A 288358-nucleotide genomic window follows, 5' to 3' on the forward strand; every position below is an offset into this window, starting at 1 on the left:
TTCGGGCCAAATAGTTGCATTCCACATACCTTGGCAGCCTTTGTCTTGAACCCCCCAGGTAATTATCTGCTTCATCTCCGCACTTCCATCAGCAAACTTTGTTACGGTCCACCTCACAAAACCCTGGAGAAAATGAAGCTTAAAATCTGTGCTTAGCTTAGTGTCCCCTGACTTGTATTTTGCTGTTTCTGTCATTGCATCCATATATATGATACATTAAGTAACATCATACCTACAACAAGTCAGGACTATTGACTTTGTCAATGGTAGTTAGTTGCCTAAGCTAAATAAACAGTAACTATGGCTTGTATACAATATTGAAAAAGCTCCCATTTAAAGCCCTGGTGACACCACAAGGATGTTGCTGCTCCTGAAATTCAAAAACAGAAGGGAAATCCGGAGAGAAAAGGACACTCTTCAAAGGATTTCTCTTCCCCTACAACGCTCACCTGGCTTCTTTCTGCACCCTTCTTTCCTCTTTCTACCCTTCTCTTGCCTCTTTCTGCACCCCTGTTGCTTCATGCTGCACCTTCCATACTTCTTTCTGCACCTGTCTTGCTTCTTTCTGTACCCCTGTTCTCTTTATGTACCTCTTTTGCCTTTTTCTGCACTTTTCCTGCCTTTTTCTGCACGTCTCTTGCCTGTTTCTGCATTTCTCTTGCCTCTTTCTGCACCCAGTTGCTTCATTCTGCACTTTCAATGCTTCTTTCTGCACCTATCCTGTTTCTTTCTGTACTCCTGTTGTCTCTTTCTGTAACTCTTTTGCCTCTTTCTGCACTTTTCTTGCCTTTTTCAGCACCTCTCTTCCCACTTTCTGCACATCTGTTGCCTCTTTCTGCACCTCATTTGCTTCTTTCTGCTCCCCTGTTGTCTCTTTCTGAACATGTCTTCCCTCTTTCTGTACCTTTACTGCATTTTTCACCACCTCTCTTCCCTCTTTCTGCACTTTTCTTGCTTCTTTCTCCACCCCTGTTGCTTCTTTCAGCACTTCTCTTGCCTCTTTGTGCATTTCTCTTGCTTGTTTCAGCATTTCTCTAGCCTCTTTTTGCACCTCTGTTGGCTCTTTCTGCACATCACTTACTCCTTTCTACACTTCTCTTGCCTCTTTCTGCACCCCTGTTGCTTCATGCTGCACCTTCCATACTTCTTTCTGCACCTGTCTTGCTTCTTTCTGCACCCCTGTTCTCTTTATGTACCTCTTTTGCCTTTTTCTGCACCTTTCTTGCCTTTTTCTGCACGTCTCTTGCCTGTTTCTGCATTTCTCTTGCCTCTTTCTGCACCCAGTTGCTTCATTCTGCACGTTCAATGCTTCTTTCTGCACCTATCCTGTTTCTTTCTGTACCCCTGTTGTCTCTTTCTGTACCTCTTTTGCCTCTTTCTGCACTTTTCTTGCCTTTTTCAGCACCTCTCTTCCCGCTTTCTGCACATCTGTTGCCTCTTTCTGCACCTCATTTGCTTCTTTCTGCTCCCCTGTTGTCTCTTTCTGAAAACGTCTTCCCTCTTTCTGTACCTTTACTGCATTTTTCACCACCTCTCTTCCCTCTTTCTGCACTTTTCTTGCTTCTTTCTCCACCCCTGTTGCTTCTTTCAGCACTTCTCTTGCCTCTTTGTGCATTTCTCTTGCTTGTTTCAGCATTTCTCTAGCCTCTTTTTGCACCTCTGTTGGCTCTTTCTGCACATCACTTACTCCTTTCTACACTTCTCCTGCCTCTTTCTGCACCCCTGTTGTTTCATTCTGCACTCTCCATGCTTCTTGCTGCACCGGTCTTGCTTCTTTCTGCACCCCTGTTGTCTCTTAATGTACCTCTTTTGCCTCTTTCTGTACTTTTCTTGACTTTTACTGCACCTCTCTTCCCTCTTTCTGCACGTCTTTTGCCTCTGCACCTTATTTCCACTCCTGTTGTCTCTTTTTGTACTTGTCTTCCGTCTTTCTGTAACTTTCCTGCCTATTTTTGCATCTCACTTGCCTCGTTCTGCACTTTTCGTGCTTCTTTCTACACCTCTGTTGCTTCTTTTAGCAATTCTCTTGCCTCTTAGTGCACTTCTCTTGCCTGTTTCAGCACCTCTTTTGCCTCTTTTTACACCTCTGTTGGCTCTTTCTGCACCTCACTCGCTCCTTTCTACACTTCTCTTGTCTCTTTCTGCACCCCTGTTGCTTCATTTCGCACTTTCCATGCTTCTTTCTGCACCTGTCTTGCTTCTTTCTGCACCCATGTTGTCTCTTTATGTACCTCTTTTTGTACTTTTCTTGCCTTTTTCTGCAATCTTCTTCCCTCTTTCCTGCCTCTTTCTGTACCCCGGTTGCTTCATTCTGCACTTTCCATGCTTCTTTTTGCAACTGTCTTGCTTCTTTCTGCACCCTTGTTGTCTCTTCGTGTACATCTTTTGCCTCTTTCTGTACTTTTCTGGCCTTTTCTTCACCTCTCTTCCCTCTTTCTGCACGTATGTTGCTTCGTTCTGCACATCATTTGCTTCTTTCAGCATCCCTATTGTCTCTTTCTGCACTTGTTTTCCCTCTTTCTGTACTTTTCTTGCTTCTTTCTACACCACTGTTGCTTCTTTCAGCAATTCTCTTGCCTCTTTGTGCACTTCTCTTTCCTGTTTCAGCACCTCTCTTACTTCTTTTTGCACCTCTATTGGCTCTTTCTGCACCTCACTTGCTCCTTTTTTAGGTCTCGCCTTTTCCATTCCGAAGGAATGGGAAATGGCGAGAATTCAAGTGCTCAAAATACTCGTGAAACCACAGGTTTTTTCGTGCGGTTTTCTTCGAGTTCACGTGGCCACAGGCACGCGCTTTTGGGCCATAAACTTTCACGGCCATCTGTTCACCAGCTCCAGCACCTCCCCTCTCTCTCCCCGCACACAGCCTTACTTGCATTTCTCCTCCCCCTCCCCAGCCAGCTTCCCCCAGGCCGTATTCCCTCCCACCTTTCCTCCTCTCTGTCCCTTCTTTTTTCGTGATGTTCTCCACTAGCATTTTACCTTTTTGCTCCATTTCTTGCTACCTTTGCCCGTTTTCTTTCTCCTCTCTTTTTCCTTTCCCCTCTTTTTATGTATTATTTTTACTCACTGTATAATATCCTTTTAAACCCAAAAAACGCTGAAAACATCAAATTAAAATATATCTTTAGCCTATTGTTCATTTTCTTACTTTTATTCTGCTGATTTTAAACTATCTTTAAAAGACCTTCCAAAATGGCCGCTTTTAACACTCACTGTACAGTTACGTCTCCCTGCGGCTAAAACACTCGTCCTTCTTCTGTGTCCATGGCTTGCATGGTGAATGACAGCGGCCAGTGTCAGTATCCGGAAGGAGCCGGCACCGGGGCACGAGGGTAGAGCAGGGTTCGGAGGTTGCTCTGTCAGCTGTAGTAGCACCTGCAGGCGAAGATGTGCTGCCTGAAGCTACCGCTCCTCACGGCAGTCTTCTGTTCTTTTTATTGGCATCCTGTCCTGGGCGCAGATGACATCGTAGTGGGCTGCAGAGGATTTGTTAAGTCTGACGTGGAGATCAATTATTCTCTGATAGAGGTGAGTGCTGTCTGTATAGAGCATTATGCAAGTCAGCTGTCGTGCTGACGGTGTAGACGAGCTACACCACATCTCAACACACTGCATGCTAGGTCTGAAGGCAGCCTTCCGCCTACCACCACTGTACACTCACTATCATAAACACTTCTACGAGCCGTGTGCACAGCCAGCAATGCAGCTGACAGTGCCATATGCTAGTATCGGCCCCCTGCTAACCCTGGTTCATATTGGCAGAGAAGGGAGCCTTACACTGCCACACAAAAGCTAAATTCTGGAATATAGGCAACCCTACGCCATTTAAGTTAAAATTAGAAGAAGAGATGGCGTGCCCTTAATCTGTCTTTAGGGGAAAGATAGTAAGTACATAGGAAGATTCTTATTATGCCACTGCTGAGGGTGTCTGAGAAGATTTGGTGTTATTACAAAATGAGGAGAGGGTAGCCTCACATCACTCAGGGACAACACTACATCACTCAGGGACACCACCACATCATCACTCAGGGACACCACCACACTACTCAGGGACACCACCACACCACTCAGGGACACCACCACACCACTCAGGGACACCACCACAGCACTGAGGGACACCACCACAGCCCTGAGGGACACCACCACAGCCCTGAGGGACACCACCACAGCCCTCAGGGACACCAACACGGCACTCAGGGACACCACCACAGCACTTAGGGACACCAACACAGCACTCAGGGACACCACCACATCACTGATGTACACCACAAAATCAATCAGGGACACCACCACATCACTCAGGGACACCACCACACCACTCAGGGACGCCACCACACCACTCAGGGACACCACCACATCACTCTGGGACACCACTACAACACTCACGGACACGACCACATCACTCTGGGACACCACCACATCACTCTGGGACACCACCACATCACTCAGGGACACCACCACATCACTCTGGGACTCTACCACATCACTCTAATACACCACCACATCACTCAGCACCATAACAGCATCACTCAGCACCACAACAGCACTGTCCTTGCTGGCTAACAACAAACATTCCCATAGCCAATAGGACTCGCAATAGGAAAGTGTAAGCTATTGGCTTTGTAAATAACAATGCTATTAATTTATATATTTTCAGTGCCAACACATATTAAAAAAATAATTGTCATTTACAATACCAATAGCCCACACTTTCCTAATGCAAGACCTATTGGCAACGCCAGTGTTTGTTACACTTCTCTTGCCTTTCTGCACCCTTGTTGCTTAATTCTGTACTTTCCATGCTTCTTTCTGCACTTGTCTTGCTTCCTTCTGCACCCCAGTTGTCTCCTTATGTACCTCTTTTGCCTCTTTGTGCACTTCTCATGCCTTTTTCTGCACCTCTCTTCCCTCTTTCTGCACGTCTGTTGCCTCTTTCTGCACCTCATTTACTTCTTTCTGCACCCCTGTTGTCTCTTTCTGTACTTGTTTTCCCTCTTTCCGTAACTTTCCTGCCTGTTTTTGCATCTCACTTGCCTCTTTCTGAACTTTCTTGCTTCTTTCTACACCTCTGTTGCTTCTTTCAGTAATGCTCTTGCCTCTCTGTGCACTTCTCTTGCATGTTTCAGCACCTCTTTTGCCTCTTTTTTCACCTCTATTGGCTCTTTCTGCTCCTCACTTGCTCCTTTCTACACTTCTCTTGTCTCTTTCTGCACACCTGTTGCTTCATTTGGCACTTTCGGTGCTTCTTTCTGCACCTGTCTTGCTTCTTTCTGCACCCCTGTTGTCTCTTTATGAACCTCTTTTGCCTCTTTCTGTTCTTTTCTTGCCTTTTTCTGCACTCCTCTTGCTTCTTTCTGCATCCCTGTTGCTTCATTCTGCACTTTCCATGCTTCTTTCTGTAGCTGGCGTGCTTCTTTCTGCACTCCTCCTGCCTCCTTCTGTACCTCTCTTGCCTCTTTGTGCACCCATCCTTCCTTTTTCGGCACCCCTCTTGCTTCTCTCTCCACACCTCTTCCATCTTTCTGCACCTCTGTTGGTTCTTTCTGCACTGCTCTTGCTTCTATCTGTACCTTACGTGCCTCTTTCTGCACTTCTGTTGCTTCTTTCTACACCTCTGTGCTTCTTTCAGCAATTCTCTTGCCTCTTTCTGCACTTCTCCTCCTTCTTTCTGCAACCCTTCTGCCTCTTTCTGGAGCTCTCTGGCCTATTTGTGCACCTCTCCTACCCTTTTCTGCACACCTTTTTCCTCTTTTGACACCTCTGTTAGTTCTTTCTTCACTGCTCTTGCTTCTTTCTGTACCTCACTTGCCTCATTCTGCACTTTACTTGCTTTTTCGGCACCTCTCTTGCCTCTTTCAGCACCTGTATTGAATCTTTCTGCACTTTTCTGGCCTCCTTCTGCACCTCTTAGTTAGAGGTATTTTTTAATCCCCCTGCCCTCTTATGTACTAGGGCCATACAGGGGATGTGATGCCAATCACAGGGTTACCCGAACCCATAGTGTACGTAAGTGTTTTCACAGTATTTTAAGTGTCTTTCACCATAGCACTGGCTGCAGGCCTGGTTAGTCAGAGTCAGTAACCACCAGTACTCGTCAGCAAAAAGTTGGGGGCACAGGATGACTTTGCAACAAGGCCTCTTTCTACTCCTCTTTTGGTTGTTTGTGCACATCTCTTGCTTCTTTCTGCATCTTTCTTCGTCTTTCTGCATTTCTGTTGCCTCTTTCTGTATTTCTCTTGCTTCTTTCTGAGCTTTTCTTCCTCTTTCTGCACGTCCTACCTTTGTAGGCATAGTTAGAAATTAGCATTTAAAAAACCTTAGAAATTCACAGAAAAAAACACAGGTTTCATGGACGTTATAGTTAGTTGGACATTTCACTCGTGCAAAACCGGAGAAATTCGGCTGTTGTAGTTAGTTCAGCAAACTATACCTCACACCCCCAAAATGCACTGCTGATCACGTCACATATTACATCATTCATGAGATGGTCAGTGACATCACTGATGAATTCACTGATGGCATCTCAAATGGCATTACTGATGACATAATCCACGTGATAATCTGATTCACCTACTCATACCCTAATATAACCTTTGAAACACCCACTCAAAAATACAGACTATCATTTTTGAAACCATAGACCCACCAATACCAGTTACTACATAGCCACTCACTAATTCCTAGGTCTACACACACATCCACTCATTCACCCATACAGTCACTCATACATGTAGTCAACCATCAATATGGCACTATCATATGCACTCACATATCTATACAAACACTCACACACTGTCACTTATCCATAGAGTTACTCACACACCTAGTCAGTCATGCAAATAATTAATCACACTCCCATTTACTCACCTATACAGTTATACACACACATCACCTCACTTATTCAAACATATATTAACACATACTTATACTCTTTTACACTAACTAATACAAGCACACACTCATCCTTACAGCCACTATCACAACCACTCACTCTCTCATATAGTCATTTATATACTCCAACACTCACATATACTGCCTTTCACATATGCAGTTACTCAGACATGTACCACTGAGGCATCTATTCACTCATCAGGACACACATAGGTACATTCACCCACCCATACAGCCCTTCACAGATACACTCTTAAACCCATACACCCATTGAGTCACCCACCCACACATCTATGCACAGAGTCACAACCCCCACCTATCCACACAGACACTCAGGCACCCATACAGATACTCAGACAACCAATCATTAACTCATATAGACCCTCATTTAGCTACTCACCAACTCATGCAACTGTTTACACAGCAGCTGACAAACTAAACTGTGTGAATGTCTGTATCAGTCACTAACCCATGCATTCAGTGAGACACATTTAATCACTCACTTATACAGTCAGTCACGCACCTCCTAATCATCCATTCAGACTCTTATACACCCACTCATTCTTCAATACGCCTTGGGCTGTATATATATATATATATATATATACAATACATATTTAAACTTTACAGAAACACACAGTCACTGGATGATGTCATCAGTTATGTCCTCAGTGATCTCACTGACCATGTCATGAATGATGTAATATGTGACGTCATCAGCCGTCATCAGCAGTGCATTGCGGGGGCGAGTTATAGTTAGCTGAACTAACTATAACAGCCGAACTGGTTTTGCACGAGTGAAATATCCAACTAACTATAACGTCTCTGAAACCTGTAGTTTTTTCAGTAAAAAATAAATAAATATATATATATATATATCAAGCTCCGAGGGAAAGTGTCCAACTATTGAGCCTCACTTGAGTGCAAGTAGCGTTTCCCCAAAGCTTTATTTGGTATAGGCAGGCCGTGCATACTGTTCAATCAAAGGCACCTGACAATGCCTGATGCGTTTCGATAATGAATCTTCCTCATAGTCACCGAGTCAGGAAGTAGCATGTGAGTCCTCCAATCACCGTCGTTTAGCACTATTGTGTGCTCGAATGAGCAAAAATTATTATCACGTTGCTTTATGGGATCTGGAGTCCTTTTTAAATCCTGTGTAGATGCCACTTCAATTTTTGCCAAAATAAAGGCTCTCGCTGCCACTCTCACTCAAAGGGGACTGTAGAGTGGCAAACCTCTGCCAGTGGAGCGGAGCGAAGTTTATTGCCCACCCCTATCAGAGATTCACACACCCACTCACAGAACCACACAAACACTCATATACCCACTTATAGCCCCACTCAAACTCTCTCACACCCACTTAAAAAAACACTCATACACCAACTGAGACACTCATGAACTCACTTGCACGCTTAGTGTCAAAGGTTAGTGGTACAGTTAGGAAATACAATGAAAAAAACCTTACAAAGTCACTTAAAAATCCAAAGGTTATAGGGACGTTAATGTTATAATTTATAAAAACAGAGAAATTGACTGGAAAAAACAAAGGTCACCGGGATATTATAGTTAGGCTCAGATTTTACTTGTACAAAAACCATAGACATTCAGTAGTTATATAGTTACCTGAGGCAACAATAACTTGTACCCCCTCTTTGCACTGGTTATGAACTCACATATTACATCACTCATGACATGGTCAGTGACATCACTGATTACATCATCCACAGGATCAATCAGAGACACATTCACATCCCAATAGAACCTCTCATACACCCACTCCCACTGCCACACATTCCCTCACATCCCTATTCCCTGACCCATACCAGTACTCACACAACCAATCACTCATCCCTAGAGCCACTCACGCATCTACTAACTCATACATCCACTCACACACCTACTAACTCACATCAAGGACCCACTCACTCACCAATGCAGCCACTCACACATTCAGTCATACAGACATACAGACACTTGTACATGCACTCATATACCCTACAGCCACTCACAAACCCAATCAATCATCCATACTGAAACTCACACAGCCACTCACTCACCCATGCAGGTACTCACACACCCACATAACTCACCCATGCAGCCACATACACAGCCACTCTCTCTTTAATACGGCTACTCACACACCCACTCACTAACCTATGCAACCACTCCACACAGCCACTAACTCACCCATACAGCCACTCACACACCCACTCACTCTCCAATGCAGTCACTCAAACATCCACTCACTCATCCATACAGCTCCTCATATACCCACTAACACACTGTTACAGCCACTCAGACATCCCCTCACACACCGATAAAGATAGTCACACAGCCACTCAGATGAGGTATGTTAAAAATAGCATGACTAATTACCAGTACAGAAACAATAGTAATTAAATTTATGTTGTAGCTTAGTATACATCTTTAAGTCTCAAAAATGTTTACGAAGCGCTTACATTCTCGGGATGAATGCAGCGCGGACTCCCGCATTTCATTTACTTTAGACCCCCGGGTGGGCTAGGTCCTGGGGGCAGTGAGAAATAGACATGCAGGGTCCTGTTAGGGCCCCCCTCAGCCCTGGGGACCGCCATGGATGTCCCTTTGCGCCAGAAATGGCGATACTTTTCATGGCAAGATTTGAAGACAAATTAATTTATAATGGCAACCCATTTGCTGAACATCTGATATAGTGGTATTGTTACATCGATGACATTTGGTGTTTATGGAAGTTGGACTGAAGAAAACCTAGCCACATTTCACAATTGGTTTAACAATAGACACCCCAACATTCAATTCAGTTCAACAAAAAGCAAAACTAATCTCCCATTTCTAGATGTTGAAGTTAGACCTATTGAAAATGAACTGGCTACCACATTAAATAAAAAGCCAACAGACAAGAACAATATACTCCTTCACAAGAGTTTTTACCACCAAAATTGAAAGGACAATTTTTAGGAATCAGGTGCAATTGTAACCTGAAAGAAGACTGTGAACTGCATGTCAATTCGGGACAAATTAAAAGAGACAGGATACCCTATCAAATTATTGAAATACTCTATGAATAGGGCCTGGTACACACCTAGAGAGCATCTTCTAACAAAAAAAGAAAAACAACTGATAAATAAATTGGTGTGTGTGTCCACCTACTGTCCACATACACACACGGTCCTGCAAATCATTCGTAGAAACTGGCACCTTATACAGAACTCAGAATGTCCTTTAGAAGCACCATTATTTGCACTAAAGAAAAATGCAAGCATTGGTCAACAAATAGTATGGGCTGATATCCCCTTGCTAATCAATCCACCAATTTAAGATCTCAACGGAATCGTCAACCGATAGAAGAACACCATAAGTGTGGGAATTTGTTCCGTCTGCAACTTAACGATTGAAGGTTCTGAATTCTTGCACAAAAATGTTCAATGGAAACATAAATAATTTTTCAAACTTAAAACAAAAAATGTTGTGTATGCCATTGTGTACCCATTCCAAAATTTATATATTGGCAAAACCAAGCAAGAGGTAAAGCAACGCATAGTTCAACATCATTCACGAAACAAAACAAAAATGGCAGCTGCACCTATGGTGAGTCACTAAATGGAAAGAAACCACAGTGAAAAAGAGTTGAAATGGACTGTACAAAGTGTCATTAGGCCTAATCTGAGAGGAGGTGACGTAGAGGCAGCCCTTGTACAAAGAGAAGCATATTTAATCCTCAAATTCAACAGCATGATACATTGAAGGAGATGTCTGAAATAGGCAGATTCTAATCGCAAAAGATTTTTCAAGCTGAGCAAGTCCTGTTTGGCTGGCACTACAAGCCACAGAATGCACGGGATCACATGACATCCGGGAGGCTCATAATATATGAGAACCGAAAGACGTTGTTCATGATTCAGCCAGTCGAGATGAAGACTCGTGGAAGCAGTGTCGGGAGCTGCGCTACCAGAAAGTACGTAGCAAGAACGCCTGCCTCTTCACACATTGCTCTCGAGAGATACAGAAACTCTGTTGTAAACTGCGATTATTAACACATGTTTTTAATCAAAAGAGCTACATAGCGTTCCCTCACACAACAGGCTGCAACAAAGCATCATGTAGAACTTCATAAAAATAAACATTTGCTGTTTTCTTTCATTACAGTCTATTTGAAATATGAAGAGTCCAAGACACATAGGGATTAAATACTGGGCTGAAACCTGCAAACAAGCTGCTTGACAACTTAGATAACTGATAAGAATACAAGGACAGAGCAGGTACTGTTGATTAGTGAACTAGGAGGGTTAGAACAAAAAAGAATATTCATAACTCTTTCATCTTTAGTTGCAGAATAAACCCAGTCATAGTCCTGATCCCCATGAATAATAATGGGGTATGATATGTGTTGGCATCTTTAGACCTATTTGGAAACATGAGCACATCATTAGGATCATCTAGAGGAATGGTTAAAACCCCAGAAGTCAATAGCAGCATAACGGATCCTTTCTTCATAAAAGAAATGATGGAAACTGTTTCTTGATCATGCAAATTGATGACTGGTTAATTTCTGTATTTCATTTCTGCAATTAATTTGATATATGAATTGTTATACTTTGTTTCATTTTTTGTCGTAAGTGTGTTTATCATTGTTACTTAGAAAGTTTGTTAAACTGTTGTTGGATCAGAACATCAAAAAATGTACATGTATATATTGCAACAAATGATAGTGGTCTCTCCCCTTATCTCTGGTGAAAAAAAGAGAATGGTAATTGAGTAAAATGTAAAAAAAACTCAAGGTCAATAAATGCAAAGGCCAATAAAATGAGTAACTAGTCGAAGTCTGTTTAGGTGGAGAACAGCAGAACAAGAGACAGCTAGAATAAAATGAAAATTACAACTCTCTAGGGACCAAACATGACTTTTCTACCTGATCCCAAATAAATGCTATCACTTATTAATTATAATAATGTAACATAATGTTATCCTATGGGAGAGGTAGATCTGAATTCAGGAGTTGTCCACCACCAGGACTTGTAAAACTTAAAAGGACACGTTCAACCTTTTAAATTCAATGCAGCCTGCTCTATAGGCTGTTTAGGGCATACCATGGGAGGGACTTGTATTTATTAAAAGGGGAGGTTTAGGCCAGGCAAGAGGTTTATTTTGCCAGGTCGAATTGGCCATTGAAAACTGCAATGCCAGGCCTGAGACATGTTTTAAAAGGCTACTTAAGTGGGTGGGACAATAAGTACTGCAAGCCCATTAGCAGAATATAAATTACTGGCTCATTATGGATGCTGTACCACATTACTAGGAACTCGTAAGTAAGTTAAATGTAACAATCGGATGTAGGTCAATTGTACCATGTTTTTAGGAGTGTGCACAAGCACTTTAGCACTGGTCAGCAGTGCTAAAGTGTTTAGGGTCATAAAGCTAACAAAAACGAATTTGAGCAAAACGGAGGGAGGCAGGCAAAAGGTTTGAGGGAAGACCACCATAAAGCTGAAAGGTCTAATATGAGTCATGATACATTTGGGGTCAGATGTATGAAATCCCATTTTTGCTATTTCCTAATAGTGAATTTTAGTGATTCGCTTTAGGAAATCACCAACCACGACGTTCAACAGTGTGTTTGACACTGTTAGAGATTCGCAGTGGGTTTTAAATGGACCTGCCTCATCAATATTCATGAGGCAGTCACAATTTGTGACCCATTGTGAATGGCTACAATCTGGTCACGAAATATTCCTACATACCAGTGCTATTCGGTATTAGGAAGGGATGCCCTAAATACAACCCTTCTTAATACCAAATTGCAACAGCAAAATGTGATTAGGTAACAAGTTACCACGTCGCATTTTACCTTTTGTACTTTGCGAGCAGAAAAATGCTTTGTACATCATGCCAATGGTGCACTGTGCAAATTTAACAAAAGGCTGGATTCCTTATTTCAGACATTGCAACTCACATTTTGTGATTGTTAATCAGTTTCAACTAATTACTAAATCACAAAACATTTGTACATCAGCTCTCCAATTAATAACACAAGAAATGGATTTGCACAATTGAGACGTTGCAATGGATAAACAGCTCATTTTAAATGCAATGTTTTTATAGTCCAGATAAAGTGATAATATTGTGTAGCACGTGTTGGTTTAATGGCAATACTATTGCGAGTGAATCATTCAAGTTTAACACGTGGTTTAATTACAAGATAATTGTGACTCAATTATTGAAGATGATATTTCAACGTTCATTCTGCATATTCGAGTATACTCTATCTAGTCCCACCATTTTGCATACGTCCTTTGAGTGACATGCGTAGATCCTTTGGATTTTCCAATTTTCATTATCTAATTAAATTAAAGAGGCTTGACATTGGATAGCTAAAGCCCTACCTATAAATTCATAAAAATAAATCTGCCATACATTTCAAAGTGCCAGCAAGAAATGGACGCGTTGAGGTCCTGATGCTGGAAAACCTTTCACGCATCGCTGCACCCTACATCAGTAGTGCAGTATCTTGTAAAACGACTCCCCTGTGTGATGTACAAGTCTGAGAAACGCTCACAGTTACAGACAACAAAAACCGGAGATTAATGACATGACGTGTTCACCTGTCAAGCCTGTCAAGGATATCTCCGGCTCCCTTTTTACAAAAAAATAGTTCTATTATAAATATTTGAACAAGCTATACAGTAGAAAGAAGAACTATAGGATAAATGGAAAGAGGCCTTTCATTTGGAATGTGTTTGGAGTAGGGTGTCCATATTAATGAGGAGGAAATAACTAGAAGTGCACATTGTTATTTCCTGTTGATACAATTTCGTTAAAAAGGAAACAGCTCCATTGATTCTCATTCCTTCAGTCTAAGGATGTGTTCCCGCTTATGAAAGGCCTGCAGATTTCCACATTTTATCAGTGTGAGGCTGAATTAGAGCACTTCCGTTCGTCGCTTTGCCTGCTGCTTATTGATGGCTTGTTTTGGTCTTTGCTCCCTATCGACAGCCATCTCGGGAGAACTTCATTTATATGCTAAAGTAAACTTGCTCTGTATTCTGTGTGCGGACTGAGCTGGGAATTGTATTTCGCAACCACCTTCCAATACAGCAAGTTAGAGAAAAACAACAGGAAATAAATTGCAAGTGACAAAGGGAGCCAGTCACACACTAACCACTGACAGCCAGGCTCGTCGTGCACGTTTTCAGCTAGTAACTCCATTTAATTATCGTACCGGTCTATTGCCTTGGGATATCTTTCTTTGTGGATTTAATATGTGCAATTAATCCATACAGTGATAGGAAGCATTACAATTAACACTAACAGGAGCAAATGTAGCTGCCCCATTCTTCAGTCAAGCTAATTTTAGAATCATGCATGGCATCTACTGTTTAAGAATAATTTTCAATTGAATTGGCTGGTGTGTAATGTCATTCTACGTACAAAATATTAGTAAATTAATACTATAGCAAGTGAGGTAAGGAAGGTTGCTAAGAGACATACGTAATCTAGGACTGCCGTCAAAAGAAAGAATCAAAGCATGTATCTCTTCTTTTCAAGACTATATTTGAGGCACAGAGGCCTAATCAAGGTCCATGGGGAATTTAAGGTGTATGGCAACCTAATCATTACAGATAAATCACTTTGAATGTCGTGCCTACTCTTCCATCTGGTTAATTTCTCTAGCTAATCTCGTAATATATGGGTGTGCTCTCCCAGTCCTAAGGGGGCCTATTATGGACTTTTCTGTATTGGCATAAGGAATTTGCTTGCCAAGCTATGAGAGTGAGAGGTCTATCTCTTGATGAGAGCCAATACTGAGATACCACGTTTCCCAGACTGAAAGACTCTCAATAGAAAAACTAGATTTAAATAAAAGTATGTGCCCTTGTCTCTCTCACCTTTTGTAGCGTAGGGTGAGGGGCGAGTCAAACTTTTACAGAAATATGCATGTGTTGTATGACCAGACCAGAGCCATTTAAAAAAAGAGTTCTGAAAATCAGAAACACTTAGGGGCATATTCACAAGGAGCTATCGCCTAATTAACGGCACTTTATCGCAGACAAAGTCGTGATAAATGTACCCCCATTCACAAGCTGCTGCTAACATCCCACAGCAGCCGCAAAAAACATCGCCACAGAGGACCCACGCAACTATTGCTAATGCGATGCAGAGTAGGCTTTCCTGTGCAAAAAGCCGCAACAACACAACACCTCAACATTCACAAGGACCAGCCAGATCGGCGATAAGAACACAAAACACGCGATAAGGCGCGTCAGCAGCAGGAAATTAACACCTGCTCTGACCTGGTGTAAAGTCAGATCACAGCCTGCACCACAAAAGGGAACCAAGCCCACAGCCACACCTGAAGACAAACAGATTCCATAGAGCAACTGAACATCCAGCACGGACACCAAAGAAGGCCACAACACCCACTGACTCCACACCCAGGCACCCCCGACCAAAGACATTCCACATCAGCTACACCTAAACATGTACGAAATAATCTGCCTGAATATCGTACAATCACAACTGGTGGCATGCATGTGTCGTCACAGAAATGAGCATCACACATTCACTTTCGTAGCAACCTATGATACTTTATTGAAATTAACACAGAAATGAAATGAAGGAACATGGCGGCTCCCCTCGGGACAATCCGTGCCTGCAAGACAAAAAACATGATGAGAAGGTGTGTCCTGCGCACATCACAAGACAGAGAGAGCGCGAAGGAGAGAGAGAGAAGACAAGAGGGTGAGAGAGAGAAGAAGAGAGGGGAGAGAGAGAGAGAGAGAGAAGAAGAGAGGGAAAGAGAGTGAGAGAGAGAAGAGAGGAGAGAGAGAGAGAGAGGAAGAGAGGGGGAAAGAGAGAAGAAGAGAGGGGGAGAGAGAGAGAAGACGAAAGGGGGAGAGAGAAGACGAGAGGGGAGAGAGAGAAAAAACGAGAGGGGAGAGAGAGAAGAAAAGAGGGGAGAGAGAGAAGAAGAGAGGAGGAGAGAGAGAAAGAGAAGACGAGAGGGGGAGAGAGAGAGAAGACGAGAGGGGAGAGAGAGAAGAAGAGAGGGGGAGAGAGTGAGAGAGAAGAAGAGAGGGGGCAAGAGAGAGACAGAGAAGAGGAGGGGGAGAGAGTGAGAGAGGGAAGAAGTGAGGGGGGAGAGAGAAGACGAGAGGGGGAGAGAGAGAGAGAGAGAGAAGAAGAGAGGGGGAGGGTGTGAGAGAGAGAAGAAGAGAGGGGGAGAGAGCGAGAGAGTGCCGCCCCTGCGTACCCAGGCCACACTGCTCACCTGCTGCCACTGGTATGTCTCCAACCACTTGCCGGTATGTATAAGTCACACATCAAAGTCAAAGTCATCATCTGAAACAGAGGCCAGATACATGACTGGCACAGTACACACACTTGCAAATGACAATATCGTCCACCCGCCCATGCACACCCAGGCAGATGGCATCCCAGCCCCTCCTGCCACCCATCGGAGCATGCCCGCCACTGCACCCTGGGCCTCACTGCTCACCTTCCGCCATTGGCATGTAGACAGCAGGTCCCATCATGTGCCGCTGCAAGCCACAAACCCGGGGCACGCGGACATCGCACCCTCCACACCATGCAGGCATGCTGTGCAGGCCCCCAGGTCTCACGTCTGGTGCTGGGTCTTGTTTACACCATGGCACAGGACATACCAGAGCACCCGGCCTCAAGGCCTCGGGTCTGTCATACAGTCACCACCGGCACAGGGAAAGGTGACGTCGTCGGCCCCTTATATTTGCAGGGTCACATGGACTCTGACGCCTGTGCCGGATGGTGTTCGTGCAAACCTGCCCTCAGGGAGTGGCTGTGACATGCTGACAACTAGACCGGTGACCTGCACACCACCAGTGAGTACGCTTGCGATGGGTAGCAATGAGGTCCCCCCTCAGAGCGTAAGTGTAGTGGTCTGGCCGGGTGAACGTCGTACCAGCGCAGGGCCTGCAACAATGACTCGGGGGCTCCGAGCGTGGTTCAGTGCATGTATGGACAAGAAAGTGGCTGATGCGTGTGTCCCTGTTGTGGTATCCACTGGACCCGTAACACAAATTGCTATGTAGCATCCTCTGACCGGCATCACACAGGATGAGCATCATTGACACAAGGGAAATCACTGACCCTACATTCATCCACACATACATACATGAATGATGAAAGACATGACACAGCAGTGCGTCACTGGATGTTTATTGCACATCCAGTGAAGTTCTGCAGCTGGAGCGGTACAGGGCAATGGCAAACATAATACACAATAGCCAGCCAGAGTCCATCCGGGGATGACACGTACTACGTAAGAGGAGGGGTGCAGTCAGCAGTCTGGTCGCCGTGTCATTGGTCATTAAACAGGATGTGGCAATCCATGTCGTAGTCCAAGGTGAGTGCATCTGTGTGAATCGGGGGTCAGTGGAAGGGCATAAGGTCATGTGCGGCACCAAGTAGAAACACGCCAGGTGGCGGAAATGAATGCTACTGAGTCCTTCTGATCACAGGCACATCCACGTCCCCGTCCCCGGATGTGTGCTCTGCCCCACCTGGGGGTGTTGCAGTACCGGCTGCGACACTGTGTGCCACTGACACATCAGTGGCCGGAGGTGGATTGTCCGCTGCACTGTGTGCCACTGACACATCCGGTGCCATAGTGGATAGGCCTGCCTCACTGGGAGGCAGAGACACACTAGAGGGCGGAGATGTGGATGGTGTGGGGGCAGTAGCATTTATCATCGCCACGCCTTGTGACATCAATGCAGGGCATGGTAGATCCCAGCTACATTCCGCTGATGTGCAATGGTGGCTGTCATCCTTTTCGCCTCCATCCGCGCCATGTCCTCCATGAGCCTCCGCATGTGTGCCAGCTCACGGCTGGTTTTGCTGGAGCCACTCTGAGGTGACAGGTGTTCTTTTCTCCGCGTCATGATTCCAGCGATGTCAGTCAGGGCTTGTTGGAGATCATGGAGCAGGCCAACACACCCATGGATGGCACCACGTTTGGTTGCCATGATGCCGAAGCCCAACCGCACCTGCTCTGTTGTCTCCCTCTGGCACTCCAGCACATGGCGTTGGAAGGCCATGTGTTGTTCCTGGGGGTCTTAGGGAAGTGCCGGGTGCTTTGGGTAGTGGTTGGGTCTCCTCGATGTAGCTGGGCTACCCTGATCCTGGAGGTGAGTGGCGGATGAGGTCAATGATGTCTTGGATGGTTTGGGTGTCGATGCTGGTGTTGTCCTCCTCGTCATCAGTGAAGAGTGGCTGGGACTTCTCTGCAGGCGGTGTTGACAGTGCCCCTGCGATGTGAAGGGGAGATGGTGTATTACAATGTGTCCACATGTACGTAGCTGCATGGTACATGTTGACATTCAAACAGCATGGCATTGTACATTGTGAAAGTCTGTAGAACTGGGCGAGGACCCAGAGTCATTGTGGGTGTGCACTGTGTTCTTCTTTATTGTGCATGTGTGCGATTGTGCCCATCTCCACTCGTCCCCCCAGTACCTGGTGGTCACTCACTCTGTTGCAGTTGTGTTGTGTCCTGTCGAGCAGTGTCCTATCCCCCGACTCCGGCCACAGTCTCCACAATGATGACTGTCGACACCAGCTCCTCCATGTCATCCAGCTCGAGCTGTGGTGTTGGGCCCCTACCTTCAGTCTTCGTTGCCGCCTTCGGGATGGCGGAGAGTTTCTCCTTGGTTCTCCGCTTGATGTCATTCCATCACCTCTTAACCTCGTTCATTGTCCTCTTGAGCTCCCCGACGGCATTCACCTTGTCCACGATGTCCCGCCAGATTCCATTTGTGGTGCCCAATGACTTGTTGGAGGTGACGAACAGTTGTTGATGGTGTTCCATCACCTCCGTGACTATGATCCTGTTCACCTGTGGACTGAATTTCGTCTTCCCCTTCTTCTTGTGACTTGCCCTTCCCTGTCCCTGATGTCCCGGGCTGGTCATCTGGTTGCTTGTGGGGTTGCGCTCATCCACTGCGCCTGCTCCGCTGCCTCCATGGTGCTTGGGTGTTGGTCGGTTTGGGCCCGATTCACAGAATGAACTTAAGACTCAATCCTAAACTTACTACTATTTTGGTATTCACAGAATTAACTTACTACTTTTGGCATTCACAGAATGAACTTACTACTTTTGGTATTTACAGAAGTTAGGATTTTGTCTTAAGTTTTTCTTGAGACAAACTTAAGACAGACTTAAGACAGACTTAAGACATACTTAAGACAGACTTAAGACAAAATCCTAACTCAAGTCTGTCTTAAGTTTGTCTTAAATCTGTCTTAAGTTTGTCTTAAGACAAACTTAAGACAAAATCCTAACTTCTGTGAATACCAAAAGTAATAAGTTCATTCTGTGAATACCAAAAGTAGTAAGTGCATACTGTGAATGCCAAAAGTAGTAAGTGCATTCTGTGAAAACCAAAATAGTAGTAAGTTTAGGATTGAGTCTTAAGTTCATTCTGTGAATCGGGCCCTTTGTGTTTGGGTGTTTTTTCTACTTTTATGGTGATTTTTCCCGCCTTCCAGGTGTGTGTTGCAGGTCTGGCGCTTCTTATCGCTGATTTCCTCATCGCGCTTTGGCTCATCGCAGGTTTTTTGGTGTTGTGGTTTGTGTTTTTGTCTCCAACGAGGTGGTCATATCCTGGACATTGTCCACGGTTTAGCAGACTATCGCATGCAACCACCGCTTTGTAAATTCCACGTTGCCATGGGGTTATTTTCCCGCGATAGGCTGCGATGTTGAAAGTTGCGTTACGCTACTCTTGCGGTAGCTATCACATGTTCTTGTGAATATACCCCTTAGGGTAGATCATACACAGTTGTCTAGGGTGAATTTCCTCCATTTTCCACCTCCCATGCTTATAACAGAGGATATCTTTCAGGGCAACATGGCTTCTGTTGCCTCCTATTTTCTGCAATCTGCTTTGTATGAGAATTTGATTTGAGGAATTAAAGGTCTGTACAAGTAGGAGGAGCACATCATAGAGATAAAACTCCCTAATCTGTGTGTAGTTTTCAATAAAATAGAATATAGGTAACAGTCTTGGAAACAACTTGTGTGTGTGAAGTTGTTAAGTTTTGTTATCATAAAGCTCGCAAGGTACCTAGTACTATTAGCAAACTTTAAGTTTGCAAGGATTTATTTCATGGAAATTTCCACATGAAAATCAAGACTTCTGCTGGAGTTTGAGCCTACATGCACCAAGGGATAGCAAATTGACATCCAAATGCAAACTGGACTGCCATTGCTGAAATACGAAGGTGCAATGGAATATTGGAGAAAAAAACTCTGTTAGCAAAATTGTAAAGCAAACTGAATGAATAGTGTACCTCAATTTTTTCGCGGTTCCCTAATAGTGAATCTTTATTTGTGACGTAGTTTTGTGTGTGCTAACTTCCTCCAAGTGGGAGCAGGTAGTAACCATGTGAAAAATAGAAAAGAAGATGCTACATTTTCTTCACTTCATAAGGGCTGCATTTATATGCAGGGGGATGAAGTGCCTGGCAATGCTACAAAGAGGAGAAGGCAACAGGAGAGGATATTTAGAGTCAAAGTAATAATACTGGACCAAACAAAGATGATTTACACCAAGTACGGACTGAGTAGACAGATGATATATGCCTTGATTGAAGAAGTAGACCCAGTATTAAATAAGAAAACCCAAAAGAGTGGGGCTATACCCACATGTTTAATGCGCCACTTACCTGAAGCCGTTTTTGAGGCATAGCAGCAACAATGAGATGTGTCCCAGAGTGTCCTTTCTTGCTTCATTTTTTAGGTTTTATGACAATCAATCAATCCATCAATCAGGGGTTTGTAGAGCGCGCTACTCACCCGCGAGGGTCTCAAGGTGCTGGGTGGGAGAGAGCTCCGGATCAGTCAAAGAGCCAGGTCTTATGGTCCTTCCTGGAAGTGTTAAGGGTTGGGGAGCATCTGATGTTCACGGGAGCTCATTCCAGGTCTTGGCTGCGATGTGGGAGAAAGCTCTCCTGCCTGTTCTGTTCTTTTGGATCCGGGGGACCACTGCCAGAGCGAGGTGGGCGGAGCATAGGTTTCTCTTGGGTACATGGAAGGATAGTCTCTCGTTGAAGTATTTGGGTCCGATGTTGAGGGATTGGTAGGCATGTGTTAGGAGCTTGAACTTGACCATCTTCTCGACAGGGAACCAGTGGAGGTCTCGTAGGTGTTGAGTCTTGTTTGTGGCGTGGAGTCCTGAGGACGAGTCTGGCGGGGGCATTCTGAATGGTCTGGAGTCTGTGAAGGAGAGACCTGTTGATTCCAGCATATTGGGTGTTGCCGAAGTCCAGTCTGCTGGTTATGAGCGTGAGTGTGACGGTCTTTCTGCAGTTGGGGGGGATTCATTTGAAGGTCTTGCGGAGGATGCGCAGACAGTTGAAGCTAGTGGAAGCGACGGCGTTGACCTGGCGGTTCATGGAGAGGGAAGAGTTGAGGATGATGCTGAGGTTGCGTGCGTGGTCTGTAGGAGTGGGAGGGTTCCCAAGGGCCACCAGGAGTTGTCCCAGGCTGAATTGCAGGGTCCAATGATGAGGACCTCGGTCTTCTCTGAGTTCAGCTTAAGGCAGCTGTTCTTCATCCAGGTTGCCACATTCTTCATTCCCTCCTGGAAGCAGAGTCTTGTGTCGTCGGGATCCTTTGTGAGTGAGAGGATGAGCAGGGTGTCATCTGCGTAGGACACAATGTTGAGCCCATGCTGTCTAACGATGGCGGCGAGAGGGGCCATGCAGATGTTGAAGATGAAGAGGCTTAGTGATGAGCCCTGGGGTACTCCGCAGTTGATGTCAGTGGGTTTGAGAGGAAGGGAGGGAGTTGGATCCTCTGGGTTCTGCCGGAGTGAAAGGATTGGATCCAGTCAAGGGCAACAAGACAGGAGGATAGCATTATGCATTAAACTTTTATTCACTTCTTCTGAGTAGCAACCTTTAAAAGTTCCAATAGAACGCAAAACAACTTCAAAATCAATTCATCTCTCAGGTCAACATAAATCTCTCCTCCATGTTCTTCCTCTTTTGTTTGCTGCTTCTGAACCAATACTTATTGTGCATGAAGAAATATTTTATTATATTATATATTATATTATTTTGGAAGTCTATGGTATAGTTTGTATTATATAATACCTATCAATTATAGAGATTTTATGTATTTTGAAACCCCAATTAATGCGCTTGGGATTTTATTAATAATGATTTGATCATATTTGTTTTAATACACTATAAGTGTTTCAGTATAAGTTTTTAGAAAAGTCTAATTTAACTTTTAATATATGTTATGTGCAGAGATAGCATAAATATAAGTTGTAATAAGTGTTAGATTTTAAAAACACGACATAGCAGTTGATATGTGTGCTGTTGCTCATGTGAGGGACCTCTGAAGAAGAAAAAAATCTTGAAGAAGATGAGCATCTTCAATATTCCTCCCCTTAAGAAATGGTAAGTGCTTTATCCCCTCATTCATATAAGATTTATGATGCTCAGGAGTGCATCATTGCGGGCCTCGTGTTATAGACAGTACCATGTACTGCTGGGTTCACCCTGATAACATTATCCTAACTTTGCTGCACAGAACTAAGAAGTTGTAGTGCTCAGCCTACTTCAACTGGGCAAAAAGGGTGGAGATTACGATTAGAAAAAAATATATATACTAAAGGAGAAAACATAAACTTTCCTTGTGTGCGGCAGCTATCTAAACCTTTGTGCATCTTTTGTGATTAATAAACGGGTGAGCGCAGTTTCTTATATTTAGCGCGTTCTTATATAATGGCTCTCAAACGACTAATTGTACTGCCAGCACTGTGCAAATAGATTTTCTCATGTGCCACCCGCTGCTGCTGTGCGAGGAACGCACTAGGAATATGCGCTGACATCGATGAGGGAGAACACTCTTGGAGTACACGTTCCCTGTGTGCTGCAACCTGCGCAGGTAACATACACCTGCAAAAATGAGGGAGAAGGAAAGACACATTTAACTAACATATAGACGCTGTGCTGCCGTGCAACTACTGTACAGCCATTTTGAGCTCTCAAACCTATTAGAAGAAAGTCCCTTAGCTACCACGCTCCATCGAGATCGAAGGACTGTGTGTGTGGTTGTTTGAGGAAAGCTCTGTGTAATGCTTCATCTTCACTGAAGAGGATCTATGCTGACACCTAAAATTGGTCTAACATTTTGAAGATTCTTTTTATTTTAGCTTATTGTGGTTATTTGATTTTTTGGTCTTTTGTTGTGACTTCATTCTAGTGCACAAGGAATGGCTGACCAAGGTATGACTCATCCTCCCATGTTTCTGGCAACTCCTTGTGACCAGTCAATACCTTGAAAACAATGGAAAAATATTTTGTACATATATTTTGGCAATTGGTGGAGACAAACATGGTCCAGTATGAAAACAGGCAATCCTACTTCATCATTTAGGGATTGAAGGCAGGAGGTTATGTGAAGATTTACCAGAATTTTCCTCTGGCATGGGCAATCTTACAGTGTTTATGAAATATCACTGCAAATGTCGGATATACGTTTTACCACAAAAGTGAAAGTAGTTTTAGAGCATCATAAGTTTCTTTCCAGTGTGCAAAAGGTAAATGAAGATATTGCATCATATGTAGCCGCATTAAGAGGGTTATCTTTGTCATGCCCATTTGGGGACTTGTGTGATTCTCTCATAAGGGATCAAATTGTTAGGTGTACAAATAAGAAAAGGCTTGAGGAGAAACTGTTAACTAAAGATCCTACATTTGAGGAGGCTATCAAATTGTCAAAGGTATGGGCCATATGGCAATGTGGCTGAAGGAAATAGATACATCTGGTAAAGACAATGTAAGTAAATTGGCAAAAGTATATGAAGAGTTTAAGGAGTCAGAAATAAGCCCAACTGTGGAAGAAGTTAAAAAGATTAAATTCAATGAGAAGGTGCAAGTCAAAAGAATAGCATGCAGGGTGATAAAATGCTATCAATGTGTATAACCTGGTCCCACTGGATCTAGCACCATGTGCGCAGCAAGGAATTTCATATGTCGCAACTGTGGAAAAAGGGAACATTTTGCCAATGTTTGTAGAGCACAAAAATGGGCAGCTAACATGAAATAAGTTGATTGTGTTTGTGAAAGTATAAAGGGACTAGTATTAACTGTAGAAGAACTTGCCGAAGAGAAACTGACAATGGCTCTGATCTCTGATAGGAAAGAGATACAAAAGAGAGCATGGATAAATTGGAGAAACCTCACTGTTACGTTTATCTTGACAATCAATTGGTAAAAATGTTGGCAGATTCTGGTAGCCTCTATACCTTACTGTCCAAAGCTACTTACTACCAGAAGTGGGCAGTTGAAGACAGCAGTTGATTGAACCAGATATTAGGGCTATTGAATATGGAAGAAGAAGAATTGAGATTTTGAGGAATAAAATGGATGACAATTGAATATGAAGAGGAAGCAGTATACGGATGAGTCTACATATAAAGCTATGGTTCTGATTTATTAGGTTGGCATCATCAGAAGAACGTAAAGATAATCCTAAATCCCAATGCCAAAACACCATATGACTGTTGAAGTTCAAGAAATTAAAACACCTATCAAAGAGTTGTATGAAGAACTCATGATCATAAAATATACAGAGGTATTCACAGATAAGTTCAGTAAACGGAAGGGTTTCTCTCATAAAATAGTTCTGAAGAAGAATGCTGTACCAGTTGTTCACAGGGTTTGGAATGATCCACATAGGATGAGAGAACCTTTGCAGAAGCTGCTCAAACAAAAATCATTAAGCCAATGGAGTCTTCAGAATGATGACACCAAATTATTTAGACTTGTGGGATTTAAACAAAAACATATGGGTTGATAGGCAACCCTTAACAGATATTTCTGAAATGTTAACAACCGTGGGAGGGGGGATCTGTATTTAGCATAATTGACATGTCTGCTGCATCTCATCAAATTGATTTGCATGAAGATTCTAGGCATTCTAGGCATTCTGCGCATACCTTTTGGACTGGCATCAGCTTCAGCAGTATTTGAAAGAATGAAGAAGCACATTTTTGAGGGGCATAGAGACGTTCTATGCTTTCAAGATTATCCTGTTCTTGTAGTAAAGGATGAAACTGAGCATGATGAGGTAATTAGGAAGGTAATGGAACAGTTGAATAAATATGGATGATAAAAAAGGAGAAATGTCAATTGAGGAAGAAGCAAGTCATCTATTTGGAGCATGACGTATCAGCAGAAGGCATCAAGCCCAAGAAAAATAGTGTGATGCAATGAAAGATGGGCCTAGGCCAGAGAACAAAGATCAGTTGAAGTCATTCCTAGGGCTAGCAGAGTATTTTTTTAAGTTTGTAGCTAACTTTACTAGGTTTGAGGAACCTTTCAGGGTATTAAATATTAGGAATGCCATATTTGAGTGGAATAGTGAATATGTAAAAGCTTTTGGGGATTGTAGGATGGCATATTGCAGGCTCCAACAATAGGACACTTTGATGTGACTGCTGGAACATATATAACAACAGATGCAAGCAATGTGGGGATGGAGCAGTGTTGCACAAGCGAAAGGTGGGCTAGAATGTGTTGTAGAGTTTGCGTCAAGGTGTCTTCAAAAGGCACAGGCCTCGTATTCAGTGAGTGAGAGGAGGGATCTAGCATGTTGTCGGGGTATCAAACATTTCAAGTATTTTGTGTGGTGATTTCTTTCCAAGGTTAGAATGGATCACAAACCACAGAGACAGTTGTTCAAAGAGAGAAAAGGATTAGAAGGAAATGTGACTCCTAGATTATCTTGCTGGATGCTGTAATATAGTTTTGAGGTGGAATCTGTAAAAAGGTTAAAGAATGTTGTGGTGGATTGCTTATCAAGGCTGCCTATAAAATAAATGGAACAGACTTTGGAATTTATTGTGGAAAAAGTATTAAATGGTCGAGAAGAAGTGGCATGGAGAGTTGCCATGGAAGAGGATTCTTTGCTTAAGGAGTTGGTAGAATGAATGTGTATAGTAGGGCTGGAACAACTGTATGAGTCTGAATTCAGAAATATGTGCATATTATATTGTAAAGGATGAATTCAGCTTGTGTGAAGGAAAGTTGTTGTGAAGAGGTCAGATCATTTCACCTATGAGTCTTCATAAGACAATTATCCAGATAGCACACAAAGGACATCCAGGTAGTAACATGACAAAAAGAAGGGTTAGGCAGTCATTTTGGTGTCCCAAATTAGATGATGCTGTTGACGAAGTTGTAAGAGATTGTTACGTATGCGGTTGATAGTGAAAAGACCAAGGCTGTGAGACAACCTCATTTGTGATGCATGGATCTGCCTGACAAACCGTGGGAAACAGTAGAGATAGATGTTTTGGGTACATTAGCTAGATTAAGTTCTAGGGACAAGTGCATAATTATCTTAATTGATTACCACACCAAATGATTTGTGACCAAATCCTTGGATCGGATTGATACAGAGAATGTGATCAGATTATTGGAAATGGTATTCATGGATGAAGGCATTCCTAAGATGTTGTTTCTGATAATGGGGTGCAATTTGTTTTCTATGAGTTTGACAGATTCCTTAACCAAATGGGAATTGTACATGAGAGAGTGGTCTTGTTCGGATCTCAGACCAATAGTTTGGTAGAAAGGATTATTCTCTTGGTCATGGAAAATATTCAGTTATTTTTGGCTAATGGATTACCATGGAAGGAAGAACTAAGAAAACTATCTTTCGCGTACAGAAAAACACCACAATCAGTGACAGGAGTATAACCTTTTGTATCTCTGTGAAGGGAGCCTGGAAGGGAGGAAATTCCTGCACCGCTGAATAGTAGAGTCTTTATGTCGGTTGATCGCAGTGTGATTAAAGAAAGGGTTACTTTGAAACAGCAAAAAGCCAAGAAATAATGTAAATGTTGAGGTTCGTCACTGTGTTGTGATAAGGAAGGGAGGTTTGGTGAGGAAAGGGGACCATTCAAAGTGAGGAAATTGAAGCAGAGTGTGGTGGTATCGGAAGATGGATCCATGTTCCATTTGGGGAAAGTGTGTAAGCTTATGAGCTATCCAAGTAATGTTGTGAGTGGCACGTATATAACATGAAATGCATGTATGTTGTAAGACACATAGAGACATATATATATTTGGAAGTGCATGTATAATATTGATGGTTATGTTACTTGAACATGAAATACATGAAAAAACAAGAGACAAGAGGCGTTTGGCAAAACAGGAACAGTTTGTTTAATTTAACATAACGGCCGGGAGAACAGTTACAGACACAGGGTCTGAGGACTGTCTCAATTTACAATCAGTCTCGGGCCTTCTTTTATACAATTGATCATAGGTAATAAAAGGTTTCCGGTGATCCATATATGGTGAGGAATGTAATTTGCTGCCTTTTGAGTCATAAATTAATTAATTGTCTAATGGAAAATACAGGTGGGCCTCGACCTTGCTTGGACACAATGTGGCCAGTGGGTAATGTGCCCAGACGTCCGGCAAGGGGAGCGCGTGATCACTGCATGTGCGGTGTCCTGATTGGCTATTTGTTCCTAACTCATTTGGCATCTGACTTTATGGTGTTTTATGAGCGCACATACCCGCTCCGGCCATGTATGCTCTATTGAGGCCAACCTCCCTTGATCACTGTAATGTCCCTGCACCTATCTGTGGGATTGATCTAAGGTTTCCTGTTCATATGTTTGTCTGCCGCCTACGTGCCACCCCACCTGTGACCTATCAATCAGTGACCTCAGGCCTAGGTTTCATAGCTTGCCTGACTATGTCTTTGCAAGTCGGGGCTAATGTTATTATTATTATTATTATTAAAAATGTTTATTAAGCGCGTAGTCACCCGGAGGTATTCCAGCGCTAAGATCCCTACACCTGCGGGTCAGTGGGCAAAGAGAAGGGGGGGGTGGGGTAGGTCAGAGTTCAGGGAGGACAGAGTTTTAAGGGAAAAGATGAGTTTTCAACCGCTTCCTGAATCGTAGGTAGTTTGGTTCTAATCTCAGGTCGCGGGGAAGTGCGTTCCAGAGGCGTGCGGTGTGGACCGAAAAGCGTCTTCCACCCGAGCGTGCCTTCTTGAATCTGGGGATGATGATAAGAGACTCCTTATCAGATCGGAGGGATCTTGAGGCTTTATAAGGTCTGATAAATTTTCTTAAAATAGGGGGGCCTTGATTTTGAAGCAGTTTGTGGGCCAGGCAGAGGGCTTTGAATTTCACTCGCTCCCTCACTGGGAGCCAGTGAAGGAGCTTCAAGGCTGGTTTGGCCGAAGCTCTGGCAGGAGTATTAGTGAGAATCCGGGCAGCGACGTTTTGGATTCTCTGTAGCTTGTTCAAAGTTGCCTCAGGGGCGCCCAAGTAAATAGAGTTACTGTAATCTAGCCTAGATAGTATCAGGCCTTGGATTAACAGTTTTTGCGAGGTGGGAGGAAGTAGGGGCAAAATCTTTCTCATTGACTTAAGAAGCCCAAAGCATGTCCCGGCTACTTTTTTTGCTTGTGTGGTGAACGAAAGATCGGTTTCGAGCCACACAAGCAGGCTTTTTACCTCCTGTTTCGGATATGGGGGGGGGGGGCCCAGACAGGGTGGCCAGACGTTCTGGGGGAGGGCGAGCCCTTTCTGACCAAGGAGGAGAATGTCAGTCTTTGAGCCATTCAGCTTTAAGGCTGAGCTGTTCATCCAACCTTGTATCTGCGTCAGGCAGTTGTATAAGTCCGCAGGTTGTTGGCTTGGGTGGGATAAGGACACAACCAATTGTGTGTCATCAGCGTAGCTGACAATACTCACTCCGAACAGGATGACAACCTCCTCCAATGGGGACATGTAGATATTAAATAATGTGGGGCTCAGGGAGGAGCCCTGAGGCACGCCACATTGGAGGGGTGTTTCGGAGGAGCGGGTGTTATTCTCCCAGATCTGAAAGGATCGTTGGGCCAGAAAGGACGAAAGCCAGGATAGGGCGGTACCTTCCACACCGACCCTCCTGAGCCGATTGATAAGGAGTTGGTGGTTGACGGTGTCGAAGGCCGCACTAAGGTCGAGGAGGATCACTGCCACTGATCCTCCTGCGTCTAAAAGTGCTCTGGCCTCTTCCACTGCCGCAAGGAGGGCGATGTCAGTGCCCTGCCCTGGGCGGAAATCTGTCTGTGAGCTTTTTAGCCGATTGTTGGATTCCAGAAACTGTGATAGTTTCTTATTCGCAAGTTTTTCGGCAATCTTGCTGGTCCCGGGGAGAAGGAAGATTGGCCTGTAGTTGGCCAAGTCCATAGGGTCCTGAGAGGGTTTCTTTAATAGCGCCTTGACGACTGCCGCCTTCCAACTAGTGGGAACAACTCCCTGTTGGAATGAGGCGTTGATAAAATGGGTGAGGGGAGGGACGATGATGGGTGCAACTTCCTTGAGGGTACGTAGCGGGGCGGGGTCCCTGGGAGATCCGCTTTTGATGGTATTTAGCGTTTTTTCAACTTCTTCGGTGGTTACTTGTCCCCAAGAAGATAGGCGGGGGGAGGTAAGAGTATCGGGGGACTCGTTTTCCTCGCTCGGATTTGTGGGTGGGATCGAGTCGAGAATTTTCTGAATCTTCTCTTTGAAGAAGCTAGCTAGCTGATGGCATTTTTCCTGATCTGCCTTGGGGTCTGGAGGGTTTCTCGGTCCGGGGTCTGGAACCTTAAGAAGTTCTTTCAAGATAATAAAAGATTCTTTGCTAGAGCAAACTGAATTTTCTATTCTTTCCTGAAAGAATAAACTTTTTGTCTTGCATATGGTGGTTTTGTAAGTTAGTAGGGAGGTGAGGTAAGCGTCCTTCTTTACCTTAGACTTATCCTTCCTCCAGGAACGTTCAGTTCTCTTACATTCTTGTCGCAGAGCCTTAAGCTCTGGGGTATACCAAGGAGCGGGGGGTACTCGTTTGGTATGTTTGAGAGTGGCGGTTTTAGGGAGGAGTTTGTCTAAAGAAGATGTGATCCAAGAGTTGAACTGTTCGTCGGCCGTAACAGGATCGGTGGAAAGGATCGGTTGGTACAAGCTTGTGCCACCGTCTATCGGTAACCTGAATTTTAGCGGTTTGGGGGGGTGCTGTAGGTGAATCCCAAAAGATAGGGATTAGAAGGTGATCTGTCCATGGCAGAGGCAGAGGGGGACCGGTGGTAATATCAGCGATATTAGTGAGGACGGGGTCTAGGAGGTGTCCCTTGTCGTGGGTGGGTTCGTTATTAACCAGCCGGATGTTGAATGACATAAGGTCCAGAAGAAGGTCGGATGCTGTCCGATCTGTGGGGTCTGTAAAGTGAAGATTGAGATCCCCCACGATGAGGAAATTAGAAGCAGAGGAGGCTAATTGTGATACCATTTCAGTGAGAGCATTAAGGAATTTCCCTGGTGTACCCGGAGGGCGGTAGATCAGCAGTCCCGAAAGGGAATGTACCGGGGAGGTTTGGATAGCAAAATGGCAACTTTCGCAGTCTTCAATGTTGGCGCTGTTGGTTCTACAGATGAGGTGTTCTCTGTAGATTATGGCCAACCCCCCTCCTCTCCCACTGGGTCTGTGCAGGGCTTGAATAAGATAGCCTGGGGGAAGGGCGATGATGATATCAGAATCAGAGTTGTCAGAAAGCCAAGTTTCAGTAAGAAACAGTACGTCCAGACCATGATCTTGTATCATCAGGTTGGTGGAGTTCACAATGGGAGATGTTGTTAATAAAGACACAATTTCATTCTCATAAATTGATGTATTGTTTTCCATATTAGCATCAATTCTTTCTATATTGACATTTATATTGGTTCTTTAATGCATTGTTATGCCATGCATTTAAGTTATTGTCTTCTTTTGAATAAGTGTGTAAATTATGTTTCATTTATACAAGGAGGAAGATGTATAGAGTTGATAGAATGTTAGCTATGTAACCTGGAAATAAAACTTGGAATGTAGAGGAGAATGTATTATTATGAAATGAAAGGGAACTAACCAGAGCAACTGAAAGAAGCTGGAGGTTAATTGAAGAAATTAAGACCTTTTTCAACACTCAATTTGTGCTGCATCTCTACAGAAAGTCACAAAATTACTCAAATGGTTTAATCCTACCCATGAAATTTTAAATGTAAATTGACACATATTACATTACTATTACAGGAAATAGTGTAACATTATGTCCCCTCAGACATTTGCACAATACCCGAATGCAGTGAAACCCAGAGAAAGACATTACAATATTACACACAGGCACAGGCATGCAGTAGTGGAACACACTTTTGACCTCCTAAACGAAAGGTTACAGTGCATATATAAAAGTGGATGTGCACTGCAATGCCCTCTAGAAACAGCAAGCAAGATTTTTGCCAGGTATCTAAAATAACATTGCCACAAGAATAGGTCTCCCTATTAAGCCAGATGACAACAGCTCTGATAAAGAACAGATCATATTTAATTGTTCAAATATAAACGATGTCTAAGTGTGAAGACAAGGATTAGCTATACAAACTTTTCCTTAGTTTACCTTGATTTTTTTTTCTATGTCCTTTATTCATTCTAGACTGTGTGCAGCAGTACTTCCACATAACACCTGTCAGTTCCTCCCCAATCTCAAGTGCCCAGGCCTGCTGCTGTGCCTGTATCCTATCACACTAGAGGCAGAAACAAGAGTGTATAACCTTGATATTCATCTCGTAGAATCTGCAGATCTCAATAAATCAATCAACATTTAGCACCTGTGAAGGAGTTAAGGCACTGGAGTTGTTAGCTGCTGTGGGGTGCTCTGTTCATTTGAACAGCCATGTCTAGAGTTCTTCCTGAATTTTCGGAGCAATGAGGACGTCCTAAGGTGCAGGGGAAGTCTACTCCAGGCTTTGGCCGCCAAGTGGGAGAAGGAGCGTCCTCCCCTGTTGGCTCGGCAGATCTGGAGGGTGTCTATGAAGAGAAAGAGGGGGTGGATCATAGGTGTCTGATCGCTTAGTGGAAGGTCATTCGCTTGTTGATGTATGCTGGCCCTTCGTTGTGCAGGGCTTTGTATGCGTGTGTCAACATCTTGAGCTGGCATCTATTTTTGGATGAGGGGGTCATTTACCGGAGTTTGCAGCACGCCGTGAGGGAAACGGCACCAGCTCCTCACTTCTCCGCCATCCAGCCATCCAGCATATGCCGTGAGGGCAACGGCTGAAGTCCAGGCCAGCGGACTACACTACCCAGCAGCCCCGGGGGCGGCGCTGTACCGTGACGCTCACAACGCACCCGGAGGCGCTTTAAGATCTCTAAATGCCTCCCGCATCGCGGGACGCACACGGGCTGTGCCGGGAGAAGCCCGGGACAAGGGCGGGGCCATCCGGGGCCGAAGGAGGCCGGGCTGGGCCACATCTCTTGGTGACTTAAAAGGACTGCGGTACTCCCTCTCTTGATGCTCCTTACCTTTATATTAATTTTACCTGTAAACAAGTCAGTCTGTATAGTTGACTCGCTAGATTTTAAATCCACTGCATTCGATTATTTTTTTCTTCTTTAGCTTAAGTGCTTTTAATTTATACTTGCCTTTTACCTATTCCCCCCACATAGGAAAATATTATTTAATTATTTTTCTAGTGGTATCGTTTGGACGAGAACTATGGGCAAGGGCAATCCCCCCACAACCCGCCCTAATACCCGTCAAACGGCAGCATCAACTGCCAAAATCCCTACCCTCACTGCCATAGATAAAATGTTACAAAAGACAATTGGGGTTGTAGCTAATGCTATTGAGATTACGGAGAGACGCCTATCCTTGACCCCAACTGTGTTCCCTTCTCCGGTGGCTACTGTGTTTGATCCCTCGATATCTGTGAACGATTCCCTGGTAGTAGAGAAATCCAGGGAGTCGCTGCTAGTGTCTTCCTTTGCGGAACTCCCCTGTGTACCAACTCTTGATCCGTTGCTTTTTACCCCCACTGTGGAGCCACCCAGTGCACCAACGGGGTTGGATGCTGACCCTACCGCTGATTCTCCGTCTCCCATGGGGCGTCGGGGGGTCACTATGGCACCCAAGTACCGCCCCAAAAAAAGGAAGCCCATTCTTAAAAGTAAAAAAGCTGTTGGGCAAAATAGACCTACTACAGATATTCCTAGGGTGGCTGTGGGGCCCACTCCCTCTACACTAGCGCTCCCACCCTGGGCTTCCCACCTACTGATTGATTTGCAAATCCACATGGAGCAACTTAAGCTCACAGTTCAAAAATATTATGAGCCGAGTTGACAAAGTTGTATCCATGCTTAACAACCTAAGTAAAGTTGGTCCGCAACCACCGGTGCTGAAGACCAGCACTGCTGCAGCATTGGCTGTGGACACTTCCAAACATTCAATCCAAGGCATCAGTCAACTCCAAACACCACACCCTGCAAATAAACCAGCGAGCGGTAAACCCCAAACTAGCGAAAATAGAAGAGTGTTATCACCAGTTGTCAACATAGTCCCGGGAGTACAACTACAGGTGAAGGCTACTAAGGAAAACGTCCAAGATAATCCTACTTCAAATTTAGTGCAGAGGAAAAGGGTACAACCAACTTCAACAGGCACTAATGCAGAAACCAACAAGCTGGTAGGGAGCAATAAAACAGGCATACGATAGTCGCATGATCAAACCGATCTAGCTTGTAAACCCCCCAATATAAATCTGCCACCAGCAGCAGCTCCATATGTGCTGATCTTGGCAGGGGTACCCGAACTAAGAAGGGGTCAAACCGAGCACCATGAAGAGCTAAAAAACAAAAGCTTATTCTGGCTAGCTAACCACACCAACTTTTGATATGAAAGTCCAGATGAAGTATTAACCACTAGAAGGGTGGGCTGGATCGGTAGGACCAGAAAATGCACTAACGGTAACTGTTTTGTTATTAATTTTTGAAACCCAGATGTAGCTGAAAGACTTCTATGATCTGTGAGAGGTATGCACCCGGGTGGAATTCATTTACTGCCCTTAGGTTTTTTCTACCCCCCAAGAGCCCAGCAGGGACATCAGCAGGGTAATGTTTTTGGGTGGAAACTTGACGAGCATAATCAACACATGACATTTAACGGCCAAGGCTGGAGAAACATGCATTTTTACATATTGACAGGTAATAGGTTCAGCCCCCTAGAATGGGTAGATTGACAGCTAGCATCTCCAGAAGTAACACAGGAGGCGACAAGGGCAAACGTATGTGACTTTGAAGCTAGGGTGTGTTCCACTGAGCTTCATCTCCTTAGACAGGAAACTCTGGGCAGAGAGCACTTGTGAGGTTCCCGCCCCAGTAGCCCGGCAGGAGAAGAGCTGACTTTGTTAGTGGACCCTACTAGCCCCCAAGGCATGAGGAATGCAGAGCAGGCACAGTATAATATAAGTGTTGACCCAGGGATCTGGTATCCACAGACTATAGAGGAACCCAAGGTAACTATCTCCAGTACAGAAGTTACTAAAATACTATCCTGGAACGTAGCAGGGATAAATAGCAACTTAGATGACCCTGATTGGAGAGTGTTCAAAGCAGAACACGACATCTGTATGTTCCAGGAGACCTGGGCAAGGAATGAAATCAGTGTGCAAGGATTTGCCTCATACCATATACTGGCCACTCATGCGGGTGTTGGAAGACCCTCAGGGGGACTGATCATTTGAGTGGGTGTACACCTTGGATGCAAAGTAACACAAATAGAAATTCTATCTAGGGACATTCTATGTGTACAGCTTTAGTTTCCACAACACACTCCCATCACGATAATTAACATCTATTCAAGGCCCACTCCTAAGGGCAATGAGTCGGTCACCCTTGAGGAGCTTGACTCTGTATTGACCTCCATTCCCCCCAAAAATATGGTTATATTGGGCGGGGATTTCAATTGCCAATATGAGCCCTTAGAAGGGCTGGATTGTGATGCGATCTGTGAGGAAGACACCCTCCTTGGAATCCCCGAGTCTGGTTGCCCGTTTGTAACCAAATGGACACCTCTGGTAATCCAGATGAACCGCCTCATTTTAAATTTCTCAATGAGAGCATGTAACGGGAGATCCTCCTTTGCTACTTCATCTGCCCCTACGTTTCAGGGTAAAGATAGAGGGTCCATACTGGACTATATTTTATTAAACTCAAATTACTGGGACAGGATGGTTGACTTTAAAATTACTCCCCGCATTGATAGTGATCATGATGCTTTAACAGTTGAGATTCACCCATTCACCCCTAAAACCGAGCAGGGTGTTGTTGCGCAAAGTGCTCGAGAATTAACTTTATTTTTGGATCGGGAGTCAGTGTAGTATCTTGAGATGCTGGGTGATGTGAGTCCATCTGGGGAGGTCAAGAATGAATCTTGCAGCTGAGTTTTGTATTGTCTGTAGTCTCTTCAGGGGGCGTGCAGTGATTACTACGTAGAGAATGGTCCTGTAGTATTGTTTGCTAGCCACCTGAAAATCTTACAGAGCATGCGTAGGGTTTTGGAAGCAGGCGGACAAGACTCTGTTTACCTGTTTCTTCATAGAGAGCTTGCTGTCCAAGATGATGCAAAGGTTGCTGGCGTTGTCTGTCGGGGCGGAGGAAGGTCTGAGTTCCGCATTCCACAAAGTGTTGCTCTATAGCGTGGTGTTGTTCCCAAAGATGAGGGCTTCAGTCTTGTCTCTGTTGAGCTTGAGACAGTTGTTCTTCCTCTAGTCGGCGACGTTCATCATACATCTGTGGAATCTGGCTCTGCGTGTTGAGGGGGTCTTCTGACAGAGAGAGGTTGAGCTGGGAGTCGTTGGCATAAGAGATGATGTTGAGTCTGTGCTATCTGACGGTATTGGCCAGAGGGTCATTTATGTGTTTCAGAGAGTGGGATTGAGGGACTATCCTTGTGGGACATTGCAGATGATCCTTCTTGGGTTTCGAGGTAAATGGTGGGAGACAAATTCTTTGAGTTCCTTCAGTGAGGTATGAGGCAATCCATTTGAGGTTGTCTCCCTGGATTGTGATTTGGTGGAGTCTGTTGAGAAAGATGCGGTGTATGACGGTGTTGAAGGCACCTGACAGGTCCAGGAGGATGAGAGCAGATGTTTTGCCACAGTCCAGGAGGGCCCTGATGTCGATCAGGGCTGTCTTGGTGCTGTGGCTGGCTCAAAATCCGTATAGAGAGGGGTCCAAGAGGTTGTAGTATTCCAGGTGTTCAGTGAGTTGCTGATTGATTACCTTTTCGAGAACCTTGTTGGTAAAAAGGAGCAGGGAGATGGACCGGTAGTTCTTCGGTTGTGCTGGGTCAGCTGATCAGCAGATTTAATCAGTTGGCTTAAGGGCTTGAATCCAGGCAGTTCCCTAGGGAATTAAGATATCTTTTCCCACACTGTGTTTCTCAGGCAATAATAGATGAATATTTCTAAAGGAATAGGATCACCCTTATATTTACATTGCTCTAATGGGAGAAATGTCCCTTCAGAATAGAGATGTCCAAAATTTGTCATCCCTGCTTTAGCGAGAATCTATATCACCTTAAGTTCCATGGTGAGTGAGAGAGGCAGATTGGAGGTCAGTAGCAGCGTTGATTAATATAGCAGAGGTAGCCCAGATCAGGTGCTTAATGTTTCCATGTTTCAATGCCGGACATGTAGATACAAATGTGGTTATTTCCTTTCTGGGCCCCTGTAGTGCATGTGGCAACAAGAAATTAAGTGGAGTACCATCTTTCTGCGGCCTGTATGGCATGAGGTATAGGTGTCATCTATATGAATGGAACCAGGGTCTAGCATAGTGGCACTGAACCACCAAGTAATATTGCTAAAGATCGAGCATCTCCAGCCCTCCTCTCTTATAATGGAACACCATAATTTCCCCACTGTATCTTTGGCTGTTTATCGGCCCAGATAGCTGGGGTATGAAAGAACGATTTATTAAGTTTGAGTTGAATGTTCATGAAAAGAATTTGTGGAAGACTGTCAGCTTTATAATTGCTACTCTGACAGCTACAGAGAGAGGCATCTACAGCCAGACTATAATCTGGCACTTCAACCACTCTAGTGCAGGGCCATATGTTAGCCTCACCAAGGACTTGGTATCTTGAGATAGTGTCACAACTGATTATTTCACCCATTCAATCAGAAATGTCAACAAAACCTACACTGTAGAGTCTGTGGGAAAGAAAACTCTGTTTTATTCCAGTTAATCAGGATTCCAGAGAAGCCACCAAACCAGACCACCTCTTGCTTCTAAGGTGAGAGATTGCACACCTGGTCAAAAAGAAACAGCAAAATGTCATCTGCATAAATGGAGGGCAGTAAATGCACCACCCGAAAACATAATCTCCTCTTAGAGTGGTGTTACTGAAAATATCTGACACGTGAGTCCATGGCAAATACAAGTATGAATATCTGCGTAGTCTCACTGTGTGAGTATTAGTTTTTATTCAACAGGGACTGGTGTAGCGCCATACCCAGGTGCACTCTGTTCTTCCAACATCTGCTTCTCTTCTTCTCTAGGTTCGCTAGTCTGCATGGGTACATTTTCTAAGTAAAAGTAAATGTATAATAGTTGTAATTTATGTGTATGGTCTAAGCGTGTCTGCTGGTAGTGCTTTAAGTCATTAGCAATATTAGTGTTCTCTTATCACTTTCATTAATTACTTGTGAAACATTGTATAGCGGGCAAGGGGTAAACACATTAAAATGATTGTTAAGTGTACAAAGTGAATTGTAAATGCATGACAATCTATGGTAGTTGAATTTCCTTTTAATTAAACATATTGGATCCATTTTATTTCAGATATGAAACACCAGATACATGTTTTAAGACATACATGCACACTGACAATGAGTTGCTGGTGATGCCGCAGATGTGTCTATTTCACTTATTCCAGTGACTGCCTTTATTTTCTTGTTAGTTGTCCAGCCAACACGGGCTTCGTTGTCTAGAACAGTAATCCACAACTTCCTCATGGCCATCTTACTATGTCAAGCATTCTGAACGGATCACTGAAATTATATCGACCTCAAAAATATCGAGTTGCCATAATATCGTTGACAAAATATCGATGGACAAAATATCGACTGGCTATCTTTAAACAGGTAAGTACAAAAATATCGACTCTAAAATATCGAGTTACTAAAATATAGACTGTAAAAATATTGGGGTTTTTTTGTCTTTAAATTAAGTTAAAACTAATGTAGTAATAAATATATTTATTATAAACTTACTTAAAATTAATAAATAATGTTATATTAATAAATATTTATTGTAAATTAAAAAATATATAAAAATAATACATATATATTTATTTAATTATTTTTTTATTAAATAAACATATATAATAATTTTACCGTAGCATAGCAAAATAGTTAAATTTTATTGTAACAACTGTAGTGAATTCTACAATAGCTAAAGCGTTGGATAGCGTAAGGGTTAAAATTACTATTCCCACTCCAGTGGGTGCTACAGTAGGGAAAGCGTTGGATAGCGTAAGGGTTAAAATGACTATTCCCACTCCAGTGGGTGCAACAGTAGGGAAAGCGTTGGATAGCATAGGGGGTAAAATTACTATTCCCACTCCAGTGGGTGCTACAGTAGGGAAAGCGTTGGATAGCTTAGGGGTTAAAATTACTATTCCCACTCCAGTGGGTGCAACAGTAGGGAAAACGTTGGATAGCGTAGGGGTAAAATTTACTATTCCCACTCCAGTGGGTGCAACAGTAGGGAAGGCGCTGGATAGCGTAGGGGTAAAAATTACTATTCCCACTCCAGTGGGTGCAACAGTAGGGAAAGCGTTGGATAGCGTAGGGGTAAAAATTACTATTCCCACTCCAGTTGTTGCTACAGTAGGGAAAGCGTTGGATAGCGTAGGGGGTAAAATTCCTATTCCCACTCCAGTGGGTGCTACAGTAGGGAAAGCTTTGGATAGCGTAGGGGTTAAAATTACTATTCCCACTCCAGTGGGTCCAACAGTAGGGAAAGCGTTGGATAGCGTAGGGGTAAAATTTACTATTCCCACTCCAGTGGGTGCAATAGTAGGGAAAGTGCTGGATAGCGTAGGGGTAAAAATTACTATTCCCACTCCAGTGGGTGCAACAGTAGGGAAAGCATTGGATAGCGTAGGGGGTAAAATTACTATTCCCACTCCAGTGGGTGCTACAGTAGGGAAAGCGGTGGATAGCGTAGGGGTTAAAATGACTATTAATTAATTAACAATTAACAATTTTAATTAATTTCCATATTTAATTAATTATTATTAAATTACTTCCCACCCTATCCCCCTATAAACTCACAACCCACTACTGAATTTTTTTTACTAAATATTAATTATTTATCATTTAAATATTTATAATTAATTACCAATTATATTTTAATTAATTACCAATTATTAATTAATTAACAATTATTATTAAATTACTTCCCACCCTATTCCCCTATTAACCCACAACCCGCTACAGAAAATAATGTACTAAAAATTAATTATTACTCAAATATTATTTTTAAACAATTATACTTTAATTATTAACGAATTAATAATTAATTAATAATTATTATTAATTTACATAATTAATTAATTATAATTAAATTACTTCCCACCCTATTCCCCTATAAACCCACAACCCGCTACAGATTTATATTACACAATTATTAAAAAATATTAAAAATTACCTTATTTTCGATTTTTTTTAGTCTATATTCTATCTAGTCGATATTATGTCTAGTCTATATTTTTGATTCGTAATTTTGGCTATTATTATCGATATTACTCAATATTTTTGTAGTTTATATTATGTCTAGTCGATATTTTTGCTAGTCTATATTTTTTACTCGATATTTTGTCCAAACGATATTTTGGAATCGATATTATGTCTGTTTACCATTCTGAACCTCTGCGCTGGTTGTACTCCCGTCCTGACCGGCAGGCAGTAGAACTAAAACCCAAGGGCCATATGTAGGTAGCTAAATACTGGTCGGTAACGGACGAAATTTGGTAAATTTGACGTTATCGACCGGTATTTAGGCATTTGAGATGTAGGAGGCCAAATGTAAGGATTCAGTAAATACTGATTAATCATTACCAAATTCAAAATTACCGAATCGGTACTTACCATTTTGGTATTTACCGAATCGGTAAATAAGAAACGGTAAAACGAGAAAACATATGTAGGTAAAATCAGAAATACAGAATTTGATTAAATTAGGTATTTAAGAGTCTGTAATTAACACCAACTGGAAGCACGTGGTAATCAGTCACATGGTATATAAGCAATCCCAAATGCAACAGTGTGATCACTATGACGGCTTTCTACATCATTGCAAGGCGGCTATGGCTACAGGCAACAGGAGAGAGGAACTGGAGACGGGAGGAGCTAGTCTACAGACAGCAGATCACACTCTTCCAACTTACTGAGGCAGAGATCTATGAGAGGTACAGGCTACACCCCCACACCATCCTGGACTTGATAAGGGACCTGCACCCACTCCTGGAGCACCCAACACCAAGGGCGCACGCCATACCACCATATTTGCAGGTGCTCTGTTGCCTACATCTCCTTGCATCTGGCAGTTACCAGGGGCTGATAGCTGCGGTAGGCGGGGTGTCTCAGAGTTGCCTGTCCCGTTTCTTCAGAAAGTTCCTGGATGCCATGACGCAGAGAATGCACCACGACATCAGCTTCCTAAACAAACAGGCGGAACTGCAGAAAACCAAGACAAACTTTTATCAGATGGCACCATTGCCGCACATAATAGGCTGTATTGATGGGACACACATTCTAATCTGCCCTCCTGCAGCCACTGAGTACATCTACAGGAACAGAAAGTCCACAGACTCAATAAATGTGCAGGTAATCTGCAACACTGGCAACATAATCACTGACATTGTGACCAAATTTCCTGGGAACACTCACAACTCGTACATATTCCAGGACAGTGGGATCTACACACGCCTGGCTGCTGGAGATTTTGGGGAAGGATTACTGCTAGGTAAATCACTGTGACACACCCTGATAGATATTGCAGCTGAATGTGTTCTTTTGCATGTAACTAATGGCACTCTCTTTCCCACCTAGGCGATAGCGCTTATGCTGTGCGGTCCTTTGTCCTCACTCCCTACCTGAACCCATCAACCCGGAGGGAGAGATGTTACAATGTGGCACACAAATTAACACGCAACGTTGTGGAGCGCACTTTTGGACTTTTGAAAAGCAGGTTCTGCTGCCTCCACAAAAGCGGAGGTGCACGTCAGTACACACCCATCATCTGTTGTAAAATCATTGCAACCTGTGCTATGCTGCACAACCTTGCCACAAAGAAAGATACAGAAGTTGAAATAACTTATCATGAGGACATTGATGATGGACCTGAACAGCCAGAGCCCTACGCAGCAGGAGTAGCGCCAGCAACAGATGGGAGACTAAGACAGGCAGAGATCACACGCAGCTATTTTTAAGTAAGGAGACACAGCCAGGCGTTGCATGTGCATGACATCGTTTAATAACTGGGCACTATGACAATTAACAAATAGCATACCATGCCAGTCCAATTGGTGACAACCTTAAGAGGTAGTCATGGGTTACTTCACCCAAAATTTGTGCATTAAGGTGTGGGCAGCATTAATGTCTGCACCCACGCACAACAGTTCTTGATGCCTACAGCTGGGTATCCTGACTGGATGTTGAGCCAGGGCCGGCAGCATGCCGCCTGCTGCTCCTCCGGATGTCAGGAACAGGTGGGGTATTTCTGCTCCTGCTGGTGGTCTCTTCACTCTACCCACACCTAGAGCACCAGCGTTGGTTGACTGGGTGGTCAGCAGCAGTTCCATTGCGGATGTCACCTTTCCCATCCCCCTGGAGACATTTGTGCAGCAGTGCACAAGCCCCTCCTGCATTGCCACAGAGAGCCTGCAAAGCAGTGAAGTGGCAGTTGTCAGACGGTTCACCGCCTTGGTGTGCTGCTGCATGTACTGCCTCTCCCTGCACCTTCTTACCCTGTCCTTATCCAGTTTGTGGCAGAGTACCATCAAGGACTGGGACATGTCGCGTATTCCCTCTGCCATTTCCCTGATGCCCTCCGCCATGGAGCTGATGCCCCGGTCAATATTGTCCATGTTTTGGTTTAAGTGCTGCATTTGTCTTTGCACTTATTGTATGGCCTTCCCCTTCAGGCACTGCACTTTACCCATAGTGACCTCCAGCCCCCTGAAGACCCAGTCACCCTGCCGAGTTGCGCTGCGCTCCCGGACCCTTCGGCGTCTTGCACCTGTGTGCACCCCCTCGGAGGTGGACAGCAGCCCAGCATTGGTTTCCTCCAGGGGAAGAGTTGGCTTTTCACCCTCCCTTGTGTCGCCAGAGGACGACTCCATGACATGGAGAGTGGGTACTGCATGCCTCCTGGGCCTTACTACTACCAATGAAGTTGAAGCTGGTGAGGCTGACTGTCCTTGTGAGTCCTGCTGTGGTGATTCAATCAGCAGTGGCGATGCTGGCTCTGCTGTTGTGGCTGGCTCTGGTGGTGAAGCTGCCTGTGGTGTTGGTGCGGGTGGTGGTTCAGGGCTGTGGCCTGCACTCGTGCTGACATCCTCAGTCCTTCCCTTACAGGGTGCCCTTCATCCTTCTCCTGCGCTGTCCTGCACGATGACTCTCCTGTGGACAGATATGGACATTAGCTCAGTGGTCCAGCAACCCTGTATTTCAGTATTAAATTACAATCCTGTCACACTATCTTAATGTCCTCTACTGCTTCCGGCTGATGTGTGTGGTATGCCTTGTTGCTTGGTGTGATGACTGTCATGATGGATGTTTCAATGACTACATCTCCTATGATGCATTGCTGGTGTATACCAAAACCTGTACTGGAGTGTGAGTCGCACAGCCACATTGGGGAAGGGGGACAGGGAAGGGGGGGGGAGGATTGCTGGGCATGCTCCTTACTTTGTTTTGTGGCAGCTCTGGCTGAGCTGTCTGCATCCCCAATCCCAAACACACTCTCGAGCTGCAGGGTCGACTCCACCAGCTGCTCCAGGTCAGTGAGGGCAGGTGCCCTGCTCCTTCCTCCCCCTGTGACACTGACCTCTTTCCTCTGTGCAGCCTGACTCTTCTTGGTAATGATCCTGAGATCATACCATCTTTTTTTTTAATCATCTATCTCTCGTGGGCTCACCCCTATGGCGTTAACCATCACCTGGATTGCCAGGCAGGTCTTCCTGAGGAAATATAAATTTTTGGTCATGTTATGTTCCCTAGCGCGTACCCCACCGACTCCATGTACCAGCTTTAAGTGCATGTAACTTCCCTCCTGTACCAGTTATGAAGACGTAAATACATTTGCGTCCAACGTTAACTTGTCCTCTTTCAGATCCACCCTGAATGGATTATATAGTCCGTTCCTAAGTATGCTATGCCACCGTCTTTTTGTAGTACACTTTACATGTTTCCCTGCTCTGGCAGAGTAGGCCCTGATTACTGCCATCGAGCCTCTTTTGGCTTCCTGACTGTGACAGCCTCTGCCCAGGCTACCTCTGTACCCGTGAACTCTGACTTACTTTCAGCGCGGCCCCTCGCGCTCAGCTCAGCCTGCTTTCTGCCAAGACTGACTATAACCTTCGAGTTATCTGTTCCGCTCCTCGAGAATGCATTCCTGCCTACTCGCTCCAGTAAACATCCTCTCCAGCTGCAGAGCCAAAGGGCCGACCTGTCTCAATGCAAGTAATTCATAGCCTCTGTTACCATGCTTCCATGGAAGGCCCCGTGCCCCCACGCTTCTCATGTAGACACTTAGGCGCTTATACACGCATCCACAGTTAGCATAGAATAGCTTCTGCCCTAGAGACCTTTCCGCCCAGATAGTATGGTTCCTAAACATCAGATATCAGATACGATAAAAGTACAAGTTGGTCTGACATGCCAGACTTCTGTCTCTTTCCGTCAGTGTAAATGTCAAGTCTCCTGCACCCCGTCAATCACACGTCATGCAGCTGCGCGCGCATCCAAGCTTCCGATTTCTGCTGACATTGCAACAATTCTGTTAGCACCACCCCTTGGTGCCACCCACTTGCGTCACCTATCAGTGACGTTTCTAGCACACACCTCTGATTCACGCCCAGTTTACGCCTCTTGATTACGTACTAGTAACACGTGCATACTGTTATCTTGTCTTCTCTCAGCTGTTACGCCTCTTACATTACTTCTTATGGTATAAAAAAGTATATAAGCTATGTAATGTCAATAAAGCTTGCTCTATCCCTTCTGACACCCCTGTGGTGGTCAGAACATGATATCCTGGTCTTGACCATTCCTTTATGAGGAATAAAACCCTTAGAAACTCTAACACCACGGACTCTGTCTTTTTTCATTCCGATTGAGTTGCTATTGATTAAGTACTTACCTGCATAGAAATTAAGAGAGTAAATTAATTATTTACGTCATTTTGGCGCCCGAATAGGGACCCCTCCCCCACCTCACGCGCCGGTTGGCGCATTGCAAGCTCTGTCCCCTGCCGTCAGTTAGACGGAACCTACGCGTACCGGCAGGATTTCCTGCATCTCCCTCTGACTCAAGGAGGTGACGAAGACTGAGATCAGTGCCCAGATGAGGCGGTGAGGAGTGCGGAGGATCCCGACCAGAGCCTAGCCAAAAGAAGCAAGGTCCGAGGTGTCAAGAGGCCCACCAGGTTTCCGAAGTTTTCCGAAGTTTTCCGAAGTTTTCCGAAGTTTTCCGAAGTATCGAGTCGAGTCCAGTCGAGTTTTCCGAGGCCTTCTGTTTCCGTGCTTCCCGGTGAGTACCATTGCTGGGTCGTATCTAGACGGGTTTGGGTACGCAAGTCCGGTCTGCACTGTTTTTAGGCAGTGTATCTGTACTGTTTAGCAGTATATCTAGTATTCCGAATTTCTGCACTGTTACATCAGTGTATCTGTACTGTTGAGCAGTACATCCAGTATAGGGGGGTAGTCATCTATGTTTTAAATGTCTTCTTATGTGATTAATGTCGTGGTATGAATGAGACCGTTTAATGTGCGTTATTGTGTTTTTTGTATCAACTAGCTGTAACTCGTATTAAATAGTAAAAATCGAGCACTCAGTAATAAGTAAGCAAAATGCCGTTTTTCAATAAGTTAAAGCAGATAGGAACTAGGAAAGGGATACTGGAGGAAGAAATTCCTATTCCCCCTAGGGACACTCCAGGTAACTTTATGTACCACAAGCATGGCATAGATGCCATATTATATCTAGATTTATGGGCCGATTACACCAAACACCTAGACGAAAGACACAGATGGCCTGTTACTGGAACATGGGATGCCGAGTGCATCATGAAGGTAGAAGAAGCATTATGGAAAAAGAAAGCTAGACAATCCCAGAAAGACGCCATAGAATTCTGGCGTAAGGAATCACATAAGCGTGCTGAGAAAGCACTCCGTAGAGAGGACAGACTTAAAGAATCAGAAAAAGCCCAAGAAAATGAATTAGTTATTGAAGGGATCCGAGTAAAAACAGAACAAATAGACCGTGCCCGAAACAATCTTGTAAACGGAATGTATCTCGTGGCCGAGGGCACATCTGAAGGCCTATCAGACATACCGAAAAACTTACCGTCACCATTAGTTCCAACTAAAGTAATGCATAAAACTACTAAAGACGTATTCTTAAATTCATATTTAGAGGATGTAGCCCCAGCTTACGCCAATCTGCCTGTTCGTGCCCTGCCTACTGACAGGGATGGGGGTGGCACTACGCCCCCAGATCATGTTCCGCCAGTACCGCGACAGACTTCCCCTGTTCCGCCAGCTCCGCCACTTCCCGCACTCAAGATTGACTTACCGAAACAGGTCCTACCTGATCCTACTAAACGACAAATTCAAGTTCAGATACAGACTCCGCGGAGAGATAATGCCCAAGCATCCGCCTCAGGAGGTGCGACTGCGGGTCCTCAGACCCCGCCATTAACACACAGATTCAATTTAAGGGACACGCAGAATCCTTTCACGTTCCAGTCCCCCCGCCTTGACGCATTAAAGGAAAACATGTCAGTTTGTAGATATGATCCAGTACCCGGAAAAAGTGATCTAATGATATTGGCATCACTACGATTAAGATCTGCTACTGATATCTTGCTATGCTATGTAGGAATGAAGGAGCGTCTCGATAGAATATACGAGTTTATACAGACAGGGAAAGACCCTGACAGTATCAAGGATGCCATGGATAAACAGAAAGTTGACATCCAAGCACAGATATTACGATTTTTCATAAATTGTCTAATAAGAGAACGAGACAGGCCCGAGACAGATCAAAGTGAATTAGATGGACTAACAAAGTGGGGTCAAAATATAGCCGAAGGAAAACATGACAAGGGGGCTTGCATAGCCAGTATGTACCAGAAAATTAGAAGGGCAGTGATAACAGCACACCAGAAAGGGAATGATAAAGCTTCCTCCGAGGAGGAAGAAGAACTTACAGAACAAGGAAGGTCTACAGATACTATAGCGTATGTAGGTAAGGGAAACTACCTTAGGAAAGGCATCCGTCCGGAAAACAAGAGAGTTTTTCTCTCTGCTTTAACAAACCCGAATTCTTCTGAACATCAGTTCCAGGAAACTGATAAAAGGCTTCGAGACCGAATGGGGTACCATGTACTCAATTCTATGGATGAACAGGAACTAGCCCGGTCAGCCGTGTTATGGGCCGAAAACCCAGACATATATAATGACGATACGTTAGCACAGACATTCTTGAACCTTTCCCCAGACGAGCAGAAATTAGCAGGGGTATACATGATTCAGCACCTCCTCATCAAGTTCAGAAACAACCATTCCGATCCAGGTCCCTTACACGAAACATTAGAAGCCCTACTCATGGATAGATGGAGAGGTTTCAGTACCAAGTTAATACAAATAATTCTAGAACAACGACGTAAATATAACACCTTCATAACTTCTGAATATGTTCCCGCCCCGCCTCCAGAAAGAAAAATGTATCACATGCAATGCCTGAGTGGCATTGAAAGTCAGAACCCCTTACGAGAAGTACACCCAGTTATGGGTGCGGATCAAGTTTTGAAGCGTGTGTACGTCCACACACCACTGACTAAGTTAGAACTGTTAGAAATGAAGAAATTAGTCCCGTGTCACGACAAAGACCCTGCAGGTTTTCACAGAGAGCTTAAAGACATGTTGTTAATGGGGGATTATACGTATGATGATATTATGAAAATGTTAAAGGTACTGTTGCCCACGGGCATTTACGAGAAATTAAAAGAAAAGGATTGGGAGGTGGGAGAGACAAAGATAGCATGGGCAGAAATAGAAGACGAAGAAAGCAAACGAATCCCAGGGGTAGGCCTTGGGGATAGGACTAAAGCATTGCCTGGATTAATAGTACAGGTTTTACCAAGATTATTGACAACTAGAAAGGAAGATTGGGACGCCATCTCGTCCTGTAAACAGAAACAAGATGAAGATACTAGTGACTTCTATTCAAGATTCGAGAAATGTTTCATTATAAATAGTGGCCTACAACCCAGCAGCGAGTCATATCCACACCTTTTCGTATCAAAGTTAGTCGAGAATTCCCTACCATTAGTTAAAAATAGAGTGTACAAGGTTGAAAGTACTTGGCAGGCAAATACGCCATCCCAGATGTTACAAATGTTACAATATCATCAGAACAGAATTAGAGAAGAACAAGATCAGGAACAGAAGCGTATGAAGGACACAAAAATGAAAATGTTGGTAGCTCAGACGGTCCCAGCCGACGGTCAGAGAAAAGGTGGGGCCCAGACAAGTCACAATACAGCTCCCGTTAAAGGGACATGTAAATACTGCAAGCAGCCAGGTCACTATGTACATGAATGCCCAGTCCTGAAACATAACATCTCAACAGGTAAAACTAAAGAAAGACCGCATCCGCCTAGACAAGATCAGGTCCAGCAACAGACCTCACAGAATGTACAGCCAATACAGAATACACAGCCTATGCATGCTCCATCTCACACAGCACAGACAGTAGCAGTACCACAGCCACAGCCCATTGCCGCGACTCAGCAAGTCTCACAACAGATGTACCAGTATGCCCAATCTGCATATCCAGATTACCCCCGATACACATGAAACAGCCTAGAGAGGGAAGGTGGTTTGCCTCTTATTGAAATTCCTGTAGATCAAGAAGGTCCTTATGTACACAGTCACGTATTGGGAAAAGACAGAAAGTTTTTAATTGACACAGGGGCAAGTCGCACTACCATCAGTCACAATGAAGTCCCAGGGGCACCCCTCTCAGGCTCACAGAATGTTTCCCTTGGTTTTTCAGGACAGCCTATTGTAAATGAAGTATCGGAACCAGTACCATTAGCTGTGGGTCCATTATCCCGAGTTACAGATTTGTTACTTACGAAATCATGCCCAGAAAATCTGTTAGGAATTAAAACACTGAAGGCTCTAGGAGCCATAATATGCTGTTCCCCGGAGGGAGTTAGACTCTTTCTACGAGATTTCAAGGGTCATTATGTTTTGCGCGATTTTGACGCCAGATTGAAAAATGTACCAGATCACTTATGGGCAAAAGGCCCAGCCGACGTAGGTTGTATGCATATCACTCCATACCGTGTTACACTCAAGACAGGAGTTGTTCTACCCAGAATCAGACAATACAAGTTACCACCCGATGCTGTAGTGGCTTTACTGAAAATCATTGAAGAGCTTATTGCCCAGGGAGTGGTCGTAGAGACCGACTCCAATATCTGTAATTCACCCATCATTCCAATTCTTAAACGTACAGACCCCAATGCACCGCCAGTATATCGGCTGGTGATTGATCTTCGAGAGCTGAATAAATGCATTGTACCGCAGTACCCTGTGGTCCCCGATATCTCTTCCCTATTGACTGCTATTGATTCAGAAGCAACGTTCTTTACTGTAATTGACCTCAAGAACGCTTTCTTCAGTGTACCTATTGACCCGGAGAGCCAATATCTCTTCGGATTCAGTTTAAATGGACGAAGTTTCAAATTTTCCCGCGCACCTCAAGGATTCACAGAAAGCCCCAGCATCTATAGTCAAGCACTGAAAAGACAACTAGATTGTGTTCAAATGCCAGTTAACACCGCTTTACTGCAATACGTCGATGATCTACTGATCACCGCACGAAGTGAGCCCGAATGTGAACAAGCATCATTGACAGTTTTACATTTCCTGGCCGACAAGGGACACAAGGTGTCTCCTTCGAAGCTACAATTCTGTGTTCAGCAAGTTGTGTACTTGGGTCACTTGCTGTCCAAAGTGGGGAGACAGCTCACTCCCGATCGCATTCAGTTAATTGTAAATATGCCACGACCTCAGACACAAAAGGAAGTGCGGGCCTTTATAGGCCTCACCTCGTACTGCAGACAATGGATTCCTCAATATGCATTTCTAGCTAAACCACTCATCCAGTTAACGACGCAGGAGGCAGCAACTTCGCCTGCCCTCCCTTGGACTCAGGAACACACACAAGCCTTTGAGGAATTAAAGAAAGCATTATGCCAAGCACCAGTTTTAGCGACACCATGTTACAGCAAACCGTTTACACTTTTTGTTACAGAACGTGACGGTACAGCATTGTCTGTCCTCACTCAAGATCAAGCAGGTTCACATAAGCCTTGCGCTTATTTTTCAAGTACATTGGACTCAGTAGCCCAGGCACTCCCTGCGTGCTTAAAGGCAGTAGCAGCAACAGCGTTAGCAATCAGACAGAGCGATTCAATTGTTCTAGGTCATCAGTTAACAGTACAAGTTCCACACTCTGTAGAGGTTCTGTTAAACAGAACTCAAACTCAACACTTGACTATAGCACGACTGACAGGTTACGAATTGACACTATTCCAGCCACACATAGAAATCAGACGCTGCAGTATCCTGAACCCAGCAACACTGTTACCTACAGATATGACAGATCCAGTTCCGCATGATTGCATAGAGATCATTAATGCAGTAACAAAGCCCCGACGAGATTTAACAGATGTTCCATTGACAAATCCAGACCTGACACTTTATGTGGACGGTTCATGCATGAGAACAAGTACAGGAGAATTAGTGGCCGCGTATGCCGTGACCACTGAAACTGAAGTTAAAGACACACATCGTATTGATACACTGTCTGCTCAAGCGGCAGAGCTCATCGCTCTGACCCGAGCCTGTATTCTAGCCAAGAACAGAAATGTCAACATATACACTGATTCCCGTTATGCGTTCGGAGTCGTACACGACTTCGGCATGCTCTGGCAAGAACGAGGTTTTCTGACCTCTCATGGTGCCAAAATCCAACACGGTCCCCTCATTCAAGCACTATTAGAAGCAATACATCTGCCTTCAGCCATATCCGTCATGAAGTGTAAAGCACATACTAAAGTCACAGACTCTGTTTCCCAGGGTAACGACCTGGCAGACCAGACAGCAAAACATACAGCACTGACCCACACTCAGATAACTGATACGACAATGACAACAGATCCGACAAACTGTATGACAGTCAGGGATCCCACACTAGATGTTATCGACATTCAGACACATGCTACTCCAGAAGAAATAAAGAAATGGATCGAACTAGGAGGGATCCAGACAGATCAAGGTTGGATGACGAAGGGAAAATCTACATGGTTTCTCCCTGATTCTATGGTTCAAGTTATGATAAATACAGCACATAGTCCTGCACATCTAGGAGAGAAAGCGATGTTAGACAGTTTACAAAATCTCTGGAACAATAAACACTTACGAGCAGCAGCAAAACAGAAAGTGCGTACTTGCATGATCTGTTGTCAGTTCAATCCAGGAAAAAGCGTCCCTGTAGAGCAAGGTGGATTTCATCCTCCCGATCACCCTTTTGAAGTCCTCCAGATGGATTATATCCAGATGGACCGTTGTCGAGGATTTAAATATGTTCTCGTAATTGTCTGTGCTCTGTCCCGCTGGACCGAAGCATACCCAGTCCCAGATTACACTGCTCCGACCACTGCCAAGCAGCTGGTTCGTGAATTCTTCCCACGATACGGCTTGCCTCGTGTCGTGTACTCAGATAACGGTCAGCCATTCTCATCTGCATTAATGAAAGAAGTTTCCTTATTACTGGGATACCAGTGGAAGTTCCATTGTGTCCGACATCCCGAAGCAGCAGGCCTTGTAGAAAGGCATAACCAGACACTAAAGATCCGCCTTGCCAAAATATGTCAGGAGAAAGGGGTCGACTGGATAGTCGCCCTGCCAGTGGCACTATTCTACATGAGGATGGTCGCCCATTCGAGATCAGGGCTATCCCCGTACGAGGTGGTCTTTGGCAGACCACCGAATATGTGGGGGACGCCCATACCGAAAAAAATTACTGATGTTGATTGTAATATGTTGACAGATTATCTTGCCTCCTTGATGTCTGCACTCCAATCATGTCGTTCACAGGTTGCCGCAGCCTTCCCTGACAACACTGATGTAAAGCCACACGACGTCCGTCCTGGTGACCTTGTGTTCGTCCGCAACTTCGACAGAAAGAGTCCGCTGGAGCCCCGCTGGAAGTCCTCGAAGACCGTTCTTCTAACAACCAGGACGGCCGTGAAAATAGAAGGAAGAAAGGGGTGGGTTCACACGAGTCATATAAAAAAATTCTCTGGACTGAAACCTGATCGAGACTCGTCCACCCCCACCAAAGACTGTGCCGAACAAAAAGACTTTACAGAATCTGAACGAGAAAAGACTCCTCAAGAAAATTATCTCATGAAACTCCGATCTAGCAAGTCAGACAGTTTAATTGTTTAAGTCCTCCCCTAGGTGAATCGGTTAAATAGTCTCTGACATGTATCCCCTAGATCGAGATAGAGAGAGAGAGAGAGAGGCCAAGAAACGTACATATTGTAAATCACTTCGTAGTCACTGTATAGTGACACTATTAATCATGTTTATTCTCAGTATTCTAATTATTATTGTCAGCATCGTATTACCCATCTATTATCCTATTTTCAAGCGTGAACATTCTGCCTATAATGTATCTGCTGAACACACTTTTAGTGAGTTACCTCCACACGAGCTTTCCTACAGACTTGCGCTGCGCAACAATACATTCATTAGTATGCTACATCATTCTCATCAAACTAATAATGCTACAAATTGCTGGATATGTGGCCGACTCCCTCCCTACCAGAATTACAAGGGAGCCCTGCCCCTCTTTCCGTATCCGTTCACTCACAATGGCTCCTGCGGAGCATGGTTTAAAATAATTAATTCCTTAGATCCTGATATTGCTGTTTTCGATGGGGGTTGGGTTTGGGGAAATCTGAACTTGGTCCTGCTAGACGTCTGTTACCCAGATAAGGAGGGACTCCCCACTAGAATAGGAACTGATCTAGAAAATGAAGTATATGGAATAGGTAATTATACAATTAGCCTTATGATTCTTACTGTCGAGTCCGAAGCCACACCAGTTTTACCCATTATGTCAGTATTGCCAGTCACTGGTGAATTATGCATCAAGAAGAAAGGTTCAGTACACTTAGGTCATAGTAAATGCACTACTGTGGTCGAATTCAGTGATCATGGAAAATCGTCTTTCAAAGCTATTAGTCACTCTTACTTTGTTTGTGGTCATACCGCATACATACGTCTACCTCCAGATTGGGATGGTACCTGTTACATTGCATTCCTTCTGCCACCTGTTTTTCTAGCTCCTCCTGATTACCACAGAAATACCAATCTAGTAAAGAATAGACACAGAAGAGATATCCCACTTGTCGACTACACAGAAACGGCATGGGAACAGTACACCGACTTTAATAAAGGATTCTTTTTCTTTTTAGGCCCTGTTCAGAATAGTAAATTAATACGCAGATTAACTAGAACACTTGAAGCAGTAGTGAATGAAACTGCCTCCGCCTTAGGTAACTTAACAGAAGAGCAGTCCGCCATGCGGGTTGTTGTCCTTCAGAATCGTCTTGTTATTGACGTCATCTTGGCAGATAGAGGTGGAGCCTGTAAGGTCATCGGGTCAAGTTGCTGTGTTTTCATACCACAAAACGCACCATCTGTATATCAAGCTATCACCCGTCTCCATAAAATTGCAAATCAGATACATCAGAATCCAGGCACCTGGACTTGGTCCGGTTGGTTCTGGACAACGTTAACAGCTTGGGGATGGAAGATCCTATCCTTCCTAGGCATTGGCCTAGTCCTAGTATTCAGTTGCTGCCTGTGCCTGCAGTGTGGGCCAGCGATTTGTGGACTGTGTGCCACGTCATGTATTGAACACTCCAGTTTTCTCTCAAAACGTAAACGAAAGAAAGAAGAACAAATGATGTTGCAAGAACAAACTGATCGATTTATGAGGATCGATATATCATGAAGGGTCCGTAGGGAACAAGGAGGGAATGAGGAAATATAAATTTTTGGTCATGTTATGTTCCCTAGCGCGTACCCCACCGACTCCATGTACCAGCTTTAAGTGCATGTAACTTCCCTCCTGTACCAGTTATGAAGACGTAAATACATTTGCGTCCAACGTTAACTTGTCCTCTTTCAGATCCACCCTGAATGGATTATATAGTCCGTTCCTAAGTATGCTATGCCACCGTCTTTTTGTAGTACACTTTACATGTTTCCCTGCTCTGGCAGAGTAGGCCCTGATTACTGCCATCGAGCCTCTTTTGGCTTCCTGACTCTGACAGCCTCTGCCCAGGCTACCTCTGTACCCGTGAACTCTGACTTACTTTCAGCGCGGCCCCTCGCGCTCAGCTCAGCCTGCTTTCTGCCAAGACTGACTATAACCTTCGAGTTATCTGTTCCGCTCCTCGAGAATGCATTCCTGTCTACTCGCTCCAGTAAACATCCTCTCCAGCTGCAGAGCCAAAGGGCCGACCTGTCTCAATGCAAGTAATTCATAGCCTCTGTTACCATGCTTCCATGGAAGGCCCCGTGCCCCCACGCTTCTCATGTAGACACTTAGGCGCTTATACATGCATCCACAGTTAGCATAGAATAGCTTCTGCCCTAGAGACCTTTCCGCCCAGATAGTATGGTTCCTAAACATCAGATATCAGATACGATAAAAGTACAAGTTGGTCTGACATGCCAGACTTCTGTCTCTTTCCGTCAGTGTAAATGTCAAGTCTCCTGCACCCCGTCAATCACACGTCATGCAGCTGCGCGCGCATCCAAGCTTCCGATTTCTGCTGACATTGCAACAATTCTGTTAGCACCACCCCTTGGTGCCACCCACTTGCGTCACCTATCAGTGACGTTTCTAGCACACACCTCTGATTCACGCCCAGTTTACGCCTCTTGATTACGTACTAGTAACACGTGCATACTGTTATCTTGTCTTCTCTCAGCTGTTACGCCTCTTACATTACTTCTTATGGTATAAAAAAGTATATAAGCTATGTAATGTCAATAAAGCTTGCTCTATCCCTTCTGACACCCCTGTGGTGGTCAGAACATGATATCCTGGTCTTGACCATTCCTTTATGAGGAATAAAACCCTTAGAAACTCTAACACCACGGACTCTGTCTTTTTTCATTCCGATTGAGTTGCTATTGATTAAGTACTTACCTGCATAGAAATTAAGAGAGTAAATTAATTATTTACGTCATTCCTCTTCACAGCCTCTGCTACCTGCAGGGACTGTTTCCCAAAAAGCAGGGTGTGGTGTTTCACCACCTCATCCACAAGCACCTGAAGCTCACATGTACGGAACTTCAACTTTCTTTTTCTGTCTGCTCCTTCCCTCTGTGATTCCTGGGATGCCATCCTGCAGTTCTGCTCAGCACAGTTCAGCCAGTGGCTCAGTTGCTCACAGCTCTCCAGAAGGTTCTGATTGTCTGCACCTGCATGGCGTGGACACTTCCTGGTTGTGGGGTGGGGTGGATGCAAATGATTGGTTGAATCCTCAATTGCTTGTATTTTGAGAATTTCCGAACTGGTAAATGTTACCGAATTTTTTGCTACATCTCATTTACCTATTCCGGAATACCGAATCGGTAACATTCGGTATTTAGGAATCAGTAAAATATATTTACCCACATGTGGCCCCAAATCTTCAACAATAAATAGGCTGCCAAATATTTAACATAACCATGTATAAGTGAGAGGAAACATCCATTAAAACACAGTCATTACAACAACCTACCTTTGCAACGCAACTGTTACAGCGCAAATGCCTTTACATCGCACGCCATTACAATGCATGTTACTGCAATGCATGCCATTACAACGCATACCATTACAACGCATGCTATTTCAACTTATTATAAGGTAAGCAATAGAGATTTGTTTTGTATTACGGTGGGTATGGGTTTTGGGGTACATGGGAGTAGTAATTTGTACACTTACGCTATCCAGCACTTAGCAGTTTTTACCCCTATGCTATCCAACACTTGCACTCACTGGAGTCGGAATAGTAATTTTTACCCCTACACTATCCAACACTTACCCTAAAAGTATTAATCATTGCAATGGTATGCTTTGTAATGGAATACGTTGTAATGGTAGTTTTTAAAAATGCGTTGAAATGGTATGCGCTGTAAAATCATGCAATGTAATGGTAATTGCGATGTAAAGACTGCATTGTAAAAGCATGCGTTGTAATTGCATGCGTTGTAATGTCATATATTCATAAGTGAGCTCCAGTAATAGTAGGTAACCAACTATCATAAAGCACTGTGTACTCGCTACCGTTTAACGATCTTACTGTGAAGCTGACCCGTCAGGAGTGAATATAACCCAACCTGCTTTGCGTCTAGTCAGCTCCGTGTCTCCAGCTGGGATACACAGAGCTGACTAGACGCAGATAGGCTAGATGCAGATAGGCATCTTTGCAGAGTTTGATATCGCGGGGCTATACTTAGTGCCTAATTTATAATCACTCCTGACAACACTTTTTAGCAATAAAAATAATAAATCTCTAAAAAATATTTGTTTGTGTAGAGCAACATGGTGAAACATTTGCAGGGATATGAGGCAAAATACAGCTTGAATCGCACTCTGCGATTCTTTTTTGGCTTTCAACTTCTGCCGTAGTTGTCTATCTTAATCTTGGATACACACGGAGATTAAACCTGGCTTTCCTCTTCATTGTCAGCTTGTGGGAACCTTTTTGCATGTCTTGCTCATCTTTCTTGTTACTCTTCTTGTTCCTTCCTACTGCTTTGCCTCTTATGTTTTGTGTTCTTCTGAGCCTTTTTCTGGCTTGTCTGGGGTTGTATGTCTCATATTTGGTGGCGTGGATGCTAAGGCTGAAAGAAGGCGAGACAGAGTATATCTTTTCTAAAAGCAGTGCCCATTGGGCCAGAGTCCTTACCCAGATGAAGATGGTAATTGGGGTGAAAAGCACCTGATAGCAGGCCTTGTACAAGTGGGACAATATTTGCTAAAAAGAGTAGGATTTCCTCCAGGTCTTGCTCATGCAGGTGCATGTGCAGGTCCATGCATTGCCTGGCCAAAAAGGTGGTGTGCAAAAGGTAATGGTAAATGATTAATTATATTACAAGATAGGAAAAGCCTATCTTTTTATGTGTGGAGTTTTCAACCCTGTCTGTAGAATCTTTGCGGTTGTAAAGTTACTATTAAATTGTTTGTTTGTGAATACCGAAAAAGAGTAAACTTACACAAAAGTGTAAGTTTACCTTTGTGAATAAGGCCCAAAGTGTTTTTCACATTTCATTATCATGTGTAGGAAAGTAAAAGTAACATTTCTGGCTCTGCAGTACAGGTTGGAATGTGCCCAAACAACTGTAATGGCTTTTCTTTATGGAAATTGAATTCAAAGCACAATACACTATCTCATAGTGAGGAAGGGATGAGTTAAAAAAGTGGATTTAAAGGCAAGGGTGGATTCGAAAAAATGTTAGGATAACATGTTGATGTGTCATCTACACAGCACATCTGTTGTGGACATAACAGAAATACAAAATTAGCCAAGTCTAGCTCTGCAGCTTGCATAAAAAAAATGTAAATCTACATATCACATTGTAACTGAGTAGCAAATATTGTAAAACTAATTTCTTCCTGTTTATATGCTAAAGCGTCAATCCCAAACTGTCCTTTCTTAACAACAGTAACATATTATTGATTTGCAAAAGTTCATTGGCCCAGTGGAATACAGCACTGTACAAAAAAGAGGCACAATTTTGATTTTGAAATTGTATATATCTCTATAATTCCTATGTCAGGACTCTAATATCACAGCAGCAGTCCGCGTTTTCAGAGACACCTGAAACAGAAGCATTCAAGAGCAAACATGAGTGATGGTAAATACTTTTTGAATTCTTATTGAATTCATAAAATTACTTTTGGGAATCGGTTTTAAATATGTTTTCTAATGTTACACACAGATTTGTAAGGCTGAATCAATGCAGTAATCAAAGCATGGTTTACTTTTTGTTTGCGTATCTGTAGAGCTCCGAGGGATAAACAGCAGCCTTGAATACTTTGGGCCCGAGCAACTAGGTGAAAAGCTGCAGGCTGATCTTCTAGAAAACCTCAATAACTGCAGATAAGTGGTCGAATAGGGAAATACTAAAACAATCACTGGAAATGATGAGATCATGGGATAATGGTCTACATTGTCCTCAGTGTCCATCGATGGCAGTGCAGTTTAATGCTCGCATGCACACTCTGAAATTTCACTCTGTTTCTAGCATTTGTTATCCTTTACCTAACAGGATATTTGTATTCTTCTACTACAGGAGTGTGAAAAGCACATACTTTTAGAACCATTGGATTGCTAGTAGCAACGCCACACAATGAAGTAAAGATTCTGTTTTACCAATATAAGAAAGAAAACACTTAGGAAAGGTGTACATGCTGACATGACTTCTCCCAATGGTCTCACAAACACACTTTTCATTAGTCATTACCTTGCTGGTAGAGTCTCATAGTGTGCCTTTGGGGATATGTTTCCCTATATATGAAGTGTGATGAATGTGATGAAATGTAATGTTTTACCTTGATTGATGTGATGGTTTTTCCATTGTATATTTATGGCAATTATGAGCAAGATTAACTACTTCATTGCTGGATCACGAACAGCTGCAAGGCGACTGTTTTCAGTGGTAGTGGACACATAACGTACTTTATGTAAGAGGAATTATTGGTTGAAGTTTTGCAATAACATTTCATTAGCACTGAATGTTACTTCTTTGATCAAAAATATAGACTAATGCTAGAATTTACATGACATTCAACCCATATAAACTTTTGTAATGGCCAATTACGAGTGTTAAATGGAAGTAACACACATTTTGCAAAGTACGTAATATGTTTTTGTTAAGAAAATGGCCTTAGCTATTTTCTTAATGGGGAATTATGAGTGCTTAATGGTTCTATCATTGCTGGAACTGTAGCGTATAGGTTTCCGCAAGACTTATTCGTTCTTCATAACATAGAGGAGCTGTGGTTTTCCATGGCCATTTAATATATCTTGTTCGTTATTCCTGTCAAACAATGGTAATAGCTATTTTATGCATGGGAGGTATGGACATTCAAGGTCTTATTAACCCCTTAAGTGCTTCGAACATTCGGCGGCCGACGGCACCACTACCTCGGGAGTGCTGCCCGGCCGTTGAACGTTCCTACTGCACCTGCACAATGGAACGTCCAGCACTGGAGCTGTACGTTCCATAGCTGCTAAGGTGTTAATACATTTGATGATATATTCTAATGTTTCCAGTTTGGATAATGGGAATACTTCATGTTTGTCATGGCGGATAGGGGCGGGGCAAGCTGCCATGCTGAGCGGATAGTGCTGAAGGAACGCTCTCCCTGGCCCTGGGCAACCTCATGGATCCTGATGCACAGGCAACCATACTGCATTGAGGGACACCAACACATAATTCAGAGCACTCTCTGGAGCCTAACTGGAACCCGACTAGCCGCGCCTCAATCCCTTGTGCTGTGTGCTGCTGCGCCACCAAGCGTTGGGAAAGGAAACAAGGGAACCCTACTCACTTTGAACCTGGGCATAAAGTTTTATAAGAACAACAGTGGCTCCTGTGGATAAATATTTCTTTTTTCTGATAAATGCAAAGCACAATGGCAATGTTGGTGGTATCTGGGATGTCAAACAAAGAAGCTGTATATACACTTGGTGAGTATGATCATCAATTCGCATAGTTAATGTAAATAAATGTAACCAATTTTTACAAAGCATCTACAATATCATATACATACAAATAATAAGTGACGGTGTGTCCCAAGTGAACCTATAGAGAAATAAACCTCTACTACTTAAGTGAGAAATAATGGTGTGTGTAAAAAACAAGAGGTTTCTAGTTTACATTTAGTTTCATTGAAAAGAGGTGACCTAGTAACATGTAAACAATCAGTATGCAATAGTTGATGAGTATAAGCAACTATTGGGCATGGTCTGTCTTTTTTTAGTTGTCGACCCGTGTTGAATGTAGGGTCTCCTCAGGACTGGTCAATGTGGGGACACCTGTAGAGTGCTTGCGCTGCTCAGCTATTAAAACAGGGTGACACTGTGAAGTATAAGTGAGAGCCAGAAAAACTTACAGGGATCCCAGCCGGGACCCCTGGTGCGGGTGAGGCAAACAGGCAAGCGATTGATAGTGAAGGGTCCTGTGGATCCGTGGTATATTCAGCGGGAGAGGCACGAGACTAGATACACACAAGGGCGCTCTCTGTATAGATGAGTCTAAGAATTTGAATAAGGTGAATCTTCTCGATTCCGGTGAGTCAATCCAGACAATGCTGGCGCTTTAGTGAAGCGCAGGACTCGTGGACGGTCTTTATAGCGTGTCCTCTCCTGTAGGTGCAATGACCAAGCATGGCTGAAGGCGGCTAGATAGGAGGGGATTGGAAACTGCCACAGGCTTGAAGCGACAAGTTCAAGTTGGCCTACCAGCCCACCTGTGGGGGATCTAAAGGAGGGCCTGGAGACCACCTGTGGCAGCAGGCACACTGGATTACCCCCAGGACTGGTGGGGAAGTGCAGCGACCTGCTGACAGCTAGTCCTGCCCCTACCCAACTTCTGTTGACATGCAGGAGTGGCCCTCCTGCATATCGCCTATTACACTGATAACTCCAGTTTGAGGTGGAGGCCAAGGAGCAGGCACTCTGTTAATGTTAATGTTAAAAGATTTCTAAAGCGCACAGCTGCCCCAGCAAAGGGGCGTCACAGCGCTGTCAGACCTGAAACAGAAAATTCAAGAGGGTACCGCACAGGTATCTAGATCATATCCTATACAGAAGAGAACAGAAACGTTTTAATAGCTTTCGGAAACACAAGCAGGTCCTCCATGGCCCGAATGCGTATTGGCAAGGAATTCCACAGTTTAGCAGCTAAAAACAGAAATAAGGACCCTCGAGCCCTAGATCGTATAACACGTGGCACAGGCGCCAGGTGCTGGCCACAGGAACGCAGCTGTCGATGTGGCCAATATGGGCTCAGCAAACCGCAAAGGAGGTTTGGGCTATTAGACTTTAAGATTTTAAACGCTAAGCAGAGAGCTTTAAACTGAATCCGCTTGTCAATCCGAAGCCAGTGTAACCCTTGAATAGTAGCCCCAACTGAGCAGTGGCGTGGGAGACCCACCAGCGCTCTAGCACGGAGTTCTGAACTCATTGTAACCGCCGTGTCTCTGCTTTGTTGGCCCCTAAAAGCAGAGAACTGGCATAATCCAAGCGGGACAGTATCGTGGACTGCACGATAAGCTGCGTACTGCCGGATCGAAAAATTTCAAAAGAGGTTTGAGGCCCCTTAGTAGTCCAACGCAGGTGGCCGCAACTCTCTTAGTGTGGGTCTGAAAACTAAGAGTGGAATCCATCCAGACCCCAAGATTTTTTACCACTGATTTAGGTGGCGGCGTGGGACCAAGGGGTGCTGGCCACCAGTGCTCATTCCAAAGAGTGGCCTTCTTTCCTACCAATAAAACCTCGGTCTTACTCGCATTGAGCAGTAGACAGTTTTCTGTCATCCATTGTGCCACTGCTGTCAGCCCCTCTCTGAATCTGGTGGCTGCTACAGATGGTCCCTCAACTAAGGTGATAACCAGCTGGGTATTGTCCGCATAGGACACCCTCGTTAGATACCATCTTTTAGCAACAGCAGCCAGAGGCTGTACATACAGATTAAACAAAGAGGGGCTCAATGCTGAGCCCTGTGGGACCCCCTGTCCAATGGAATGGGATTGCGAAAGAAACGGGGGGCCGACACCTGGACGGATTTCTCTGTTAGGAAAGACCTAAACCATTCCAGCGCCATCCCAGTCAACCCTGCTGCCTCCAGACCTTAGGATGGCATGTGATACCGTATCAAAGGCAGTGCTGAGGTCCAACAAGATCAACGCTGCACTTTGACAGGCATCCAAGACCGTCCGTAGATGTTCTGTGGTGACTAGCAGTGCGGTCTCCGTGCTATGGCCTGGCCGAAAACCGGTCTGGGATGGGTCCAGAATATTGTGGGAGCTCAGAAATTGAGATAAGAAGTTGTTAACATGGGCTTCGGCAATCTGGGCTACCCAAGGAAGGAGGGAGATTGGTCTAAAGTTCTCAGGTTTTAAGGGGTCTAGCGTGGGCTTCTTGATGATAGGAGACACCCAAGCCTCCTTCCAAGCTGCTGGGACGGTAGCCCTCCTAAAGGAAAGATTCAGAATTTGACAAATCGGCTGCTGGAGCAGCGTCAATGATTCCATGAATTGAGGTGGCCTCATAGAGTCGGCTGGGGAGCCTGATTTTATTTTACCACCCAATATAATCAGATCCTTCTCAGAGATAGCCGGGATAGCAAACAGTGTAGGGCAAGACTCATCTCTCACTGCTATAGGAAAAATATCAGGCACCACACTTGGAAAGGATTGGTACATTTTTTGAACTTTTTCAACAAAGTAGGTAGCGAGCTCTTCACAATAGACGGAGTAGTTTTGCTACTCCTGAGCTCCTTAAAGATTTTAAATATACATTTGTTCGGATTAGAGCTCAGTTTAATTTCCTTTGCGTAAAAAGCCGCTCGGGCCGCGCTAATCGCTTTGTGGTAAAGTTTGATTTTAGACATGTTCCTTATTTTACTTTCTTCTATATAGTCCCTTCTCCATTCACGTTCTGCTTTCTTGCACTCTTTTCTCAATGCTCTCAGGGATTCATTGTACCAGGGGCTAGATTTAGAAATACGCCCCTTGGTCCATTTGGCAGGGATCAAAGAGTCTAAGCCCCTTAGTAGCCAATTGTGGAACATGGAGTAGGCCAGCTCAGGGTCAGTCATTTCAGCTAGGAGGTTAGACATAAGAAAGGCATGAAACTCATCAAGTCTGAGCTCATGCCATGGTCGTCTCAAAACCCTATTCTCGCTATCTCGTTTGTGCGGATCAGCGATAGAGAGCCTAATCTCAATCAGAAAGTGGTCGGTCCATCCCATAGGCTTAGGCAACCCTATGCTCAAGTCGGGGATGTTAGAAAAGACCGGATCTAGCGTATGTCCGGCGATATGAGTAGCGCCATCTACCCATTGTTCCAGCTGCAGTGCACCTAGATCCTCAACCAAAGTGCGTGTAGCATTGTCCTGCAATACATCAAAATGAAGGTTAAGGTCACCCAAATTGTAAAATTGGCACTCCCCACAACTAAATCACTCGTCATATCCAATAGTGATTCAATAAAGATAGCAGCCGGCCCTGGAGGGCGACAGATAAACAATCCAGAAAGGGAAAAATGTGCACTAATATTAACCTTAAAACGGGTGCTTTCAAAGTCCCTAATATTCTCCTTGATAAACGTGCAGGGGTACTGGGATTTATAAATTATAGCAATCCCCCCCGCCCCCCCCCTCGAATCCCTGTTAATGGCACTGATCGAATAGCCCCTAGGGAGAGTAAGGTTAGGCATCGCTGTCATGTCATCTTTAAGCCATGTTTCGCAAACAAATAGAATGTATGTATGTGTGTTCTTATATGTGTGTTCTTATATAGCGCTCGACTTACCCTTGGGCGTCTCGGCGCTTGCCTTGGGAACCCGTCCTGGCTTTTCTCTGTGAGATAACCCGTACTGGGCATCCCCAAGGTGAAAGCCAGGCATCCCGCCGCGGGGGGGGGGGCGTAGTGGAGATTAAGCAAGCTTAATGCCTAGAGTTACAGAGTGTGAACCCGTGATTAGCGTGGTCACCGAAGCGAGAATTATCGAGTCCGTGGACAATTGGGCTCAGGACCCTGCCGCGTCGGGAACTGATCCCTGGTCCCGGGTCTGACCTCTGCTTCAGGGTATGCCTCCTCTAACCAGTGAGCCACACTACAGAATGTCCGGGGTCTCCTCGGAGATAACATCATAAATTTCCATATGATGCTTCACGAGTGATCTCACATTGAGTTGAAGTATTTTAATGTGAGCTAAATGGCTTATCTTAGCTGCCCCTTGAACAAGCTCCAGGCCAGGACCAAAGAGCAGAACTTGCATATAGGGCACGACAATTCAGTCTCCCCCACCTGAGAGATGCATTTACTGCATTCTCCATTTGAAAGGCAACAACCTAGGCAATTACAGTTAGCTTGTCAAATAGAAAATCCGCAGAGAGGAAAGAAACAGGTATATTTCACGTTTTATAGTTTATTAGCCCGCCCGCTGCGCCCACCCGCTGCGCGGACGATTCATGCCTGACATTTATGGGGCGGGAAAGGGGTGTGGCTTCCGACCAGCTCGCCGACACCCGAGAGATCCTCCCCCAATGGCGTCTTGGCCCTGCCTCAGTCCCGCGGCAGCAACTAATCGGCTGCGAGGGCACAGGGTCACAAGGCGGAGACAAGTCTAAAGTGCAAAATGCAAAACACGATTAAAAGCCAACTTTAAACAAAGCTGACACTGCGGTGGCTCGATGTTTAAGCAGTGAACAGCAGATAGTGTGCAACTAACAATATTAAAACAGCGAATAAAACAGCAGGTAGTGTGCAAATCGAAGACTTGAAAGACGAATATTACAAACAAAGACAGGAGACTCTATTTCCCAGCTGTGCCTCAGGAAAATAATGTTACATTCTGTTACGTGCGCAGGAGTTCCAAAACGCACAATTTAACCAGGAGGGGGAGTGGCTTCTGACCAGCTCGCCGGCACCAGAGAGATCCTCCTCCAATGGCGTCTTGGCCCTGCCTCAGTACCGCGGCAGCACCTAATCGGCTGCGAGGGCACAGGATACTTGGTGCCCTTGCCTGCTGCCTGGTCTTCGGGGTTCAGACTCCCCTCTCTCACAAGATAGGATGGGTCCAAAAGTGAGTGAAATGCCAGGGTTGCCCCTTCCTTCCACTGCTCTTATTGAACACCATATTGTTGGGGTGGAGACCTCCCACTCTCCCTACTTTATCCAGCAGCCTCTGGCAGAGAGTCCCCTGCTGCTTCGAAACGTGGACTGCTCACATGGTGTGGGATCCTGTTTGCTAAAGCTGGTCATCACTGCCGGGGTGCCTGGGACGTCTGCTGCACTGCTGTCACTCTTTGCTTTGACCATGAGGAGGTACCAGCACCACAAGGAAGACACTACAAATATCGTAACCCCCTCGGGAGAGCACCCCTCCTCTGACCGAGGACCAATGGGATGCCATATTGTCTGCCATTGGCTCTACTCGAGGTGCGATAGAGAGCAACATTGTAGAAATGGAGCTCCTACGGGTCGACCTTCTAAGAATGACAGGTCGTCTCTGCCAAGTGAAGACAGACCTGATGGAGCTGGCTCTCATGCCCAGATCACATGCTGGAAAGCTGGGAGCTCTAACTAAAAGGCTCAAGGTATTTGAGTTTCCCATCGAGCACCAGGAGGGCGGGGCCAGATGGAACAGTAGAGAGGTCAGCCTGCCTGAGCAGGTGGCTGGGTCATCCATGATCACATATTTGGAGGACTGGCTGCAGAAGGCGGTTGCACCTAATGGCCTGTCTAAACACTGAGAACGCATAAGGTCCCATAAAATCTTCCTGTGCTGGGAGCACCCTCTCGGCCTGTGTTGGCATGGCTACCGCACTACCATTGAGGGAGCTGGATATCCAAAATGCCTTCCCTGTTAAACTGAGGATACAACTGGATGGAAAGACTACTTTTTTTTACCACCACAAAGAATGCTTGGCAGTGGCTGGATACATATGACTCTGGGGGCCACGCCCATGCCAAACCCAAAATTGAAGACCCTCGCAGGTGCAGATGTTGCAGCCGGGCCACACAGGACTGGTCTCACCTTACACAACAGCAGGCCCAGGAGCAAGGGAGCCGTGGAGACAATGGAGGCATTTGCTCATACTGGAAGCAATGTGTGGGAGCCTAACCAGCTCAGAAGAGGATACTCTCTCATTGGTAGTGCCACTGGATCTGATGTCAGCATACCATTGCCTAAAGTTATGTCAGGCATGGCTGATAAACAAATTTGATTTTAGGCACTATGTCAATGCTTCTGGGTGCTTGTTTTCTCCTTCTAGGATGATGTTTTCCTTCACTTTTGCCCCAGCATGTATATTGATATTGAATAGTTTTATATAGCTTGCTAATGCTCTCTGGTGTCTTGGCACTGGAGTCAGCCAGAAAACATAAAACACTGAGGCAGGAGCTTATATAAGAGGATATCATGGGGGGAGAGAGAAAACATAGTTGTGTAGCAAGACAACTCTTAATTGAGGTTTCTCTAAAGACTTGAATACTTAGTAGTACGTACGGATCATATAGCTCCCACAGAACTGCTTCATACATTCCTTTAGAGCACTTCCTATTAGGCCTGGTGTAAACGCTGGTTTTTGACCGCATCCGACATTTAGAAAAGGCCGGCCTGAATATTATTCTATATAGTAGTCGAGTGAATAATTTTCAAATTCTAATTACCACCTCAAAAAGAACAAGATCTATAGTATATATAGAATTAATTCTCTCCTGTTTTCCCATATACACTCAGTGCCCTACACATACATCGTTGACGGTGCCGTTATGCTGCAACCAGTGCTGCCGCTGCCACTCGGTTCTTTCACGGTGAACACGCATGCACGCGAATAGTATCTAGTACGCAGGCGCGTCTAATCAGTGTTCAAGCAAAGCGCACGCGTTTCCGCTATAGACCGTATAAGAAGCAATGGGCGAAATAGGCGCATGCTCAATATAAATACAAACAACGTTCGAGATACAGCAGTGTCTCAAGGAGTCGCGAGACCGCGCAAGCGCATGAAGTGCACCAATAGGACAGCGGAAAGGATACAAGCCGCCAACCTAGTATACAGAGGCGGGATTCTATCGGTTAATTGAATAATGAGATTTCATTAGCCAATTGGCGATAGTATAAGAGAGGACTCCTCACCTTCCCCGGTACCTCCCACACTGCTCGTGGACTGCGACGAGGTACCGACGGATAGGTGAGTCCTGACTCCTGCTGCTCAGTGGGAACTAGAGCCCGGTGTTTTGGTCGTTACTTTCCAGCCAGTTCTGTAAACGTTACTTTGTTCTGCCTGACCTTTATTGCTTTTTTGGTATAGAAGCAATATTTAGTATTACTATTTTCAGCAGAACAGATCATTCTTTAACTTTGAGTACCATGATCAGTATCTTTAATCATTGTAACCAGCGTCATATTGGTACTTTTTTCACGATTTTAGCAACTATTTGAAAATCACAGATAGCTTCACCATCTTCTATAAATAGTATCGAATGAATCTATCTGGCATGGAAGATAGCTATTTTATTTACCCATTCCAACTTTGATTGTAACCATAGAGTTCGGTACAATAAAATTCTGGTTAGATTGAAGTAATTTCTTCAGTGGATGTCAGTCGAGTCCGCTTTTTTGAATGACACTGTCTGTGGTCACTTAAGAAAAGGTTTTTTTTATGTGAGTTTACTAGGGGCATATAAGTTAGATTATGTAATCACTTGTTCCCCCATGGTCTTTTTTCACCACTAGAGCGGGGCCTCAGCCGCCGAGCAGTTGCCGGGTGAGGTGAGGCTTACCCCCACACAAAGCTGGGTGAGTACCTTTCATTTATTAAAATTACAATCCCCTAAATCAGTACTTTGTGACTAATGGGATCGGTTGTATACAATGTATGAACGACTATGTGACAAAGATAACCTCCTTGTTTGGAGCACTTTTACCGTTCACCACCTCAAGTTGAGTGGCTTTATCCTTGATAGGATTCCTTTTTTGTTGCAGTGATGAAGAAGTAATTTTGGAACTACACACACATGGGATACATGTCTGGTAGGGTGGTAAATAACCACTGATCCATTTTTCTTCTGTTGAATATATTAGCGTTGTAACACTTTGTTCACACATAAACAGTTTTATTTGCAGTAGCGCACATCACTTACTAGGTCCTGAAGAAAGCCGGGTCAATGACCCACTCGGCTGAAACATGTTGACCCCACTCCTAGCCAAAAGATAGTCAAAATTATTCAAACTATCAGGCGGTTTTTATTATATGGCATTAGGACAATTCCCAATAAACATATTTTTTGTCCTTCTAGTCATTTTTATCACACTTGCACTTATCACCTGCACTGCACTCCACCGGTCCTTACATACTTTGAATAAACATAGAGGCTGAGTCATCCAGAGAGTAGGAGGTCTAGTACTTTTGTATATTAGCCTCTGTACCACCTTGGCTATAGTTGACCCCTCTCTCCTGGTTCTCCAGATGACGAAGTTCCGCCAAATGGGTGGGCTGATGGAAACCATACTCAAGCCTGGGATTGGACAAGTTATGTAAAATTAGTTAACTGTGGTTGCTCCAATACAGGTAATTTTTGTCACACTCTACAGACCGTTTTTTTCCTTCTAGTCAATCGGGAGAGAGAATAGCCATGTTTTCAGATATTTCCTGAAACTGAAACTGAGCAGGTTAGCTTGACCTCTCAGATGTACCAGAAGACTGTTCGAAAGGAGGCAGGTGATGTAGATCAAACTTCATCCACCACAAGCCATTTTCTTAATTTTAGGAATATTAATGGTTCTGGAGGTGGCAGAGTGCAGGGTCTTCTGGGAGTGTACCAGGAGAAACTCCTCCTTAGATGGTCAGGACCTCTGCATTGCAGAGCCTTGTGTGCCAGACAGAGTGCCTTGAAAGCTATTTGATTATTGGCAAGGAGCCCATGAAGCTCCGCCAGAACCTTTGAAACTGACTAAAACTTAGTGACCCTCCTAAGGAGTCGGACTGCAGCACTCTTCAGAATTTATAGTCTCTCTAATGCTCGTTGATGAATGCCTAAATATAAGGCATTACAGCAGCCTAGCTTGGACAGGACCAGCCCTGTAATCAGTGACTTCTATGCTGGATGGGTTACTTGTATTATTGTTCTCCCTGAGCAGGGCTTAGATGTCCGTTGTAAGGTTTATGCAGTCCCACCCCCACACGGTTCTACCCGGAGCTGGCTGGGTGCTACTTTCCATGGAGTCACCAAATTGCATTATTATTTGTATAGTCTGGACGCTGTGTGTTGGCGTAGTCATCCCGGGGTGCTTCGTTGGGGAGTGTTGCAATGGTTTTGGCTCTTTATTTCTGTTATTGGTTACCTGCTGGAGGGTAAAACTGTTTTTGGTGCTGAGCTAGCTCAGCCTAGGTCCCTCCAGCAGACTGTACAGTGTTTCTTTGACTGAGTTATTTTTTATCTTCATGTGCTGCCTGTCTGATATCATGACTTATTTTGGTAATGGCGCACAACTCTCACTGATTCTGCCCCCCTCCGTATTAATATGATCTGCTACAACTAATATGTAACGGTGCTGATTCTTTAGGTGAGACTGCTTGCATTGACTTTATTTACCATAACCAACTTGCTGGAAGCTGTATGAAAAGAAATATGTTACTGTATCATCCAAACTTTTGATGTAATCAGCACAGAAAGCAGCAAATATTATGTTGCAAAAAAAATTCATGGGCGATTATGTGGTGGAAAATGAATGTTACATTTCTCTGACACTGCATTTTACATATTTCTTTAGGGATAATGGGCAGAGTGATTTTCAACATGGGGGATGATAGGTGTTAAATGGCTGTTAGATATACCTACCACCGCATTTTCACAATTCCTATAAGGAAATAGTAATTAGCTATTTGAAGAACAGGGGACTATGGCTGTTAAATACATTTGAACTACATTCTAATGTTTCCTGTTGGGAAAATGCGACTACCTAATTTTTATCCCAGGGGATTACAGGCAGTAAATGGCTGTTACATATCACGGGCACTGTGTTTTACCAATTTATTTTGAGATAATGGACATAGTGATTATCTGTGTGGTGAATGATAGGTGTAAATAGCTGTTACATATACATGACAGAATTTGCTTCATGGTTCTTCAAAGGAAACAGTAATTAGCTATTTTGCATTTGGAAGAGTATAGACTTTAAAGGGCTGGTAAATACATTTTCCACTATGTTCTAATGTTACCTGTTGGGAAAATGGGAATAGGTAATTTTTACATGTGCATTATGGGTGGAAAATTGCTGTTACATATCCCTGGATTTGTGTTTTTCCATATTCCTCTTGGGGTGATGGGCATAGCAATGTTTTACATGTGGGATGAAGGGGGTGAAATCTAGGGGTGGGTAGTAAACTCGGCTCCGCTGGCGGAGTACGTAGGAGTTTTGCCGCTCAGTATGCCGTTTGGAGAACAGAGTGCAGCAAAAATTCTGCCAACCTCTGTGTGGCGGAGTTTACCAAAGACCCACCGGCTAGTCTAGTCAGCTGCACTGCTCAGACTGAGCCTGTGTAGCTGATTTACAGGAGAAAGGAGCTGTGTGTCAGCTATCCTGGCTGAACTTTACTGGCGCTCAAAGTTTGGAAAAGATGAGAAGCAGTGTCTGTGTGTGATGCATCCATTGGCCACGCTGGTGCAGCATGTGGGGCTGTGAAATCTAGGAATAGGAAGTGGTGTTTCCACGGCATTGTGCTCCAAACGCTGAGCGCTGAATTCAAGGAGAAAGTAGCTGCAGCCAGCCCAAGGATCTATCCGTGCTTGGAGCCTGGGCGCAGAAACCGCCGAAATGAAGGAGAAAGGAGCAATGTCGGGACTGGTGCATAGCACACCCCTTACATCCCTATTCACCCTTCCTAAGTAGGGATGGGGCTGCAGTACCCTTCTTCCTATCATCAATGGGGTTGACTACTCCATACGACGAGGGCAGGTCAGTCACAGGCTTACTTAATAGATCATGCTTCCCACAATCTTTTTCCAATATTTTGTTCATTGGAACTAAGGAGGCTGCATGATGTCATCACTAATGAGGCAGCATGACACTACAGTGCTTATATTTTGACAAGCTAATGTATTCTGGGAACTGTAGTCCAGGTACATTTTTGTTTCACAACTTGAACAAAAGCTCCTGAAAACAACTTTTTAATGAAACACCAAGGACTCACACTACGTCCTTGGCGACATTGGGTCACAACTTAAGGGAAATGTAGGTGCAAGCCGTATATTTATTACATGCCATTCGCAGCTGGAGGAGTTAATGCAACTTGTCACAAGAGCAGAGGTGGCAAGACATGCTCTGTTAAGCAGCCACTTAATATCTGCCAATGATCTGACCCTACAGTTCCACCCCATACTCTGTGATACCATCTACATTTTACACTTAATGTTCTAGGATGTCACAAGTTGGCAACTCTAGGAGTTATCTTTCACAACTCATTTAAAATGCAAATGTTTATAAAATGAGCAAATCACACTATACTTTCATAAAAGGCAGGCTAACTCAAATTAATTTTATTCCCTGTTTTGCTTTTGCATCATTGTAAAGTCCAAGGATATATCAGAGTGAGCAAAAAACATAACATTCAAAATAGATTACAAAATACCTGAAATTGGTGGGATTAAAACCCATGACCCGAAGGGACTGGAGCATAAACCAGCACCTTGGACCACTCTACCACACTTAGCAGCGGATAATTAGTACACCCTTCACACAGATCTCAAAAGCTAGTGTCTGTGTTATGTTGTACTATTTTATGAACTAGTGAGATATGGAACTTGCCCTTTATGTTTTTCTTTACCTTGTGATGAAGCAATAAATTAGTAAATACAAAAGAGTTAGTAAAGTTAACTTAATTTTTTTTAAAAACAAAAAAAGGAATGTTAGGCTCAAAATAATCGTCTTCTATTGGTCATAAATGAATGTAGGGATGGGTGTAACTCCGGCTGAATCTCGCAGTGTTCTTATGTAACTCAGGGGAATTCAACAAATTTGCTATTTGCTTTGTTTCTAACCATAATATTTATGCCCAACATTTTTCTGTTTGTTACATTTTGTGATTTGAAAAAAAAGGTATTTATGCAAATGTATTTAGTGATTTTACACCACAATAATTTTGTGTGTATATATATATATATATATATATATATATAGGATGCACACGCGAAGACCGCAATCTATTATTTAGGGCGATCGTAGCACTCCAACCTCTTGAGTTTTCGCCTGACGCATTTCGGATGATTCCTTATTCAAAGGCTCACTCCACAATTTGCATATAAGCTGACACTTTATTTAAAATGCTCCAATGAGCTTGTTGCTTGCTTGCCCCAAAGCATTGCTGGAACTTGTAGTGACATGCCGCTGCCTCCTACCCAGATGGGATGAGGTAAGTAAAAGTTCCTTCAGCGCTAAATGCGCCATGATGTGCCACTTTCTGCCCATCTCAAATTCAGTCTCGCCACAAGCAGCAATGCCATGAATTGCGCGCCGTGGCCCCTTTTGGCAATCCTTGGGTGGTGCTTTCTTCCTACGCCTAGAGCGAGACGTGACAATATTCCCAGTACGAGTGCTCAGCACTTGAGGATGCACATATGAAGACCGCAATCTATTATTTAGGGCAATCGTAGCACTCCAACCTTTTGAGTTTTCGCCTGACGCGTTTCGGATGATTCCTTATTCAAAGGCTCACTCCACAATTTGCATATCAGCTGACACTTTATCTAACCCCTTCACTGCGGCAGCTATTCCTCCGCAGTGCTAAGGGACACGGGCGGAAGAGCGGCGGGCGCATGCTCGTGACAGAACCGCTCGTCACCAGCGTCAGTTGCGCTGTGCTTATGACGGAGCGGTTCCGTCATGGCTCCGCCCGCTCAATAGAACGCTCAGCGCATGCGCGGAATCGCGCCCCGCATGAGCGGCAGGTGGGCCATGACGGAACCGCTCCGTCATCAGCACAGCGCCACCGCAGCTGATGACGGAGCGGTTCCGTTATCTGCACCCAAGGCGTTAAAATGCTCCAATGAGCTTGTTGCTTGCTTGCCCCAACGCTTGCTGGGACTTGTAGTGACATGCCGCTGCTTCCTACCCAGATGGGATGAAGTAAGTAAATGTTCCTTCAGCGCCAAATGCGCCGTGATGTGCCACTTTCTGCCCATCTCAAATTCAGTTTTGCCACAAGCAGTAATGCCATGAATTGCGCGCCGTGGCCCCTTTTAGCAATCCTTGGGTGGTGCTTTCTTCCTACACCTAGAGCGAGACGTGACAATATTCCCAGTACGAGTGCTCAGCACTTGAGGATGCACTTTATTTAAAATGCTCCAATAAGCTTGTTGCTTGCTTGCCCCAACGCTTGCTGGAACTTGTAGTGACATGCCGCTGCCTCCTACCCAGATGGGATGAGGTAAGTAAAAGTTCCTTCAGCGCTAAATGCGCCATGATGTGCCACTTTCTGCCCATCTCAAATTCAGTCTCGCCACAAGCAGCAATGCGATGAATTGCGCGCCGTGGCCCCTTTTGGCAATCCTTGGGTGGTGCTTTCTTCCTACGCCTAGAGCGAGACGTGACAATATTCCCAGTACGGGTGCTCAGCACTTGAGGATGCACATATGAAGACCGCAATCTATTATTTAGGGCAATCGTAGCACTCAAACCTTTTGAGTTTTCGCCTGACGCATTTCGGATGATTCCTTATTCAAAGGCTCACTCCACAATTTGCATATCAGCTGACACTTTATTTAACCCCTTCACTGCGGCAGCTATTCCTCCGCAGTGCTAAGGGAGCGGGGCGGAAGAGCAGTGGGCGCATGCTCGTGACTGAACCGCACGTACCCAGCGTCAGTTGCGCTGTGCTTATGACGGAGCGGTTCCGTCATGGCCCCGCCCGCTCAATAGAATGCTCAGCGCATGCGCGGAATCACGCCCCGCATGAGCGGCAGGCGGGCCATGACGGAACCGCTCCGTTATCAGCACAGCGCCACCGCAGCTGATGACGGAGCGGTTCCATCATCAGCACCCAAGGCGTTAAAATGCTCCAATGAGCTTGTTGCTTGCTTGCCCCAACGCTTGCTGGGACTTGTAGTGACATGCCGCTGCCTCCTACCCAGATGGGATGAGGTAAGCAAATGTTCCTTCAGCGCCAAATGCGCCGTGATGTGCCACTTTCTGCCCATCTCAAATTCAGTTTCGCCACAAGCAGCAATGCCATGAATTGCGCGCCGTGGCCCCTTTTAGCAATCCTTTTTTTTTTTGTTTTTTTTTTTTGTTATTGAACGAAAAAAAAGAAACACATTACAATACACATTGCAGAATAGGTTTAAACATAAAGTAAGAAGAAAAAAACCCATTATTGAAAAAAAGCTTTGCACATCCTTATAAATGATCAGATAAGGAATACTAAAGTGGCAATTTTAAAACATAAAAAAAAAATCGGAATTAACAAGGGGATAATAAACAATATTCCTAAAGATCAAAAAGAGACACATCAATCAATAGCCAATAATGCAATGAATCTTTAGCCAACCCATTCAGCCACCGGTGCCCAGATTCTAGTTGCCAATAGCCGGTTCCTCCCCCCTTTGCCCGAAAACACAGAAAATTCTAGCTGATGGAGGGCTAACAGTCTTGCTCGCCACTGTGCAAACGTCGGGGCTTCAGCAGATAGCCACTGAGAGGTAATACATAGACGTGCCTGGGACATAGCAATGAATAGCAGAGCTAATTGGTAGAATGAATGGGTACCAACTAAGCTATTACCCAAGTCAACCCCAAATATGACTAATGCAGGAGTCACTGAGCAACTTATCTTAAGTATAGAATTGATAAAATACTCAATATCATCAAAAAACCCTACAAGTACTCGGCAGGCATAAAACATATGTATTATGTCAGCTGTCGATGACTGGCAACGAGCACAAGTGATGCCCCTGCTAGCCCCCCATTTTGCGATCTTCATTGGTGTATAGTACAGGTCTAACATGGCCATATAGCTTTGTGACTTTAATGAACCTGATGCGATGACCTTACTTGCAAGTTCCAATACCAGGGCTAAGTCAATACCTGTCAGACCCAATTTGACTTCCCACTTGGCACTTTGTAGTATTAAATCATCCGGAAAAGTCGACACTATATATTGATAAAGTACCCCAATTCTACTTCTTTTCAGAATCAACTCAATGATTGGTACCTTATCAAGAGTAACTGATGAGGTCTTCAGTTGTTTATGCACAAAACGTTGTATTTGTAAATATTTAAAAAAATCGCGCGGGGTAGTTTATACTTATTCCTAATATCACTATATACTAAAATTAGCCCATCTTCTACCAGGTCACCCAGCATATAAACACCCTTCCTTCGCCAGCCAAGCATTACATGGTCATGAAATATACTAGGAAACACTCTACTACTTTTAAATGGCGTATAGTAATTCAAATTCGGAATAACTAATTTCTTCCTAATCTTCCGCCAGATAGAGCACGCAGCAATCAATACTTTGAAGCGTGTCCTTTTATAGTAGCTAGGCTCCAAAATTTCCAACAGTATACCCTTAGCAGCTTCACCTAGCCCTATCTCATATATAGTAGGTTGATTGGATATAGGTACATACGCCCTATCGCCACATATCAACACTCCCATAGTTTGTAACATAGCTGCCCAATAATAGATAACTAGACTGGGAACCGCCCAGCCCCCCCGATCTCGAGGAAGATACATCCACTTAGCTGCTCGTCGTGGTCGTCTATATCCCCACAAAAACCTACTGCAAACCCTCTCTGCCTTAACCAAGCTGTTTTGAGAAAATAGCAAAGGAACGGTTCTAAACAAATATAAAAATTTCGGGAGGACTATCATTTTCAGGACACTGCAGCGGTCATATAACGATAGATGTAGGTTGTCAAGTCTCTCCAGTTTAGTGTTAACTGCTTCTATCATTGGGAGGATATTTAGTTCCGGAATCCTATCAACTGTCGAGCTTATCCACACCCCTAAATACATAGCTTCAGAAACCACTGGGGCATCGGATATAGGCATATCAGGAGTCTGAACCACCTGTGTTTTCGAAACATTGAGCTTATAGCCCGACACTGCTCCAAACTGTTTGGCTAATTCCTTCAATGCCAGAAATGCAGATTGAACGTCAGATGTTATCACAACTATGTCGTCTGCATAAGCTAACAGATTATAAGAGATATCCCCAGCCCTAATTGGAACTATAGCCTGATTAGCCAGGATTTTAGAAAGAAACGGATCTATATATAGGGCAAACAACAGGGGTGAACAAGGACACCCCTGCCGTGTGCCCCTAGTGATGGAAAAAAAGCTAGTCTGTTGCCCTGAGATGCGAAGTTGGGCCCTTGGGGAAAGATACATAGCAGAGACTGCATGTATAAATCCATCTGGAAGCCCCTTCCATCTAAGTACTGCCCATAAAAACCTCCAGGAGACCCTGTCGCGCCCCGCATGAGCGGCAGGTGGGCCATGACGGAACCGCTCCGTCATCAGCACAGCGCCACCGCAGCTGATGATGGAGCGGTTCCGTCATCAGCACCCAAGGCGTTAAAATGCTCCAATGAGCTTGTTGCTTGCTTGCCCCAACGCTTGCTGGGACTTGTAGTGACATGCCGCTGCTTCCTACCCAGATGGGATGAAGTAAGTAAATGTTCCTTCAGCGCCAAATGCGCCGTGATGTGCCACTTTCTGCCCATCTCAAATTCAGTTTTGCCACAAGCAGTAATGCCATGAATTGCGCGCCGTGGCCCCTTTTAGCAATCCTTGGGTGGTGCTTTCTTCCTACGCCTAGAGCGAGACGTGACAATATTCCCAGTACGAGTGCTCAGCACTTGAGGATGCACATATGAAGACCGCAATCTATTATTTAGGGCAATCGTAGCACTCCAACCTTTTGAGTTTTCGCCTGACGCATTTCGGATGATTCCTTATTCAAAGGCTCACTCCACAATTTGCATATCAGCTGACACTTTATTTAACCCCTTCACTGCGGCAGCTATTCCTCCGCAGTGCTAAGGGACCGGGGCGGAAGAGCAGCGGGCGCATGCTCGTGACTGAACCGCACGTACCCAGCGTCAGTTGCGCTGTGCTTATGACGGAGCGGTTCCGTCATGGCCCCGCCCGCTCAATAGAATGCTCAGCGCATGCGCGGAATCACGCCCCGCATGAGCGGCAGGCGGGCCATGACGGAACCGCTCCGTCATCAGCACAGCGCCACCGCAGCTGATGACGGAGCGGTTCCATCATCAGCACCCAAGGCGTTAAAATGCTCCAATGAGCTTGTTGCTTGCTTGCCCCAACGCTTGCTGGGACTTGTAGTGACATGCCGCTGCCTCCTACCCAGATGGGATGAGGTAAGCAAATGTTCCTTCAGCGCCAAATGCGCCGTGATGTTCCACTTTCTGCCCATCTCAAATTCAGTTTCGCCACAAGCAGCAATGCCATGAATTGCGCGCCGTGGCCCCTTTTAGCAATCCTGGGGTGGTGCTTTCCTCCTACGCCTAGAGCGAGATGTGACAATATTCCCAGTACGAGTGCTCAGCACTTGAGGATGCACATACGAAGACCACAATCTATTATTTAGGGCAATCGTAGCACTCCAACCTCTTGAGTTTTCGCCTGACGCGTTTGTGAGCAAGGGCTTGCTTAGCCTGAAACGCGTTATGCACTTTTTACCAGCTGAACTAAAATAAAGAATTTGTAACCTGATCCAGTCGTCCGTCTCCTGGTTATCGCTTCACTGATCCGAGGGAAGGATTGGAAGGGGCGTGGTGGAGTTTCGTATATATATATATATATATATATATATATATATATATATATATATATATATATATATATATATATATATATATATATATATATATTCACTGAAAAAACCATAGGTTATAGACCATATATAGTTAGGAATTCGCATTTACAAAACCTTATTTTACTCACACAAAACCATTGAAATTCCATATATAGTTAGTTGCACTAACTGTATATCGCGCACCCGCAATCCACTGCTGATGATGTCACATATTACATCATTCATGACATGGTCAGTGACATCACTGATGACATCACTGATGACATCTCAAATGACATCACTGATGACATCACTGATGACATCTCATTTGACATTACTGATCACATCACTGATGATATCATTCATGTGATAATACGATGAACCTCTTCAGACTCTAATATAACCTTAGATACAATCAGTGTAAACAGACACTCACAGACTGTCACTCATCCATGGAGTTACTCACACACCTAGTCAGTCATGCAAAGAATCAATCACACCTCCATTTCCTCAACTATACAGTTATACAAACTTTACTTATTCAAACATATACTAACACATATTTACTCTCTTATACAATCCCTGATACAAGTTCACAATGATCCATACAGCCACTCACACATTCACTGGCTCTTATGCACAGTTATTTATATATGTCAACTCTCACATGTACTGTGTTTTACATATGTACTTACTTTGACATGTAGCACTGAGATATCCATTCACTCACCAATACACTCATGCACACAGTCAACCGCCCATACAGCTGTTTCCACATGCACTTTTGAAACCATGCATCTAGTGAATCAACTGCTCACACATCTATGCACAGAGTCATACACCTCCCAGCCACCCACACACACACTCAGTCTCCCATACAAATACTTGGGCAACCAATCAATAACCCATATAGTTACTCATATAGCTACTTATCAACACATGCAACAGTTTACAGAACAACAGACATAATTATGCACAAATTAAGACAGTTTAGTCACTAACCCATGCACTCAGTGAGACACATTTAATCACTCACTCATACAGTCAGTCATGCACCTACTAAATCCTTCATCCAGACACTTATACATCCACTCATTCTTCAATATGTAAGACATATTTTAACTTTACAGAAACATGCAGTCACTGGATGTTGTCATCAGTGATGTCATCAGTGATGTCATTTGAGATGTCATCAGTGATGTCATCAGTGATGTCACTGACCATGTCATGAATGATGTAATATGTGACATCATCAGCAGTGGATTGCGGGTGCGCGATATATAGTTAGTGCAACTAACTATATATGGAATTTCAATGGTTTTGTGTGAGTAAAATAAGGTTTTGTAAATGCGAATTCCTAACTATATATGGTCTATAACCTATGGTTTTTTCAGTGAATTTTCAAGGTTTTGTAAATGCTAATTCCTAACTATATATGGTCTATAACCTATGGTTTTTTCAGTGAATTTTCAAGGTTTTGTAAATGCTAATTCCTAACTATATATGGTCTATAACCTATGGTTTTTTCAGTGAATATATATATATATATACATACATATATAAACATATATCATCTGTATATCTATATAAATACAAACATAAATGCATGCATACATATACTTATATGCATACAGATGCATGTTATTTACATGAAAGTTGAAAATACACTAATAAAAGCAAAGCTAAAAAGCCACCTCATTACAAACAGAATGGCTTTAACTTAAACGAGGGCGAGATCTATTGCATTTTCAATGCTTGTTTAATTTGGTTCCATCAAGAAGGCATGCAGATGTGTCACACATTTGCCATAAATTCTGAATGTTAGCACTCTAGTTGCACATTAGATCACTGTAGTAAAGCTACTGCTCACCAGGGACGTCTGCTGCTGGTATTCAAAGTGCATGTTTCAGTCTGCATGTCAGAATTTTTTTAATGAAATTGAAGAGGGTTTGAGAAGTCACTCAAAATGTGCCCTAAGTTTTCTTTCTGCAGCACTAATCATAATTCATATGGCAAAATATACCCCCTCATTTTGTTCCTTTTTAAATTAAATGTTTTAAGAGTTACCACTTTATTCCAATCAAGATGGCTTCAGGTGTGCCATACCTTAGTAATAAGTAGGACTGTTAGCGCTCTAGTTGTTCTTTAGAACACTCTGGGACATTCTGTTATTGGGCTATACTTGGGCTACATCTGGGTGATATTTGGGCTACATTTGGGCTCTTTTGTCTCTGGTGGCCATTTTGGGAGACTGCATGTCAGAATGTTTTAATGAAATAGAAGAGGATTTGAAAAGCCACTCAAAATGTGCCCTAATTGTTCTTTCTGCAGCACTAATAATACCTTCTATTGCAAAATATACCCCCTCATTTTGTTCCTTTTTAAATTAAATGTTTTAAGAGTTACCACTTTATTCCCATCACGATGGCTCCAGGTGTGCTATACCTTTGTAATAAGTAGGACTGTTAGCGCTCTAGTTGTTCTTTAGAACACTCTGGGACATTCTGTCATTGGGCTATACTTGGGCTACATCTGGGTGATATTTGGGCTACATTTGGGCTCTTTTGTCTCTGGTGGCCATTTTGGGAGACTGCATGTCAGAATGTTTCAATGAAATAGAAAAGGATTTGAGAAGTCACTCAAAATGTGCCCTAATTTTTCATTCTGCAGCACTAATCATACTTTCTATGGCAAAATATACCCCCTCATGTTGTTTCTTTTTAAATTAAATGTTTTAAGAGTTACCACTTTATTCCAATCAAGATGGCTTCAGGTGTGCCATACCTTTGTAATAAGTAGGACTGTTAGCGCTCTAGTTGTTCTTTAGAACACTCTGGGACATTCTGTCATTGGGCTATACTTGGGCTACATCTGGGTGATATTTGGGCTACATTTGGGCTCTTTTGTCTCTGGTGGCCATTTTGGGAGACTGCATGTCAGAATGTTTTAATGAAATAGAAAAGGATTTGAGAAGTCACTCAAAATGTGCCCTAATTTTTCATTCTGCAGCACCAATCATACTTTCTATGGCAAAATATACCCCCTCATGTTGTTTCTTTTTAAATTAAATGTTTTAAGAGTTACCACTTTATTCCAATCAAGATGGCTTCAGGTGTGCCATACCTTTGTAATAAGTAGGACTGTTAGCGCTCTAGTTGTTCTTTAGAATACTCTAGGAGGCTGCAGTAGAACACAAAGGAATCAACTGACAGTCTCTGTCCTTGTTGGATGTACATGTTTTACTGAGAATGTCAGACTTCATTTTCACACGACTGAGAAAGATAATGTGAATTTACAGAAAATATGCTTTCAGTTTAGCTTATAGATCCCCTCCCAAACCACTGTGGGAAAATCATGAGATATTAGTTTTCTTTCAAACAATATTCATGATATCACAGCAGAAGGTTTTTTCACATGGTAAAATCACCTTAGAACCCACCACAATTCCTAAAACGAGTATGGTACCATCAACAAATGATTTATAATGTAACTAAAGTCCTAAAACCCTCTATTAACTACAATGCTTTTTAATGAGGTGCTATCATGTATATTGGTCCCAAGATGGCTGCCAACACTTCTTGGATGAAGTGCTGACAGCCAATCAGATCAGATGTGTGGTTAGGCTCCGCCCAGATATATATCTTTTTTTGAACCTAAATTACTCAAAATCCACTGGAGCACATATATTGAGACCTAGCAAAGGCACATCAGGCTAACAGTCCCTACAATTTTGCCAAGTTTCGTGCAAATCCATTCAGCCGTTCGAGCTAAAAGTGAGGCCAACCGCCCTATGGAAATTAACATGGGAAAAACGTGTTTTGGGACCCCCCTTTTTTCTCGCCCCCCCCCCTTGATGAAACCCCCCCAAATTGTCAGGGGCTGCTCAGAAACAAAATGTTCCATTTTCCTGAAAATTTCAGCCAATTCCGTCCACAAACGCCAAAGTTATTAGACATAGAATTTTCAAAAATCCCATAGAGAAAAAATCCTAACTATATATACCTACTGGCGACCGCCAGTAGGTAATATATATATATATATATATATATATACATATATATATATATATATATATATATATATATATATATATATATATATATATATATATATATATATATATATATTCACTGAAAAAACCATAGGTTATAGACCATATATAGTTAGGAATTAGCATTTACAAAACCTTGAAAATTCACTGAAAAAACCATAGGTTATAGACCATATATAGTTAGGAATTCGCATTTACAAAACCTTATTTTACTCACACAAAACCATTGAAATTCCATATATAGTTGGTTGCACTAACTATATATCGCGCACCCCCAATCCACTGCTGATGATGTCACATATTACATCATTCATGACATGGTCAGTGACATCACTGATGACATCACTGATGACATCTCAAATGACATCACTGATGACATCTCAAATGACATCACTGATGACATCACTGATGACATCTCATTTGACATTACTGATCACATCACTGATGATATCATTCATGTGATAATACGATGAACCTCTTCAGACTCTAATATAACCTTAGATACAATCAGTGTAAAAAGACACTCACAGACTGTCACTCATCCATGGAGTTACTCACACACCTAGTCAGTCATGCAAAGAATCAATCACACCTCCATTTCCTCAACTATACAGTTATACAAACTTTACTTATTCAAACATATACTAACACATATTTACTCTCTTATACAATCCCTGATACAAGTTCACAATGATCCATACAGCCACTCACACATTCACTGGCTCTTATGCACAGTTATTTATATATGTCAACTCTCACATGTACTGTGTTTTACATATGTACTTACTTTGACATGTAGCACTGAGATATCCATTCACTCACCAATACACTCATGCACACAGTCAACCGCCCATACAGCTGTTTCCACATGCACTTTTGAAACCATACATCTAGTGAATCAACTGCTCCCACATCTATGCACAGAGTCATACACCTCCCAGCCACCCACACACACACTCAGTCTCCCATACAAATACTTGGGCAACCAATCAATAACCCATATAGTTACTCATATAGCTACATATCAACACATGCAACAGTTTACAGAACAACAGACATAATGATGCACAAATTAAGACAGTTTAGTCACTAACCCATGCACACAGTGAGACACATTTAATCACTCACTCATACAGTCAGTCATGCACCTACTAAATCCTTCATCCAGACACTTATACATCCACTCATTCTTCAATATGTAAGACATATTTTAACTTTACAGAAACATGCAGTCACTGGATGTTGTCATCAGTGATGTCATCAGTGATGTCATTTGAGATGTCATCAGTGATGTCATCAGTGATGTCACTGACCATGTCATGAATGATGTAATATGTGACATCATCAGCAGTGGATTGCGGGTGCGCGATATATAGTTAGTGCAACTAACTATATATGGAATTTCAATGGTTTTGTGTGAGTAAAATAAGGTTTTGTAAATGCGAATTCCTAACTATATATGGTCTATAACCTATGGTTTTTTCAGTAAATTTTCAAGGTTTTGTAAATGCTAATTCCTAACTATATATGGTCTATAACCTATGGTTTTTTCAGTGAATTTTCAAGGTTTTGTAAATGCTAATTCCTAACTATATATGGTCTATAACCTATGGTTTTTTCAGTGAATATATATATATACATACATAAATAAACATATATCATCTGTATATCTATATAAATACAAACATAAATGCATGCATACATATACTTATATGCATACAGATGCATGTTATTTACATGAAAGTTGAAAAAACACTAATAAAAGCACAGCTAAAAAGCCACCTCATTACAAACAGAATGGCTTTAACTTAAACGAGGGCGAGATCTATTGCATTTTCAATGCTTGTTTAATTTGGTTCCATCAAGAAGGCATTCAGATGTGTCACACATTTGCCATAAATTCTGAATGTTAGCACTCTAGTTGCACATTAGATCACTGTAGTAAAGCTACTGCTCACCAGGGACGTCTGCTGCTGGTATTCAAAGTGCATGTTTCAGTCTGCATGTCAGAATTTTTTTAATGAAATTGAAGAGGGTTTGAGAAGTCACTCAAAATGTGCCCTAATTTTTCTTTCTGCAGCACTAATCATAATTCATATGGCAAAATATACCCCCTCATTTTGTTCCTTTTTAAATTAAATGTTTTAAGAGTTACCACTTTATTCCAATCAAGATGGCTTCAGGTGTGCCATACCTTTCTAATAAGTAGGACTGTTAGCGCTCTAGTTGTTCTTTAGAACACTCTGGGACATTCTGTCATTGGGCTATACTTGGGCTACATCTGGGTGATATTTGGGCTACATTTGGGCTCTTTTGTCTCTGGTGGCCATTTTGGGAGACTGCATGTCAGAATGTTTCAATGAAATAGAAAAGGATTTGAGAAGTCACTCAAAATGTGCCCTAATTTTTCATTCTGCAGCACTAATCATACTTTCTATGGCAAAATATACCCCCTCATGTTGTTTCTTTTTAAATTAAATGTTTTAAGAGTTACCACTTTATTCCAATCAAGATGGCTTCAGGTGTGCCATACCTTTGTAATAAGTAGGACTGTTAGCGCTCTAGTTGTTCTTTAGAACACTCTGGGACATTCTGTCATTGGGCTATACTTGGGCTACATCTGGGTGATATTTGGGCTACATTTGGGCTCTTTTGTCTCTGGTGGCCATTTTGGGAGACTGCATGTCAGAATGTTTTAATGAAATAGAAAAGGATTTGAGAAGTCACTCAAAATGTGCCCTAATTTTTCATTCTGCAGCACTAATCATACTTTCTATGGCAAAATATACCCCCTCATGTTGTTTCTTTTTAAATTAAATGTTTTAAGAGTTACCACTTTATTCCAATCAAGATGGCTTCAGGTGTGCCATACCTTTGTAATAAGTAGGACTGTTAGCGCTCTAGTTGTTCTTTAGAATACTCTAGGAGGCTGCAGTAGAACACAAAGGAATCAACTGACAGTCTCTGTCCTTGTTGGATGTACATGTTTTACTGAGAATGTCAGACTTCATTTTCACACGACTGAGAAAGATAATGTGAATTTACAGAAAATATGCTTTCAGTTTAGCTTATAGATCCCCTTCCAAACCACTGTGGGAAAATCATGAGATATTAGTTTTCTTTCAAACAATATTCATGATATCACAGCAGAAGGTTTTTTCACATGGTAAAATCACCTTAGAACCCACCACAATTCCTAAAACGAGTATGGTACCATCAACAAATGATTTATAATGTAACTAAAGTCCTAAAACCCTCTATTAACTACAATGCTTTTTAATGAGGTGCTATCATGTATATTGGTCCCAAGATGGCTGCCAACACTTCTTGGATGAAGTGCTGACAGCCAATCAGATCAGATGTGTGGTTAGGCTCCGCCCAGATATATATCTTTTTTTGAACCTAAATTACTCAAAATCCACTGGAGCACATATATTGAGACCTAGCAAAGGCACATCAGGCTAACAGTCCCTACAATTTTGCCAAGTTTCGTGCAAATCCATTCAGCCGTTCGAGCTAAAAGTGAGGCCAACCGCCCTATGGAAATTAACATGGGAAAAACGTGTTTTGGGACCCCCCTTTTTTCTCGGCCCCCCCTTGATGAAACCCCCCCAAATTGTCAGGGGCTGCTCAGAAACAAAATGTTCCATTTTCCTGAAAATTTCAGCCAATTCCGTCCACAAACGCCAAAGTTATTAGACATAGAATTTTCAAAAATCTGATAGAGAAAAAATCCTAACTATATATACCTACTGGCGACCGCCAGTAGGTAATATATATATATATATATATATATATATATATATATATATATATATATATATATATATATATATATATATATATATATATATATATATATATATATATATATACATATATATATATATATATATATATATATATATATATATATATATATTCACTGAAAAAACCATAGGTTATAGACCATATATAGTTAGGAATTAGCATTTACAAAACCTTGAAAATTCACTGAAAAAACCATAGGTTATAGACCATATATAGTTAGGAATTAGCATTTACAAAACCTTGAAAATTCACTGAAAAAACCATAGGTTATAGACCATATATAGTTAGGAATTCGCATTTACAAAACCTTATTTTACTCACACAAAACCATTGAAATTCCATTCATATATATATATATATATATATATACATATATATGTCCAACAACAGTTACCGGTTGTCCAGGGCTCTGTCCGTGTGGCGCTTTTTTTTACCGTGACCAAGCCTTACGGCGAAACGCGTCAGCTTTTTGTGACCTTGTTGCTGAATAAATTTGTGTGAAGCATTTCGGAGTGTCCCGACCCTTTCTTGACCTACCTGGTTTGATGAAAGCTTGCTTTGATATATATATATATATATATATAAATATATATATATATATATATATATATATATATATATATATATATATATATATGTTTGAATTTTAGGATTACAGGTAGGTTGGGTTTTTAATGTTGTATTTTTAATGTATGCTATTTAAACATTACATTATTTATCATTCCAGCCTGCGCACTCACCGGACCTGCACGCCAGCACGCAGCTCCTGCCCCTGGGTTGGTAACGCTGTTGGTCTCGCCGCCATCGTCCACCTTGGAGCGGCTGGAGACTACAGCTCCCAGCGGGCTTTGTGTGGACTTCCTGCCTGACACCGGCTTCGCGCCCGGAGGCGCTAGAAAGCACAGCCCACCCCTCGGTGGAGCGGGGGTCTCATTCCAGCCTGCGCACTCACCGGACCTGCAGGCCAGCACGCAGCTCCTGCCCCTGGGTTGGTAACGCTGTTGGTCTCGCCGCCATCGTCCACCTTGGAGCGGCTGGAGACTACAGCTCCCAGCGGGCTTTGCGTGGACTTCCTGCCTGACACCGGCTTCGCGCCCGGAGGCGCTAGAAAGCACAGCCCATCCCTCCGCGTCGCGGGACGCGCGCGGGCGACGCCGGGCGACGCCGGGCGGAGCCCGGGCAGAGGGCGGGCCGTCTAAGGCCGTCCAAGGACGACCAGGGACGGGACGGGCCAGGTCCTTAACATCTTTCACAATGGGTAAGCGCAAATTGGCAACACCAGCGGCGGATGAAGCTAAAGCTAAGGTGCCTAAGTATACTACAAGTATACTCACATATCTCACTACCAAGGTGGGGGAACTATCATCTCAGATTGCTGAGTCCGAGCGCGAACTGGGCCTTGTTCCTAGTCCCGGGACTGGTGAAACTTCTCTTGCCTCACCCATAAACTGTATACCTTTGGAGCCTCGGGTGATCATTGAGGCTTGTAGATCCACTGTGTCACTCCCGGCTACAGTTCTTCCATGCCCGGCCATACCTGAAATTGTGGTACCTAACCCCCCTATGAACTCTGGGACTGCCGAAGGGTCGGCACCTTTGATGGCTGTTTCTTCCCAGCCAGCCCTGTTGACGGAGGAAGTCATTATGGCTTTATTGGAAAAACTGTTTACAGATAGGCTTGAGACTGCCTTAATCCAGATAGCCTCGGACATAAATGAAACCCTGAAGGACTGTGTTAAGAACCTTATATCAAAATGTGATCGTATAAATGAAGTTCTTAATGCTCGGGCCCCTGTCTTGTCTATGCCTTTGGCTCCCTGTCCCTCAATTGTTAAAGCCACCACCCCTAAAGTTGGTGACCCACCTGTAACTAGACAAGTTAATACCCCTCTTTTACCTGTGCCACTAAAAGGAAAAGTTGACAATGGTATATACATTCCCATGACAGAGGTTGTTCCTGGTGAAAGTTGTTCCACAAGGCCTAGAGGCCAGTGGGGGGCCCCGGAAAAAAGGGTACCGCCAATAAATTTACCTCCGGATGCAACACCCTTTGTTGCTATCCTGGTTAATGTACCTAAACTTGAAGATGGAGTGATAGAACAACATGAGTCTCTGCTCAGGCATGTCAAAAAATGGTGTAATGCCAACTGCACGGGAGAAAGTAACATCGCAGATCACATTGTAACAAGCAGACGGGTAAACTGGGTGGGTAAAAGTAAGAAAGAGGTCTCTGGAGATTGCGTCATTGTAAATTTTAAATCTAAGAACGTCGCAAGTCGACTTTTCTGGGATGACTCTCCTCTTGATCCCGTAAGTAAAGGGGTACGGGCGATGCCTCTGGGTTTCTTTTATCCTCGTCCACATAGGTTAGTCGTGAATGAGAATACTAAGTTACGGTCTAGTGCAAATACCTGGGCAGAGGATAACCTCATCTCACCCATGCCTTTTAATGTATGGTCAACTAAGCCAACTAAAGTTAATGGTGCAGTAAATGTTGCAAGGAATATACCATCTAACAATCTACCTTTGTCAAACATGTTTTCAGCACTGGCTGATAGCGTAGATATTGAATGACTAGCATCTGCACCCAAACAGGATAACTCGATTTGCCAACTTCAAGTTAATACTGATGTGACCCTACCAGTTGTTAGATTCGATTCTGTAATTAATGACCCATTTCAGCTAGGGGAAGGGCATTTACGGTTACTATCTTGGAACATTGCGGGCCTACGGGCGAAACAAGATGACTTTATCTGGCTACAAGTAGTGAAGAACCATGATATTATAGCACTACAAGAAACTTGGACGAAAGATAAAGGTTTCTGGGTAGAAGGATATACTTCCTTTTTTGTTGAGGCCCTGGGTTCTACATCGGGTAGGGACCGAGGAGGTTTGCTATTTCTTGTTTCAGTCAAAATTGCTGGTAATGTCAGAGAAATCCCTAGCTTCTCCCACTATTTCCAGATGGTGGAAATTTGTTTGGCAGACAAGAACAAGATTGTATTGATCAACTGTTATAACTCCATGCAGGGTGGACCCCCTAATTTTGTTTTAGATAGTCTATCAGACTTTTTAACTAAATACATGTCAAAACAAACCACTTTTGTCCAGTGTATAATGATGGGTGATTTTAATGTTCATTTGTGTGAGTCCCATTGCCAGATTATTGATGAAAACGCTCCTGATTACACCTCACCGCCACACTTTGAACATAGTCCAAAGGGTGTGGCAATGGAAAGCATGCTTTCATCAAATGATTTATATGAACCAGGGTTCTCAGATATATCAACCCGGGTGGTTACGTATAACGCAAGGGGCAGTGAAACGATTATAGATTATTTTTTATGACCCCAGGGCTCCTTCGTTATGTATTATTTTATAATGCAATTGTTAGTGGGTTTAGTGACCACAACCCTGTGTTATTGGTTCTAGATACTCTCTCTGGTTTGCACAAAGGAGTAGTAAGGACTACCTCTATAAGAGATGTGAGGAGTAAAGACCAAGGCAGACGCCTTAAATGGTGCAAAATCTGCCCAGAGGATTTTCACGGTCGTATTGTGCAGGATATGGGAGTTGAATTTGGGATTTGTTTGAATAGTGAGTTGAGGGGAGGGGAAGTTGTGAGTGCCTTTGAAGACATTTGTGCTAGAGTGGAGAAAGACCTTAGAGCCAAACCAGGGAGGGGCTCGCTCCCAGTGTGTAGGTGGTTTGACCACTCCTGCTCACAGGCACACGCAGCTTTATTGAAAGGTCTCAAACAATTGCCTAGAGATAGATCTTTGGTTGCAGACCTGAGAAGACAATATACTTTGGCAGTTAAACTGCGAAAAAAGGCCATTAAAGATGAAGCCTGGGACTCTTTGATGGACCCCATAACCCTTAAACATAGCTCCAAATTTTGGGCTATAATTAATAATCCCTTGTTCTCTCATACATCTAATCAGGACCTTGAAATCAATATACCGGAAGCTGATTGGATTAATCACTTTTCCAACATATATGGTTCCAATGAAACTCCGGAGGTGTTTAAAATACCTTACTCCCCTGTTTCTCCCGTGACTCTAGATTTCACCAAATCAGAAGTAGAGCTGGCAATTTTAGGTTCAGCTGCAAACAAAGCCCCGGGCCCGGATGGGGTGCCGCCGGACCTATACAAATTAAATTCTGAATTGTGGGCTGAAATTTTAGCCAATGTTTTTAATTGTGTCTATGAGGGGGGGTTGCCAAAATCATGGTCATGTGCAATTATAGTACCTATTTTTAAAAAGGGTTCAAGAAATGACCCAAAGTGTTTTCGGCCAATTTCATTATTGGACTCATCAATGAAGATTTTGGGCAAAGTCCTGCTTGCTAGAATTAACACCTGGTCCACAGAAAATAACATTCTAGTAGATGCCCAATATGGGTTTCGTGCTGGGAGGGGGACTGAGGACCAATGCCTAAATCTTCATTTATTAATCTCGAAATACACAACTGTCAAAAAAGGGTCAATTTATGTTGCATTCATGGACCTATCCACAGCTTTCGATTTGGTCAATAGAGCTAGACTGTGGACTATGCTACTAAAGCTGGGTTTGGACCCCCCCCTTGTATATTTCCTGGCAGAATTACACAAAGACCTGAAAGCATCGATCAGAATGGATCAGGAAGGTAATCGTACCGCCTGGTTCAAATCCAGTAGGGGAGTGCGGCAGGGCTGCATTCTTGCGCCCATGCTATTTACCCTGTATATTAACTCACTTGAGGAAACTCTTTTATCTGCGACCTTGGACACTCCGCGTGCAGGGGAAACTCGTATTCCGGTTCTTCTGTACGCGGATGATGCCGCTCTAATAGCACGGACCCCCATTGGTCTACAAAAACTTTTAAATGCTTTTAATGATTTTATGTTATCCTTAGACCTAGTGATAAACAACTCCAAATCACATGTCATGGCTATAGGGACTGGTAAAAACAACTCCAGACAGTTTTTTTGTAATGGCGATGTGATCACAAATGTTAAAGTCTTCACATATCTGGGCGTAATTTTTGATAACAAGGGGAGTTGGGCTCCGCAAATTGTAGCCAAAACTAAAGCGGTTAGAAGCTCAACCAATGCCATCCTAAGTTTTGCAAGGAGACTGGGAGGGAAGCCAACAGGTGCTTTACTTAATTTATACAGGGCAAAATCTTTGGCAATAGCCAGGTACGGCGCTGGTCTGTGGGGCTATGTAAATAGCGATTCAATCCAAAGGGAAGAAAATAAATTCCTGCGTTCCACCCTAGGGCTCCCCCAATCCACAGCTACGTTTTCAGTCCACCAGGAAGTGAGGTTTGGTTATATATCGGATACCCTTCTTATGGCTCCTATCTTGTTATGGATAAGGCTTTGGACCAATAAAAATCTGGGTCTTAACCATAAAATTCTGGCGGATTGTTTAAATTTGGACAACTATAAAAGTATAAATTGGCTTTCACATGTAAAGAAGTGCTCTTTGGACTTGGGCCGCCCTGATATTTTCTTTTCCCCTCAGGGTCTTAAGAAATCAGACTCAGTCTGGGTGAAGGCCAATTTTGTAAATAGGAAAAATGTGGTGAGGGAAGAATGCCAATTACTTAAGCCCACGGTCAGAGCCCATTATCTGACCATTACGCGTCTTACCATCCAACCGTACCTTACCATCGTCACTATCCCCTTTCATAGGTGGCTTCTGGTTAAACTTCGGTTTAACCAGATTTATACAGTTTTGTGTGACAGTCACGGTTGGTTTAAGGAGGAGGATGCCCCTGTTTGTAAATGTGATAGTTTTTCTGCACAAAACAATATGCACTTTATGCTTTTTTGTGATTTTTTCAGTGAGCCCAGACAGAAATACCTTGTACCATTGTTGAAGGAAAAAGCTTTCCTTCAGGCAAAACCTGCTCTCCTGTTCCTCCAATTAATGGATTCTACGCGGGTTATGTGGAGCGTGGCTAATTATCTTGTCGCTGCAGTTAGGAGCAGGAGGAAAAGACTGAAAGATATAAATATTAGTGTCTTGTGAAGACTAATGAAATGGATGTTGTTCTCATTTTTAAATGTCTATTTTACTGAGTATTTTATCCATTATGATGTATTTTTTGTATATTAATGAATTATCAGTGTCGCTTTTTTAAATCATGTATTCTTATGAAATGTTTACTGAATGATGCTCTTGTATTTGCTCATGAATTTTTCTGCCTTTTGATGTATGATTGTAGAATGCTTTTATGATTTTTAACTAAATCGAATAAAGTGGTTTTGACTTGACTTGACTTGACTTATGTGTCTGTTTTTTATATTTTGTTTGTGTGTTTTCATGGGGAATTGGGTGAGTAATGTATTATATGAAATATATTTTCATTATTAACAATGTATTATGCTTTTGTATTCAATCATTTTAAATAGTTTTGTAATAATTTTTTCCTTGTGTAAATTTGTTAAGGGAATGTATTTATTTGAGGTCTGTGTTTTATTTTATTTTTGGGGGTTTTAGATGAGTAGTGTTTTATAAACAATGATGGTAATTAATGTTTATGTTTTGATATTAATTATTAGAAACTTAAAAAACTGAATTTGTTTCTTTTTTTAAAAAGAAAAATGTGTCATTCAGTTTTTTGGAGTACTCTGAGGTTACATTATTAGTTGTTAGGAATATTAATTGAAATTAGATTTTTTTAATGATATTGTATGTATAAGCTTGCTATATGTGTTAACTTTTCTAATTAAAATGTAATATTAAATAAATATGTATATTTCCTAACATAAAATTAAAACTGTAACTTGTAATTGGGGGTCACAATTGTGTTTGTTGAGTTGTAAGACTCCCACAAATGTTATCATTATCACAGTGTTTGAAGGACAACTGTCAGTAGAGGTGGAGAAGCCAAAGATTTTATGAGTAGAGCCGAGCCAGCGCTGAGCCAAGGGTCCAGCTCTGAACAAAAGCACAAGCTGAAGCTTCAAAATTTTTGTCATAACAAGATGTGGTGGGATTAGACGTGTAAAGAGGTGCACCAAAGGATTGAGCAATTGGTGGATATGGGCATGCGCTGACAGGCTGGTGCCCCTGAAAAGCCACTGGTGCAGAGAGTCCATCTTATATTGCCCTGTCTCTCTTCCTTGCCCCATCCTTGTCTCTTCCTCTCCAATCTCCTGGAGAAGTTAGTCACTCTTACTCCTCTCAGCAGGCCCGGACTGGCCATAGCGGGCACCGGGCACTCCCTCGGTGCGCTGTACGGGTGGGGGCCTGCTTTGGGCCCCTAGGGGCCGTTTTTGTTACAGGGACGTTTTTTGCAGCATAGCTGCAAAATCGGCCCTGTACCAAAATCGGCCAAAAACCAGCGACATCAAAGACCTCGGCGACACTCCCAACCCCCCCGAGTGGGGAGGGGGGCCGGCCGAGCACTTTGCCGGGCCGGTTTTGTTTCCCAGTCCGGCCCTGCCACTCAGCTTGCCTCCTTTTTAGCTTGAGGGTCCTAAGGATGTCGACCTTGAGCCAGGGATCTGGCTTGAGATTTCAGTGGCCTGCCCAGCTCTATAATTTGCTCATATTGATGGACTGAAATCGGAATGTAAATTTGACTCCCTCAACTGCATGCACTTTTCCCAATGCTGGTGGGACTGGAAATAGAATAGTAAATTTCACCCCTGGGATTGGATTTAGCACAGTTGACCCTCCGCCCCCCCAAATATAAGTATTTTTCCCAATTCCCAACGAGTGTAGGACTGGAAATAGAAAAGTAAATGGGATACCCACAAAAAAATGCACTTTTCCCAGTGTTTTTTGCCTTGGAGTTATTTTCGAAAAGCTTATCCTTCTCCCACATCAAATTTGATTTTTGTAAAGGTTGAATTGTAATTTTTTTTTAAGTGATTTAATTTTGGCTTTACTATTATTCTTTATTTTTCTTCAATTTCTCCCATGTTTAAATATATTTCTTTAATTTGAGAAGTATTGAAATTCTATAATAAATTAATATTTAAATAATATTCAGTAGTTGTATGAATATTGAGAATATGTTTTGAGATGCATACACAGTTTCTTTATTGACAATTATTTATTTTTATTTTTTGTGCTTTTAATTTAATTTGACATATTTTCTATACTTATAAAGTGTCTTATGTGTAAGAGTCGATAATGCTTTGTTAAAATAAGGTACATTTTAGTGAATTATTTTGTACATACATTTTTCTAAAATATATTTAATTACTTTTATTTTTAACTGTTTTATAAAAAATTATAAATATACTTAATTTGTTATATTTGTTTACCAAATCACTTTTAAATAGTGTTTTTGTTATAATTAGTTTTTAATAACATGTATTTAATAATATTTAGATATATTTTAAGATATTGTGGAGTGATATTGGAACACTGTACGGCCGGTTCACAGAACTAATCTGAGATAGAAATTACTACTTTTGGTATTCACAGAAGGCATTTAGTAGTAGTAAAGTTAGGACTCCTAAAAAATCTGACTAATTGTTTTGCTAAAAAATATAAAAAAAATAGAAATATGTAACTGTTAATAGGCAAATAAACAGACATTTCAAACCACATTTTAATTACTCATGAAACCACTGAATACAATTAAATTTAATATTACATTTCCACACTTTTCTACATCCTCTAATGAATATTCTTAAACTTGGAAAAATGTAAAATATTAAAGAACAACAATAAGTAAAAAAAAAAAAAATAAATCCTAACATTTATGAATCACAATTCTTTGTTTACAATAATATAGTTTTGATGTGGAGATACAATTTAGTAAATAACTCCAAGATAGTAAACATTACGAAAATGCATACATTTTGTATTGGAGGATCACATTTACTATAATATCCTGAAATTACAATATATGTTTTGTTGTGGGGGGAAGATTTACTATTCCAACCCCACTCCCGCCAAAACTGGTGAAAGTGCATAGATTTCAAGGAAGTTAGATTTAATATTCTAATACCACTTCATCATACTTGCATATATTTGGGAGGTGTCAGAAAAACAATTCCAACTCCAATCCTAAAATCATTTGTGAAATGCATATATTTCAGAGAAGGGTGGGAGGAAAGGATCATATTTACTGTTCTAATTACAGTCCCACCATTATCGGTAAAATGCATGTAATTGGGAGAGGCATTCTTACTCACTTGAATTCAGTCCCACCAGCATTGAGACAAGTTCATATGATAGGAGGAGGCAGATATACTATTTTGATTGCATCCAGAATCATTAGGGAAAACCTAGGGGTGGGTGAGCTACTGTAGCCTTGAGACAAGTGCCTGGCTGTAGCTTGGCTCCAGCCAAAAGTGAGCAGAGCAGACCTGATAATGAGTGTCTGACTTGTCCATCTATACTGCTAGTCTGAGAGGAAGGCCATGGAGATTGGAGAGGTAGATACGCAGGACAGTAGACGAGGAACAGTTAACAGGAAGAGGCAGCCAGAGAGGTATACAGAAAGGGGGTATTCAGAAAGTGAAGGACATGTCAGGGAGAACAATATGGTATGATATTTCACATAGAGAGTGGTGAGAAATTGGAAGGAGGGAAAAGGAAAAAAAGAGCAGGGAAGAGGAGTGATCCAGGTACAGGTCAGTATGAAAACAGGTAGTGCTGGGGTGGATCCGTAGTGAGATTTGTGATTGAATGTGACTTTCTGTACTAGTGGCATTTCAGGAGCAACAGCCTGTTATATCAGGCCCATATTCACCAATAGGTCTCTCAGCTGCTGTACCTATGTACACCTCTAATCCTTCCTCTCAAATAAGCTTAGCACACGATGACAATGTTTTTGAAGCTCGGCCAAGCTGGGCCTCTTACTCAGCTCAGCTATTCCCATAAAATCTCTGGCTTGGCAACCTCTGCTAACACCATTACTGCAAACATTGTGAAAAATGCTTACATTGTATTAGTTTTACAAATTAACAAATAAAATTGTATTATTTTAAGCCACAATTATACTTTTTAATTTAATTTTTTTGAAATTTTCATGCTTAGTCATCATCATGATTTCTTTTTATTTCGGATTAAAAAATGCACAGTGACACAGTCACAACCACAAAGAACTACATTTTTCACTGAGTTCCACTGCGTAGGTACCGCTGACAAAGTGTAACAGGCTGAGCTGAAACCTTGATAATAAGTACCAGTGGCTGCGGTTTGATGCTAAAATAAGATAAGGTTTGGCAAGAGGTATGGTTTTTAATGAGACAAACACATGCATAGATTTTTAGACATTTCAAGATCTTGTCTATCCATTTCTCTAATGGAGATAAAAGCTTTCCTGGTTGAACCAATATTTTTTTTAATGAGAAAATCAGGACAGCTAATCATTTCCGCGTGCCAAAAAGCACCAAACGAGTTCTTCCTATATTTAAACTAAGGAATATTCATGGTTCTATCAATGTTGAAACAGTCACTGATTATAAATCAATTTACTCAGGCTCCTTTTTAGGCCATAATGAGATCCAGCTAGTCAACGGGCATAGCCCTTAAATTTCAATGGCAACCCTAACTATTGTTGTGTTACTTATGCTAAGACTATGTAGAATATGTATAACTGTTTTCTGCTACCTGTAAATTATAGATGACCCTAAACCTCCATATATCGCTTTCATAAGCCATAGTGGATACGCACTTAGCCTGAAAACTCTGTAGCATGGCTTTAACAGGCTTGTTTCTCAGTGGGCATATTTATAAGGGGATATTGCCCTCAGAATGTCACTTTTAATGATGTTCTGGTGGTGAAATCCCCTTCTCCATATTTACAAAGCGGTGATAAGCCTTTTAATGTGGCTTAATGCGGCCTTATAAATGAGGCCCCTTTTCACGCTTCACTTGCCATATGAACTGAACCTGACTTCGACACTACATACTTATTTCAATAAAATACAGGTTAAGGCATTAATCACTTGTACCCAATCCAGGCCTAAATGCATATTGGATGTGAGAGAAAATGTGATTGTCTTCCACCCAGGTTGTAATTCAATTCAAGAATATTCGCCCTAAGACTTTCACTGTCGAGTTGATCAAATAAATCTGTCTAAAACAACAAGGATTAGACCTATCGCCTTTTCTTGTAAACTAGTAAAAAAACTGATTTAGATCAGGAGGGTGGGTGACCCGCATTAAGCACTTGTTCTTAGGAGAGGCGCCCAGACCTGATGTTCAGACTCAAAAAGGTCTGCCACAACTCCATTAGGACCAGGTGCATTTTTCTTAGATAACTGAAGAATAGCATTATGAACCTCACCCAGTGAAAATAATATTGGAAATACTCCCAGTACTATTTAACACCCATAATATCCTACGCACAAAATTGCTGTGGTCAATTCATCAACAGAAATTAGTATAATATAGTACCAAATATGTTCAATGTGCATTTAACACCATCATCCTCCATGTAGAAAATCAATATGCTCATTATACCTAGAGAAATAGGAAAAACACACTTTCCAATATATGTTATAGCCTTGTAGAAAACATTTGTGCCCATTAACCCAAAATAAGTAAGCAAAACACATTTACCTGAAAACACTGCTGCCATTTACCATCAAATCAAATCAAATCAAGTACTTGTAAAGCGCACCACATACCTGTGAGGGTCTCAAGGCGCTGAGGGGAGGGGAGGGGGTGCTGCTACTGCTCGAAGAGCCAGGTCTTGAGGAGCCTTCTGAAGGTGAGTAGGTCCTGGGTCTGCCGTAGGTGGGTCGGGAGGGTGTTCCAGGTCTTGGCGGCGAGGTAGGAGAAAGATCTGCCGCCGAAGGTCTTTCGTTGGATGCGGTGGACAGCGGCTGTGGAGAGGCTGGTGGAGCGGAGCTGGAGGGTGGGGGTGTAGAAGCTGACTCTGCTGTTCCGGTAGGCTGGTCTGGTGTTGTGGAGTGCTTTGTGTGCGTGGGTGAGGAGCTTGAAGGTGATCCTCTTGTCGACGGGGAGCCAGTGTAGGTCTCTAAGGTGGGGGTGATGTGGCTGTGGTGGGGGACATGGAGGATCAGTCGGGCGGAAGCGTTTTGGATGCGTTGTAGTCGATGCAGGTGTTTGCCTGGGATTCCTGTGTAGAGAGCGTTGCCGTAGTCCAGCCTACTGCTAACGAGGGCCTGTGTCACTGTTCTTCTTGTTTCGGTCGGGATCCACTTGTAGATCCTGTGGAGCTTGCCGAGGGTGTTATAGCAGGAGGGATAGACGGCGCTGACCTGCTTTGACATGGAGTGGGAGGAGTCGAGGACGACCCCTGGGTTGCATGCGTGGTCGGTGGGTGTTGGTGCTGTTCCCAGCATGGTCGGCCACCAGGTGTCCTTCCATGCCAAGGGGGTGGGTCCGAGGATGAGGACCTCCGTCTTGTCCGAGTTCAGCTTCAGACAGCTGTTCCTCATCCAGTCGGCGACGGCCTTCATTCCCTCGTGGAGGTTGGTTTTGGCGGTGTGTGGGTCCTTGGTGAGGGAGAGGATGAGCTGGTTGTGGTCGGCGTAGGAGATGATGTTGAGGTCGTGTTCGCGCTCCATTTGTGTGAGGGGGGCCATGTAGACGTCGAACAGTGTCGGGCTGAGGGATGAGCCCTGGGGGACGCCGCCAATGATGTCAGTGGCTTCGGATTGGAAGGGTGGGAGGCGAGCGCTCTGGGTTCTGCTAGAGAGGAATTCCCCATGTAAAAACTATCTACTCTCATCATCCCTAAAGGAAACGTTAGAACATAGTCGCAAATGTATTTAAGAGCCTTCTAAAGCCCATAATCCCCATGTGTTAAAAAAGTGAATCACTATTTCCATACAAAAATCATGAAAATACAGTACCCGTTATTTGTAGGAGCCATTTAAAATTCACCATCCCCCATTGTAGGAAATTGCTTTCCCCGATATCACTAGAGGAATGTCTAAAACACTGTGCCCTGGATATGTAACAGTCATTTACCATCAATAATCCTGCTTGTAAAAATTAGATATTCCCATTTTTCCAACAGGAAATATTAGAACACTCTGGCAAATGTATTCAACGGCCCTTTAAAACCTGTAATTCTCCATGCATAAAATATTTAATTATAGTTTTGTTACGGGAATCATTAAAATATAGTGCCCAGTATATGTACAAGCAATTTAACACCCATCATCTCCAACACAGAACATCACTATGCCTCTTATTCTTAACCACATCCCTGCTGATGGTATCATTCTCCTGTGCTGGGCCTCGTCATGAGCATCGAAGGAGTTAAAGTAATAAGTAAAACACTGTGCATGGGACGTGTAACAGTCATATATCACCCATGACCCCTCATTTAAAATGAGCTATTCTCATTTTTTCAACACGAAACATTGGAACATAGTGACAAATTATTCAACAGTCTTTAAAGGCCCATAACCCCCATAAATAAGATAGCGAATTCATGTTTCCTTACAGGGTTTATACACATACAGGGTCAGGTATATGTAACTGCTATTTAAGACCCATCATTCCCATCTAGAAAATAGCTATGCCCATTATCCCAAGAGGAATAAGTAAAAGGCATTGCCCATGATAGTCAACAGCCATTTCCCACCCATGATCTCCGATATGCAAAACAAGCCATTCTCATTTTCCTAACAGGAAAGAAAACATAGTGGCAAATATATTCAGCAGCCCTTTAAAGCCCACATTCCCTCATGCATGATATAGCCAATTTCTGTTTGCTTGTCGTCATCATGAAAATACAGAGCCAGATATATGCAATAGACATTTAACCTCCATCATCCCCAATTTGGAAAATCACTATCTCCATTATCTCAAGACAAACACCTTACCCAAGATGGATAGCAACCATTTAGTACTCAAATCTCCCACATACAAAGAAATTATTCCCATTTCCCCAACACAAAACGTAGCACATACTGGCAAATATATTCAACAATTCGTTAATATCCTGTAATCCCTTATTTCTTGAATATCTAATTAACCTTTATGATAGAAATCATGAAAATACAATGTAAAGTATTGCAACAGCAATTAAACATTTATCCTTCCCCATTAGAAAAACGTGCTATGCCCATTATCCTTAGAATGTCATTTACCATCCATAATCCCCCATTTAAAATAAAAAAAATAGCAAATCCCATTTTACCACCACAATAAAGTGAATACGTCTATTCAACAGCTCTTTAAAGCCCTTGATCTCCATATGTAAAGTAGCTAATTACTGTTTACTAAGAGGAATCATGCAAACATAACCGCAGCTTCATCAAACAGCCATTAAACACCCATATCCTCATGAAGAAATGGGCATTCCCATTATTCTTGGAAGACTAATTACAAAATATGGTACTTGTTATATTTCCTTACCATAACAACCATTTTCCTTACAGCAATCATTACAATACTGTGGCAAATGTATTCATCCTCACTGGCACGCCCATAATCCTCCATGTGCAAAGTAGCTATTACCATTCCCTGACAGGAATAATTAAAATGCATCAGCTAGTTTATAAAGCAGAAATTGGAAACCCATCATTCACCATGTAGAAAATAGCTATGCCAATTTTCCTAACAGAACCAGCAAATTGGGTATCGGATATATTGAACAGTCATTATACTCCCATGTTGTAAAAAGTCCATTCGTCATGTGGCATGCTGAAACATATATATGCTACAGCTATAGCCATGTTTATTATCCTAATAGAAAATATCACCTATTTTGACAGATGTTACAGTCATGTAACACCCATAATTGACCATTACAAAAGTCTATTTGGATTGTATGAGAATTATATTCTAGCATTGTGTAAAAGTAACTGCTGTTGATATATCATATTTAATTAGTTTATATCTCTGATCCGAAGAAGTGGCATTTAGTGCTAATTACTTGTTAATGCTATACTTCAGCCAAGAATTCCTTTTACAAAAAGCCCATTTTATGCCCACTACCAGCTGTTTTTGTTCTAGCAATGTAGTAGTTGATTCTGCAAATAATGACCAGGAGTGCATAGTTTATGAAAAGTGTGTTTGTGAGAAATCTACCATTGGAATATGTTGCATAAGCATTTTCCCAAGTGATTTATTTCATATATTGATACAACAGAACCATGACTTCATTGTGTGGCTCTGCAGATAACAATTAAATGATTACTTAAGTGTGTGTTTGTCAGAAATGTATACTAAAAACAGAAAAACCTGTTGCTAGGTGAAAAATAAAAAATGCTGGAAACCGAATGAACTGTTATTGTTGCTTTCACTCTGCACATGTGAGCATTAAACTGCACCTCCAACCGGTGGACACATAACACCTTCAGCGCGGGCGAATTTTCGCGCTGTGCTGAAAGTTTAAAGAAACGGGCGTGGCCGTGACGGAACGGTTCCGTCATAAGCACAGCCCAACCGGCGCTCGTGACGGAACTGTTCCGTCACAAGGATCGAAGGAGTTAAAAGAATGCTGCCCATCATCCCCAATGATCATTTTAGTATGTCTGATCAAATATAACACGATGTTTACATTAGTCTGTCTCACTCTAACAGCTGTTCCAATTGGATATTCCTAAAACACAATGCTGGGCACACATATATGATCATAGGTTAATTCATTAAAAGTTAATGAAGTGGTCAACACCGGTGGTTTTCTTTTTGAGTAGTTTTTATGAAGATTTTCATGTGAAAAATTATAACAACGCCAGCCGACACATTTTTCGTCAACAGGTCAGTGCCTGCTTGTACGGAAAGTTTATAAACCGGTGATAATTCAGAACCAGTATGTGGGTTCTCACAGGCTGGTATGGCTGAAGGTAGTTAGGGTGCAAAATAAGGGTGATGAAACACGGGCGGGTTCGTCCGTGGTAAACTGGACCCTGGTGTAACAGGGTCCAGGAAGTTGCTCGTCTCTCAACTGAGTTTGTTTGGAGCTTTTCCTAAACACAATAAACTTTGCTAAACACTAAGGGCCCGATGTAGGTAGCCCTTTACCGATCGGAATCGGCCGAAAATACCGATTTTCGGCCGTTTCCGATCGGTAAAGGCCTATCGAGATGTAGGGGCACATTTTCGGTAATTTTACCGAATCGTTATCATTACCGAAACGGTAAATTTACCGAATCGGTAATATTTACCGATTCGGTAATGATACCGATTCGGTAAAATTACCGAAAATGCAATGTAGGTAGCCAATGTACCTTCTGCACATGGCTTACAGAATCGGTATTTTACCATGGAATACAAATCCATGGTAAAATACCGATTCCTGTGTACATGCACATCTGTGCATGTACACATGTGCCATGTGACAGACAGACGTGCCCTTAGGGCATGTCTGTGTGCCACATTGCACACATGCCCGTTTTGGGGGTGCTAGAGGGTGTCAAAGTGACACCCCCTGCACCCTTGTGGATTCTTTAATTACCGATTCGGTAAATACCGAATCGGTAATGCCTAATCATTCCTATGGGCTTCAAAGCCCATAGGAATGAATGGGCATTACCGATTCGGTATCTACCGAATCGGTAATTTAAGAATTGTTAAGGATTCGGTAACGAATCCAGATGTTGGGACCTACATCCCATTTACCGATTTTGAAATACCGAATCGGTAAAATTCGGTATTTCAAAGTCGGTAAATGGGATTTACCTACATCAGGCCCTTAACCCCTCATTAAAAGTTGTCTAATTACCAGTGCAGTATCAAAGCACCTGGTAATTTAAATTTGATGCTGGATGCCAGGAACAACATTTCACATACTTGCGCATCCGGCAGAGCTAAAATGAGTAGGTGCTGGAATGTAACCGATAATTCTGCACACAAAAAAATGCACCAGGTACTACAGCAAGCAGGAATGCCACACCTGCAGATATTACGTATGCACAAGATACCTATGATGCATACAAGCACACGACACAGAAAATGTTCCTTCACTGTATGCCAAAAATAGAATGTAGAGGGAGAATGCAACCATCAGTGTGTGCAAGAAAGTATTCCACACTCATATAGCAGAGGACAGAGCTAAGGACAGCTGGCTGTCATTTAGAGATGCTTGGTGGCTTATAAAATGGAAAAATACAATACAGTGCTGTTGGCCTGACAGTTATACCCCAAACGTTTTGCCATCTTCCTCCTATTTTTTCTGACTTCTTTTTGGCTTTAGGACTCTGAGCACCTTACCACTGTTTACCAGTGCTAAAGTGCATATTCTCTGTGTATAAATTGTATTTGTGAGTGGTTTATCCATAATTGGCATATTTAATTTACAACTAGTAAGGTGCACCAGGTATGGCCAGGGCCTGTAAATCAAATGCTACCAGTGGGCCTGCAGCATTGATTGTGCTACCCACGAGTAGCACTTCAAACCTCAGACCTGCCACTGCAGTGCCTGAGTGAGCAGTTTTAAACTGCTATGTTGACCTGGCAAGTACACTCACTTGCCGGTCCCAAACCTTCCCTTTTATTACATGTGCTGTACCCCTAAGGTAGGCCCAAGACAGCCCCGTGGGCAGGGTGCAGTGTATTTAAAAGGTTGGATGTGTACTAGTGTGTTTTACATGTCCTAATAGTGAAATACTATTAATTTATTAGTTCACTATTGCAAGGTCTATCTCACCCATAGGGTAACATGTGGATTGCCTTGAAATATCTTTTAAGTGTAATTTCCCACTGGGAGCAGATAGAGATATGGGGTCTCTGAATTCGCAATTTGAAAGTACACCTTTTGGTGAAGCTGTTTTTTAAATTGCATGTTTGAAAATAACACTTTTGCAAAGTGGGCATTTTCTTGCTTAACCATGCTGTACCTCGGCCTGTCTGTAGAATCCACATCTAGGCTAGTATGGCAGTTAGGCTCTTGTGCATTCACTGTAGACAGTCACATAAAGAAAGATGAAGTTTGGCTTGGATATCCTGATGGGCAATCACCAGGCTGATGGGTTTTCCTGAGCTAGAATGGTGGGAGGAGTTGTCACTGATACCTAAATAGGGCTGCGCCTGTTCTCACACATACCTGTCTCCACCCCCTGTAGTATGTCTGGAGCCAGGTCAAAAAAAGACAGGGTATTGTGCACTACAAAGACTTTCCTTTGAAATTTGCCTACTTCGAAAGCAGAAACTGGTATAAATACTGGAGCTGTGACACCATAACTTTAGAACAATTCTTGACTGAGGACATTCTGCCAAGAAGAAGAGCTGGAGAAGCTGTCAGGAGGGATTGCCACTTTGATTTTTGCGTTGCTGTCTTGGCCTGCTTCTTGCTGCCTCTGTCTTGGGCATTGAAAGGACTAGACTTTGCTTTCTACATCCTGCTTTCCAAGTTTCTACAAGGGCTTGAGTTAAGCTTGCCTCCTGTTGGAAGTCTCAGGGATATCAAGGACTTCTTCCACAACTTGTTAGCAGCACTGGTGTGAGTCCTGCAGTGCCAAGTGATACCAAAACCAGTCCTGTGTCCTTGAAACCGAGGGATTGTGCTGAAACATCTATAAAAGCAAACTAGACGCCGTCCCCGATGCTGCTGCATGCACCAAAGCTGTGGTCACCACTAGTGAGGAGCACAACACATCGACCACAGTGGCATCTCAGCCCACGTTTCACTGACTCTCACTTCCAACTGTCATCAATGCCTTGGCCTGCACCCAAGCCGGGAGCACAGCTCATGGAGAGCATAACGCATCACCTTGATTACATCATAGCCCTTCCGTCTTCTTCGCTGATGCCACAGCCTGCACTGTGGCTGAGAGCACCGCTCTTGAAGAGCACAATGAATTGCCCCATCTCACATAGCAGCCCCGGGTCTGCTGAAGACAGCATCCCAACACCGATGCCCCGCCGCTGCCTGCACCAAAGTCATGGTCACCCCTTGTGAAGAGCACAACTCATCAATCACAACGACATCACAGCCCTGACCCTGTTGATGCTAACTCAATCCCGAGTAGGTGTTGACTCCTTTTGTGGTGTTTTCACTGCCTTACTGTGTGTGTATGTACAAATGTGTTACATACTGCCTTATGTCTTTATCTGCTGTTTATATATTATTTATTTATTTCCTGGAACTGGAACTGGAACCCTGCTCCTGCGTGAGCTCCCCTGGTTCTATGTTCCAGATTCCTTGTTTGACAGTTGTATCCTGTTCTCCTGTCATTTGGATGCGCTGTGCCCTTCATCCTTGGAATAAATTACATCTCTGATGTACAACTGTACCTGCGTTTATTTTACAAAATTGGCGACGATTTGGAGCACAAGAAGAACATTTCTGCAGCTTAAGGGGCACAGGAGCGAAAGTTCTTCTTCTTCAAAAAAAAGAAAACGAACCCATTTCTAATTTATGTTATCATCTAGAAGCTACTCGGTCTGCAGTGACAGCTAAGGTCTTACCGGCTATTTTCTGGTGTGTATATTCTAGAAATCATCGTTTTAAGAAGATTCCTTCGTTAAAGATTATACGCCTCAGCTGTTGTCATAGTTACTGTATTACTTTGCAGCAACGTCATTATGTCTGTTTCTACGGGTGGTTGGCCTTGTTTTCTCAACGTGCTGAATGACGTAACAGAGCGCCTTGTTCTGAAGAAAGACGCCGGTTTTGTCCTCAGAAAGGTGACGCGCTGTGCACCAAGCCGGTTCTGTTCTACTCTAATCAGGAAGGGTGCGCTACTACAGAGAACCTTCGGAGAGCGGCTGCGCTACTACAGAGACTCAGACAACCTTCCGAGAGCCTAAAGATCATTAAAATATCGGATTACAGTGAGAAGTTTTTAAAGTTTCTTGGCTCGTTTACTTTTCTCTTGAGAGCTGTGGGAGTACTTTCAAGCCGTTTTTAAGTTTCTTGGCTCGTTTACTTTTCACTTGAGAGCCTTGGGAGTACTTTCAAGCCTTTAATGTTTTATTGCTCATTGTATTTTACTAAAAGTACACTGAGCACTGTATGTCAATGAAACATATTGAGGTCAAAGAAGCTGTACTTATTTTAAAAAGTTATTATTCACTGCAACCTCTATCATTTTTACATTCAACATAAGATAGATTGGGAACTTGTGTTTCTACTATAAGAGGTTATTCTCTACAATCTCCATATTTGTTCAAAACCATCATATTTTATTGTATGCATGTAATATTCTACATTGTATTTTACTTAGTCATTTTGAGAGTCTTTTTGAAATGTTGGTGGGACATACCTTACATTTCTTTTCTAGCTTACGTGATTATATTATTTATGACAATGCAAGTTGATCCTCCCAGCAAATTTTTGCAAAGTAAAGGTGAACCTACTATTCCATGGTCACGATGGAAAGAAGAATTCATTACATATTTAAAAGCTATTGACGGTGAGCGTATGTCTGCTGTAAGGAAAAAAAATATTTTTCTCCATTGTTTAGGTTCAGAAGGTCAAAATGTTTTCAGAACACTTCCACCTATGCGTTCTGGGGGCGATCACAATGTTTATGATGAGGCATTATTGGCCATTGAAAACAGATTTAAGCCCAATACTAGTGTTGCATTGAATAGATACAAATTTTACACTAGAGCTCAAGAGGAGAATGAAAGTTTCCATGACTTTCTTACTGCTCTTCGTGCTTTGTCTCTACATTGCAACTTTGGTTTAATGACTGATGAGATGCTCAGGGACCAGATTATCGTTCATGTTAGAAGTAAGAAAGTTCAAGAACAACTTCGGATTTTGGGTGACCCCAGTTTAGAAGTGACTATTAGTACCTCCAAAGCACTTGAACAATCTGAACGTTGGATGAAAACTCTTGAAAGTAAAACCTCCTCTGGTTCTGTTAGTAAAATAACATCTAGCACAGTTGAACAGAGTAATGTGAACATTGTCACGTCTACTGGTTCTTCGTCCAATGGCAAGCCTAATATAAGTAGGAAGAGTCAAATCAACTCTAAAAATTATTATTGTTTCAGATGTGGTCATCCCAGCCACATTGCTTCGTATCCACGTTGTCCCGCTATTGGAAAAGAGTGTACCAAATGTGGACGTGTTGGTCATTTTGCGAAAATGTGCAAAGATTCTAATGTGAGAAAGGATTCATTTTCTAGTCATATTTCTAAAGGTAAAATTTCTACTGTGTCGCAAAGTGTATCATCTCATGATGATGCTCAGTCAAAACTTAAATGTGGAATTGTTGTATCTATTCGCAATTCTTTTGATGTCAAGTCCGCTGACAGCTTGAGTTCTCCTGATTGTGTAGTAAATATTCTAGGTAAACAGCTCAAACTAATGGCTGATTCAGGGTCTCCATGGACCATCATTACCAAAATGTATTGCCATGAAATTTTTGGGAATCTGGTAGATCAAACGAATTTATGTGAGCCTGATATCGTGGCGCAAAATTTTGATGAGTCCTACATAAATTTCGTTGGCTATAAGGAAGTCTTAATTGAGTTTAGGGGAAATAATGCATGGATCAAAATGTATATTGCTGTCAAAGGTGTGAATGTTTTGGGCTAGAGGGATCAAGCCAAACTTGGTATTACATTGAATCCTAGGAATAAGGATCCTGTTTCTGTTGTTGCCATTACTTGTGATGTTACACATTCAAACAATAGTGGTTCCTGTAGCGATAATGCTCTTCTGTCTGAATGTAGTGAGAAGGTTGTTGAGAGTTCAAAGAACATAAGTCCTCAAGAAAAAGATCTTTCTTTGCTATTTCCTCATGTTTTTTCTGAAAATCTGGGTAAACTTAAAGGCTTTTCCCATAGGATTAAGATAAAAAAGGATGCTATCCCGGTTAAACAGAAGTTGAGGGGTGTACCCATTAGTATCAGAGCTGAACTCAAGGCCTTATTGGATGACATGATTCAAGGAGGGGTCATAGAGGAAGTAGAGTCCTCTGAGTGGGTTTCGCCCATTGTTTTAGCACAGAAACCCGATAAAAGTATCAGGTTGTGTGTAGATTTGAGGGCACTTAATGCGAATTTGATCACTGATTGTCACCCCTTACCTAACATTAATGAGATGGTGTGCTTGCTGGATGGTGCATGTATTTTTCCACTCTTGATTTGCGTTCTGCATGTCATCAAATTGAATTGACTGAGGATGCAAAACATTTTACTTCATTTATCACTCCTTTTGGCCTTTTCCAATTCAGGAGGATGCCTTTTGGCTTAGCCTCCGCCGCTTCAGTTTTTCAAAGGGCTATGCATCACATTTTTAAGGATGTTTGTGCTTTTGTTAAGTGCTTCCAAGACGACATCCTTATTTTTTCCAAGAATATGGATGATCACTATGTTCATCTCAAGGATGTTTGCAACAAGTTAGGCAATGCTGGTCTTACTCTTAAATTCAACAAGTGTAAGTTTTTTGTAAAAGTGTGGAGTATTTGGGTCACAGGCTGTCTGCTGATGGAGTTGTTCCCAAGCGTTCACTGGTTGACGCTATTGTGAAGGCGCCTTCTCCTGACAACAAAGAGAAACTTCTTTCTTTTGCTGGCTTACGCGAGTATTACAGTAAGTTTATTTGGAATTTCGCTACTAAGATGGAACCTCTCAGGGAACTAACCAGAAAATCCTCAGATTTTGTGTGGTCTGATAGGCAAGAATCTGCTTTCAATTCTATTAAACAGGATATTGTGAATGCTCCCACCTTGAGATCTTTTTCTCTTAACAAGAAGTGTGTTATCACTGTAGATGCTAGCTGTTACGGTCTTGGGGCAGTTTTGAGTCAAATTTCAGGTAAAGAGGAATGGTGTGTTGCTTTTGCATCCAGGACCTTATCCATCACTGAAAGAAGATATGCTGTCATTGAAAGGGAGTTATTGGCCTGTACGTGGGCTGTTGAGCACTTTCGCAATTATATCTGGGGCAACAGATTCATCCTCAAGACCGATCACAAGCCTCTGGTAGGGATTTTATCTCCTGGGGGTGGTTGGAATTCAACCGCTCGTATTGCACGCTTGTCTTCTAGATTGCAGGAGTATGATTTTGAGGTAATGTATGTTCCTGGTAGAAGTAATGTCACGGCTGATTTTCTCTCCAGGTTACCGTGCTCTGACCAGGGTGCTAATTCTGATGATCATGAGGTTGAAATTGTTTCTGTTGTTAATGATTATGTCTCCAGTGAATTCAAGGGTGTATCTGAAGCTGAGTGGATGTCTGAAGTTGAGAAAGATCCTATTTCCTTGTTTATTTTTGAATGTTTGGAGAAAGGTTGGCCCAAGGATAAGTCTGTTGTGCCTGAGTTTGCTCCTTTTTGTCAAGTTGTTACCGAGATTGAAGCTGTTGGTAAGATTTTGTTTAAGGCCGGCAAAATGATTCCCCCTTCCTCATTACATAAGAAAATTATTTCCTTGGCCCATCAAGCTCATATTGGTATGTCTTCCATGAAACGCCTTATTAGGACCAACTTTTGGTGGCCTGGTCTTGACAAGATGGTAGATAGAACTGTTTGTGACTGTTTGGATTGTGTGAATAGTGACAGGATGCTTAGAGTATCTTCTGCTCCTCTTTGTCCTGTTCCTTGGCCTGATCATCCCAGGCAAGAACTTGCTTTTGACATCTCAGGCCCTTTCCACCGCCTTCCTGAGAATGCTCGTTTTGCCTTGGTCTTAATTGACTATCACTCCAAATGGCCGGAAGTGAAATTTGTCTCTAGTGCCACAACCTTGGTCATCATTTCTTTCCTTAGGGAAGTTTTTGCTAGAGAAGGGTCTCCAGAGATTTTAGTTACTGACAACGGTGTTCAACTCATTTCACGTGAGATGGAAGATTTTCTTGTGTCTTGTGGTATCAAGCATCACACTACTTCTCTGTATGAGCCTAGGGAGAATGGCCAGGTTGAAAGGTTCAACCGTGTTCTTAAAAATGCTGTGGAGCTTGCTTGTTGTTCGGGTGAACCTTGGAGGGATGTGGTAAGGGAAAGACTTTGGATGTACCGCATCACCCCGCATGCGGTCACAGAGGTTAGTCCCTTCCAGCTTCTGAGAAGGAGAAGTCCGAATTCTGATATCTGTCCTTGGTGGGTTAAGAAATTTGATGTGAATGTTGACCACTTCGATATTTCGCAGGTTGCTAAACGCGTTGAAACCAAAAAGAACACTATGAAGACTTTGTTTGACCGTAAGATGAATGTGAAAACTCCTGATTTTGCTGTTGGTGAATGGGTAAGGATCAAGAAACCTGGTTTCACACTCAAGGGTCTATCCAAGTTTGGTAATCCCATTAAGATTGTTAAAGTTTTCAGGAATTCTGTCATCACCCAGGATGGAAGAGTTTGGAACATAAGGAAGGTCGCTAAGTGTAAGTTTGTGTCTTCAGGTGCTGATCAGTCTTCTGTTCAGGACAAGAGTGACTGTGTCCTTCCTTCTCAGTCCGTTGCTCATAGGGTCAAGAGTAATGCCAGACCTGTAGTTCTCCCTTCTAGGTTTCTGTCTTAATTTGCTTTTTCTTTTCTTTATTTAGTTTGTTTTAAAGGGAGGAGATGTGTTACATACTGCCTTATGTCTTTACCTGCTTACATACTGCCTTATGTCTTTATCTGCTGTTTATATATTATTTATTTATTTCCTGGAACTGGAACTGGAACCCTGCTCCTGCGTGAGCTCCCCTGGTTCTATGTTCCAGATTCCTTGTTTGACAGTTGTATCCTGTTCTCCTATCATTTGGATGCGCTGTGCCCTTCATCCTTGGAATAAATTACATCTTTGATGAACAACTGTACCTGCGTTTATTTTACAAAATGCTTTAGACATTGCCTCTGAGATCAGTCTGACTGCTCGTGCCTAGTTACCAAGGGGTAAGCAGGGGCTATCTTAGCTGGGTGATCCCCTTTCCCTGACTAGAGTGAGGGTCCCTACTTTGACAGGTTCCAAACCGACTGCCAGCTAGAGACACGATTTCTAACAAGTACCATACTCTGATTAGGAAAGTAATCCAGGAAAATCTGTTCAATCACATGACACAGTCTGAGGAACATTGTAAGAAGAGCATGGCAAGAGTGGGAATAATGAACAACTATAGACTTTGTATATAGTCAGAATGGATGGTGTGTGAGATATAAATAGGCAACATGGTAAGACCATAGTAGTTAGTGCCTATGCATGGTAGATTTCCCGGGCCCACAGTAGATTTAATATCTAAATCAACAGTGCTGTGGTAAGATGTCTGTTGATGTATAGTGTATATGCCTCAACCCTGTTACTGCCTCTGACACAGGCATCCAATAAAGTATGCAGAATCAGTTGCAGCCAACGCATACTGAAAGCAAAACATCACATGTAAACTTTCACAGATTGCCGTTTTGTCAGCCATGGCTAATGTTATGTTGTGTTATGTTATCTTATTTTATTTTATGCTATGTTAAGTGGATTTGTAGAGCATGGTTTTTCACCTGTAAAGGTATCCAGGCACTGAGCAGGTGTGTGGGAATGAGACAGAGCCTGAGGAGTAGTGCTGGGATACTGCAGGTGTGTTAGAAGGTTTGCTGGTGATGGGGTGGGGGTAAGGTATAGCAGTCAGGGCATTATTATTGTTGTGGTTAGGTTAGGAGGTGGGATAAGACAGCCACTGGTAGTAATAGGGTAGTGAGTGTTTGTGTAATAGGAAAGGCGGGCATGAGTGGAGAGAGAGTAGGGCTTGTTTTTCGTTTCAAAATAATAATTTAAACAATTTGTTTTTTGTGTGATTTATTCTGTAAATGATTAGCATATACACTGAAAGTAGCGCAAAGACACATACTTCAGATTTTAAAGATAATTCCAAGTAAATTCAGTCTCAACAGTAGCACCATTACCATCTTGCTGCATTTTAACATGTTGGTCATGTGAATACTCATCCCCATCACTCGATCCATTATGTCACTGGTTGCCCTATCTTTTCAAAATAATTAGTTTCAAATAAATAGTTTTTAGAACTATTTTATTCAAATTCAGAGTATTTCTCAACATTTTATTTTCTTTAATAGAGAAAAGTCTTTATTTTTGAAATCCAAAAGAAACACAAGTAATATAAAGGTACCACAAAAAGAAATTGAAATCAAAGCTAGAAGAAAAAATATCTGAACACAGAGTATATTGATCATATTGCTGTGTAAAATGCAATGTTAAGCAAAGGTATGTTGATTGTATCATGCGTCATCTCGGTATGCCATCTGATAAGACTTATAAATTCAAATTCAAAAAGGGAAAATACTGGTGTTTTTAGATTTTACAAAGTTAGATTGTCCAAACTCCCTTATATTGCTGCACAATCTCTTTACGTAAGGAAGGCCTTTGCCCACTTGCACCTTGTCATAAATACCTTAAATGTAAACCAAAGAAGTGGACCAAGCAAACGGATAGTGGGAGAGCAAAGAGTTCTGTTTTTGCCATATTTAGTGCCTATGCTCTTTGTGGCAATCTCCCGTAAATCTTTCAAATGCCGAACAGGCACTCAGAAATTATGTCAACCTGCACCACTGTTTGAGTTTTTACACAAAATCAATTTTGTGGTCCTTTAACCTTAATTACTCGGCTATTATCTGAATGTAGATATTAAAATTTGAGGAAAGAGAACTAGTTCCTGGTGAACACCGCACTTTGCTTACCACAGGATGGGGAAACAAGGCCCCAAGCAAACCAAACTATTTCTTGTATATAAGAAGAGACTGCAACCACTTTCACCGATTCCAGTAACTCTGACAACTAAGTCGACCTGGTACCAAAAGTGGGGATGGTCATCCATGCTGAAGGTGTCTAAATAGTTAAGTTAAGCAGGTACTGATAGCGAGCCTGCACCATTTTCCTGTAGAAATCTGCCTTCACATCTGCCAGGACAGACTGGACTTCGTTGAGGGTGAAACTTTGACAGATGGCTCTACAGGAGGTGGTGGCCTGAAAGATGTTCTTCTACCTCCAACAAACCACTGCCTCCATCACCTTGAGAATAATAGGAATATTACTGATGAGGATGTACAGGTGTGTTATTGCAATGAAGAGCATGCTGGATATTTATTGGCTTTTCAGACTTTTTCATTAGAACTGAGAGCTGCTGATAAGGTTCATTATTAGGTGGCGGGTGTGTAAAAGCGATGGGGGCATATTACCAACGTTTAGCGATATTTATCGCTAATGATGCTTAGCAGCGAATTTTTTAACGCTAAGCATCGCCGAAAATTATCGCAGAGATAACTTGCTATTAGCAAGGTTTATCTCAGAAGTGATAAAAATCCTGGCGCTAACTGCTGGAAAACCAACGAAAATCTCTCGAAGTTTGGCATTAGCTTGATAATAGGGGCTCACAAACTTAGCCATGATATCCACCTTCCATAGGATATCATGGCTAAATCAGTAAAAATACCAGGTGTAAAAAAAGCAGTGCTAACCACGGTTAGCGCTGCTTTTTTTTATCACTAACAGGGTTAGCGAAATCCTTGATAATAGGAGAAATGTCACTCAACAACATTTCTCCTATTATTTTTCTCTGGAAGGCCCCCTTTGCATCTCATTAGAGATGCAAGGGGAAGCGTAGAGAAAAAGGGTGCTAACATGCGAATTTGCGTGTTAGCACCCTGTTGCTGATAGGGAGATCATTTTATCTCTGCTTTCTTGTCTTTTAAAGGCAAAAAAGCGGAGATAAATCCCTTGATAAAATGCCCCTAGATTATTGCTTTGATGGAAATTAGGATTTCATGGTCAGGTAAAGCTCTTCATTTACTTAATTCACCAGATCACGCCTGTCTACTGTTTGATCCTAGTCAGGATGCCCCAGTTTTAAATGCAAGAACCGTGGATTCCAGGTATCCGGTCCTGAGACTTTGAGTAATGCATAATATTCTTTCCCCAAAAACACACAGCCTCGGTCCTCTTTTGAATTTTATTTGGCACCGATTAATGCACGGTCCCATGCCCACGAGGCTGCAGAGTTTATCGAGAGTCAACAACTAGATGTCCTCTTTGTTACAGAAACTTGGGCAACTAACCACTCCAACCCCATTTACTAATTGCAACCCCTCCAGGGTACGCAATGATAAGAGCTGACAAATGGGTAATAAAAAGGTGGAGGTTTAGGATTAATTTACAGAAGTAATTTTAAATGTAAAATTGAGTCCTCGCCTAGCTCGAACTGCGAATTTCTCCACTTCAGTCTTGAAGTCACAAGCAACTACGCCCTCAAAGGCTTGCTTATCTATCATCCACCAGGCCCAAAATGCGATTTTCTACACTCTATCTCTACTTTGGTCGAGGGAGGGGCGTGCAACAGCAACTTTACAGTACTTGGAAATTTTTACTGTATTTAGATTCCATTGAGAACAAAGATACTGAGGTTCTTTTGAACATAATGAAGGCCTTCAATCTTCCCCAACTCCTACGTCAACCCACCCATAGCGCTGGTCATTCATTAGATGCAATTTTTTTCAATAATCATTCCATTTCACTGTAGGAATTTCTTCCTCTTACATGGTCTGACCATAATGCCATTACTTACTTTCAATGTATCTGTTCTCCCCCATGCTTTAAGTAGGAAACCAGATCACACTCCCACATTACACTATCTTTGGTCCAAAACCAATTTTGATTTTCTGCAACAACACCTTCCTCAGGAGTATCACACCCAACTAACTGACCCTACCCAGGCCACAGAAAAGTGCACACTCAGATTAAACACCACCATATCCAAAGCTGTACCCAAAAGTAGCAGCCCTATTTTTTGTGACAAAGTGAAGCAAATTTACAATCAGTTTACCTGCTCTAAAAGCTTGGATCCCAGCAACAGCTCAACCATAGCATGTATTTCCACTCCTGATTCACACTCTCCTCTTAAAAATGTTCAACCTAAATTTAGCCAATTTTCATATGTCACCAATACAGAAGTCCTTAACCTAATCAAGTCCACTAAATCGGGGTCACTACTTGATCCTTGTCCCCCCTCAATACTCAAAATGGTTCCAATCCCAATTGCCTTGTTTCCCACCAACATCTTCAGTTCTGGGACCTCTCCCAAAGTATGGAAAAGGGCGTCCATCCTGCCACTCCTCAAGAAACCTAATCTAGACCCTGATAACCCAGCTGCTCTTACACTAGGCTACCCTTTCCAGCAAAGATAGTGGAAAGACTCATCAATTTACAACTGATTCAGTTCATTCAGGAAAATCAGTTATTGGACCCCGCCAAATTCGGATTTAGGGCCAAACATAGCACAGAAATGGCCTTAATAAAACTAGAATGAACTTAAGAGCATTCTCGATACAGGAGGTTCTGCGGCTCTTGTCCTCCTCGACTTGTCAGCAGTGTTCAACACTGTCGATCATGTTACTCGTTGATCGCCTAAAAAAACTGGGCATCACCGGCAAAGCGCTTGACCTACTTCAATCTTTCCTAACTGACAGAGAGCAGTCGGTTATGATTGAGAATTTCACATCCAAATCCTTCTCCTTCCCTTTCGGGGTTCCTCAAGGATCTTCCCTGAGTCCCCTACTTTTCTATATCTACATGGTCGAACTCTACTCCCTGATCAGATCCTTTAGGTTCTCCCACACTTCATATGCCGACCACACACAGATTGTCGTGGCAGCCTCAAATAATGTGGATACTACCATCTCCCAATTTCATGACTGCATGAGAGCAGTCAGCAACTGGCTGGGTAAACATTGCCTTAATCTTAACTCTGGAAAAACCGAGGTCATTCTTTTTGGCAACAAACAACATTTTTGGAACCCAGCTTGCTGGCCTAAGGAGCTAGGAACTCTCCCCATCTTGGGTCCAAAAAGCAAAAAACCTGGGCGTAATCATTGATGACAAACTGAAATTTGACAAGAATATCTATTCCATTGTCTCTTCCAGTTTCAAATTGTTGAGAATTATTAAGAAGATTCTCCCTTTCATCACTTTGACTTCCAGAAAAACAGTAATTTCTTTAAAAGTTCTTTCTAAACTCGACTACTGTAAAGGACTGTAGGTCAAGCTCCAGAAGCAGTACAAAAAAAAATTACAGATCATTCAAAACGCAGCGGTAAGACTTATTCTTGACTTGCCCAAGTTTCATCCCGTCTCAGCACACATCAAGAAGCTCCATTGGCTTTCAGAATATAATCGCATCTAATTTGAGGCATTGTGCCTGCCTATAAGGCCTTACACGACTCGGGCCCAGCTACCTTAGACATTCCTCCTGGTACATACCCAATCGAGATTTATGATCAAAAAATACATTGATGATCTCCCGCCCCTAATTAAAGAGAGTTAAACGGGGGGGGGGTGGGGGGGCAGCTGTTTCTCTTCCGAACACTCTGCCTATACATATCAAAGCGGCTCCCACTCTATGGACTTTTAGGAAACAGTTAAAAACCTAGCTTTTCAATGCCTAGCTTTTTTTTCTTTTCCTGTTACTGCCTCACTGCAATACCCAACCTAGTGGCAAGACACCTACGAGTATTCGTGCGCTTTAGAAGTTCAATAACATAACATGCGTTGGCTGCCTGTGTATTCTTGGCGGTGCAGCAAACCTGTTTTGCAGAGATGATGGTATGTCAGCATTTTACATGGTGGGTGTCCACCTGAGTGTCAGATGTCGGTGTTTTTTAATGTGCATTGCGAAGATAGGCTTTATGAAAGCCTGGTAGCAATTTAAAAACATTTAATTTTACAGACCATTAATGGCTAAAAGCCTTAGCTGAATTGCAACCTTAACACACACATACAAAATGTCATGAAATGTAAAAGATAATGTTTGAATGGCAGACTGATGCTTAAAAGCCTCCAACAAATGACAAGTGTGGCTCGCTTTAGAATGCTGCTCCCTGTGCTGTATGATTAAAATAATGTATCACCTCTCATCCCTAATGATTCTTGGAGAGCCTCAGTGCAGGCCCTTTGTTGCAGCAGTACGTCGTGGCTTGCAGAAATCCAAATTTTCGCTGAATACCCTGCATGAGATTAGGTATTTAAAAGAAACATGATTTAATCCGCACATATCAGAACAAATGTATTTTCTACTATCTACAACTTGTGACATTTTTTTAACGTATTCATTCATTAATCTAACTGTTTATCAAATAAACGAGAAATACCCACTAGTACAAAGGAGAACATAAAGGCAGATTGGATCTTTTTTATTTAATTTGTCATAGCCCTAGAATTTATGTAGGTCCCTAAGCATTTCAACGGAATTTTATAAAGTCATTCTTAAACTGAATGAAAGAACTATAACTCAATCTGTATCTCTACAGCTTTAGGTCACAGCAGCACATTTCAAACAGATCGACAAAAGGAAACATTGGATAAAACAGATGAAACTTGTGCAAGCCGCATGAAAAGCAGGGCCCTAGATGCATGCACATTCTGTAATGTGTTCCTCACCTTACCTCCAGTAACTCATGCGTGCCTCACCTAGAATCCGGTCATTTGTAGTTGGCCGAATAAAATAAGCATGATAAAGCTATTTTTTTTATAAGTTTCAATCCTAAATTGGAAAATGAAATAAAGGTGTAATATCTGTCAATTCATATTTACAGAGATCTATTACCTCTTAGGAGTTATTGGATGAGAATATATGAATGCATGGTCTTCTCCAAGAGAATTCACTTTTGATAACTGAATCACATTTTGAACCCTGCCTCTAGGTGTAGTGGGGTCTCTCTCTTCGATATTCACAAACAAATACTTTAAACTTGACCTCTAAATTAAGCCTGACTGGTCTGTGTCAAGCTACCAGAGGGTTGAGCAGAGGTTAATTTGCTGGTCACTTCACCCTGACAAGGATTGTGGTTGCTGCTTGTGTAGGGTTTCACACCCTCAACCACTAACCCTATTTCTTACATGCACCATCACTTAATAATAATTTGTGCGTATCAAGATTTTCACCAGCCCTCACTAATTGTCAGTACGTATCCATATGTACGCCACTTTCTTTTTGCAGACATTAACAAAACAGTTGCTAACATTGAAATATGCCATGTTTATATATAAATGGCAAATCAACACATTTTGACTTTGGGAGATGTAGGTGTGGAAGCTAGGCCCCAGTATTTTTAATGTACCTCAATATTTCAGATCACTCCAAAATTTACCTCAGCGGTCCAGTTCCAGCACCCTTGTTCTTGCAACAAGTGTCACCACCCTCCTCAACATTAGGCCCAACAAAATTAGCAGAGTAATACATAACCACTCAATAACTGAGTTCTAGATCAATTAAAAGTCAAAGGGGCAGATTTATGACGGACTTGCGCCACGTTTAAGCCGCCGTTGCGTGACGCAACGGCGCGGAAACGTGGCGCATCCCTGTGACCTATTTACAACGTGACGCATCTAGGCAGATGCTTCACGTTGTAAAGCCCTGCGCCACATGAAACCTGCGTCAGGTTTCATGTGGGCGTTCTGTCGCAGGGTGGGCGTTCCCTCGTAGGAAAGCCCCGTAAAACTGACGCAGTGAAATCTACAAGATTTCACTGAGTCAGTTTTACGAGGCTGCTGCGTAAAATCCTTACGCCTTCTTGAAGCAGGCGTAAGAAGTGATGCACCACGTTATGTATGGGTGGCCTCTGTACATTGCAGGAGTTGCGTTGCACTTGCGACGCTACTCCAGCAATGCGCCGCCCGTACACCAAAAGATGCGTCATGCATCTGCCCTTCCTTGCACCATGGTGCACCGCATTGCGCATCTGTGGTGCCGCAAGGAGGGAATTGCGTGACGCATCAGTTCTGGCGCATCCCTGCTGATTTGCAGAGATGCTCCAGAACTCATAAATCTGCCCCAAAGGGTTTTATTACAAAAATCTCAAATTAAGTATTAGAAACAAATGAAGGCTCAGTTATAAAGTACATTGTCAGAATTCATTAATTTTCTAAGTTCCAATAAGCAGTAAAAACCATAAGTGGAATAGACAGTTTCTATAGCTAACGTATGTTCAGGAAGTGTTCTGGCTCACTCCCAAAATTATTATTTTTTTATATATATGTTGTACAATTAGATGATGAACATAAAACTGCAAATTCAGCATTGCTTGACAAAATATGATTTTTTTTAAGCAAAGATCCATACAATTGTATCTAGTATGCTAGTAGATGTGCATTTGAACTTCCAACGAGAATGATGCAGTCAGTACACAAAGAAAGTTACATCCACAATACATGCTCTGTAAGGGACCTAACTAGTTACAACAGTGTTCTGTGCTGTGGGGAGAGAAGGCATGCAGGGGAACATTGATTGGGAGGGGTAATGAGCAGGAGCAAGATGAACAAAATTCTAAAACAGCATCCATATTAATAAAATTAAATCTCTGCAAAAATGTGGCACAAATAAAACTATATTAATAAACACACTTCTAAACACCTAATAAAATTGCTTCAAGTGCAACATTAATATGTAATTGGTTAGGACTATATTCATCATATACATTCTTTGTATTCAAAAATAGTTTGTCATCCATAAGAACTACCACGTATGCATCCACCAATAAGTGGAAGATGTGTGTCCACACTATTTAAAGTGCAAACGGTCTTTTCCCACTTAATTGAGTAGAGAGAAAATACACTTCTTTTTGATGTCCCGCATCCATCAAACTCTAAATCAGGCCAATGGCATTACAGCCCTCTGCATCATTCCCCAGAGTATTTACTTTCTTTTTCCTCCTTATTTTGCCATCTGCTCAAGGGTATAGTTTCACAAGTCATTAAAAAAATTCCCTGTGACGTAAGCAGAAAGGATGAAGCATGTCAGATTGTTACTAGAAGTCCCTCTGAAGAAAGAAAAGAGGGTGCAGTACCTCCAATATTATTTTAAAATGAAATAAACAATCTGATAACAAAGAGTTCATGTGTTCACCTCTTGTTGGACTAAATCAAGTCTTATACAAATTTGATCTTGATTGAAAAGCGTTCTTACTACACCAAACAATTCACGGAGGCAAAAAACTCCACTAAAGAGCTTTTTCCATGTGGTGACCAAACTGTCTGTACTCCCTGGAAAAAATGTGAATAAACAGTCCCAGGCCTTCTGTAATTCACTGGCCCAGCATTTTCAAAACAAAGTGTCACTTTTGACAACAGGACTAGATCTGATACTCATGTTTCAGTAAATCCCCTATTCACTAGTGCTCCAGCATTTACGGAATTTAGACCAGTAACCAAGGTCGAGATAATGGGCCAGATGTATGAAAGGGTTTTACCCATTCTGATGCATGGGAAAATTTGTTCATACATATGGCCCAATGTTATGTTAATGTTATGTTATGTTAAAATTCTTATACCGCGCACGTTCACCGAAGCGGTTTCTTGGCGCTCATAACAAACACAGCGGACAAGGATCGATGGTTATTCGAAGGCAGCTTTAAAAAGGAACGTTTTTAATGTCTTACGGAAGAGCTCATAGGAAGGGCAGTGACGAAAGGAGGAGGGGAGGGAATTCCAAAAGGAAGGGCCTAAAAAGGAGAAGCGTAAACCACCATGTTTCTTGCGGTGAATGTGGGGGATGCACAAGAGATTGTCGGCGGAGGAGCGTAGGTTACGAGTTGGTAAATACCGCTTTAACTTGGAGGAAATAAAAGCGGGCGCCAGATTGTAAAGAGCTTTAAAAATAGTGCATCCGAGTTTAAAGGTGCACCATTTGGCCACTGGAAGCCAGTGGAGGCTCCTCAGCAGTGGGGAGACGTGCTGGTGTTTGGGCTGGTGGAACACCAAGCGGGCGGCCTGATTCTGTATCAGTTGGAGCCTCTGGAGCTGGTAAGCAGGAATCCCCACATATAAGATATTTGCAAAGTCAACCCTGGAGATGACTAGAGCCAAGATGACTAAAATGAGTGCCTCTCTGGTGAGGAATCGACAGATCTTGCGGATCCTGCGCAGATGGAAAAAGCAGGATGATGTTACTGCCGAGATCTGCGATTTCATAGATAGATCACCAGAGATGACTACTCCAAGGCTTTTCACAGAGCTGACAGGGCAGGGGGGGCGCCAAGAGAGGAGGGCCAGTAGTTGTCATTCCACGGATTGGCCGGTCCACCCACCAGGACAAGTTCCGTCTTGGATGGGTTTAACTTGAGCTGGCTGTGGGCCATCCAATCAGAGATATATAGCATGGTGGTTTGAAAATTGGTGCGAGAAGAGGGAGAGGTATCCAGAGGAAAGATCAGCTGCAGATCGTCTGCATAATTATAGATAGTAGCAGGGGAGTGACGGAGAGAAACCATAAGGGGTTGCATATATAAATTAAAAAGGAGGGCGGATAGAGCCGAACCCTGAGGGACACCGCAGGAGAGGGAGGAAAGGGGAGCAGAAAAGGTGGAGAGGTGAACTGCTTGAGAGCGGCCGTCAAGGAAAGATCGGACCCAGTCAAGAGCAACGCCCTGAATGCCGGCATTAGTGACACGGTCGATCAATATAGAGTGATCGACCGTGTCAAAAGCCGCCGACAGGTCTAACAGGACGAGGGCTTGAGGGATGTTATTGTCCGCTCCTGTTCTTAAAGTGTCCATGACGGCCGCAATGACCGCCTCGATGGAATGGAGGGGGCGGAAGCCAGCCTGTTGGGGGTCCAAAAAGGATGAGCTCTTGATGAAGGTACTCAGACACCGAGTCACATAAGTCTCTAAGATCTTTCCCAGGTAGGGAAGAAGAGAAATAGGTCTATAGTTACTCAGGACTAAGGGGTCTGTGTTGGCTTTTTTTAGAATTGGTAGCACTACAGCCTGCTTGAATGAATCTGGGACTACTCCAGTGGCTAAAGAGGTGTTAAGAAGAGCCAAAGCAGGGTCAGGGCAGGTCAGAAAAATTTCTTTAAGGATGTGAGGGGGGCAGCAGTCGTTGGGAGACCCGGAACTGACTTTGTGCAGGAGGCTATGGAACTCGGTAGTGGAAATAGGAGGGAATGCGTCAAATTGCTGGGAGTTTTTGGGGGGTGGTAAAAATGAATGGGACGAGGAGGGTGAAGGAATATTGTTTTTGATAGTGGAGATTTTATCCTGGAAGAAGGCATTAAGCTCGTCACACAGAACCTGAGTAGACGTGGGGGGAAGAGTGACACGATCGGGAAGGGAGAGCTCATTGACAATCGCGAAGATGTCTTTTGCTTTGGAGGCCGACTCCAAGATTTTGCGAGAAAAATAGGATGTTTTTGCCTCTAGGATAGAGGATTTATATTTTTTCAAGAGGGTCGTGAATTCAATTTTGAGCAGGGGATCATAGTTGTGGCGCCATCGGCGTTCGGCTTGGCGGAGGGCCAGTTTATCCAGTTTTAACTGGTCAGTGAACCATCGCTGGGCGTCATGGGGGCGCATAGCTTTTATAGTTTTTAGAGGTGCTACTGAATTAGAGGCCGCCGTCATCCATTGTTCAAGGGTAGAGGCTTGGTGGGAGGCTGAGCCGGAAGGCGGAGGGACTGAGGATGCCAAAAGAGAGTGTAATTCAATTAAATAGTCTTTCTTCCAATTACGGGCTGAGATGTTGATAGGGAGAGGGGGGCGGTGGGGGATAGAAAGGTCTACTGAAAAGGAAATAAAATAGTGGTCTGACCATGAGCAGGGGGTTACCAGTGGGGGCAGGATGTCTAAATTTGCCGTCCAGACCTGATCTAATGTGTGGCCCTTACAGTGAGTAGGCGTGGAAATCAATTGTCGACAATTCATGCTAATTAGGATTTCTGAGAACTGCTCAGACAGTCGACTTTCCCGAGGGTCAGAAGGCCAGTAATTAAAGTCACCTATGATGATGACTTTAGCATGATTAATAAGAATTTGAGAGACAAGGTCCCCAACTTGTTGTGGGAAAGAGGGCATGTAAGTAGGGGGTCTATACATAAGAACGCAAGTAAGGGAGGACCTGGTCGAGCGAAGTTTAATGACAAGGGTTTGAGTATTGGGGATGGGAGTGCAATCTAAGGTGGAAAAGATATGCTCTTTGCGAATGATGGCTGCAACTCCACCACCAGCTTGTCCCCCTGGGCGGTTAGCTTGCATAATATAGTAACCATTGGGAATGGCGGCCAGAATATCGGGTACAGAATCATCTGTAAGCCAGGTCTCGGAGAGGAAAAGAATATCCACGGCGCTATCTGCGAGCAGGCGATGGATTTCCAGCTGGTGTTTCACCATAGAGCGGGTGTTTAGGTATAGAATGGTTAGGGGACGCGTCTCTGGCTCTAGGGAGGTGGAGAGCGGGGGTGCGGAAGTAGGAGTGGGGCAAGGCAGATTGGGGGTCCCTGAGATTGGAAGAATCAAGATACCGCACTCCTGGGCCATCCTTATGGCACAAGGCGGTAGAGGAACTGCCTGCCGTAAAGCGAGTAAATCGGCAGACGAGTAAGTGAGAGTTTGGGCAGGGTATGTGGCCGCTGGTCGCGCCAATAACTCTTATTCTATAGGCCAAATCAGGCTCTCCCCACTACCCCCTTCCCCCCATGATATTCAAACAAATCCCTGAGATCCTCAGCCCCAGTTTAACCAGCATTTTCGATTCCATGTTCACAGAAGGGGTTTTTCCTTCCGTTTGGAAGAGGACATACATTCTATCCCTTCTGAAAAAACCCAGTCTTGATTCAGCCGAACTGAACAATTACAGGCCCATTTCACATCTTCCACTCCCGGCTAAACTGTTGGGAAAAGTCATGAATAACCAGCTTACACTATATCTTCAGGAACACAATAACATTTTCTGTATGAGTCCCCGTTTGGTTTTAGGGCAGAGCATAGCACCAAAACAGCCCTAATAAAAGCTGCAGATGAAATCAGAGCAGTTCTACATGTAGGAGGTGCAGTAGCCCTCATTCTGCTCAACCTGTCAGCAACGTTCAACATGGTCGACCACAATCTATTACTCAACCGTCAGAATACTCTTGGCATTACGGATAACGCATTAGTATTGGTCTCTTCCTTTCTATCTGGCAGGATCCTATCAGTTGTCTTGTTCAACTACAGATCCCCGTCCTTCGCTCTCCCCTGTGGGGTCCCTCAGGGATCCTCAATGAGCCCTACTGTTTTTAATATCTTCGTGTCAGAATTGGTGATGTTAATCAGATCTTTCGGTATGGCATTAACATCATATGAGGACGACAATCAAATTGTCCTCTCCGTTTTTAAAAACAGCATGCCACCAGTAAAAAGATTTAGGTATTGCATGCAGGCAGTCAGCTCATGGATGACTCACACTGCCTCAAGCTGAACTCAGGTAAAACGGAGATAATCTGGTTTAGCAACTACTCCTCACGTTGGTCCCAGGTCTGGGAGCTGGACGAATCGGCGGCAATACCCCTCCCAGCTCCCAAAGCAAAAAATCTGGGATTCATTATAGATGAGAAACTGAAATTTGAGGCACAAGTCAAAGCAGTTTCCTCATCCAGCTTCTTCTTTCTTAAGGTAATTAAGAAAATCTTACCCTTTATTCCATCAGATAGTAGGAAAACTGTTGTTACATCTTTAGTCTTTGCCAAGCTGGACTATTGCAACAGGCTCTATCTCAGCATACTCGAAAAGCAGTTACATAAGCTTCAGATGATTCAGAATGCTGCTGAAAGGCTTCTGTTAGAGATCCTGAAGCTTCAATCAGTGAGAAAGCATCTTTAGAAACTGTACTGGCTTCCAATTAAAAAATGTATTAAGTTGGGGGCGTGGCTAGCAGCCAAGCATGGCGGCCGCTTAGCGTGAGAGCTCCCGAGGGCACTGCAGCCTTTTCAGAAATCCGTCATACTTATCCGCCATCAAGCGCGCCTGAAGCGGCGGCGTTCGAGTCCGGGACCCAAGCGGTGTCACCGGTCCAAGTCTCGTAAAAATCGGAGCACCGGAGCCCGAGCAGCATCGAGAGGCGAGTTGAGGCCTGTAGCGGGAGGCGAAGCACCGGCCTTGCGTAGAGTCTCGGCCCCGGCGGAAGTGAGGCGGACCCGGCCGGAAAAAGTGATCGCACCCCGGTGCATAGCGCTACCTTCGGACCAAGCCTGCCACTACTAGCGGAATCCTCCGGTGACAAGAAGGCTGCCGCCTACGCCACGCAGGACCGGACCGAAGCAGAGGTCAGTGTAACCCCAGCCTGGGCCACGCGGAGCGGAGACATCGCCTTGCAGCAAACCCCCCCCCCCCCCCTCCCCCCTGAAAACGGACATACCTGGCGCCGCGACGCTACTGGGGGCAATCTCAGACACCACATGCAGGCGGGGAGACGGAGGGCCCGCACAAAGAGCCAGAACAAACGACAATCGGAAGGTGCCCCGGGGGGACGGCGCAACACCGGGCAGTAGCGAAGAACGTAAGGGGAACCCCCGGGCCCGCCGTCAGCAGCGTCGACACACCAGCGGTGCCCATCGCACGGCGGCCAGTCCAGCGCACGGATTAAGGTGCAGTGCAGAACAGCAGGGGGGGGATCGCAGAGACAGCTCCGTCTCGGAGAGAGACAACCGGGGACAACGACACGGTACGCAGCGGTGGCTCCTAGACTTCTGCGCTACCGTCCAGTGGGACCTACTCCTGGCTGACTGATAACGCTTTTCGGTGACCTCCGTCGGCCCACAAACCGCGGTCACCTGGAACATATCTCTGACACCCACAGGCCCCAGCACTATGGCGGGAAAAGGCCTCAGGAGCGGATCCGCACAAACCAAATTGGATAAATTCGCCTATGGACACCAAGGGCAGCAACAACCTACAGGGCGACCCTCCACGGGCCAGGCCCAGGTAGCGGAAAAGACGTCGACAATAACGCTGGAAGACATCATGAAGACGCTCACAGAAGTAAAAACCACGGTGGGTGCCATCTCTTCAGAAGTATCACTGCTGCGAGCGGACTTCCACAAAATGGCGGAGAGGGTGTCGCAGGTGGAAGTGGTCACGAAGTCACTCGTAGAAGACACCTCAGAGCTCCAATTGGCCATGGAAAAGATGCAAAAAGTCACTAAACTCCTACACGACAAGCTGGACGACCAGGAAGGGCGTTCACGCCGTAACAACGTGCGTATCCTTGGGCTTCCAGAGACGGAGGGGAAGGGGGCCATGGACCTCTATGTAGAAGACCTCATCAAGAACAAGCTCCGGCCCAAGGGCCTGTTGCACTTCTTTTCAGTGGAGAGAGCGCACAGGGTCCCGGGAGGCCCACCCAAGACGGGGGCGACTCCAAGACCGGTGCTAGCACGGCTCTTCAACTTCAGGGACAGAGACGCAATATTACAGGCGGCGAGGAACTCACCACCAGTACAGATTCAAAATGCAACCTTAGCGTTCTTCCCGGACTACACGGCAGAGGTGGCCAGGAGACGTAAGTCCTTCACGGAGGTTAAGAAAGCACTGCGCGACAGAGAGCTGCCATACTCCATGATGTTCCCGGCTAAACTTCGGATAGTGGCTGAGGGGAAGACCTGGTTTTTTGACACGCCGGAGGTGGCTCAAGAATGGCTAGAGGGCTGGCGGCCAGCAGGGCGACGACACCGCTCACAGCGAGACCAGCCGCGACACCAAAATGGACGGACTTCGCCCAGTCAGTCCTCCAACCGACAACACCTGAGAGGCGAGACAGAACTTGACTCCGACCTCGAGAGGGATCCATTGGACTCAGGACAATCGGCTCCGGTGTAACATTTACCTGTATTGTTTCTTGAGACTGTGTGGACCGCGGAACCGTGGCTCGGACGTAGCTGAGTAGGGTGGGCACAGGCAGTGCCCAGAGGGGACTCACCAACCCTACGAGCAAGTAAGATGTTTAGGGGAGGGCTGAAGCACTCTGCAAAGTTGGGGATGCGGGCGGGAGTTTGTCCGTGGAGCAGGGTAGCAGGGAGGGGGGAAGGGACTGAAGTTTATTTGTTGAAATGTTTACTCTTGTTTATAGTCATCACTCACCACCTACACAGTAGTATCACCCTGGCAACAGAAGGCCCCCTACACGACACGACACTAGTCATAGCCTGGGATAAGCCGCAGCACGCATTGTGTGCCAGACTCCCTCATCAACCCAATGGCCAGGCCACTTAATCGCACGCCCGCGGAGGGCCCCTCCACAACCGGCACGATTCCCCCACTGCGCATACTGACGTGGAATGTCCGGGGCCTGGGTGACAAAATCAAGAGAGGCTTGGTCCTCCAGGCCGTAAAACGGCAGAACCCGGATGTGGTCCTCCTACAGGAAACCCATCTCACGGGATCCACCTGCAAAGCCTTAGACAGACGTGGGTACACAATGGCGATCCACGCCGACTTCACTACTGGCTCCAGGGGAACGGGCATACTGGTGAGAAGATCTTCCCCCCTTATGGTATCCAACTGTGTGGCAGACGACCAGGGTCGCTTTGCGGCAATCCACGGACAGTGGGAGGGCAGGGCCCTAAATGTGATTTCAGTATACATTCCACCAGCCCTACATTCGGTGGCCTTACCAGCTATGGGCAAATTCCTTCTTGATCTCCCTGATGGCGACATGATTGTTGGGGGAGACTTCAACGCGGTCATGGATCCACTCAAGGACACTTTTCCCTCTAGAACCCGGCCGCGAGGCACTGCACCACTGTCAGACTTTGTGGAAGCCATGGGCCTTGTGGATCTCGGGCGGCAACTACACACAGAAACCACTTACTACACCTACTACTCAGCGGTACACAACAGCTTATCTCGCATAGACTACTTCATGACGTTGGGTTTGGGACTGGATATGGTAGAAAAATTAGACACACTACCCAGGGGGGTTTCAGACCACTCTCCGATCGTCCTATCACTGGCCACCGGAGGGAAGCGAAATGCACGACCATACCCAATTTACCCCAACTTCCTGAAAATCCCCAAGATCCGGAAGAAACTCAAACTGGCAACGTCTCTGTATTTTAATGAAAACACGGGCACAGTGGAGTCACCCTCCATACTATGGGAGGCGTACAAAACTGTCCTCAGGGGGGCGGCCATTGCCGCGATTACGGGACACAAACGGGACTCACGGAAGGAACTTACAGACCTAGAACTTGCACTGGATACGGCCAATAACGCTCATAGGACAGATCCCTCCCCGACCACGATACACACACTCACGCTCCGGCAGCAACAATACCTAGCCCACCTCAAAACGACAGAGAAGGGATACATCGCGAACACTAGACATAGAATCTATGATGTGGGCGACAAAGCGGGGCGTATGCTGGCGTGGCTGGACAAGAGAGGGAGTGGAGTGAGAGGTATCCATAGACTCAATACGGAGGATGGGCGGACACTGGTACACCCGGAAGCAATAGTGGGCGAACTGGCTCGTCATTATCAGGACATCTATACACCGGGACGGAGGGTCACACAACAAATGGCGAGGGCAACACTTGCTGACACTACCATACCTAGCATAACACAGGAGGATAGCGACGCACTAGAACTAGACCCAACGGGGGATGAAATCCAGCTGGCAATCCAGGCGTTACAGTCAGGTAAAGCACTGGGCCCGAATGGAATACCGGTAGAATGGTACAAGTCCATGGCGGTGGACCTCAGTGCCCCGCTGCTAGCTATGTATTTAGAGAGTAGAGACAAACTAGAGCTACCGCTGGACCAACGCACAGCGACGATTGTAGCAATACCCAAGCCCGGAAAACCGCCGACAGAATGCACCTCATACCGCCCGATATCATTACTGAACATCGAGGCCAAAATACTAGCTAAACTTCTGGCTACCCGGTTGATGCCCCATCTTAGCACCCTAATCCACCCTGACCAGTCGGGCTTCATTACCCACCGGAGTACGGCGCTAAATCTCCGGCGAGTCCACGGAGTGTTGGCCCGTGCGCACCTCCTCACGGAACAAGCGGTAATCCTCTCCCTCGACGCCAAAATGGCGTTCGACCTAGTAGAATGGGAATACCTCTTTGTGGTGCTGGAACGCATGGGTTTTGGCCCAAAATACATTAGGTGGATACGGCTGCTCTACACGAAACCCGTGGCACAAGTGGTGGCCAACGGCCACACGTCGCCTAGATTCCCACTGGGCAGGGGGACCAGACAGGGCTGCCCCCTGTCCCCCCTGCTCTTTGCACTGGTACTTGAACCCTTGGCCATCCAAATCAGATCAACGCCACTATTCGCGGGCATCAAATGGGAGGAGGGGTGGGAGGACAAAGTCTCGCTATACGCAGACGATATGCTCATATACATGACCACACCCGAGACCGGCATCCCAGCACTATTGGATCTTTGCGACACACATGGGCGCACATCGGGTTACACTCTCAATTGGTCGAAATCCACCATATACACATTAAAAGGCCCAGAGCCGAGACTACAGGGGAACTGTCCTATGCTTAAGACGTCGGCCTCTTTCAAGTATCTGGGTATCATCATCGCGAGCGGGGAAACAGACTTTTTCGTAAACAACCTAAAACCACCTATAGACCGCCTGCGAGCGGATGTTAAGCACTGGGCGGCCCTCCCCCTGACCCTACTGGGCAGGGCGGCACTGTACAAGATGATGGCCCTCCCAAGACTCCTTTACGTACTGGAAAACACTCCGCACCTGGTGCCACAGCGTTATTTTCAACAGATAGTGGCACTGGTCACGGTCCTGCTCTGGAACACGGGCCCGGCGCGCATAGCATATGACAAACTGGTAAAGAGCTGGTACGAGGGTGGCATAGCGCTCCCCAACATTCAGCTCTATTACTGGGCGGCCCAACTCAAGATTATAAATTACTGGATCCACGCCCCGAAGAACGACCCGGTCTATCGGGCGGATTGGTCACAACTGGGGACGGACTGTATGCTGTCCGTACTTTACAACAAGTCACAACTGAAGGCCCTGATCGGTCCGACCAAACACACGGCGGCACTATGGCACGTGACGCAGACCCGTCTGGGGTGGGCAGGCCGACTCACTAAAATGACACCCTTGTGGGACACGAAAGCGCTGGGGAACCTGAGAAGCTGTAAGGGGTTTGACCGGTGGGACTCAATAGGTATTTCTACAATAGGAGACCTCTGGGAAAGTGACTCAGTATTACCATTTCCACAGTTGCAACAGCAATACAACCTCGGACCCACAGAAACGTTTAGGTATGTCCAGATTAGGCATGCATTACTACAGGCCATCCCGGCCGGCACCACACTACCAGACTCCTCTCCTTTGGAGGATAGATTGCTAACTGACTTCATGCTCCAGAGTGCCACCTCCCTCACATACAAGAAGCTGATCAACAACCTCAAAGACCCGACGCTAAAACTTAAGGAGAAATGGGAGGGGGAACTAGGCGATACAGACGAATTTGAGTGGAATGAGGCCCTGGCCTCCCCAAAGGAGGTGGGAATCTCTAGTAGGCTCAGACTGGTACAACTTAAAATCTTACACCGCATCTATTACACCAGAACACTGCTGCACAAAATACAAAGAGCAACACACCCCTACTGTTTGCGAGGCTGCGGGGAGGAAGGGACATTGTTCCACACACTATGGGACTGCCCCCAGATACGTGAATTCTGGAGACAGGTGCTCCGATCCATCTCCCAGGCCCTCAAACTTTCAGTCCTGCCTGAACCGCGTAAATGCCTTCTAAACATTTGGGACCCGAACGACCTGGGTAGATATGAACTGATTTGGGCGACACTGGCATTGACCGTGGCTAAGCGGGATATAGCACAGAAATGGGGGGCGCAAGAAGCACCCACCGCCAATAGGTGGGCTAAAAACATGGACATCCTAATGGTAACAGAGAGAGCGGTTTATGTGATTCGAGCGGCGCCCAGGAAATGGAACAAAGTCTGGGCGGCATGGAACTTGTACAGAGGGGAACTTTGTGAGCCCTTGCCGGAAGGAGAGGAATCGGACTCCGAGGGGGAGGAGGAGTGAATGAACAACTGCAAGGGGGTGGCCTCAGGCATGTAACACGAGTATACAGGTGGCCCTGGCCTGAACATTTCTTGTGATACGATCAGCGGCACGGATGACTACGAGCTGTGGGGGGAGTTCGGGGGATGTGATGACACAGGGTTGGGGGGATATGTTGGGGAGTTTGTTCTTAGTAGTTAAGGGGAGGGAGACATAATCATCACTGAAATAGGGAAGAGGGGTCATCGAGGTAATGCACGTTGCGAACAGATGGCGCATGTCGAATGCTTAGACGAGACCCTTGTCACGGCAGGAACTATGTCTTAATTACGTAATTGTAGCCCGCGAATTATTGCACAGAAAAGATGTACGAACTACAGGATTACAAAATGATTGTATGCAATTGATTGACCATTATTCCTTCCTACCAATAAAGTTTAAAAAAAAAAAAAAAAAATGTATTAAGTTCAAGGCTTTATGCATTCCATATAAGGCGCTATATGGTACCCGCCCTCAGTACTTGAGGTGGTCACTGCACTGGTATTCTCTAAATAGATGTCTCTGTTCAGAACGGGTGAACCTAATGATCTCTACAAAATGTTGTAAATCCAACTGGGGCAGCAGAAGTTTCACAGTGGGGGCTATGAAGCTCTGGAATTGCCTCCCCATTTCCATCAGAAGTCTCCCTTCTTATGACATCCATCAGGAGAGCTCTCAAAACCTGGCTATTTAACAAATAGAGGTTCCAGTTCACTCAGGACTGCTAGCGCCAGAACACCATTTGGTATTCGTGCACTTTATACATTTTAATAACATAACATAAAGGCACCTTTAAATAAAAGTGTTGCTAAAATCTCAAAGTGTTAAACAGGATCCTTCTGGCATAGTGGTCATTCTTTCTAGGTGTTTATTATTAATAAGCAAATGATCACAGAAAGATAGTGAAAACATTGGACAACCTACAATGTTTGGCTTGATGAAAAGGGTAGCAAGACATATTATTCAATGACATAATTTTACAATGTAGGCCAAATCACAGGGATTTACATTTCAAGAAAAGTGAGATTATGCAGGTGAACTAAATCAATACATTTAAAAGCACTTTCAGGAAAGAGCAATAGCATGTCCGAACCAAGATGGCAGCTACAGTGTAGTTCTCCATCATACCCGCAGGGTATGTAACTGTTACCACGCATCTTTTAGCACGAAATACTGTTACAACAAAACTATTACCACGCAAAACCTTTTACAACGAATACCTTTACAACGCATTACACTACAACGCAGATACTATTACAACGCATACCATTACAACGTAAGTATAGGTAAGTTTATCTTTTTTTTAAATCATTTATTAGGGGTATTGGGTTTGGGTTTTGGGGTACAGGGGTATTTTTAGGTTTCAGGGTTGGGTTTGGGTTTTAGGGTACAGGGGTATTTTCAGGTTTCAGGGTTGGGTTTGGGTTTTGGGGTACAGGGGTATTTTTAGGTTTCAGGGCTGTGTTTGGGTATTGGGGTACAGGGGTATTTTTAGGGTTCAGGGCTGGGTTTGGGTTTTGGGGTAAAGGGGTATTTTTAGGTTTCAGGGTTGGGTTTGGGTTTTGGGGTACAGGGGTATTTTTAGGGTTCAGGGCTGGGTTTGGGTTTTGGGGTACAGGGGTATTTTTAGGGTTAAGGGCTGGGTTTGGGTTTTGGGGTACAGGGGTATTTTTAACATATATATTTACAAATTATTAAATACAAATTAATATAATTAATTATAATATTTAATAATAAAATATTTAATAATTAATTAAAATATTTAAATAATTATTAAATACATTATTTAAAAATATTATATACTTACCTATACTTACGTTGTAATGGTATGCGTTGTAATAGTATCTGCGTTGTAGTGTAATGCGTTGTAAAGGTATTCGTTGTAAAAGGTTTTGCGTTGTGAAAAATGTGTGGTAATGGTATGCGTGCTAACATCATATATCCTAGCCGCAGTGGCTAACGAGTTTTCATGACAATTTGGGACATTTTCATACAGCTGTTTTGAAACTCAGTGAAACCAATTTAGATCCTCTGCTGAGGGATATCTGCCTTGCGCCATTTGCTTGATTGCTTCTGGCAGCAGCTTATTTCTGATGGTGGATTGCACAAGTAGCCTCACCACCTCCTATGAAGTTCAAAGGAATTGAGACATAAGAAATATCACTGAACGAAATTCTTGAGGAAATACAAGCAATTCGTTCAAATACTGACATGATGTGTTCTAAGCATATTCAATGGGATATGGCTGCACAGTCCATGAAAGTATCTGACAATGAGATCAAAAGCAGAGCTAATACAGCAGCAATTACCAGAAGTACTCCTCTTCTTAGTCAAATATCTCCGATGAAAAAGTCATTTTTAGACTTGGAGAATAAAAACCATCAATAAAATTTATGAATTTTTAAAGTGCTGGAGAACGTTGAAGGTCAATACTGTAAACGTTACATAGAAAACCTACTACCGAAGTTATAAATTTCCCTGAAAAATGTGAAATCAATGAAGCTCATCATATTCTATTGCATGAGAAGCCTAATCAATAAAAAACTAGACTGATTATATTTAGGGTCCTGCGCCATCATTAGCTCATTCTCATCAGGAATGCTCTTAGAGAGACACCGTCACTATTGGTAGATGGACACAATGTTTTTATTCATCACGATTTCACTCAGGAAACTGTGAGCACACGTAAAAAGTTTGAAGCCCTATGGCCCGACTAAAGAAAGCTGGTGAGAAATATAATTGTTATGATCAGTCAACGATGTGAACATTTCTAACATTTCTAAGTATTTATTTCTCTCCAGCAGATATGGACACCTACTTAGATCAACATGACCCTATCGAGATGAATTCTCAAACAACTAATGTCTAAATATTATAGTCCCAACGTAGATCCAATTCTCTAAGTGCAGGTTATCGTTGTGTGCTTATCTTGGTTGGTACTTTCGGTCTGGGTACTACATTATGGTTAATTCTGTTTCCTAGAATGTTGTTTGTCTGTTTATATCCATGGGCTACTGTCATCTTTTTCCTACATATTTGTTCCTTCTTTCTCCTTTTTATTCTCTATCCCTATTGTGTCTCAGATATTAAGTAAATATGCTGTTAAAATTGTATCACTTAGGAGTCGATTCTGATCTAGTAAGGAAAGCATCCTGACCAAATTGGAACCGGAATGCTTTCCGTACAACTCGGAGCCATGGAGTCTGACCGAGTGAGCATGATGCACCTGTTTGCTGACGGACTCAGTTCGCTCGGACCTTCATTAAACTCTATGGGAGCCTTTATACTGAACATGCACACAGGTTCCCGTAGCAAAAAGGGGTGGGTGGGGAAAAGCATACACCCTGTGGCAGGCACCCCATTGTGCCCACCACGCTGTGTATGCTTGGATAGGGGGACCCATGAGCAAACCCCTGTGACCAATTCAGAGGCCTTCGGAACGACATCGTTAAGGCATTAATATGCCCAGTCAAAAGGTGGCAAATTACTGAATATTTGAAACAACATACTTCTGATATATGTTTTATTCAAGAAACCCATGTTGACGGTAAAATTCCATTATTGATGTCCAAAGGATGATTATATATTTCCCAGCTAAAGGATGGAAAAATACCATTGTCATTATTTTTCAAATTAATTAAAATTTTAATTATTGAATGTCATAATTATACAGATAGCAGAAGTACAAATTCCAATTCATAAATTTGTTTTAAATCTCATTAATATATATGGACCTACTAAAGATGAACCTACTTGTTGGATAGATATTATCACAAAAAGTCTTAATATTTGTAATGTACCACCTATTTAAGTAGGTGATTTTAATTCAATTCCAGATCCTTGGATAGACAGACTGTCCTCCTCTGAATTCCACCCAACAAAATCTTTTTCCCGATTTAAACCTTTTTTTAACCACTAAAGGTTTTACATTTCTTTCCAAAACCCATTCCTTCTACTGTACAATTGATTGCTTGCTTTTATCTAAAAGCCTTTGTCATTTGATTACAGATTCCACCTTTGAATAATAACAATATCATTCTGATCATGCATTGATTTAATTCTACCTAGAACTAAAAGATATGCATATTCCCCGATACAGATGAGATAGAGCCCTGAAAGAGCTTTAACACCAAGCAAATTCCATTAAACTTTTAAATTCCAGTACTGATATTTTTGCTTTTAAATAAGCTTACGGTAATATAACTTTGAGATTGTCCATTGGGATACATTTAAAAAATGAATGAGATGAACCATTATATCTACGATGACAAATGAAAATAAAACCTTTCATTCCATACTGACACTTTTATAGAAAAAGATTGCAGAATTAAAACAACTCTTTCACGGAAGATATCTTCCACGAATAATACTTACACATTTCAACATCAAAATGTTTGATATGAATATAATTAACTTCTAAGTAAACAGGCAGGATTACAGATGTCTGGGGAAAAGGACAAATACCATTTTAACTCCAAAGAATCTGGGTGTCTTTTTGCCATCTACATACATATCAAAAGAGATATAATTCAAATCCATTCCATAAGGAGACAGGGTGGGAAATTATTGATAACAACTATAAGAACTGGAGTCACCAGTTCCCCGGGGGTAGCCTGGCACTAGCAGGTAGGCACCCGAAAGCTCAGGTGTTAAGTGACTACACAGCACACGCATCCACTGAGACAATAAATGCACACGCAATGACTGAAACCACACCAGTATGCTGGATTCAAATCAATACGTTATTTATGTAAGATTAGCATCAGGCTGATTATAACTTATTAGCTTCTCTTAAAACACATGGGCTGTACCACTCAGTAATAAATACCAAAATGAATAAATATTAAATATTAGATAACTGTAGGCATTTCAATAAATATTGCATTAGACAGGATTAAGACATTTCATTAAAGAGGAACAGCCAATTGCTTGAGCAAATTGAGACATTTCCTTTAGCGTTATTGACCCCTTTATCAGGCAGGAATAAACCATTTCCTAAGATGACTCCATGCAAGTCTAAGCTCTAGTGGGCAGTTAATATTTCATAAGGCAAGAATATCCATTACATATGGGCATAAGCAACACCTCCTAATGAAAGCACAGGTATGAAACTTAATTTACAGAGAACTCAGAAAGCACTTCGTTAGGCAGGAATAGTTACACCATGGGGCCTCAACAGTGTTCTGGCCCAATTCAGCGGTCTCCTGCGCACAACTAGGGCCAATGGGACCCCACAACAATGTTCCCCAGGGGAGGGGCGAACTCGGGCCTCCTGTGGCCTTCCGCCCTCCTCCCCGGGGGTTACCTGGTTTCTTCGGCCACTCGGACCCTTGCGTCGGACCCAGCTGGCCTTAGGGGAAGAGTGGGCCCTCCTGGTAGGCCTCGTGCGGCCTCCCAATCACTTTCCGGCCCTACGGGGCCTGTGCATGCAGGTGGGGGCTCTTGGGCTCCTCGGGAGCACTTGCGGTGCGGTCCGGGGAGGTGAAGCTGCTTGGGCCCGTCACGGGCCTGGACTGAATGGGTGCCGGGCCCCCGAGCCAATCCACGGCACGCTTTCCGGGGGCTCGGCGATGCGGACCAATTGGTGCGCGGTGGGGGCGGAGTTCGTGACGCGCCCCCATCACGTGATGAGAGATCGCGGCCTAGTGCGGCCTGACAGGAATTGGCGCGTAGGGCAATGGGGCCTCCAGGCAGGGAGCAGCCCAGCAGGTGATCGCGGCGGCCTCCCCAAGGCTCCGGGGGCCGCCGCAGGGACTGCAGACACTTGGGCCGGGTGCGGCCCACAACCACACGGCAGCGGGGGCAAATCACAGTGCTCCGATGGCAGCGCTTAACGGCCAGGCCTCCCTGGGGTGAGTAGGGCTCAATTCAGCGATTCGTGGGGCACAACGCACAACAGCAGTTCTTGCCCGCCTACAGCGCTTCTCAGGTCACAGAGCTCAGGGGCAGTTCTGGGCAGCTTACAGCGCTTCTCGGGTCACAGAGCTCAGGGGAAGTTCTGGGCAGCTTACAGCGCTTGGTAGAGATAGCGCTGGGGCAGGGGAAATTACAGCGCTTCAGGCAGCAAAAGTCTCTCAGCTACAGCGCTTCTCAGGGCACAGCAGGGGAGCGCTGAGGAGCGGCACAGTTCAGTTTCAGCAGCGGGAGGAGGCAGGACAGCGCTGGGGCCACAGGGCAGACAGAGGGGCAGAATTGGCATAGCACAGTACCTGGCTGATCCCCAGAAGTCCTGATTAGAGCAGGGGAGTTTATTCTTGGCGCTTGTTGGTTCTGGCACCCTTGGGTTGAAGTTACTTGAAGAGAGGGGGCATTTGAGTTGAAGGCTTGTCAATTTTCCTCAGCAGGTCACTTCAGGTGGTCCCGGGGTTCCCCTCCCGCTGGGCCAGATCAGTGGGATAGTTCAGTGTTCCTCGCACAGCTTGGTGGGCGGCGCTTAAACCCTGTCACCCCCAGTGGTGTAGGTTCCTGACCAGGCCCTACCGCCTAAATCTCCTGCGTAGGTTCCCCCAGGTAAGTGATGCCCCAACTGTCTCTGACTGGAAAGTTTCCCTCCCTTTCCTTATATAGCGACAGTTGGCAGTTGGCAGTGGCAGTTGGTGTTCCTGTTGGCGTTCCTGTTCTGGAATGTTCCAGGAGCTTCCCTCATTCTAGCTATGGGCAGGCTGGCAGGCTGGTATTGCAACATTGTTTAAGGGTTCCAGGTTGCTCCTGGCTACTAGAGTGCATCTAAAAAGACCCCGATGCAGTAGCAGGGGTCAGTGGCAGACATCTTTGGGGAAGAGAGCACCTGCACCTTAACATTGGGAACCAATGGGAAGGTGCCCAGAGACCTATGGCCAACAAAAAGTAGATGGATAAAATGAGGCAAGGGCGAAATAAAATAGGGAAAGACCACCCTAGGGCTGACAGGTCTAACAACAACCAAAGTAATTGCTAATGAGTTTTTATCATTTTACTCTAACCTCTAGGAGAACTCGATAGTTCATCAAGAGAATGCTATTACCAAATTTCTACTTAAGATTAACCTGCCTCAAATTACCAAATTTCTACTTAAGCTTAACCTGCCTCAAATTACTACTGAAAATAGACTGCAGTTAGGAAAACCTATTCACCTGCAGGAAGTGTCGTTAGCAATTAAATCTCTATATTTAACCCCTTCGATGCTCATGACGAGCTCAGCTCGTCATGAGGCACGGTTGAGCTGTGCTCATGACGAGCTGAGCTCGTCCTGAACAATGGGAATAACTCGGGACCCAGCACAGGAGGGGAATACCATCAGCAGCGATGGTGTTAAAAAAAACAAAGAAATACCTGGCCCAGATGGTATTCGTGGTGCATTCTACAAAATATTTGAGACACAATTATACATTTTACTTTCTTTATTTCAAGATTTTGAAATCAGTACTGCTATTAAAGGCTCTTTCAAATCAAACCAGATAAAGATCGCACTTCAGGTAATAATTATATACCAATTTCAATCAAAAATCAGGACTGCACAATGCACACTAAATTATTAGCTAAAAGATTAACAATTTTACTCTTCATAATTCAGTCAGATCAAACTGGATTTATGAAAGGAGACTTTCTGCAAACAACACGAGACATATATGTCATGTTGTATCTCTATTAACAAAATTAAAGCTCCTGCTAGCCTACTAGCCTTGAATGCCGAAATATCTTTTTACAAGGTGAGCTGGCAATTTTTATTTACTGCACTGGATTTTTGTTTTTTGGTCCTCAGTCTTTGAACATGATCAAATCATTATATAGTAGCCCGTCAGTTAAAGTCTAAGTTAATTATCTTTTTTCATCATCATTTACTTTGCATAAAGACCAGGGTGTTCCCTTCCCTTTTATTTCTCATTGCTACAGAGCCTTTATTTTGCTTTATCAGAAATATTACAGACTATACAGGTATTTTAATAAATTATATTATTTTCAAAGTTTCTGCATATGTGGATGATATCTTATTTTCTGCTAGTAATCCTTCTACCTCGATTCCAATTATTTCAAATATTAACATACAATATGACTCCGTCTCTGGAAACACACTGAATACCACTAAACTGCATTTTTCTCTTTGAATGCCTTATGCCTGACATGCTAGCGGGTACCACTATCATATGGAATCCTCTAAATATTTTGGTGTTATTATATGCACCTCTATTAAAAACAGTAGACATAAACTGTACAACTTTACTCACTCAAACTAGAAAAAGAGAAATTAGAGAAATAGTCATCACTTCAGTTGAATTGGTGGGATAAAATTTAAGTGTTCAAAATGGTTATCTCTCCATTAGTATTATATACATTGTGTATGCTACAGCTATGTTTACCATCTATATTCTACATGCATGTGAATAAGCTATCAAGTTTAGTTGAAATAACAAACCTCCTCACATACGCTATTGATTTTTGCAGTTCCCTAAAACAGATGGTGGTACTAATATGTCTTTTTTTTGTCCTCATCTCACCAATAAGTTCTGCGGATCTTACAAAGCCGATATTTTGATCTGTGTGCCCTTTGGCTTACTGCACTTGCTTAGGTCACCCAGACCGGCCCGTTTTAGTATGAGCTTGGTGTAATATTAGTCTCACTTAAAAAAAAGTATCACTCTTCCTTCTTTCTTGCACTAACTTGATTGTGATTTCATATTGATGCCCTTTCTTCCCCTCCAAAGCAGCTGCTCATTGAACAAAATTTATCATGGCCTATTGCTTTTACCTGCTTTTTTACCTTTGTCTAATGGTAAATTTGGAAACATTTCACCGATTAATAATGTTACAAAACTCACTTCATTAAATTTTGATACAAGGCTTAATACTAGTAAACAATCCTCTAAAAGAAATTCACATATCTCTTTATGGAAAAAAATAGATTAAAGCTTGCCTTTTTATATTAGAGATATATGTCAAGGAAATATGTTTGCAACCTGTTACGACCAGTTGGTCAAGGACAGGCTTGCAGTAGTTGAATAGGCCTAGGAGCTAGTAACTTAAGCCACAAACTTTAAAACACTGGGACGCAAAATGCCTCCATATGGCAATGGACATGCACCCATGTCCTGAGTGCCCCAACTGTACTGATGTCTGTATCCCTAATGCTGATTTTTGTTATCATAGACCACGGTTATATATGTGCACCGTGACATAGACCTGTCTCACAGATTGTGGTCTTGTTGGACCTGGAGGGGGGGACAAATCGCTACCCTGAAAGTGATGAAAGGCTTTTGCTATTATCAGGAGTTAAGCAGCAGGAGCTTTTTACCTGTGTTGATGGAGTGAGGCCAACAGGCTCCCTCATTTAAAGTTCCACCGCTGTGTGTTTAACTCACCCTTAGCCTACATTGGTTTGATATGTAGTGCTGTGCAATGCATGTGTGATGTGCATGTGCTCGTTGTATGTGCGCCAGTGAATGGTTCAATACTAGGCATAAGCAGTACTGTTCAGTGTGTCTATGTTATATGAATATACTGGGTTCAATGAGTGGCAAGGTACATGAAGGATGTTGTATTGCGCAGTGCGTGTATGTTGTGAACATGTACTGGATGTATATGCCTTTGAATGGTACAATACAGAGATAATGCAGTACTGTGCTGTGTGTACATGTTATATGCATGTGCTGGGGATATGTGTACCTGTGAGTGGTACAATACATGAAGAATGTAGTGCTGTGCAGTGCATGTATGTTATATGCATGTACTGGGAGTGCGTGTGCCTGCAAGTGGTACAATACATGGAGGATTTGTGTATTGCTTTATTCCTATAATATGGCTCAGACACACAATAGAGAGCCAGGTTTCCCCAGGACACTTCAAAGGGCGTCTTTGATTCAAAGAGAGGTCACAAGTAAAGAGCCTGGGTGCACCTCAGGAAGATGATGGGGCTGGAAAGAGATTCCTAAGGAGTAGAGCTGAGGCTCTGGGATAGCCTTTTGATACCCATTGCACTCTGGCTGACATCCAGGTGTGAACCTCTTGTTACACCCATGCCCTGTATTGTGCAGCTATCAACTTTAGAATTGCCCCTGCTGTGACAGACTGCTTTCTGGTGAAATAGAGGGCAGAGGAGTGGGTACTTCAGAAGGAAGCAGGTACCCATCATAAACTTCAAACACTCAGGCTCTAAATCAAAATTACGCAAATGCACGCAGCTAAGTCACTCACCAGCCGTGAGGGAAACGGTGTTACAGTAACTCTCCTACCTCTCAACACCAGCCATGAGGGGAACGGCTTCAGCAGCAGGTCAAGCCGCAACTCACCCGGTGCCACACGCAGCTGGGGAACTACATCCCCCAGCTGCCCCGGGGCTCGACGCAGCAGGACTGCACACTTGCCAGGAGGCGCCTTATCTGCAGGAAGCGCCGGAGCGCTCGGGGGGCACGCAGCTAAGTCACTCGCCAGCCGGGAGGGAAACGGTGTTACAGTAACTCTCCTACCTCTCAACACCAGCCGTGAGGGCAATGGCTTTAGCAGTAGGTCACACCGCAACTCACCCGGTGCCACACGCAGCTGGGGAACTACATCCCCCAGCTGCCCCGGGGCTCGACGCAGCAGGACTGACCACGCACACGCGCCAGGAGGCGCCTTATCTGCAGGGAACACCTCTCGCACCGCAAGTCGCGCGCGGGAGTGACCGGGAGAAGCCCGGGACAAGGGCGGGACCATCTGCGACCATCAGCGACCAGAAGAGGCTGGGCTGGGCCACCCCACTTGTGACTGTCTCAGAGGTACTATATCATTAACTCCCTCTTAGTAGTGCGTTACCCATACGTCTACCCAACTCTGAACTGACCGCAAACAAAAAGACATTATAAACAGTGGACTATAGATCATAGTGCGATCGCGGGTGGGTTTATTTCTTATATATTTTTCTGTAAAGTAGGGAGGATTCACTCACCAACTAACCAGACAAAAAAGAGGGAGTGTAGTGGTGGGTTGTTGTAGAGTAAGTTCCTACACCTTCCTCCCTTCTTTTTCTAGTCATGCCCAACAGAACGAAAACGCGCTCTGCTACGAGCAAAGTACATTCGTCTCGCACCTTGAATCCTCTAGGGCCTGAACCAAATGTTGCGTTACAACCCACTGCGATTGACCTGATGTTGCAAAAAGTCAATAGGGAGATTGAGCGCACAGAGAGAAGTCTTTCTATCCCAAATACACCTATACAACCCATTGATCTAAATACATCAGCAACTTCCCGTAATGATTATCTAGAAAATTCCACTGAAGGTATCCCTTGTGCGCAGGTGGTAAAAGAAATAGTCACAGACACAAACAAGAAACTAAAACAAGGGAGCTGCAGGAAGGGCAAACCTCGGAAAAACAAACTTAGTAGGGTTACACACGGTTCGAAAGATAGTGAGGCAGCAGTCACCGAAGTGCCAGTGACACGTCATCAAATTCCACCTGGATGGATGGACGAAGTAATAGGAGATTTCCAAAAACGCATGGAAACTTTCATTATAAACCAGCTGAAGCCAATAATTAGCAGGCTAGATAAAGTGGTAAACAAACTAACTAAGCAGGGAAGGTCCATGGGGCCTACAGATTGTAATCTATCAGCAAACTGCTCCCTAGCAGGCCCTCCGCCAGCTGATCATACAGTTGGTAATAATAACTGTGTGAGTAACGAGCAATGTACTATTGTTCAAATCCACGAAACCCCTAAACCCACGAGTCAGGTAGAGAGGGGAAATAGTCAAAGGGGGGGATAGAGGACACAGATAAGTCCCAATAATGAACAAATACGCTGCTAGCTCAAAAAGGAAGCCCAACTACCCATGTCCACACTGACACAAATCCGACAAGCCATGAGCCGAATGATAGATTCGCTCATCAAGCACCACCACATATTAATCTACCCCCTGAAGCTTGCCCTTATGTTGTTGTCTTTACTGGGGTTCCCGAACTCAGGGAAGGGGAGAAAGAGTCACACATGGAATTGAAAAACAAAATAATAAAGTAGTTAAACATACATAGGCCCCTGCGGGGAGGAGCATGTGGGGAGATTCTTCATGTGAGAAGGGTAAATTGGATAGGCAGCAGGAGGAAAGATATCACAGGGGACTGCATCGTGGTAAACTTTAGGAACACTGATCTAGTGAAATACATATTAGGTAGTTACAATAAAAATCACACTAGCACCATATGTTCCTTACCATTAGGATATTTCTACCCGAGGAGACGTGCTGTAAACAATTTGAACTATACTTATGCCAGAATAGGAAATACACCAACAAGACACTGGGCTAGAATGGAAGAGCAGAGAGGACAGGGTTACACTCAGTGGGCAAATAGATTCAGCCCGCTACAGGACCACGACGAAAACGATTGACTACCCCAAATTGGGAAATGTAATGAAAAGATGCCTGAAAGGGTAGACAATAAATTAAGTGCACAGAGGGTTTCAGAAAGTCATTAAGCAAAGAGGGTGGATGTACAGCGAACACCTGTAGGCGAGGGTGATCAGGGAGTTACATTGGCTAAGAAGGATGATCCTAGGACACACAACCAGGGAGGAGAGGTTGGAAACGCACCGAGAGAAGGTTTGATGCTACTGTCCTGGAATATTGCAGGCCTGGCAGGGAAATTTGATAATGATGATTGGAAGAAATACCTCCGTGGCTATCATATATTAGCTTTTCAGGAGACATGGGCGGTAGAATCCTCCCCATATCAAATAGAGGGTTACAAGTGTTTTTTCGTACCAGCTAAAGAAGGCAGATCAGGCAGAGCTAAGGGAGGGCTAGCTTTGTATGTTGATCTAGACTTAGAAGGCTCATGGTCACAACCTTCCTGGACGTCACACACCCTCCAGGCAGTTGTATTTCAAGGTCAAGGGCTGAGGTTACTGATATTCAATATCTATAATTCAGGGCCAGTGGATGGGAATTACTTAGTAATCCAGGAACTAGAGAATAGACTCATTATGAGATCAAACACAGGAAAGGGGGGGAGGAGTGAACCAATAGTCCTGATTATGGGTGATCTAAATTGCCACCTTTGCCCAAAATTGCTCCCTGTAAGTGCTGACTGGTCATCATGCCCGGCAGAGAGTGGGCCACACTTCGAGCATAACAAGGAGGGAATAACTTTTATGAAGCTATCAGACACTTATGCTCTAACACATACAATAGACTTGGTGGCTCCGGGTAGGGACGGTACCCTTACACCAACATTCAATGGCAGGGAATGCCACTCCATCATAGACTATATTATGATATCTACCTTTGAAAAGGACCGGGTCAAGGAGGTGAGAATAGATTGGAGTCCCTTCAGTGACCATAACCCATTGATGATGGAATTAACATATAGTGGTCGCTCTATTAGAAGTAAACCGGTAGCCATCGAGTTGCGACCAGTGGACCAGGGGAGGCGACTTAGATGGGCAAAAATTAATGCTCAGGAATTCTATGGAACTCTAGTAGAAAAAGGCAAAAAACAGATCTATGATTGTCTTGATCCCTCAGTAGAGGGAGGTGTGTTGGTCTCAGTGTTTGAGTCATTAACTAACCTGGTTGACGAACTACTGAAAGCAAAAGGGATCAAAAAGAACGGAACACAACCACGCTGGTTTGATTCCGAATGCTCTCGAGCACTGAGAGATTTAAAATGATGCCTTAAAACCCAACCTATTGACAAGCAGAAATATATATAAAACAAAGGTAAAACAGAGGAAGACTACGCTTCAAGTGGAAGTCTGGGCTGACCTGAGGGAGGCCTGGGAGAATAGAGATTTTAATGAATTCTGGAAAATCATTAATAGACCCTACTTCCAAGACAGTAATACCCCGGTGATTAGTAATAATATACTCCCTGAACAGTGGGTGGCTCATTTCAAGGGCCTTTACAATCATAGCTGTGATACTGTGTCTGTAGGGGGTTGGGACGCGGTTCGGCTTGGTGAACCAGAATTCTCACTTCAAGAAATCACCCAAGCGATCCAAGGCCTGACCCGTACCAAAGCACCAGGGCCTGATGGCACACCACCAGACCTCTATCTAAGTAACATCGGCCTTTGGGCCCCTATTATGACAAGGGTGCTAAACGCAGCCATAAAATCTGGTCTTCCACGATCTTGGTCTACTGCACTGATTGTCCCTATCTTCAAAAAAGGGAGCAGGGACAATCCTCAATGCTACAGACCAATCTCGCTGATAGACGTGTCAGCCAAATTGCTGGGCAGGGCGGTTTTAAATCGCCTTATGGCCTGGACAGAGGAGCACCATATCATAGCAGATACCCAATATGGCTTTAGATCGGGTAAATCAACAAGCGATCAATGCCTTAATCTTTACTTATTAGCTGCAAAATATTCAAAGGCAAGTAAAGGTACACTCTACATGGGTTTTATGGATCTGGCCGCGGCCTTTGACAATTTAAATAGGAGTAAACACTGGGCCATGATGAGTAACCTGGGAATTGATCCCAGACTTATCAACATTCTCAAGGAATTACATTGGAGCACCACTGCCAAGGTCCGCTATAGCACGGGGGGAGTACTCATCCCTTCCCGTGCACTAGTGGAGTGAGGCAGGGATGTATCCTTGCCCCCTTTTTATTTTCTCTCTATATAAATGATTTGGAGAGAACACTGGTTGCCTTAAAAGTGGATTGCCCCAAAGCAAGAAAGCGGCATATTCCGGTACTGTTGTACGCGGATGACGCGGTCCTGCTTGCCCGAACAGCTCTGAGTTTACAACATCTAGTTGATGGATTTGTGGAATTCATGGACAAATTAGATCTGTCCGTGAATCTGAACAAATCCTACGTGATGGTGGCGGGCAAGAAACCCTGCAGGAAATTTGTATTTAAAATAGGGTCCCACACACTAGAAACTGTAAGTTCCTTTTCTTATCTGGGCCTTTTGTTTGACGGGGAGATAAAGTTCGACTTTTTAATTGAGGAAAGGTGTAGAAAGCTGGTTTCCGCAAACGGTGCGATACTCAACTTTGCCCGAAGGCTGGGTCGCTGGTCCCTAGAGCAAGTAATGAATTTATATGTAGCTGTAAGCACTGCAAAGGCTTTATATGGTGCAGAGGTATGGGGTTTTAGGGATGCAAGACTTTTAGAATTGGAGGAAGACAAATTCCTACGTAGGATCCTGAAGGTACCACAGAGTACCCCAGCAGGAATTGTACACACTGAGCTTTGGATTCCATTTATCATAGACCAGGTTAAGGGGAGGCCTATTATGACTAGGCTCAAAATTTGGGTGAACCCCGAAGCTGAACTAAGTAGGGTAATAGTTGGTGATTGCCTACTAAAAGACAATTGCCTCCAAATTCCTTGGCTGAAGTATATCAAGGATACACTAGGAATTATCGAGCAGTCGTTACTCTTTAGTGATCTGACTTCCATTACCACCTCATGAAGACACCAAATTAAAAAACAGCTACTAGAGAAATCTGATTTGCGTAGATTAAGCTCCGACTCAGCAAAAAGATCGGTTGTGGCACATCGTCTAGTGAGTAATGGAGAAGGTATGGAGCCCTACTTATTTTTAATGTATAACCAGCAGGACAGATTTTTAATGTATCGTTTTAGGCTCAATTTGTTACATAATATTTTAGTTTATCCATCAGGTTTCACTTTAACAATTGAGCAGAAGGGAGCCTGCGGCTGCGACAATAGGTCTCCGCAGGACACCCTTCATTTTGTACTTTTGTGTTCTTTTTATCGAACTCCCCGTCGTAGATTCCTTGTTGATATTTTAAAAGAGACAAAACTCCGTCAAGCCAAGACTGCACTACTCTTTTTACAAAAGGCTAGTGATATGCGTACCTTGTGCTCTATTATGAATTTTTTGAAAATAGTAGTTAGACTAAGAAACACAAGAGATTGAGCAGTGATGCATATAATGTCATATGTTTTAAATGTTTTAACCCTCTTTTTTAATGATGTACGGTTCAGAAATGTAATTAATGTATTTGTATAATGTATTTTTATGATGGTTTTTAATCATCGAAATAAAGATCTACTGAACTGAACTGAACTGTTTCCTAAGGAGTAGAGCTGAGGCTCTGGGATAGCCTGTTGATACCCATTTCACTCTGGCTGACATCCAGGTGTGAACCTCTTGTTACACCCATGCCCTGTATTGTGCAGCTATCAACTTTAGAATTGCCCCTGCTGTGACAGACTGCTTTCTGATGAAACAGAGGGCAGAGGAGTGGGTACTTCAGAAGGAAGCAGGTCCCCATCATAAACTTCAAACACTCAGGCTCAATTTCAAATTTACTGTCTGAAAATCGACTATAAGGGGAGCTTCATACCCCAAAAATTGTCAACTGTCAAGCAGCCAGTAGAACTGTAAGACTACTGCATATAAAAAAGACTGAGGGCCAAGGCCTGCTAGTCTCCCAGCTCGGTGAGGTGGACATGACCCAGGGAATCCAAGCTCACCTGCCTGTTGAGTGGATTCCCTTAGCGAGGTGTGAGGTGACGGGTGCTTCACTTATCTGGTCATTGCCCATGTGCAGGAAAAGTCGGCAACCCTTATATGCCAGAGGAGGACTGCGTGAAGTGATCCATGATCGCTGCTGCGCTGAACGGGTCGTTGCCCATGCTCAATGAGGAACCGGTGACACTGCATGCAGGTGGGGTCACTGTAAGGAGATTGCCAACCTGAGTGGATCACAGCTTGCATGCTGTGGAAAGTCAGCTGGAGGGGCAGTAGTAAAAATATGGCTGGGTTGAGTGAGCCATAACCCATGCTGCTTGCCTGCACTATGACTGAGGATCAGCATCGGGACTACTTCCCCACGCCTCCCAATGTGGGAAGGACCAAAGAACTTACCCAGTTTGGAGGAGCCATGAAGAACCTCCGGGTCGCTGCCGCTGCTGGACCGCCTAGGAAACATGCAAAGAACTTACGGACATAGCCGCTGCAGCTCCTGTGCCCTCAGAGGGGTGCACTCTGGGACCCCAGTCACTCATATCCTGCAGGAGCAGGTAAGACTGATTTTGTTCCAGTTGTCCCTTGGTAAACTTGCTTGCCAGTGTGGAACACTGTTGACTTTAATATAGAGTGGGAGTAGGGCTCCTGGGACTCGAACTAGTGGGGCTTCACCTGAATATTGACTAAAGGGAATGAGGATTAGCCACCACGGTTAGAGCTATGAGGGAATGGGACCCAGGGAAACGCCTAACAAACACTAGACCCCTGATCTCAGGGGACTGTGTAAGTTGTATGTGAATATAGTATTTCCCTTTGTGGTAGTAGCTATAAAATAAATACTTGCATTTTGTCTAAAAAGTATGTATTTGCATGGACAATCATTTATTGCTGCTGCTGTGACTATTTTAAGTTGTGAGCCTGTGTTCACCCTCCTGTATCTACCTACCCCAAGAAGTCTTGGACTATGCTACTACTGCGAATTAAATGATGAAGGGGTACTTGGCCCAGTTGCTCGGGACCAGCATGGGATTGGCAGTGTGGGCAACTGCCATTGCCCGAGGGGCCTGAGGCCAAGGCTAGCTGGAGGGCCATTTTTGTGAGCTCTAGATAATATCACATTTGCCTGGGCCAGCTTTACTGCTGGTGTTTGACCCTAAAGGCTGCTGCAGCTTTAGAGGGAGGATCGGAGCTCATTGTAACTAAGTACAGATAATGGCTGGCCAGTAGTTTGTACAGTAGGACAGTGAGCCAAACTGAGCAGGCACAGCATGTGGTGGATCTCCCTCCTCCCCACCAGTCTCACAGCATGACAGTGAGGCCACAGGGATTGAATGTGCTCTTTTTGAGCATCACAGCTAGCAGTAATGTTACCTGGGGGTGGGGTGAAAGGGGCCTGCATAGGGATATAGATTATAAGTGGTCGCCATCTAAGAGGCTCTACTTTTGTCTTCAGCAGCAGACAGATGGCCCTAGTACCCGCTCCCACACTGTCATCTTAAAAACTGGGAGGGGGCTCCTGTTCATCACTGAACTAAAATAAAAAACAATGCAAACAACCAAAATGATCAAAACTGAGAATGTTTTTGACAAGACAAAACTATTTCTTTTTAAAATCATTACTTCGAAAATATCCATTCTGGGACAAAATGACAAAGGTAAGGAAGAATAGACATGGCAGGAAAGTAACAATACGGATTGACCAAGGAAAGCAACTTGGAGCTAGACAAACGGAGGAGTGAGACAGCAAATTGGGGAAGAATGACAAAAATATTGGAAGAGGAAAAGGAAATCAAGGAAGGAAGAAAGGAAAGGTAGAGGAGAGAGCGCAAGAGTGGTAGATGGCGAACAGAAGCCTCCAGACACGAAGATGCGCATGGTTCTCTGTCTCATGGGCTGATATAATGCAGGACATTCAAGGATTTTTGGGGGTGAGCACAGGCTAAAAGACCAATAGGTGACTAACACATTCAGTCACTTAAAGTAGCGAAATGTATAGGCCTGAAGATTAGATGTGGAGGAACTACAGTCTAATGGTGTGTCTAGTTTGGGCCAATGCTACCAATCCCAAGAGTTTAGAAAGCTTAATTTATCACAGCTTTCTTCAAAATGACTCCCAATACCAGGCAACATTTCATGAAAGGTCATTGTCCACAAATGAGGACCACTTTTTCCTTCGGTGCCCGGGCCTAATTTTCTACCCAATCCGACCTTGCTCAGGGCCCATTGTAGGCTGGGCCCCTGAACATCAGGAGTAAAGGCCTTAGCCTCCATGTCTGGGCCCAGTAAACCCTGTTTGCCCTGTGGCCCTCTGAATGGGGATCTGACTGACCTAATGTACTATGTTCAATGGTGGCAGTCTTAAATAAGGGCGAGTCACATATATAACTGCACAATACTCAAGTGGCTAACAAAGATGTGAAAAACAATTCAATCAGGCCATTACAAACGAGATATATTCCTTTTTGACCAGCTACAAATGCAAAATGTGTGACTACACATACTCCAGTGGGCTAGTGCCAAACGTGAAAGGGACTTCTAATAAGCAAAGGCTAAAGTGGGCTGTCTTAAAGCCAACTCTTGTGTGTCTCTTCATATGTTGATGACATGAGATCTGACAGACCTTTTAAATCACTTTGAACTAAATCATACTAATTCAACTAAATTTTTCGCACATCCCTCAAGCACAAGGGTGTTCAATGTAAACCCAGAAAGGGCAAATGCAAACTAGATGTTCTGTATTCACACATAAGAATATTTGAATACAGCGAATAGTCAGTAGGATCAAAACGGGTCTTTGGACTAAACTGGACACCCCATCTCTAACACTTTCACACTTTCAAAGTGATCCTAATAGGTTTAAACGCGGGTCCAGAGGGCTTTGCTGTCTTTGTACAATAGGAACACGCTTGGAAGCAGTATAAAAAGAACTTCACTGGGAGGGTCAATTGGCCATTTTTTCCATCGGGCATTTCACTGGGAATGGAGGCACCAGAATGAGGTTTTTTTTTAAGGTCAAGAATCTCTATCTTTGTTTTCAGCTCCCTTAGGCGTGTGGCAGGTGGCACATTAGGGGAAATGATAAACAGAAAGTGAAAGAGACAGATAAAGACAGGAAAGAAAGAGGTTGAAAGGGGGGTGGGGGCTAGTTAAGACGCTTTTCCTGTGCTGCTACTGCTTGCCTGGATCATTAACAATTCTTTCTGACTTTATGCTTACCTACAACTCAGACTTCAATGGAACAAAATTTTGCTTTACAGTTTTTTAAAGCCTTAAAAACAAATATTTCGAGAATATTTGTACTGTGAATACACTTTCTAAACAGAAAGAACCACAAATCTATCAAAACGTAATTTAATTCCTGGGCGGTTTGAGAAAAGGAGTCCTCCTGTAACAGGATTCTGCGCAAACACAGAACTGTGCACAGAGACTTAGGACATCAGTGAATTAGGGTGTGCCAAAACTCAACTTAGTACCCAAAATCCCCTACCAGACTACCAATCAGTGACACATTAGCTCTTCGTCCTAAAGCAAAGAAAGCAATGATTAGACAACCTAGAACATGCGGCGTATCTCAGGAATGGTGGGAAGTGAGAACACGCTTTTATTATACGCTCATACCAGTCCACAACAGGAGTAAAATAGAGACAAGGTAAGGTTAAAATGTTTATTTTAACGACGTGATCTCAAGCGCAGTATTTTAATCAGCATCAGCATACATATGGATAATAATAATACGGACAGCATGGTTACAATTCCATAAAATACAAAAGGAGGAATCATGCTACAATGATAGTGCAAACAGTTGTTGAAAAACTCCTATTTAAAGCACCTTCCCTGTCTAGTAACTATGTACTATAAAACTATAGAAGGTCTCTTGCGCTTTCTTAGGGGGACCGCATTTACCTGTCCGTTCAGTAAGTGTAAATTATATCAGGATCAGTTAGTCTCTCTGCATGCCTGGAATCTTCCAAGTGTGTTCAATTCTGGTAAGTGTGCTACGATAAAGGCGCCAGAATCCTACTTGGCATGCAGCTGCCAAATTGTTGTGTCTAGAATGTGTTACACGGACACGCTGATAAACAAGCTTGCACGTTATGATAACCTTGGTGGCTTAGCACTCATTGTACAGACTGGGGACACGATGTATGTAAAGTCAAGTCAAGTCAATAAATTTATATAGCGCGCTACATACCCAAAGGGTCTCAAGGCGCTTGGAGAAGGGTGGGGAATTACTTGTCAAATATCCACGTTTTAAGTTGCTTTCTGAATGCTAGGTGGTTCTGAGTAAGGCGAAGGTGAGTGGGAAGTGAGTTCCAGGTTTTAGCTGCCAGGTAGGAGAAGGATCTACCTCCCATGGTGGTTTTGTTGATGCGAGGTACAGTGGCAAGGGCTTGGTCGGCAGATCGTAGCTGGCGGGTGGGGGTGTAGAAGGACAGTCTTGTGCTGAGGTATTCGGGTCCGATTTCGTAGAGCGCTTTGTGTGCGTGGGTTAGGAGCCGGAAAGTAATCCTTTTATTGACGGGGAGCCAGTGGAGGTTTTTCAGGTGTCCAGAGATGTGATCTTTACGCGGGATGTCTAGTATTAGCCTGGCTGAAGCGTTCTGGATGCGTTGGAGTTTTTTCTGGAGTTTTGCGGTGGTACCGGCGTAGAGGGTGTTTCCGTAGTCCAGACGGCTCGTGACCAGAGCGTGGGTGACTGTTTTTCTAGTTTCGGTGGGGATCCAACGAAATGTTTTTTTGAGCATGCGAAGAATGTTGAAGCAAGATGAAGAGACGGCGTTGACTTGTCTGTTCATCGAGAGTGAGGAATCCAGGATGACGCCCAGGTTCCGTACGTGGTCCGTCGGATGGGTGCTTTTCCAAGGGCCTCTGGCCACCAAGAGTCATCCCAGGCGGAGGGGGAGGTGCCTAGGATGAGGACTTCTGTTTTGTCTGAGTTCAGTTTCAGACGGCTGTGCTTCATCCATTCGGCTACTTCTTTCATTCCTTCGTGCAGGTTGGTTTTGGCGGTGTTAGGGTCTTTGGTGAGTGAGAGGATCAGTTGAGTGTCATCAGCGTAGGAGATGATGTTGAGGTTATGTTGGCGTGCGATGGCCGCGAGGGGGCTCCTGTATACGTTGAAGAGGGTGGGGCTGAGTGAAGATCCTTGTGGTACGCCGCAGATGACTTCAGTGGCCTCTGACTTGAATGGTGGAAGGTGGACTCTCTGGGTTCTTCCGGTGAGGAACGAGGTGATCCATTCCAGTGCTCTTCCTTGGATTCCGACGTTTCTGAGGCGTTGTAAAAGGGTCCTATGACAGACCGTGTCGAAGGCTGCGGAGAGGTCGATGAGGATGAGGGCGACTGTGTCTCCATTGTCCAGTAGAGTTCGAATGTCGTCTGTTGCGGCGATGAGGGCGGTTTCAGTGCTGTGCTTGGCTCGGAAGCCGGACTGTGAGGAGTCGAGGTATTTGTTGGTTTCGAGGAATGCAGCGAGCTGGTTGTTGACCGCTTTCTCGATGACTTTGGCCGGGAATGGAAGGAGTGAGATAGGGCGGTAGTTTTTGAGTTCGGTGGGGTCAGCTGTGGGTTTCTTCAGGAGGGCGCTGAGTTCGGCATGTTTCCAGCTTTCCGGGAAGGTTGCAGAGTTGAGGGAGCAGTTGATGAAGTCTCGGAGGTGCGGTGCTATAATGGAGTCTGCTTTGTTAAAGATGTGGTGAGGGCATGGGTCTGTGGGGGATCCTGAGTGGATGGAGTTCATCAGACGGATGGTGTCCTCAGTGGAGATTGGCTTCCAGTCATTGAGGATGTTCAGGGGGGGTGGGGGTCCTGCAGGTGGTTGGGTGGGTTGGTCTTCGGGTCGGTTGTCGAAGCTGTTGTGGATGTCAGCAATTTTGTTGTGGAAGAATGAGGCTAGGGAGTCGCAGAGGGCTTGAGAGTGGGTGATGTCGTTGGAGTTGGCTGAGGGGTTGGTGAATTCCTTGACGATGTTGAATAATTCCTTGCTGTTGTGGGCGTTGTTATCTAGTCGGTCCTTGAAGGCGGTTTTCTTGGCATTCCGGATCAGTCGGTGGTGTATGCGGGTGGCGTTTTTGAAGGCGTCCTTGGTGCTGGTGGTTGGGTCTTTTTTCCAGGCCTTCTCAAGGGAGCGACAGAGTTTCTTGGATTTCTTAAGATCATCGTTGAACCAGGAGGCCTTCTTGCTGCCTAGTTTGATTTGTCGTTTTTTCAGTGGTGCTAGGATGTCGGCGCTGTTGGATAACCATTGGGTGAAGTTGGTGGCTGCTTGGTCGGGGTTTGAAGAGTGGGCTGGGGGGTTTAGAAGAAGCGATGAGGCGATCTGGTCGATGGTGATTTTGTTCCAGTTTCTTTGCAGAGTGGGTTGGGGGTGGTTGTTGGATGTGGGCTTGTTGTAGGTAAAGTGAACGCAGCTGTGGTCAGTCCAAAGGAGAGCTGTGGAGTGGCTGAAGGAGACATGTTTGCTGGAGGTGAAGATAGGGTCGAGTGTGTGACCTGCGATGTGGGTGGGGGTAGTGACAAGTTGTTTAAGTCCGAGGTTGTCCAAAAGGGTGGTGGTGTTGCGGTCGTTGTTATTTTCAAGGTGAAAGTTGACGTCTCCCAGAAGGATGTAATCCTCGGAGGGGAGCGCGTGTGGAGTGATGAAGTCCATGATGTCTTCACTAAATTGTGCGCGGGGTCCTGGTGGCCTGTAAAGGAGGGTGCCTCTGAGTGTGGTCTTGGGGTCGATGTGGATCTGCAAGTGAAGGTGTTCGGTGTTGGCGAGATTGATGTCTGAGCTGGTTGAGATGCGGATGGATTTCTTATGGACGATAGCGATGCCTCCTCCTGTGTGGCCGGAACGGTCCTTGCGGATGATCTTATAGCCTCCGGGATGGCAATGGTGATGTCTGGGGCTGATGAGGCGTTCATCCATGTTTCTGTTAGGAAGGCGACGTCCGGTCAATGGCGTGCCTGTGGACCGAGCGGGTATTGATCAGGATGCATTGTAGGTGGTTGGGGTCGGATATCTGTTGTGTGTTCGTAGATGAGGAGTTGTTCTTGGTGCCGTCGAACTTGCAGGAGTAGCAGGAGAAGGGTCCATGGGTGTGTCCAGGAGCGGCTTGGACGCAGTTGGGGGGGCGGCCAGTGTGGAAAAGGAGCCCATAATTCTATCGATGCCCAGGCCGCTGGCGCAAACCGCCTCTTAGTTCCCATGTTGAATAATTTCCAAATAAAGAGACGGGCGCTGGAAGCAGGAATCAAGAACAGAGTTTAATTCTCATGAGGAGAGCCAGTCATTTCGGACACGAAACACGGTGTCTTTCAGGAGGTGCTCTAACAAGTGAGCTGAGACTCTTGCTTTTATACCTTACAAAACACTTGACAGTACAATCAGGACAGTGTGACGCAAAAGGAAGGCATCCCTATAATCCTCGTGTCAATCCTACCCCACATATGTTCACAATGGGGACCCTTGACCTGCTGATAAGAGGGGAGGGCAATCACGGAGCCGAGTGTTCCGTAGGATGTGTACGCCTGATCATAGCCCAGGGGGTGGGGTGGCTAGGATCAATAGTGGATCCTTTGAAGAGGAGTGACTTCATACAATAAGGGCAGTAAATGGTATCCCCTGGCTTAGGCGATGGCCTCGGACATGTGTGGTCAGCCGGACTCAGGGGAAGGGGTCATCAAAGGAGTGGTATTCATGCCTCGTGGGCAATCGAGCGCGGAGGGAAGGCTTGTCAACAGAGGGGCATTCATGGAAGGAAAGGAGGTGTTGGTCAGGCGCGGTCGTGACCCTCAAGGACAGGGCCTTGCAGAAGAAGAAGGTTTGTGACTTGCTCATGTGAGGAGAAGGGAGGGGTAGCCAGGGTGGACACAGGGACGGAGTCACACAGAGAGAGAGAGAGAGATCTGATGACCCGTACATGAGAGAGCGGGGGCAGTCAGGTGCAGCTGGGGAGGGCTACGTCAGCCAAGGCGAAGGATGCCTCTTCAAGAGGGAATGGGGGGGTTTGTGCGGGTCAAGCAGGAGAGTTGCCTTTCACAGCAGGGTCGCGCAGAGGGAGAGGGTTTCATGGTCTACGCATGAGAGAGGGGGTTTAAGATACGCGCAGGAAAAGGCCATGGTGCCTAGAATGGCTGTACATATGCATAGGGGTATGGGCTCTTACTGGCAGGGTGATACGGTCAATAGTTTACAGTATTCATGGTGCTCACAGGGAGAGGAGTGGGAGAAGAAGGGGAATGAATGCTGTCTATGTACATCAATTTCTTCAACTTTCACAGTCGCCCCTTTTTACATAACAGCAGTCATTTTTGCAATTGATGGGTTTACAGGCGGACAGGCATCGTTGATGAATTAGCATTTTGTCGATACTAACATTTGGCGTACAATCATAGACAGTCGAGGTGATGGGCAGAATGCAGCACATAGGAAATTGCATTTTCGTTGTGTTCCTGACAATTAAACGCACTACATAGTATAAATCCTTCTAACTTAAAAAATGTGACCAATGAACAGTTTTGACCAGGTAGTTGAGAGCGGAATTCAGTTCAATACACAAGATTTCTTCGTCACAGTGTCTTTTTATCATTGAGCCATCACTGGTAGGCTCTAGTCCGTGTACTTTCGTTGGCGCTGTTGAGCACCGGCGGGGGAGCTATAGGTCCAGCTCGGTTCTATCCTTACACGTTGCAGGGTGCGGTCAGTCCTCTGCTGTTAGACCACAGTCCTGTTCCCTAAACAATCCGTTTGGCGGCGCCTTATGCTCGGCACCTATATTTCTGTGGCAACACCCTATTCCCATTTGAAGGCAGTTCTTCCCTTTGGCAAAAAGTCACGCGGAAAAGAGGGTGAGTGTGATTCAAATAGTCGATAGGAGAGAGAGGGCGGAGTTGGGTCAGAGTTCCTGGGACACACAAAAGGGACCAAGGGAGCAAAGGATAACAAGCAGGCAGGCCCATCAATCGGGCCCAAAGAAGGGGGACGGAGACTCCAGGCACACGTGGGTTAGCAGACGGCGGCCTTCAAGGCGGTCCGTCATTTTTCATTTTCCACGTTGAAATTGCGGTCTCGTCCCGTATCCTGTTGCTCTGCGGCTCCACCTTTGGTCGAGGTCACACGTGTCCCAAGATCTGCAGTCAGGCTGTACGCCGCATCTGACCCATCTCCTTCGGTGATCGTGAATCTTTGAATAGGTACAAGACAAGGTTTTAGAGAAATGGCAGAAGAAGATATCTACGCATGTGAATTCCTCCCTCAATTCTACGCATTTGGGAGATACGCTCACTGGTCACAGTCAGAGGTCCATTACTAAGCAGTGCCTGTGTCAGCATTCCTACTGAGTTCATGGCAGGTTTATTCATCGTCCTATTTATAACTCAAGTGAGGTAAATGAGATTCCCATCAACTGTGCATTACATCATATTCAACATTACGGAGCATTTCCCTTCAGGACTGGCTAACCTTTTCAAACAGGGCGGGGGTGCCATCATCGAGAGTCAGGCAAAACAGGGTTTTCTCGAGGGTCAACAGCTACTCATGGTCATCATGTTTATATCCGGGACAGCAACTGGGGTCTATCAAAAAATGGGGCGGGGATGCTTCGGGCGCTTGCGCTTGGGTGCAAAAGGGGGTGGGGCGATCTGGGCATTGGGGTTCAATCTAGACGTTGGCGTTCGTCTCTGAAGAACAGACATAAGGTGCCATTGACATACAGTTCCCCTATAAATGGCCAGATTTGGGGGACTTTAGTCGTCTTACCTGTCCTTTCCTTTTTCAGCCAATTCAAGTTCATTCATTTTGCAGAAAGGAGAGGCAGTAATATGGCGAGATACAATCATTTTAGTTTCGGTCAATTTCGTTGAACACCTTCGCGTTCAATATGTATCAAATCAGACTGGTGCCGGTGGGGCACAATTTTACCAAAAAGAGGGAGAGAAAATAGGGAGACTCTCATAGAGAGTGAGAGTCGTCCGCAATCTAAACGAGCCATTCGGTACACGTATGACATGTAGAGAGAGAGAGAGAGAGAGAGAGAGAGAGAGAGATAAGAGGGTGGTGAGAGAGAGAGAGAGAAAGAGAGAGAGAGAGAGAGAGAGACGTGTACGAAAATAGGTCATTTAGTGCGCTCACAACACAGAACAGTAAAGGTCAGGTAACACGCAGATACAGACAGAGGGAAGACATAAATCCGTACATTACACACACACACAAACTCAGACAAGGAAGACAGCACCTGCATTACACATGTATAAGACATTTACGACAAGACAGGAAACAATTGTTAGCCAACAAGATTTGTTTTGTATCCTACGTATCTTTACTATCCTATTTATCTACGTGCTTAGCTCTTTTTACCCTTCCCTCCTTTTTCTTCTCGCTTGTCACGTCTGCGAGCGTTCCCAATTGCCAATACTCACACCTTGGTTGGTCGATCAGAAATTAACCTGGTCGTGGTAGTTACCCATGGTTGGATCTTAAACCATTTTCAGTTCCTTCCTTTGGTGGGAAGTTCTCCAGGCTGAGGCAACGGCAAGTATTGATCGGGAGAACAGTCGGACAGCTTGGCTATATCTATAAGAGTGTGAGAAAGGGGGCAGTGCATTTTGAACATCAGCAACATTTCTAACTTCCCAGACGGGTGGTGCCGTGGTAGCCCTTACCCGTATATTTTTCTTTGTCCTTTCCCTACCTAGTCAAACGTCCAGTTATATTATTTAACGCGTCATTTCTAGTCAATTTTTCGTCATTCAGTACCTGTCCAGTTTCTATGTCAGTCCATCCTCCCAGTTGCTATGTTCTAAGGAGGAACAGTCATGTTTAAGTCTACGTCTTTTAAAAACTTATCGTTATGAGGACTATGCACATATTCCCTCCTTCCCTTTTCGTCGGTGGTTCGACCATCGCTCTCCCATATTTCAGCCGACGTTCTGACGTGACCTGCAGAAGAGAGGAAAAAGAAGGGGTGGGGGGCAGCATTCAAAGTACATCAGCATGCAGTAGTCCGAAAATGTTTTTACCTACCACATACTCGACCTATCTCCACGTACTGTATTTCTTTTACCATCTCGGCGTTCAAGCCCAGAGGGACCAGTAATGTCAGATAGATAACCATTGACGATCTGCGTATCTACATGAGTTACTTGGTCGCAACCCTCTTCGTCGGGTGCAAGGGTGACGGTCAGGTGGCATTTCTGTGGTGTCATTTTAAGGGTGTCTAAAACACTTTTCTGGCTGCTTGTGACACATAATGTAGCTGCTAAATATCTGATCCTTTTTGATCTACATCTTTCATCATACTTATTCTTCGCTCACAGTAGCAAGACATCCAAAACTCATTAATGCAACTGCTACAACCATGCTTTCTTTTTCAAAATACTTTTAATAAAAAGTGTTGAGGTACAAATACAGGCCTACAACTCAGTGGGCCGGCTACGAAGCAGATTGAAACTGTACATAAGAAGAACGAAGCTGGTGGCAGTTCATTGCATAAAGTGCAGCAGTGCAATAAAATCGCATTAAACTTCCCTACAGAGCAAGCATGATGCATGTCAGTAATTCATCTTTAATAAATTCATAAATTCATTATCCAATGTTCATTCATTACCTAAATTACACCAATTCATTTTCCAAATCATAATCAGTACCCACCCTAAGTCAGTTCATTGTCCAAGCACATACTCAATATCCTTCGTATCTACTTTCATTATCCAAAAAAAACTACATACATATCTCGGGGCAAAAAGCTGCGTGGTCAGGGTGCAACAAAGTTTATTCAAAAAGTCTTATTTTGTGTCGGCGCCATTTTGGGTGGGGTCAGGCGAGTTCCAGCACAGTCAGAATATCTCCAATGACTCGTGGTTGGACCAGAACCTTCCGTTGGAAGTTCAAAAAGTTTTGAATCATGTGGTTAACAGTTCTAACAATATGGACCATTAGTCAAAGAGTGGGGAGGGCGGCAACAATTTTCCTACCGGGTCATTCTGGTGTTCCACCGGAACTGAACAAGTCTGTGCCGTGGCTGCATTTTAGCCATTTCCTATCCGAGGCTGGCGCCGGCAGGAGTTGCACCGATGTCGTGGTTCCCAGTGAGGGGGCGGGGGCGCCCATGCGGAGGGATCGGGGTGCCCCCCGGCTCTTATAGAATCTTCAAGGTTGAGGAGAGAAGGCATGGAGCGTGTGCCCGTCCTGGGCAGAAGACCGCTTTTTGATGTTGACCCTCTTTAAGTAAGAGCATTGGGGTGTCGCTGGAAGTCTCCACCTGAAGGGAGGTGGGGGAGGCTCGTTCGCGCCGCCTCCCCCTTCCAGCGACCCCGGGCCGTTCCTCGGCTCCGTCGCTTCGACATTGGCCGTGCTGGCTATTGAAGATGGGGGGTGGTCGGCGGCTGAGGCAAGACAGCCCCCCCTTTTCTCTTGACATGTGGCTGGACTACCTGGAACTGTCCAGGCGTCGACATGTGGCGGGACTACCTGTAACTATGCAGGCGATGGCATGTGGCGGGACTACCTGCAACTGTCAGGCGTTGGGTGTAGTTGCGGCCATTATTGCACAAAGAAGCGCCGCCATCCTTGCCTTGGCTTCGCCCATCAACGAAAGCCGGATCGGGTGAGAGAGAGGGGTGGTCGGTGGCCGAGGCAAGACAGCCCCCTCTCTCCCCGCGGCCTGCAGGGCGGCAGAAGAGAAGAGATGGAGAGGTCCTTGCCATTCTCTGGACCGCCTGCCCAACATCATCTCCTTCCGACCGCGGCCAGGCGAGCCCCTCGTGCCTCGAGGCCTCGCCTTCCGGATGGGCGTAACCGCGGACCTGTTGCATTTCGGGAGCTTCCGGAATGGGGGTAGGTACCTATTGAATTGTTTCTATTTCATGTGACCGTTATTTTGGGCGTGGCGGGCAATGAGGCAGACATGTTGGGAGCAGGAATAGGCAGTGAAGCCTAGCTACCTCGTGGCTATTTTTGTTGACAAACTTTTCGCCATTTTACTTTTCTTATTACGAACTATTTCTAATGTTTCTTATTTTTAGTGAAGTCAAAAGCTCATCAGGGGTTTACTGACTTAGCCTGATTTCTTTTTATTTTTCTTTCTCTTCCTTAGCGTGTTTCGAGCTAAAGTTTTCTGTTAGTAGGGAACGGTGATCACTTCATATTTTTATGTGTCCTTTTCACTAGGGGGTACTTCTGGACGGACCAGACGAGTTCCCTCCAATAAATGGTCCGGGGTGGAACGAGATTATCGATCAAAAAGGGGAACATATATTCCTTCATTAGGGTATCATCCTGGACAGACCGAGCGATGTACTTCCACTTACTAGGGTAGCCTCCTGGACGGACCAGATGGTCTACTTCCACTAAATGGCCCATGAGCGGGGAGCATATGTCCTCCATAAGGGTAGTCTCCTGGGCGGACCATGCGAGCTACCCCCCAAATAACCAAACAGTGGGGAGTGGGTAGGACTGACGAATTCACAAAGGGGCATAACCTACCCTTTACTACTTGCAAAGACTAGATAGAATATTTCTACTCCACGTTGTTTGCAGGCAGAAAATACCTCAAACGAAACAATTCCTGGAACAACAATGTCCAGGCAACCAACCAATCAGTGGGGAGAAAAACAGGCATGACGGATTACAACGGGGACAAACGTCTGCATTACCTGCCCTTCGCTATCCAGAAAGGAAGACAGAATATTTCTACTCGTCTCAGTTTGTAGACAGGGAAGATCTCAAAGAGCAACAATCGATTGTTAATCGATTTCAAACAATCCAGTGGGGAGAAAAGTAGGCATGACGAATTACAACAGGGACAAAAGTCTGCATTACCTACCCTTCTCTATCTGCAAAGAGGGACGACGTTCCTATTCGCCGCTGTTTGCAAACAGAGAATGTCTCGTTCTCCAAAAGAGAACCAATATGTCAAGTAGCATTCAAAGCTAAATGAACCAATACCAACAATATCAGTATACAAATACCGATTTCAATACAAACAATCAATCAATCAGGTGGATAGAACCACCCTACCAATCAGGCGTAAAAACACCCTACTTAATCTTACCCGGACCGGACCATACGGACAGTTCTTCGACTTCCTCCCCCAGCGCCCGATCGTTCTCTTACTCCATGTAGCATTCCTGTGGGATTCCAGTCAGGACAATAGGTCACTCAAGAGAGGTCCATTCAGAATTGGCGAAGTTCTTTTGATCGGCAGCCGGGCTAGGGCCCTCTCAAGGCAGGTATACTCCGATCATTTTAGATGTTCGCTTCTTCGTCTGGATCTCTCTTACCGAACCTTATGTCACTGATGGACCCCGCGTTGGGACGCCAATTGTGGAAAAGGAGCCCATAATTCTATCGATGCCCAGGCCGCTGGCGCAAACCGCCTCTTAGTTCCCATGTTGAATAATTACCAAATAAAGAGACGGGCGCTGGAAGCAGGAATCAAGAACAGAGTTTAATTCTCATGAGGAGAGCCAGTCATTTCGGACACGAAACACGGTGTCTTTCAGGAGGTGCTCTAACAAGTGAGCTGAGACTCTTGCTTTTATACCTTACAAAACACTTGACAGTACAATCAGGACAGTGTGACGCAAAAGGAAGGCATCCCTATAATCCTCGTGTCAATCCTACCCCACATATGTTCACAATGGGGACCCTTGACCTGCTGATAAGAGGGGAGGGCAATCACGCAGCCGAGTGTTCCGTAGGATGTGTACGCCTGATCATAGCCCAGGGGGTGGGGTGGCTAGGATCAATAGTGGATCCTTTGAAGAGGAGTGACTTCATACAATAAGGGCAGTAAATGGTATCCCCTGGCTTAGGCGATGGCCTCGGACATGTGTGGTCAGCCGGACTCGGGGGAAGAGGTCATCAAAGGAGTGGTATTCATGCCTCGTGGGCAATCAAGCGCGGAGGGAAGGCTTGTCAACAGAGGGGCATTCATGGAAGGAAAGGAGGTGTTGGTCAGGCGCGGTCGTGACCCTCAAGGACAGGGCCTTGCAGAAGAAGAAGGTTTGTGACTTGCTCATGTGAGGAGAAGGGAGGGGTAGCCAGGGTGGACACAGGGACGGAGTCACACAGAGAGAGAGAGAGAGATCTGATGACCCGTACATGAGAGAGCGGGGGCAGTCAGGTGCAGCTGGGGAGGGCTACGTCAGCCAAGGCGAAGGATGCCTCTTCAAGAGGGAATGGGGGGGTTTTGTGCGGGTCAAGCAGGAGAGTTGCCTTTCACAGCAGGGTCGCGCAGAGGGAGAGGGTTTCATGGTCTACGCATGAGAGAGGGGGTTTAAGATACGCGCAGGAAAAGGCCATGGTGCCTAGAATGGCTGTACATATGCATAGGGGTATGGGCTCTTACTGGCAGGGTGATACGGTCAATAGTTTACAGTATTCATGGTGCTCACAGGGAGAGGAGTGGGAGAAGAAGGGGAATGAATGCTGTCTATGTACATCAATTTCTTCAACTTTCACACCAGGGTTCAGGGCTTGGAGGGTGGTGGCATCGTAAGTAATGCGGGAGGGGTGGACATTACGGGGGCTCTGGCGCTGGGCGCGGTCCAGGCGCGGACGGGCGTACCTTTGGCGCACCTTCGGCACGGATTGGGCGCGGTCGCTGCGCGTGGGTGCATCTGGCATAAATAGGTGGAGGGGGAGGGGCGAGGGGGGCTCAGCTGGGAGGCGGGGCGGGCTCTGGAGGACGGCCTTGCAGGGAAAAACAACAACAACCAAATGGCGGCGTGTGGAAAAGCACGAGCAGCAAAGCGCCAAGCACTACCAATATAGCGCCACAGAAGAGAGCAATGAAGGCACACTCAGAATAAAAGCGCAACAATTTCAGTTTATCTCTGCAGACAAAATGAGCCACATTAAAAGCAAATCGTCACAATGCAAAATAACGCGCTAAAAGTAAGGAGCCAGATCTCAAGCGCAGATCTGTGCAATAATCGCGTTGTGAATGTGTGAGCAGGAATTTCAAGCGCAGAATAACGATACCACAAAGCAGTTCGAGCAGGGAGCCAGGGGAGCGGCTGCTCACGGCAAAGATGAGGCAGTCACAGCGCTTCCGGGGACGGGAGCGCTATAAGTAATCAGTGGAAGGGGGACTCAGCTGGGAGGCGGGGCGGGCTCTGGAGGACGGCCTTGCAGGGAAAAACAACAACAACCAAATGGCGGCGTGTTGAAAAGCACGAGCAGCAAAGCGCTAAGCACTACCAATATAGCGCCACAGAAGAGAGCAATGAAGGCACACTCAGAATAAAAGCGCAACAATTTCAGTTTATCTCTGCAGACAAAATGAGCCACATTAAAAGCAAATCGTCACAATGCAAAATAACGCGCTAAAAGTAAGGAGCCAGATCTCAAGCGCAGATCTGTGCAATAATCGCGTTGTGAATTTGTGAGCAGGAATTTCAAGCGCAGAATAACGATACCACAAAGCAGTTCGAGCAGGGAGCCAGGGGAGCGGCTGCTCACAGCAAAGATGAGGCAGTCACCTCATGTCTAGAGATGTCGAAAAACAAACCTTTTCTCATGTATAGGCCTTTCTTGAAAGGTAACTCACTAAAATACAGCCAAGCAGTGTTGTGTGCAGAAGCAGCAAAAAGGAAAAATGGCGTTTAAACTTCGAATAAGCCATAAACCATACTACACTCCCAAGTATGTCAGTCATCACTCTTGAAAGAATTATTGTTAATAAAAAGTAGTGCCTTCTCTGTATTTAAGGGCATGGACATTTTTTGGTTGTCATTATTGACTGACCAAGGTGAGATGCTTTCTGTTGAATATTTCTTAATAGGTTTGGCTTTGGACAGGTTTTGCGACTCTCCCCTTTCACTTGTACTGTTAAAGATCTGGGGCCAGATGTACAACCGTTTTTTGCAGTTGCAAAAGGGTATTCAAATCTTTTGCGACCACAAAAAACTGTGGTGGTATGTACCAATGCTCTTTTGCGAGTCACAGAATCGCAAAATAGTGTTTGCGACCAGCTATTAGGAAGGGGCGTGCCAAGGGCATTCCTTTCTAATAGCGAGTCCAAATAGTATGTAGCATTGTTTTGCAACCACAATGCGGTTGCAAAACACTTGCAGTGTACCACCTACTTCAATTAGGTGGTAAACCATTTGCATACGGCAAGGGGTCCCCAGGGTACCCCTTCCCCTTTATGAATGGGTGCGAAAATATTTTTTTAGAGTAGGTAGTGGTTCCAGGGACCACTGGCTGCCCTTAAAAATGAAACAGAAACGTTTAATTTTCTTTTTTTAAATGCAGCCGTTTTCCTTAAAGGAAAATAGGCTGCATTTAAAAAAAACTGCTTTATTGAAAAAACAGTCCCAGACATGGTGGCCTGCTGACCCCAGCAGCCCACCATCCCTGTAAGTGCTAGCCATTCCCAATGGGGTAGCAAATTGCGCTTGCCTCATGAATATTGATGAGGCATGCAATTTGCGACCCCATTGGGAATCGCATTTCCCCAATTGGGTACATTGCATTTTGCGAGTCGAAAATGCAAGCATTGTACATCTGGCACCCGGTCCAGTATTTTCTCTATCTTTGATGTTATTTTTTTCTGTCTCAGGTTGCTTTTCCTTTAACTAGCTTTTAACTTGGGTCGAAGATGTGGCCAAATGGCTAGAGCGGTCGCACTTGAAGGGGGAAACTTGGCTCGAGTCTCGGCAGAGATGTTCAACATCCTGTGATTCTGGGCAAATCACTTGATGTCCCCCTGCCTAACAAAAATGAATGTGTCCGTCTGTAACGTAAGTGGTGTTCATGTAAAGCACTCTCATAACCTTGGATCGAGTTCACGCTATGTAACCCCCCACTTAGGGTCAGATATAGGAGACCAAATACCGGTCGTAACGGCCGATTTTGGCCGTTACCGACCAGTATTTGGTGTTTGACATGTAGGGGGCTTGAGAGTTACAGAATCGGTAAATTTACCAATTCGGTAAATTTACCGAATCAGTAAAATACCGATTCGGTAAATTTACTGATTCTGTAAATCCAGATGTAGGTGGCACAGTAAACAGTGCCACAGGCCCTTAAGAATTAGTTATTTACCACCCATTACTATTGGGTGGTAAATAACGAATTCCTGTGTACATGCACATCCGTGCATGTACACCTGTGCCATGTGACACACATACATGCATGCCCTTAGGGCCTAAGGGCATGTATGTGTGTCACATGGCACACAAGCCAGAAACAGGGGTGCTACAGGGTGTCAAAGGGACACCCTGTCCCCCTGGCAATTCAGTATTTTTACCGATTCAGTAATTACCGAATCAGTATTTGCCATTGATTCCTATGGGCTTTAAGGCCCATAGGAATCAATGGCAAATACCAATTCGGTAATTACCGAATCGGTAAATACCGATTCCTACCGATTCGGTATTTGATACCGAATGATTACATACATTAGATTTACCAATTCATGAACACCGAATCGGTAAAATTCGGTATTTATGAATCAGTAAATCTAATTTACCTACATCTAGCCCCTGGTGTTGAATAGATTTCCCTGCTGATTTTAGATACCATCAGGCGACCCAATTAGATTAATGACTAGACCAACCACAAGGAAGTTTTATACCAGCTTTTTTAATCCCATCACTTCCCCTTAGTATCATCGCTAAAGACTGTGTGTTCAAACTTTGCAAGTCACCTTGATATGGACCCCAATTGCTTACAGCAGCTGTCTTGTTCCCTCACCCTGCAAGAGAAGGCCTTCAATATAGATGTGAGGTAGCATACTCATATGACACTGTGCATGGGCGAGGAGTGGGACCTGTGATGAAACATGCCATCCAAGTGTGGATAAAGGACGAATGTCCTTTAAAACAAACCCTCTCCTGACATTTGCATGCAACACCTGATCTCTGGCATTTGCCATCCTGCTGAGGTTCTCACCTCCGCCCTCTTAGAGTAATGTTTGCACTGAGTCAGGTTCAAGGGAGAATTCACTCCACTTGATGGTTCCTCTTGCTCCTCTTGAGTCATAGATGTGATCTGGCCGCCATGTTATGCATTTCCATCCTACTTCAAGGTCACATGGTTCAACATGTGATCCATGTGCATGCCTCAGATTGGCCTGTCGTGTATATACCAGAGAGGCTTCAGAAAATCTGATCTGCAGTAGTAGCACTTATGCACTGATCATGTTGACATTGTTCCATCAATGTGTGCCTTTATGCTGGGGAGTCATTTTCTCTGCACAGTGATGGGAGTCAGGTCATGCTAAATGCGCAGACAACTATGTAGTATCTATCATTCAGATGCGACACACTTTCACAGGACCTGAACTGCTACTAAGTATAGTGGAGCATGCATGACAACGTACTTGCTAGGGATTTCTTTGTGGCCCATGCAGCGGTGGCTGTCTGTCCCACCCTATGCCCGTGCTCACCTTGCTCATTTGTGTCAGCCGTGGAAATCCCACCAGTGTTCACCTCCATGCATCTGAATACCATCCCTCGTTCTGTTTATGCCATTTTCTTGAATGTTTGGGGTGTAGTCACAATGTCTGATTTCTGAGCTCTTTTTGTACTGGAAATCACTTGTCTGGAAGTTTGATTCTGGTAGTATTTGATCTTGAGTTGCGAGATTTCCTGCTTTGGTTTACCTGGGAAAGGACATTTTTCGCAGATGAACTCCCAGGGTGCCCTAGGCTTTGAGCAAGGCTGAGTATTTTGCCTTTTGTGAAATCAGACATCTTGATGCCTCGCACCTAGTTCTTTCTGCAGCACTTCATGACAACAGTAGTTTGTGAATTGGTGAATGTTGTACTGGAGGTACTGTTACTGGTGGTATCGTCTATCGCACTGTCCTGTGTGATCTTTGTATCAGCACAGCTGTGTGCCATGTGCTCCCAGTGTGGTATTGCTGGATATCCTGTTTCTCTAATTGGGTCTCCTAATGATAGCGTGCAGGTTGTGTATGGCTGCCATGTGCCGACGGGGCCTTTCTTGTGCTGCTCGATTCCGTTTCCTGTCTGCTCTGGCGCCTCGGGCTGCAGCTACAAAACAGAGACAGTTTTCCCAGTCGGTGCCCCACAGACACGCCGGTGTGTATGCTCAATGTTGTGAGGTGCCTCTGTGTGTGAAGGCACAGCATTGTGTCATGGTATCACGTTTAGCTATCTCTTTGTGGATTAAGTTGGTCCTCTGTTTTGGAATGTATATGGTGTGGTTTAATGTTAGTGATGCTCAATGTCTGAGTATTATGTTTCCTTATTCCTATGGTTTCAGTGTCGTCCATTACCATAGTGGATGTCTGTTGTTGAGAATAAAATATCCTGTTGGCAGGTAAGTGGTAAGTGTCAAAATTGCTAATTATGTGACCATTGTGACAGGCACAGGCATTATCCCTGACTGTTTCCTTCTATTTCTGCTAGCCTGTGCACGAGTGTTGACTTTTTCGTGATCTGGCGTAACAGCGCAGCTGTCGCCATACAATTATGTGAGAACACCAGATGATGGGCTTTGGTTTCGCCCAGATGTTGGGAACTAGGAATATATGTTTTCATTGGGCAGAAGTTATGTACTTCCACAAAAAAAGTGCTTGCTCCCTACACAGTGATAATTTTCTTTATACAGCTGCCTGGGGATAAATGTGTTAAGGCCGCACACATGCTATTACATTTTCTTTGATAACTATTTATTGTATGGTGTTTTTTCTCTGGTTGGAGCACCGATGGTGGAGGGAAGTCTTTAACTTAGATGGACTTTTAGGTCTGGCTTGACAGTGCGACTGTGACCTGACCTTTTAACCTACACAAATATGCATGACATTGTTGCAAAGTCATCCTGTGCCCCCGCCCAACTTTTTGCTGACTGGAACTGGTGGTAACTGACTCTGACTGACCCTGGGCTCTGTTTAACCAGGCCCAGGGCCAGTGCAAAGCTAAAAAGAACACATTAGAATACAGTTAAGATACCCAACATACACTAGGGTACACTGTGGTATGGTGGGGTACTCCTGTAATTGGCAAGACCTACCCCATAAGCCCCTAGTATGTAATAGGGCAGGGGATTGAAACTACCTAAAAGTCTCCAGTATCCTGGGTCATGGCAGTTTAGAGACCAGCAGATTTTCTGCACCAGCATGTGTGCAGTGCTGAAGCCTGAGGTCAGTTTAAAAGCAGCACTGGTTGCCAGGACAGCTTTTAAACCTTAAATTGTGCCCAAACTAGACTTTGGGGGTAGGGGCCATTAAAAATAGAACACCTACCATGTTTTTGCATATTAGGGACCCACAGGGTCACCCCTAGGTATCTCAGGGGTGGGGGGTCAGTTATCTATAAGGTACACCCTTATAAAATGAGGTTTTTATATGCCTGGGTAAAGTGAAATTTTACATTTCACTGCCCACATTGTATTAAAGAGCTGCTCAAATTCGACTTTGATGTTAGAAGAACTGGGTATGGAAGATATACAATATTTCTGCAGATTCAGAGCCCCTGAAGTCTCCCCTAGTTGTACAGGGGTAGGGGCCCTGTAGAAATTAGGGAAATATTTATAAAATATGGTTTTATAAGCCCTGGTGCTAGAAAAGTGGCCCAAGTCATTTTCCCCATTGCAAACCCCATAGCCCATAGGTTAACATGGTAGGAAGTTATTGATTAATAAATATTGATAGGAGAGGACTAGCCGGATCATTCAAAGACTTCCCAGAATGGCAGTAGTAAATCCAACAATATGATATTGTTGAATTTGTCCTAAAGTGTACATACAAGAAGTTATAAGACTTTCTTGTTTGTAAGTCCAAATTCAGCCTTTCAGTGGTCTCGCCTGAATGGTCAGAGTTAAGTGGATTGGCCAGGCTGCTATGAAGAGGTGATAAAGAACCCCTCTGCTGGGAGGGCAGTTTGCTGGACTATAGGAATGCCAGGCCAGGGGGTGGAGTTGTAAACCCTCCTCTTCAAAGGCAGAGGGGAGACCTGGGTTGCAGATTCACCCTGACACTCTTGACCCAGAGTCAGGGCTAGGATTAAGGACGCTATGTGCAGATGGTAGGGGGAGAGTCCATGGAAATAAGCCGTCCCAGGGGGTGTGTTTAGCCAGCTCTTACCTCCATGCTGCCTGCGCTCACAGGACCGACCTTGGGACTACCACCATCCCTCAGGTTTGTGGGGCTTGTGGGATATTATTAGGAATGCCGGATGGTTGGAAGGTGGAGGGGTTTACTAAACCCAAGCCACCGATCAGCAGAGACCTCAGAGCGGGCCTTCTGAATTGTAGATCCCTTGCTAAGCATGCAGACGACATCTGGCTGCTACTGGAAGGGCATCAATGGGATGCGCTGTTTCTAACAGAAACTTGGCTCAATGAGGACAATATGACCGCCATTGCGCTGGCAGTACCCTCTGGGTATAAAATATGTTTCTCCAACCGGATAGGCGAAAAAAGGGGTGGGGGTGTGGCTGTCATATTCAAAGAGCAGCTCATACTCACCTCTTCTGCCCCTACTCTTATTCAGGGACTAGAGGGACTACACTTCTGTTTTCAGGTAGGACCTCAGCTATCCCTAGCGGGACTAGTTATTTACCGCCCTCCTGGGGGGGAGGAGCCCCACCTGACTACTCTGATGGATATTGTCATCCAGAGCTCCCTCCTTCACTCTCAATTTCTCGTCGTCGGGGACTTTAATATTCATATGGATAGGGAGGAATGTGTCCCTGCAGAAATACTGAGGTCCACATTAAATACAGCCAATCTGAGACTCATCAACAAGGGCCCCACGCACAGAGCGGGCCACACGCTTGACTAAATATTTTCTAATATTAACAACGTGGCGGCAGAGACACCGTTACCGCTGGTATGGCCAGACCACTCTCTGATTCCATTTCAACTAAAGTTAGCGCCTGACAAACCTGTGACAAGCAAGTGCTCTTTTATGAAGAGACAATGGAAGAAGTTAGTCCCCGCTACTATGGGACCAGTTCTTGCCCAGAACACACCTACCCTCACCTCAAATGTCAACATTGACGCACAGCTATTTAATGACTGGGTCGGGAATATGGTGTCATCCATTGCACCGGCAACACACGCAATATCCAAACGAGATTCCCCTTCCGCTCCCTGGTTCTCTCAGGACCTGAGAATACAAAAATCTGACTGTAAAAGGCTGGAGCGGCTTTGGAGGTTAAATTACGGACCCCTAGATAAAGTCGGATACAAGGAAGCATCCAAAAAACTGCATAAAGCCATTGGAAAGGCAAAAAAACAGTTCTACGCTGATTCTATTCAACAAGCTGAACATTCGAGCAAAGAAACCTTTAAAATAGTACAGTCTTTCTTCAAACCTAGGTGTGTTGAGAGGGAGGTTCCCCCGTCGACCACGCTGTGCAACAGCATCTCTGACTTCTTTGACTCAAAAATTAAACAAGTCTATGAGTCCTTTGGGCCAGAGAAGAAAACGGTAAAAACGGATCTGGCTGGTAAAATGTCGGATTACGCTACCTTGACACAATTCGAGCCAATAGCTCTGAACACGGTTATGCAAGAACTAAGTCGATGTAAGTCAGGATCACCTGACGACCCCTGCCCTCCGAAACTTTGGAACACCATAGCTGATTTTGTGGCCCCCACTATTCAGCAAATATGGAATATGTCCATCTCCTCCGGGGTGTTCCCGAATATTTGGAAACATGCCACTCTCCTCCCGCTAAAGAAAAAAACAAACGGTGACCCCAAGGACCTTAGCAATCTTCGTCCGATTTCTTTGCTGGCAGCACCAAGCAAAATGCTTGAGAAAGTAAACAAGCGCCAATTGAATAAATTCATTGAAGATAATAAAATATTACATGAGACGCAATCAGGCTTTAGACCCGGCTTCAGCACTGAGACAGCACTAATTGAGGTGGCAGAGTCAGTGAGGTGGTCGATGGATTCAGGAGACTCAGCGATGCTGGTGCTCCTGGATCTGTCGGCTGCTTTTGACACGGTCGACCACGCTAAACTGCTGTCACGACTGGCGGAGATAGGCATCCAGGACCAGGCACTGGAGTGGATACAGTCGTATCTGAACCAGAGAACACAGAAGGTGGCGCTAGGGACCGTTTCTTCAACACCTAAGGCCCTCAGCTGCGGCGTCCCTCAGGGATCGGCTCTTATCCCACTTTTATTCAATATTTACCTGGCTCCACTCTTCACGCTGATTGCCAACTGGGGGGTCAAGGCAATTTCATATGCCGACGACACCCAACTGGTGTTTCCGTATTCGGAAGTGTCGGAGGCGTCCTTTTTGAGCTTCAAAGGCTGTCTCCAAGATGTGGCTTGCTGGATGAACACAAATAAACTAAAACTTAACGCTAACAAGACAGAAGTGATCTTTTTCGGCAAAGGCCCCCCTCCTCCATCTGATCTTTGGTGGCCGGAAGAGATGGGACAAGCCCCCTCGCCTAGCCATTCGGCAAAAAATCTGGGGGTGCGGTGGGATGACAGTTTGTCCTTTGCATTGCACATCCAGCAAATAGTTGGCTGCTGTCTGTGTAAGCTGAGGAATCTCCGTAAGATTCTGCGACTCTTACCAGCAAGCTGCCAAAAAACAGTAATCCATGCCACAGTGACATCTAGGCTGGATTAAGCTAACGGCCTGTATCTGGGTTTACCAAAGTACCTTATACAGCGACTGCAACTGGTCCAAAACGCGGCTGCGAGATTATTAATGGGGATCCCTTTCAAGCACTCGGTCTCTCCGCATCTTCTCTCACTTCATTGGTTACCAGTAGCAAGCAGAATAAAATTTACGGCACTTACACTGGCCTTCAGATCTCTGTATGGCACCTGCCCTAACTATCTGAAAGCCCGACTGCCAAGATACACCCAAGCTCGCTCCCTCGGATCCAACAACCGTGTTCAGATTGCAGTTCCTAGAGCAAAAAGAGCTCGGCTGGGAGGACACTTTGGAACACCCTGCCCCCTGCTCTTCAGCAGGCCCCCTCCGAGTTATGCTTCAAGCGTATGCTGAAAACCTGGCTTTTCACCCAACCACGCTAGACGCCAACACCCCTAGCCCTCATGGTCAAAAATATCTTGTTCCTGTAGCGCCGGGACACCTCTTCGCGAGGTAGCTGTTCGCGCTTTATAAAATTCCGTATTTTTATTATTATTATTGCTGGAAAATCAGAAATTATGGATTTGGAAGAATGATGCACTCTGGGACAAACTAATGCCACACTCTACAGGATGTGGTCATAACTATGAGGAGTTGCCCTGCTCTCATTGGTCAGAAGTAACCTGGTGCTTGACCCAGAGAATTTTGAATAAGTATCTGACAGGGGCAGAGCCCTCCATCTCTGCTGCTTGAAACTTACTGAAGCAAGAAGTGACCTGCTGAAAAGATTTTGCTGTGCAAGGAACTCTAAGGCCTGACCTATGAAGATTGCACCAAGTGAAACTGCAGCCCCGTGGATTACCTTGCTGCAAAAGGACTCAGTGGACTCCATGCAAGCTACAGGTTAACAGAGCTCACCTGGACAGCCCCACAAAGAATTCAAAGCCTGGAGTACCAGTGGATTTGTAAGGGTTTTGTTCAAGTGGATTGCGGAATTGAAGTTTCACACTTTCAAGGACCCTCTTGGAGATTCCAGAACCTTCGATTGTGCGTTGGATACTTTGGGACCCGCAAGCAGAACTCCAGGAAAGTGTTCTAACTGGACCCCGCTTGCTGAAGAAGGCGGCCCACCACAGTGGTGAGAAAATTCTTCAGAACAATTTATAAAGGTGTGTCCCTGACAGAGAAAACAAAATGACTAAAAGGGGCACTTGGTTTCTAAGCACTAGAGAGTGACTAATCTTGAAAAATTCATACCTCTGGTTCACTACAGTGGATTTTTTTTTATTTTTGTGTCATTTAAAAGATAAAAATATTACCTATTTTTATAAATTGGTGTTTGATTTTTATTTTGGGTTGTGTCTCAATTATTTACTGAAATTGTGTTTTTAAATGCTTTACATACCTGTCTTTGAAGTTATTCCTGTCTGCTCGCAGTCACGTTACCAAGGGTTGAGCATAGTAATAATTTTCTAAGACATACGCTGAGTCCTATAATGTTTTAGAGGCCTTATTGCCAGTGGCAGACCTACATTTGCCCCTACCAATAACCCACTTTCCAACAGACATATGTGCATGGTCCATACTCGGGGGTGTTGGGGTTGCATACTAGGGTTATAGATGTCGGTGAAGATTAGTGAGTGGCACCACTTACTTAATATTCGATTATTTGAATACCTTTGCACTACATTTTGCGTGCTGCATTTCAATCGTAGTCAGTTGGGAAGCCAAAACCCGTTTTTGGCATGGTGCGTGGAGGACAGCCCTGTTCAGCAATGTATTCTTGACACATGTTTGTGTGTGTTCACCCATGATTGCAAGGCTGTGCTGTCCAAGTATGGTCATTGAAGCAATTCGCAAACACCTTGAAGTCTAAATCTTTGCTCTACTGACACAGCCAAAGTTTTGACTTATGTTTTGTGCTGATGGAGATCTAATGATATTTAACAACTTGTTTGATCAACCACAAATACATGTGCAACCGCATAGAAAGGTTCAAAGAAAAGAAGAGAGACATAAGTTATGCTAAGGTAAAGATCTTAAAATGTGCAAACATTTTAAAATGATAAAACAACCTAGACAAAACATTTAATTATAACTTTTTAGATAAACTGATAAGCTGATAATGATAGCTTTTTATGGAGCAGTTACTTTTATAATGTAGATTGTTATAGTCATGAGCAACGAGGGGGCCTTACTGAGGTGGAATTTTACAGCCTCATTATGAATTGATTAAGGGGGATTTTTACAACTTCATTATGAATTGATTGCTCATTCTGCATTCTTAATAGTCCCATAGTATGCATTTCTCGGCTTTCCTCTCCTTCCCTTCTAGAATCTCACACATTTCTTACCGAGAAAAGACCTTACTTTATCATACCTTAAGCAATCCATGAGTCCCCAAGGATGTAAACTAAATAATTGTATTTTTTTATGCTAATGCTTTCTTTATGCAGATGCACTACTTTCACAACAATTTTACAAAGTTCAGATATAGTCATATATTGGCAGCATTTCCTGACTCTTGAAGCTAATTATTTTTCGAGCCAATCAAAATAGATAATACCAAACTCCCCAAAGTTTTTTCTCTGCAAAGAACCTTTCATGTATCATCTGTTTCTATGCCACGTGTTTCAAAAATAATCTGCCATATCAGTGCAAAGGAATAGGCAAAGATCAAAAGACTTGCCTGGTAACACCCAAAAAGAGGACCCCAGAATCTGCAGAGCTCAAACCACCAATAAAATGTCTACAAATTGTGACTGTCACACTTTTTCGTTTGCATTACAAATATATTATTCTAAATCACAAGTCTGCCTAGATATAGGTAATGATGTTCACGTTAAGTTAGCCATAGTTAATTTAGGCCTCAGATTCAATGGTCGATGCTAACATGGAAATGTACTTTTGGCTGTTGTGCTGTTTCTCTCGTTCATCTGCTAAGCTGCTATAGTTAATTAGAATGTTACAAAATGTTTTTTGAGAGCATTGTTTTTCTGTATGCTTCCATAGCATGTTGTGAATAGTGAATTTCGACACCAATGCCTAGAATAGCGGAAACCTTCCATTGTGCAATGGCTGGGAAGAAGGGTGAGGCCGTTTTATTTCGTAGTACTTAATCCTGTTCAGTCTCCTCTGGCTGAGACCTATGGGGAGTGTTGCATTTTGTTGAGAATTGTATGACTTACTGTGCATTGTTGAGCTAGTTAGATTCAGCTGGGCCTCATTTATGAAAAGTGACGCATCGCTGCGTGAAAACAGCGATGCGTCACTTTTCACTGCGCACTCCTTGCGACACCAATGATGCGTCATATTTAATGTATGACGCATCATGTCGCAAGGACTTACAGATACGTCAGTATTTCTGACGCATCTGTAAGCGCAAAAGTGACGCATTGCTGGAGTGTGTCTCAAAAGTGACGCATCTCCAGCAATGCGTCCTTTCACATGGGGAAAGCCCCATGTGAAAGGGCTTGCGTCAGTCTTACGCCTGCTGTGAGGCAGGCGCAAGATTTTGACGCAACCGCATCCTAAAAGTGACGCAGTGAAATCTGATAGATTTCACTGCGTCACTATTACGAGGCTTTTTGCGGGGGAAAGCCCCCTCTGCATACAGTATACCTGACGCAGGTATAATGTGGCGCAGGGGTTTAAAAAGTGACGCATCTACCTAGATGCGTCACTTTTTAAATATGGCGCAACAAGGCGCATGTTTTACGCTGCAGATGCGTCACAAAAAGTGACGCATCCGCAGCGCAAAACTGACGCAAGGCCTCATAAATGAGGCCCAGCTGCCTTTTCCACTCTCCTGAGACTAAACATTTCTGTTCCTGCTGAAAGAGATCGACTCCTGAGCAAATCTACTTGACTGAATCTTTATTTGCTGACACTTTCTGCTCGACTCCTCGCATGAGTTTCACAAATTTCTCAGTTTAGCAAATTAGGGAATTCTCCCTTCATGAAAAACTGATTTTTCGTGATTTTTCTCTATGACAACTCTTAGCATTTTTATTTGTATTTGATGATTTTGATTTGAATTAAGTAACAATGACAATAACTGACAATTTCTCTTTGTTAACATTTGATGATTTGAGTTTTTAACTTTACTGATGTATCAATAAAACCTTCCTGGTTTGCAAATCTACGAATCCTTGTGGGGCCCAATGTTCTTCACTGGCATTGATACATTGTTGATTTGTTGACGTTTAACCTCAGCCCAGGGCTAAGGGTCCATCTGCATCTGCAGCTTGTACTTGAGTTTGCACCAACAATCTGCATAGTGCAAATCCAACCTCGCTGCAACAATTTATAGCAGAGGATGGTTCCTGCTGAGGTTTAGGGAGGTAGAATTTACCCCAGAGTTAGTAAGACTCTGCCCCAGCCCAGTCCACATCCCCTAGGGTCTATGGTCCAGGGACAGAGTATTGGTGGTGTTCCAGCATTCCCGAAGCAGTTGTGATGTTCTAGAAGTGTGAGTACAAGTAGAATTATGCCTCTTTGATTGTGTGTTGTCGAGTGTTGCTATGTTCGCGGTTTTAATGAGGTGGTGTGTTTTATGGTGTGGGTCCATTTTGACAGCACATCATTGGTACCATCACTGCTAACTTCACAATGACTCCACACTCCTGCTGTTCCAGGCCATTACCCTCCATGCACCAAAGCTACCCCACTTCTTCACTCTATTCAGCAAGAGATCTTTAGACTCGCTTCTCCTATTCCAGGTTGAAAAGAACACCTGTCAAGTACCTCATCCGTAAAACTCCTAAAGTCACACCCTATGATGAAGGAAGTTCAAGAAATGTACTAGGTTGCTACTAAAGTCAGGGGGAGGGACAAATATTAGTACAGAAGAAAGAGGCTACTATGTATGGTGAACTGTTACTCTATGGATTGATCACCTCCTGGATCCAGACATTCTATTTTTCTATAGCTGCTACTGGCCCTTAGTGTCTGAAAAAGATACAATTCCTTTGATAATACAGGTATGTGTAGGACTGGCTGTTGTGAGAGGGTTTGTTCAAGGTTCGCTTATAACATATTTATGTGGCAAGTGATGAGTTTCTTGCTTATTGATGCAAGGCACCTCGCACAACTATTTCAGATGGCTGCACTAAGGAATTTGACTCGGACTTTGCTCCCTTCACTGTAGAAAACCCTTCATCCTTTGTTTTTCCCTGGAAATAAAGTATCCCACTATGTACCCTGATTTCTTGAAATGTATGGTGTAATTGTATTCCTTTCTGCTATCTTTTCAAATGTTCGCGAATAAAGAATTGCCCTCCACAGAGTATTGTATTCATTGCAATTTATTTTCAATATCACTGTGATTAGCTGTGGAAATGTAATGTGGACGATAATGCCCAGAGCTTCTAATACCTCATTCTTCTTCCCTAGATCCTACCACAGTTAAGATGCAGGTGTCTTTTTAAATCAAAAACCGTTCCTTGATTGCGATTTTTTCCTTCACCACAAAGCTCAACTTGGCAATACATTTTTCAGGGTTTTCTCCTACATGTGTTCTCTCTGAAGGGGTCTCTATGGACTTTCTGGATTTTGTTTATCCTGGTGACGTGTGTACCTACATCCTAAGTCCTTGAAGAGGTTACAGTGGCATTGCAAGGTACAGTTCTAGTTCAGGAACAAGTTGGTTTTCCAGATAGGGTGATGAGAAGGCAGGGAGATTGGACGAGTCAGTTGGACCTTTAGTGGCAAGACTTCAAAAGGTTTATTTAGAGGTATCATTCTTGCAACATAGTTATTTAAGGAGGGTTTTTATTTGACTGGGATACCAAATCTAAGTACTGGGGTCGCGTATGAAGGGATTTTTTGCTGTGCAACAGCTGGGAATGTGTTGCTTGCTGTATGGGCATTATCTGAGTATCCACTGGGGCAGAATCCATGTTCCCATAACAGGGAAGGAGGTAAAGTATGTAAGGAAGCTCAATGGGTAAAAGTAAGAGAAAAGGTACACTAACAAGTGGAGTAACTTCTGAAACAGGCATAGAGTTATCTGTATTCTGAGTGTTTGTGACTTCTTCGGTGGCAGGATTTTAGAAGGTCTTGATAGATTGAACAGGGGCTGAAGTTAGGATGTGATTTTGAGAGGCAGTTTGTGTGCCTTGACACTCTTGCCTGCATTAATCCCTCTCGTTGTACGAGTGATTTCCTCCCTAGTTGCCTTGAGCTTTTCTACGTGTTCAAGGTCCTATTTGGGCTCCATATTACAAACTCATAATTTTACATTAGGGAGTATTAGATGGTTATAAAGCACGCCCCTCCCTTACTGAGCTACTGGCACTGTTATGTGTGTCTGTGTGTGTATATATATATTTATATATTTATAATTATTTATTTTTGGGACTCATCTGAGTAACAAAATGGTGGCCAGCGTTTCCTGGTTGAATTGCTGACATCCAATAAGATCCCAGGATGAGTTTTCACAGATCCACAAAGTTCTCCTCATCCCTAGATGTACAAGTTTGTTTTTTCTTTAATTACTCTAAAAAGGATGAACAGATTTACACCAAATAATGAAAAGGGCTCTTTCTGGAACTAGACCTATCGTTCTAGCAAATTTGGTGTGATTCTATCCAGTGGTTTGGGCTGTAATCATGTTTAAAATCCCAAAGTGTTTGGGGAAAAAGGATTTTGAGACCCCCTTTTTTCTCGCGCCCCCATGACCTATCACCCTGGAACTTTTAAGACATCACCTGAAGATAGTAGCAAACTAGTTTAAAAAATTTCGTGAACATTCATCAGATGGTGCCAAAGTTATTGGCAAAACAAAAATGCTTTTTCCTATGGAAACCAGGTCCTAACTATACCTACTGGTGCACACAGCCACACACACCAAGAGAACCACTCTCACATCCTCTCAAAGACCCATACAGCCACTCACACAGCGTGGAGAAGTGTGGCTCACTGGTTAGAAGCGGCAGACCCTGAAGCAGAGGTCGGCCCGGGATCAGGGTTCAATTCCCGACGCGGCAGGGTCTTGGGTCAATGTCCACAGACTCGATAATTCTCGGACAGGTGCCTACGCTAACCATGGGTCCCACTCTGCAACTCTGGGCAATAGCTTGCTTAATCTCCACAACGGCCCTAGCAGCGCCGGGGATGCCTGGCTTCACCTTGGGGGTGCCCTCTCACAGGGAAAGCAAGGACAGGTTCCCCAGCGGTATACAGCGCCAGGATGCCACGTAACAGTGCGCTTTACAAGTATACTTACATTACATTACACATAGCTATTAAGGATTAAGGATTACCTGATTAAGTGAGCTAGCTAAATCGTAGCGTTTCACTTTGTTTTTACCTGTATTACCTGTTCTTAAATCGCATTTAACCTGCGCACTGGATTGCTAATTATGTGATAAATTGTTTTAAATGCTTTGAATTTGACTTACAGAAGTGAACAATTAATTTATAATTATAAATGCCTACCTGCACTTTGCACCTTAGCAAGGTTGGGGGATTGTAGACCACGACTTGGGATCCGCTGAAACCGGAAGTTACCTGAAGTTGCAGAACCCGAAGTCAGCGGTCTAGTGGCAAATACTCATCACAGGCAGCCATGAAAACAGGGCCACAGTGCGGTGAGCATTAAGGATTGCCTGATTAAATGAGATAGCTCACTCGTAGTGCTTCACTTTGTTTTAGCTGTTCTTAAATCGCTTTTATCCTGCGCACTGAATTGCTAATTATGTGACAAATTGTTTTAAATGCTTTGAATTTGATTCTAGAAGTGAACAATTCATTTATAATTATGATTGTCTACCTGCACGTTGCTTTTTAGTAAGGTTTGGGGATTGTAGACCACAACTTGGGATCCGCTGAAACCGGAAGCCTCCACTGGGCTTTGCCCAGGAGCGTCTTTGGGAGCCCCACGCAGTTGGTATGCACCTCAGGGTGCAGACAACGGTGGTGGCAGAAGCAGCAAAGCGTAACGGGGTATGGAGTCCCCTTCCAGATGACTGTGGCAGGCTTCTTGATTACTACAATATAGGTCTTAACTCAGTTCTCTTTGTCGCTTATCCCTACCAGTGCTGAGGTCTGCTAGTATCAGTGAGCATTCTTGATGTTGTCATGTTTTCATACGTACTGTAGAGCAGACTTGACATCAGTAAATATTTGCAAATTTCAATCTAAGGTGCATCTAAGTCGCACCAAATATAGCATGGCTTACAGCACATCCAGACTCTGCAACTTCTTCTTTACTGTTGCATACACTTGTCTGGCCTCCTGCAAATGCTTTGTAAAGTTGGGATAGAGGGCAGTTTTGTGTCCTCGTGTAAGATGTCTCTTTTTCACGAGCCAGCCTCAGAACAGTGTCTCTATCCTGATAATTTAACAAACTATCTTGAATTGGGTGTGTTGCTGTTCTAGGTATCGGTCTGGAGACAAGCGATCTGTGGGCTCTCTCCACGATGAAGGCTGATGAGAAATTCTCTCTACCAAAAATGTTTCTAGCAGAGTTTCAATGTATGGTACAACAAAAATGGTCATCGTGGCTAACTGCCTATAGATTTATGTACATGGAACTAAATGCAAATCCATTGAATAATTCAAAATGTCACAGCACAGAATGATGATTTACTATGATTTAATATTACATCACAGAAAAAGAATCAATCAAAACATATGAATATGGAATTAATCGACATTTGTAAACATCGGTGCTCAGAAAGAGAGGGAGGGATGGAGTGCTCAGGGAGAGTTGAGTGATTGTGCAAAGGAAGGTAAAGGCAATGTTGTTCAAGTGCATCCAAATAATTTAAAAGCAATCCGGTCTTCAACTCGACGAAACAATTACAAAAGAAACATAACAATCTGGGCACAGATAAACATGTCTCTGTTGCCCACGTTTGATAAAGATACAGATATGTCAAACCGAGACATGCTTCTGCCTGGAGCGTGCTTCAAGCTCCAGGGAAATATTGTCCGCCACCTATTGTGGGTCCTCTTGGTCCTCCCACAAGGTGTGGGGGACAAAGGAACCCTATGCTGCCCCCTTATATCTTTTGTTTACCTCTTTGCAGGACAAGGGACTAAGGGCCCGATGTAGGTGGCTAAATACCGGTGGGTAATGGTAAAATTCTGTAAATTTCACAGTTACCGACTGGTATTTAGCCATTCCTAATGTAGGTAAGGCATCGGTAAGAAGAAATCAGTAAATACCGATTCCTTAATACTGATTCTTTATTGACCTTGAATTTAAGGAATCGGTAATACCGATTCCTTAAATGCAATGTAGAAAGCACATAAAAGAGTGCTATTGGGCCTGAAGAAATCGGTAATTACCACCAAATTCAAGTTACCGAATTCCTTTAAAAAAGCACTCTCTTGCTTTTTAGAAGTGCCATGTGGCACACATCCATACCCTTAGGGCATGGATGTGTGCCACATGTGCACACATGCACATTGCAGGGGTGTAACAGGGTGTCCTTTGGACACCCTTGCACCCTAGAAATACCTCCCGGTATTACCGATTCAATAATACCGAATCGGTAATACTGAATGTCTTCACATTCATTCCTATGGGCCTCCAAGCCCATAAGAATGAATGGGTAGGTATTCCTTATTACCGAATCGCAATTACCGATTCGGTAATAAGGCATATTAAGGATTCGGTAAATAATACTGAATTCTTACCTACATCTGAAATACCGATTTATTAATACCGAATCGGTAAAATTCGGTATTAAGAATTCTGAATTTCAAAATTACCTACATCGGGCCCTAATGGCCATATGTAGGTAAATGTGAAATACCGAATTCTTAATACCGAATTTTACCGATTCGTTATTAAGAATTCGGAATTTCTGATGTAGGTAAAAATTCTGTAATTTTTACAGATTCTGTAAAATTCCGAAAAAACAATACTGAATCCTTAATACCGATCGGTATTACCGATTCTGAATTACCGAATCGGTAAATACTGACTCAGTAATTCAAAAATGCAGCAATTGCGGAATCAGCCAATACTGTGTATCCACACCACCTCCCAACCAGGAAGTGGCCACACCCATGCAGGTGCACTGAATCAGAATCTTCTGGAGAGGCAAGCAGTGCAGAGGAGAACACAGGAGCAACTGTAAGAACTTTTCCTGACACAAACTGCATAATGGCGAACAAGGAGTCTGAAAATGAAGGTGCAGAAAGGAAAAGAAAGGTAAAATTTAGCAAAAGGGAGCTGCAGGTCCTGATTGAGGAGGTGGTTAGAGAACACACAAAGCTGTTTGGGAAACAGTCACTGCAAGTGCCAGAATCAGAGAAAAGGAACATATGGCTTGGAATACAGGAACATGTGAATGCCATAGGAGTGACCCACAGTGAAATAGAGGTACTAAAAAAAGGGGGTACGAGGTCAGGAGCCTCACAAAGAAAAAGATGGCTGAAAGGAAAAAATAAGCCAGCCTGACAGGAGGAGGAAGGAAAAGGGCACCTGCACTGACTGCACTGGAACAGCTGGTGGAGTCCACCATTGAGCCTGACAGCGTCAGCGGAATCGGGGATGCAGAAACAAGGTAAGATGCATGCACACCAAGCTGTGCCCCCCACTCCCTGACCCCATTCCCCAATGAGGCAGTGTGAATCCCACTCCAGTACATGTATTAGTCAACTCCAGCAATGCATTATGGGAGATGTAGTCAGTTCAGTTCAAAGTACTTTATTCGGTTAAAAATTAATAACCATAAAAGCATACAAAGTACAATATTCATTTACATTAAAATATTACACAAAGTCAAAAATGTAGATCAGTTTTCCTTGCGATCAAACAATAAACAGTCAACACCTCCAGCAATAGTTACAAGTTAAAAGAAAAAGCAATTAAAAACGAAAGTTGAGGTTCGTTACATTTTGGCAAAGCGATATTGTACATCATACAAAAAGAATAATAACTGTGCATTAATGATTACTGATTGGGGCAATATCCTTGTCCTATCGGATCACCATATCTAAGCCAGGAAGTAGGTTTTGGTGATTATATGTGGGTATCTGCTGGTAGCTGATTGATACAGGACCCCTCCTGTCCACCCAGTGGTTTTCCTCTACACTCCATTTTGTGGTTGGAAAATACGCAGTTCTGGGGTAGAAATCGCACAATTCCCGTTTTGCTATTGGCCCATCTCCTCTTTGTGGCTCCCAGCTTACCAGATATGGGACGACCTGGTTATCCCTGAAGTTAACAATTACCAGGTCTCTGGCTATGGTCTTGGGTCGGGAACCTATCCACCCCATCCTTCTCACATTTAGAATTCTTCTGTCGATATTAAATGGAAGGGGTCTGTTCTTCGTCAGCCAAAACTGTACTTTGTTTTTAAGGTCCTGGTGACCTTCAATTTTTCCGATTGTGAGCTCAGGCACTCCCGAGAGGACACACACATAGGGTGCTGCCTCCGGTGGTAAGTTTATACATTTATTAGTTGCAGATAACCCCTCACAACTCATTCCTACTTTGTTCGACCCTGCTCTGGGAGCAGAGCTAGGGGCCATTGTCGATTTTTTTGGTACCTCCTTGCTTTTAAAAACTAATGGTACGGGATCCAGTAGCTGGCTCTGGGCAAAGTTGCTGTTTACAGTGGTGTCAAGCTTATTTGAGGGAACCATGAACTGGGATTGGTTGTTTGGCTTGGTATTTTCATCTATTTTTAAAAGCTTTTCCCCAATTCTCTCTATGCTCTCAATAAGCGGGGATAGTAAGGTTTTGACCAGTTCTTCTAGATGGACCAGCAAAATAGAAGGTAAGAGGGATAAAGGGGTTTCCGGTGTTTTACGTGCTTTGGGTGTCTCGAGGGTAGTAGTGTCAATAACCGGAGGGGGGCTTGAGTTTATTTTTTGGTATTTCGCTGGTTTTCCATTATGTTCCATACCTTTACGTTTTCTGCTCTGGGAAGAGACCTGGGGATGTGCTGTCGCTTGAATGGTAGATTTATCTGTTAGTGCGATAGAGGTTTCCAGGGGACTTTTATTGGGTTGATACGATTTCCTAGGCTCGGGCTTCCAATACCAGTAGGGCACGTTAGGGGGACTGGTTTGTTCAATTCCCTGCTCTCTAGGAATGTACCTAGTATTGCAAATTGCATTAAGTTTCCTAAGTAGGAAAGAGTTTGGTGAATCAGTGGGAATCGAAGGGGATCCTACGCAGCATGTGGTATCATTAGGAAGGCTATGGTCTATTATCTCAATGGCCGATGTTACCCTTGTTATATACAGGTCCAGTGTTCCCTTGAGTGACCCTCCCTGAGAAGAAGATTGTTTGGGGGGCCCTTTAGGGGTAATGGTGCAACTAGCTTATAACCCAAAAGCACACACCTATTTTTGGGACCAGTGGGTATCTTAATCATCAATGGGGCTACTTGGAGAGGACAAAGATGTTCGTTGTCAGCCTCTAGATGATTAGTCTCTAGACAAGCATACCTTAGTTCATTACGTTAGTCCCAGAAGACCAGGATGGATGTCCCGACCCGACCTCTTCTGGCCTCTGAGGGCCACAGAGGGCCCGCCCTTAGCCCGGCGTCCCGCGAGGGAGGACTGTCGGTAATTTTATGCGCCTCCTGGCGCTGTGCTGTGGTCACGTGGTTCCCGTGGGCTGCTGGGGATTGCAGTCCCCTGTCCTGCACTCCACGCGGTGGCCGGCGCTTCCCCAGGTGGAAATGGGAGCGGGCAGCGGGAGGCAGGCGGCGACCCCAGCAAGTGAAAGGGCGAAAAGGTCAGCAACTCTCCACCCGGGCTCCCCAGCGGCAGTGGCAACAGGCAAGTCCAAAAAACGGGAGATGTAGTCAGTGTAACACCTATCATAACAGTGATCCCACTGAACACAATGGCATGTGACACACATCAGTGATAAGCAAGCAGAGGACAGTCAGATAGATTGGCAGATATGAAAATGTAATATTGTTACGTAGTGCTGCCAGACTAGTGAGCTAACGTACAATTTGTGTCCACATGTGAGACATCGCACAGGTCTGCACATGACAAGGCAGGAAGGGCACCCCGGAAGGAGAGATCGAGGAGGCCATTTCAACTGCAGGGCACACCACACCACCACCACCGGCATCACCACCACCGCCAGCATCACCACCACCGCCGGCATCATCACCACTGCCAGCATCACCACAACACCACCTGCATCACCACCAACACCTGCATCACCAGCATTGTCAACAATGGCAGTAAAAAGACCCAGGGGGCATGCAGTTGCCAGACTCCAAGAGATGGAGTTGTCCTTTGAAGACAGCAGGGGTGGAGAACAGTCAACAGTGCCAGTGGATGGCAATAATGCAGGTACACAGTTCCCCACAGAGCGATAAAACACAGGTGCCAGACGCCGCAGGGCTAGAGAACCCAGTCCACCTTTGCAGGGTGAGGAGCATGGTGTGTTTGCAGGTCTGGAGGCGAACATGTTAAAGGTTCAGCGCCTGCAAGGGAAAGCAATACAATCAGTACAGCGGCAGATGAGACACGTGACTGCAAACATGCAGAACATAGAGAAGGGCATCTGCTCAATGAACATGACACTGGCTGAGGGCATGAAGGAAATGGCTGAGGGGATGAGGGAGATGTCAGTGATGCTGCTGTGCTGCAAGCTTGAAGAGGACAGATGGCAAGGCGGAGAGAGAGGCAGAAGAAGGAGAATCATACAAATGCGGCACTGCCATTTCTCTGCTCTGCAGGCGCTCCATGGCCATGCAGGAAGGGATGGCACACTGCCGCCGTGATGTTTCAAGGGGGCTTGTGAAAGTTACAACTGCACTTGAAGTGCTCCTAACTACTCAGGCTGCCAATACTGGTGCAGGTGATGTGGGGGACGGTGAGGAGATGACAAGTCGCAGCAGTATAACGCCCCCTGCAACTGAAACCAGGAGGAGCAGCAGATGTCATGGGGCTGGCACTGGATCGATTGCCTGTGACAACAGTCTGCAAAGAGAATCCAGCAATGTTGTGGGTGGCCGCAGGCATTAATGCAAGCCACACTTTGTCTACATAACTGGGTAACTTAACCCATAACATCCGCGTACGGTGGTTACAAATAGGACTGCCATGTTGAGCCCTTTGTGTAGTGGCGTAGTGCCAATATATTAAACTACGTCATTCAAATGCAACAACTGGCTGTGTCTCCTTACTGACTCAAAATAGTTGTGTGTGATCTCAGCCCTTCTTTGTCTTCCATCTGGTGCTGGTGCCACTCCTGCTGCGTTGGGCTCTGGCTGTGCAAATTCATCATCATCGTCCTCGGAGTCAGTTAATTCAACTTGTGTACCTTTCTTAGTGGCAAGATTATGCAGCATAGCACAAGTTGCGATGATCTTGCAGCAGATGATGGGTGTACACTGACGTGCACCTCTGCTTTTGTGGAGGCAGCGGAACCTGCTTTTCAATAGTCCAAACGTGCGCTCCACAATGTTGAGTGTGGATTTGTGCGCCACATTGTATCATCTCTCACTTAGGGTCGATGGGTTTGGGTAAGGAGTGAGAAGGAATGACCGCCCAGCATAAGCGCTATCACCTAGGTGGGGAAGACAGTGCCATTAATTACAGTCACCAATACGTTCATCTTCATCTGCAGTATAAATCAGGGTGTGTCACAGTGATTTACCTAGCAGGTATCCTTCTCCAAATTTTCCCACAGCCAGGCGTGTGTAGATCCCACTGTTCTGGAAAATGTATGAGTCGTGGGTGCTCCCAGAAAATTTGGCCACAATCGTGATTAGGTTGGCTGCATCGCAGATTACCTGCACATTAATGGGGTTGGTGCATTTTCTGTTTCGGTAGATGTACTTAGTGGCTGCAGATAGGCAGATTGGAATTTGTGTCCCATTAATGCACCCTATAATATGCGGGAACTGTGCCTTTTGGTAAAAGTCTGTCTTGGTTTTCAGCAGTTCCTCCTGTGTAGTTGGTAAGCTTATGTAGTGGTGCGTTCTCTGCATCATGGCATCTGGGAACTTGTTAAAGAAACGGGACAGGCAACGGGACGGCTAGGGCGCTCGACCTCGGACCTGGGGAACCCGGTGTGAGTCTCTGTAATGTCGCTAAACCTCCTGTGATTCTGGGCAAATCACTTAATCCCCCCATGCCTAAGAAAATGAATGTGTGTCCTTGTTTAATGTAACTGGTGCTATGTAAAGCGATCTGATACCCGGTTCAGTTCGGGTCTAGTTCGCGCTATATAAAACTCTGCAAAATAAAACAACAAAAAACTTTGTGACACCCCACCTACCGCAGCTATCAACCCAGTAGTGGGTTCAGGATGGTTTGGGGGTATAGCCTGTACCTTACATGAATCTCTGCCTCAGTCAGTTGGAAGAGTGTGATGCGCTGTCAGTAAATGCACTCCTCCCATCTCCAGATCCTTACTCCTGCTGCCTGTAGCCTTAGCCGCCTTGCAATAACATAGAGGGCCTCCATAGTGATCCCACTGTTGCATTTTGGGGCTGTTTAAATACATTGCACCTGATTACCACCCGCTTTCAGTCAGTGGTAATTACCGACTCTTAAATACCGAATTTTAGGAAATTCGGTATTACCGAATTTTTCTACATCTCTTTTCTCGTGCTTACCGTTTCTTATTTACCAATTCAGTATTTGGGTGTTCGGTAAATCCGAATCGGTAAATTAGAAATCGGTAATAAGGAATCGGTATTTACCGATTCCTTATTACCGATTCGTTTCCTACATTGGGGATTGCTATATAAGGGTCAGTAATGCTGAAATCTACTGATTTTCGGTATTACCGACCAGTATTTGGGCCACCTACATCGGGCCCTAAGTCCCTGAGTCCTGTAACGTCTGCCGCAAGATTTTTCATGATGTTGTGCCAGTCAGTGAGAGCACTGACTTACTCCAGCTGGAGTTAGTTGGCCCAAGGGCAAACAAACACCCTCTGCTAATCAGAATGCTCTAATTTTTTAGCTTGTGAGACAAATAATGTAGTATTCCTGAAACCCCTATGCTGGAAATGAGCTGAAACTTAAGTAAATTTTATGATAGGCTATTGTTTTTTATTAGTTATCATTTTATAGCACACCATCTACCATTGGTATGGCCTCGTAGTGTTGGACACAACCACTGCTTAATTGTAGCTGATGGTTGCCCCTCAGCATTTATTTTTTGGAACCGGCACTAATTTTCCACTTCAGACATTTACTGAGAGCAAGAGAAGAAAAAGCATATTGAGTGGAAAGACTGTCACCAAAGGTAGAAAGCAGGATCCTGCCTCAGTGTGGTAAAGGGGCAGGGAATGTGTGACAGTGTACTAAAGAGGCCTGAGATAGCAGACGGCTGGCACCGCTATGCCCACCCCAGCCTGGTCCCTATCTGCCATTTATCATCTTTTCCATCGTTGCTCAAAAGTAGTGGCACCTACACCTGAAGGACCGGGTTTTAGAACCCAGCGGCGTCAGGGAGAACGCCTGATACCTTTGAGTTCCCCTGTCTTGGTAAACAGAGTCAGTGTCTGTAAAGGTCTCTCTAACTCAAAGAAATCCATCCTAAACTAAATATGCTGCCCGCGGTGGTAGGTTGATTCTGCTAAGGAATGCCTCTGCCAACCCAGGAGGGCTCCCTTGGGCCAACAGAACCCTCGACCTAGTGTCTCAGGCTTGCACTCCAAAGACTGACGGCAACCGCGACCCTAGCAGCAAGAACCGGATGGCGGTTCAAAAAACAAAAATGAGTAAATCCTTGGCGGAGAGTTAACCTGCAAACAAAAAAATCATATAACTTTATTAGTCTTTATTTATTTGTCCGTAACTCTCGGTCTCAAATTATAGCGGCTCTTTCCAGCTAATTCTTGGTCAGTAAACAAAAGGTGAGGCTCTGTAGTGTCCAACCGATCTGCAGGAGGTACTGATTCTTGCAAAATCCTGTCGCTCTGTTTCTCTGAGTTTGTTCCAATCAGTCGAGCATCGCTGAACGGTATAAATCGTGGGACAACTTCTGTTTCAGAGTCTGCAAGTCCCTCCTGGACCCACTTATCGTATGGCAAGGGCAGAGGTGCCCTTTTTGTGTGAGATCCGTGGATCCAGTTTCGCTTGCCTCACACTCAGACCGCAGATCTTGTTGACAGGAGCACTTGATAAGGCCCCGTCCAACGGGGCTGTTCGTTCTTGGTCCGCTGAAAGTTACGTACGAAGACCCACGATCCAGGTTCAATAGAATGGCCTGGATCTTCTGAAGCTTGTGGAAGGCTGTCATGCACCTGTTGGCGTAAAACACTCCTTTTAGTTGTCAGTTCACGCAAGTAGTCAAGCAACACAGGATGCTCGAGGTCACTGAACCTCGTTGGTCTTGGTACGCCCCAAATATTTGCTGGGCGACCAAACACAACCTCATACGGACTCAAATTCATTTGTAAATGCGCAGTCATTCTTGTGGACAGAAGTGCCAATGGCAAGGCATCTGGCCATTGCAAACCAGTGCTCGCTTGGATTTTGGCCAATTTTAACTTAAGAGTGCCGTTATAGCACTCGACTAAACCAGCTGATTGGGGGTGATTTGCAGCGTGAAATTTCTGCCTAATTCCGAGACCCTCACACACTCTCTTCATGACTTGACCCACAAATTCACTCCCATTATCACTCCAGATAATTCTCGGCATTCCAAACCTCGGGAAAAACTCTTTTATCAAAACCTTCGCTGTGAACAAGGCAGTATTGTCCTTAAGGGGGTAAGCTTCTACCCATCTAGAAAAAGAGCAAACAACCACTAACACATATTTCAAGTTGTTGCATCTCTCCATATGGATGAAATCTAGCTGCAAAGCCTCGAACGGATACGTAGGAGGAGCAAAATGACCGGCTGGTGTTGGAGTTCCCTTACCAGGATTATGCATCAAACACACCATACAGTTCTTGACCAAATTCTCTGCACATTTGGGAATTCCCACATTCTGCCAAACCGGGGCCAGCAACTTGCAAATCCCTTTCACACTAATATGTGCCATTCCATGAGCCATTGTAACAACTGGAAGCACATACGCGTTAGGCAACAACCATCTCTGATGCTCTGACAAATCAGTCCAACAACCATTCGAATCCAATCGACCCTTACTTTCATTCAACTCTTTCTCAGAGGCTTCACCTTGAATGGATTTCACACTCTCAATCGTATCTTCACAAATACTCTTCTCTGGAACCCATCTCGCTGGACCCGCAACATACATTCGACTCATCACGTTTCTTGCAGTTTCCTTCGCAACTTCATCCGCAAACACATTACCACGACCAACATCATCCGTAACCTTTTTATGGGCACTGCATTTCACAATCGCTACTTGCAATGGTAACGTAAGAGATTCTAGGAGTTCATTCACCAATTGTCCATGTTGGATCTTCGTCCCATGCGATGTTAAAAATCCACGTTCACGCCACAAACGTCCAAAGCTATGAGCCACACCAAACGCATACTGACTATCCGTGTACACATTCACTCGTTTTCCTTTCGCCAATACACACGCTCTCGTAAGTGCAATCAATTCTGCTGCTTGTGCTGAGTTATATGGGATACATGCAGCTTTAACAATCGTATGCAAAGTCGTCACAGCATATGCTGCAGTCGTATCACCATTCGGCAACTTAAAACATGAACCATCAACCCACAAAGCAACATCACAGTCAGGAAGAGGAGTATCCCTGAGGTCTACTCTCCCTTTCGTCTCTTCTTCAGTTCTTAGAAAACAATTGTGCTGTTCTTCACTATCCTCATCTGTCTCAACTGAAATCGGCATCAACGTGGCTGGGTTTAGGGTATTACACCTCTTTATGTGTACATGACTCGCTACATGACTCGCTAACAATGTCAGCTCATACCCAGACATACCCAGACAACCGAGCACTAGTTAAGTGCTGTGTCTTGGTACGATTCAACAAGGTATCCACTGCATGTGGAACCATTGCCACTAACGTGTTGTCCATTACCAAACCAGCAGACTGTTGAATTGAAACAGCCGCTTCTGCCGTAGCTCTCAAGCAACTCGGCAACGCTCTAGCTACAGGATCTAAAGTCGACGAAAAGTACGCACATGGGCATTGCTTTTCGCCAAACTGCTGAGTCAACACTGACAATGCACATCCCTCTCTCTCGTGGACATACAATGTGAAAGGCTTACTGTAGTCGGGAGTACCCAACACAGGAGCCGAACAAAGCGCATTGCGTAATTCGAAAAAGCTCTTCTGACATTCGTCAGTCCAAGGAATAGGATTTGGAGTATCCTTAACAGTAAGAGCTATCAAAGGCTTTGCTAGCAAGGAAAAATTAGGGATCCACTGCCTGCAGTACGACGTGATACCCAAAAACGCACGTACTTCTCTCTGTGTTGTAGGAACACTCATTATCGCAATAGCCTGAATTCTTTCTGGGGTCAGTTTCCTTCCCTCCTTCGATAAGAGGTGACCTAGATAGGTAACTTCTTGTCGACAGAATTGCAGCTTCGAATCAGACAAATGACGTAATAATGACAAAGTGGCATCCTTACAAATCTCCTTAGTATCAGCAGCAACTAGCAAATCATCAACATACTGAATGAGGGCCGCACCTTCAGGTAAAACCAGCAGATCAAGTTGTGTCTTTAAAGCTTGACTGTAAATCGATGGACTCTCGCAATAACATTGAGGAGCGCGCTTAAAGCAGAAACTTCGTCCTCCTAAAGAGAATCCAAAGATGTCCCTACTTTCCATGGCAATCGGGATGCTGAAGAAAGCATTCTTCAAGTCGATCACCGAAAACCAGGTGGCAGAAGCCGGAATCAGAGTCAATAATGCAGTAATGTCAGGTACGATAGGAAATTGTGGAACAACAATCTTATTCACTTCACGAAGATCGATGACAAATCTATATACAGGAGGTTGTGAAGGATCAGTTCTCTTTAAAACAGGCAAAACAGGGCTATTGCACACATTACCTCGCGTCTCTTCAATAACACCCTTGTCGATCAGGTCATAAATGATCGCTAAAAGTGCACGCTCACCATCACTCGAAATACGATATTGTGGAATGCGCGGTAACTTAGCATTCGCCTTCAGTGTCACAACATATGGGGGAATGTCTAATAGACCCACATCATTCGGACCCGTAGCCCACAGTGAATCCGGTAACAGAGACAATTCAGATGGAAGACTATCTTTCTATACGTACATCGGAGAGATCACACTCTCACCCAAAGTAAGATGTACTCCTAACGGAGAACAGTACAAAGTTGCATACAATCTCTTCAACAAGTCCAATCCCAACAAATTCTCATTACAACCTGTAGTCAAAAGAAGGGGTGCTTCAAACTTACGAGGACCAACAGAAAGAGGCAACGGGGCAGAAATCGGATTCGTCACAGGGGCGTCAGAAAACCCAACAGAAACATTATTAAAGCCAGACAAAGGTGCGCCAGGGAGTTTAGAATGCATAATAGAACTCTTCGTAGCACCAGTGTCTAGCAGAAAAGGCTCTGACACACCTGATGCAATCACTTCAACAAAAGGTCCACTCTGATCTACTGGAACTGAAACAACTCCCTCTCTTTGTCCATGGCTGTCCTAACAATCATTACCGTTCACTTAGTCACCTTCAACATAATAATCATCTACATAGTACTGTGCTGTTCTACCAGACAAATTCTGCTGCTGGTCAAAACTATTCATCGAATTCTGCGGAGGCAAAGGACGCACGTTCTGTCCGCGACCTCTACCTCTAGGCGCTTGTTGAGCACCTCTACCTCTTACACCAGAAGCACCATTTGTTCGTTGTAACAAGACCGGACAACTATTCTTATAGTGACCCTCTTCTTTACAATACGCACACTGATTAGGCCCATACGGAAAACGCTGTTGAGATGACTCGTTCCTTGGCGAGTTTCTCGAATACTGCTGAGGTTGCTGATAATCACGCTGACTATTAACACGGGGTGGATAAGCTTGTGTAGAAGAACTTTAGTCTTCAATTCCTTAGTCTTCTTATACACTTTCTCTAACTCATCCTTACGTCTATTCTCATAGTACTGAGCCGTTGCTAAAATCTGCGCCGACGTGGAAACAGGCCAAGCACTCTCAGAATCCTTCAACTTAGTGCACAACTCAGGAAGAAGATTATGTACAAACTTGTCAACGAATAATCTCTGGCCACCCTCGGTAGCCATATCCTGACCACTATGATTGACAAAGGTTTCTTTGAAACGCGTGAAAAAATCTGACACAGTCTCATCTTTCTTCTGCTTACATGCAGACAACTTGTCCCATTTAACACGTACTTCGGGCATCAAAGTCTTCATAAGATTATTTATCCTATCAGGGAGTTCTGTAATAATATTCTCAGGCTTAGCACCTCCAACTTGTCTATCATTCGCAGCAACAAGATTCGCCCACGAATCACCCAATTCATTATCATGATCCCTATGTCGAATGACATTCCAGATGGACTGTGGAACAACATTCCCAAATACATATCTATGTCCGCCAAATTCATAACACACGAACTCACTGTTTGCGTAAGCTCTTTATAATATCCAGCTGGATTTTTCCGCGGATAAGGTAAAGTCTGCTTAAGTGCTAGAACTTCAGCACGCTTCCAAGGAACATGTACCCACACTTGCTGAAAGTGCGCAACAACAGGCGGAACAGCATTTGCATCAGCAGGTCTCCAAACCGGAGGGACCTCTCGCATCGGGTACTGACGCGCTTTCCTCCTAACTGAAGAATCAGGCTCGAGCAGCCGTTCAGAAGAAGCAATATTTCGAAACGGCAATAACGTCGACACCGCTCTCTCGATGTCGAGGAGACTCACAATCCTCCCTTTCGCAAACTCGGAACGCAGTCGAGACAACTCTTCAGGAGCTCTACCCACTTCATCCATCCATTGTTCATGGAGGAACACACACATCATCTCAAAAACATACCGTTGCTTTGGTGCTTCCCATTGTTGAAAAACATCCATGATACCCTCAATATCGTACTGAGACGTATACGTAACCCATCTACGTGCCATGTGATCTAAGACCACTCGTTCATCCGTATCAGGTAACTGACTACGCAACTGTCTATGCTCACTCACAGGAGACATACCCAATTGTCCCAACCAGGGAGTCAGAAAACCAGAAAAGGCAGCAGTCATTCGCTGTCTAGTAGAAGGAGTAGTCGGAAGAATAAGGGAAGACGGAACAGTAGTAAAAGAATCCAAAGTCGGAACCGAAGAAGTATTAGGGACAAGCATAGAAGTAGCAGTCAAAGAAGAAGGCAAAGTTGGCGGCCCCTGAGGAGGCTGCGCCAAAGGAACAGTAGCCAATGGAAGAGTTGGCTGTAGAGGAATCACAGGAGGCAAAATAACCGGTAGCTGCACAGCCACCACTGGTGGCGGTGGTGCCGTAGCATTCTGTACATAGGGTGGTGGTGAACTTAACAGATGCAACATTAAAGGATCTTTCGCAAGATCTTTCTCGTCTTTTTCATCTTTCTGTTCTTTAGGCGGCAAAACTGGGTAGCATCTATCTACCGCTAACTTCCTCACTCTAAGCATCTGTTCACTTTCTTGTTCTTCCTCATTATCTCTGAACGCAATAGCAGCTTGCACCATTGACATACCTCGTTCTCGCTTATTCTTCTTCGCTAATTTCATTTCTTTCTGTTTGGCTTCTTTGCGCCATATGCGGAAAGAGTCAAACATCGCCGGCCGGGCTTTCTTCTTGAACAACTTCACCTCGAGGTTATCTAGAATTTCAGTTTCAAAACTACCATAACGGGGCCACTGTAGGACACCGTCATTCTTCATATATTTTACCCAGATCTCGTTATAACTAATAGGGCCCACACCATGTTTCACATACAAATCATATGTAGGAGTTCCGATCGGAGGAACCGGACACGAATCCTCTAACCGGGAATCCCTTGATAAACCACAACTAAACAAGTTTCTAAAACTGCTAAAACCAGGCATCTCGCACACTAGTCTAGCTTCAAACAACAAGGGGAATCTTGAAACGATAGTCTCGTGAATACACAAATCCCTTGGCTTTGGGGCCTGCAGGTACCAAATCAAAGCAATCCACTAAAGGATACCAAAACAAACTAAGGACTAGGAGACGCTCCGCTTATACTTCAAGTCAAGTCAAGTCAAAGAATTTATATAGCGCACTACATACCCAGAGGGTCTCAAGGCGCTTAGGAAGGGGAGGAGGATTATTTGTCAAATATCCACGTTTTAAGTTGCTTTCTGAATGCTAGGTGGTTCTGGGTAAGGCGAAGGTAAGTAGGGAGTGAGTTCCATGTTTTTAGCAGCGAGGTATGAGAAGGATCTGCCTCCCATGGTGGTCTTGTTGATGCGAGGTACAGTGGCGAGGGCTTGGCTGGAAGAACGTAGTTGGCGGGAGGGGGTGTAGAAGGACAGTCGTGAGTTGAGGCATTCTGGTCCGATGTCGTAGAGTGATTTGTGTGCGTGGGTTAGCAGTCGGAAAGTGATTCTCTTATTGACGGGTAGCCAGTGGAGGTCTTTCAGGTGACCAGAGATGTGTTCGTTGCGCGGGATGTCTAATATGATTCTGGCTGAGGCGTTTTGGATTCGTTGGAGTTTCTTCTGGAGTTTAGCGGTAGTACCTGCGTAGAGGGTGTTTCCGTAGTCCAGTCGGCTCGTTACCAGAGCATGGGTGACTGTTTTCCTGGTTTCGGTGGGGATCCAGCGAAATGTTTTTTTGAGCATGCGAAGAATGTTGAAGCAGGATGAGGATACGGCGCTGACTTGTCTGTTCATTGAGAGTGAAGAATCCAGGATGACGCCTAGGTTCCGTGCGTGGTCTGTCGGGATGGGTGCTTTTCCAAGGGCTTCCGGCCACCAAGAGTCATCCCATGCAGAGGGGGATGTACCTAATATGAGGACTTCTGTTTTATCTGAGTTCAGTTTCAGACGGCTGTGTTTCATCCATTCGGCAACTTCTTTCATTCCTTCGTGTAGGTTAGTTTTGGCGGTGCTGGGGTCATTGGTGAGAGAAAGGATAAGTTGAGTGTCATCCGCGTAAGAGATGATGTTGAGGTTGTGTTGGCGGGCGATGGTCGCGAGGGGGCTCATGTATACGTTGAAGAGGGTGGGGCTGAGTGAGGATCCTTGTGGTACGCCACAGATGACTTCAGTGGCCTCGGACTTGAATGGTGGAAGGCGGACTCTCTGGGTTCTTCCGGTGAGGAATGAGGTGATCCATTCAAGTGCTTTTCCTTGTATTCCGATGTTACTGAGGCGTTGTAAAAGGGTGCTGTGGCAGACTGTGCCGAAGGCTGCAGAGAGGTCGAGGAGGATGAGGGCGACTGTGTCTCCATTGTCCAGTAGAGTTCGAATGTCGTCTGTTTCTGCGATGAGGGCGGTCTCAGTGCTGTGTTTAGCTCGGAAGCCAGATTGTGAGGAGTCGAGGGATTTGTTGGCTTCGAGGAAAGCGGCGAGCTGGTTGTTGACAGCTTTCTCGATTACTTTGGCCGGGAATGGAAGGAGCGAGATGGGGCGGTAATTTTTGAGTTCGGTGGGGTCCGCTGTGGGTTTTTTCAGAAGGGCGGTGAGTTCAGCGTGTTTCCAGCTCTCCGGGAAGGTTGCGGAGTTGAAGGAGCAGTTGATGACGTCTCGGAGGTGCGGTGCTATGACGGAGTCTGCTTTGTTGAAGATGTGGTGAGGACATGGGTCTGTGGGGGATCCTGAGTGGATGGAGTTCATCAGGCGGATGGTGTCCTCAGTGGAGATTGGGTTCCAGTCGTTAAGGGTGTTCACGGGGGGAGAATGTTCAGCATATGGTTGGGAGGGTTGGTCTCCGGGTTGGTTGTCGAAGCTGTTGTGGATGTCTGCAATCTTGTTGTGGAAGAATGAGGCCAGGGAGTCGCAGAGGGCTTGAGAGGGGGTGATGTAGTTGGAGTTGGCCGAGGGATTGGAAAATTCCTTGACGATGTTGAAAAGTTCCTTGCTGTTGTGGGCGTTGTTGTCAAGTCGATCCTTGAATGCTGTTTTCTTGGCCTTTCGGATTAGTTGGTGGTGTGTGCGGGTGGCGTTTTTGAAGGCGTCCTTGGTGCTAGTGGTTGGGTCTTTTTTCCAGGCCTTTTCAAGGGAGCGGCAGAGTTTCTTGGACTTCTTGAGATCATCGTTGAACCATGAGGCCTTCTTGTTGCCAGGTTTGCTTTGACGTTTTTTCAGTGGTGCTAAGGTGTCGGCGGTGTTGGATAACCATAGGGTGAAGTTAGCGGCGGCTTGGTCTGGGTTAGAAGAGTGGGCTGGGGTGTTTAGAAGGAGCGATGAGGAGATCTGGTCGATGGTGATTTTGTTCCAGTTTCTTTGCAGAGTTGGTTGGGGGTGGTTGTTGGATGTGGGCTTGTTGTAGGTGAAGTGAACGCAGCTGTGGTCAGTCCAGAGGAGATCCGTAGTGTGGCTGAAGGAGACATGATTGCTGGAGGTGAAGATGGGGTCGAGTGTGTGACCTGCGATGTGGGTGGGGGAAGTGACCAGTTGTTTAAGTCCGAGGTTGGCGAGGTTGTCCAAGAGGGTGGTGGTGTTGCGGTCGTTGATCTTTTCAAGGTGAAAGTTGAGGTCTCCCAGAAGGATGTAGTCTTTGGAGGGGAGCGCGTGTGGAGTGATGAAGTCCGTGATGTCTTCACTGAATTTTGCGCGGGGTCCTGGTGGTCTGTAGAGGAGGGTGCCTCTGAGTGTGGTCTTGGGGTCGATGTGGATCTGGAAGTGAAGGTGTTCGGAGTTGGCGAGGTTGGCGTCAGAGCTGGTTGAGATGCGGATTGATTTCTTATGGACGATAGCGATTCCTCCTCCTGTGTGGCCGGTACGGTCCTTGCGAGTGATCTTATAGTCTTCAGGGATGGCAATGGTGATGTCAGGGGCGGAGGAGGCGTTCATCCAAGTTTCCGTTAGGAAGGCGACGTCTGGAGAGATGGTGTCTAGTAGATTCCATAGGTCAATGGCGTGTCTGTGGACCGAGCGGGTGTTGAGAAGGATGCATTGTAGGTGGTTGGGGTCGGGAGTCTGTGTTGTGGTCGTAGCGGAGATGTTGTCGGTGCCGCTGAATTTGCAGGAGTAGCAGGAGAAAGGTCCATGGGTGTGTCCGGGAGCAGCTTGGACGCAGTTGGGGGCGCGACCGGGGTTAAGGGCTAGGAGGGTGGCGGCATCGTAGGTTATGCGGGCGGGGTGGGAGGGACAGGGGCCAGGGGGTCTGGCGCTGGGCGGGGTCCAGGCGCGGACGGGCGTAGACGGGCTTACCTTTGGCGCACCTTCAGCGCGGATTGGGCGCGAACGCTGCGCGTAAACGCTGCGCGCGGGAACTGCTGTCATATATGGATAGCGGAGGGGGAGGGGCGAGGGCGACTCAGGTGGGAGGCGGGGCGGGCTGAACAAGACAACAACAACCAACAAAATGGAGGAGGGGGGAGCACAACAGAGCGCTTGGGGAGAACGCGCTAACACAGCAGCAGAAATGTACAAATTACAATCCAAAGCGCATTACAAGCAAAGCGGCAGCCAGGCAGAGCTATATGTGACAGAGAGGAGGCAAAATCCACAAAAGCGCTGCTTAACTATACCAGTACACGCCAGGGAGCACTGGGAGCGACCACTCCAGCCAAAGCGAAGAGCGAGTCACAGCGCTTCCAGGTAGGGAGGCGCTGTTTGTATTCTGTGGGAGGGCGACTCAGCTGGGAGGCGGGGCGGGCTGAACAAGACAACAACAACCAACAAAATGGAGGAGGGGGGAGCACAACAGAGCGCTTGGGGAGAACGCGCTAACACAGCAGCAGAAATGTACAAATTACAATCCAAAGCGCATTACAAGCAAAGCGGCAGCTAGGCAGAGCTATATGTGACAGAGAGGAGGCAAAATCCACAAAAGCGCTGCTTAACGATACCAGTACACGCCAGGGAGCACTGGGAGCGACCACTCCGGCCAAAGCGAAGAGCGAGTCACAGCGCTTCCAGGTAGGGAGGCGCTGTTTGTATTCTGTGGGAGGGCGACTCAGCTGGGAGGCGGGGCGGGCTGAACAAGACAACAACAACCAACAAAATGGAGGAGGGGGGAGCACAACAGAGCGCTTGGGGAGAACGCGCTAACACAGCAGCAGAAATGTACAAATTACAATCCAAAGCGCATTACAAGCAAAGCGGCAGCCAGGCAGAGCTATATGTGACAGAGAGGAGGCAAAATCCACAAAAGCGCTGCTTAACGATACCAGTACACGCCAGGGAGCACTGGGAGCGACCACTCCGGCCAAGGCGAAGAGCGACTTAACTGAAATGTCGATGGCGTCACCAGAAGACCCGTCAATCGTCTCACTCTACAAACGTCTAAGGTTCCAAAACAGGGCGACAGTCAGGGCAGCAGTCCTTCGTAGCCGTCGGAAAGCGGGAAACCTCGCAGCAAAGACCTTCGGACCATGACGACATACAGGGGTCGATGAAGTGGCTGGCCTTCCTCCAGAATTTCCACAGGAAGCTTCTCACGAACCTCTGGCTTGGACTGGTACCCCTGAAGTCGCCCCACGTTGGGCACCAACTGAAGGACCGGGTTTTAGAACCCAGCGGCATCAGGGAGAACGCCTGATACCTTCGAGTTCCCCTGTCTTGGTAAACAGAGACACGGGATACTTCTTGATGACGTCAAAGACCAAAGTTTATTGGCTGCAACCAGGAACAGAGACACGGGTGGTTCGCTAGAGACTGCACAAATTAAATGAGCGGAGCATGGTCTTTTATGCCAAAAATCAAGCCTCAGGCAACATTTCAAATTAGCATTAGGTGCATACAAACTGACCAATGACAGTGTAACATTTTGAAAGTAGCGTATGACGACAATCTCAGACAATCCCATCTTCCATTGTCCAGCTCACTAGAAGTGACCAAGCAATTCAGGCGGGATAAACCCATCATAAAACCTTCAACCCAAATCAATGATTATGTCGTAAAGGAAAGGCAGAAACAGATTGGAAATGAGATAGAAAGGTGGGAGCAGTGTACCATAAACTCGGGCACGTCCTGCTCTTTGATCTTTATCAGACCAGCTGCTGAACAAGGAACTGGCTCAGCGGGGTCAGCCTCGGGCAAGGAGTCAGTTCAGCCAGGTCACCCAAAAGTCAGCTAAAGCGTACGTGTCTCAAGGACTCATTCGGCCACAGTCATCGGGCCTATGTTAGGGCAACCACACAAAATGGCTGCCGTATACAAAATGGAACCCGAAGGTTCAAACTAAATCCTCGAATACAGAGTGTTCTCCTATATCGATTCATACAAAAACACTCAGACACGCTACACTCGCCATTTGCGGTCTGCTGACACCAAAATCGTCCATTTCCAACGACGTTTGTTGAATGGGTTCGGAACCGTCGAACCTCATTCGCAAACCACGGAACTACACCCCCCCACTCCTATAAGTAGCTCACTGATGCTTTTGCCGAACCCTCTTTATTACCAGTTTGACCACTTCATACGCAGCAGTGATAGCTATATTGGGCACTCCCCGGGGACATCGGGTCACCTCTGATACAAAATTGTCCCCCCCGCATGAAGTGGGACTTGACACTCTGGGGGAATTGTACCGAGACAGGGCCCTAGTTCCATTGGACTCCCTGACGGAAGACACAGGGCCACCCTCAGGTAATTTCATCTTGTATAACTTATTAATTGGTGCACTGGGGAGCAAATGAGGTGACCTGACACTGAAACTACCACCTCACCTACACAACAATACTTACATGTGATGGGAGCAGGCAGACACCTAACCGGCTGGTTCACTGATTCACTTTGCACACATGCACTTCCACAAGTCACACCCCTACGCCGAAGTTGGGACACAGACTTGACTCACCCCTGCACTGACAAGGAATGGCTTGCCATACTAGAAAGCCCTGTTCATGTCCCACGGAACACCCGCTTCGGATTTATCTATTCTACATTATCCACAGAGCCTACCGTATCCCCTATTAGATTAATCGCTATTTCCACCATGTGCATGCCACCTGTCCCTGCTATAATTTAATAGACGCAGACTTATTACACATGCTATGGGTCCATCCGACCGGAAAGCAAGTCTGGCAAGGAGTCACCACACACCTATCCGCCTGCAAGGGACGCCCCCGTTCAACTCCTGGGAGACATGTCTCCTGGGCCTCAAGCAAAGGGACAAAAAATATAGGGCTACCGACCACTTCACAGACCTGGGGTTACTGCTGGCCAAACACCTAAGTACCAGGAAGTGGAAATCATCTACGTTCCCTACACTCCCGGCCTGGGTTCTGTCCACCATCACATGAGCGCAGGCAGAGAACGCAGCACTGCATAGGGAAGACACCAAGGGCCTATGCAAATAACATATGGCAACCGATTGGGACGCCATACTGATCGATTTTTAATCTGCTGCACAGTCCATACATGATGCACCGGTCCACTCACCGGACCCCGACGCAACCGGGGCTGATGCGCAGGAGACACCTCCTGCCTCCACACCCCCATTCAATGCACCATCCCCCACACCATTCAGCCCCTCAAACGGACCACAAATCCCCCACTAATTAAGTTGTTGTCATTCACAATAGCCTGTAACTGGATTGAAAAGTAGAGCACATGGGTAACACAAGTTAGGGTTAAAATTGTTAACGTCCTTCCCCCTATTTTTTCCTCAATTAAGAACTGTTTGAATCCTATCTCTGCTGCGATATCCAATGTATCCATAATGATGTTTATTTACGCTAATTATGGCATAAACAAAAATCACTGATGCATGTGTCTTACTGCACATTATTTGTTGCTCCGAATGGTTTAATCACCACAAATGTTTACATTTGAAAAGCAGCGTTAGTGCACGCACATGCTATGAAGCGGTCACATGTGCTATCGAACGTGTGACCTGTGGCAATTTGCTGCAAATTACAATGTCATGTAAATTAATATATTACAAAAACTGCAATAAAACAGATTCAAATAAAAGAAAAGAGGCCTGGGGCGCATGGGCATCCACAGAAATGTTTCCAGGGGGGGCAGCACTTTAACTTCATCACCATCCTCCGACATGATTGAGCACAAGTATTGAATACATTAAAAAAAATCTAGTAAGACAAAGAGCTTAAATAAACAAAGAAACCCATAGGGGGGGGGAGAGAAAAATCTTGTGAGGCGCCACAGCAGATGACCTGGCAACTACAATAAAACAGAGGGAAAATCTAAAAATGACCAAAAAAAACAAACATTCTAAATCAGGTTGATGCGGTTCCAGAGCATGGGTACTCACAAACTTTCTCTCTGGGGCCAAATTTACAGTGTAGTTTGTGGCAGAGGGCCGCACCGGTGTGGGCGGGGTCAGTGGGGGATGGGGGTGGGCTAGAGCAACAAAAAAAACTATGACCATGAGGTTGACCACAAGTTCCTGCAGCGGACGCCATCGTCCACTGAGGCACCAGACCCGGCATGCACACATCTTTCTTTCTCTCTCTCTCTCTCTCTCTCTCTGTCTGATTCTCTGTCTCTCCATCTCTCTCTGTCTCCCTCCCTCTCTCTCTCTCTCCCCCTTTCTCTCTCTGTCTCCCTCCCTCTCTCTCTGTCTCCCTCCCTCTCTCTATCTCTCTCTCCCCCCTGTTTTTTTACGGAGGTTTTCACTCTTAGCTGTATACAGCACCTCCCCATTGCACAAACGGATGGAATTTCATAAGAAAGAAACTTTCAATTTCAATCCAGTCTGTCACTTCACAGTTTTTAAACTAAGAATGTTGGCACTATCCCCGCTCCCCAAACGCCCCCACCCGTGTCCCGTAGCTTTTTATCCGATCGTTGTGGCCTGCTGTGAGGGACTAAAGCTCACGTCCCCTGCCCAAGACATGCTAATTGTGCTGCTCGAAGGCATCAGCAACTCCCCAAGGACTCAACATCATCTCCTGAGGCCTGCAATGGGGGAGATGCACCATGCTGTGCCTCCTCTGCCAGCCCATTGTCATTCTGCCCATGACGACGGGAACGGCTGATTCGGTGACCTGCTGAGAGTCCCACTCGGGCTGTAGCAGCCTTTCAGGTGTTGCCGCAGCAGGAAAGTCGACCCAAGTATTTGGGCCCATCCTCTAGAACCGGGCCTGGATCCAGGGTGGGGGGGGCTAGCGCCCCCTCTTGCCCCCCCTACTGGGCGGATTTAAGACTATACAGCCTTGGTATTCAGCGTGCCTACATGGATTTGCACCCGCTGCGGGATTCTGAGCAGAGCTTTGGGCACCGATACTCACTCTTTCACAAATCAAGCACTGGAAACAACTCTTGACAAACATCCAACACAGCATAGCTATCCCATACAGTCACAGTCAACAGCACACCTTTCTGAGCCAACCACACTCATTTCACACGCACATCCAGCAGTACCTATGATACAAAACATAATACAGAAAGCACCTGTTTCTGTAATATTCAGTTTTGTTTTGCTATGTTATTTTATGCCATGGCATAGCAAGGCACAACAGGACAGCATGCTGTATGGTATGGTATGTTATGGTTTGATACCGGACAATATGGAACGGTATGGTGTGACATGGTATAAAATGGTAATGTACATATCTGATATCTTTATGTGGCCTACCTTCTTCCCTGACTTTGGCCTGGCTCCATAACTGGTTTCTGGTTTGTTTCACTCGGATTTACAAGGATGATCACACATATGAGAAATAGTGGAAGAGCTCATTAGTGCTGCATAATAGACGAATTCTTCAAACAGTTTATTGGAAGTGTTAATCATTTATTAAATAATCATTTCTATGCATCTGATTGCACAGTTAAATCATGTTGTTCATAATCCCGCACTTGTATTTATGTACTTATACTTCTTTTCTCTCTTAAGTGTATCATATTAGTTATTTATTGGTTTAAAAATAAGCCAAACCTGCATTTATAAAACGATAAATAAATGGTCATTCAGCTATGCTCCCTCTTAAATGCCACTGCGTGTGCTGACAACAAATTCACACAACAATGTTATTCCGGAACCCTCTGCTCTAACGGAGACATAAACGCAATGGCAAAGGCAGTAGGTCTCAGCTCACAAATGCTGAGCTGGTGGCTTTGACAATGCTTGTTTTCCAATTGTATGCGTATGCATGTATCAAGATGCATGTGACTCAAGGCTAGGAACTCTGAACAGAGTTTTCTGTTTAAAAAAAATATGAATTTAAAGATGGCCGCAGATGTGCATGAAAACTTTTCATGAAACTCTTTTAATTGCAAAGCCAAGGAAAATAAATCAACTTAGAATAAGGAGCGTGACGTGAAGAGGGACAGGAACAGAGCAGGCAACATGTGGGAGTGGAACAGAGGGGATGAAAGTGGCCCATAAAACACAGGGAGAGCAATGGGAGGGAGCATCAAGGGGTGAGCAGAAGTAAAACAAGCATTTCCAATGCAATCGGTCTCGTCTTTAGGACCTTATCTGTATGTAGCTTTGCAGTACATTCGCCTGGGTGCTGAAACATCTACTGTTCTTTAACATAGAGAGAAAGTAAGTACCAAACTGCGTGACACGCCAGGTATGGGAACACATGGAGAGAAATATTGCCTTTCAGCTGGAAATGGTATACTCCAAAGCTCTGTTTTATTATAAAATCAGGGCCTTTGGTGCTCTTATCACTGAAAATACAAGATTTGAAAAAAATATTATTGTCTACAGGTGCTTGTGGAAGACAATTTCTATGAAAGGGAATCTAGAGAATGCTAAAATGATTCTGGTATTTTACTGACCTCTGCTGGTCATTTTCTATCAAGAAAGTTAAATAGAGACAGTTGCCAGTAAAGAGAGAGTGGGGACTGAGATTGGAAAGACCAAGGCAAATAAGAAGAGAAAAAGAGTACATGAAACCATTAAGCAAAAAAAAACAAAATGGGCAGTAAAGGTGACAAGCTTGCGGGGTGAGGGGCTAGCTAAATATACAGAAAGGGGTGACATGAAAGAAGATGCATGGGAAGATAGGTAGAGAGGGAGCCATGCAAGCCTAGATTGAGGGAAAGCTTGGGAGGCAGGGGAGGAAAGGAAGGACAGGCGGGGAGGTGAGACACAACACTCACAGAAAAGCAATGGACAGATTAAAGGAGAGGCGTGAGGGATCCGGAGATGGGGGTGAGATAAAGTGAGGGAGTGAGCCAGAAGAGGAGAAGGGAAGGGCATGCCCATGGGAGGCAGAGGCTGAACACTAACAGGCATAGATGCAGTAGACAGGGAAGGAGAGAAGTGCGCACAGACCCTGAGACGGTTTATTTAGAGGGACGGGTAAGCGTGTGCAGTGTTGGCCAAATCCTGATAGAGGATGGTATAGGAGTTAAGTTGACCTTTTATGAGGCCTAGCAATCTTACAGAACTCCCCAGTGTAGTCACAAGCAAATGGAACATCCCAGTTTGTTTCAAGAGAGAATTCCAATTTTAATCCAGTCAAATGACAAAGGAAGAAACTAAAACAATATCTTACTAATAGTGGTCTAACTCCATTGTCCACAGACCACAGTTCAATCTGCAGTGTCAAAGCGTAGGATCGATTGCATCCGTTGACTAATAGACTCACATAGTTCTAATGATTTATAATGCATTTATTATATTTGGCTTTACAAAGCTCCCGGGTATCTTCATCCTGTGGGAAACACCTGTTGGTATATAACTCTCAGACTAAGGATACCCTGTACTCTTCTTTGGAATGGATGACATTATAATGACGATACTAACATAAGAAATAAAATAAATAGGATCCTATTCCGTAACTATTGATTTGGAATTCTATATAATAAATACAATTAAAGACTCAAAAGGTGGAATTGGTGTATACACAAATATCCCCATTTTGAAAGTCTGTGGTGCTAATCTCCAATAGACTGGAGTTACCACCTCAGTACAAAAAGCATTTACAATTAGCATACACTTTACACAGAACGAGGCACACTTTACGAAACAGAGATGTATTCATAACGCGTTTTAAAGACAGGAATTCGAAGTACAGTGCAGGAATTCAAGATGCAATACTATTATTAAGAAAGGATTTGTTTACTCACAGAATCCTGAGGGAAAGGGTGTCTGGGTGCCAAGAGAGTGCAAGTGCTTGGTATGCAGTTGGGTCGCTTGGTGAACTCGTTTGAAGCCGGGGCGTGCACTGAAGGACTGGAAACCAGCACGGCTAAGTGGGGAAGTAATCACGGGTTCGCCTCCCTCTCAGCAAAAGGAAATGTGAACACTGGAAATCAAGTTCCTAACATATATGTGGAATTTATTGATATGCTCACACAATACAGTGACACTTTAGATACTGTTAGATTTGGGGGTCTCTGGTTGGCACAAGTAGGTACTTGTGACTAACAGGAACCCTCTCCTCTAGTCAGGGAAAGGGGATTACACACCTACAATAACCCCATCTCACCCTCTAGGTTGCGTGGCGCAAGCAGTCAAGGCTTATTTCAGAGGCATTGTAAGTTAAGCAGTTGTGACCACATACAGTAGCCCAATGACAACACTACAAATGGACACCACACAGGTTTTATATCAAAAATAAGTAGACTTTATATAGAGCTACCACAAGACTATAAATGACAAAAATACACTCTATGATTACTTTAAGATTGTAGATTTAAGCTTAGTTCAGTTCAGTTCTTAGATGCAACACTCTGCGTCAATGTACCTTAAGTTGCGTTGCGCTTCCACGACAAGTAATGTCGCAGCGATGGGAAATGCGGCAAAAGTCAGGTGCAAAGAAATAAAGTCGTGAAGGTCTACCAGATGCGGCACGTTTCTCGGGGATGCGATAAACTCTCAGTTCGATGCGTGGACTGCAGCGGCAACACCCTTACGATGTGACAGCAACAGCTCCAGCGGCGACGCTCTTCTCCACGATGCGTGAAGCTTCCGCTCGATGTGACAACTACAGCAGCGACATCCAAGATGCGACGGCAGCAGCTCCGATGGCGGCGTGCTTCTCGGGGATGCGAGGTGCTCTTGGTCGATGCGGTGCAATGCGACAGTTCCCGCGGTGATACCCTCCTTTGGAGTTGCGACGGCAGGCACAGCGACGGTGACATGCTCCGACCTCGTTGCGAGATTCTTCTCCTGATGCGGTGCAGTGCGACAGCTACAGCGGCGACACCCTCCTTCTTCGGAGTTTCGACGGCAGCAGCAGTGACGGCGACACACTTCCTGTTTGTTGCGGAACGCTTCCCTCCGATGCGGTGCAGTGCAACATTTCTAGCGGCGACACTGTCCTTTCTCCGGAGTTGCGACGGCAGGCACAGTGACGGCGACATGCTTCTTCTCGGTGAGTCGCGCTTCCAGCTCCTTGCAACACGCAGTTCTTCAGAAAGCCCAAAACAGCAGCAGGCACTTCCAAAGAACTCTGGGGAGCTGGGGGGTGAAGTCTGTTGTCCCTGAGACTTCAGCAGGAGGCAAGCTCTTTTCCAAGCCCTTGGAGATCCTTCACAAGTTGAAAGCGAAGTTACAAACTTCCTTTCTCCTTCCTTTGGCAGTAAGGCAACCACTGCAGGCCAATCCCCCAAACAGCACTTCAGCTTGGGAATAGTCTCTCCTCAGTTTCTTTAGGTTCCTCTCCTTAGTAAAGGTTTCTTCTTGTAGTCCAAAAGTGATCTAATTTCATGGGATCAGGGTCCCAATACTTATACCCAGAAATCCTTTGTTCTCTGAGGGGAGAGGGCCTTTGCCAAGTCCAAACCAGTTCTGAAGCACTCTGTTTACCAGACCTCTCCTTTCCTTTCACCGTGCAGAGCAGAAACTTCAGACGCCCCACAGCATTGTGGAAGGCAAGTACAGTCCTGGAGCACTTTGTTGCCAGGACTCCTTCTCTTCTTTCAGTGTGTAGGGCAGAGACATCAGCCGCTCCCCAGAGGGTGGAGCCAGCATTGTGGAAGGCAGGCACAGCCCTATTCAAAGTTCAGGTGCACTCCTCCCTCCCATCAAGATGCAGATCTCTCTATTCACCACTGGGTGACTCAGCCCTGTCACTCACAGAAACCAGACATAGGAATACACAAACTAGCAGAGGCAGGTTTGAATGGTTAGACAAGCAAATACCTACTTTCTAAAAGTGGTATTTGCAAGCACAGAATATTAAAATAAACTTTATTAAAAGATGTATTTTATTTTTCTGAGTTCAGGCATACTAAACTCGAATTTCCACCATGTTCTGTGAGCCTGTTAGGATTATAAAATGTAACAATTCTAACGGCCCATTCTGGCCTATGGAGAACAGGTAGCCTTGCAATAGTGAAAAAAGAAAATGGCTGTAATTCACTATTAGGACATGCCACACACACCAGGGCTTGTCCTACCTTATACTTACAATGCACCCTGCCCTTGGGCCTACCATAGGGGTGACTGATATGAAGAAAAGGGAAGGTTTAGGGACTGGCATGTGGGTGTACTTTCCCAGTCAGCATGACAGTACCAGACTGCATGCAGGCTCTGCAATGGCAGACCTTAGACACATTTTACAAGGCTGCTTCTGTGGGTGGCACAAACAGTGCTGCAGGCCCACCAGCAGCATTTGGATTACACGCCCTGGCACACTCAGTGCACTAGCCTAAGGTCTGACAAGTAAATCAAAATAGCCAAACATGGAATCACTAATCCATACAACAATTTACAAAAGGGAGCACTTGCACTGTGGCACTGAATAGCAGTGGCACAGTGCCCAAAGCATCTAACACCAGCAAAAATACATGAGGCAACAGCATAAATGGAAAGGAGATCCACACCAATGGTGCCAGGTCTAACAGATACCATATCAAAAACAGATCCCAACTACGGGTACAATAATAGCATGACATACACACTATCTGTACGAAGTTGAATTACATTTAGAAGTACACGGGTTGCGCATAATCGAATACATCGAATAGAGCGACCCACCACAACTCTACATTTTCCCCTCTCTGTGTGTGCGCTTGTCAGTTCATTCATTCCAGGGGTGCAACTAGAGCCAAGTTCAGGTATATTTCAAGTAATGGGATCAGCGCAAGATGTAAATCCCTAAATGTTGGGTTGGCAGGGAAGGAGGTTTCAACTCGTCACTGCTGTGTGAGTGGCATATGCGGTAAATTGAAAGTGTGTACAGAGTAGCCATATGCCAGTTGTTGCATTTCGTTCAGAGACTTATGCATTCTTGGGTTTGTAGTCTTAGTTTATTCCAACCAAAATGACGCCCCATAGAACATCGCAGGATCAGTGGTGTACTACAAAAACTTCCCCTGAAAGTTCTGTACTATTTCTTTGACGCAGAGCACGGAACAGGCAAGCATATAAAATAAAAAACTTACAGTGCTTGATGGGCGTTGTCTCAATGGGTACAGCGGTGAAGTGGCACCGGGGACAACAGGACTGAGAGCCCCCTGAACCCAGCAACTCCTCAATTGCATGTGCTAGTACGCCATAGGAGACCCCCAAGTCTCACCTACCACACTTAACCTCTGGCCCAGTGCATAGCTCGCTCTCTGGACCATAGTACAGTGTAAAGTGACGAAACAAATCACAGCTTACTGTGCCCCCCGATTACATGTTACAATGCTGCAACAGGAAAATGTCTCAGGAGTCCGTTAGATTCACTCTTGTAGTGAGCGCTCTAACGTTGCACGTCACGTAGCCACGTGACGTGCGGTGACGTAGGGAGGCGGCGTGCGCAGCGAGGCATTAGCGCGTGAGCTGGCTGGGCAGAGGACATGCTTGGCGCTCCTTGTATTATACGACTTGAACAAATAGAGTATTACAGAGACCTGACTCCGAGAGTTATTGGGGGAAGAAAGTACATCTTTACAGTGGCGACAAGGGTGGGATCAGCGACCCACGACCCCCACGACGCGGATTACGCGAAGAACGACGGAACGGAGCGGAGGCGCGGAGCAGAGAGCCAGGAGGGCCCGAGGGAACGCACAGCGACCACACCCTGACCGGGCACCACAAGGAGCGCAACACAGCCAACAGCACGCGGAACAGAGCACCGCAGGCGCGCAGAGAGCAACCTGTTGGGAACTGCGACGCAACTAAAGCAGGAAGCCAGTCACGATCTAGGCCCACAGGTAACCGCACTGGCTACCCCACCCGAGCGGGAAAGGGCTGAAAGGAGCAGCCCTCCACCCTTACTCAGTGAGGAGGAACAAAACAGCGCGCCAGGGAGCCCGAGAAGCCTGGAAAGTGCGCCGCCCACATCCAAGGGCGAGAAGATGAGCGCGCAAGCGGGGTTCGCGATAGCACCAGTCCAGTTCCTTCCCAGACCAGGGGAACCGCTCATGAAATGGGAGGACTGGAAAGAGTACATAGATAACTTCATAGAAGTACTGGAAGACGAAAGTGAGGAGAAATTCAAGCCGCCGAGAAAGAAACGCATCCTGCTGCTAAACCTGGGCCCGGAAGGCCTGAGGATCTACAAAAGCTTGGTTCCTAAGAAGAGAGAGGCGGATGACGACGATGTGTACGCTCACGCAATGGAAGACCTGGAGGAACACTTCAAACCATCGGTATGTGTCTCAGTGGACAGGTTTAACTTCCAACAAAGGAAACAACTACCAGGGGAAACCGTGGAAGAGTATGTGGCGGCGCTGAGGAAACTGGCATCCTCATGTAAGTACGCCAACTGGGAAAGTGAATTTATAAAAGACCAAGTGGTGATGCACACCACGTGCACGAACGTACAGGACAAGCTATGGGCTGCAGGAGACACCTCGCTCAAGGACGTACTTGTGATAGTCAAGAGAGCCGAACTGGCGCGAAGGTGTGCAGCGGCCACGAAGAAAGAGAGTGTGCCCAGCGGTGTAGTGAACAAAGTGGACAATGAAGAGCACCACAAAGAACACCAAGCGCGGAAACCGCCAAAAAAGGGCCCGAGCAAATGGCAAAGCAACCCAGGCCCCTCCGGCAAACCGAAACCGGCCGGAAGTAACAAGCGGTCTTGCTACAGGTGCGGAAGTTGGGCGCACGAGGCGCACGACCGGAAGTGCCCCGCGTTCGCGCCAAATGCATGTTTTGCGGAATTGTCGGCCATTACGAAAAAGTGTGCAGGAAGAAGGCTTCCAAGAACGCAGTGAAGTACGTGGGCCAAGAAGCGGAGGAGCCAGTCGAGGTGGCTGAAGAAGAGGTGGTCACGGTCCTCTGCATCTACGACGAGATCTTGAGCGTGGATGACCATGTCCGAGGCACCGACGGAAGGAGAACGATGAAGCCAATTATGGATATGATGATAGGAGGTGTGGAAATCCAAGTAGTGGCAGACACAGGATCACCCTACACCATAATTCCGAGAACCGTATGGGAGGAGAAATTTGCTCCACAACTGGGCCCCGAATTGGACAGGCTGGACATACGTCCCGTTACATACAATGGAGACCGAATCCCCATGGCCGGATGCAGGAAGCTGAACTTCGAGTTCAGGGGCAGATCGGCCAGGTGGAAGCTGTACGTCTCCGAGAAAGGCCCTTCTGTCCTGGGGTGGCTCGACCAAGGAGACTTGGGGATCAAGTTGGATCCAGGTGGCAAGGAGCAAATACTGCTGACGGAGCAAGAAGAAGGGCTGGACACGGCCAGATGGAAGAAGGAGTTCCCAACGGTCTTTGGGGGCACAGTAGGAAAGCTCGACAGATTCGCGCACAAGATCATACTCAGAGAAGGAGCAGTACCGGTGGCCCACAAGGTGAGAAACATCCCGTTGGCTGTGAGGGACGACGTGAAGGAGGAGCTACGGCAGATAGAGAAAAGAGGGATCATCGAGCCGATTACCTGCGCCGAATGGTTGGCGCCATTGGTGGTGGTGAAGAAACCCAATGGCAAGGTCCGTCTATGCGTTGACCTGCGTGAGTTGAACAAAAACATAGTGGTAGAGAAGTTCCCCCTTCCCCGGATAGAGGAGATGTTGGCCAGCACGAGGGGCGTTCAGTGGTACTCCACCATAGACTTAACATCGGCTTATCACCAGATTGCATTACACCCGGAGAGCCGCAGATTGACCTCGTTCATAACCCCCTTCGGGTGCTATCAATTCCGCCGCATGCCGTTCGGGCTAGCCTCGGCGGCTGCGGTGTTCCAAAAACTCATGCACCAGTTGTTCAAGGACATTCAAGGGGTCCAATACTTCCAGGACGATATCTTGGTGATGGGTCGTTACAGAGCCGACCATGACAAGAAACTGGATGTGGTATTGGGAATCCTGGAAAAGAAGGGCCTCACGGCAGAATGGGCTAAGTGCCGCATAGGAATGGAAAAGGTGACGTACTTGGGCCACGAGATAAGTGCACGAGGAGTAACCCCCAAAAGGGAAAATGTGAAAGCGATCTGCGACCCACCCCCACCGGCCAGCAAGGAGGAGGTCCGATCATTCCTGGGGATGGCAGAGTACTACGGGAAGTTCATAGAACACTTCGCCTCGAAGACCCATCATATGAGACTGCTAACAAGAGAAAACAGCGAATTCCGGTGGTCGGAGGAAGCCCAGCAAGAATTTGAGAAGGTAAAAAGAGAGGTGGCAGGGGCGATTCCACTACAAGGATTCGACCCCCAAGGAAGTACAATACTCACAACGGATGCCAGCGACAAAGGACTGGGAGCAGTCCTCATGCAAGACCGCGGCCAAGGGAGAGTGGAAACCATATGCTTTGCGTCCCGCACCCTGAACGACACCGAGAAAAAGTACAGCGTGGTCGAAAAAGAAATGTTGGCAGTAGTGTGGTCCATGTCTCGGTTCCGGCAATTTCTGTGGGGCACCAGGTTCCGGTTGAGGACTGACCTCAAGCCCCTGCTCAAGGTACTCACATCCAGTGGACATGCAGACGCAACGCCGAGGATCTCAAAAATGTCACTCAAATTAATGGAGTTTCGATACGATGTGGAACATATCCCAGGGAATAAGAACAAAGTGGCTGATTACCTGAGCAGGGCGGCAGCAATGGAGCCCAGCACAGAACGCAGTGAGGCGGCGGAAGAGTGGGTCGCACTCACCGAAGACCAAGAAACGACCATAAGCAGGCAGGAATGGAAACTAGCGTATGACGAAGACCCCGTCCTGGAAGAAGTGAAAGCCCATATAGTAAGGGGTTGGCCAGACAAAAACAAGACAGGGCGAGGCCTCATTCCATACTTCGAAGTGAGAGAGGAACTATCAATTGATGACCAAGGCATCTTCGTATACAGAGGAGAGAGGGTCGTACCTCCGGCAAAGATGATTCCCCGGTTGATGGACATGTTGCACGAAGGCCACCTGGGAGCGGGGAAGTTGAAACTAAGGGCCAAGCAGAATTATTGGTGGCCGGGAATGGACATAAGAGCGGAAAGACACGTTAGGGAATGCCCGAGGTGCCAGGGCGCGGACAAAACACTCAAACCGTTGCGCCCAGCCCTAGGAAAATTTGATCCACCGAAGAATCCGTGGGAGGAACTGTCCATAGACATTTTGGGTCCAGTACTAAATGCACAAGGAATACAGAAGTACATCTGTGTAATGGTGGATCGATATTCCAAATGGCCGGAATTGAGGATTGAAGAAACCATGGACACGGAGATGATAGTGAGCTTCATGGCTGAAACTTTTGTGAGAGAGGGCATCCCAAAGTGTGTTCTCAGTGACAATGGACCCCAATTCCGTTCTGAAAAATGGTCCCAGTTCATGCGGAGAAATGGCATCATGGCAAAACACACATCCATATACCATCCTGCGGGAAATGGCCTGGTGGAACGTTTCAATAGAGTAGTGATGGGTTCGATACAAGCGGCGATCTCAGACAACAAAGACTGGGAAGCTGAGATTTGGCACATGGTATGGGCATATAGGATAACACCCACGAACACTGGCTACAGTCCCTTCCAGATTCTCAGAGGCCGTGAGCCTTTCACTCAGGATAACAGAATATGGAAAGAAAGAGTCATCAAGAGCGAGTGGTCACCGGCGGTGGTGCAGGCTAATCTAGAGAGAGCCCAAGCGGTGTACACCAAACACTATGATGCGCGGAGGAATATAAAGGACACCACGTTAGAAAAAGGAGAATGGGTGAGAGTAAGACTGGCCACATTGCAGAAAAAGGGAGAAAGCAAGTACAGCAAGCCCCTGCAGGTAGTGGAAGTCAAAGGCAGGGCGGCCTTGCTGAGCGACGGTAACGTGTGGTCGCAGGACCGCATGGCCAGGTGCAACAAAATACTCTGCTGGAGAAGCAACAGCAATGATGGAGATTGTGAGAACAGCAGCGATAACCCCTGTGAGTATGGGGGAGAGGATCTAGACATTGGTGAGACAAGGCAAGAGGACCAAGGAGCGAGTGGGGAGCAGCTGAGTGAAGAGGATAGGAGCCGGGTTGAGCCTAGCGCGGCTGCGCTAGGAAGTGGTAATGAAAATGAAGCTACAACTGCCACGTCCCCGGTAAGACTGACGAGAAGGGGCAGGGCGGTGGTTCAACCAGCGAGGTTCAGAGACTACGACATGAGTCAGGACTTGTACATATAGTTCGTTGGGAAAAAGGGGAGATATGTAGTGAGCGCTCTAACGTTGCACGTCACGTAGCCACGTGACGTGCGGTGACGTAGGGAGGCGGCGTGCGCAGCGAGGCATTAGCGCGTGAGCTGGCTGGGCAGAGGACATGCTTGGCGCTCCTTGTATTATACGACTTGAATAAATAGAGTATTACAGAGACCTGACTCCGAGAGTTATTGGGGGAAGAAAGTACATCATTACAACTCTCAATGCAACAGCGCGCTCTTGTTAAATACCGTTATTTATTACTACTAAAAATGATAAGCCAGCCTGCAGTAGACCGTACATACAGCTGTCCAGTACGTATGTAATATGACATTTATTTCCATTGTTTTGAGGAGGGGCCTTCAAATCTGAATCTACTTGAGGCTTTGCTGTTTATTATGGTTATTGAGGAGGAGGCTTGTAAAACTCACCTACCCGACTCTCTTGGTCTGAAGGGGAGAAAAGAAAGTTAGTATTGTATGTGATATTAATGGCGGTGAGGATGAATATTGGGGTTCTGCGCAGGGCCGGCCCTAGGCATGTGCAAACTGTGCACCTGCACAGGGCCGCCAAACCCCAGGGGCCGCCACGTCTCCAGTCAATGAAGGGGGCCCGGTAGAGAGCTGTCTCTCTCTCTCTCTAAAGCAGCTGCTGCTGTTTGCAGCCTGCTCCTGCTCCTCGTGCTGCTGACCATTGACTGAAGAGAAACAAAGTATCAACTTCTATTGTTTCTCTTCAGTCAAAGCCACAGCCAGGCCCGGAAAGAGGAGGGTGTGGGGGCCCTGAGATAGTGCATTCTCCTCAGGGCACTATTCCTTTGAGAAGGGAGGAGGCCAGGGCTGTGAGGGGTGAGGGGTGGGGGAGGGGGGGTTGTCAGGGTTTGGGGGCCTACATGGGCTGGGGACCTCTTAATGTGATTGTGGCACCCTTAAAAAAACTGCTTTCCTGCCACCCCCTACAAGTTATCTAAAGACACAATTACAACGTTGAAGCTGGCTCTGTGTCTCCACATCAGCATTTAAAAGCATGCTTACATTTTCTGGATGATTTTAGCCGGCTCGACTACGCATGTCTAACATTGCGAAAGTGAAAGCGATTTGCACACCACTCTTGAGTGGGCCTCGGTAAATGTGGAGAACTGGCATGCTGGCATGTGGCGAAGACGCAGTGTTCTGCTATGTGATTGTGCACAGGTTGGCCCATGGTGAATTATAATTATTAGAAAGAACGCTCCAGATGCAGAAGCACTTCCTCAGCCACCAAGTTTGGGACAAGGAACGAGACAGTGAGTAAGTTTCTTTTTATTGTTAAAAAGTTGAAACAGAGGTCCCGTGGAATGGGATAAGAGGCCTGCAAGGAAGGGAAGATTATCTCTGTTCAGACAGCCTGTAGGTCCTTTCTCCAGCATACGTGCCTGTGTAATATAGTTTGTAATCACTGTGACATTTTTAGGAACTTTTATACATAATAGAAATTGTGTTTTCCGACAAGTCATGGTTCTTTTAAACAAAATACAATTTTAATTGCTTGCTTTATCGTAGTCCGTTTCACGCTCACCCTGACATCTGTTTAAGTCCTCCGAGTCATTTGTTATTCTCTCGGTGTACCAAGTCAACCTTCCCTCTGAGTTCGGTAAGCTGAGTTACAGTGACAATCGTTATGTACAGCACATAGAGGTGTCAATATGGCATTTGTACAAACATTAATTTTATTGTGAGAGAAAAGCATCCTCATTAAAACATGAATGCATGTGAGGGTGATGTGCTCTCTGCCCACCCTTGTTTGGCCGATATATTGTTGGTAGTTCTTAGTATTTAGTGTGCATCCTTGGCTTGGGATGGTGGCACTTTCCTTGTATAGCCAGAGTACATATGGATACTGGATGGAAACTGCAAACTGATAGTAGAGCACCTGCCATGCATTTACTAAAAATAAAAAGCTTGTCTATTAGGTCAAAATTATTTTGTTTGAAGAAAGTGATCAGCTTACGTTTTGGAGTCCAGGCGGAGGGGGAGAAGGGTGCAAGGCAGAGGGGAGAAGGGTGCAAGGCAGAGGGGAGAAGGGTGCAAGGCAGAGGGGAGAAGGGCGCAAGGCAGAGAGGAGAAGGGCGCAAGGCAGAGAGGAGAAGGGTGCACGGCAGAGAGGAGAAGGGTGCAAGGCAGAGGGGAGAAAGGTGGAAGGCAGAGAGGAGAAGGGGGCAAGGCAGAGAGGAGAAGGGCGCAAGGCAGAGAGGAGAAGGGTGCAAGGTAGAGAAGGGTGCAAGGCGGAGGGGAGAAGGGTGCAAGGCAGAGAGGAGAAGGGTGCACGGTAGAGAAGGGTGCAAGGCAGAGGGGAGAAGGGTGCAAGGCAGAGAGGAGAAGGGTGCACGGTAGAGAAGGGTGCAAAGCAGAGAGGGAGAAGGTTGTAAGGCAGAGGGTAGAAGGTTGCAAGGCAGAGAGGAGAAGGGTGCAAGGCAGAGAGGAGAAGGGTGCAAGGTAGAGGGGAGCAGGATGCAAGGCAGAGAGGAGAAGGGTGCAAGGCGGAGGGGAGAAGGGTGCAAGGCAGAGGGGAGAAGGGTGCAAGGCAGAGAGGAGAAGGGTGCAAGGCAAAGGGGGGAAGGGTGCAAGGCAGAGAGGAGAAGGGTGCAAGGTGGAGAGGAGAAGGGTGCAAGGAAGAGGGGAGAATGGTGCAACGGGGAGGGGGAGAAGGGTGCAAGGCGGAGGGGAGAAGGGTGCAAGGCAGAGAGGAGAAGGGTGCCACGGGGAGGGGAGAAGGGTGCAAGGCAGAGAGGAGAAGGGTGCAAGGCAGAGAGGAGAAGGGTGAAAGGCAGAGGGGAGAAGGGTGAAAGGCAGAGGGGAGAAGGGTTCAAGGCAGAGAGGAGAAGGGTGCACGGTAGAGAAGGCTGCAAGGCAGAGAGGGAGAAGGTTGCAAGGCAGAGGGTAGAAGGTTGCAAGGCAGAGAGGAGAAGGGTGCAAGGCAGAGGGGAGAAGGGTGCAAGGCAGAGAGGAGAAGGGTGCAAGGCAGAGAGGAGAAGGGTGCAAGGCAGAGGCGAGTAGGATGCAAGGCAGAGAGGAGAAGGGTGCAAGGTGGAGAGGAGAAGGGTGCAAGGAAGAGGGGAGAATGGTGCAACGGGGAGGGGGAGAAGGGTGCAAGGGGGAGGGGAGAAGGGTGCAAGGTGGAGAGGAGAAGGGTGCCACGGGGAGGGGAGAAGTGTGCAAGGCAGAGAGGAGAAGGGTGCAAGGCAGAGAGGAGAAGGGTGCATGGTAGAGAAGGCTGCAAGGCAGAGAGGGAGACGGTTGCAAGGCAGAGGGTAGAAGGTTGCAAGGCAGAGAGGAGAAGGGTGCAAGAGGAGAAGGGTGCAAGGCAGAGAGGAGAAGGGTGCACGGCAGAGAGGAGAAGGGTGCACGGCAGAGGGGAGAAGGGTGCTCCAAGCACGGTACGACCACTTTTATTACGAAGGGATACTCCAAGCAAGGTTCGACCACTCTTATTATGAGGGGATACTCCAAGCAAGGTACAACCACTATTATTACAAGGGGATACTCCAGTCAAGGTATGACCACTCTTAATACAAGGGGATACTCCAAGCAAGGTATGACCACTCTTATTACAAGGGGATACTCCAAACCAGGTATGACCACTCTTATTACAAGGGGATATTCTGTGATCCAGGTAATGCATCCTGCTTTAGTGTCCAGAATCTGCTAAATGCCAGAGCACCGGCTGCTTGAATGAATTGTGTGATCGTGGGCAATATTTCAAAGTCTGGTAAATACTGTGAAAGCTGAGAGGCCTGGCTAAGTTTGCACTACCCGTCATACAAGAAACACTGCTCTCCACTGATGTGGCTCCTTTTTTAATGCTTAGCCAAGGCATACGTAGCCCCCCCCCCACCCACACACACACAAACCCCTTTCTTTGCATAACGCTGGCACACACTTGGACAAAACTCTAGCCTTTCCACACTCTGGCATAGTATCAAGCCATGGCACGTAAAGGAGTGTTTGTCATTAAGTCGAGGGAACCTACAATAAATCAAATATTTGAAATAGAGGATGAATCATTTCCTTTTACTATTTATTGACTGTTCAGGTATCTTAGTTCACAGGATTCCACCATAAAAGGGCACCAGGTTGCACCCAGAGTACTCCAAAATTGGGGCGCTGCTAGGTGAGAGGGGGGAGACAAATTGGCAAAATAAAATTTTATCTGTGGCTCTGAAAATCTTTCCACCAAAGATGGGAATAGCCAGAATGCTACGGCAAGGAATATTCTAAATCTCTGGATATTTGACTCATGTTCTCAATATTTTTCATATTGTTTTCCAATTCACTGCCGCATTATAGTTAAGTTCGCCGTGCAGTGTGTGGCATTGCGCCCTAATTTTCCCCAAAAGAAGCTTTGGCTATTTTCCAACCCATTTTCTGCATTTCTGGAAACTCGCAACTACTATGTGTTCATGTACAGGACCTGGTGGAAGACCCTTATCGCTCCTTCTGCATGAAATACTCGGCTCCCCCACCCATCCCACGACCCTTTTAACCTCTCTTTCAGTAAAAAAATGAAAACATTTTCCTTCATTTGTCAGTGTAGGTAAATCCACAGTTTGATATCTCGACGCCACCAAACCCTTAGTGTTACACATTTTGCCAAGAAACTCTAAATTGAATAATAGAAAACAAAATAATAATAAAAAGCAACATTTAGGCTTGGATAACGTATTCAAAGATAGACCTCCTTTAAAATTTCTATAGAAATCTGAGCTAATGGCCCTAGATTTTTTCTCTTTTGCATTACATGTTTCAAATCATGTACAGAAAAGCTCTGTGATGCAATATCAATGGGAAACTACGTGCTATAAAAAAACAAGCATTTGCAATCCAACAGGTATCGCATTATTAAAGTTTGAGCTATTGGTGTTGCATTCTTTAGCAATGCCAATAGCTAAAACTTTAATAATGCGAGACCTATTGAATTGCAAATGCTTGTTACCAATTGCCTCTATTGTGTGCATGCCTTCTGTGGCCTCTTTTTATAAGTTTTAATACACAATGGGACTGTGCAGCAGGAGAACACTACTAGCTGTGAAGTGCTTATGCAGAACCGTTTATTGCAGCGAGCAGTGCCCACTCTTTTCAGGGAGCGTTGTCACCAATGCAGTGCAGGGAGCAGTGCTCATGCACGGCAGGCAACGGTCACTACAAGAACACTGCCCCTTAACTGCGTAGTCGGGTGTCTTCTCTCTTTAGGAAGCCACGCCAAATCACTACTGGTGGCAGTGCACGTGCACTGATGATGTGAGCTCAAATGCACCTCGTGGTCTTGTGTCGATTTACTGCTGGGGCGGCTTTATTTCACTTAAGGAAATACTGGCCATAGCAGTACTCCTTCACAACAGGGGGCAGTGTCCGTTTACTACGAGGGGCAGTGTGAATTTATGCAGGGTGTAGTTCCAGAGTTACTGTATGCATTGTCCTAAATTGTTGACATAATACAGAATATTGACTTATACGGCCAGAAGGGGATTGTTCGGTGTCGTTGGGGTGCCTGTCCCACAGAACGTTAGAGCAGCCAGAGATGGTTTTTCAGTGCCAGGGGTTGTCTGTGCCATTTGCAGATGTTTCAGCCTGGTGCTCTGTCAGAGACTGCCTAAACGCAGCAAGGTATTTTCGTCAGAAGTTACGCTTCATCTTGCCTACAGAACTTCGCAGTTTTTATGTGAAATGTCAGATTTATTTTTACTCCATAAGCACCAACCCATTTTTTTCAGTGTATACAGAATCCCGTTTGTACACAGATAAAAAGATGCTTTCGAGGTTCAACAACGCAGCCAACGCTGTTGGCGCATTTCGAATGTCAAAATCGAGGCATATCCCATTGTAACTTTTTCTTGCAGAACGTGTTGTATGTTATTGTTCGTATGTTGCCATTTTCATGTTTTAATGCCCCACTAAAGTTGTTTACCAGAGTGGGCCTGTGGTATGCTCACTACTACCTCTTGTTGTTTTCTCTGCCATTTGTCTCATTGTTTGTCTGTAAGTGAATGTCATCACCCCGAGCAACACACGCACGGCTTCAGTTGTGCTGTAAACGTGTAATCACATAGTGCACACCTTGGTCTGAGGCTTCTCCTGAGCCAGACATAGCAGGAGCCCGGAGCGTCGCTGCCATTACCTGATCCAGACTGCACTGAATACACGCTGCATTTGCAACTCTACAGGTCGAAGTGCAGAGCAGTAAGCATGAGCGCAGGGGCGGGGGTAAAAGGTGAGGATATCGGGCGACCACTAAATTGCATTAGAACACCTGTTCTGTTGCACCGCCTGCCCTTCGCACTCTTGCGCATGCGTCGGCTGTACACTTGTATACGTCAGGGCAATTTATGATTAACGAGTCTGAAAAGAGGCTTTACTCTAGAGAGCAGTGTCGGTTTCCTGACAAAGAGATTGGGAGAGAGTGGAAACGAGAGGTAGACATGGATGACATTTTGGGGGTGCCCAGAGGAAGCACCTGCTACAGTGTGTTGCCTTTTGACCTCCACCTTGCCCTTTGGTGACCGGTCTCCTTAGCAAAGTCCTTCCCCCATCCCCTACGTTTACCCCTCCCCCAACCACACACACACACACAAACACACCACACACATTCAGCTTATGAAGAGAGAGAGATAAGAACAGAAACTAAAGAGGGCCCATGGAGCTTTGTTTACTTTTCTGTTGTCTCCATTTCTTGCTCTTTCCATAACACCTCAAGCAGTAAATAAGAGGCCGTCGAAAGTCCAAGGTTAGACATGCCTGTGATGTCACTGGGTGTGAAAGGGAGTGACATGTCGCTTTTGTCACCCATAACATTTTGGCGAATCGATGTCCATGAGGGTCCGGACCCCCTCTTCCGGGGCCCCCACCTACGCTCCCTGCACAGGGCCACCATGAGCCTAGAGCCGGCCCTGTTCTGCGTCCCACTGTGAGGCGAGCATGTTGCGGTATATTCTGAAGAGGTGCATTTATGCTCTCAGGGACATGTGTGGGAAAAGAAATAACACATGGAGCGAGGACTGCTGGGAGACGCACCCCAGTGACACTGGAAACAGGTTGAGTGATTGAAGTAGGGTCGGCCATGGCGGGACTGAAGGAGACGCACCGTGAAGGCGATCGCGCTGAAGAGTACTGTGTGACCTGAAAACACAAATAAAGAAGCATGAGGCAAACTTTTGACACCCATGTGTACGATGTATACCATTGCGCGCATGCAAGAGTCTAGGTCAGGCAAAATAGAGTGCAGATGCAGCCAGCCAATCAGAGGGGCAAACAAGCATTTACAAATGCAAAAGGACTCGTATTTACATTGTAAATAAAACTGCGGTTTTGCAAGAAGGCAGGAACAGGAGTGGGTGGGGGGTTGTGGTGGCAGAGAAGTGATGGACTGCGGGAGGGATCAGGGGGAGGCAGGGGAACAAAACAGGTTTACAAGTAAAAGGGCTGATAGCAATGGAAGGAGAAAAATTATGACACGGCAGTCAGGAAGTGGGAATAAGTTGAGGAAAACAAATCAGATTGCAGCATTTAGGAATTTGGCCAATCAAAAAGATAGGCGGCAAGTGGCAGAGCTTCCCCCACTATACTGTATACAGCATCTCTCGAAGAGGCAACACATGCGCTGCCTAGCCGAGACCTAAACAACGGAATCCTTTAGGGAAAAGACAAAGGAAACACATACACTACCATAGAGTGCTCTATAGGAAAAAAAATAAAGAATATTCTCAAGATGATTTGGATTTGAAATGTTCCAGACTGGGACAAAGACAAGAATAGAAAGGAAAGCCACTTGAATCAGGGAGGGGGCTCTCAGAGGTGTCAGCTGAGTGACAGACAGCAAAGCCATCCAAACAGGAGTATGAGTAACAGGCTGACCCAAATCCCACTTTATCTATCTTGGAAGCAACAAATCTGCCCAACAGACAGCTATATCTGTTTTTAGCCTATAGGTCTCGCATCTACAAGAGTTAGAGCTATTAGCGTTGTAAATGAAAATATCTTTTACTCGTGTGTTCTGGAGTGGAGTGGATTTATGTGATGTGAAATGGAAATAGGGGGGTTGGATTGGAATTGTGTGGGGTGGAATTGATTGGTATGTAGTTTATTTGTGTAGTGGAATTATGTGTTATGGTAAATAGATAGGGGTGAGAGCTGCACAGAATAGAGAAGAAGATAGAGAGGGATAGGTTTGTGCACAAATTGGTGAACTAACTTCATACAGAGGAGCAGAAAGAGTATGTGAAAAAGAGAGAAAGAAGGGATACCAGGCCATAGACGCATAAAGACTGAGCGCCTGTGTACAGAGAATACACCCCAAGAAGAGGAGGAGAGCATGGGTTTTAGGGACGGAAACCTTGAATGGTCACAAGAAAGATACTGTGCTTGAAAACCTGAAGTCAACCACATGAAAGAGGCTGGAAGAGTGCATGAGAGAGCAAGAGAGAGGGATGACTGGGAGAGGCACTCAGAGGTGGGGGGAGGCAAGAGGCAGACCTATACACAGTGCATGGAGATACAGGAATACAGGAATCTAGCATGTGTGAGCAGGAAGTATAGAGAGGGAATGTGAGGGAGGGATGAGACGGGGCAGTGGTATTGCGAGATGAGAAGGGCTCATGGCAGTGTGAGAGGGAGATGGGAAGGGCAGTGATTGTGTGGGGAGAGATGACAGGGTTGGTGGAAGTGCTAGGGAGAGATGGGTTGTATTGGAATTGAGTTTTTGGAATTGTGTGGCGTGGAATTGTGTGGTGTGGAATTGTGTGGTGTGGAGTTGTGTACTGGAAATATGTGGCATGGTGTGCTGTGGAATTATGTGTATAGTAACTAAATGGTATGAAGTGTACTGAAATTATTTAGAGTGAGATTGTGTGTTATGGAGTTTATTATGTCAAATGGTATTGAGAGTTGTGAAGTTGGATTATGTGGTGTGCTGGTAAAGTTTGTGGCATGATGTGGAAATCTGTGGTGTGGATTGGGGTATGTGGTGTTTTGTGGAATTGTGTTGGGTATTTGGAATATGTTGTTTGGTATGGAATTATGTGGTGTGTATTGGAAATGTTTGGAGTTGAATTGTGTGGCTTGGAACTGTGTGGCGTTGAGTGAAATTATACTTATTGGAATTATGTGTCATAGTGTGGAGACCGTTTATGTGGATTGCTGGTATTGGCATAGAGTGAGTTTATGTGGGGTGTATTTATGTTACATTGAGTAGAGTGTAATTATGTGGAGTGTAATAATGCAGAGCTTAGTAGTATTGTGTGGAGTGGAATTGTGTTGTGTAGTGTAGAATTGTATGGCATTGAATTGTGTGTTGTTGTGAGGAATTATGTGGGATGGTTTGGAGTGGTATTATGTGGCATGGTTTGGAGTAGTATTATATGGTGAAATTATGTGACATGTTGTGAAATTGAATTTTTTGGAGTGGATGTATATGGTTTGATGTAGAATTATGTGGGTTGGATTGGAATTGTTAGTTGTGAAATTGAGTGGTGCAGAAATGTGTGGTGTAGAGTGGAATTATGTGGCATTGTGTGCAGTGACATGATGTTGATAGTAATGATGTGGTTTTGAGTGTACTGGAATTATGTGGAGTGGTATTGTGTGTTTGAAATATTGGAAGGGCTGGGGCAGTATTAGTGGAAGGGAAAACCTTGCTTGACGTGCAACTCACTGCCACTGTAACAGGTGAAAACGATGGTGCTTTTCAGTAAAAGCTAAATATTCCATGTTACCACGTTGGATATACTGGAAGAGCTTGGACAGTGTCAGGGGCACAGGAAGTCCTGGTTAAAGTACAGCTCACAGCCACTGAAAAATAAGAAATATATGGTGGCTTTTAAAACTAGATATGCTATAAATTTGTGTCTGTACACAAACCACAAATAAGAAGGGCTACATAATTGGCAATCAGTAGTTGTACATAATATATTTCTTACTGAAAACAATAGATCTCTTAACACAGCTGTTTGCTATCATCCATGAACCACAAATTGTAACAAAGCCAATAGACACACGACCAGGTTAGTGTGTTTTATCACCAAGCCTCAAAGCATGAACTCAAGCACTCACCAAAAATACATTCATATCATTAGCAAGTCATGTTTTTGTGAAGTTTCTGAACGTGCTGCTATTTGTCCTCAAGGTCTCCATGGATGGCACAGGCACTCTTGCCAATGAATTCCCAAATATGCTTTTATCCTTAAAGAACGACTTAAAATTGCATTGCTGGGAAAATGCTAACATTTTTATTGGTAGCCATAAACAAAGTGTAGTTGTCGAATGTTACATTGAAGAAAAACTATTTATCTTTTTTATTAAAATATGCAGCAAAATTTAGTATCGGCTGGTGTTTACCAATGGCAATGAATGCATACGTACCAGCACTATACTATTACTCTCTGTGTCATGGTGAAGTAAGTAGTGTAATGTACTTGTATGTGATTTGCGATGGCATCAACAACTCTCACTGTCATTGCTAACATTGTATGTATCGTATGTGTGCTCAATCCTATCTGAAGACAATAAAACAGATATAAACAATCAGTTTGAAACGAAAATGTTTCTCTTCTGGGCAGAGCTGGGAGAATTCAAAGTAGAAAATCTCCATTAACGTGCTGGTGTCACTTTACCATATGGTCATTGTGGGCCAGTCACAGTGTTTAGGGCCCATTTACTGTGGAGCAGTGCTTTAAATGGGCTGGTACTCACCGGTACTGAGTACCGGCACTTCTTTTTTTCTCCCAAAGAGTACCGCCGGCACTTCTCCGTTACCAAGGAGAGTACCACTACTCACTGTATCAGGACGGCATTTTAGGTTGCAAATAGTCATGCGAGCATGCATCGCCTTTCTACACTGCGGCGCATGCTCACATGAAGGTAATTTAATTTGGGGGGGGGGGGAGGGTGAGGGGGGTTAGTGACCCTCCTCTGCTGAGCAACGTGTGATGTCACCCTCCAGGTAGCTGTGCGGAGGGAAGAAAGGGAAGCCCTTTAAAAAGCACAATGTGCTCTCTGGCTTTCCCTTTCTTCTTTGCCAGCGCAGCAGAAAGAAAAGCGGCCATAAAATTCCACCTGCGTGCAAGAAGCAGGATTCTTAGCAGCGCCAGGCCAGTTCGATTGAGGACCCAGCAACAAGGAACTTTCTAGAACTCCGTTGTTGAGTGCCCTGTGCGCAGCCCCAATCGACATGGGATGCTGCAGCTGGGGCAGGGCCAGGAGGAGAGCAGGTGGTTGGCCTCCTCGCATCCTTTGCAGGATGAAGTGTTTTTATTAAAAACTTCTACTCACAAATGGTGTTACCTCTCACTGCTGCTACTTCCATGCAGTCCAGAAAGAAGCTGGTATCTGGTCCGTGGAATACGAAATGCTGAACTGTGTGCAAGATCCTTGGGTTATGTTTCAATATGTGCCATATGACAATTACATTTCTCTTAAGTAGGGAGATAGTGATCCTTTTAGAAATGCATTTGCACTTCCTTTCTGATTTGCATGAGGCTTGAAGCAATTTTGTGTATGTTGTTCCAGATCGTGGATGTGGAGATGAAGAATATTTTCCTTCAGTTTTATCCTTCTCGCTGTTCTCCATCACTTGTCTGCCAGGGTCCTGACTCCTTATGTTATTGGGGGAATTTATAGAGTGAACTTTCACCATAAGGGCTCTTGACAATAAGGTAGAGAAAGTGGGCCCGTCTACCTGAAGTGTTTTTTTTCTTGGCTTGGCAGGTAAATGACTTGCCAACCCCACCCCTCCAAACGGTGAATGTTACTGACATCCTACAATAATCACAAACAGGGAAATTCGTTTTTTTCTGCATGTCAAAGACTTTTTGCTTTGGAGGAGGGACACATAGAGCCAGCCCTACACATCCTTTTAAATCAACTTGATGCAAATTCAAGTAACTTTCTGGGGGCAAAAACTGACATTTTCAACTAATTCAAGTAAAACAATCTATTTTAGGTGTGGTTTCGCCTTCATTGGCTGCACTCCAACTTGGGAGTTCTGCACCCACAGGGTGCAACTACTGTGTTGTGACAAATGCCCAATATAAAATCCGGATTTCCATCCATGTAAAATTAGTGAACTGGCAAAGTGGTATTGTCCCAAGAATGTAGCTGTTATTTCAGATGTGGCCAGAGGGCTAGACCGCTCAGGCCAGGCAGGGAGTCCAAGAACCACACACACCACTACAGGCCAGGACACATTTCCCTACACTAGAAGGAGGGAGCGGGCCAAGAACCCAAAAGAAGGAAGGATCATCGTTAGCCGGGGAATCACAGGCATGCCTTTCCTGTTACAATCCTTTAGAGGCATCCAGGAGTGTAAGGTTTTGAGCAGTACAGAGATGTGATTGAGAGGTGCCAAATGTCTGCCCCTCCCCAAATGTGGTGGTGGTGAGAGCCTAGTGGTTGTAGATGGAGCAATTTTTGCAATTTACACTACAGCAGCTTAGACATCTGTAGGGTTCCACTGCACTGCGGTAGCACCAAACTGGTTGTCAGCACCACACATGACACAACAGCTGGCTGTATCTGGTATTCATGGGAATAAAAGTGAGGCAAACAGTGGGAGCACCATGGAACGCACATCACCCAAGTGAGGAAGCCAAGCCTTGGACTTGAGGAGAAGGAGCAGGCCTAAGGGAAGCTTTGAGCATCAAACACATGTGGGGTGCCTCCCTTATCAGAAACAGTGGCTATATCCCTTAACTAGCCCCTCATAATTTTGGACTAGGTTTTGCAGAGTGGTACAATATCTGAAAGTGAATGGAAGTGTGAAATATTATAGCTCTGTTGTGAGACCCCAGTAACTTGCCTTTCCCAGGATCTTGACAGCTGACTGCTTCCTTCCACCCGATGTGAGTCAGAGTTGCATTTTAGGATGTAGTCTTTTTTTCTTGTAATCGATTGCTTGTTGTAGTGGAGTTGTGCTGGGGGATGCTCTCTTCTCATGCGTCAGGCATACTCTGTATGCTGGCCTTTATTTATTTATTTATTATTTTATTTATTTATTTTAAAAGTTTTATATAGCGCGGACAAGATCTTTGCAGATATCAGAGCGCTTTACATAGATGGTGGCGTACTCATACCAATAAATCAAAACAGTACAAATAGGTTACATAGAGGGGTACATGATGGGGGCGTAATCATACAAATAAATCAATAAATCAAACAGTACAACTAGGTTACATACGGGGTATGTGAGGGAGACTACTCATCTAAGTAGGCAAAGGGGTCAAACAGGTAGAAGCATGTAGTACAGTGTTAACAGAGTTCTAGATACTAGTTCAAGTGTATTTAGCCATGAGGATAGCTTTTACTTCTTTTTTAAAGAGTGTAGTGGATGGGATAAGCCTTGTTTCTGGAGGGAGAGAGTTCCAGATCCTAGGTGCCATTCCAGAGAAGGAGCGCTTATATGTTTTTTCCTTCCGGAATCTTCGCGGTTTCAGCAGAAGATTATTTGTGCCTCTAGTGTTTCTGGTTCCGCCAGATATTGTCAATTTCTGGGCGAGGTAACCGGGTGACTTAAGGTGAACCGCCTTGTGTGTCATGCAGGCGATTTTCAGGTGTATTCTGGCTTCAAATGGCAGCCAATTCAGGGCTCTCAGGTCAGGGGTAATGTGGGAGTGCTTTTTTGACCCAGTGATGAGTCTCGCTGCAGCGTTTAGGGAGGCTCTTAGTGGTGCGGTTGTGGTTAGGGGGAGTCCGACTAGTGCGGTGCTGCCGTATTCAATTCGGGGGATGACTATAGCTTGTACTGCGGTTTGGAAGTCTTTGGCTGGGAGGAAGGGTTTAAGTTTTCTCAGAGTATTGATCTGGAAGTTCGCGCCCTTAGTTGCCTTGCTGATGTGTTGCTGCATGTTGAGATTGGTGTCAAGTGTAATGCCTAAAGATTTTGCTGAGTCCACGATGGTGGGTTGGACATTGAGTGCAGTTAGGTGTTTAAGCCAGGTTTGAGCAGTGGAGCTCTTAGCTGGAGGTGAGATCAAAAGGAACTCTGTTTTCAGGGCATTGAGTTTGAGGTGATTATCAGCAAGCCAGGATTGGGTGCATCTGATTGTTGCGTTCAGGAGCAGGATGTCATTGGGAGATTGTAATTTGAGATAAAGTTGGGTGTCATCGGCGTACATGTGAAAGTGTACATTGGATGCTTGTAGCAAGGTGGTGAGTGGTTCCATGACTAGGTTGAACAGAGTTGGGGATAAAGAGGAGCCCTGGGGGACTCCTAGCGTTACAGGTATTGGCGAGGACAACAGGTTGTTGCTCTTGAATTTCTGCGTCCTGTTGTGAAGAAAGGAAGTGAACCACTTGAGAACAGTACCAGATAAGCCCATTCTTGTGTTTAGGAGTTCTAGCAGATTCTCATGTTTAACGGTGTCGAATGCTGAAGAGAGATCAAGAAGGATGAGGAGGCAAGTGTCGTTTTGGTCTAGCATTTGAAGTGCGTCGTCAATTATGTGCGTCATTGCCGTTTCAGTACTGTGTCCCACTCGGAAGCCTGACTGGTGTGGGTTGAGGAGATCAAATTGCTCAATGTGATTAGTCAATTGTAGTTGTGCGCATTTTTCTAGTAGTTTGGCGAGGGTGGGAATATTGGTGATGGGTCGGTAGTTGTTGAGGTCGGAGGGGTCGGCTGTGGGCTTTTTTAGTAGAGGTGTGACTTGACCAACTTTGAGGGAGTCAGGGACGCTTCCTTGTTGGAGAGAGCTGTTGACAATTTTAGTCCAGAGAGGGAGAAGCAGAGGTGTAAAGTCTTTTACTGCGGAGGCAGGCAAGGGGTCCGTGAGGTGATTGGATGGTTTCAGGGTGTTGAGCAGTTTACCAATTTCTTCTTCCGAGTATGTGCCAAAGGTTGACCATGTAGCATTGTTTTTTGGTTCAGCGGTTGCAGGGCACTGGGGTTTGGAATGGAGGCTTGCACCAATAAGGAGATCGCTTTTTATGTTGTCAGTTTTTTGGATAAAGAAAGCAGCGAAGTCTTCACAGGAGGGTGCTTTACTCGCAGTGTTAATTGGTTGGGGTTGTTCCTTGGATTGTGATCTGATAAGCTCAAATAGTTTTCTCGGTCTGTTTTTTGCCTGGTCGAGCTGGCGGCTGAAGAAGTCTGATTTTGTACGTTTTATTTTCCTGAAGTAGGCGTTTCTCTTTGTCTTCAGGTCTTTTAGGTGCATTGCAGAGGGAGCTGCTCTCCAGATACGTTCAGCCATTCGCATGTCTCGTCTATCCTCATTGAGACTCCCGTCGTACCATGCGTTGGAGATTTTAGTAGTGACTCTTTTCAGCTGCATAGGTGCAGCCTCATTAATTATTGTGGTCATGGCATTGAGATAGTGGTCAGTCAGGGTTTGAACGTCCGTATCGTCTGTCGGTGGAAGAAGGAGATTGCGCCTGTTAGGGGGCAAAGAGCCTGGGTTGAGTTTTTTCATGTCTCTTTTCCAAACTTTCGGTTTGGGGAATTGAGTCGGGTTGACTTTAACTTTTTCATTGATGAAGAATGTGATAATATGGTGATCTGACCAGTCACAGGGTTGGATGGACTCGAGTAGGATAGAGTCCTCTTTGGAGATGATCAGGTCAAGGATAGAGCCTTTCTCGTGGGTCGGGCTGTTGCATATTTGGGTGAGGTTAAGAGCGTCGAGGAAATTTTTAAGACTATTTACCACCGCGTCGTTACGATCGTTCCAGTGGAGGTTAAAGTCCCCAAGGTATATTTGGGTGAGCTGCCGCCCGGAATTGGTTGAGATCATATCCATGATTTGTTGGGAGAAGGTGAAGTTGTCCCTGGGAGGGTGGTAAATGCTGTGAAGAGAGCATATCGGTTTGCCCTCACTGATAATGTCGAGGCAGATGTATTCACAGGAATTTGGAGATGGTAGTGAGGTGGAGTTGGCTCTCAGAACAGAGATGTTGTTCCTGTAAATGCATGCGATTCCACCCCCCAGTTGGCCTGATCTGTCGAGCCTGATAATGTGGTAGTTAGGGGGAACTAGAATGTCCATTATAGGTGTATAAGATTCAGTTAGCAAGTTTCAGTCAGTATGATTATGTCGAGGTCCCGCGATAAGAGGAGCTCTGCAATGGCGGCGGCATGTTTCGAGGCCGATCTACAATTGAGGAGGGTGCATTTGAGACGGGGTGTGCTGGGTGGTTCAAGAGCGAGGGGGACTCTTCTGAGGTTATTGGGGATGGAGGTTCTGTTGTTTAGTGTGGGGGGTCTAAGGGGATTTGAGTGTATCGAGGGGATGGTGAGGTGTGGGGAGGTTGTGTCATTTTGGGATGCTGGGTCATAGGAGCGGAGAATGGTGAGTGTGTCGAGATCAGAAATAGGGTTGTGGGTACGACGAGGGCGGTTGTTGCGATTGCGAGCTGGCATTGAGGTCCGGTTGGGGGAGAGTTGAGTGGGAGAGTTGATTGGGAGGGCGGAGGACAAGATGGGTTGGGAGGTGAAGTTGTGTGCGGGGTTGCAGGGACGGCGAGGGGGCCGAGGGCAGAATTTGCGACTATGAACAGGTATAGCCGCCCGGTGTAGGGTGTGGGTGTCGGCCGTAGGGGAAGTGGCCAATTTGGGCGGGTGTGTGAGGGTGTCTGCTGGGGGGGGAGTGGCCAGTTTGGGGTGGGGCGTGGGGGTGGGTAAGGGATGTGTCGGGTGTATGGAGAGTAGTTCTTTGATGATGTGTATGTCTTCTTTGATCTGGAAGAGAGTAGCCATGATGTTGTCCATCGTGGGGTAGGTGGAGGGGGTGTTGTCCATCGTGAGGTAGGTGGAGGGGGAGGGGGTGGGGTTGGGGGTGGTAGTCAAAGGTGAATGACCGACTAGGGAATTCGCGTGCTGATGGGAGGGAGGGCTGGTGTTCGAACGGGGTTGCGTTGTGTTAGTGTACTGGGTGATGTTAGGGGGGAGAGAAGTTTTGGGCGTGAGAGGAGTGGATGAGGTAGGTAGGAGGTTGGCGGTCTGGGTGAGGGCATTGATGGTAGGCGGGCGGATCAGGGTGTAGTCTGGGAGACTGGTAGTGGTGGTGGGGGAACCGGTCGGGTAGTGGGGGCTGAGAGTAGGAGGGGAGATGAGATTGGAGGTGGCCCTGTTGTGTGTGTTGCCTTCCTGTTCCTATTGGGTGTTTGAGTTTGTGGCATCACTACTGCAATCCTAATTTGTAACTGGCCTTTCTTTGGTGGAGGGACACAGCTCACAAGCCTAATGCTGCACTGTCTCCTACTACCAACTCTTTTCTTTCTTCTTTGCCCCATTGCTCCCTTCACCCCAGCTTTGAAGCTTAAGGACATTGACACATGTTTTTGCATGTAAAATCCATATCCCTACTGAAGGTACATAGGAGGATTTACCTGAGGGTAGAGATGCAGTGCAGTGAGGGTTCAGAGGAGAGATTTCAGAGGGTACAACAGAACACATGGACAGTGGCACTGGATGGTGCAGGCGGAACAGATCCAAGACCACCAGAGGTTACAGAGTCAGAGGCTGCTGCTGGTTCAGGTACAAAGAAGGGAATGAGAAAGGGGCACTCATGGGCATATGGGTAGGTTACCTAGGGGGCATACAGGTAGGGCTCAAGCTTACAGAAGAGTATCAGGGTTCATAGATCTGTGAGGAAATCAGAGGTACTCTCTACTCTATCCTTTCTCTTGCACTCTTTATCAGGACCATCTCTTAATACTCTCTTCCCTTTCCCTTGGTATTTATTTAACACATTCTGGCAGGTGCATTTTGCCCTTCACTCGCTTGTCCTTCGTCAAAAGGTATACTCCATTTTCAGGTTTTCTGTCACACCTGTCAGATATTTTGCACCCATGCAGGCAACTATCTCTGCCCAGTACCATCCACTCCCACCATAGGTAACCTTCAACCCCTTTAACAATCCCTTTATTCCCCTTAGGTACTCTTCTCCAAATGGAATGCTTCCTCTTATTTACACTTCTCAACTACCTTCCATGTGCCAACAATCCTACCCAAGTACCTTCGTTAAGGTGTGGGCATGGGAAACTACCAAATGAGAACACCCCAAAATGTACCTCAATAACTTGGCTACAGATTTGATGATTTGGAAACATTGTTAAATCTCAATTTCATGAGGCAATGTGTCCCCAAGGTAAAGGCACCTCCACACACATGAAAAATAAAATGGATCCAGTAATGGCGCAATCAATAATTACATTCCATATCAACAGATTTATTACAGAAATTCAAACAGTACGATGGGGTCAGCCATAAAGGCTGTCAGCAAATACAGCATTACAGGATTGTGAAAAGTCAGAATTATTCCAAGTCCCAAATTAGCAGCAAAATAACACAGCTTTGCAGTTTAAAAATCACTCAATAATGAAGTGATACTGCCACAAACGTGTCAGCATTACACTGTATTTGTCTTTTCTTGATGCATAATTGTCTTTTTCGATGCATAATTATCTTTTTCTTGATGCAAACCCTGCAGCATAATTTGGTCCTCCTCTGTCTCATAACTCTAGAGTTAAAGAACATCACATGTGTAAGCAATCTAGAATTTTCTTGTTAATGCCATGCCATATTATCGGAACAGGATCATTTGTCTTTCAGTAAAACAAGTCTTTGATTAATATACAGGTGCCTCTAACAAAAAGGGAAACTTTATAGTTACCTTTCAACAGTCTGTCAACTAGTACACTAGTACAGCTTAATACATGCAAGGGCACCAATAATACATTACAGATTGAAGCAATTTGTCATCATTTGCACCCCAACATTTTTTTGTGCCCTTTAAATGTTTTTCATTAGCCCCGCCCTTATCCCCGCCTTTAGCCCTACCTCCTTGCCACGCCCCCTAGCTCAATCTGATGAGCACCTGCACTTTTTTTTCCATTTAAAGCACTGCTGTGGAGACTATTATAGCACATGCTAGGATCTCTGCAGGCTTTCTTCACGCATTGACGTTTTGATGTGCACAACCTATGCTTTATAGGCTTTCAACCTATGTGTCAAGTACTATTATTGGTTCACTTTCTTTTACAACTAGGGGCATCTGTGAGGCAGCCTGTCTTTCTGTTCTTATCTATATTTTTCATTTGCAAGCCTTACTTTCAAATTACAGGGCACAACTTGAAACAAAACAGGAAAGACATAAAACCAGAGATTAAATAGCTATACAATTACTACACAGTGGGTCATGTAGTGTAACTCATGAATACATGCTTGCTTGATACAGGGAATGGAAAGTGTAACAGTTAAAGTGCACAGTGTAAAACGTTGCGCAAAGGACGCCCCGCGGCCCCCGAGATTTGCCGAAAGACCTCTGGTGGGCAGTTATTGTTCACAAGAAAAGAAACAGTTTATCTGGGGGCATGCAGGCACTCCTCTTTCTTGAATTACTTCAGTCATCAGAGATTAAATTAAGCCTGCTTGTTATCATTTTTAGTAAACAGTACAGACTGTGTGTTCTTGTTTGCAGTGCATTCTAAGACCGGCTGACAGAAGGCAACAGTGAAATTTTTACATATCAGCACCTTTCACGAAACACCAGTGCGAAAGTATGCTATCAAACCTTACAAGACATCAGAGGGTTTTATTATTTAATTAATTATTACGGAGTTTTGCACAGCGCTGGACTACTTTTACCCTGCAGGTGACTTTCATACACCCTCAACAGAATTATTTATTGTTATGCTTAGCCTGTGTTCGCGCCTGCCAATATTATAAACAAATGGAAGTAACTACTGAATAAACGGGGAAAGGGACCAATTTAACATAACCAACTGCCAACTTTTGAACTGGGTTCGAATCTCGGAGTCTGTTATTATTGGTATTTCCCTTATTATTTCCATTGTTACCGGTAATTTCATCATCTATGCAGCAAGTCACAAAAAAATGGTCCCTGGCGCTTCCTTAGAGTTGGCACTCCTTTTACCTTCCATGGTATCCGCTATACAACAGGCTTCTCTGCAAGGAGCCCCGAGAACATAATGAAGAACATTAGCCTTTATTACATTCAGCCGGCTGAGCCGTGCTGTCACTGTGGGCATTTAGCAGATTCAGACCAGGGCTCGAGTCGGGATCCCCCCACTTATTTTACTGGGTGGACGCCGTCCCCCCTGCCAAACAGCTGGACTTAGCTCACTGTTTGGCCTCTCTGGGGCGAGATCGAAGCTGACATGAATCTCGTAATGAGAGGCGCCTGGTACATGCCTGAAACACCAGACAAGGGTGCGCCCAAGACCGCAGCGAGCATGTATTTACGCCGAGGTGGCAAAAAGGATCCTCCGAGACCTCATAATCCAGGTAATTGCCTAGAAACATATGCGCAGGAAGCGCGTGAGGCTCTTTCGATGTAGAGGGAATACAACAAGCATATTCCGTGTTCAGTAAATAAAAGGCATGCTTGACGCTGATGTGTGGGTAACGGGAGGCAATGAGCCAGACGGTGCAAGCCTCCTTTCATGACGTCACTTCCTGTTTTGACTTCACTTCCGGCGACAGCGTCCCCCACTTCTTTTTAGGTCGAGCTGACCTGCATTCAATGCGAAAGCATTGATTGCTGTCAGCTAGACAACTATTGTCAGCCGTATTTGGGAATGTGGACACGAGAGTGGCACGAGCGCAGATTTGACCTCGTGGGCGCACACAGCGCCGTGCCCCTCGCGTGCCTCATATACCCGTGCGCACACAGCCAGCCTCCACACCCTTGCACACAGGCCACACAGGCACACGTACACACGCTGCTGCCCCCCCCACCACACACACACATACAGACACGCACACATACACACGCCGCCGCCACCTACCCCCCCTGCACGCACACACAGACACACCCCCCGCCCCATGCATCGGGAGATCTGCCATACCCCCGAATCTCGGTACTTACTAGTTAGGCGCCGGAGCGGTCAGCGGAATCGCCACCTCTTCCTCCTTGTACACCGGCCCATCTAGAGTCAGGCTCCTCTGCAGCGCCGGAGGCTCCGGGTGGAGGAGGCAGTGATGGGAAGGCAGGCCCGGCTTCAGGGGAAGGACCGAGAGTGGCTGCAAAACCGGCAGCTTCCCCCAAACTGGGGGCGCATCCCCGCCAGCCTCCGCCAACATCGCAGGGAGCGGCGGTTGCTGGCCCCCAGCGTAGTAAACAGGCCCCCGCGGTGCGCACACTGGGAAGAGCAAAAGGGGATGAGATCCACAGCGCGCGACACAGCACAGGGAGGCGGTGCGCGCCACGCCTCCGTCGCTACCTGGAACGTGTGCGCGTGCTCCCCAGCCTCTCGCGAGCACGCCTCCTTCTGGCTACTAGCGTGTCCCAGCCGCCGCGGTCACAGAGCAAAAGTGGTGGCAGCATCTTTTCAGAAGTGAGTACATGCGCTCGTAACCTTTGCGGGGATGATGTGCGAGTCTTTGTGTATGTAGCTATCATAAAAACAGCGAGCATCACAGACACTCCCTGCCCTGTGCCTCGTTCACACTCGCAGTCTCTGACAATCTGTTTGCAGGCCAGCATGCGCTCCCTTCGGTTGTTTCCCAAAAATCAGTGATGGCGCCGTGAAAACACCGCAAAGCCAGATTCTCGTTGCAAATACATCTTTTGACCAGGTCTACTATTGCATGCCGGATCATAAAACAAGCACAACTACAAGACTCAGGATATTTAAAATCAACTGGTACAAGGAATCAAACCCATGAGTTTGCCTCTGGGTGCTACCATTAGTTAATTGAGCTAACAGCTCGCTTGAAATTTGTGACTGCGGAGAATCATTGTGCGGGCGAAGGGTGTAGTGTAAACCAGTTTTACCAACATAATGAAAATTCGGAACGTTGCGATTTGAAAAAACACTGAGTGCACCCTTCATATTAGTCCTACCATCTCTATGAACCCCACACTCGAGTAGTTGGTGAATCAAATAAATGTACGGCAAAGCTTCCAGTATTAATTACACTGTAGGCATGGGATCGAGGTTTGATGGAAATGTAATGTCATACTAAAGATTAACCCTTTCACTCCCCCATGACAAAAGCCACTAAAACGAGTTTTCAATACTGCCTCAATACATACACTTAAGCACACTTAAGTAGCAGCGCAAACAGTAAACACTCGGCAACATTAAGCCTCCAAATGGCGCATGTTTGTTTGGCGGGAGTCGCCATGGAGGGGCCGATAAATGTCTTGAGTCCTCATGAGAGAGGGGCGCACACAAGTGTCAAAAAGTGGACATAAACGTACTAAACCAATGGTGCCATCTAGAGGTACTTTCCCACTACCATGAACAACATTGCGGTTTAAGAATCAACATTCCCTCCAGGGCGCAGACCCACATTATATTATTTAATTTGCTTTGCATGCAGGCGTTTTTGCGGAGGCTCGTAATGCATGGAGTAAAACGGTCATTCACCATTCAATTTTCTTACTGATGAGCACGAGGTCTACAAAACCTTCTATAGGGTAGGCGGAGCCGTGGTTAAATACATTTATGACAAACATGCAAGCTCCTTAGGTATAGATACCCTTATTAAATGTAAAACACCCTCACTCACCCTCACACCCTCACCCTTACACCCTCACCCTCACACACCCTCACCCTCACCCACCTCACCCTCACACACCATCACACACCCTCACTCACCCTCACACCCTCACCCCACTCACCCTCACAACCCTCTAACCTTCACACCCTCACCCTCACACCCCCTCACCCTCACACCCTCACACCCCCTCACCCTCACACACCCTCACCCTCACACACCCTAACCCTCACACACCCTAACCCTCACCCTCACACACCCTCACCTTCATAACCCCTCACACTCACACGCTCACACCCTCACACCCCTCACCCTCACACCCCCTCATAACCCCTCACACACCCTCACTCGCCCTCACACCCTCTCACCCTCACACACCCTCACACACCCTCACACCCCATAACACACCCTCTCACCCTCACACACCCTCACACACCCTCACTCACCCTCACACCCCCTCATAACACCTCACTCACACTCAATCCCTCACCCTCACACCCCCTCACCCTCACAACCCTCTCACCCTCACACACCCTCACTCACCCTCACACCACCTCACCCACACACCCCCTCACCCTCACACACCCTCACACCCCCTAACACACCCTCTCACCCTCACACACCCTCACTCACCCTCACACACACCCTCACAACCCTCACCCTCACCCTTACACCCTCACACCTCCTCACCCTCATATCCTCATCCTCACACCCCTCACCCTCGCCCTCACACACCCTCACTCACCCTCACACCCCCTCACCCTCATAACGCTCTCACCCTCAGACACCCTCACAAACCCTCACCCTCACACACCCTCACACACACTCACCCTCACTCACCCTCACAGACCCTCACACACCCTCACCAGCATAGCATAGCATAACAAAAAAAATCACAGGATAGCAAACCATAGCATAGCATAACAAAACATAGCATAACAAAACAAAAAATAGCATTGCAAAACACAACAAAGCATAGCATAGCATAACGAAACACAATACAACATAGCATAGCACACCAACCATAGGATAACAAAACAAAGCATAACATAACAAAGCATAGCAAAACAAAACATAGCATAATATAACATAGCATAGCATAACAAAACATAGCATAACATAACAAAACATAGCATAACATACCAAAACAAAGCATAGCATAACAAAACATAGCAAAACATAGCATACATAACAAAACATAGCATAGCAAAGCATAGCAAAACATAGCATAACATAGCATAACATAGCAAAACACAACAAGACAGAGCAAAGCATAACAAAACACAACATAGCATAGCAAAAACAAAACAAAGCTTAGCATAGCATAGCATAGCATAACAAAACATAGCATAACAAAACATAGCATAACAAATGATAGCATAGCATAACAAAACATAGCATAGCAAAACAAAGCATAGCATAATAAAACACAACAAATCATACCATAACATAACAAAACATAGCATAACAAAACATGGCCACACAACAAAAGATAGCATAGCTTAACAAAACACAACAAAACATAGCATAGCAAAACAAAACATATAATAGCATAGCAAAGCATAGCATACCAAACACAACAAAACATAGCATAGCATAACAAAACATAGCATGGGAAAACAAAGCATAGCACAATAAAACACAACAAAACATAGCATAGCATAACAAAACATAGCATAGCATAGCAAAGCATAGCATAGCAAAACATAGCATAGCATAACAAAACATAGCATAGCATAACAAAACACAGCATAGCATAACAAATCAAAGCATAGGATAGCAAAATATAGCATAGCATAAGAAAACAAAACATAGGATAGCAAAACAAAACATAGAATAGCATACAGCATCACTCAGCACTACCACAACATCACTCAGGGGCATCACAACATCACTATGCGCTACCACAGCATCACTCAACGCCACAGTCACTCGTTTGCCATCACAACATCACTCAGCGCCACCACAGCATCAATCTGTGCAACCATTCAACAACACCTGGTTCAAATATGTTCTCTCAATGTTTCAAGCTTCATTACAAATGTAACAAAAAATGTTTAATATTTCACTTCTGTTCTTGGATTTTCGTCATAATAAAATACACTGAACATAATCTTCACAAAAGTTAGTTACAAAACGTAATGCTATTGCCATTATAAATTAGAATAACTTTTATTTGAGTATTAATTATTAAAAAAATTAAAAATCATTGTTATTTGTAATATCAATACATGTAAGTCACGTAAATACAACACATATTGCATTACAAATGCTATAGGTGTCACAGTTGCGAAAGTTATAACTATTGGCATTGTAAATGGCAAAGCTATTAATTTCGCTATTTTCAAAAACAAAACATAAATAAAAAAATTGTCATTTACATTGCCAATAGCTCAAACTTTCCTAATGCAAGACCTATTGCATTACAAATGCTTTTTTTAGGACTTGTGCCCTGATTCAGACTACATCTGTGCTATACACATACTTGTAATGAGAGATACGTTCTACACACTGAGATACAGACGCTACTGGGTCTGACTACCTTCAGGCTTTGGCCCTCTTGGCATATGTCCATTTGGTTATTCTCTTTGATGGAACTGTAATGTTTGTAAACAGATGGAATTAGGTATAGAGGATTAATTGTCGCCCATGAGTCTAGGCTGGAGGCTTGTCTTCAACATGTTAGCCAGTGCCACATGGCCTGGGAGGCTACACCTCTCGCCTTCGATGTCTTAGGGACTCCTCTGACAGGGCTACAAGAGGCATCAGTGCCAGGCCCATGATGCCCCAATCATGTGGCAAAAAGCCATCTGCAAAAGAGTATGGACACGGTGCAGTAAAAAATGCAAAATCTGTAGCGAGTAACCCTCTCAGCTGTGCGTGAATAGTATGCGTTTCATTCCAAGCCAGAAAGATAGAAAATAAAGTGAAGAGGTCTAAGCCAGGGCTGCTGCCTGGCTGGGAGCCCTGCAGAATGGATGTGTAAGCCCAGGCTCCCACACCCCTGTCTTTGAGAATCAGGGCCCAGTTAGGGTACCAATATGCCAGGACATACCCCACTGTGCTCCTCCAGGGGGCATACTTTACCATGGAACCATGGCAGATGCACCCCTGGTATAGTGCGGTGCTTTCCTGGACCGTGGCTGACGCACCCCTGGAATAATGCTGTACGTTCCAGTACCATGGCAGGCGCATCCCTCAAATAATGCGTTTCTTTCTGGTACCATGATAAACAATACTCCATGAATAATCTGGTGCTACCCGTAGTGCGGCAGACGCACCCCTGGAATAATGCAGTGCTTTTGGTACTGTGACAGACTCACCCAAATATTATTATACCTGCCCTAACGTTGAAATGTTGTCACGGAAAAGCTGGCATACTATTGGTGTTTCCACTGAGGAACTTAGTTTCAAAAAGTAGAAAAAAACAAGTTCAAAACAATGGTCAAGCCTCACGTGAAGGAAAGCCCCTAGGCCAGTGGTTCCCAAAGGTTTTTGACCTGTGGCTCCCTTGGACTAATTGGCAGCTGGCCGTGGCTCCCCATCATTCTTTTACCAGTGGACGGGTGGGGGGGAGGGGAAGGGCGGGTAGGGGGTCGGGGTGAGCCCGACCTCTGGAGTACTTCCTGTCGTCTTCCGAAAGTCAAGTAAGAGTAAAGTGAGTTGGGGTGTTTTAGAATCTTAAAGATGTCAGCAAGGTTGTTATTGTTCTCACTGTAGTAACAGAAATGAAAGAATTACAATTCAGCATTAAAAGAAGTGATTTAGAATAGCATGCATCTCTTTAATAAAGGCATGGTCTTTAAAGGTATGTCCACGGACTTAGAAAGGGACGGCTCTTCTGGAAAGGAGTACAATGGGAGGATAAAAAGAGACTACACAAGAGGTAATAGTGGGGATACCCAGAGAGGGCCGGGATCATGATGTGCCTATAATTTTCTTAATTAACAAAGCCCTAAAAAGAACCACTGGCAACCCTGGACTACATATGTAAAGAAAAACTTTCATAGGTGTTTTGCAAGGAATGGCCAGGGCCACTGCAAATATGTGACAGGGAAGAACCAAATTAAGTAATGTGGCACATTTTGTAATAGTATTATTCCATTATGTAGTCAATCCTACAATTTTTAACACTGCATGAGTAATAGTTGCACCTCATTAGTACCAGTTTAATATCCAAATGCAGCAATATGCAACAGAAAAGTGACCAGTTAACTTTTGCAGAGGGCCTTCCACAGCGCTGCAAATGTGACGCTGCCTTTTTATTTTTGAACCATTTGAGCTACAAGCTTTTTTCCACTACATATCTGCAGATTATTCAGCAGATGATGGATTATGTGGCAAATGCATAATTATTCAAAAATCACATAATTCTAGTGTCCCCTGGGTACGGCAGACCACATACATGTGCGCTTGCTACAAGCAATGTTTTTGTAATGTCAGGGAAATCAACAAAGAAGAATAGGTCATCAGAACAATAAACTGGCCCACAAACAGCAGATTGCCCTATCAGCCAGTCAAACCCTGCCAACATAACATAGCAGAAAGACCTTAAATCTGAGTGATTTCTTAACTATTAACCCCTTGCATGCTTGTGACGGAACCGTTCCGTCACAAGCCTAGGGTGAGCTATGCTTGTGACGGAACGGTTCCGTCACGGCCCGCTTGCCGCGCCTGCGCGGCGCGAATTCAGCGCCTGCGCTGACGATTTAATGGGCGGGCGGGTTTGTGACGGAACCGTTCCGTCACAAGCAGAGCTCACCTGCGAGCCGTGACGGAGCGGTTCCGTTACAAGCATGGAACCGCCGCGCGGCCGCCCCACCTCCTTAGCTCTGCGGCGGAATAGCAGCCGCAGCGAAGGGGTTAAGCTGCAGGGTATAAACACTTTCAGTTTATTTGTTTGGTCTGAAAGCGTTTTTTTTTCTCAAAAAGGAGTATATGATCAAACATTTTATCTGCTTTATAAATTTGAAACACATTCTTGGGGGCCTCTTGCTGCACTAAGGTAATTAAAAGGCTAGACTGCAGTAGCTTTAAGGTACAGTTCACACGTTGCTCAGGGCATCTGTTGGCAATGTACTTCCATTAAATAAGTGGCAATTCGGCAATATACAGGAAAGCAAGAGGTTTGCTTTCCCGTGTATTTCTGTATTTGTGGTGGAGGGGCATAAGAAAGATGCATCACCTGGTTAAAGAAGAGCTCGTTCTATAGCCCCCAGCTCTTGCCTTTGCCATGGGGGTTCAATAGGTGGTGGACATTGCCACTATAAGGGTGTTCCCTGCGATATTACCAAACAGGTTTGTCCCTGAGGAATTAATGGATATTTGTGTATTTAATGCGCGAAACATGTGTCAAGAAACGGCAAAATAATACAGGTGACTGAGGCATGTGCCAGAGGGTTAGATATCCATGCTTGCAGTGGCTTTGCACCAGGTCATTAGGTACAAATGCAAAGATATGTTGAAAATATGTTGCTGTTCTGCGCGTCCCTTTGTTTTGAAAACATACACTTGTTGCATTTTTATACTGTGTGTGTTTTAGAAAAGAAAAAGAAACGCTGGCGACAGCTGGTTAGAATAATTTGACAACCAGCAAATCTTCACTTTATTGTGTAGCCACTAGGCAGACATTAATTGGGTTACGAATGTACGAAATGTCCCAAGCACTTCCCCTTCAAGGTTTTTATATCAATTGGAGCATGTCTTTTTCTCACTCAGTTTAGCATTGAACAATGTTAGCCAAAAGTCTACTTTGTTTATAGGAAATTGCGTAACTCTGAACATCTCAAGATGTAACGGGTGCCCCGATGTAGACATGATGCTGTGACTTTAACATTTGCTTGAAATGCTTTAGAATGAAGTCACAGCTTGAAATAACCATTTTCTCAGTGTAAAACGAGCGACAGACCTCTAAACGTGCATTATTCATCTTGAGAGCTATGAAATGTTCTCCATATGTGTTTGCGTCTGGTCGGAAACATCACTGTTTTTCTAAATCAGACAATTTCCTAATGAAAGACACCCAACCTCTTTTTCCTTTGGTATCTCCTGGAAATGTGGTCTAGCCTTAAGTTGCAGGCTAATGGGAGCTGGTTTCTAGAAGGTATTTTCCCACGTCATCAAATTGTGTGATCCTGGGCATATTACTTTATCTTCACATGTCTCATCGTCAAAACGTGCGAAAACAATCGGGAGTGTTAATATATGTGATTCAATCTACTGCTGAGCTATAAACAATCATTCACTCAGTGAACATTCTGAAAATAGAATTCATACTCTTCCTTCCTTTTCACACTGATCTCTTGTTGCAATTACTCACTGATTCCTCAGGGCAGGGCATCTGAAGGGCAAATTCAGTGGCCTTGCTCTTCTGCATATGCAGATTTTATCATTCATTCAAAAGACTTTATTCGGTTATATTTCATAACCAGAAAAGTACATCAAATCACATAAAAGAATTTACATCAACATTGATTAAAAGAAAAAAGAAGGAAAACAATGTACACTGTATATATATATACATAAGCCAAAATCATATAATCATTGTCTTACGCAAATAAAATATACTTTCAAGAAAAGCCACAACGGAAGATACGGAAAAAATGTCCTCCAAAATCTGTATAGCTAAAAACGCAGGACGACACTGTCTCAAGTTCATATATTTTAAAATTGGCATTATCCATCTCTTCCTAGATGTCACATAAAATCTACAGAAGAATAAAATATGTATATCCGATTGGGCAGAGGCATTATCACAGGGGCATTTACACAAATCCTTAGACTAGTCATTAGTGGCAGGGAAACTCAATAATCTAAACAGAATTCCAAACCTAAATCTGGTCAGTAAAAACCTTTCTTGCTCTTTTATTTGTAAGTTTAGATAGGGCTGGATGGTCCTTGTTTTCGTGATCATTTGATGGGAGATCACAGTCTTTTTTACCAGTTCACTCGATTGTCTTTGGTTCTCAAGGAAGTTTAGGCACAGATATTTCAATGCCTTCCTGGTAATATTAAACATGGTATCTGGGTCATCAAAAAACTCCGGGTGCTTGATGTTATTACAAAGAGTTTTTATATACCTTAACCATTTTATCCTTTTTGCCCCATCTAATTTCAATGCATCCCCCAATATGAGCCTGTTTAGGTGGCATTTCTCGTTGGTCCAACCCCGATGCCATAAAAGCATCGGTTGAATCCTAATTAGGTCTTCCAAAAAAGGGATGCCCAATTCTGTATGGCAATTATAGTTGGACGTGCTCAACGGGAGTGCCAAAAGGTATCGTAAACTGCTGACGTTTAAATTTCCCCAAATGCCTGCCCCGTATTGTGCCACCGAGACACAACTAGTCTTATATATATATATATATATATAAAAGCTCTTTGACTGGCTTTTTGCCCATCTTTCTGCTAAAGGTCTTAAGGGCCATTATGGCTTTGGAGAATAATAAGTTCCTAGCCTGTATTGCACTATTCCAATTCCCAGTGTGATCAAACAGAATCCCCAGATATGGGAAGGTAGGGGTATGCTGTAGAGGGGTTGATCCGATGAACATAGTTTTTTTCTTTTCACGGGCATTACCACCACAGTTCATTACAAATGTCTTAGTGCAATTTATCTGTAATTCAAGTTTAGCCATAAAGGCACTAAAGGACGAAATCATGGCCTGCATGGCTAGGGGGGGTTCTTGCCATACGCACGGTGTCGTCTGCATAAATAAGTGCAGGTAACCGACGGGCTGAGGCATTTGGCATATCATTACAATCCTGTAATAATGTATCCTCTAAATTATTAATATAAATAGAAAATAAAAATGGAGCGAGGACACACCCCTGCCTCACACCCCTGGCAATTCTAAATTCCCTTGTACACTCCCCATTTATGCCATATCTGACCATTGCACTAGCCCCGTTATACAGTTCTCTTAAAAAACTAATAATATTTACTTCAACTCCCAAACTGGTTAGAATAGTCCATAGTTTACCATGATTCACAAAATCAAAGGCTGAAGTAAGATCTAGAAAGGTTAAGAAAAGTCTGCCTCCCTTGGCCGTTTTGTATTTCTCCATCAATATTGATAGATTGAGTACTTGCTCAATAGTACCAACTCCTTCTCGGAACCCATATTGGAGATCACTGATAACATGGTGTTCCTCTGCCCATTTCTGCAGTCTATCTAAAATGACTCTGCCAATTATTTTAATGGTGGAGTCAAGCAATGATATGGGCCGGTAACAAGCACAACTTGATCTGTCCCCTTTTTTAAAAATTGGGATTATAATTGATTTGTACCAGGTGTCAAGTAATCCTATGGAGCTGGCAGCATTAAAGATTCTAGTGAGCAAGGGAGCCCAGAGATAGATGTTTTTCTTAAAAATGTCTACTGGGACACCATCGGGGCCTGGTGCCTTACCCCCAAGACTGGAATTAATACCCTTAATAACCTCATCTAACAAAAAGTTAAGTTGCAGCCCTTCTGCATCCTTTCTCTTAGACATGAGTTCTCTTATTGGGCCAGAGGTAGCTGCTACTGGGTTGTAAAGAGTTTCAAAATGCTTAACCCAATCTTCTTCATTCACGGCTATCTCCATACGGGCCTTTGAGCTATCTTTAAAGAATGGAGCATTGACTGCTTTCCAAAAAGCTGTCATGTCCTTTAGGTCTGAAGCCTCCATAATAACTGTCCATGCTTTATTTTTCATTGTCTGTCTTTGGGTTTTTAGTGCAATTTTATACTCCTTTCGTAGGGTCCTTATCAGTGGTTGATTTCTCTCTTGCTGGTGCAAGGCCAATTTAAGTTGTTTATGAGCCTTGCTACAAGCAGGTGTAAACCAGCCTCTGATTTTCCTTTGAGTCTTATTTACCTTGGCATTAACCCATAAACCCTTTTTTATACTAGCAGTTATCTCTCTAAAGTTACTTATAATTTCTGCATCCTCAGTTTCCGGGTCCAGGCAGGCGTCAAAGTTTGTACTACAAACGTTGACTAGTTTACTAAGGAAAACCTCGGGGACCACCCTGGTCCATTTTAGGGCATATCCATTTTGCCTATTTATGTCTACATCTTCTGAAAAAACCTCAGCTCTTTTGTACACTGTTAATTGAGTATCCAGTAGTTCAATCCTGATCGGGAAATAGTCACTCAGGGGAGAACTTAAAACATTGTGGCTAGCAATACAATCCCGGTAACATGATGAAATAAGAATATAGTCGATAGTTGACATTAAACCTCTACCATTAAAGGTTGGGAAGAACGGGGTCTTAGTATGACATACTTCGTTTGCGAACCGTAGATCGTAAGTAAACATGATCTCATTTAGTGCATTCCCCAATATTGAGTGCTCAAAATGCGATGTGTTAGTATCCCTATCCATGGATAGGCCGCAATTTCCAGTTCCGGATCTTTCACATAAAGAACAGTTGAAGTCCCCACCCCATATTACCGTAAACAATCTATTAGAACTATTGACTATACCATTTAAGTTATTGTTCAAGGTTTTAAGTACCATCAATGTATCTGTGGGGGGGATATTGTTATAAAAATTAACTATTAAAATGGAAACAGAACCGCTAAAGTGTACCCCAACAATGTGAAAAAAAGCAGGTATGAGAATACAACTGGAGTTTTTTACAGGTTAGGCGATTGGAAATGTACATGCATAATCCCCCTTTCGCTCGACCATGTACCGAGCCTACAGCACGGATAGAAACAGTTTTAAAACCACACATATGGTATTCACTCTCTGTCCATGTTTCTTGGAGACATATAACATCACAATTTTCAGTGAAATGCTTCCAGTCTGGATTATCTATTTTCGCCCTGAGACCAGCTATGTTCCAAAATGTAATGGACCATTTTTCCTGGGAGCTTTTATATGATCCTCGACTGTCGCATGTCCCACTGTCTGTTGTGATTTCAGAGAAGCCTCCCTCCAAGGTTTCCTTGCCTATAATAATTTCGTGATGCTTTTCAGCTACGCTGAGCTCCTCCGGCAAGCTGGCAGGTTTAGCTCGGCCAGGGTCATCACTATTACCAGTACTACTCCCTATTGAAATAACTTCCCTTATCGATACAACACTCGTATTAGCTACGCTAGCCTTCCCTGTGTCACGTTTGCCTGCCTCTACTATGGATTGACAATTAGACAAGTACCCACAAGGAGATTTCTCCTTCAAACAAGGTGTGATGAGTCATTCATTTTCATCCATACCGGATAAGGGATGGAATAAATTGTGTAACGGTATGTTCCAGTATTCCCTTGGATTATTGGGATGATAATTGTTATCCAACAATGAACTGTGTAAGTTTGGATACCTAGGTGGATTATTGGGATGATAATTGGTATTCAACAATGAACGGTGTAAATTTGGATACATGGGTGGGAAAAAAGGGGTGTCGTTCTTACTGTGATATCTAGGGACAACAGGGTTCGGTATTAGGTTTGATCGGTATGGTACATCAAATCTATGCATCGTTGGAGGAAAATTTGGGGACAGCAATGATGGATTATTTAAAGGAATCATCAGTGCTTCTGGGTAAAAATAACTCAGATTCCGCGTTGACATACCTCCCTCACTTCTCCCTGGAAACCAGTCACTAATATATGTGACCAGTCTGTGGTCCTTAAAGTTAACTATTATCACATCCCCTTCGATGTCCTTGGGTCGTAAGCCCACCCAGTTGCACCGTCTCACTGAAACTATGTCTCCATTTAGATGCAAAGGTAGCGGTCTATTCTTGCGCAGCCAGTGAATAACTTTGTTTTTAAGGCTAGAGTTATGTTCAAAGTTTCCAGCTGGCACAACCGGAACACCTGTTAGAATGATAACATAGTTTGACGATTCCGGGGGCAGGTCTGCTACATTTCTATGGTTTGTTTTTGGTCTAATTGTATGAGTAGCGTTACTAGGGGGATCGTTTTTAGTATGGCCTCTTTTTGATGTACCTGAGTGCGATTTTTCTTTGCTTATTATATCGGTAGCTGTAGCAGTTTTAGTGCCCGCTGATTCATGGAGTTTGTTGCGACTGACATATTTTTTGATGTAATTGTAGCTGTTTCTTGCCTGGATGGATTATCGGTAAACTGTTTAACTACCAAACGCATTTTGCTTTGGTTGTTAGGTTTAGGATGCTCTGTCGCATTACGCTCTAGCAGGATCTGGTCCATTCGCTCCCCCAGCCTTTTAACTCTTTCAGTAAGTGAAAGTATAAGAGCTTTTAGCAGACACTCAATATCCTCTAATAGCCCTTTGTAGTTAGGGGCAAATTTCGGGTTTACAATTGAATGCCCTATTGAATCTTCCTTCCCTGCTTCTTTGGGAAACTTATGCGGAGGGTACATGTTACTAGTAGCCATAGGTAGAAATCTATCCCCCTTTCTAATCCCTCCCTTTCTTCTCCTCTTTCTTGGTGGAGAGTGAGGTGCGCAGTTAATTCCCCCAATAGGAGATTTTTTGGACTTTTTACCGGTTACTACAGTCGAGTGAAAGTCTACTCCTATGGGTGTAAACACGGGGTAGGGTACATTTATATTATGAAGTGGGGCCACATCTATAGGTAATGGTGTACTTAGGTCAATTCAGGGAGTTAGATACTTGGATTTGTTCATTGGTATTCGAGTCGGGAATAACTACCATATCATCTGAAACTGATTGAGTATCTTGAAATATTAGTGGAATATTTTCTGTGTTGAATAAATCAGCATCAGTTTCTTTGTGTGTAGTAGTGGTAGTATCCAATATGGTACATGTATCGACCTTTAGTAGAGCAGGAAGTGGCTGTTTTTTGAGGAGTTCAATAGAGAAACGGCGCTCAGCCCCCTTCTCAGCCAACGTGATCTCTCTATCTATCTCTTTTTTGGCTCTAGCAAAGTATTTGTCCAGAGGGCCAAGAATAGATACCCCTATACTACTTGGGAATGTAATGGGAAGAGCACCAAAGAGAACAGCAGCTCGCAGTCCCAAACGTAGGAGCAAAGGAAAGAGTAATCCAGCGAGTGCCCAGGTCCACGGGTTTTTACAGTAGTTGTGATGGGGAGGAGCCTGCAGGGAGAGCGTCCCAGGTGCTGGCAATGGAGGCGGGCGGGCGCTCCTGGGACTTGTAGTCCTGCGCCCACCCTCGCTCGCAGCCCTGCTCCAGCAAACGCCCAAAGATGTCAAATCAGGCATACAATGGATACCTCCTCAGCCAGGCGTCGCAGATGGTACAATGACAGGAGCCCCACACGAAGCGGGACCCGCGCAGCGGCTTCCGCGAGAAGTAATGGGAAGAGCACCAAAGAGAACAGCAGCTCGCAGTCCCAAACGTAGGAGCAAAGGAAAGAGTAATCCAGCGAGTGTCCAGGTCCACGGGTTTTTACAGTAGTTGTGGTGGGGAGGAGCCTGCAGGGAGAGTGTCCCAGGTGCTGGCAATGGAGGCGGGCGGGCGCTCCTGGGACTTGTAGTCCTGCGCCCACCCTCGCTCGCAGCCCTGCTCCAGCAAACGCCCAAAGATGTCAAATCAGGCGTACAATGGATACCTCCTCAGTCAGGCGTTGCAGATGGTACAATGACAGGAGCCCCACACGAAGCGGGACCCACGCAGCGGGTTCCGCGAGAAATAATGGGAAGAGCACCAAAGAGAACAGCAGCTCGCAGTCCCAAACGTAGGAGCAAAGGAAAGCCTACCCCATTGACTTTGCTAATGCTTGCTTTTTTCTTCCTATAGTTCCTACCTGGGGACTGCTGCCAGCTTTCAAGGCTGCCTCCCGGATCGCTAAAGCTTGTGTCCTCACAGGATGCCGTGCCTTACTCCAATATACTCAGTACAGCGGTTCCTTCAGGAGTGTTGGACCCAAAGTCCCCTACCTAGTGAGATACGTATACAAAAAACTAAATATACAGTTCCATTTTGTTCACTGTATAGTCGTCGTGCTCCTTCTATTGCCCCCAGCACTTGCCTTTGCCATGGGGGTTGTGAACGCTCCTGTTCAGAGGCAAAGGCCTTCATGCTGGGCCCTTAGCCAAGGATTGGAGGAGACTCCCTGTATGCTGTGCCTGCTCAGCCGATCATTGTCGTTCTATATAGAATGACAATGGCCGGCCAAGAGTTTGTGCTAAGTGGGGAGCCTGGCCCATCCCTGAAAAACAACATCCTACATCTTGCCTCAGGAATCTATCGTCTGGCACCAGGGAATAACTCACCTTCTAAATCCGACCCTGACTGAAGGCAGGTTAGCAGGTCAAAAGCGGTGCCGGCATATTCCCGTACTCATACTGTTTACACGATCTTGTCAGCTTCAGTTTCCCACATCGTGTCCGCGGCGCCCCTGGCTTCTCATGGCGGCACCAAGACGGCAGGAGAAAAAAGAAGAATTGACCAGTAGCGACAAAGCATTTTTGAAGGACAGACAAAAGAAGGAATGACAATCCATGGGCGATATGTAAGCCCACATAATAGATTACAAAATGTCTTGAAGAAGCAAAGCATGAACTAATTAGGTTCAACCTAAAAAGGAAGGGCTTTTAGCCAAGGAGGGTAGTGGCCACACTCTAACTTAGAGGGTTGCTTTTCTCAAAGCCCCTCGGAATGTCTGTTATCATTTAAAATAAAATTAACATGGGTATTGTTTTCCTTCTATGGTTCTATATATCTCTCCTTCAATTTGTGGGTGGTGGATAGTTCAGTGGAGGAAACACTTTATATAGCCATGCACAAGGAAAGAGGACACACTAGAGAAGCAATCAAGATATCCATGTTTGTTTACCTGTTCAAAGGAGAGTGAGATTGAGATGGGATGCTTCTTGGAGAAGGATGTTTCCCTTCATTATTTGAAAAAGTCTTTAATACTATTTGTTGGAAAAGTCTAATGGAAAAACAATGGTCACTGTTCTCTGTAGCAAGCTCTGTTAGTGGAAACTCTGCCAGGCTCTGTCCCTTCCGTACAGATTGTGGCCCTCTGAATCGCTAACACCATGCGTATTACCGAATAAAGGAGAATAAAGGAGAATTTGTTGACTCCAGCAGGTACACCATTTAAACTTATTTCAAAGACTTGGGGCCTGATTCACAAAGGTAAACACACACTTTTGTGTAAGTTTATGATTGTTTGGTATTCACACAGGGATTTACGAGTCGTATCTTTACCAGTGCGGAATCTCCACACATAAAAAGACCTATCTTTTCATGTGTGTAGACTCCACACTCATGAAGATACTACTCGTAAATCCCTGAATACCAAACAATTGTAAACTCACACAAAAGTGTATGCTTACCTTTGTGAATCAGGCCCATGGTCTTGCATGCACTCCTAGATGTTCATTTTTGCCTTTCCTACTTTTTCTGTCAACACTCTTTTCCCACACACCTGATCAGTTGTTTATACTCTCCCTGCAGCTTCCCTGTAGATATCTCGGCTTCACTGGTTGGACAGCTCTCTCCTGCCCTCCCATGTGGATGCCTTTAGACACACAGATTCACCACAGTGTGGCTTGCAAACCAGCCAGCATGAATATGCATGAGTTGACATAGATGGATTCCAAAGAGTGATTATCTTAATACTTATTAAGGTAGTCCCATATGTAGCAACTCATTATACCTGCTGTTTCTAAGACGCAGAGCTAAGCAGCTATGTGGCCTATTAATCTGTTGGAGAAGCTCTTGAAATGAAGGATCAACTTGTTGGCAGGCCTCAAGCTGGTGACTGATTTACTTCCCTCACTACATCATCAATTAGCATGCATTCTTGCCCCGCATTATGAATATTAAACTGGGAGCTCGAGCTTTAGCAAAACGTCTCAAATCCCCACACAGCCTCTGTTATAATAATATTTAATTGTAGGTTTTCAGGCTTCTTGCAGCTCCTTCCCTCCCTTCGGAATTTATTATCCCACTGGAGAGAATTAAACACTGCGTTTTCACTCAAACACACCATCTCATTCCTGAACAGTTCAGAAATTCTTAAACCTACAAATGTGGATCGTGATTAAAAAGATGCATTTATAACATGTGAACTGAACTTCCTCTGGACTTGTTTTAATATTTTTCTATGGTAGAGGACTGGATGGTAAAATTATTAATATATGCAAAATGCCAGCTGTAGGACATAAATGGGTGGGGGGTAAGATGTGCTGCACGACTATAGACATGTTTCTGCCCATTGCAGACAGGATTCCGTTCGAGCATTGATACTCCTGTTAAAGTGCACAATATCGTGTTTGAGGTGAATGGTAGTGGGGTCAGCACGGTTGTGTCACTACATCGAAACCTACTACATTAGCAGTGACTACAGGACTTTTACATGCCCTGCCTCTGTATCGACTTTATTTAATTATTAATGGATTGATCACTAAATACAAAATATTGTTTATTTACTCTTGTATTTAAATGCATTTTAAAAAAAATCTGTAATGAAACAGTAATTTAAATTAAAAAAGAAATGAATACTTTTTCGAATGTATTTCTCTCTTTTTTTAATGTTAATTGGTCCTACGTTATTTTGTATTATATTCTATTATTTAAAATGTTTACAACTTTTATGAAATGACTATTTATGATTCACTGTACTTTGTATTCTATCAAAAAACGTTGTTGCTTATAAACTCTGTGAATGATCTCTATGTGATCGAATAAAGATCACTATAAATAAATAAATATTCTAGGTCGATTACAAATAATGACAATGTAATTTAAAAAGTGCAAATATGGATGATGTGTGAAAAAAACGGGTTGAGGTCTGTAAATTAAGGATAGCAATAACTAAAGCATATCGAAAACTATTTTGTCACAGAATTCCATCAAAAACTGATTCATTGTAAAAAAAATGACAAACCCTAATTTTCAAAGCGAAAAATAAATACTTTTAAGAAATCAAAAGACAACGGTATAAAAAGAGGATCTCTGGGGGAAGTCAAGAAGCTGACAGGATACAGGAACTGTCAGGAGAATACATGCCAAATATAGTGATTTATTTTAACTAAAGAAAAACTACTGAACAAATGTTCATTGCATTAGAGGATGTCAAGATTTGAAAACTCATGATGACAGGATGACAACAGGACTAAACATCTTACAGGAAAAACCATAAAGCACGTGATAATCAACAATAAATAACGATAAGAAAATAAATATATTTAGAGGTAAGAAAAAAAAGTAGGTTTCATCAAGTCTCTGACGTAGAATAAAAAAAACCTTAAACGTTTGACTTAATGAAACGTCTTAATTTATTTTTTCCCACATATTAAACAAGAGAAAACAATAACTCCACAGAAAAATGACTGTTAGTGCTAGTGAAGAAAAGTCATCAAAATAATAATAGATTGTTTTACCAAAACAATAATTCTGATTCATAATAATAGAGTGTTTTTACCAAAACAATAATTCGTATTAATTCTGTTTTTTGTTTCAAATCTGTTTATTGAAAAAATCACATACACGTGGAGACAATGTAGCCCCATCAAAAAGGCATAAAAAGAACATCTTCACTCAATCTGGATGTCAGAACATATAGAGTAAACGGAAATAAAGGAGTCAGTACATTCTCACCCTGACCCATACTGCAGAGGAAGGGAGGAAAAGTAAAGCAAAAAGCTAAGCAATATGCTACTGACCCCTCTAAAGTTACAGGACATCTATCTCAATTCGGGAAATACCAAGGGAAGGCAGCTGACATCGCTAAAATCTTGTGGAGGCTTGTCCTTGCCAACATCATTAGGTGTTTTATGTAAAGCAACATACAGCATACCCTGCTCACCTGGTTCATACGCTAGACAAACTGATATTCCAAACTGAGCGACATCAGGGGCAAATTGCCCACATTTAACAACAGGAAAGAAGGAAGAAAAAGGAAAGGGAAAGAAAGAAGAGAGGATCAGACCGCTCAACCAAGTGTGGGAGCAGGGGAAGTTGCATTAAAAATAACCTGTTGTTGGAGGGGGTCCAAGGTCCTGGTATAGAGGAAGAGGTAAGGCCTCTCCTACTGGGATAGTGGTTCAGAGGAATCCTGCTGATGGCCCCTCACATAAGGTTCAAGAGAGTCATCAAACAGTTGCAGAGCTCTGCCTAAGGGGAACCAATTGAGAGTGCTCCATGCTAGAAAGGTGACATATTAGTGGTTGCCAGACACAGGTGAATTTGGCATCCGCGTGGTTGATACGTGCAGTGAGCAATTCAAGGGCTAGAACGTGCCACAAACAGAGGAACCAAGTGACCATTGGAGGGGGGGGGGCAGAGGTTCCAAAATAAAGCTATGAATTGCCTGGCTGCTCCCAGTAGCTGTAGTATCAAACGCCAGTCTGTATACGTCATGGCAATCAATGTCGGGGGTCTAATGCCTAGTATGGTAATCATCGGAGAGGAGGGGATAGGGAAACCCACCACATCCTGTATATGACTGAGAATCTCTTTCCAAAACATTTCAAGGCTCGGGCAGGACCACCAGATATGTAGAAAGTCCCCTCTGTCAGCCTAACATCTCCAACAATTCGGGGGGGGAAATTTTGTAACATTTGGTGTAGTCAGACCAGGGTAAAGTACCAGTGCGACATAAGCTTGAACGCTGATTCACGTTGCGGTATGCTTTGATATATTTTCGGGATATACTGCCATAACCGGGCCCAACATTCCAGAGCTATGTCTTCCCCTAAGTCTGTATTCCATTGTTTTTAATAAGTGTGCGGCAGGGATTGATGTGAGTGTTGCAAGATGGTGTAAGTGCGAGAGATCAATCCCATCAACCCAGAAAATTGACACATAAGTGCTTCGAAGGCTGTGAGGTTTCTAGTGGCTTCTAGGGTATAGGCCTGAGCGAGCAATCATTTCCATAACTGATAGTATTGCATCCAAGCTAGGCATGAGCGGATTTTGCGGATTGGCAATCCGCGAATTTGCGGATTTGCGAACTCGCAATCCGCAAAATCCGCAAATTCCCGCGAATTTGCGGATTTTTTTTTTTTTTTGTGTTCGCCCGTGTTTCTGCCAGTTCGCGAGGGTTTTTACAATTTCGCAATTTGCGAACTTACCTGTCGGGTCGCAAGTTTTGCGAACTTGTTGTTTCTACGTGTCCAACCTGTTTGGGACACTCTTCTTCATCACTGCCACTCTCTGTCACCACTGCCACTCTCTGACTACTCATGCCACCCTCTGGCCCACCCATGCTACCCTCTGTTTCATCACCACACCCTCTGGTTGTCCAGTGTACATTATTTTCGGCAAAGCAAAGCACACCTTCCCTGCCTCAAGTGACCTGAATTAATTTGGGGCTGATTAATGTGTCACAGAATATTTTTTTAGCTGGCACCTGCTTCCTTAGTGCGCCCTGATTAGTGATCTTTTGCACTTGCTAAGTGCTTTCATTGTTGCAAAATTAGTTACAACACCTGCCCTGCCCCAACTGACAATAATGAATTAGGGGCTGATTAATGGATTTTAACTTCCAGCCTGGCTCCTGCTTGTCTCCCTTAGCTGTAATTCATGACTTTTGTGGCATATGTGTAACTATTCTGAGGTTCAGAGCAGGGTCACATAATAGTTTCAACTGGCAACTGAACTCTGGAGGGGCCCCTCAGGAAGCACTACAGGAAATGGCTACTAATGATGTGCCTGAACTTTTGAACCTGGTAAGTAGTTACTTTCAGTTTTGCTTAGATCATATTTCTGCAATTTCGCACTTATTCGCGGGGCGCGAACTCACGCGAACAGTGCGAGCAGTGCGAGCAAAATCCGCTGCTCGCGGATTTGCGGATTTTGCAGGAAATTCGCAAATCTCGCGGATTGCGGATTTCCCGAAAATCCGCAAAATCCGCGAGCGGAACGGATTTTCCGCCCATGCCTAATCCAAGCACCCTGCGTGAGGTGGAAGGAACATCTGCATTGATCAAAAGAGAGGAGTTTGTCGTCTTGAACCATGTCTTGAATGACACATAATTTACCATCAGACCACGCACCGAACACCCGAGGTTGTAATGCGGGGGGGAAGATGTGATTATGCACAATAGGGGTGTTAGGGGAAGGGAAGGTAGTCAGGCTGGGAGGGACTGCCAATTTATCCCAAATCCTCAGAATGGTTTTAGTAGGTGTACCAATGTATGCACTACGGGGGGAGCTCCATGAGAGAGCCACGCCAAATCCCGTAAGGGCCTACAGGAAACCGACCAGTCCATATGGAACCAATGTTTCTCACTCTTGTGGACTACCCATTCTAATATATACTGAAGATGACAGGCCCAATAGTATTCCAAAAGATTGGGGCACGCAAGACCACCTCGGTCCCGAGGCAACATCAGAATGTTACTAGAAAATAGCGGGCACAACCGCCTCCATATAGTAGAGGTGAAGTCACGTTGGAGTGAAAGGATGTCAGCCTGAGGTATTGGGTGGGAAGGGATTGGAATAAATATAATATCTTCGGAAGAAATGACATTTTTATAGTATTAATACGTCCCAGCCATGCAAGAGGGAGACCTTTCCATCTACATAATTCCTCCCGTATCGCCCCCTATATCTAGGCCAGTTAGTCGATGTCCCAGGAGGAAAGCGAGGGGGTCAAGTCTAACCCCAGGTATCTGATCAACTTGTCTGTCCACTGAAGTGGGAGTAAACTTTCTAGATCCTGAACCAATAGGGTAAGATTGAGGGCATGAGATTTAGCAAGATTAATCCAGAATCCCAAAGCTATCTCCAAAGACCGTAAAAGCGTGGCTAAAGCTGGAAGAGAGGAGGACGGGAAGGAGAGAGAAAGCAGGAGATCATCTGTGAAGAGGGAAACCATGTGATCATATCCCCCAAAAGGGATACCATGGATCTCAGGATTATGTTGGATAGCGATGGGAAGGGGTTCCACTGCAAGGGCAAATAACAGAGGGCATCCCTATCTGGTACCGCAATGAATCGGGATGAGAGTGGTGAGACGTCCATTAAAACGGATGCGGGTAGTAGGATGTCTATAAGAGGCCATCGAACTAGAGATCATCACAGGGCCCAAGCGCACCCTCTGCAGTACCTCCCACAGAAAGTGCCAGTCCACTCGTTCGGAGGCTTTCTCAGCCTCTAGGGACACCAAACAAGCCGGTATAACTCTGATCTGGGCCTTTTCCACAATACGGGAGATTCGGTGCATGTTGTCCACTCCCTGCCACAGGTGAAGTTCCAGCCGGTTCGCCAAGATCTTAGTGTAAGTGTTAGCGTCAGTATTTAAGAGAGCTATAGGGCGATAAGAGTGAGGGAAAGAGTGGTCTTTTCCGGCCTGAAACCTCCGTAAAACGGTTAAAATGTTATAGTAAATGTTCTCGCAGTTGCGGATAAAAGACCCAATAGAAGGCTACTGGTAGGCCATCGTGTCCCAGAGTTTTCCCAACTGGGAGCTATTTCAGAGCTTTCGTTATTTCCTCCTGAGAGATGGGTTCCTCCATCAGACCCTTATGATGGACACTGATAGTATCCCAAGAACAGGAGTCCAAAAATTCTGCGCATACCTCAAGAGGGCAGGGAGCATCTGCGTATAGTGCCCCATAAAAATCAGAGAGAACCGTAGACTTATCGAGCTCTGAGATTGCCCATGCACCATTCAGACGTTTGAGTTTGGCTATATGTGTCTCCGTATTCCTAGCTCGAAGACACCACGCGAGACATGTCCCCACCCACATAAAATTATGGTTTAATGGCAAGCAGTAGTCTCTCCCCCTTATTAGTGCAATGTAAACTTAGATGACCCGGTGCCTCTGCAAGTAGACATTTATTGAAGGGATGGTTGAAGGTGGTCCCGTCATTCTAATGTTTTAATATCCGCGGCAAGTGTATTCTCTATAAGACGGGTTTCGCAGGTTCTCCCAATTGATATAGTAGAGATAACCCCACGAATGGTAGTATTAAAGGGATCCCACCTAGTAGCTTCAGAGGTGTCCGTGAAGTCATTCACCACAAAAAAGTGCTCAATCTCCTTACAGATGTCAGCTATATCAACAGGGTCTCATAGAACCTGGGGCGGGAGCCTCCACCTGGGGATGGCCTCCGTATGGGGCCTAGGAGATTGTAGAGATATTGATAACTGTGCATGATCTGACAGAGAAATATCAGATATCTCAGCGCTGGCTAGCATATGTAGTTATAGTAAATAAAGAAAGTAATAGTCGATACAGGAGTATGAACGATGCACGTGTGAAAAAAGGAGAAGTCTTTAGAGTCTGGGTGTAAGTACCTCCAGGCGCCGAGTAATCCTATGTCTGTAATAATTTTTTTTAGAGTGGCCGACATTGCTCCAGTGTTGTGGGGGGCTGGCGCCATGTGATCCCATTCCGGTTTCCATACCAAGTTAAAGTCCCCCCCAAGAATGATCGGTGTGGTGACTGAGTGAAGGAGATCATAAAGGTGGAAGCGTAGGTATGTATCCTGGCTCTGATTAGGAGCATATATGTTCATGAGGGTCAAGAGTCCCCTGCCCCAGGGTTTTTGGATTTTTCATTCTCATCTTTTGTAGCCCTAGCACTTTGGACACCCCATCCAGCTTTAAGGAAAATGGCCACACCACCCATTTTAGTAGGAGCACAAGCCCAGAATTGTTGGGAATACTTGGGGTGAGTCATAAGGCAAGTGGAGAGGAGGTGGGTCTCTTGAAGAAATATGATGTCAACATCCTGCTGAAGAAGATACCGCCAAACTTGGTGTCTTTTATTGGGAGCGTTGAGCCCCTTTACATTCAGAGAGAGAAACTTCACAGGATTACTCAGATCCATTCTAAAAGGTCCATTCGCCCATAGCGCGTCTAAACCAGCATTGCGGGCCCATAAGCTTCCCCATAATCACTCCGTAGCCCAGCAGTAGACTCCCAGGCAGCTCCAGAACCCTCATATTTGCTAAATACCTCCCAGGGTACCCCAAAGTCTCAAGAGCGTCGCAAGCCAGGCCCCATCTCCCCAATATCAGCGCATCAGGAAAAGGAGAGAGAAAGAACAGAATAAGTAAGAAAACAAAGAACACCAAAATACATGGCAAACTGGGCCAAACATCATCAGAGTCCATTAGGAACAGCCCATAGTCCAAAGGACAGGCCATTCTGGAAAAGTCCCTTTCCGAAAAGACCCTGTAAGAGAAGGGGGTGGCAAGCACAGGGTATCTCATGGGTCTCCGCATCCGACGGCCTGTAGTAGTGTAAGATAAGCATTAAAACCTCCCACCACTGGGGCACCATCAATTCGGCCAGAGACAGCTCAAGGAGTGCCATTGCCCAGTGGATCTTCCCGTTAGTGAGTGCATTTCTAAAGATGGACTTGTAGTACCATCGTGTGGCCTTCTTCGTCCAGATACCAGCTGATCAGAGTCAATTAGGAAAGAAGATCCAATCGGAGCGACCAAAGTCCTGATACTACAAGCGGCAAAGAGACATCAAGGGAAAGAAGTAAAATATATTTACACTATTCCATGTGGGCCGGTGAACGAGACGGCAGAGAGAAATCACTCAAGGCTCTAATTTGGCTAATAATTTCCTGTTTGGCCTGAGAAGAGTCCCGTTCCTGGAGACATTGTCTGTGTTTAGGTGGCCCGACTGTGGACCATTCTGGGTGTATGGGCCCTCGGGGCGCCACCGAGGAGTAGGGAGGTCTGCATCTTTTGGTTCAATCAGGAGTTGTAAGAGTTGTTTTACTTCTGACAACGATCGGAGAGCTTCTCACTTCCCTTCCTAGGTGACCAATAAGACAAAGGGTTGGCCCCATTGATACTTAATATTAGGATCTCAGAATTTGTCTGTGACTACTTTAAATTCTTTTCGCCTTCGCAGAGTAGCCAGGGCCAAGATCTGTCCATTGTAGGAGATGTATTTGGGCCCCTGAGTCTTTCTCAAGATAGCCTCCTTATCTGCAAAGAAGTGTACCCTTGTGAGTATGTCTGTATTGAAATTGGCTCTGTTGTGGGGACCTTGCACATGATGAGCTCTGTCCAGCATAGGGGGAGACGCCTCCTCTCCCTCTCGGATCGCCTGCAGGAGGTCTGCTGTATAGGCCATGATGTCCTTGCCTCCGCTACCAGTGGAACGCATCTCATACATAGGTTATTTTGCCTACATCCAATTATAGACCCATTTCGCTCCTGCCTTTCTTTGCCAAAACAATAGAAAAATATGCGAACTCTGTGATCAGCGAATTCATTGAAACTAATAACCTCCTCCATACGAGTCAATCTGGCTTCCGTACTAATTTTAGTATGGAGACAGCTTTACTCGAGATCTCGGATTCCATCAAAGAGATTCTTGATTCTGGTGGAAGAGCGGCCCGGATATTGTTAGATCTGTCTGCCGCCTTTGACACCTTGCCCCATGATAGACTCCTACAGAGACTGAGAGAGTGTGGATTGGGGGCACAGTGTTAGAATGGTTCTCCTCCTTTTTGGAAGATAGAAGCCAGGAGGTCTGGACTCCCCCATTTTCCTCCTGCATGCCTCCCATGAAGGTCAGAGTCCCCCAAGGGCCCATCTTAAGCCCATTTTCGTTCAATCTGTATATGGCTCCCCTTGTCCCTTTGGCAGAAGACGGAGGTGCAGCAATTATATCTTATGCTGACGATACTCAGCTGTTGTTTACCTGTAGAAAGGGAGAGGAATTTGATGTCTAAGAAAGGTTTTTGCCTGGTTTAGATGTAATCAGCTACAGTGTAATCCTGAGAAGTCCGAAGTGATTCTCTTTGGATCTTTTACCCCGGATGCTTGGAGACAATGGTGGCCTGCAGATATGTCACCTCTGCAGACTTCAGCTGGTGTAGTGAGAAATCTAGGGGTAAAAATGGATGACTCCCTCGATATGAAAAAACAAGTTCAATCAGTAGCAGAAATCTGCCACGGCATCCTGAAAATGCTCCAGAGATTTCTGCCGCTCCTGTCGCTTTCTCACAGAAGGACGGTGGTCCAAGCCCTTATTACCTCAAGGTTGGACTTTGCAAATGTCCTCTATTTGAGTCTACCGGAGTGTCTATTAAGTTAACTCCAAGTTGTCCAGAAAGTTGCAGCTAGAGCCAGTCTCATGCTGGGCCCCAGAGTACTGATCTCTTCCCAATGAAAGAATTTACATTTGCTCCCCATTCACTGCAGAATTCAGTTCAAGGTTCTGACATTAGCCTTTAAAGATTTACATGGCACTGGAGTCCATTACATTAGGAGACAAGTGACCTTTTACACATCCGGTAGAAACCTAAGATCGTCGCAACAACATCAGATGAGGGTGCCCAAATTTGCACGCTCTTGCAGAGGCGGTCATTCATTTCAAGTCAGGTGGCCCACCTTTGGAAAAAGTTACCTATCACACTTAGACAATTGACTGATGTATGGCTTTTCAGGACACAACTCAAAACCTGGTTATTCCAGGAATAATACACCCTGAGAGTGGGTCCTGAAATCGGTAGCGGTTTGTTCTACTGAGCGCCGGGACACTCTATTGAGTGAGCGCTTTACAAATACGCAATAACATAACATACTGCCATTTTCTAAGTCTCCTTGCTTCAACAGCAGGCTGATGTTTTTGTCCTTGAACTCCGCCATCCTTTACCACAAGCTCTTGTGATCTTCGGATCTAGCATCCATTGTGTTTTTGAGGTCGTCCACCCTTTCGCCAATCTCTGTGACCTTTCTCCGGATGTCTTGAAGGCGAGCTTTGAAATCCTGTCTGAGGGATCCAATTTCATCTTTATTTATTTATTTATTTATTTATTTTTGATATTTGTAGAGCGCATACAAATGCCCGTGGGCGTCTCGGCGCTAAGTATCTAAAAATTTACCCTAAGGAAACTGTGGATGATCTATTGATTAAAAAGCCAAGTCTTAAGTTGTTTCCGAAAAGACCATAGGGACGGACTGGCTTTAATCGTTGATGGCAAGGTATTCCACAATTTGGGGGCTGAAACCAGGAATCTTCTATCTCCCCATAGGACTGTTTTTGTTCGGGGTATAACAAGATCTCCTGAACAGGATGAGCGTAGTGTTCTGAGCGGACGATATGGGGTCAGATTGCGGATGAGGTGTGCTGGTCCTTGGTTGTGCAACGCCTTATATACAATGCACAGGGTCTTGAACTTTATCCTGTTTTTAACGGATAACCAATGCAGCTCTTTGATGGTTTTGGAGGCAGAGTGGTGTTTGGGGATATTTCCCAAAAGCCTCGCAGCAGAGTTTTGTATTGTTTGGAGTTTATTCAGGACTCCTTCCTGTGCGTTGAGGAACAGGGCATTGCAGTAGTCCAAGGTGGACAGTACAAGAGAAGTTACAAGGGTTTTACCAGCTTTGTCGGGGAGGAAAGGAAGAATTTTTTTGATAACTTTCAGTTTGTAAAAAGCTGAGGAAGTGATCTGGTTGGCGTGTGGATGGAACGTGAGGCGGTCATCGAAAATGATTCCCAAATTCCTCACTTTGCTAACAGGCTCAGGAGGGGAGCCCAAGGAGGAAGGCCACCAGTTGGATGACCACTCAGGTTTTAGTTGTCCAAAGATAACTACCTCAGTCTTATCTGAGTTTAGCTTTAGGCAATTGGAGGCCATCCAACTCCCTATTTCCATCATACCTGCCCTAAGGTCATCCGCCACTTTATAGCCATTGTTCTTAATGGCTAGAACCAGCTGGGTGTCATCCGCGTAGGATGTAAGGCTCATCCCAAATGCCCGAATGACGTTGGCTAAGCCCGACACATAGATGTTAAAAAGTGTCGGGCTTAGGGATGAGCCCTGGGGGACACCACACGGCAGTGACATAGTAGACGACTGAAAAGGCCCTGTTGTAACTACCTGGGTTCTATCCGCCAAAAAGGAGGCCAAGAGTTTGCTGGCAGTCCCTTGTACCCCCAGGCCCTCGACACGGTCAATCAGGGTAGTATGATCGACCGTGTCGAAGGCTGCAGATAGATCCAACAGTATCAGAATTGCTGTACCCCCAGTGTCACGGATGAGTCTGATGTCGTCAGCTGCTTTAATCAGAGCTGTCTCCGTCCCATGACACTGGCGGAACCCAAACTGAGTTTCGTCAAGTAGCTGGTGTTGTTCCAAGAAGGCGGAAAGTTGTTTATTCATAGCCTTTTCGGCTATCTTTGCTAGGGCCGGTAAGTTGGCTATTGGTCGGTAGCTTTTGGGTTCGTCCTTGTCCAAGTGTGATTTTTTTAACAGAGGTTTTATGATGGGTTTTTTTAAACTTTCAGGGTAAATGCCTGTTTTAAACATGGCATTACATATGGAGGATATGGCCGGGGTAATCTCTTCTAAGACTGGCTGTAAAACTTTGAAAGGGCAAGCATCAAGGGCTGAGCCTGATCTAATGGTGGCAGTTATGTCCAAAACCTGGGCTTCTGTAATTTCAGCAAATTGAGTCAGTTTGGGAGCATTATGTATGCTAGATGTGCTTTTAGAGGAATTTTTAATGTTAGTGGCAAATGCGGAATAAATATCGTTGACTTTGCTAAAGAAAAAGTTTGCCAATGTGTCACACAGAAGTTGGGATGGAGGAGGAGTCAAGTCAGAGGAATGTCCAGCTAACTGTTTTGCAGTGTCATACAAAAGTTTGTATGAGTTTTTTGCAGTTTCTATTTTGTAACTAAAAAATGATTTCTTAGCTTCATCAATCATTTGTTTATATTTGGCTACCATTTCCTTATATTTGGTTTTATCTCTCTTTGATCTCTTGGAGGAAGGATGTCATGAAGGCCTTTGTAATCGGCACACACAGTCCTGCTTGGACTTGAGCAGGTGCTGAAGGTGTAGGGGCGTCCTGCATCTGCATACTAGTTTTAGACCATAGAGAGGTTACCGGGTTGTCTCTGGATGAGACCGTGTTTGGGTCTTTGTTGGCTTTATTCTTGGGGGCCATGGCTGGAGTTTGAGATATATTAATGTAGCAACTATTTGAAAAGTGTGCTCCCAGAGAGTGTGAGGCACACGCAGCAGGTCCGCCCCTTCCAGAGAGGAGGAGTCAGCAAGGAGGGTGCTTGGAGAGCCCCTAAGCCAACCACACTCCTTCAAGCTCCACCCAAGGAAGATCCCCATTTATTCAATACCAGCAAACTGTGTATTCTGCCTCAGAGCCCAGCAGGTAGAGTAAGGGAGTCTCCTCAGAACACTACTGTAACTGCAGGTAATCCACACTGTCTCTGCGCCCACAAGGACCTGATGCAGGGTATAAATGTATGAAGGGGGACTCCAGAGGAGCGTCAGCAAGCTCTCTCCACCCCCAGCAAAATCTCTGGTGCTTCGAGGGGGGTAAGCACCACCTGCACAGATCAATATGCAGATCCAATAAGTCTAGCGACTGTAATAGTATCAAAAGTCCCTCAATTCTCCAGGTGAGCCCCAGAGCCTCTAGTAGTGGCAAACAGCTCCTTCTGTGAATGAGGCTAGTTATCATTGTCCTCTGTGCAACTCTGGACCCAGTACAGATTAAAATACTAACACGGGGCCCAGCGAGTGCTAGGAGGAGAGTTCGGTGGTCCCACCCGAGCCCCCAGAGCACACTCCCAGGAGGCAGAGAGGCAACAGTGTATACTCCACAGGGAGGCTGTTCCGTTCACGGTTCGCCCCCAGCCACAGGCACAGCAGTCCCAAGCTTTCCTCACTACGCACTGCCTCAAATCGGCAGGGTGACGGAGAATCCGAGGCCACCAGAACCTCCACAAGGGCACATCCGACAATGCGATCAGGCTGACTCTCGATTGCGTTCGATGTCCGGTCTATAGCAAGGCAAAAGTATCACTCAGGGGCCCCTGCAGGTAGTTCAACCGGAGCTGAGGGGATAAAGCGTGACGCTGTTCTCCAAGATGGTGCCAGCAGGACCACCAGTAGATCAGGCCTCAAAACTGTTGATTGTTTACCCCCGGGGGGCCCCCCCTCTCCCAGCTCAGCAGTTCTCTCAAAGCAGGAACACACGGGGACCCACCTCACTTCCTCTGCGGTGTCCGCAGCTCATCCAGTCCCCGCAGCGCCGTCGACCCAAGGCGTAGCATCACCAGAGGCCCGCAGGTCTTTAGGGCTTAACTGCTTGCCCAACTGCTCCGGAGATCTCACACCGGCCAGGGCAACTCGATCGGGGCCTCCCCCACTGCCGCCCCAGATGCTGTGATCTCCGGGCCGAGAGATGCCGCCCAGCGAGATCCGCAATTCAATGTTTCACACCCAAAATGGCGGCCGCTAGTCTCCAGCGGGCAATCTGCTTGGGATGTCGGGCTGTTGAGCTAGTTAGGGGCCTTCAAGGGTGTCCGGGAGCAGCCTCATTCGTCCTGCAACAGATTAGGGCCCGCGCACCGGACAGCAACACCGGCGGTCAGTGTAGATAGCTTTAATCAAGCGCCATGGAGCGGAGACCCAGGCAAACATGTCTCTCTCTCTCTGCACGACTTAGCCATGCCCCTGTATTAATTCGTAATAATAAAAATGTTTATGCCACAAGAGGTGTTTATATTCCAATGAGAAGAATACTGAACCCAGGGATCAGTAAGAGTGCTAGCACATCTCCAAGTGCACAGGCATGGGGGCAGTGCTTCATTTGTAAAAAAAGTAGTGCAGGTGCCGAAAATTTTGCCAAGGAGGCAACCGCTCACGTCTTCCTCCGGTGAGCCCTACTTTCAAAACTCTCACTGCCTCAGTCTCCATCTTCTAACCTTGATCTGTTGTCTGTCCCCTAAGTCTTTGCTTGGAGAGTCTATCCTCTCACCGCTCTAATTGTTTTCTATCACCTTTGTTACACCCTGCATTTCTGATTTGCCCTCTATTCATTTTAGCCCTGCCCTTATTCTCTTCACTTTTATCCATGCTCTGCTCTCTCTCCCCTCGATCTTGGCTATTTACTATCACTGTCTAGCAGTGATTAGCTGTGTCTCCATTTTATCATTTGTCTGCTTTATTTCCTCTGTCCTGTCCTCCACATTCTTTCCTTCTATCTTCTCTCTTCTTAATGCTCTCTTCTTCACATCATGGCTGCTTTCTCTTTGTATCTGATTTGCTCTCCTCCTTTTCTTCTACTTTGCTCAGTTTTATCTCTCTCCTCTGTACTCTTACTGTCTCTCATCTCTAACACTGCTCCTGCCTGTGACCCCTGTCGTCAGCCTGTACATGTCCCTGCTATTTTGAACTCTGCGTTTTCTTGTTGTCATTCCTAAAGAAGCAGAAGATGACGTGTTTTACTTTCTTCCCTACACCGAGTGCAAAAACAAAATGTACACCAATTGAAAATGCTTTTTTGCATATGGGCCACAGCCGCATCGAGCACATTGAGGATAGCAGCAATTCAGGGCTGCCGGATATGATACTTTGGCTATGCAACAAGTGGAAAGTCCACACTTACTTTAATTTATTCTTCCTCAAGAGCCCTCACTCCCAAGTTCCAAATGTGCTCTTCCTTGCCTCAACTCCGTCATGAGCCAGCCCCCAGCTACAATTATCCAACGGGAGGTTAAGCTGCAGGCAGTGGCAGGGTGCAGCAGACTAGGGGAATGAAATGCAAGCCATAGTTTGTTGATGACTTCTTACATTTGTGATCAGCGTGATTACATCATCACTAACGTGATGATACACAATCATGCCTGCCTGGACAGGCATATGCCGGCCTGCCTATGAACATTTACCAGCCCCTCACCATGCAATGTATGTTATTCGTTTTATTTTGAATTGAACAATTAATATTGAGACCACCACCTGCAGGTTCAGAAATTGTATCCCCGGCCCTGTGAAAGAAGTGCAGGTGCTGAGCACCTGAAAGCACCTGCTCAATTTAAGCACTGGGGGGACAGAGTATTAAATTAATAGAGCCAGCTGCAGAAGCAGAAAACAACCACCTTAGAAAAAATAAAAGAAGTTGAGACAGAATCAAACGAGACAAGAGACTCAGGAGACAATTTACGCTGTGACACAGATCTATAAAAGTCTCTTAAGTGTGTAAAAGCCCCTACTGTTCCCCTGTTATATTTATTTGCAATTCACAATTTCTTATACAGTTGTTTCAAGGTCTCAATTTATTTTTTAATGAAAATGTGTATGTTACTCATTTTTTTTTTTTTTAAGACCAACGGTCCCAAACTTTATTTAGTTTCACAGATAAGTCAGTAGTTATTCATACAGTGTCATAACAATGCATTATGGTATACAGCAAATAGTACATGGTGACATTTCGGTTATGCATGAGTGAAAATAAACATTGGCTGATGGAAGTGCATTAGTCCATTAGTGATGGTACCAGGAAATGTCTCATGACGCAGTGCTCGCGGGTCGCAGCACTGCAGAAGGACCAGCGTGGTCTCGGGGGTCAATAGTTATTGTCCGGGGTTGGGTTCCCTGGTCAGCACTGTAGCAGGTAGAGGCGGTGCCATACCCTCCGCCATTGTACGGGTCGCCAGGTGCCCGTTCCCTGACCACGGATACACCCGGCCTGCTGTATGCAAGACGTGTACAGGGAACCGGGGGGGCTCAGCAGTATCATGAGTACAGTATGAACAGCCTCTGTGACAACCAAAATATATAACGGGGGAGCATAATACTAGGGGAGGGGGGAAACCTGTCAATAACTGTTGGACTTGTATTTGCGTGTACGGTGGTGTATCTAAAGCTCTAGCTGTGTGTGGTGCATCCTATGTGGGTCGCGCGGGGGCGGGGACAAATGGAGAGGTGGTGTCGCTGCAGCCGCAGGGCGAGGGGGGGAGGGGGGGCAAAGGGCGGGGTGGGGGGCGGGGAGGGGGGAAGCAGAAGGGGGACATCTGTCGTGTGGGGTCTCAAGGAGCCGGGGGGGGGGGGTGTGGCGTCGGAGTCTGTGTCAGGCGTGGGTGGCAGGTGATTGGGTCCTTGCTATTCTGTGTCGGGACGGCCCTCAATGCCGGCCTGGGTGCACGCTCGGTGGTAAGCGAGTAATGTAGCATCCCAGTCTTGGGCTATCGGGTATTTCCGTAGGCCAGCGGTTTCCTCCCTATGCAGAGACACACTCTCCGCACAAGCCCAGTTGCTAAGAGAGCGGCGCCAGTCCGCAGGGCGTGGCGGGGCTGCATTTTTCCATCGTCTGGTGATAAGGCGTTTGGCCGTAATGAGGCCCAAGTCCCAGAAACGCTCCCGTAGTTTAGTCTGCTTGGTTCTCTTGTAGAGACCCAGTAAGCATACTTCCCACGTCTTGGGGAGGGTGACGCCCGTTGCCGCTGTCAGCATGTCCGCGACCGCCGACCAGTACGGGGCGAGATGAGCGCAGCTCCAGAGCGCATGTAGGAGGCCGGAGTCCAGGAGGCCACATCTGGGACAAGCCGACGAAGTGAGTCCAAAGTAGCGATTCAGCTTATCCGGAGTTAGGTATGCGCGGTGGATGATATAATATTGGATAATTTTAAATCGCGCGTTGCGGGGGATAACTCTGGCGCCTGCTAATACAGCGGCCCACTGTTTGTCCGTCCAGGCCGTGCCTCGGTCGTTCGCCCATTTCTCCCTCAGTCGTTGAGAGGAGAATTGAGTATGACTGTGTAGGGCTTGCGCAAGCCAATGCACGATGTGGGACCCATTGCCCATCACATGTAAGTACTGGATGAGCAAATGAGTGGGCAGCTCATGGCTAAGATCACCCCATGTCTTCGTCAACTCGTGCAGGAGTCTGGCGTGGGTTAGGAATTGACCCACCGGCAGTTCCGTGTCCGCGGCCAAGGCCTCGAAGGTCAGTAACTCTCCGTCGCTATATAGGCTGCTCAGGTCATCCAAGCCTGCCTCGGTCCAGCTGCGCAGTTCGGTTGAGGACAACGTGCCAGCGCCCAAGGGAGTCCCCAGCAGAGGTAGGTTCGGAGCATAGGGCACCGTGCGTTTGGTGAGCTTGAGGCTCCGTGCGAAGCACCGTTTTGCTACCGCCACATGCACCTGCGCGGGAGGTCTGCCCCGTGTTAGGGGGTGGAAGAGCGTTATTGCCTGTACGGGAGATAGGATGGTGTCGGCGGTGGCCGTGTCCATCAGATTCTTACCGCTCAGCCAGTAGGCTACCCATTGCAGCTGTGCTGCTAAGTAGTAGAGCTCCTGATCTGGGACCGCTAAGCCTCCGGCGTCTGTGGCTGCATATAGGGTCTGCAGCGCCACCCGGGGTCTCCCCTTATTCCAAATAAGGCGTCTGGTGAGGGTTTCCAATCCCTTAAATATGCGCGCTGGCACATACACTGGCAGGTTGGTGTAATAATAGAGGAGCCGGGGGAGCATTATCATCTTGGTTAGAGCCACTCTAGCCGGCACATTAAGTGGGAGGGAGTTCCAAAACGTGACCTGGGCCGTAAGCGAGGATATCGCTCTCACCAGGTTACCCTCCAGGAGATCCACTGGGTCCCGATAAATTAAGATCCCTAGGTATCGAAATACCGTCGGGTGCCATCGGAGCGTCTCACCCATCATGCGCACATCACACTGCGGCATCTCGCCATCGAATGCATAGGCGCCTGACTTGGCCCAGTTAACGTGGAGCCCTGACATGTCTCCAAATGCCCGAAAGATGTCCGTGATTGCCGTAGGAATGCGCGTGAGGTCCCTAACATAAAGTAATAAATCGTCGGCATACAGAGACACCGAGTGGATGCCATCCGCTAGCGGGATGCCCCAGGCTGTTCCGGAGACGCGGAGCATTTCCACCAGTGGTTCCATCGCCAAGGCGAATAATATAGGGGAGAGGGGGCAGCCCTGTCTAGTACCTCTCCCGATGCGGATTCTGTCGGAGAACAACCGCCCAGTCCGGACCCGGACTTCGGGCGCGCGATAGAGGAGTCCCACCATCTGGACGTAGGCGTCGCCCAGCTCGTACTTCTCGAGGACTCGGAGGAGATATGGCCATTCCACTGAGTCGAATGCCTTTTCCAGGTCAAGCACGATGCACCCCGAGCGTGGCCAGGTCGGGATTGCATATCGCTGGACTCTGAAAAAGCGGCGTAGATTGTAGGATGTGCTCCGGGTGGGTACGAAGCCATTCTGATCAGAGTGTACCAGAGCGGGGATCAGTGGTGCAAGCCTCCGGGCCAGTGCCGCTGCGAGTATTTTATAATCGGTGTTGAGGAGCGCTAGCGGCCTATTTGAGCCGAGTTCGTTCGCTTCCCTACCCGGTTTCAGCAGGGAGACCACATTAGCTGCGTTTAGGGACGCCGGGAGTTCAGCGTCTTCCGACGCCGCCTTATACATTTTCAGCAGTTCTGGTATCAACACCAGCGAGTAGGCTTTAAAGAATTCCGCCGGGAGTCCGTCAGGGCCTGGCGCCTTGCAATTGGAGAGGGAGAAAATCACCTCCCGTAGCTCCTCGCCAGTGAGTGCGGCACCTAGTTCCGCTTGTTGGGCAGCGGTGACAGTCGGGAGCTGTAATGCCGCTAGGTAGTCTGCGATCTCCACCACTGTGGCCCGTAACCGCGTGCTGTACAAGGATTTATAGTGCGATGTGAACGCTTCATGGATCTGTGTCTGGGTATAAACCTCGACGCCCCGGGCCGTACGGATTGACAGGACTGGCGCGGATTGTGTGTCTTGCCGTACCAACCACGACAGTAACCTGCCGGGCTTGTCACCCGCGTTGTGTGTGCGCGCGGAGTGTGCTGCGAAGTTAACGTTCTTCAGGCGCTCCATCAGTACGGCGTGGTCTGCCCTAGCCGAGATCAGCCGGGAATCATCGCCCCCCGTTGCTTCCCGTTCCCTGTCTAACAGTTCCTTCTCCGCCCGTGTCAACTCTCGTTCCACCTGTCTGCGCAGGCCCGCCTGCACGCCCAGGCAGTTCCCCCGGGTCACCGCCTTGAAGGCGTCCCATTCGGTCCTCGGGGAGGAGGTCGAGTCAGCATTGTCCTCGAAATATTGTAAGATCTTCCCGGATATCTCCTCTCGGAATGTGGTGTCAAGTAGGAGATCCGGTTGCAGGCGCCATGTGGGTACGGGCGGGTGTGGGCGCCTCCACCCATAGACCAACGTGTGTGGGTTATGGTCCGAGTGCGTCCGGCCCAGGTAGTCAGTGTCTGTCACGGAGGGGAGTAGGTCACAGGACAGCATGTATCTGTCCAACCTGACGTGTAAGGAGTGGGCTCCCGAGTAGTAGGAGTACACCCGGGCAGTGGGGTTTCTGACGCGCCAGGCATCTCGTAAATTCCATTGTGTTGCCCAGTCTAGCAGGGCCCTGGAGGTCGTCTGTACTGGGGCGAGTGCCGTTGGGGGGGACGAGCGGTCAAGGGAGGCATCTAACACGCAGTTGTAATCCCCGCCTATCATCAGGGGTACGCCCGGCCAGGTCGCAATTACCGCCGATAGCCGCGTGAAGAATTCCCCCTGGTCTACATTAGGTGCGTATATGGAGGCTATGACAATCTGTTGCCCGTCCAGCCTACCCTGTATGAAGACATAGCGCCCCTCAGTGTCAATAGTGCTGTGTGTCAGTGCAAACGGAACCCCGGGCCGAACCCAGATCAGGGTCCCTCGCGCAAATGCTGAGAAGGTGGTGGCTATCATCTGCCCTCTCCACCTACGGCGAAGCGCGGCCACCTCGGCAGCGACCAGGTGTGTCTCCTGTAGTAGCGCAATCTGGATCTGATGTCTCTTAAGATACGAGTACACCTGGTATCTACGTGAGGGTGTGTGCATGCCCCTAACATTCCAGGTGCAGAATTTAATCGTAGCCATCATGGTATTTATTGCGCTTAGGTGCCCATCCCACCCCCCCCGGCCCCCAACCCACCCCGCCCACACCCGCACAGCAGCAGCAAGCAGTGAACATGTTATCCCTCCGCCCACTCCCACAGACCCAAGGATGCACGCAGTTGCATTTCAGTGCCAATACAAGTCTCAAAACGAAGAACCTGAACATAAACATAATACCAAAAGGGCAACAACAAAACGTGTCACCGCCCAAACGCTCTATCGAGCTCAATCAATCCGTGAGTTCAATGGGGGGATGACTAAATACAGCACTTGGATAGAACAAGGTAGTTCGTAGCGCCAAGAGAGCTGTGGAGGCTCCCCTCCACGGGCATTGGGCCATAAGGGCACCAGGAGTCAGTTTCAATGTCCGCAGACAGGTCGGAGTTCCCAGTGTCGCTGGACCTGGACGGGCAGTCCCATGGCAAGACCATGTCCCACATTCCCTACGGGAGGGGCACTCACCTCCAGGGATCCGTCCACCCCTTCAATTGTATGGTCCCGGTGGCCTTCCAGTGAAACAGCTCCAACTCTCCACCCGGTGCCACGGTAACTCCGCGGCAGCCCGGTGGGTGGGGGGGTTAGAGGATAGAGTGCATACCCCGAGGGTGGGGGCGTACATGTCTGCCGGGGTCGCCAGGGATGCTGGCGTGGGTCCTCGATCGGGCCATCCTCGGAGGTGATCTGGCCATTCCGTTATGTTGGTTGCAGTGATCTAGCCAGAGCTAGGCTGGGGAGGGCTTCTTATGCTATCAGATCAGATGTTTGGGGTGTGACGTCTGGCAGGCCCTCCGGATTTGAGTCATCCGGCAATCCGTACATGTAGTCGTCGTCCTCGCTCCCGCGTGAGCGCGGGCTGGCGTTGGAGATCAGGATAGGCGATTGTGACCCGCTGATCTCAGCTGTGATGCGGACGGCCTCCTGTTGTTCATTCTGCATCTGCTCCGGGGTGGGGCCGATGTCTGCTTCCACGGCCGGGGATCCGGCCCTTGAGTTGCGTCGTTGCTTCCGCCTGCGCGTGCCTCGGTTCCGGCGTTGCTCCAGTGGTGTGGGTCCGGGATTCGTGTCCACTCCTGAATCTAACCAGGCCGTTGCCGCCTCCGGGGTGTCGAAAAAGTGGGTCTTGTCCAGTGCCACCACTCGGAGCCGTGCCGGGAATAGCAATGAATACTTGAGAGCCAGGAGTCTGAGCCGCTGCTTCACCGCAAGGAAGGATTGGCGTCTCCGTTGAACCTGTATGGTGTAATCAGGGAAGAACATCACTTTGGCGTTGTCCACCTGCACGTTCGATAGTTTCCGTGTTTCTCGGAGGATGGCGTCCCGATCGCGGTAGTTCAACACTCGCATGAGCATCGGTCTCGGGTTGGAGCCCTCGGGGGTGGGCGGGATGGTACTCTGTGCGCCCTCTCCACTACAAAGTGTGGTGACAGCGTGCCCTCCGGTAGTAGCTCTCTTAGCCAGGTCTCCATGTGTTCCGCCGTCTCTCTCCGTTCCCATCGTTCCGGCAGACCCACTATGCGCACGTTGTTCCTTCTGGCCCGTCCCTCCGCATCCTCCGCTCTATCCTCAAGGAACTCCACTCGGTTGAGCAGGTCTCGGACGTGCTTGTCTGTCTGTGCCAACTTGGGTGTGGTCTCCGCCACCGTGTGTTCCAGAGACGTTGTGCGGTCGGATAGTTTCTTGTGGTCTGCTCGGAGGAGTGTCAGGTCCACAGCTACCTTGTCGATCCTGTTCTCCAGTGACGTACGGGTCAGCTGCATGGACTCCTCCAGGCGCTCCATGGCTGCCAGCATAGTGTCCAGTTTGGAGGCCGTGTGGTCAGCTTCTGTGGACTTCACCATTTTTCCTTTTCCCAGTAGCCCTCCGGTGCCAGTCTTCGCCCTGGTTCCCCCTGACATGAGGGTGGTCTGTGCAGCTGGGCGGTCAAGCGAGTATGCCCTCGCAGTGTGTAGTGTTGGGGCTCACGAGTGTGAGTCTCTCAGCCAGGTTCTCTGCGTCACCCGTGGTGTATGGCGCGTGGTCCGGATGTGGGGGGGGTGGGGGCTGTCCCACCGCAGGGCCCCAGGATCCTACGTCTTGGCCCTGTCTGGGGAGGTCGGGGCGATCGTGGAGTGGCCGGTATGAGATCCCCCAAGGTGTGCCAGCCCGTGCCAGGAGCGTCCGTGTTGCAGTTGCCTCTCGGTTGTACTATGCGTCGGCCTGCCAGGCTGGGTCTCCAGATCCCTCTGACTGTGTCCGTCCTCAGGGCCTGGGAAGGGGCGCCGCGCTGGGTGATGCCAGGTGCCACCAGGCGTCACGTGGGGGCCCGGTATAGCTCAGCGGCAGCCCGGTATAGGCGGCGTGTGCTCAGTGTCCGCTCCTGTGCCAGTCAGCAGATTCTCCCAGGGTCGGGCCGGCCGTCAGGGGGTCAGTGCAACGCGGTTCCAGCTTGCGCGTGGCGTGGCCTGGACCCTTCGGTGTCAGACAGGTCCGGCGCCTACCAGGAACGGCATCCAGGCAGTGGGCGGGTGCAGGGGCCCAGAGGGGTCGGGCCGCGTGGCCCCCGGTGTTGGTCGGCTGGGTCCAGGGGAGACGATGTCTGCGTGGGCCCTGTTACAGCCGGGCCCGGAGGTCCTCCGGTGTCCGTCAAGTCCGGCCGGGTGGCTCCCACACCGGTGGCTGAGGCGGGTTGGTGTCACTGCCCTCCACGGGCCGGTGCGGCCTGGCCACTGGCAGCTCCTGGGGCCCACGAGTGGTCTGGTCGTCAGGTGGATATGGTTCCGCGGTGTGGGTCCCTCTCCTCGGCCAGGCCCGTGTTGGGACGATGGGCGGGCAAGGGGGTCCAGGGGACTAGGCCTCCCAGTGTCTGTTTCGGGCCGCCACGACCCAGGGGCGATGGCGTCAGAGCGGGTTCCACGCACTTACCCCACTCACACGGTGTCCGGCGGGTCGTCCCTTGAAGTGGCTGGCAGGGCAGGCTGCGTCTATGGGCCGCCGTGGGCCCCGTCGGCAAGCTGAGCGTTCGGATCTGGGGCCCTGTGAAGCCGGGCTGCTGGGGAGTGTCCGGCGTGCAGGTCTCGGTCTCCGTTCCCTGGTCAGTTGCGGCGTAGAGGTCACACGTGCCGCGGCCTACCTCGCAAGGCTGGATCCCCGGCCTCAGGTGACTGGGGTCGCCGGCCGGAAGTGCGCTCAGGGCGGCCAGCTGCCGGGGCCGCTGCCGGTCGGAGGGTCGGGTGCTCCGATTCTCACAAGAATCGGCCTGGTGGTGGATCAGGGTCCCGGGGGCACTCGGTTCGAGTTTGGGCCCGGTACCCCTGGAAATGGAGGATAAAAGGCCCGTGGTGGGAGAGCCTCGCACGGAGCTCAGCCCGGGCACGTCCTCTCACATCTCGTGCTTGGCCACGCCCCATGTGTATGTTACTCATGCTTGGGAACGTTACATCTTTGTAAATACATACAACTTAAAATATTTCATCATGATATAAACTGGAGAAAAATATACCAATAGCACACAACATGTGGTTTCGTGTAGTTCCTAGGAAACCTCCTGGACCTGTGCGTTTTGGATGATTCAAACTTAGGTCTTCGTGTCTAAACCGGACACTTCCACAGGACACGTCTGCCTTTAGACCAGCTAGCTCTACAGTGCCACTACCACCCCCTGTATCTTACAGTGGTATAAGTAGTTTCTAGCAACCACTGAACATGACAACCCTGCTTCCTCAGGGATCGTGGAAAACAGTGCAGTACTTTTTGCTCCGTCACTCGTGCTTACTTATTCTCCAAAAATACACAGGATGGTGATTAGGACGTTTCAATAAGTATTTACTGGTTCAGTGTCAGTCTTGTGTAAAACATATTTGCTGCGACAATCGGGAGGCAGAAGCATAAGAATGAAATCACAAGTACCAATATGGTAAGCAGTAGATACATTTCTACCATAGTGTTAAGAAGATGAGCATATACAGTTCAGATAAGACAGTAACATTTGCATACTCCTATGATGCGCGCCCTACGTAATTTGCCTAAATGTACCTAGCCTAGATATGTAGGTGTAGCATGTAAGTTTGTGCGGATATATATGTATATAGCCAAGAATCCCCGAGGGACGGACCAACCCCCTAACCTGTTGGAAGATAATGAAGGACCCGTCTCTGCTCCGAGGATGACACTCCGCAAGGGATGTCAGACCTCTGTGTGTCGAAGATTCAGCATGCAGGACCCCGTGTCAGCATGGAAGGAATTCTCCTCTAATTTGAAGGGGCGAATAAGGGTCTTATATACTAGAGTGGTCACTCCAGGGTTTCTTCTGGATTCGATATGTTGTGAAAACAATCATAAATGTTTTTCCAAACAATGCAATCATGCAAATCGGGCTGTTGGCCAAGGATGAAAAAATGTGGTGACCCCTATACAGAATAATTGTGCATTGCCTGAGGGCATGTTTATGTATGTTAGGTACAGGGATTATGATAGAATACTAAGAGCTTGGTGTCAAAGAGACAGGAGCAAGCTACTAGGTAAAAGGTCACCTGTGTAGAACCATTATTATCGTATGGATGGGACAATGTAAGTAGAGAGGGGGCATACATGACAGGACTAGCCTAAAAGACATGACAGTGGGTTGTAAAACAGAGATTGTACAGTCAGTTCCACTATCTCGGACAACATGCAAGTCCAATTCAACATCAAATTTGAAGGAATGCATGCTAAACAAATTGAATGATAAATTTGCACCAATACAAACAATAGCAGTGGGGGGGGGGTTATACCCCGGGGAACGGCGGCCCAACTTGTAACTACAGATTGCCTGATGAAGTGGTAACTCGGGGAAGGTGCTTTTGACAGCTGGGGTGGCAGTGGACTGAGATAGCAGCCGGGTGGGGATTGGGTCCAACACAGCGGACGAGGTAGCAAGCCGCAGCCTTGCGTGGACGAGCCGGCTGGAGTGGGGACTGCACAGGGGCCGGACCGCGGTGCATCGGCGATCCTCTTACCGCTATGAAGTGATGCGGAGGTCGAGACGGACCTCTCAGGCGGACACAGGAGGCTCCGGAGAAGTACACAACTGCGCTTGTGCAGCAGATCACTGACTGGCATAGGTGGCGCTGGTGGAGGCTGCGGGAGATGGAGCTCGCTGATTGTCTGGCGTTCGGAGGCACTGTACATGGTGTGCTGCGGAGGCGCTGCGCAACCGTCACTGAGGAATGTACTTGTCTTGGCCCCAGTGTCTGCATGGGCTCATCAAGGTACTGTGCGTCCTGAGCAGAGCGCGAGCAGGAGAGTGAGAAGCTCGCATGGCCGCCATTTTGTGAGTGCGGACCGGGAGACTGCAGCGCGAGTGGCTGGCTGAGCGCTGGTCCTCTGGCCCTTATATGCGGCAGATCGTGTGGTGCCTGTGGGACGTGTGGGCATATCTGGTTGTGGCCCATACTTCAGTGGGGCAGCGGGACCCGAGGCAGATGCACATAGTCAGGCTGATGTGGGGCAGTGAATCCAACATGGCTACAGGATGCAAATATATTTGAAGTTGCCTGCTGAAGGACAGAGGCGCACATATCACTGAATGAGAAGTGGATGGATGGAAGGGGCCGGTATCCTTGCACAGTAGATAGCTAAGGCAAGATGAGTTCAATACCATACGGTTGTACACACCATTGAGTCTACTGAAGCAATACGTGTGAGACTCCACTGTCTAGCTACAAGCACCTGGTGGTCCAGGCACACAAAGTAGATAACTGAAGAGGCTCTGTGGTCTTCTGTGCTCCGATCGGATGCTGTGTCGGACGACATTTGCGGTGGGACTGCTGAGTGAGTGTCCAAGTGCCGGGCGTGCTGCCTGGCGCCGCAAGGGAGGTAATTGCCACCATAGTGAGAAAGCTGGCATCTAACGCGCAGGATACTGTGCTGCCTGAAGCCTATATTGCCGTGATTGCCAGTACCCTGCTCCTGTGTGCTTACACGGGCTGCTTAGTGCTACCAGGGCATAATAGAGCACCAGGGGGAGATGGCCCCGCAGATTGCTAATTGAGTGCCGCGTTGTGTGCAACAAAAAGAGGAGAGAGATTATTACAGCCGCTACCACAGTGCCGGGCGGGGTGCGACACAATGGGAAAGCCAGACACGCGGCAGCCCAAGATCACTTTTGACAAGAAAAATAACAGGACGACGGAGGGTGATGCTGCACAGTCGGAGCAGAGCAAGGAGCCTGTCACGACACAGCCACCTGAGGAAGATATCTGGGCGATGTTTAAAGATATGAAATCCAGCCTCGAGGGGATTGACACGAAAATTGATTCACTGGCGGAACGTATGGATAGAATTACTCAGCGAGTAGAAAAACAAGAGGGTCACCTTAGTGTCCTAGAAATGAGAGTGACAGAGACAGAAGAGGGGCAAACGGACATGGACAAGAAGCTGCGGGAAATGGATGGAGAAATGTACGTTATCAAGCAAAAGAATGAGGATTTGGAGGCCAGGTCGAGGAGGAACAACATACGTATAACGGGGGTGGCAGAGACGACGGACATCCAAAACATGGAAAGATATGTAGAGATGATGATGACAGACCTATTTGGGCAAGACCTCTCTGCGATGGTGGAACGCGCAGACTGCACTTTGGGACCAAGACCCAGGCCAGGAGCTCCGGCACGACCCATCCCTGCACGGTTGCTTAACTACAGGGACCGCGACACGATACTCCGGCTGGCGAGAGACAGAGGTGAGATACAATATAAAGGCAACAACATCGCACTGTACCCTGATTATACACAGCAGGTCCAGGTGGCTTGCAGGGAGTTTCTTCCTGCGAAGAAGATTTTTCAACAGATCGGAACCAAATATGCTTTGATATATCCTGCAAAATTGAGGGTTCAGGGTCCTGGCAAGATCACCTTCTTTACAGACGCAAAAGTAGCATTATCATATACGAAACAACTGGCGAAAGAGCAAAAGATGCGGGCAGCAACCAGCGCCCCCCAGATTGACAATAACTTGAGCGATAATGACTGATACTCCTAGACCTGATCGCTGGATGTTCAGATAAGTATTGCATGCGGCCCGCCCTCTGGCTGTATATTATTGGACATTCACTGTACTCTGACACTTTAAGGCTTGTAAAGTTCCTATTGATATGTCTACCATGTTTCAATGATATGCTAGACTGGAACCCAGTGGTTACGTTTGAGAGAATGGGTTTGCCGTCCTAGGTGGTATGTTCTAAGGTCGGCCACCCTGCCAAGAGTGCAGGGGAGTTATGCCGGCAAACCCACGTATCTCCATGGGATAATTCCCATGGGTTCACTACTGTGTACTGTTAGGTTACAGTTTTTTGGGAATGGGGGGAGATGTCACAACCTGTTTGGGGGTTTGGTGTGGGGGGTGAGGGCGGAAGTTATGTACTGCTTGTTTAATCTGCCACACACTGCATCAGAATGCACGAAAAAACTGGGAATGAGTAATGCTGTCATGTTTGTACAGGTATGCCGGTCCAGCAAACTTGCGCGCATGTTTAAGACAGTCACTTGGTACGATGGACTCTAGTGCACGGGGCGTGAAAATGACGTCACTTAAATGTATTTCATGGAACGTATGGGGCCGAAATGATCGCAGAAAAATGAGACTGGTTCACTCTTACCTCTTGAGACGCGGTTTTGATAGCTGTCTACTCCAGGAAACACACCTGCCGGCTACGACTGCAGGTACACTCAGGAACACTAGGTGGGGAGAGATAGCGGCGGCGGGCTACTCCACATATTCCAGGGGGGTGGCAGTCCTGATACGTTATGTTATGTTATGTTATTTGGGTTCTTCTATAGCGCAACGGCTACTCCAGTAGGAGTGTCCCGGCGCTTTAGCGAAGAGGTCCTTTAAGAAGAGGAAACATAACTGCAGAATAAAAGGAACAGCAAAGTTAGCTGGTAAACAGCCAGGTTTTTAATGCCTTTCTGAACGACATCAGACTAGGGGCCTGTCTGAGAGAAATGGGAAGCTCATTCCAGGCGCGCGGGCCAGGTAATGAAAAGAGCGCCCCCCTTGTCTGGTTCGCTTGATGGACGGAACAACCATTTTAGACAAGGAGGCAGATCGCAAAGTTCTGCTCGGCTTGTAAAGAGCAAGGCGCTTCCTAATGTACCTAGGGCCTGAGTCATGAAGGGCCTTGTAGGTCAACGTCAGGCTTTTAAAGAGAGCCCTCTTGGCTATAGGAAGCCAGTGCAGTTCCTTCAACAAGTCAGAAGCACTAGCTCGTCTAGGTAGTCCATAAATATCCCTGGCAGCTGAATTTTGGACTACTTGAAGTCTCCTCACGAGATATTTAGGGAGTCCTAGATAGAGGGCATTTGCATAGTCCAAACGCGACCCGACAAGTGCTTGGACAATGACCCTTCGATGGTTCATAGAAATCAAGGAGAGGAATTTCCTGAGCATCCGCAGGATCCCAAAACATTTCCCCGAAAGACAGGATATTTGAGGCCCAAAGGTTAACACATTGCCAACAATGATACCTAGAATTGTAGCCTTGGTACTTGCATTAACCGGTGGAAACAGGTCTTGTGGCCACCAACTTTTCCAGTTTGGTTCAGAGACACATCCAAAAAAAAGCAGCTCCGATTTATCGGAGTTGCATTTTAAGCCGTGTCTTTTGAACCAATCAAAGACTGCTTCTAGGCAGCCTCTGATGCGGATCCCATCGAACACCTCATTCTTGTCGTATGTGAACAAGAGCTGGGTGTCGTCAGCGTACGACACGATCTGAGCGCCAAACGACTCCGCAACCTCTGCAAGGGGGGCCATAAAGATGTTAAAGAGCAGGGGGCTAAGAATAGACCCCTGAGGGACCCCCACTTCCAGAGTTGCCATAGCTGCGGAGTGAGGTGGCGCCCAGATCGTTTGTCGACGGCTAGCTAGAAATGATTTGAGCCAGTTCCACACTGTCCCCCGGAGACCACAATCCCAGAGTCGAATTAGGAGGGTATCATGGGGAACGGTGTCAAACGCCGCCGACAGGTCCAACATGACCAACATGGCCTTTCCTCCAGTATCCAAGACCTCTCTGATGGCAGTGGTGACTTCAAGTAGCGCGGTCTCTGTGCTGTAATTCGCACAAAACCCAGATTGAGTGGGGTGCAACAGATTGTTATTCTCGATGAAGTCAGAGATAGATCTGTGCACATGTCTTTCCGCCACCTTTGCCAGAGCAGGGAGGAGAGAAATAGGCCTGTAGTTGGCATGTATGATGGGATCCAAAGCTGGTTTTTTTATGAGTGGAAGGATGAGAGCACTCTTCCAAGCCTGAGGGACTACGCCAGAAGACAATGAGGAATTAAGAATGGAATTGATGGGGCCATTTAGCACAGGGGCTATTTTGTTAAGGCAAGAGACCGGGCAAGGATCTAGAGGAGAGCCCAACTTCAAGCTTGTCAGATGGTCTAATGAGGCAGCAAGGCTCAGCTGCGGGAATTCCCAGAGGGTGGGTTGTGAAGAGGAGAGGGCGCCAAGAGCAGCATCCTGAGGCTGTTTTGAGTAAATGGCAAGAGAGGCTTGAATAGATGTTATTTTATCTACAAAATAATGTGCCAGTTCAGTCAGCCAAGGTTCTGAGTGAGACTGAGCAGAGATGCCTAGGGACGGAGAAGTAAAATCCTTGACAATTTTAAAGAGTTCCTTACAGGAGTTTTCAGATTCGTCTATACGACGTTCCAGATAGGATTTTTTTCCGCTCCAAATCATCTTGTGATAAGATCTAGTTAAGTTTTTAAATTTTTCTTTCTCAAGAGGATTGTAGTCTTTCCTCCAGGCTCTTTCTGCTCTCTTGCAGTTTTGACGGGCTTCTCTAAGCTGAGATGTGAACCAAGGAGCAGAAGGACGTTTGTTTCCGGGTTTAGCGGCTTTCTCAGGCACGAGATCCGCCAGTATAGTCGTGAGCCAGTCAGTGTAATGAGCTAGATCGATTTCCACATTACCTGACAAGGTGCAGGGTGAACATGACATGGCCTGTAGTAGCATCTCATTAGAGAGCAGATGAAAAGGCCTGGAAAGTCGTTTAGCAGAGGTAGTGGGATCTGGTCTAGGGAGAGGGGTACTTAATAGGAAAAAGGAGATTAAGTAATGATCCGACCATAATACTGGCTGAGGAGCAAGTACATTAATAGGGACGGTGGAAAAAACTTGGTCCAGAGTATGGCCCTTATTATGCGTGGGATCATGGATGAAGGGTGTGAGTCCTAGTGCTGTTGTGACCTCCATGAGTTTCATTGTGTCAGGATTTGTGGCCTCATCCATGTGTATGTTTAGGTCGCCTAAAAGTAAACACTGTTCTGATTTAAGACATGGGACAGAAAGTGCTACCTGTAATTCATCCAGGAAAGAACCTAAGGGACCGGGAGTTCTATATACGAGAATGCCGGTACATGCCTGGTGGGGAGACAAATGAAGTGTGAAGCTGAGCGCCTCGGTGTCCTGAATATTGTCAATCGGGAAGGTAGTGCAGTGTAGCTGGTTGTTAACTATGATAGCCACACCACCCCCGCGCCCAGATGTTCTGTCCCTCCTGATGATGGAATAGTTAGGTGGGATGGCGTTGACTAAGTCAGGGGCCGAGGTATCACTAAGCCAAGTCTCTGTGAGAAAGAGGCAGGATATATTAGAGTTATCGAGCAAATTCCAAATATCTAGTGCATGACAGCCTAGAGAACGTGTGTTAAGGAGTAGGCAGGTGGTAGTGATAGGTTGATGGATCAAAATCGGCTTGTTGTGTATAGGAAAGCGCCATCCGCACTCAGTGCAACCTTTCCTACGGACACGGCAACCAGGAAAGACAGAGTGGCAGCGACCTACCGGAGGACGCATATTTAAGAGGGTCTCTGAGGAGTAAGAGAAACACATAGCTAAAGCCGAGAAGAGTAGGGCACCAGCCAAAGGTAAATGCCAGCCAGCCGTCCAGCCCGGTCTGCTGCCGGAACGCTGACGGGCGCAGACGGGCTGACTCTGGCATGACTCCGGCGCTGAGGAGGCGCGTCCGCAAACGCGACCGCTAGCGCGGAGAACGACCGTTTCCTTAAGTACAGGAGACTGGAGCGCTCTCACTGCTCTCGCCCCCTCACCCAATATGGCCGCCGTAGAATCTGTTTGCTCTGCACCTCGATCTTCAGCCCTAAAGTCGGCTGGGATCGTCAAAACAAGGCGAAAATGGTGCCAAGTGGGTGCCAGGTGTGCTGAGTGCAATCAGTGTGAAAATTCAACAATTTAGAAGTAAAATTCGGCGATTTTTAAAACTACAAAAACGTTGCACGCAGTAGCTCTAAATTGCTCCTAGCGTGTTCTGATGACAGACAAAGTGTTGGCAAGGCTCTAGAATCACTCGCCTGCCTCCTAGGGGCTCCTTAAGTACAGGAGACTGGAGCGCTCTCACTGCTCTCGCCCCCTCACCCAATATGGCCACCGTAGAATCTGTTTGCTCTGCACCTCGATCTTCAGCCCTAAAGTCGGCTGGGATCGTCAAAACAAGGCGAAAATGGTGCCAAGTGGGTGCCAGGTGTGCTGAGTGCAATCAGTGTGAAAATTCAACAATTTAGAAGTAAAATTCGGCGATTTTTAAAACTACAAAAACGTTGCACGCAGTAGCTCTAAATTGCTCCTAGCGTGTTCTGATGACAGACAAAGTGTTGGCAAGGCTCTAGAATCACTCGCCTGCCTCCTAGGGGCTCCTTAAGTACAGGAGACTGGAGCGCTCTCACTGCTCTCGCCCCCTCACCCAATATGGCCACCGTAGAATCTGTTTGCTCTGCATCTCGATCTTCAGCCCTAAAGTCGGGGCCTCCAATGGCAAATGCACCATACCATCACAGACAGTGAAGGGAGATTTATACTTCTGCAGGGTACATTATACGATACCCTGATGGTGATAATCAACACTTATGGGCCAAACACAGACAGCCCGGAATTTTTTCAACATATCTGTCAGAAGATACCGACATTAAGAAAGATGGCGATCTTATGGGGAGGGTATTTCAATGTGGTGTTGTTGACGGTACTAGATCGACAGGTCCTGTCCCGCGAACATCATCCCAGAGCTTCTAAGATACTGGCTGATATCATTCTAGATCTCCATTTGATAGACTCCTGGATTGCATCCAACTGAGAGGGAGAGCACATTTGTGACACATCACCGTGGTTCATGGTCTAGATAAGACTATTGGCTGGTGACGAAGGATATTCAGACCTGGGTAGAAGATGCAACACACTACCCTCGCACTTTCTCTGACCATGCACCTGCGGTATTAACACTGCAAATTCCCGAGCCATATATACACCCTTTTGCTTGGAGATTTCCGTCGAGTGCTCTACTGGACCAGGTCTTCAGGGAAGAATTGAGAGAGAAAATAGAAGAATACTTCACGCTGAATGAGGGATCAGTAGATTCGCCTGGGGTGCTATGGGAGGCATTTAAGGTGGTAGTCAGAGGGAACTGTATAGCGTTAAAAAGAGGGGTTCTTAAAGATATTTGTAATACGCAGGGACAGTTGGAGCATGAAATAGGGATACTAGAGTCAGATTTTCAAAGGAATACTTCACCTTTAATTACTGCATTGATTAGGTCTAAATTGATGAAGTTCCAAGAGGAGGCAGAGAGGGAAACGGTCTATTTCCACAAGTACACGCAGGCAAGACGTTATGGGGAGGGAGACAGTTCAGGGAAGACACTGGCGGGCTTACTGCGGACACGGAGAAATGCTGAGTTCATCACGGAACTGAGGACAGGTGGCGGTGCGATAGCTAGGACACCAAACAAAACTCTTGCCACCATATCCCACTACTATCAGCACCTGTACACGTCCTGCACGGACACCACGTTAGGTGACATAACGGACTATTTAGATACGGTGGCACTGGCGTGGTGCAATAATGGGGTCAGTGAGAATATGGAGTTGCCAATCACGGTGGATGATATACTTCAGGTCATCAGCAGCATGCCGTCTGATAAGGCACCCGGTACAGAAGGGTTGACAGCTGCCTTTTATAAGGAGTATGCTGACATTCTCGCGCCCAGATTATTGCATATGTATTTGGAAGGAATGGACACAGTTACACTACCCCCTACTTATGAGAAAAGCCACGATTATAGCTTCACCTGATTCCTATAGACCGCTGTTGTTAATAAATCTCAATGCTAAGATATACGCCAAGCTTCTGGCAAATAGGCTGCAGCCGATGCTGCCACAGATTGCACTCCCGGCCTAATCTGGATTCATACCATGGCGGTCGACTGCTCATAATCTGCGTACTTTGTTCGGACTCCTACATTACCTGGCTCCTCATGTACAGGCTGTGGCGGCTCTGTTGGATGCCACCAAGGACTTCGATTCATTAGAATGGAAGTTTCTCTTCTCCTGACTGGCCCTCATGGGATTTAGCACCGTATTCATTAAACAAATTCAACTTCTTTATACGTGCCCGATGGCGAGGGTGCAGATAAATGGGCAGGTTTTGGACTCCTTTAGCAACAAGGGGTACGAGACAGGGCTGCCCATTGACGCCATTACTTTTTGCCATTGCTACTGAACCCCTGGTGGCCAGACTTCGCCAACATCACAAGCATAGGAGCATAGGCTTCACATCCAGAGGGCTTTTGATCTCGATGTATGCTGAGAACATGACGATATATGTGACCAACCCTAAGGATAATTTTGACGTCGTCATGAGAGAATTGATTAGATATGGTGGCCTGACGGGGATCCAAATCAACCCGGGCAAAATCCACGATCCTAGCACTAACGGACGGTACTATTCCTTGTGACACGGAGTATCCCATACAGTGGGCGGGAAATGAGACATGGTATCTGGGTATTATTATAAGTAGGTCCCTGCAGGCACTGTGGACGGCAAGCTACGGTAGGGCCATTGACTGGATAGAAACCAAGGTACAGAGATGGAAGCACTTGCCACTCTCTCTACTAGGTCGTATAGCAATTACAAAAATGGTCCTGTTACCAAAGTTATTATATTTATTTGTAAACATTCCAATGCCCCTCAACGCACACTTTTTCAGGCGCCTCTTGACCGTCATACTTGAACTTGTGTGGGCAGGCAGGCAACCTTGTGTCTCCTGGAACTTGCTGACGCTGTCTTTCAGCCAAGGGGGTATGAGTGCCCCTGATTTTGAGCTTTATGCATATAGTGCGCAGGTGCAATATCTCTGCTTTTGGCAACACCCAACTCCGTATCAGCTGCATGTAGCGATAGAAATAGACAAGGTCGCCCCGATTCCACTAAATGCGGCAGTGTACCAACACTACAAAAGACCTCATCAGGAAATTGATATGGTTGAGGCGGCGCAATGGGCATGGCGTGGAATAGCGAGAAGGGTGGGTGTACGAGAATTATATGCCCCATCTATGCCCATAGGGGGTAGTCCGCTTTTGCCGCAACTAACCGATAAGGCAACCACTTTGCGGGTGAAAGCACATGACCTGGTGCAGGGCAGTGACTTATACCCAGATGCTACATTTTTATCACTACAGCAAATGTGCAAAGAGCAGACACCTTCTGCATCAGAAACATTCCTGTACTATCAGCTTAGGGCAGCTTGCAGAGCAAGGGATACTGACTACCCTCCGGAACCACTGACTCTGCATGCATTGGAGAATGTGTTATCTAATCCCTCTCCCAAGAAATTGATAACACGCATACACAGTGTCACACAGGCTACATCTCCCATAGTGTCGTACACTTCAAAGGCGGACTGGGAGCGTGATTCTGACTAAGCAATTACAGACACACAGTGAGAATATTGTTGCTCACAACTGGAGCATCTATCACCGAACTATAGACTATGGCTGATACACTTTTACTTCCTACATAGAGTGTATTGCATGCTGGTGCAACTACACCATATGGGATTATACCCAGACACCGCAAGCTGGCGAAGCGGGCATCAGAACGCGACATTTATACATCTGGCATGGTCCTGTAGGTCGATAGCGCAGTTTTGGCTGGAAGTAGTCAGACACATTGGAGATATAACCACTATACAGATACCACTCACGCCGTTGGTCACATTATTGGGATTTGTCTTGGAGGTCCCGAAAGGCTCTCGTAAATTGGTATCCATGATGCTGCTACTGGCCAAGCTTCAAGGTGGCGATACACTGGAAGAGACTGCAGCCCCCCACGGTTGCTTGTTGGCTGCATACTGTCACATACTGTAAAGATCAGTTGACCCGATACTGGGAATTGATGCCAAGCAGATCTAGGCCAGTAGATATATGGGGGCCATACGTGAATTGGTTGGAATCAGGGGGGCTGATCACTGTGTGGACGTGGCTAAATAAACTGTATGATCTAGCTATAGGTTAGATGTGTGAACTGTCAGGATGACGGACAGCAGCGGTGTCTAGATGCCACCTTCAGCTGTAGGATGAGGAGTGTTATAGAGGGGGCCAGACCTAAGAGCCAGAAATCATGTGTGACTAGGCTTACAACGCAGAATTGGGGAAGAGCGCTCTGGGCAGATGTTGGCAGATGGGGAGGGATGGGAGGGTATTCTAAGTTTTGATCGTTTATTTGCGGATAATATACACAATATTGTAAAAGATGTTATCTCTGTTATCACAGTTGCCTATATGGTCTGATGCAGAAGGCTGCTAAAGATAAATTTGCTGCAGTTCCCCCGGATGTTGGCATGTAAGCTGTGTACTTTTTCCTCGCTGATTGGTATTTCACGCTGCAGGCCGCAGGGTTGTAGGCTAGACAGAGCTGTGTAACTTTGGCAACGTACAATTCATCTTTAAAAAAAATAAAATAGCAGTGATGTTTAAGCACAATTTGGGCCCGATTCTCAAAAGTAAACCTACACCTTAGGGTAGGTTTACCTTCCAGTATTCACAAACAATTTAATAGCGACTTTACGACTGCTGAGACTCTGCAGTTGCAGCGGATAACTCCACACATACAAAGATAGGCCTGTCCCATGTGTGGAGAAATGTTGACCTATCTTTTTTATGCACGTAGTTCTCTTCCCTGACTGCAGAGTCTCAGCAGTCGTAAAGTTACTATTAAATTGTTTTGGAATACCGCAAAAGAGTAAAGTTACACTAAGGTGTAGGTTTACCTTTGTTACTATTACATTGTTTGTTTGTGAATAAGTATGGGCGGAAAATCCGTTCCGCTCGCGGATTTTGCGGATTTTTGGTAAATTCGCAATCCGCGAGATTCGCGAATTTCCCGCAAAATCCGCAAATCCGCGAGCAGCGGATTTTATGGCTTGCTCGCACTGTTTGCGTGAGTTCGCGGCTTCCCAGTTCAACTTTGCGCCCCGCGAATAAGCGCTAAATTGCAGAAATACGATCTTAGCAAAACTGAAACTACTTACCAGGTTCAAAAGTTCAAGCTCATCATTAGTAGCCATTTCCTGTAGTGCTTCCTGAGGGGCCCCTCCAGAGTTCAGTTGCCTACTTGCAACTATTATGTGACCCTGCTCTGACCCTCAGAATAGTTACACATATGCCACAAAGGTCCTGAATTACAGCTAAGGGAGACAAGCAGGAGCCAGGCTGGAAGTTCAAATCCAGTGACACATTAATCAGCCCCTAATTCATTATTGTCAGTTGGGGCAGGGCAGGTGTTGTAACTAATTTTGCAACAATGAAAGCACTTAGCAAGTGCAAAAGATCACTAATCAGGAAGCACTAAGGAAGCAGGTGCCAGCTAAAAAAATATTCTGTGACACATTAATCAGCCCCAAATTAATTCAGGTCACTTGAGGCAGGGAAGGTGTGCTTTGCTTTGCCACAATAATGTACACTGGACAACCAGAGGGTGCTGTGATGAAACAGAGGGTGGCATGGGTGGGCCAGAGGGTGGCATGAGTAGTCAGAGAGTGGCAGTGGTGACAGAGGGTGGCAGTGATGAAGAAGAGTGTCCCAAACAGGCCGGACACGTAGAAACAACAAGTTCGCAAAACTTGCGACCCGACAGGTAAGTTCGCGTTTGCGAAATTGTACAAAACCCTCGCGAACTGGCAGAAACCCGCGCGAACACACACAAAAAAAAAATCCGCAAATTCGCGAGAATTCGCGGATTTTGCGGATTGCGAATTCGCAAATCCGCAAAATTCGCGAACGCGAGATTCGCAAAATTCGCCCATGCTTATTTGTGAATACCAAATAAAGTAAACTTGCACAAAAGTGTACTTTTACCCTTGTGAATTGGGCCCAATATGTGTATTTTATTCTGCAGCACTGAAACAACCCTGCTGCAAGTGATCGATGATGCGCTGCATATTCTCGACTCGGGGGAATCGTGCCTTCTGATTTTTCTTGACCTCTCTGCAGCTTTTGACACTGTTAATCACAACACCCTCCTTAACATTCTTCAACAGAGAATGGGCGTGGAAGGCACAGTACTCAAATGGTTTGCCTCTTTCCTCTCGGACAGATCCCAAATGATCAAGATTGCAAACAGTCTCTCGTCTCCACTGGTGGTTGGTCGAGGCGTCCCTCAAGGTTCTATCCTTGCTCCCACTCTGTTCAATCTCTATCTGGAACCATTAGGGAACCTTCTAAGCATATCTGGAATCCTCTACCATCTCTATGCGGATGACACCCAAATCTACCTCATGGTGTCTTCCTCTCATGATCTCTCACTACTCAGCTCTACTCTCAATACTATTCACAACTGGATGTTAGTTCACCAACTCATTCTCAATCCCTCCATGGGCGTCTGCAGAAATTTTTCCAGGAGGGGCAAAATGTTAACATCATCACCATCCTCCGACATGATGTGTGCCAGGTGGGGCAAACAAAACACTGGGGCGCAGAACTAGGATAGACTCAATTGAATGCCAGGACTCCAGGACATGTTACTGACCCTGCCACGGGCCAACAAACACCACCTGTAGGGAAAACACTAAACTTTCTGACAGGTGCTTTATCTCTGTCTGCTAGGTGTGCACACTTCTGGGTCCTCGATCCAACACCAATCAAGGCTGTCTTCAGCACGATTCGATTTTTATCAGAATACTTTAAAACAGCCTATGATTAAAGCACCAGATTAAATATACTGTATGCACAGTGTATGTTAGGGATTATTTGTAGCACACATATTTACCAATATTGGCTACTTGGTGCTAGAATTCATGATAACCTTTATCCAAAGTTAAAGCACAACGTCAAAGTTAGTAATAAATAATGCACCAATCACACACGCTAGTGATTTGACAGTGGGTGGTCCCTTTACTAGAATTCCTCGGGCATTGCTAAATTTTACACACATTCAATTAATTTATACAAAATAAAATGTATAGGTCCAAATGTTGGCTATATTTTTAAAAAGAAACTTAGAGTCCCTCTACGTGTAGTCAATGTCAAACTGACATCGTGCGCACGTTTAGGGATACAATAATGTCCAGCTCCCTTATGCGGAAGCCCGGCACCGTAAATGTGTGGCACAAGCGGCGCCACATCACAGGTCCAGGGATGCTGAGTCTTACACAGGGGTCGAAGTGGGGGAAAAAAGTAGGGGAACAGTGGGCGGAGAATCAGAGGGCGGGAATAACCCAATGATTGGATCTGTGGGTGGAGCCAGAGGTGTGACTAGAATGCGCAGACATCCCAATTTTTTAGTATTTGTTTGGCATTTCACTGCCCAGTTTAATCAAACAATGGATACACATGATTATTTAAGGTTATAATGAGTTA

The sequence above is a fragment of the Lissotriton vulgaris genome, chromosome 1_1, assembly GCF_964263255.1.
Source record: "Lissotriton vulgaris chromosome 1_1, aLisVul1.2, whole genome shotgun sequence".
NCBI lineage: Eukaryota > Metazoa > Chordata > Amphibia > Caudata > Salamandridae > Lissotriton > Lissotriton vulgaris.